General features: G+C 34.1%; 4 protein-coding genes, 2 long non-coding RNA genes and 1 pseudogene across 10 annotated transcripts; 4 read left to right on the forward strand and 3 right to left on the reverse strand.

Annotated features, from left to right (window-relative positions):
- Positions 1-30,412: 30,412 nt before the first annotated feature.
- Positions 30,413-180,377, reverse strand: LOC123685478 (glutaredoxin domain-containing cysteine-rich protein CG31559-like). Of its 3 annotated transcripts, XM_045625180.1 has the most exons (5): positions 180,134-180,377; positions 177,666-178,686; positions 118,743-118,976; positions 95,055-95,120; positions 30,413-30,744 (listed from the first exon to the last, which is right to left on the reverse strand). In XM_045625180.1, the coding sequence occupies exons 2-5, from the start codon at positions 178,683-178,685 to the stop codon at positions 30,568-30,570; spliced, it is 1,497 nt and encodes a 498-aa protein (XP_045481136.1). In that variant the 5' UTR covers position 178,686; positions 180,134-180,377; the 3' UTR covers positions 30,413-30,567. The 3 variants fall into 3 exon arrangements, with proteins under 3 accessions (XP_045481136.1, XP_045481138.1, XP_045481137.1); XM_045625182.1 differs by lacking the exon at positions 118,743-118,976; XM_045625181.1 differs by lacking the exon at positions 95,055-95,120.
- Positions 108,848-109,984, forward strand: LOC123685480. 2 transcript variants are annotated; one of them, XM_045625186.1, is made up of 3 exons: positions 108,848-109,388; positions 109,733-109,788; positions 109,847-109,984. In XM_045625186.1, the coding sequence occupies exons 1-3, from the start codon at positions 108,860-108,862 to the stop codon at positions 109,853-109,855; spliced, it is 594 nt and encodes a 197-aa protein (XP_045481142.1). In that variant the 5' UTR covers positions 108,848-108,859; the 3' UTR covers positions 109,856-109,984. The 2 variants fall into 2 exon arrangements, with proteins under 2 accessions (XP_045481142.1, XP_045481141.1); XM_045625185.1 differs by having other exon boundaries at positions 108,848-109,788.
- LOC123685479 lies at positions 149,854-152,294 on the reverse strand. 2 transcript variants are annotated; one of them, XM_045625183.1, is made up of 2 exons: positions 150,621-151,890; positions 149,854-150,569 (listed from the first exon to the last, which is right to left on the reverse strand). In XM_045625183.1, the coding sequence occupies exons 1-2, from the start codon at positions 151,318-151,320 to the stop codon at positions 150,259-150,261; spliced, it is 1,011 nt and encodes a 336-aa protein (XP_045481139.1). In that variant the 5' UTR covers positions 151,321-151,890; the 3' UTR covers positions 149,854-150,258. The 2 variants fall into 2 exon arrangements, with proteins under 2 accessions (XP_045481139.1, XP_045481140.1); XM_045625184.1 differs by having other exon boundaries at positions 150,291-150,569; positions 150,621-152,294.
- LOC123685482 lies at positions 161,389-165,730 on the reverse strand. The gene is made up of 3 exons (XR_006748303.1): positions 161,754-165,730; positions 161,539-161,660; positions 161,389-161,481 (listed from the first exon to the last, which is right to left on the reverse strand). It is a non-coding gene; the product is annotated as an uncharacterized LOC123685482 (long non-coding RNA).
- Positions 169,143-169,566, forward strand: LOC123685481 (annotated as a pseudogene).
- Positions 180,378-182,738: 2,361 nt separating the features above from the next.
- Positions 182,739-183,423, forward strand: LOC123684324. The gene is made up of 2 exons (XR_006748133.1): positions 182,739-183,188; positions 183,241-183,423. It is a non-coding gene; the product is annotated as an uncharacterized LOC123684324 (long non-coding RNA).
- A 37,032-nt stretch (positions 183,424-220,455) lies between these two features.
- LOC123684172 lies at positions 220,456-224,002 on the forward strand. The gene is made up of 6 exons (XM_045623329.1): positions 220,456-220,561; positions 220,623-220,796; positions 220,846-221,076; positions 221,134-221,279; positions 222,922-223,035; positions 223,090-224,002. The coding sequence occupies exons 3-6, from the start codon at positions 220,933-220,935 to the stop codon at positions 223,187-223,189; spliced, it is 504 nt and encodes a 167-aa protein (XP_045479285.1). The 5' UTR covers positions 220,456-220,561; positions 220,623-220,796; positions 220,846-220,932; the 3' UTR covers positions 223,190-224,002.
- The last annotated feature ends 44,336 nt before the right edge of the window (positions 224,003-268,338 follow it).

The raw sequence follows: 268,338 nt of genomic DNA on the forward strand, positions 1-268,338 counted from the left end.
TACCGGGGTTTTTCGGCAAAAGTACCCCGATTATTTTATAATAATTCTCAAACTCGACGAAAAAATCGATTTTCGTCGAAAAGTGAAAACTTCTAGAAACGAGATGGGGGATATCGTCGGGACGAGATGTTTTGGCTCAATCTGATGCACGAAAGATGATTTGGAAAAGTAACGGAGCCCTTTTTTCGATTTTCGTCTTTGTTTTCTCGAAAAATTCACGCAAAAATGTTCAATTTTGGTAACATTTAGACGTTTCTCTTAAATCTGTGTTCACCGATATCATCCATCGATGGCATTGAGAATAGGAACGCCCCTTATTATAAATACGAAACGTCAGATGATATTCGACTAGAAACATTGAAATTTGGACGAATTCAGAGGAAAGATGCAAGAAAAGATGATTAATATACGATTTCTATCCTTTTTTCCATGTATATCTGATGATATTTTCAAACGGAATCGTTTTGTGTCAATGGAAAACTTGATAAGCCAGAAGTCTCTACAGGAGTCATTTGAGGAGTTTTTATTGAGATATTCAAGGAAATAATATACAACAACTGTATGTACCGCCCTTTTATGATGGTATTTTTGCGTTTTGTTGAGGTTTTCATGGAAATTCGTCAAATTTTGAAGCATTCCGTTTCATGTGAATTGTCAAAGACATACGTTAATATATCATTTCGGACAGATATTAGCATCCAACCTGAAGTAAGCCGGTAGGTAGAGATATTCTAATTAGATATCCTTTATATTTAACGATTTTTTAAACCAAAATCATGAAAATTCATCAACTTATAGAATCTTTGTCACCTGTTATTTTGACAATATTCCTATAAGAAGCACAAATGCACCAATTTATGCAACGCCATTGTGGCCGGGTTGTAGTATCTATGCGCTGAAAGTTCGAAACTCAGCCGGTCGATATATTTTTTTTTATTTTTCTTCCAGTTATTAATTCTTTTATTATTTGGCGGTGAATGCTTTGGAATAGTGAATTGTGTCGATGTTTTTTTAGTCAACTGTGTTAATGGTTTCTATTTATTAATCTATTCGAAATATTCTGACGTTTCAACCAATTCTCTGCTTATTCATAAAATCGTCGAAATCATTAATGAAACGTCAGATGATATTTTAAGAGAACTGTTCAAATTTGGACGAATCGGGAGGAAAATGCAAGAACCTTGATTCAGATACGATTTCTATCCTGTTTTCCATGAATATTTGTTGATATTTTCAAAAGGAAACGTTTTGTGTCAGTGGGAAGCTTGGTTTGACAGAAGTCGCTAGGTACCAATTTGATATTTCTGGAATATTAAACAAAATGAAATCTGAAAATTGGGATAGTAGTTCTAGGTTAGTCTTCTTTTACATAATTTGCGAAATTATACAGTACATGAGTAAAATTAATACAGGGTGTACAACTCAGTACCAATTAGACATTCTCGAAAATTAGGATTGAAGTTTTTGCTTATTCGGCTATTGCATAATTCTAGGAGGTATTGAAATCCCGAGTAGGACATGATGATCGTTATTTCCGATTGCTTTTTTGAATTTTATACTGGGTGTACAATTTAGTGGCAATTAGCCATTTCTGAATTATGAATTCTGAAAATTGAGATTATAGATTTGGCTTATTTTTCCAATGCATAATTCATTAACTCATCAGACATGTTGAATGGCATTTTATGTTTTTTCTTTCTGTTTCAACAAGAAATTTATATACAGGATGTTTCATGTAAATATACAGTTTATACAGGGTCGAGTTGATTGTCACTAGATACGAATTATTCGATATTATTCCAATCCTCAAATTACATACAAGATGCGCGTTACTCACGCGTTTAATCAAGAAACCTTAGTATCTCGCTTTATCTTAATCCGATATCGATTTTACAGGAGATATGGGAGTATTTATGAATGAATTCAAAGACAGATCTATGGGCTATATTGATCAAACTAAACGGTAGATCTATGGGCTATATTGATCTACCTACAAGGTAGATCTATTAGCAACATTGATCTACCTACAAGGTAGATTTGTGGGCAACATTGATCTATCTAAAAGGTAGATCTGTCGGCAACATTGATCTACCTTAAAGGTAGATCTATGTGCAACATTGATCTACCTATTACGTAGATCTAGAGGATATATTGATCTACCTACAAGGTAGATCTACGGCGTGTACTAGTATAGCTATAAATGAACAACCTGAAGAGAGACAGAATGAATAGACTTGCCTTTCGAATACCCATGGCTTATGTTACCTCATAAGCAAATTTAATATCTAGGTAGAACCTTTTTGAGAAATCAGGTTATAAGTTTGAGAGTCTCTTAATTTCCAAGGTTTCAGTTGAACGACAAATAATATTATGATAATATAACAGGGTATATCGGGTGTCCCAAGGTGAGTGGCCTATTAGATTATTATGGAAACTATTGATGGTAAAGATTTCAAATTTTGTGGATAGATATTTGGCCAGTTAAGGTACATTTTTAAAATAATTTCACATTTCCAGTGTTGCCGGATGTACGACAATTTGGCAACAACTTTGTTATTTTAAATGGGACATCCGGTATTTCTATTTTTTTTATGATACTCCATAAAATATTAAATCTATTCACTCTTACTTTTCCATCCCTATCTTCAACGGTTTTTGAGTTATTAATTATTTTTCGAAATTTTAGATCAAATTGGCGTATTACGAAAATGACTCTAGTTCGCTCAATATTTGAGATTTAAGTCAGAAATTTTGCAAGTCGTTAGATATTGATCTAATCTGTGTCACTGCTTTTGAATTATGGTTGTCAATAATACAGGACGGACCAAAAAAAATCATCATTTACCAAGTTACAAAATAGTAAAAAAGTCTGTGTAAGTGAATAGAAAAATTGTAGAATGTGTTGTACTGATTCCAAAAATTGAAAAATATACTAGGTGTCTAATTTGAAAAAATAAACTTTTTTACAATTTTGTAACTTGGCAAATGATGAATTTTTTTGGTCCGTCCTGTATTATTGACAACCATAATTCAAAAGCAGTGACACAGATTAGATCAATATCTAACGACTTGCAAAATTTCTGACTTAAATCTCAAATATTGAGCGAACTAGAGTCATTTTCGTAATACGCCAATTTGATCTAAAATTTCGAAAAATAATTAATAACTCAAAAACCGTTAAAGATAGGGATGGAAAAGTAAGAGTGAATAGATTTAATATTTCATGGAGTATCATAAAAAAAATAGAAATACCGGATGTCCCATTCAAAATAACAAAGTTGTTGCCAAATTGTCGTACATCCGGCAACACTGGAAATGTGAAATTATTTTAAAAATGTACCTTAACTGGCCAAATATCTATCCACAAAATTTGAAATCTTTACCATCAATAGTTTCCATAATAATCTAATAGGCCACTCACCTTGGGACACCCGATATATGGTTGAAATTATTCGTATGAAAGATTTTACAACGATTTGATTTCTTCATTATAAATTCACAACGATTTGATTTCTTCATTATAAATTCAACAGCACTGCACTCAAATTCTTCAAAAACTAATAGGTCACTTATATTTCTGCACTCTTCAGTCGTAAAAGTGTATATTTTAGATATTCAAAGAACACATGGAAATTTTTGAATGTCATCTGACTAACATGGCTCTTTTTCCAGTAATAAAGCCAATTGTGAATTATCTATAAGGAGTTTTTCTATCCGTTTAATACATGATCAGATGAAGCTTCTGTTCTCTTTGGTAGTTCCATCTTCTGTCGCAATAAATTCAAATTCTCACGAAAGAGAATGTAGGTTTATAGTTTGTGGAAAATAAACGAAAAATTCCTGAAATAAAGTAACATTCATATCCAATTGAATGATACAAACACTTAAAACAAACCTGAATTGAGGAAAATGCATTCGATGATATAAATGTTCATTTCTAAATTTTGACAAATATCTATCGAATTTTTGATTCGCCGAAGACTTTGCATTTTATCTGTCGGCATTTATTTAAATATTGAATAACAATTTTGGAACCTGCAAACTTTTTCAAGAACTTTCATATATGGAAATGGAATATTTATTATTAACATGACACTGACAGTCAAATTGTCCACAGATACCACAGAAATATGGGACTTGAAATGTCAAAATGATCCGAAACACCCCGTATACTCGAAAACCGCGAGGAGAATCGAAGGTTTGGGATTTTCCCGGGATCTCCAGACGATTTTGAGGGGGGTCTTATTCTTGTCATTTTTGCTCTAGATGGTCCCGTTTGGGCTGTGATTTTACGTTTAAAGTTTGACGTATATGTGCAAGCGGTTTTATATATACTTAGATAAGAAAATGAGGGTAGGTGAAAGGGAGAAATCTGACTGATTGAAATGCCTGTAACTTCAGTTTGGCTCGAGATTTTTGAGCAAATTAGATTTCGTTTAAGAGGTAATATCTTGCTGATTGATGACAAAATATACTCATGATAAATTTGTTTTTGCTGCTTTCGATAGGGGACGCTAAGTCAGAACTTCATTGTTTTGTTCATTTTACTCCGAAATTTCAAATGTAATGATAGGATTTTCTTAACAGAAACAGAAATTCCATCAAATTCGCATAAAAAACCTGCAGGTCGCAAAGCGATAGTTTCAGGCGTTCGGAAGTTATGGCCGAAAGAAGATATTCTTCAACTGATGCACTGCTAAAAACCGAATTGTATCTTCAAGTTCTGACAGAAACAGAAATCCCATCAAATTTGTATCAAAAAACCAAAAGGTCGCAATCCGAAAGCTTTAGGCCTTCTGAAGTTATGACCGAAACAAGATATTCTTCAACTGATGCACTGAAAACCAAATTGTGTCTTCTTTCGGCCATAACTCCAGAACGCCTGAAACTATCCCTTTGCGACCTTTTGGTTTTTTCATAAAAATTTGATGTGATTTGCTCAAAAATGTTGAGTCAAACTGAACTTAGAGGCATTTCAATCAATCGGATTTATCCTTTTCACCTACCCTCATTTGATGTCGTAAAATCGAAAGTGACAATTCGAAATGATAGAGAATTCTCCAAGGATTACAGTGATAATATTTTTTCTTCAACTCTATCTGAAATATTTTCGAGTAAAATTCATTTTTCTACGCGACGGTAGCTATTACGCCCCCTAGCGTTAGAGGTATAAACTTCAAAACGATATCCAATGTGTTTTCTTGTACACTTTTGTGGTAAAAATTTTTTCCGCAGTCTCTACGATGAGTAGATTCTGAGATATAGCCGCTTACCTCGCTTATTTGTCCACCCTGTACAGGGTGGGCAAATTTCGATGTTTTAGCACTACAACTTGTAAACCTGGGGTGATAGACAAAATTTGATTCCCTATTCTCGGTCTCTTTTTCTGAGAAACTAACAAGAGTAGTTTCATTTTTGGCCACCTTCTTTTGTTTTCGAGTTATAAGCAAAAATTGGAAAAATGGCGATATCGAAAAACTTTTATATCTCCGCTTATACTTATGCTAGAGCTCTAAAATTAAAACATTATACAGGCACTTTTTCACGTAGAAATCAGTAGCGTGCTCGTATTTTCAAAAGAGTTTTAAATTACGAAGCTATGACCCAAAGTAATGTTTTTTCAAATGGGAACACTAAATTGCTGTGCCATTTTTTGAAAGCTTAAATTTTTCTGATTTGAAAAATATATAATATTGTATGGTTTGTATCAAAATAAAACATAGAAAATGGTCGGAAACCTTTTTTTACCCAAGAGTCTCAATATTTCTATGGTTTGATGAGCACATAACATAAAAATTGAGCTTTCTATAACAAGAGCAGTGTCCTTCCGTTAATCTGATAATCTCTATGCTTTTCACTCATTTCTACAATATTCGAATCTAGATTCATTTCATAAAAATATTTTCGAAATATAAATTAACTCGGAGAAAATTTCCTAGGTTGCTTGAACACAGTTTCAAATATTCATCTGTTGAATTCAGTGCGAAATATCGAGAAGATGTGTCGACTGTGCATTGTGCAATTGTTGTCATTATTAGGTTAAATATTATTTCTTGTTTGTTCCCTTCGTAATTATATTGTTGAGTTCAATCATATATGCGTTGTTTCATATTATATTTTAAATGGTGTGTATTCATTCTGGAGACCTATGAAAATAATCTTCTGATACATCCATCTCATTACAACTATCCAAGATTGAAACATTCGATCTTGTGGATCTTTTCGTTATTTCCAAATCAATTTTTAGAAAAAAAAAATATAAAACATATCTAGATTCGAATTCTGTAGAAATAAGTGAAAAGCATAGAAATAATCAGATTGACGAAAGGACGTTGCTCTTGTTATAGAAAGCTCAATTTTTATGTGCTTATCAACAGTTGAAACCATAGAAATATTGAGACTCTTAGGTAAAAAAGAAGGTTTTTGACCATTTTCTGTTATTTATTTGGATACAAACCATACAATGTTATATATTTTTGAAATCAGGAAAAATTAAGCTTTCAAAAAATGGCACAAAAATTTTGTGTTCTCATTTGGAAAAACATAACTTTGGGTCATAGCTTCGTAATTAGAAACCCTTTTGAAAATACGAGCAAACCACTGGATTCTACGTAAAAAAGTGCCTGTATAATATTTTAATTTCAGAGCTCTAGCATCAGTATTAGCGGAGATATAAAAGTTTTTCGATATCGCCATTTTTCCAATTTTCGCTTATAACTCGGAAACAAAAGAAGGTGGCCAAAAATGAATACTACTCTTGTTAGTTTCTTAGAAAAAGAGACCGAGAATAGGGTATCAGATTTTGTCAATCTCTTCTGGTTTAAGAGTTGTAGTGCTAAAACATCGAAATTTGTCCACCCTGTACATTATTTTTTGATCTCAGGAACAAATGATCAACGCACGTTCTCGACCTACCATGGACTCGAGTACACTCATTAATCATGAACATGAAATTATACTCTCTCAGATTATTCAGATAGTTTGAAACTACCTCTCTCTCAGCTTCAGCCTGTATGTCCAAATTCATATCATCAACAATAACTTAATGGTCAATATTAATATTCTTTGATTTTCCAGGTATTCTACAAGATGTATAATGAAATCTTCCGCGTTCGTGGATCGAGGCCTGTACAAGGATGTTGTAAGAGTTGTGGTCTTTCCAAGAGTTAATTGAATTTGTATTGACCCACAGTTATCTACAGAGTGGCCACTTTTTTAATGGGCTTGTATTGGTAACTTTTGAACCATAACAGTTAGAAGGTCGGTCCAATGGAGGAAAAGTTGCATGCATAGAAGCATTGTCGAGCAGTTCAAACAAATCGAGATTATCCGGGCCGGTTATTGAGATATCATAAGAAAAGTAAATTTTGTCATTTCGATTTTTCTTAATTTCCTACTCTATTTCAAATATTTTCAAAAAATGTTACAGAAATTTTTCATTCTACAGTAAATTATCCTCAATTTGACTAATTCAACGTTTCGTACTCTCTGGGCCCTCTCAACCTCATTTTTTCAATATGGACCTGCATATTTTATGACACTTTTCGAAATAACTTTTAACGCTGAATTTAACGATATATCATACAATGTCATTTAAAGTTGATTTTCAGGTGATTTCGACCCTTATCCGAATTTCTTGGTGGGTATGTAAGAAAAAACAAGTCTATCAACGATTTCAATGTTCTGACCCAAATTCAATTGAACCCAGAAAAAAAATCGTGAACTGCGACCAGTGAATGGAATTTATCAAAAACTGCTGTTAATAAAATAATCAAGAGAAGCGAATACAATGATTTTAAATTTGAATACCGAGCCTTGCAAAAATTATATCATAATGATCTCAAAATAAAGTTCGATAATGTTATTTGTTTCAAAAGAAAAATGACTAATCCAACAATAGTGATTCCTCGCGAGAAAATTGAGAATGTATTGGAAGGTATTGAAGGAGACAAAATAAGAAGTATGGGTTCCAGAACCGTAAAGTGCATTTTACAAAATGGTGGACATTTGAAACACTTATTTCATTAATTTTCATTTACTTTCGAATAATAATTTGATTTTTCTTTCATTAGATAATAGTTTCGTTTGATTATTATGAATTGAAATATGTAAATAATTATTACTTGATTCTTGCATTGATTTTAATATGTTCAATTCAGTTCAAGATGAGTAAGTTGATTTTCTTATCGAAATGTATTGCATGTTGTTAATTAAACTAAAGGTACCTAAATGTAATACAGATTCGACCCAAAGCAAATTGAATAAGGGTCAAAATCACCGGAAAATCAACTTTGAATGACATTGTATGATATGTCATTGAATTCAGCGTTAAAAGTCATTTCGAAAATTGTCATAAAATATCTAGGTCCGTATTGAAAAAAATGAGGTTGAGGGTGGACCAGAGAGTACGAAACGTTGGATACGATTTCTGATTAAGTCAAATTGAGGATAATTTACTGTCGAATGAAAAATTCCTGTAACATTTTTTATAAAATTTGAAATAAAGTGGGGAAAAAAGAAAAATCAAAATGAATTTACTTTTCTTTTGATATCTCAATAACCGTCCCTGATAATCTCGATTTGTTTGAACTGCTTGATAATGCTCCTATGAATGCAACTTTTTCTCCATTTGACCGACCTTCTAACTCTCATGGTTAAAAAGTTACCAATACAATTCCATTGAAAAAGTGGCCACCCTGTATATGTACCAATTTGTGAATGGATACGATACGTTCCTCGATAAAAACAACAACGCCATCATTCTTATTGTAATCACGTTCGCTGTACAACATTTGATAACCCTCGATCCTGAAAGTGTCTCTACTGTCCGAAATATCAAAGGTATCCCTTAAAACAATCATGTCGATACAAAAATACTCCTTATGTTCAAATGGAAAATTCTCAAAAAGCATCTGCCTGTCTCTCTCACAATATTGACGTTATTTAGATCTATTATATTGTTAAATTCAACGGAGTCCACTGGACTTTAGTTACAGTGAAATTATTCATAATAAACAAGAAAACATTCGTATGAGACAAAACAACGAATTAATTATTATTCAGAAGTACAACACCATCGGACATAAAACTACTGAAATCTATTTATTTTAGCGATAACTTGTTCTTTCCCTCTTAGAAACAGTTGTCGGTTTCACGGTATCTCTGAAATAGCATTCCTCAAGGGTATTGGAGTGGATTTTCTTTTTCGGCTCCTTAGAAGATTTCTCAGTTTTTGTGTATCTCTTTTTTCCTTGATATGATGTTGTCAGCTCACTATTTAGATGATTGGTTTTACAGGTCTGTTTGCCTCATGTTCCTCTGAACATGCACCACCTGTAGTTCTCCGACGATGTAGGATTTTCCGTGGATATACAATTTATTGACTTTTGATATAAGATTGGAAAAATTAATCTGAATTCGAGGAATAACACCAAGCCTTCGTTTCGTCATCAGGTCAAAATACTTGCAGAGGAAAAGAAAAAAGTTATTTGAGCTAAAAAATTGTGCCAACCGAAGAGAATTACACCATATACAGAGAAATGAGGAATATGATCAATTTAAAAATAAGAGAAATAAAAAAACTACATTTGGAGAGGTTCATCGCCGATATGGAACGTGATATTTATGAAGCACAAAGAAAAGTCTGGAAGATGCTCAAGAACAGAAGAAAGCCCGTAAACGAGTACATCGAAATCAAAACGATCCTTCACATGATTAAGAAGCTCAGGGGGGTATGCACTGGAGGTGGAGGTGATGGATGAAGAGACAATTGCTCAAGAAAATGTTGGGATGAAGATGGAAAAGCTGAAAAACCTAAAGGCACCGGAAGTTGATGGGATATCTAACCAACTTCTGAAATATGGCTAAAAAGAACTAGCGAAGAGGCCTACCGAACTATTAAACAAGATAATAGCTACATCTATCATACCAACAGAAAAGTAGAAGAGCGTCACGATACCGTCTTCAAAAAGGGACAAAACCAACCCGGATAATTACAAAGCAATTAGCCTACTCTGCACATGCTTAACTGTTCACCCGCATAATCATAAATATCCTTCAGGAACCCATAGAGAATAATAATAATAATAATAAAGTTCTATTGATCCATCATTCACAAATTAAATTGTATTGAACCTGTCGAAGGCAAAATAATATTACAAATTTACAAACTGAAAAAACAATCCTTTTGGTGAGAACTATGAAAAAAGAACAACACACACAAATCCCAAAAGCCCTAAGCCATCAAAATTAAGATGGCTTAGGGCTTTTGGGATTTGTGTGTGTTGTTCTTTTTTCATAGTTCTCACCAAAAGGATTGTTTTTTCAGTTTGTAAATTTGTAATATTATTTTGCCTTCGACAGGTCCAATACAATTTTATTACAGACAATTTCATTATAATGTGTCTGTGAAAAAAACTCTGAATTCTGAAAGATCATAAAAAACGATTTATTGAGACTAGTACAAAAGTTCCATCCAATCAGAAGATGAGAAGATATTGGCTAAACCACGTAGAAAGAATAGACCATAATCGATTAGCATACATTGCTAAGGACAGGAAACCTGCAAGAATAGCTGAAGTTCAATCTCCCAGAAAGCCGCACCCCACTGAGGAGACCTTCACAATGAAAAGACCTCAAGGTCTAGAAGAAGAAGAATATAAGATTGATCGTTGTAATATACCCTACACTGAACGAAAAGAGTACGTAAATACAACGAAAAAGTACATCGGGCCAATTTATCAAAATAAAAATCAAAATAAAGCCAGTGGACGCGTCCATTGGCCTAACGAATTATCGTACATTGGGAGTATGTACCGAATGTGCGTAAATATTACTACTATGATACATCACGGCAATATATGATAATTCGTCGACCGAATGAATCAGTTTCGTTGTCGCAATGAAATTTGTTCAATGGATTAACGAACGTTGTACGTTAATTCAATGTACCAATTCGTTAAATCGATGTACGATATTTATTCTTGGAAGGAACGAGTTCGTTGGTCCAATGAATGAGATTCGTTATCGGAATGGAATTTGTTCATTGGATTAACTAACTTGGTACTTCAATTCGTTGTACGTATTTATTGAATCAATACTATTCGGTTTTGTAAGAAGTTGAGAAAATCGTCATCAAAGGTTCATACTCCTTTCATTTTAAATAAAATTATTGGTTTATAATTTTATCCAAAATAAAAGTAGTGGGAACCTTTGACGGCGATTTCCTGGACTTCTTGTGAACCGGAATTATGATAGTAATAGATAGTTTCATTAATTCAATGAAATTCAAACTTTATTTTTGGGTTTGTGGAAACAGAACAAAACATAGTTTAAAGATATTTATTAAATAATTTATACCATACATGCTATAAAATAAACACTCATAAAAATGAAGAACAAAAAATTCAAGTTATATCATAATTTTTTTTTTATTTGTATAATATCCCGACTTTTCCCTATACGCGTAGGATTTCTCCTCGCCGTCGGCTTCTCACTCCTTGCTAAGAGGAACATTCACTCATTCCCAGATATTTAAAATATCAGAAGGGTAGAGCTCGGTCGTGTCCGGTCCTTGTGGTCCCCCTGGTTCTCGTCGAACTTCTGGTCCTCTTACACGCTATCCTTGGACCGGTCCTTCGCTTCCTAGGAATTTTCTCACCGTCCTTGCAGTACCTAAAAGAACAGCTTTTTGCAATATATTACATATATACTCACTAAGTCCTAGTTGCTTTATATTTCTCTTGAGATTTTTGGGTACTATTCCTGTTGTTGAGATGATAAGTGGAATAGTTCTCGTTGATATCATTCCCCACTGGCGCTTTATCTGAAATTCGAGGTCCCTATATTTTGAAATTTCTTCGAACTCTTTTTGACGCATGTTGTTGTTATTAGGTATTGCTACGTCGATGAGTATTGCTGCCTTTTGATGTTTATCAACTAGCAATATATCTGACCTGTTGTGAGGGACTGTTTTGTCAGTCAAAACTGTACGATCCCAGTACAGTTTATAGCGTTCGTTTTCCAGGATGGTTTCCGGTCAGTACTTGTAGTATGTCACTTTTTCAGAATTAATTAGTGTTAATTTAGTTGCCATTTCTTGGTGTAGTATCTTTTCTACTGCATCGTGTCTCTCTTTATATTCATTTCCTGCAAACATTTGACATCCTCCCGTGATATGTTGGATTGTCTCATTCGTTGGACACCCATAACGGCATCGATCGTCAGTAATAGTTCGATCCTTTATGATATGTTTGCAGTAATTTTTTTTTGAGATCACTTGATCTTGGATGGCTAAAAGAAATCCTTCCGGATGGATACATCGCACCTGATGTGAGCCAATAGTTCCACGCTTCAATGTCGACATGATCCTGGTTCACCTCGTTGAAATGTCGTCCTTGTAGGGGCTTTTCTCTCCATTTTTGCAGTTTTTCTTGGATTGTCTGGTGGTTGTATGACAATTGCTCCTTGTGCAGTTGTAAAGGTGTTGATTCGTCTGCTTCACACAGTACTTTGTTGATCTCTGACATGCCTGATTTGTCTTTGAAGTATGTTCGTAGGCATTCAATTCGCCCATGGGCAAGTTCCATGATGTCTAGCAGACCTCTGCCTCCTTTATTCCTCGGCAGTGTCGTCCTCTCAATGCTACTTTTCGGATGGTGCTTGTGTGCTTTCGTCATCAAGGTTCTCATTTTGCGTTGCAGGTTTTCTATATCTGTTTTGGTCCATGGAATGATACCGAAAGAGTAGGTAAGAATTGAACATGCATATGTATTGATTGCTCTCGTCATGTTCTTGCTGTTGAGGTTTGTTTTCAAAATTTTGTTGATTCTCCTAATGAACTCAGTTGTTAAGTCTTCCTTCATTCTTTGATGGTTTATTCGTCGGTTTTGTTTCATTCCTAGGTATTTATAAAGATCGTCCGATTTCATTGCTTCTATCTCCTGTTCATTGTAGAGAGCTATCGGTTCATCTTGGATTTTCCACGCACTACGCCAATAGTACGACACTTGTCCAATCCGAATTTCATCCCCACGTCTTCCGAAAAATTTTTCACCAGTTTGACCATAATTTGCAAGTGGTTTTTGTTGCCAGTTATAAGTTTTAGGTCATCCATGTATAGCAAATGATTGAGTGCAATAGTATTTCTGTTTCCTTTGACATTGAAACCTTTTTCAGTAGCATTCAGTTGTTTAGAATGGGGGTTCAGCGCCAAGCAGAACCATAAGGGACTCAACGAATCTCCTTGGAAAATTCCCCTTTTTATTGAAATATCTTTAGTTGTTATGTTCGCCGTACAGAGTTCGATATTCGTTCTCCAGTTGCACATTGCATACTTCAGAAAGTTTATTGTAATTGGATCGTTCTTGAATATTTCCAAAATTTTTGTCAGCCACCCATGTGGAATAGAGTCGAAGGCCTTCTCATAGTCAAAATATGTCATAAAAAGATTTCTGTGTTTCTTGAAGGCTTGGTTGCATATGATGGAATCTATTATCAGCAGTTCCTTCGATCCTAGTGCATTCTTGGAACATCCTTTCTGCTGTGCTGTCATTATATTATTTGTCTCGCAATGTTTGTAGATACGAGATGCTATACATGATGTGATGATTTTATATATTGTTGGTTGACATGTAATTGGTCTGTATTTTGATGGGTCCGCTGTGTGTTGCATATCCTTCGGTAAGAGAGTATTATTATTATTATTATTATTGTTTCAATAAGAGTAAAGGTACAAATACCTATCGTTACTACTTCAACTTGTAGAACAAAGTAATATTTAATAATTTATTTCGTATAAATTGCAGAGGGAAATCAAATGATAACTTTTCAACTCAGCGTTCAATTTAAAACTGAATGTTCCTGCTACATGTGAATATTATCACAACATATGTTACAAAAAATACGAATCTCAATACCATAACATGTCTCCCCCTAAAGAATTTTTAATACAAAATCAAAAACAGTCAATAGCCATAACGTTCAATGGGTTGAACATTCCGTTTGGGTCTCTGTTCAGGAGTTTTATTTACACTTGCTGAACTATTTCCTGAATTACTATTTACATTATTACTTCTTAAGTCTAAATTCTCTGAATAATTATTTACATGTTCACTTAATTTTTAATTTTCAGTTTTTGTCCTAGCCAATTTCTATTCACATTTCTCTCAACTTCTGAATTTTCAATATTTACATTTCCATTCAAAACTGTATTTTTACTATTTACAATATTACCTAAATTTTCTGGCATGGACTTTTTCCAGTTAAAATGTTTTATTTGATTTACATGTCTCCTCCAATACAAATTTAACTTAGGTATGAAAACTATATACATATTTTTACCAATTTTATCCTTAACAATACCTTCTATCCAGTATCTCTTATTGTTTTTATAATTCAATACCAGTACTTCATCCTCCTCAGTGAATTTTGCAAAATTTTTCCCAGAAAAATACATTTTTTGTTTGTACTGAGAATTTGAGACATTTTCTTTCAAATTATTCGAAATAGGAGGAAATAACAAAGTGAACCCGTCATTGACCTTATGCCTAAAAAATAGTTCAGAAGACTTGACGCCAGTAGTACTGTGTGCAGAATTTCTAAAGTCAAATTATTCGACCAACATTTTCATGCAAATTTTTCAATAGAGCTTTCTTTATAATTTTAACTGATGACTCTGCTTCTCCGTTGGATTGGGGATGGTATGGAGGTGTAAATATTAAATTTATACGATTTTTGTATAAAAATTGTTTAAACTCATGACAATCGAATTGTGGACTATTGTCACACACTAATAATTTTGGTAATTCAAAACGAGCGAAAGTATAGCGTAAGGTTCTAATAGTTTCTGATGCTGTTATTTTGGACATTATAAAAACTTCGATCCATTTGGAATGAGCATCCACAATTACCAAAAAAAATTTTCCCAAAAACGGTCCGCAAAAATCGATATGAATGCGTTCCCAAGCTTTATCCGGCCATTTCCAAGTATCTAATTTATGTTTGTTGGGCCTATCACTGTTAATTTCACACGCTTCACAATTATTTAGAAAATTTATTATATCCAGATCTATGTTTGGCCACTAAAACTTAAAAAAATAACATTCGGAAACTAAATATAACTCAAAACAAAAATTATGGTTTACAATGAGAAAAAAAATTGGACGTATTATTCTCGAGGTTGGGTAATCCATCGGTCATATCCATTCTGAAGGCGTTGGTGGAGGTTGCATCTACAAGATCACTCGGTAGACTGTTCCATAAGTGGAATACCCTATTTGTGAGGAACTGCTGTCTCTGTGGCGTGCGGTGTTCTCTCCTAAGCTTAAGTGAATGGCCCCTAAGGTGATTGTGGTTTCTGGAAAACTAGCGACGGATATCGTCGCCAAAATGATTGCGAAGGGCTTTGAAGGTCAAAATGATATCGCCTCTTGTTCTCCTGTCTTCAAAGTTTGGCAATTTGAAGAGTTCCTCATAAGAAGGTCTAATGGGTTCATAAGGAAATCGAGTTACCCACCGTTGAACCGACTCCAGAAGAGCTGCGTCCGCTCGAGATGTAGGCCACCACGCTGGTCCTGCATATTCCAGAATAGTTCGCACATAATATTTTATTAGTTTACTGAGCGTAGCGTTGTTACAGCCGTTAAAAGATTTTGAAAGAATGAAAACAGTCTGCTTTGCCTTGCTAGTAATATGCGCAATATGTTTGGACCACGAAAGGTCGGTCGTGACAGTCACGCCAAGGTCACACTGATGCGAAACAGAAGAAAGGGTTTTACCATCAAGACGGTAGTGAAAAGATGGGTTTGTTTTGCCAATGTGTAGAACTGAGCACTCATCAGTATTCAAAGGCAACAACCAATCAGAACACCACTGAACCAACCGGTCTAAATCCTCCTGAAGAGTGCTATACGATGAAAGAGGGTTGTTGTACAACTTCGTGTCATCAGCGAAGAGGAGGCAAGGGGATTTTAAAATACGTGGCAGATTGGATGTGTACAGGAGAAAGAGAATGGGCCCAAGAACCGATCCCTGCGGCACGCCTGACCCAACTGTTCTGTTGGATGAAGATGAAGCATCACCCACTTTCACACGAAATGTTCTGTTGGATAAAAAAGCTGAAATCCAGCTCAGGAGATTTCCACGAACGCCGAGATGCTCCAACTTCGAAATGAGACGCCTGTGTGGAACCCGGTCAAAGGCTTTAGAAAAGTCAAGATACAGAACGTCCACCGGAATGCCGCGGTCGTACGACTCAGTCCAAGCAGGCAGACCTGTTAGAAGATTAATAAGAGTGGAGCGGCCGGGAATAAAGCCGTGTTGCTCCCGCGGTATGATAGAGTGTTCCATAGCAAATTCGATGAGTTGGTCACAGATTATACGTTCTAGAACTTTGGCGACTGATGAGACTAGACTTATTGGAAGATAGTTCAGTGGTGAGAGCTTATCACCCTTCTTGAAAATTGGCGTAACAGTGGCAGACAGCCAGTCACATGGAAGACAAGAGTCTGGGAATGACTTGGAGAATATGATGGATAAAGGCACCGCCATAGCCTTAGCACAATATTTAAGTGAACGTGAGGTAATTCCATCACGTCCAGGAGAGGTATCAACTTTTAGTTCCAAGAGGTATTTCTCAACGGTTTCTTCATCAATCGAAACATGTGACACCTCAGGAATAGACCGTTCTGTTTGACAAGTCGGAATAGGTCCAGGTGGCTCTGAGGTGAAAGCTGAAGAGATGACATCAGCGAGTACATCCGCCGACTCCACAGGACTCCCACACGTTACCATCAAGCCTTCCAACAATCGGTGCCCCAACCTAAGAATTGAGGAAGGATCTTACGTATTTAAACATCCGTTTAGGGTTCCTGGCCGAGACCAAATTGTTCTCAAATGCTGCCTTGGATGACTTGATCTCGACGAAGTTGGAAAGGTTACGATGATTTATGTAGTCCGAATCAGCTCTGGTTCTCAAGAATCTCTGCCAGAGAGATTTCTTTCTTCTTACTAGTGACCAACTACGATCATCCAGGGTCTCACAGGATTAAATTTAACTTGTTTTGTATACGTATTGGATGCAATAGCAGTCTCAACAATTGAGAGAAAGGTAGACCATACAGCATTCATCTGATCGTCTGCAAGGATTAAGCTCCAGTTCTTCGATGATAGTTCCGCAGCAATGCCGTCATAGTTAACTTTCCGTATGGTTTTGAATTGACAATTTTGGGAAGTGGGAGCCTGTAACTGGATTTCAGTGGCCAAAGTTAAATGGTCAGATTTTCCGAATGGTGCTAAATATTCAATCTCTGATACAGTGTCTGGGTCTGATGTGAAAAATAAATCTAATGTGGATGGATTTTGTCCGAGGCGAATTCTGGTGGGGTTCTCCACCAACTGCTGAAGTGCTGAGTTAGAAACTATTTCTGCATAAGGAAAGGACGGGGAATTCACTGAAGGCAACTGAACTATGGGCCAGGTAATATCAGGGCAGTTGAAGTCTCCTGTAATCAACATGTTATTGTAATCTTAAGATGACTGCCGCATGAACTGAGCACAGCTCCAATCATCAGAGCTGGGGCGAGGTCGGTAAATACATTCTACTAGCAAGGGAAAGCAAGCTTTAGTTATTTTTAGGAAAAGGTTGTCTAAACCCGTCCAATTATGATGAATTACATCAACTCCAAAGGAAGCGGATATGTGTGAACTCACATAGATGCAAACACCCCGATAACCCAGACAGTCCAAGTTATCGTCGCGAAAAATCCTATAGCCAGGGATGTCAAATAATGAATTTGGTATGGAAGGTTGCAGCCAAGTTTCAGAAATAAATATCAAGACTTGCTTATGTAGTTGGACATAAGACAGTAGTTCTGGAAATTTTGAAGAAAGTGATTGTATATTAGTATATAAAATGGGTCAGCTATTGAGAGGTGTTAGTTTTTTGAATCTTCATTCTTCTTTCCAGGTGGTAGTGATACAACAGTTGGAATGCCCTTGATATATTTGATACTAATATCAGTATCCCCCAAATCCTGTCTTCTCTTGAGCTCCTCGCGGGCAGCATTCAGCGTAGAAATCTGTGCTCTAGTTTTATCATCCTGTATTCTTATGTTGTGGTATTTCTGGTTGCCTTGTAGGGAAGTTTTGTTTCTCAGTATAGTTGAAGCTATTTCAGGGTTGGAAAAAGTAAGTTTGGCCAGCGAGGTTTTGTTTTGTCTTTGACTGCATTCTCGTGGTATTTGTTAAATATTGACTTGAGTTTGCAGAAATAAGGTCAACAATTCCACCAACGACAGGCAGATCATTATTATCCTCTCTCTCGGGGAGATTGGTGATGATAAGATTGAAAGACTTCTTCACCCTATCCAAGATCTCAGGCAAATCGTCTGCCGGAACATCTCTTCGGACATGAGATAGTGTTGACTCCACATTTTCTATCTTTTCAGCAATTGATGTTATGTTGTTAGAGAGGGACGTGTGAGCGTCCTGGAGACACGATATGTCTGACTTACATGCCTGAATAGAGGATTCGTGAGCCGCCAAAGTACAAGAATGTTCGTCTAATGTCGCCGTACAGTGGTGGGATTCTGTAACGGCAAAGCGAAGCGAAAACGTGACGAAACGACAGTTTTGCTCGGTTCGGTATTCTGTAAAGGGATTCGGCAATAGTCGTGTTTGCCGAAGCAAAGAACGACCTCATGACGATAACGAAACATTTTAGGGTTCGTTGTCATTACGAAAAGTCCGACGACGTTTTTGATTGGTTTACTTTTACCACGTGACCAAGTCTTAAGAGTCATATTATGACACTTGAATGATTTCGATTTCGAGGTTATAATTTTGAATGTTTTGCTTCACAATATCACAATTCTTAATATTAAGTTTGAAATTCATTGGCGCCATATAAAGGAGTCATGACAACTTCCAGGAAATCGAGCATTGGCATTCAATATTAAAAGATCAGAATTGCAAATCAACTGCACATTAATTGAGTGATATCCTTTTCTGTTCAAAAAGGAATGCTCTTCTTCTGATGGCTTCAAGATTTTTATGTGTGTACAGTCGATTGCTCCAATTATTCCTGGTATTCCACATTTTTCAAAAAATTTCCCTTTATTTTGGGTCTTCTCAGAATCATTAGGGAATTTAATTCTTCCTTGGAATACATGGTTAATCAATTTAGTCACTTCACTAACACAACGACTGACCATGGGTTGACTTACTGCTAGCAAATATTCTTGTCCAATACCGCGTTGGTAATTTCCACTGGCAAAAAATTTCAGAGTTATCAATATTCGCTGTTCAAATGGCGTTCTCGTGTTCCTCCAATAATTATTCATAAATGGTTTCAATTCATCGAATAGAACGTGAACTAAATGTTTCGACAAACGGAAAACGTCTATGAATCTCTTATCCGTTAAGTTAAATGGATCACTTCTATCTCGAAGAAATCTATTCTCCTCTCTTGTAAGAGTTAGACGAACTCTTCTTGAAATTTCCTCGTCGATGATCAGAATCATTGAAAACATGATGAATATTTCTTTATACCTATACACACTATTAGTTGACTCCCCGAACTTATTTTGTAGTATGGGTAGGTTTTGTAACTGGAATAAGAATGAAGGTTTTAAATTATAATCCATTGAACGAGGTTCGATTTCGAATTTCTTCCAGTGCTCAAATAAGACTTTTTGTAATACTCAATATTTGCATTCAGGTGCTGTATTCAATTAGCTAATTCATTCTTAATGATAAACAAAACAGTTTAAAATGGTATGAAACCCTTTGTTGAGTAACTTCCAATGAGAGTCATAAATCAAAATATAATTTCTGACAATACTCAAGTTAAATACTGTGGATTATTCAAAGGACATTACAGCTAGAGTCCATAAAAGGGACTCTTATCTCATTGCTCTTATTACAGATTATCTCAGGTACCTCTTATGTCAAAACCTGCAGAATCCTACAGTAGCTTAAATATCTACTTATTTGCAACGTTGCCAATGTTCCTTCGTGTAAAGTCGGTAAGCTCCGACAACGAAACTAAAAGCGTAAAGATAACGAAACGATAAAGAAAAAGACGCTTACAGAATACCGCATTCGCTTCGCTTAGCTTCGCTTCGTAACGTTATCGCTTTCGTTTGCTATGATAACGAAAGTTACAGAATCCTACCACAGATATCCAGCTTAGTGAAAAGATCATCTACTCGTTTTCCGACTCTCTCCAGACCAGCGTTCATAGCTCGCATCTGCTCCATGAGAGCATTGAAATGAACGATCGTAATAGGATCGTTTGCAGTGGAAACTAAGGGAGAAGATGGGGATGTTGATCGTGCATCAGTGGAAGTGGATCCGCTACGAAGCAAACGACCGGAGGTGGTGCAAGAGGGACACACCCATTTGGCATTAATCTCGCTCAAATACTCCTGATCTTTCTTCGCGACGTTGACACAAACGGGGTGAAAATTTCCCCTGCACTTATAACAGCTGATGGGAGAAGAACCGGCTGAAATCGGTTTAGTACATTTGGAGCAACTATTCGGCATTGTTTTTAATGTGTTAAAATATAGGTTCAAAGGAAAACAAAAACAACAAGCTTTACTTCCTTGGGCCCGTAAGGAAGACTCACACAGATCGGGAAGGCCACGAATGGATAAAATAATTATGGTAGTAGGAGCAATACATTCATAGAACCAAGTGAAAAGAAAAAAGAAAATTAATATTTATTTGAACAATCACCGGGAGTCTGAGCTACGGTGTTGCTGACGCCGCCACTGGAGGTGACTAGCGAGCGCCAGTTTCGGGATGTTGCTTCTGGACAGCGGTATGGATCAAGGTCACGCAGTCGAAGTAATGTAAACAAACAAACTGCTCGATCTAAATCAGCCGAAAATCGAACTAATTTTTAAAACTAGAGTTCGGGTGTAACTAATTGATGAAATATAAACAGACTACTCACTCTCTACAATATTTTCAGTCTGAAAATTTTTTTAGGCAATAATAATATTTCACGAATGTTGCCGAATGAATTTGAATATATAACAATACATAATATTATGTCTATATTTTGTACACTTCTATTTTTTTTCATAAAATATATAAATGTTAAAGGGGTTTGGAGCTTGTGAAAATATGACCAAACCATTAAGGATTCTCTAGAAAAATCTAGGTTGAATATAGTAATAGTAATAGTAATCTTTATTAATCCTTTAGATTGAGGACATTCAATATAGGACAAGACATTGAACAATCAAATTATAGGTGGTACACAATTAATGAAATTCACTATCATTCAAGAAATCATTAACATGATAATAACATTTATCTAGTAACATATTTCTCACGCTTTTATTGAATGCAGAAATATTTTTCAGTACTCCATTGGAGTTTGGTAGCTTATTGTATAGTAATATACCGAAGTAAGCTGGATTCTGTTCACAGATACTGAGATTATGCCTAGGTATACGAAATTTCTCACAATGCCGTGTGTAATACTCATGATAATCGCTATTCCTCTGAAATTGATCCAAATTAGATATAACAAATACAAGAGTTTCCAAAATATAAATACAGGGTACTGTAAGCAGTCTATACTCAATAAATATGTTCCTACATGGAGTATATCTTTGAACACCTGCTATTATGCGTACAGCTCGCTTTTGAAGTTTAAACACTCTTAAACTAAGAGAGGAACATCCCCAGAAAATGATACCATATTTTAGTCTGGAATAAAAATGATAATAGGTCATTAATATATTCGCATTGGTTAATTCCCTTAATCTATACAAAGCATAGCAAGAAGATGCCAAGCTATTACATACAGTACTAGTATGGCTTTCCCATCCCAAGTTGTTCTCAAGCCATACCCCCAAGAATTTAGTTTCTGAAACCTGCTGTATACTTTTACTATTAATTTTTATCAGAAATGATTCTATGCTGAGTTTAGTTCGAAGGGTAAAGTTGATAAATACCGTTTTTTTATGTTTAGGTACAGTCTATTATCTTTAAACCAATTAACGAATCCATCTTACATTTTTTGTGCATACATTATGAGTTCTTCTTTATTTCTATGGCTACATAGGTAGCTGATATCATCGACAAACATTTCAATCGAATTTCTCCCATCTATATCTGGTAGGTCATTTACAAATAGTAGAAACAATAGGGGTCCCAATACAGAACCCTGAGGAACACCAAACTCTATATTTTTTTCTTTAGATCTTACACCATCTATCTCCACTACCTGGGCTCTGTTGGTCAAGTAGGATCTCAGCAAATTATTTACTTGCCCTCTTAATCCATAGGCTATCAATTTTTCGAGAAGCAATTCATGATTTACCAGGTCGAAAGCTTTACTCAAGTCCATGAATATTCCTAGAGTTCTCATGTTTTTACCTACACTGTCATATAGTTTGCTCAAAAAGTCGTGAATGGCTGTAGTTGTTGATCTATTATTCAGGAATCCATGTTGCGCACTGTGAAGGATATTGTTAATAGTCAGGAATGAAATAATTTTATCGAAAAGAATTCTTTCAACTATCTTAGATATGACGGACAGTAGAGCTATAGGTCTAAAATTTTCAACTTTTTCTGTATCTCCCTTTTTATAGATTGGAACAATTTTCGTCAATTGGAGAATCTCCGGAAATACACCTCGATCCAACATCGAATTCATGAGGTATGCCAATAGGTGGGCAATCAAATCTGCGCATCTTTTCAAAACTTCCGTATTTATGCCATCCACTCCAACGCTATTCGAATTTTTTAGATTTTTCAGTACATCCCTGACAATTTTATCATCTACTGGCGTAAGAAACATTGAATGAGTTAACCTTGAGGGCAAATCACAATTAGTACGCGTTTGCGGCAATTTTTAATTTAATTCGACTGGAATATTCACGAAATAGTCATTAAAATAGTTCACAATATCCCTTGTTTCCGAAATAGTGTAATTTTCTATTCTTATTTTATTTACTCTACGATTTTTGTTACTTTCATGTGAAATATTACTGCTGATGACCTTCCAAGCCGCTTTTGATTTATTTTCAGTTTGTTGAAATATGCTGATATTCTGCCTCTTTTTTGCTTCATTAATAACTTTGGAATAAATTCTTTTGTAATTTCTATAGTAATTTAGTATATTATCGTCATAGTTGCTGTCTAATAATTCACAGTATATTTTTTTTTTTCAAGTGTTTTGATGACGTGCGAATGCCAGGTGTTATCCAAGATTTTTTGTTGTTGTGTAGATTTGGATTGTATTTTCTGAGTGGAAATGTTATATCTGTGTAATATTTTATATTTTCAACAAAATTCGAAAACGCTTCATTTACCTCCTGACATGTGAAAACTTCACTCCAAGTTTATTTTAATATATATAAGATCGAAATCTATGATGATTTTGTTCCGTGAATGACCTAGCATACTGCGTCAATACAGGTTTATCAATATTTTCGCTTATGAATAAGATTTGTGCAGAATGATCAGATAACCCATTAAAAATAACGTTGCATTTCAAAACATTTCCTGAATTATTTACACAAATATAATCTATACCTGTTTTCGAATTTTTTGCGACCCTCGTTTCAGTATTTATCAATTTAGAAATGTTGAAAGATGATAGTACATCTGTTAGTTCCCTCTTAGCAGTGGAGTCGCCTAGGTTATCGATATTTAGATCTCCACAAATTATGATTTCATTATTGGCGTTTCTGCAGACTGAATTTAGAATAATTTCCAATGACTTGAGAAATGGAGATATCTCACCGTGAAGAGGGCGATATACAGAGATAATACACAGTTTTTTGTTAAGTCAAATATACCTCGATTGCACTTATTTCTACTATATTCTCAGTTGACAATTCCTTTATCTTTTTTAATTCATTAACATTGTTTATTAAAGATTCTTTACAGAATATGGCACTACCACCACATTTTTTCAGAATTCTACAAAATATACTACCTAGTTCATAGCCATTTAAAGATATATACCCTGACTAGGTAAAATATATAATTTTGAAGCAAATATCAACAACTCTAAAAAAACTATGGAATTAGAATCTTCTGTCATCAAAATATACAAGAATTCATTCAAAAACTTCCTGAATCTACCTTCCAACAAACAGGAATGATCCCTGAGAATCTTCAATTCTATATTTGGTTGTGTTTTTTGTCCAGTGATGGCATCCATCGTAAGCACCAAATAAGCAAGTAACCTCCAAACAATTGAAGCATCTCGTCGATCTGTAAAACAATTAAGTATAAGAACTCCGAAAAAATTAGAAATAGGTTCAATTTAAATCGTACAGGTATTTTGATTTGAAAAGAATCTTACTTTCACTGAAATTTCCTTTACTGACAGTGGCCAGAAGTTCTTTCACAGTTTTTCTTTCTCGTTTTTCTCTTTCATGAGGAATGTGATTATGTTTTGATAGCACCTCTCCTAATCTGTGAAAAGTGAGTTATTTACCAAAAATCATTTGGAAATTCAAGTAAACCTGAAAAAGTGTATTATTGAATGAGTCAAACCAATTCCGTAAGCTTTAGAACAGCACACAACTTTTCTTACCAAATGTTTTCTCAGAGAGTGTTTTCGAGCGTTTTGAAGGTTCATTCTTTGTATTTAGTTCATTGATATGCTTGGAAATAGTACAATTAATTGATTTTTTTCATATTTGAGCACTTGTTGTTGAGTCTTCCCTGTTTACCGTTCGATGAAATTCTTGAAATTAGAAAATTTTCAATTGTTTATTTAATTTTGTAATGAATAGAATCTCACCAATTTTACAGTAGGAAATCGTTCCAATATTTCTTCTTCAAGACAGTAACTCGAAGATAAAGACATGGGAATGGCTTTCTCCTCGAAATATTGGGCAATTGTTGAAATAAATGATGTTATTCGATAATCTTGAAATTTTCCGAATTTTGTATAATATTCATAGAGCATTATTCCTTTTGGAGTTTCATTGAAGATATTGGTTGAATGAATTACACAGCTTTAATCAGGTGTTATCGCTCTTCAATACAGTGTATAACTACAGGAGGACAAGTGTTCCCATTGGAAAAAACATAACTTTGGGTCATAGCTTCGTAATTAAAAACCCTTTCGAAAATACGAGCACGCCACTGGATTCTACGTAAAAAAGTGCCTTTATAATGTTTTAATTGCAGAGCTCTATCATCAGTATTAGCGGAGATATAAATGTTTTTCGATATCGCCATTTTTCCAATTTTCGCTTATAACTCGAAAACAAAAGGAGGTGGCCAAACATGAATTTTTCTCAGAAAAAGAGACCGAGAATGGAGTATCAGATTTTGTCTATCTCATCTGGTTTAAAAGTTGTAGTGCTAAAACATCGAAATTTGCCCACCCTGTACACATCATACTTTTTTAGACTTCGTATTGGGTATTGGAGTTTGAACTCTAGTCATCTCGGTTGTATCCATTCACTGTTCAACAAACATTACTCATCACTAAGAAGGTACAAACGATCTGAACCCAAAATTCAGTACAGATGGGCTCAGCAATGTTCAATAAGCCCACAGTAACACAAATTTTCAGTTTGAATAGAAAATAATGAGGGCAACTGTGTGTATACACAGATTATAAGCATGTAAAAGGAGGCTCTTCATCTAGGTGATCACTATAATAATTTCATTTTGTTAATTATTAATAAATCCCATATTTTCAGTGAATATAATAGTGAAGTAAGAGTTTATTCATATATAGCAAATGTTTGTTAACTACCGGTTGAAAATTTGTTGTAAATGAATTCATGTCATTTAAGTTCATATAAATTAGTTATGTTATTACATAAATACCTTGTGAACAAATATTTTATTCTCTATCAATAAACTTTTTCCAATGCATGATATACCTATTAATGAATAAGTACATCAAATATAAATTTGCTGTAATGGTTGTGAATAAATATCCTTCAAATAATTGCTTTTCAATAAAAAACTATGAATTTTTCTCAGTGTAAAGCAGTAAATAAATATTTTCAATCGAACCAACACAAATTTCCAATTCGGATCAGTTATTCTTTCATTTACGTGAGTCATGTGATCTGTTAGTAGGCAGTTGGCTTTGTTGATGAACAAATTCATTGGGACAACGTATCAAGTCCATTGGGAGGATGAATATCTTTCATTGAGTTGATGTACTGTGTATATTCCTATGATGAACTGTTAATCCAAAAGCGGAGTTAGCAATTAAACCGTCAACGAACGCCTGTTCATTGGGACAACAAAACTGTACGTAACATGAATTTCAACTTGAACGAATTTGTTCATTGGCCTAATGGAAAGTACATTATATCAACGTACGTAGGGTCGATGAACGGCATTCATGGGTATTACGAACAATATTTTTTCAGTGTAGACCTAAATAAACATTCTCTCGAAACTTCTTGTTCGTCTATTTGTTCAATCGTCAGTTCATGTGGAATTACTTTTCTAGTCCCTTTCAATTTCTTGCACTTTTTGAAGATCTCCACCTTCTGATATATTAATAATAATATTGAGTCTAACATCGACATCAAATATATCTCCGGTAAGCCTACTATCACAAAGATCTCCACTTCTAAGAGCGCAAAAAAATAGACATACTCCATGAGTGGACCATCCTTCATACCAACGCACAGTCTCTGTTCTCCAAGTACTTGGAATTGTTAGCTTATGTGGACGTCCATCATCCAACTATCATCTTGATTCCGGAATCCTGGCTTCATCCTGGTATTCCAGACTCACTGGTTTCCATACCCGGTTATTTGATTTATAGGCAGGACAGTACAACAACTGTGGGTCATGGTGGTGTTTGCATGTATGTGGCCACGAATATCTCTTCATCTTTTTCTCTGAAAGTAACCATCCTTGACCTGCTGGAATTGACAATATATTCCTTGATCTGTTGGAGGAGAAGTATTGCTTCTTTACCATCGGCTGCATTTATCGACCTCGCCCTTGCCAATCCGATACTTCACTGGCTGCTCATCTGGGTGGTCTCTCCACGACCAAGCGCAATCTATATATAGGTGGTGATTTCAACATGCCCGATGTTGAATGGCCTATGACATCAAAGACCTATAATTCGGCATCTAGCGTTTATGTAGACGCTATCCGCGACTACAACCTCTTTCAACTGGTGGAAATCTCTAAGCGCTTTCGCAATTTGCAGACTCCTTCTCTTCTAGATCTATTGCTAACGAACGATACTGACCTTGTTTCCAAGATTGAACAATATCCACCCTTAGGCTAATCAGACCACATTATCTTACTCTCCACCATTCATATGAGATCACGTACACCATCCAATAGGTCAGGAAAACATTTGAAAATCATAGACTATCATCAACTTTGTCTGAGACTGGGGGACGTCGATTGGGGTACACTTCTTGCGCCCAATACTGATACTGAGGAGATGTGGGCTGTTTTTACCACAACCCTTCTAAATTTGACCAATGAATGCTCATCTGTGAGAAATATTGTTTACATACCAGCTAAGCCCTGGATCGATCAAAATATCCTTAGACTAATACGTCACACGAAGTCCATATGGCAACGTTATCTACGTCGTAAGCAAGTAAGAGACTACGAAGACCATCGACGTTTCTCTAAGTTACTTTCGTCACTAATTGCTGATTCCAAAAGGGAATTTGAATCCAATCTAGTACATTCTAAGAACAATAAAAAGTTTTTCAAATACGTCAGATCAACCCTTAATTCTAAAGTTGACATACCATTGGTTCGCAATTCTAGCAATACTTCCTGCTCTTGTCCCGAGGAGACGGCAAACATCCTAGCTGATTCCTTTGCTGCCTCTTTTACAAGATGAGCCCACCAACTTCCAAGATTGAACGTTGAGAGGAATTCTTCTGAAATAACAGAGTCTTCTTTCGACCCTGCAGTCGTTGAAGCCCACTTATCTGCACTCAATGTTAACTCCTCTCCTGGTGCGGATGGTATCACTGCTAAAATACTCAAAGAATGTGCCCAACCTCTTTCGTATCCTCTTTCTATATTGAACAAACGTTCACTTCAAACATCCTGCCTACCTTCTGCTTGGCGTAATGCACTTGTAACGCCAATTTTCAAGAAGGGAGATGAACGTGACGCAAAAAATTATCGTCCAATTAGTCTGGTTCCGATTGTGGCAAAGGTGTGCGAGAAGATCATCTTGAGTGGTGTCCTTGAGATTGCACTTAGCGGTTACCTTATTCCCGAATGTCAACACGGCATCCTTCCTGGTAGATCAGTCATTACTAACCTCCTTGAATGCGTAAACTCCTGGTCCGAGTCCCTTGATAAAGGCTGTCCAGTTGACATTGTTTATCTGGATTTTTCTCGGTCATTTGACCTTGTACCACATGATCATCTCTTACATAAACTCGAACATCTTGGGGTCCGCAGCCACCTGCTTTCTTGGATTGAAGCATTTCTTACCGATCGAACCTTTCAGGTTCGAGTCGATAAATCTATCTCTTCGGCGAGATCTGTTGGAAGTGGAGTTCCACAGGGTTCTGTTTTGGGTCCACTACTTTTTCTCCTCTAAATCTCTGATTTACCCAAGATCTTCAACTCTCAGTGTTCCCAATTTGCCGACGATACCAAATTATTCGGTAACCCCAACGTGGCAGCTCATCTGATTCAGGAAGACATGGAGAAATTGAACCATTGGTGCCAGGAGTGGAGGTTGCCTCTGAACTACGAGAAGTGTGTTGTTCTGCACTTGGGTGCTCGCAATCCCCGTCGTCAGTACTATATAATTAACAACCCCATCGCTACTTGTAGTAGTCATGCTGACCTTGGTGTAACTGTGTCAGAGAATCTAAGCTGGTCCGACCACATTCTTCAGGCGGTAAACAAGACCAAAAAAACTTTATTTATGTTTCAGAAAGCTTTTGGTAGATGTGATCCCTCCACCTGTGCTATCCTTTACAAACTTTACGTGAGACCCATACTGGAGTTTGCTGGCCCTGTGTGGAGTCCATCATTGAGTAGAGACTCGGCATTGTTGGAGAGCGTCCAGCGACGGGCAACTCGTTTGCCCTACGGCATCTTACGTCCCAGTTATGGTGAAAGACTGACCATCATGAATCTGTCCACGTTTGATGACAGGAGGCTGCGTGGTGATCTCATCATAACTTTTAGTGCTCTCCACAACTTTTTTGGAGTTGACCTCAGTGGTCTCTTCAAGTTGAACCTGGACGACCGTCTGCGAGGTCACGCTTTCAAGCTGAGGAAGGAAAGTTTCAAAACATCCCAAAGACAGTTCTTCATCACAAACCGCGTGTTTACCGTTTGGAACTCTTTACCTTCATCTGTGGTGAACTCACTTTCTGTGAACTCTTTCAAAAACAACTATGACACCTGGTTTCGTCGCGAGTGAGTGCTACTTGTGGAGCTGTGAATAACTTTATGTAATGTAATGCATTTTTTTTAAGTTTCGGTGTATTTTTTCATATATTTAATTTTTTGTGAGTTTATAGGCTTGGCCTCAACTCTTTACCTTGTAATAATAATAATAATAATAATATGAATTTGATCTTAACAGGAGACTTTTCGGATTTATTCGGGCGGTACAGGTTATTCAAATCTCTTTCCATAATATCGAAATCTAAGAGTTCTCTAAGTTTTTTGGTAACAGAGAAAACTGAAATTTCTTTTGAGTTTTTCAGTCCGTATAACAAAATATTATTTTTCTTTTAGTTCCTCTTTGGCATTTCTTCACTTCTTTTGAGTATTTGATTCTCATTTTTGAGGCTTTGATTCGTTTTCTGAAGCTTCTCTATTCTCAGTAGAAGCCTTGCTTCACTGGTTTCAATGGCAGTTCATTTCAGTTCCATTTCTATAAATTTCTTTCTGTGAGCCTTTTATCTAGTTCTTCCGATCAAATAATCGGTTATTTTATGATATCGGAATGCTAATGTGTGACAATGTGTTGTTTAAGACTTGTTATCTCTCTGCTGGGCTGCTAAAAATTATCAACTGTAAACAAAAATTATTCTCGATCAATCCAGGATTCTCGAAATGAAATACAACTAACTAAATAACAAAATGAAATATAACTTTAAACAGATGATGAGATCTTTTGAAGATTGAAAGAAAACTTGGCAAGGAATAAAGAGTTTTCTTTCATTTTCCAAAAAATCGTGTCGTTTGACACTTATCAATTGCTCAAAGTTGATTTTGTTGATCAAGCTTGACATGCCACCCTTGACTTTTGGCCCCCTAGGCGACAGCCTATCCTGCCTATCCCCTAGCGACGGCCTTGTGCACATTGCTGAAAACACATTTATTTTCCAACAGGGTTTTCGAAAGAAGGAGACTAACAGGTTCACACATTCAACTTCTAAATGGAAGGTTTTATATGAGTGTTGGAACAATTGAAATAACATATTTGCGAAAAAAATATCAACGAAATTAAAATTTAATGCGAAATATAAAAAAACATTACATATACAACTATATGACACAAATACTAAAAATTCATTATAAATAAACTCAGTGAATAATAAAATGATGATATTGCTCTTGATTTATCTTGGGAATGAATTTCCTGAACTGTCAGCAGCAGGCTGTACATCTCACTAAGCCCACTTCATCACAATTCATGCATTTAAGGGCCACGAATTCGGCAGTGAAATGGTTCCGGTGGACGGATTTCTTGCTTCCGTTACAGACTGTGCAAGGAAGGAGACGGTAACCACCGCAAACTTCGCAAGATAAACAAGCATTCATAGTCTGAAATGAGAAAAAAACTTAAACAATTTTTGTAAATTGTCGATCAAATAGCAGACGTGATAATATCCGTTCTGGTAAGTATTAATTTCTGGTGAATTTCATATGATAATAATAATAATTTATTGATCCTGCAGGACTCTCAACAATTTGTATAGGATAAGTCAAAGAAATATTACAATTTATTCAACCATTCTATTATTCACAACATAAAGGTACTATTCCATTGGAGGATCAACGAATCAGAGAGAAATTCCCTAACCGAATAGAAACACTTTTGCAGCAATAACTCCTCAATTACATTTTTGAATGATTGTTTGTTCAAAGATAACAAATGGGAGGGCAAATGGTTGAACAATCAAATGTCCAGATAAAGTGGAGAATGTTCAATACTATGAGTCCGATGTTCAGGAACCATAAGCACCTGTGAATTGCAGGTTCCATGATCATGCAAACTAGCTAGTTTTTTCCAATTAGTCTCCATTATCCTTAGCGTATATGAGACATTTGAATATGTATAAACATGGGAGTGACAGTAATCTATAGGCAACAAATATAGGTCGACAGGATGCGCGATGGTTCAAACCAACGCCATCGAAACGTTTCACCTAGAGCCTACTTGCTGGCTTCGATATGTGGACGATGTCTTCGTCATATGGCCACATGGACCCGAAACTCTCCAAGACTTCTTTGATCATCTGAATAATATGAATAGCTATAACAAATTCACAATAGAAGTTAAAACCAACGACTCACTCCCTTTTCTAGATGTCCTCATAGCAAATCCATCGATTCCTCTACACACACGATTTACAGAAAACCAACCCACACAAACCGCTACCTGAATGCAAATTCACACAAAACTGACAGATAGTGTACACATTCCAAAATGAAATCAACATCCTCCAAACCGCCCTACAACAGAATGGCTGCAACATTCAACAAGTTCACAAAGCCATTAACCGACATCGGAGCCCCCCACCCCTTCTACTATAAATACAAGATATCTCGTGGTTAACATTCAGGAGGACAGAAGATATCCAAAAAACGAGAATACTGTTGTTGATGATATCTAAGGAGTAGGCAGATTGAGACCCAGGCTTAAAGTCAACGGTTCTTGAGAATGGCTCCAAACGTAGAACACGACAAAATATTTGACGCGGTCCAATCCGGAACACACAAAGTTCAAATATTTCCCACCGCGTAAACCTATCCGAACATATATACAGGGTCCTGCAATAGTGCGTTAGGCTTCCATAGCTGTCAAACCAGACGTTTTAAAAATTTAGTTGAAAAGCATTCCCTTTGTACTTTCAATTCTGCATCTCTGGAATAGTTATTTATAATACAAGTGCAGAAGGCATTGATATTCTTCCACGAGTTCAAAATTCAAAAACGAGCCACGAAGTGGCGAGTTTTGGAATGAACGAGTGGTAGAATGAGCCTTCTGTACGAGTATTATACATTATTTTCTCTAATTCATTGAATTTTCATTGAAATTAATGAAATATTTCCATAAATATAATTTAGTGATTTTTGCATTGAAAAATGTTGGTTGGCAAAACTGATTTCTTCAAGGCAAATTGATGAATTGACAGATAAAGCCGTGGCGGAAAGTTCGGAGTGCCAACATAGAATAATAAAATATAACTATGAAAACTGTGCGTTTCTGATATATTCTCGCACGATTTTGTTCTACAAGATGTGGAAGAATGAACGGAATAACCACAGAATTAGAGAAAATATTTTCTGAAATCAAGGTGTTTACAAATAAAATGATTCAACAAATCAGTGATTTTTTAAATGAAACACCCCTTACATTTTTGCATATTTTCAATACTCTTCGATACCCCTATCATGATGCAAAATATAAGGGATATTTTTCCAACGGTATGGATCTTATTCAGAAAAAACTGCAAAATTTCGACGATACAGTAGCTCGTTAAAAGCCCTTTACCGGTTTCCAGAAGCGATAGAAATATAAATTTGATCAGAATTTTCAACCCAAGAATTTGCCTAGTCATCGTTCGTAAATGATCAACCTCTTTTATACAGGGTATCCGTTATCAATGTCCAAATATGAAGAATTTAAAATTGTTTTTCCTCGATTTTTTTCAAAATGTAACACACTGTATTTTTTTCCATGATGATGTACACAGTTTGAAACCTTACATTTTGTCAGAAGTAACCTTAGGATTATTTTCACTCTTGTGTCCAGCCGGCACGAAAAATGACAATTCAACCAAAACTTTCAGGAATAATGAACATAATAACTAACGGATATTTTGAATGAGTCACACAATGAAACCAAACTGAATGACAAATTTTTGAAAAACTTTAAAACCCTTCCGAAATCACAATCCTTGAAGTTCAACATGAAAATGATAAAATTTGTCCGAATAAGAAACACATACATGGGTATTATTGGTAACTTGTGTATTCTAACGATTATGCAGTTTTATCGGCATCCAAAAAAATTGATTCCAACAAAATTGCTATAATATACAGCCAATCGTCATATTTTTGCGGGTTTGAAACGTTAAATCAAGCCCAAACGGTACCATCTAGAGCAAAAATGACAAGAATAAGACCCCCCTCGAAATCTTCCCGAGGCCCCAGTAAAACTTCCAAACCTTCGATTCTCATCGCGGTTCTCGAGTATAGGGGGTGTATCGGATTATTTTGACATTGCAAGTCTCTTATTTCTGTGATCTCTGTGGACAATTCGTCTGTCAGTGTCATGTTATAATATAATATTTAAATGTTATAATAGAATATTTAAATGTTATAATAGAATATTTAAATAAATATTCCATTTTGATATACTTCTGATGTCTTGAGAAAAATTGCAGTTTCCAAAGTTTTAATTTAATATTTAAATAAATGCTGTCAGATAAAATGCAAAGTCTTCGGCCAATCGAAAATTCAATAGATATTTGTCAAAATTTGGAAATGAATATTGATATCACTGAATGCATTTTCCTCAGTTAAGGTTTGTTTGAAGGGTTTGTATCATTGATTCAATTGGATGAATGTTACTTTATTTCAGGAATTTTTCGTTCATTTTCCACAAACCATGAAACTACATTCTCATTCGTGAGAATTTGAATCTATTGCGACAGAAGATGGAACTACAAAAAAGAACAAAAGCTTCATCCTATCTTCTGATGTAATATATAATCCGTAAATTGTAAACTTTGAATAAACATTAATCAACCATAGTGCCAGAAGAGTACATGAATGAATGAACCAAAACAATATGATAATAAATTTAGTCTTGGATTGGAGTAAAAGTTGTGTTACTATGAAACAGTATTATACAGATAGAAAAACTTCTTAAAGATATTTCAGAAGTGGCTTTATTACTGGAAAAGAGAGTAAAGTTAATCAGATGACATTCAAAAATTCCAAGTGTGTTTTGAGTAGGTAAAAATATACACTGTTATAACCAAAGAGTGCAAAAATATAAGCAACCTATCCATTTTTGAAGAATTCAAGTGCAGTGCTATGGAATTCATAATGAATAAATCAAATTGTTGTGAAATCTTCCATACAAATAATTTCAACTATATATCGGGTGTCCCAAGGTGAGTGGCCTATTAGATTATTATGGAAACTATTGATGGTAAAGATTTCAAATTTTGTGGATGGATATTTGGCCATGTAAGGTACATTTTTGAAATAATTTCACATTTCCAGTGTTGCCGGATGTACCACAATTTGGCAACAACTTTGTTATTTTAAATGGGACATCAGGTATTTCTATTTTTTTATGATACTCCATAAAATATTAAATCTATTCACTATTACTTTTCCATCCCTATCTTCAACGGTTTTTGAGTTATTAATTATTTTTCGAAATTTTAGATCAAATTGGCGTATCATGAAAATGACTCTAGTTCGCTCAATATTTGAGATTTAAGTCAGAAATTTCGCAAGTCGTTAGATATTGATCTGATCTGTGTCACTGCTTTTGAATTATGGTTGTCAATAATACAGGACGGACCAAAAAAAATCATCATTTTCCAAGTTACAAAATTGTAGAAAAGTCTATTTTTTCAAATTAGACACCTAGTATATTTTTCAATTTTTGGAATCAGTACAACACACTCTACAATTTTTCTATTCACGTCCCTATACCTATCTCAACTGGATTCCGAGTTATATGCGTTTATTAGATTTCACATTGATTCAATAAGTTAATTTCTTTTGTATTGTTATTTTCTCTATGTCGTTCATAGATGGATAAATCAATGAATCAGTTCAATCCATAAGTGTCAAAATAAACAATTATTGACTAACAGGTGTTTTGTTCCGAGGTTTTTCTATAAATAATGGCTCAAGAAAGATATACACATATAACGCATATAACTCGGACTCCAGTTGAGATAGGTATAGGGACGTGAATAGAAAAATTGTAGAGTGTGTTGTACTGATTCCAAAAATTGAAAAATATACTAGGTGTCTAATTTGAAAAAAAAAAGACTTTTTTACAATTTTGTAACTTGGCAAATGATGATTTTTTTTGGTCCGTCCTGTATTATTGACAACCATAATTCATAAGCAGTGACACAGATCAGATCAATATCTAGCGACTTGCAAAATTTCTTACTTAAATCTCAAATATTGAGCGAACTAGAGTCATTTTTGTAATACGCCAATTTGATCTAAAATTTCGAAAAATAATTAATAACTCAAAAACCGTTAAAGATAGGGATGGAAAAGTAGGAGTGAATAGATTCAATATTTTATGGAGTATCATAAAAAAATAGAAATACCTGATGTCCCATTTAAAATAACAAAGTTGTTGCCAAATTGTCGTACATCCGGCAACACTGGAAATGTGAAATTATTTCAAAAATGTACCTTACATGGCCAAATATCTATCCACAAAATTTGAAATCTTTACCATCAATAGTTTCCATAATAATCTAATAGGCCACTCACCTTGGGACACCCGATATATACCCTGTTATATTATCATAATATTATTTGCCGCTCAACTGAAACATGTATCAATAAACCTTGGAAATTAGAGACTCTCAAACTTATAACCTGATTTCTCGAAAAGGTTCCACCTAGATAGGATATCACAATTGCTTATGTGGTAACATAAGCCATGGGTATTTGAAAGGCAAGTCTGTTCATTCTGTCTCTTTTAGTTTGTCTATTATAGCTATACTGAATATTTCTAAAAAACAAATTCACTTTAGATGTGAATTAAATTTGGACTTATGCATCATATCATATATGACTATAAATTTGAGAAAGACATATTCTTCTAAATTCCATTATTAGTACTTTGAAGATATTGATTTCAATAATTTATGGAATATATTAACTGGTCTTTCTTCAGTTGAAGTTTGGTGATTAGATTTTCTTCAAACGAATATTTATCCTCCATTTTTTGTGGAACAATTAAATTATTCATCGATGGCGAGGATATACATATAAAAAATCAGTTGAAATACTAGTCAAAATGGTACGACAGCGATAGAATTTAAAGGAACATTCAGTATATGAAGAATTTTAACAAGGCAATTACTTTTGAGATTTTTTTCAGAATTTTTTTAAACGTAATCGGTTAACACGATCGTGTCACAGGGTATTGGTTTTCGGTGAAATTGGAAGAGAAAACGCAATATATTGAAAGGAAAGTGGAAATAAGAGGTGTTAGTTGAGTGTTCCATAAGATTAAAATAATAGAGAAATAGACTCGTAAAGAGACACCACATAAAAAGTGAGGTTAAGGAAGTTTCAACAGTTCAAAATAAACCGAAGCAGAATCAGAACGGTAAACTGTAACTGAAGAGCCAGCGGTATACTGGGTCGGAGCCTGAATTGAGTGGGGAGCCGACTATAACCGGAGTACCGACGCAAGAAGATTAGGCAGCTGTGAAGCGGGAACGATAAACGGAGATCATTAATGAGCGGAAGTGACAGGAAAAGGTACCGGTTTGAAGAGAACGAGGTAGACTGGTCGAGAAAGATAAAGAAAGTATTGAAATCACCTGAAGTTAAACAGATGAAGAAAGACGACGGAATGGATGTCAATAGTTTGGAAATACTATTCAAGAGAATGATGGAAGAGATGAAAATAGAAATGAGCACAAATACTGAGGAAGTGAAATCGGAAATAAATGATATAAAACAAGAGGTGAGGAAAAAAAAAAGTAAATGGCAATCTGAAAGGGAATTGCTAGAAAGTTGAATCAAAATCCTGGAAGATAAAGCTAAAAAAGAGGGGAATAGGATCAAGAAAAATAATATTTTAATCAAGAATTTGAAGGTCAAGGATAGTAACGAAAAAGAAATGGTGGAAAAATATATTGCAGGACAACTGAAAACCCAGGACACGGAGACTGTTAGACCAATCGATAGTAGCATAATATGACCACTTGTTACCAATTTTTTAATCAATGTGTTACCTTTAGTTTGTATTGTAGTTGTTGGATCTCTAGGTAGTCTTCTGTAATAGTCAAGATGATTGAGAATTCCATTAGATAGTTCTATGTATTGTGACTTGTCCATAATAACTGTTACGTTACCCTTGTCTGATTGTATTACCTGTAAGTCAAAGATCTCAAAGGACATCCAGACTTACAGGTAATACAATCAGACAAGGGTAACGTAACAGTTATTATGGACAAGTCACAATACATAGAACTATCTAATGGAATTCTCAATGATCTTCTGACACCATCCGTCAAAGAGAGATATAAATGACAAATGTTTGGTTCCACAGAATTATATTCACTTTCTTAATTTTGTTTATTATTTTTAGGTGTTGAAACTACGAAATGGTGGATGCGAAATTTTTTGATAATTCTATTAAGTAGGAGGAGATGTTATTAAGATTGTTAGTATCTTGTTTTGTATTCATAGTATTGTCAGTCAAACTGACAAAATTGGGAAAGTGAATATAATTCTGTGGAACCAAACATTTGTCATTTATATCTCTCTTTGACGGATGGTGTCATGGTTTGTTTACCTTACACGAGTTGATGTCTGACAGAATATATGAGTGTTATCAATAATATTAGTTACTTGTTTAATCTTTATTACTGTGAGAGAGTAGTTGGGTTGAACTATTTTGTTTTTTGAATATTTTGAAATAAGATCAACAGGAAGGAATAAAACCACAATATATGTACGTTAGTTTTGTGAACTTGCTATTTGTAATGTTTATATTTAATATACAGGGTGAGTCTTTGACTTGTACATTTATTTTAACCCAAGATTCCTGAGATCAAAAGAAACACTTTTTTCCTTTACCATTTTTTCCGATTCGGCCCGGTTAAAAAGATACAGGCTGTTGAAAATCGTTAAAAAAATGTGATTTTCGGCTATATCTCGGAAATGGTTGTATCGAAGGAAATGATTTTTGAAATATAGCTTTTTTTTGATGTGATACATCTTCTCCGAACACCAGATTCCATACACATTCTTCTGTTTCTTTGTTATGAACATAACATACCATAAAAATACCAGAAATTCGAAGAAACCAACTCTTAATAGTAATTTGAACGTTCATTGAAGAATATTTGGCTAATTTGAAAAATTAAAGTATTCTTCATATTTTCTCGTACAAAGCGCCGTTTTCGAATAACTTGATCTTAAAAAAAAAAATTATCTGTGAAATTCAAAAAATTGGGTACTTTGGCTGAATGCAACTCTGTTCTATTGTGGAAAAAAAAACCACAGAAATGAATATTTACAATGAAGTCATGTCTCAGATTTAAGAATTGAAGTACTAGCCAACTTAGTTTGAAAATGAAGTTATTTGAATAAGCTCACCTCAACTCCTCGATTTGATTGAAAATCACTGAGCTTTGGCACAGCTCTGATAATAAGAAGATACTTCACTAAAATCAACATTCTATTTTGAAAAGTTCAGATCACCTATAAAGCACATGTTTAAAAAAGTTTTCACAAAATAGTCCCATTATAATGACAACAATCAATATCCCACTAAAGACTGCTGCTATCGAACAATACTGTATTCTTCTTCGGCTCATTCAAACTCACATCGAAACATACCACTAGGACTAGGTACATACTAGACAAATTTTCATGTGATTGAGATTGAATACTTTTATTCTTTTGCTATTCCATAAATTCATCCTAAGAGCTTATGATTGACATACTTCCAAGAGGGCCATAATTGTTTTAATGTGAAAACAAATTAGGTGAGTTGAAAGAAACCAAATATTCTATTGTGGATATTTACATTGAATACTTCTCATTTATTTTCAATGCCAAAATCAAGATGAATTAAGTAGTAAAGTTGGCTATAATGTAGGTACACATTAACAACAAATTTGATTACAAGTGGAGTCTAACATTTTCCATTGATTACAGAGCCAGAATATTTTCCATATTTTCATACTGATGGTTTCAAAAATATTGATGCATTTCAATATTTTTATGAGATAGATGGAACAAATCAAATGCTTCATTTCATAACAAATATCTTATAACAATAACAGTGTAAACTGTAAATGAAAATTTTAGGTTAGAACATAGATTATTCGAACCGAACTGCTGTGTTTATATTTGGCATCACTCGAAATTTGAAATTCAAACTTAAAACCACAGATTACTATAGTCTGTGTTAGATCTTTCATAGATGAATATTATTTATTTGAGATTTTAAGGTTAATTCTTGCACGAAAAATAAACAACGATATCATATAAATGAAATATAATGAATGAATGGATATGAGTATCAGAGCTAATATGGGTGGTAGCGAGCTCAATTCGTTATAATTATCGAAAATGAAATAGAAATCAAGAGAAGAATATTTAATCTTTAGCGTCAACGAAATTGGAATAACTCATTTATTTGATTATAAACACTACTTTGTTCAACAAATGGAATGTTAAACGTGAGTTTATGATGGTTTTTCTAATTTAGTAGCTTATTTCCAAGGTTCAAGAGGTATATCTTATGCTTGAGAAAACTTCAGTGTTCCGGTTTTCAGGGGTGAATTAGCTCATTTTGAAAATTTAAAATGGCTATATCTTAGTAACCGGGCCGAATCGGAAAAAATGGTAAAGGAACAAAGTGTTTCTTTTGACCTCAAGAACCTTCGGTTAAAATATATGTACAAGTCAAAGACTCATCCTGTATATTGCAGATCCTTGAGAAATGTAAGAAGTCTTACCGAAAGCTTGGATGATATAAAAGTGTATCACTGAATTTCCTAGATCGAAACATCCTAACATTCTTATCTATTAGATATATTGCGATCAATAATTTTCTTACGAATTATATATATATATATATATATATATATATATATATATATATATATATATATATATATATATATATATCATTCCGTTCGAATATGTCGACGAGTAAAGCAGAAGTTCGTGATTCTCTACAAGTAATTGTTCCCCAATGCGGTTACTGTAAAAAAAATATTGTGAAAATTGGCTGGAAGTGTAATTCTTGCGACAAAGTTTTTCATGCTGGCTGTGGCGTGAAAATGAAAAAATGTTGCGAAATGGATCTTATTAGCGAGAAAAATGCAGGTGATATTTCACCGTTGAGTGATATAGATTCTAGGAGTGTGTCAGGTGATTCCACACATCAAGATCTCCTTCTTAAGATCATCCATGAATTAGAAGCGAAAAATAATATCCTTGTTGAAAATAATTCATTACTGAAATTCAAGATCGCTACATTGAAAAACAATATCATAACGAAAGACATCGAGATAAGAAACTTGAATAAAAAGTTGTCTACTGATAAGCGATATGTTAGTATCGATAATACGAGGATGTCAAAGAATACAATCGTTCCATCAACGAATACTGCAACTGGTGATCCGAAGTGTCTACCTTCCTCCCCGAACGTTGCGCTTGCGGGACCTTCAACAAGTGTTCCGTCAGAACGAAAACATGATGACCGGAATCAATTCACGCAGGAGCAAGTTAAGTCGGCGATAATAGGCGCCCAAAAAATTCAAAAACTGACAGAAAATTTGAATTCGGTTGAGAAAGTAGATGTTCAAGTTCCAAACCGAGTGCATAAAGATGATACAGAATGGAAATTAGTCAACAATAAAAAAACAAACCGTAAAAGACGAAAAACTCTAGTTGTAGGCAGTTATTCTGGTTCGTCTTCTATAGAGGGCGTAGAGAGCTATAAAGCTTTACATGTATCTAATTTAAGACCAGATACCACTGCTGAGGAATTGCAAACATTTTTGAAGCAGAATTTCTCTGTCGTGAAATGTGAAAAGCTGTCTTCGCGTTTTCCTGACGCTTATTCTTCATTTAAAGTACTCGTTCCCAGCTCAGAATACAAAAAAGCACTCGATGGTTCAAACTGGCCCAACAAAGTAAATGTTCATCATTTTTTTCACAGAAGAAAAATGAATCTAGAAAACAAGAATTAAACCTGGTACAAAACCGTTCAATTGCTGATGACTTCAAACTAATGCAGCTGAATGTACAGAGCATCTCCAATAAATTGGAAAACCTGGAAATACTATTCGAGGAAAAAAATCCTGATGTTATTAGTGTAGTGGAACATTGGTGCAACAAGGATAGTATTGGTGCAATGGTTATACCGGGCTATATACAGGCTGATTCTTTTTGCCGTTCCTACAGAGAGCATGGAGGTTCTATGCTGTTATGTAAAGCAGGTTTAATGTTTAAAAATTTGTTGTTATCCGAGTTCTCCGAGGAGATGCATATCGAGATTTGTGGAATCGAGGTATCTTTTCGGAATGCTCGGTTGGGTATCTTAAGCATATATAGACCCTGTAATGGGGATATTGATCTATTTTTTGATAAATTGCATTATGCCTTGCAGGCCTGTTTCAATGTTGTAGATTTTATTTTTCTATGCGGAGATTTTAATATTGATTATTTCAGGCAGGATTGTAAAAATAAGAAATTAACTGATTTGTTGCTCTGCTTCGGACTAGGGGTAACTTCAATGGTGGCTACTAGAGTATTCACCAATATAAATGGGAACACTTCTGTTTCAAAAGTAGATTATGTCATCACCAATACCGAACTAAAAAATTGTAAATCAACAGTATTCGAGGCGCATATTAGTGATCATAGAGCCATCTTTCTACATTTAAGTTCTGGCTTCCTTAAAAAACAAACACCAGAGTTCAGGTGGGTACGTAATATCAGTCAGAGTAACTTGTCCGATTTGGTGTCCTGTATTTCTGCTGAATGTTTTGATGAACTTTATTTGGAACCCAACGTTGATCTGTGTTTTCAAAGCTTCAGTAACATAATGCAGTATCACTTGGAGCAGTGTTGTCCTCTTATGCGACAGTATTCAGGCAATAATAGGAAAAAGTGGGTTACCACTGAAATTAAAAGTAGCAAGCGGAATTTAGATAATTTATACTGGCTTTACAAGAATATAAGTTCGCCAGACACTCTTGAATTATATAGAAGAGCAAAAAAACAACATAACATGCTCATAAAAACAACCAAACTCAGTTTTCATTGTTCGATGATTGAAAGATCAGACAACAAAGCCAAAACCGTTTGGAGCTTGGTAAATACTTTAACAACAAGAGGCATAAAAAATAGTAATCCTATTTGTATTAATATCAATGGAATAACACATGACGATCCAATTGAGTTGGTTGATATATTCGGTCGTTATTTCTCTTCAGTAGCAAGATATAAGTTAAATTCATGTTATGATAGTGATCTATCTGTTTCTTGCACTACTTCACCATTATTATGCAACAATTTCTTTTTCTATCCCGTTTCTAAGCATGAGGTGTCGGAAACAATAAAAAAGTTAAAAAATAAAAAAAGCACTGGTGTTGATTGCATTTCGGTTCAAATTTTGAAATCAGTTGCTGACGTTGTTTGTGAACACTTTGCTCACTTAATAAACCTTTCCATCAGTACAGGTAAATTTCCTAAAATTTTGAAAAAATCAATAGTTGTTCCCATTTACAAAAAGGGTGACGTGAATGAGATAACAAATTACCGGCCTATATCTCTACTTAGTGTATTCTCCAAGGTTTTCGAGAAGATTGTCCTCACTAGAATAATGGATTATTTGGATAAATTCAAATTGCTCAATTCGGCTCAGCATGGTTTTCGTACTGGTCGGTCAACCCAGACAGCTGCACTTTCGTTTGTAGAATCTGTTTACGAGTGTCTGGATAACAACTTTTGTGTAGCGGGTTTATTTTTTGATCTCTCCTGTGCTTTCGACACACTTTCCTTCCAGTTCATTCTAGACAAATGTTATAGTTTAGGATTCAGGGGGATATTTTTGGAATGGCTTAGAAGTTTTCTTGAGGAGCGAACCATGTCGGTTAGAGTGAATGATCGTTTTTCGGAAGAGTATGGTGTAGATCTTGGCGTTCCCCAGGGCTCCGTGCTGGGACCGTTAATGTTTCTATTATTTATTAATGATTTGCCTCATCATTTAACGTGCCTGTTGCTGACACTGTTTGCGGATGACACTTCGGTTGTCATTTCGGCCCGGAGCTGTGGGGAATTACAAGTAGCTTGTGAGACCCTTGTAACACAATTTGTGAATTGGTGTCACTCGAATAGGTTGATGTTGAATGTAGATAAGACGGTATGTGTTTACTTCGGCCTGAAAAATTTCGAGAGGGGTAATTTGAGAATTCGTTATATGGAGGACATCATTGTTCCAAGTGAATGTACCAAATTCCTGGGTGTCTATATAGACCGAAATCTAAGTTGGACTACCCATGTTGATTATCTCTGCAAAAAACTCAACACCACTTTTTTTGCAATACTAAGAGTTAAAAATGTACTTCCTGTTGGTTCACTATTAGACATTTATTATAGCCTGGTTTATTGCCATTTAACATACAATATTATTTTGTGGGGCAGCTGTGTAGATATCTCAAGAATCTTTATCGCACAGAAAAGAATAATAAGAAAAATATTTAATTTGAGTTCTCGAACAAGTTGTCGGCCAGTATTTAATGCAAATAGGTTATTGCCCTTACCTTGCATTTATATTTTGAAATGTCTTGTGTATGCAAAAGAAAATGAAAAAAACTGGACAAGACTATCCAGCAACCATGAATACAAGACCAGGAATTCACAGATTCTTTTAGTGCCTAAGCACCGAACTCATAAATTTGAATGCTCTCCACTTTATCAGAGCATAAAGTTATTCAATCACTTACCATCTTCTGTGAAATCACTGGACTTACGTAAATTCAAACTTGAAGTAAAGGAAATTTTGTTGAAAAAATGTTATTATTCAGTTGGGGAATATTGTGTTGATATTTTGATTTAAGCTTCTATGTAATTTTTTTTTTTTTTCATGTTGACTTATCCTATATACCTTTTGTATGGTGTCTTAATGGATGAATAAACTTATTATTATTATTATTATTATTATTATCATATATATATATATATATATATATCATATATAAATATATATATATATATATATATATATATATATATATATATATATATATATATATATATATATATATATATATATATATATCATATATATATATATATATATATATATATATATATATATATATATATAGATTTGTTTGACCGCTTATACAGACCCGAATCGATATACTCTACCGACTTTTCAGTCCAAAGCTGACGTTGTCAGACCCGACTCCGGGTCTGGTAGCGTTTAACCATATATTCTTGATCAGGGACGTTCGGGGATGCCAGGGATAAATTTTCAGCCGGGTGTGAAAAATCGGTGAAACATCATAATATATACAGAAAACTTCAGGGTTCGGCCAGTGCGAGGGCGCTTATATCGAGAGTAACACGCTGTATATAATTGATATATTCGATCGACTACTCCAGACCCTAAATATGACAACGCTGTAGATTGTATATAAACTTAAACCTCACACTCCGCACTGCTTATACAAACCCGGTATATAGGACCGACGTCGATAGAAATCATTTTTTATTTGTTCTTATAGAGCTCGTAAATCGGATATTCCATTTTTCTGAAATATACATCTAAAAACCATACGATTTGAAGCTTATACAAACCCGGTACATTGAATCGACATCATGAGAATTGGATAGTGATCCTTTCGATTATGAACCTAGCAGTCATACTTGAAGAATTTATCAAAACTAATAGTACTTTTCCATAGGTAGTCGTTGTGATAAATGCTTTCTTTTAGAGAACTTGGAATTCTGCTTGAGGGAACAGAGATACATGAAAAATTTTATGAGTGGTACAAATTTTCTTAATAACTTAAATGAAACGTATAAAGTATGATTTCAAATTATCTTAAACCTGAGAGGTACTTTCAAATAGCAATTATTTAAATCTGTCTCAAACGTAAACATCCGATGTTGTTGGAGCTATACTTCTCACTGGGCTCGAAAAATGTTCTGTCATATGTATCCTTCGATAAGGAAGCAATTCGTTCAAAATATACCAACGTTGAGCCTAGAGTATGCGGAACACTCATTCTATTGAAAAATGATTTCACGCCTATCAATCAACGAAACTTCCAGAAAAGAAGTTTCATATCTGTTTCCGAAAATTCTTCATAATTTTCCTGCCTATGATTGCACGAAACTAGTGAATTCGGAACTTTCTCTTGAGAAAAAAAGAAGTAAATTCGCCAGATTTTAAAATATTTCTGGCAAATCAAAAGTTGCATGCCAAACATACTATTCAACCTCAAACCGAAATAATTATCGAATTGGGATCAACGTGGAAAATGAAGACGAAAAATGAACTAAGGTAAAAAATCTTTTAAGAATCAAAAGAACTTCAAATTGAGGGTTATCAATAAATATGACTCAAACGACCGCAAATGAGTCATACCAACTTATTCTCCACGGTTCAAGTCTTATTTGGAATCATCCTGTATAGAACTTGAGTTATTGTGTAGTGCAGCATGTTTTTCTGCTTGTTACAGGAGAGCTGCATGCGATCATTTTTCTCCAAAGACTTTGATCTTCGGATTTTGAAAAAAAAAATTATCAAGCAATTGAATTCGAATATTTGATGAGTAATTGTCGTTCGAAATCGATTCTGTCGGGCGCAGACATGATGAGTATAGAATCAAGTTTAATGATTTATAACTACCTATGATATAACTTTATTTTATATTGTTTTGTATAAACAATGAAAATATTATATAAATGAACCGAATAAAAACCATGCTTCACAATCAAAACTATGTTGGAAATGATGGCCAATCATAAAAAGAACGGTTTGAATTCAATCAATTAGGAGTGTTGAAGAAGAATACAATAGATTGGTATAGTGTTATGAGGAGATATTGAACGTTTTCTGTGAAATTCATAGGAATATCGAAACTAAAAAGAATGAATCAAAATAAAAGCATTGATATAAATGTTATATCGATAACTGGAATGATCTAATTCTTAGTTACAACTAGTTGAATAAAATAAATATTCTTAGAATTTGTCTCAGAACTGAAATCATCTGGAAAAATAAGAATGTGTGAGTGAAATAGATATTGTGAGCGGGTACTTGATTGAAAAATTCATTGAAAACATAATTATAATAAAAACTGAAAATATCACATAACTGCAAGTCTGCAAATAAGGTTTAAAAATAACAAAACAAAAATAAAATGAATACTTTTCAGTCTCAAACAAATATTTTCAATTACACTCTATTTTTGCTAGTATTCTTTATATACCAGGATTTTAATTCGAACTCGGGCATCATTCTGGAAACTTGGCGAATGCATGGAAATGAATTCCATACATTCATGTTTTCTGGGAGGATTCTTATTCCTTACATGATTCTTGAAGTGTATTAGTACTAATTGCTTCTCCTCTCCTGACCTTATATGGCGTTTTACTTCTTTGAGTGATCACGTCAGTTGATGAGCCTTGAAATATAAGTATCAAATATAAGATTTCTGTGCTTTTCAGGGCCATTATCTGAAACAGAACCTATATAAAACATTTAATATTCCTGCATATTGAGAAGGTGTACACTCTGTTTGTGAGGTGCGAATCAAATTTTGCCTCAGATATAAACATTAATTATTGAACTGTTCAAAATAATCATCATTCGTTTTTCATTACAATCAATATTGGAAGTCATAACACAAACATGTATTTTGTTAGATGTAAATCAGAAAAATTTCTATGAATAATAACAATTCTTTTTCTTTCTAAACATATATAACACTAAATATAAATTATTCATTAAACTTAAAGAATCATCGAAAGTTTTACTTTCACATGGCAAATGACTTATTGAAATCTGTGGACATCAGATAAGGGAAATTGTCCGTGGCCACCAAGATTTACTATCGTTAGATTTGTTCTTTCGGTCACATTCAAAGAGTATCATTCATCAGTTGAAAAATTTCCAAATAAATTATCCGGCACTGTTAAATTCAGAGAACTTGGTGGCCACCGAATATATCTGAAGTTCACAGATTATAATGGATAGGCTTTAGGGTGACTTGCTATGTGGAACTGAATTTTTTGATTATTTATATAGTTGGATGAGCAATTTATATTCCATGTTATCATTATGAAAAGGAAATAAAAAGCGATTTCATTTCTCATAGAAATTTTTTCGATTAACATTCAAAAACCACAAGATTGTATCACATCTATAATAACTAACAGCAATAAAAAATGATTACACAAATAGATTCTACTGAAAAAAGCTCCTGTAGAATGTTTTTGTTTCATTACTATAGTACCAATGATAAGAAGTATAAAGAAAAGTATAAACTTTTCTTTATACTCCATTTTCACCTTTCTTTGTGTAGCTTGAAAACAGATATACAGAAGGGCAGACCAAGAAACAGATGAATGGACGGACATACAGACGTACGAAAAGATAATCAGACATACGGATGGAATGTCAAACATACATACAGACAAACAGGCATATGGACGGAAGGACAGACAATGATTATGATTTTTCATCAGGGATTCGCAACTCTATCGTTTGAGATAATTTTCGGCTTAACATTCGAAAACGAAAACTTTCCTCGAAAAACGAGCGCGCAAGTACTATTTTTCTAATCTTTAACATTCTGTGTGATTCGAATTAGGAATGCATGTATGAGGTTCTAAGAAAAAATTAAAATTTTCTTGGTTAGGAATAACTTTCGATATACTTACACAATCTCCCAATCTATAATGATGACCCATCGATGCACATTGCTTATTTGAATGAACCTCTCTTTCAAAGTCGATACCTACAGAACAGATTATCAGTTGTTTCATAATTTGTATCACTAAAATTAGTGAGGCAATAATGAGTTATTGCTTCGAACAATATCATAATCTAAAGAAATTGTCTCATGGAGTATTCATAATCTATTCTATTTAAAAATATAATAATAATTTTTACTATGCAGTTGCTGCGCGCGGACATTGTTCCTTCACATCTCAACACAACTCATACCAATTAAACGATACCACAATAACACAAAAATTTCGAGCCCTTTTGTATATCGAATAAACAAGATCGGACCCAAATGCGAGAACGCCCCACTCTGTATATAATTGTTATGGTCAATCAACGTCTCCATTCCCTCAATGTGGTTGACCGCAGATGAAAGGCAACGATTTCAATATTAGATATTTTATCTTATCTGTATATAAACCTAGAACTAACACTTGGCTACTTATACAAGCCCGGTACAAACAGCCGTCGTCATGAGAAATGCTCATTTCGAATTGTCTGTACCCAGATCGAAAATGAAATATTTAAACTATTTGCATTATATGCAGGTGATGTATGTAAGGAAGGAAAACGACTTCATGATTTGATTCTTGTATGAAAATTAGAAGGAGTAGTTCAATTATTTTTCGAAATCAGCCTCATTTCCAAGATACATTCCGTACAGCTCTAATAGTGTGTTGGCGAGTTTATGGTTATTGATATTTGTAACTGCTCTGAATGAACATCGAATACAATTACTCTACATAATGTTCGAAATTATTTTTGTGAAGATGATATTTCAGACATATAATCAGACTTTGGAAAAGAATATCGAAAGAGTAGAGTAGAGTAGATACTTTTTTTGAAATAAATCGATGCTTACGAGTATATCTGACCACTTTCAATACAGACACACGAAATCTTAGAATATTTCATTCTATGGTGCACTAACTCATTGATATGAAATGAGAAGAAGAATTTTTTCGAATGACCAACAATTTTTCATTCTCATACGATTTTGATGGAACAAAGCGTAGATGTTGTTTGTTGTTGTGAAATAGATAAATTAATCACTTTATTTCCATATACAGTTGATACTCCTTCTAATTTCCATACAAGAATCAAATCATGAAGTCATTTTCCTTCTTTACATCACCTTTATATAATGTAAATAGCTTAAATATATGATTTATGAGCTGCGTACAGAAAATTCCAAAAGAGTAATTCTCATGACGACGCCCGTATTTACTGGGCTTGTATAAGTAGCCAAGTGTTACTTTCAGGTCCATATACAGAAAAGATGAAATATCTAATATAGAAATAGTTGCCTTTTATTTTCGGCCTACCACATTGAGGGACTGGAGAAGCTGATTGACCATAACAATTATATACAGAGTGTGGCGTTCTCGCATGTCGAGTTCGATCTTGATTATTCGATATAAAAAGAGCGCGAAATGTTCGTGATATTGTAGCATCGTTTAATTGGTATAAGTCGTGTTGAGAAGTGAAGGAACAATGTCCGCGCGCAGCAACTGCATAGTAAAAATTGCGACAGGTATTATTATTATATTTTTAAATAGAATAGATTATGAATACTCCATGAGACAATTTCTTTAGATTATGATATTGTTCGAAGCAATAACTTATTATTGCCTCACTAATTTTAGTGATACAAATTATGAAACAACTGATAATCTGTTCTGTAGGTATCGACTTTGAAAGAGAGGTTCATTTAAATAAGCAATGTGCATCGATGGGTCATCATCACAGATTGAAAGATAGTGTTAATATATTTAAAGTTATTCCTAGCCAAGAGTATTTAAATTTTTCCCTAGGACCCCATACATGCATTTCTAATTCGAATTACACATAATGTTAAAGATGAGAAAAATAGTTCTTGCGCGCTCGTTTTTCGAGGAAAGTTTTCGTTTTCGCATAATAAGCCGAAAATTATCTGAAACAATAGAGTTTCGACTCCCGGATGAAAAATCAAAGGTCAAATTCTTTGTCTGTCCTTCCGTCTGTATGCCTATTTGTCTGTATGTATGTCATTCCATCCGTATGTCTGTTAACATGATATATGAATTGCTCATCAATCTATATAAAAAGCCTCTCAATTTATTATTGCCAGGTATTTCCTTAAAAAATTTTTCAACTGATGAATGGTGCTCATCAAATGTGATCAAAGGGACAAATCTAACGATGTTAAATTCATAGATCTTGGTGCCCACCGACAATAAACACAATATCTGAAGTCCACAGATTTTAATATGATATTTGACATGTGAAAGTAAAACTTTCGATAATTTTTGAAGTTTGATGAATAATTAATATTAAGTGTTTTATATGTTTCAGACGGAAAAAAATCAATTAGCATAGAAATTTTTCAGATTTACATCTGAAAAAACATACGATTGTATTATGATTTCAAAACTTAATTGCAACGAAAAATAAATGATGACTATTTTGAGCAGTTCAATAGTTAATTTCTGTTTTATATCTGAGGCCAAATATGATTTGTTCCTCACAAACAGAGTGTACCGGGTGGGCAAATTTCGATGTTTTAGCACTACAACTTTTAAACCTGAGGTGATAGACAAAATCTGATACCCTATACTCGGTCTCTTTTTCTGAGAAAATTGCAAGAGTTGTATTCATTTTTGGCCACCTGCTTTTATTTTCGAGTTATAAACGAAAATTGGAAAAATGGCGATATCGAAAAACTTTTATATTTCCGCTAATACTGATGCTAGAGCTCCGAAATTAAAACATTATACAGGCACTGTTTTACGTAGAATCCAGTTATGTTTTTTCAAAGGGAAACACTAAATTTCTGTGTCATTTCTTGAAAGCTTAATTTTTCCTGATTTCAAAAATATATAACATTGTGTGGTTTGAATCAAAATAAATAATTTTGGGTCGAAGCTTCGTAATTAATGACCCTTTTGAAAAAACAAGACCGCTACTGGATTTTACGTGAAAAAGTGCCTCGATAATGTTTCAATTTCAGAGCTCTATCTTCAGTATTTTCCCAATTTTCGCTTATAACTCGAAAACAAAAGAAGGTGGCCAAAAATGAATACTACTCTTGTAAGTTTCTCAGAAAAAGAGACCGAGAATCGGTATGAGATTTTGTCTATGTCTAATGGTTTAAAAGTTGTAGTGCTAAAACATCGAAATTTGCCCACCCTGTACACCTATTGAAGTAGGCAGGAATATTAAATGTTTTATATAGGTTCTGTTTGAGATAATGGTAGTGAAAGCCCAGAATGTTTCAAAAAAAATCTAATATTTGATACTTATATTCCAAGGTTCTTCAACTGACGTGGTCACTTAAAGTGAAGAAGTAAAACAGAAACGTCATATATGGCCAGGAGAGGAGAAGAATTTAGTACTTCAAACACTTTGAGAATCATGTAAGGAATAAGAAGCCTCCCAGAAAACATAAATGTATGGAATTCATTTCCACGCATTCACCAAGTTTCCAGAATGATGACTAAGTTAGAATTTAAATCCTAGTATATATAAAATTCCAGCAAAATAGATTGTTAATAAAAATATTTCATTGAGAATGAAATATTAATTATATTTTCAATGAGTTTTTTAATCAAGTACCCGATCACAATATCTATTTCACTCACATATTCTAATTTTTCCAGATGATTTCAGTTCTGAGACAAATTCTAAGAATGTTTATCGTATTCAATTTAGTTGTAACTAAGAAGTATCAGTATTAAACTTATTATAAATTAACAAAATCATAATATCTATTTTGCCATCCTTGATGCCTTCTCGCTATAATGGTCGATTAAATACAACTCACCTCATAAAAGTTTCGCTGTGCTCTCATCAAACACAAGAACTCATAACCAAAATTTCAGATAACTTATTTCATCACCTAACTCCAGATTCAGACATAAATTAATCGTGATTGGCGGATATATTGTAAGACATCGATATTTTCTGAATTCAATTACAATCGTTTGAGATCATTTCTTCTCGATATTCGAAAATTACGGACATTCTAACAAATTTTCATTCATTCAAAGTAACAGTTGATATTATTCAATAAACATATTTCATGAAATAGCTGAACCATGCGAAAAATGCAATATTATCTTGATTTGTTCAGTTCTCAACGCCACTTATACAATTATAACAAAATGGTATATCGAATAGACGCGATAAGACCCTGTAATCTGACAACACCGCTGGGATCGACAAGGTGGGCTGTACATGTCAGTTGAGTATATGTGGGAATGAAAAGTCGGCGGAACGTGACGGGTCTCAAAAAGAGAACAGAATATATAACTTTCATGAATGAAAAAAAAAATTTCCCCTCTATGGATGCCTAAGGAGTTATATTTTCAAACAGCTGATTTTTCACATATACACTCCAAGAAAACACTCGGATCACATGGGTCTGAGGTAGCCTGCCAAGTATAACGGGACTGAATACGTCTGTTGGATAAATATATATATATATATATATATATATATATATATATATATATATATATATATATATATTTTACCTTCACACACATATACAGGGTGAGTCTTTGACTTGTACATATATTTCAACCGAAGATTCCTGAGGTCAATAGAAACCCTTTTTTCATTTACCATTTTTTCCGATTCGGCCCGGTTTAAAAGATACAGGCTGTTGAAAATCGATAAAAAAATGTCATTTTCCGTTATATCTCGGAAATGGTTGTATAGAAAAAAATGAATTTCGGGATATAGTTTTTCATGTATGTGATGAATCTTCTCCGTGCACAAAATTTTATCCACATCTCCCCGTTTCTTCATTATGAACACTTCATCCCATAAAAATACCAGAAATTCAAAGAACCGAACTCTTAAAAGTAACTAGGACGTTCATTGAAGGATATTTAGCTCATTTGAAAAATAAAAGCATTCTTCATATTTTCTCGTATATTGAGCCGTTTTCGAGTAATATGTGTTTAAAAAAAAAAAAAATCTGTGAAATTCAAAAAATTGGGTACTTTGGCTAATTGCAACTCTGATAGAAAAGACTCACAGAAATGAATATTTGCCACGTTGTCAGGTCAAAAATCATGGATTGAAACACTGAATTTGCATTGACAAGTGAGGGAACCAGCCGACTTAGTTTGAAAATAAAGTGATTTGAATAAGCTCACCCATTGAGAAAATTCAATTCTTTTTGGTAAATCCGTCGGCAATAAAGCTTGTACCTTTGGAATATGGTATGGGCATTGCGAGACGTCTCGTACTTGTTTCGGGGTGCTGTTGCACGTCATCCAGAACATCATCCATTGTCTCTTGATCGCATTCGGCCATTATCCACAATGTTGATAGCGAGGGTTCCATGATCACGCAATCTTTGAACAATCCTTACGAAAGTTCTCTCATTTGGCTGTCTCCTATTTGGAAACAGCCTTCCATAAGCTTCTTTAGCTCTTCTCGCTATTTTTCCCTTTGTGAAATAGCATTCCAACATATCTACCATCTCCTGGTTAGAATACATTCTGCTAATTTCCACTTAACACACTTAAAGAACTTCACAAACAAACACTTTACACTAAACAAACACCTTACACTAAACAAACTAAACACACTTAACACTTAACAAGTTGAATGCACTTAGGTAACACTTAACAAACTAAATACACTTAATACTTATCATTTACATTAAACAAAGCAACAGAAATCATAATACCATAAATTCGAATTTCAATTGTTTTCGGATCATTCTATGCGCATGACCGATCAACATAGAAGAATCTCGAATAATTTTTTAAACAAACCATCAAATTTATGAATTAATAAATTTATTTCAATTATGAATTTCATTAAATGTAATAATTAGTATCATCCGAAATGTTAAATCGAATTTTGTATAATAAAATAAGTCATAATATGCTAGATTACCGTATGTTATGAACGATTTGAACTATTGCGCATGGCCTCAGAGTTTATTACTTTATGCGCATGGTCAAACTGAAAATTTGAGAAATCTCGAAGAATTGTGGTTGTTTGGCAAACAAATGGAATAATTCGATAAATGATTCGAAAATATTTTATGTTTCAATAAGAAACAACATAGTTCGGCGTAAGTAAGTTACTAAGTTATATAATATAAATAATATATTGAATAATTATTGTATTTTTTCAGATCTCCTAATAATTCATCGAATCATTCAGAAAAACAACATAATGAATTTAATTGGACGACGATTTTCTTTCGTGAAGATGATTGCCCACTAGATACAGAGAAGTTTCAGATGACCTGTATTTAAAGAGAATCTTGAACCCCTTCAAATTAAATCCAACCGGAAACAGTTTGCTGTGAGGTGTTCATGATTTCATAAGGATAATTTTGAAATAACCAAAAATCTACAATACAATGATTCTGTTGATAAATTCAACTACTTGAATAAGTGAAGCACTAGTTCTGTAATGAATATTTAATCAAACTTCATACTCATCGATGTACTGAAAAATAATTTCAAAGTCACTGATTTCACCATTAACGCAGATCCTATCCTATTATCTAGTACATGTACTGATCCAATCCATATGTTTCAGAATCAATAGCTATTGATATATACTACATAGTTTGTAGTTACTGTCCGTGGTTTATTGATATTATAATAATATAATGAATACATCTGAGATCAGGAATCATTGAGAATTAATTCGAATAGTGGCAGGCCTTATTTAATAATTATTGAATGTTTTTTATTTCGCACAATCCATCTGAGGCAAAATGAATCTACTTGAGAAGTGGTTATTTATAAATTAAATGAAAATAAAGACAATTTATTATTATGGTAGTTTCTACTTCAATTCCTGTTTTTTGATATGCATTTTTTTGTTTCAGTAATGAAAAATCTTTATTTCAAATTGCTTTGAATGTTGTATACCTACTGTGGGCCACAAGCCAAATATTTTTCTATTTTGAATACTGGATTTATAGTAAGAGTGGATTTGGCAATAATACATGATTTCAAGTCACTGTTAATCTTTCGATAAGTTTATCAAAACTTTAGTTTATTGAGTACTTTTGAAAAAAAGGTATACCTTACAAGAATTCAAAATTTATTGTACATGTAGTTGATATGTGAAAACAAAAAAAAAAGATTACATAATTGTTGGGAAGTTCCATAATATTTTCAGTTTATCTGTTCGATAATAAACAAGTAAATTAACTTGTACGTTGTACTTCCTTTTTTCTAGCCGAATACCATTTTATCATCTTCAGGAAAATAAAATTTTCGAAGATGTTGATTATAACATTGATAATATTAAGGAAAGACTAATTGCTTCTTTATTATCGAAAGTACTCGAGAGTATTTTTTGGAGTTACCTATTGGGTATGAAATTTTCAGACAGAATATTGGCATTAGTGAACACTAAGAAGAAAAGGATTTCAAATATTTTCATGAAATTACTGAGCTTTGGCACAGCCCTATAATATGATGATATTTCATTAAAGTTAATATTCTATTTTGAATAATTCTGATCGAAACTCATTTTCAAGTGAATTTTCACAAACTAGGCTCCTTATTAGATAACACCAATCAAGATATGAAATCCCATTAAAAACTGCTGCTGCCAAACATTACTATAATCTTCTTCCAGTCTTCTGAGCTTTCATCGATACATAACAATACATCCTAAAATTTCATTTTTACGTGATTGAATACTTCTATCCATTTGCTATTCGATAATTTCATCCTAGAACATTTGATTGACATACTTTTACGAGGGCCAAAATTGTTTTAACGTGAAAATAAATAAAAAACTTTAGTGAGTTGAAAGAAGCAGAATATTCAATAGTGGATATTCATATTGAATACCACCATTTCATTTTTAATACAACAATCAAGATCAATAATTAATCAATAATGGAATATTGAAGATTCATGAAACTTATGAGCTTCTAGGATGAAAAAGGAAAAAAATTAATTTCCTTCTGGAAATTATTTATTCCTTCTCATACTACTGTTATTTTTAACAAGATAAAATCGGAATTTTTCCATCACAAAATTACCTCTGTGTGATACAGAGGTGATTCCATCTACCACATAAATCCATTCATGAAACTGCCTTTTCATTTTCGAGCTAAGTTATTGTGTTGGTACTTAGATAAAGTATTCTGGGTTCATTCAATCCAAAATGCAAGCGTTCTTACACTTCTTGCTACCCTAAAAATTCAAAACTTTTCTCACTGATTCCATGATAATAAGAATTCAAATTGAACACTGGTTTGAATACCAATTTTTTGCTGACCTCTAGATAACAAAATATACTCAATTAGCCCAAATTTCTAGTAATGTACAAAACTTCAACCGTTTGTTGGGTTTCTTGAATTTTATTGACAAAACATAACATAACCTTTAAACATAACATTACAGATGCGAGATGATTGGTATTCATAGGTACATAGATTTAGCTTATTATTCTGTAGGTTTTTTGTCATTATAGTGTTTTGTGACTGTAAACTTGGCAACGTGGAAAGTCCACAGATGATTATCATTTATGTTTATTTACCTTTATGAAAATTAAAGGTTATATGAATTGTTAACTCTTGTACGAAAGAGGTGAAAAAGCGAAAATAAATGATTGGATATGAATATCAGATTTAATATGGGTGGTTGCAAGCTGAATTTTTTATTATTATTGAATATAAAATAGAAATCAAGAGAAAAATAATCAACATATTTATCTCCCACGATATTGCTATATCTCATTTATTATATTGAAAATAATACTTCGGTCACCAAAGGGAATGGAAAAAGTGAGTTTATGCTTGTTTTGCTAATATAGTAACCCATTTCCAAAGTTCAAATGGTATAAATTTATGCTTGGAAAAACTTCAGTGGGCTGATTTCCAGGTTCGGCATAGCTCATTATGAAAACTTAAAATGGCCATATCTTTTCAACCGAGCCGAATCGGAAAAAATGGTAAATGAAAAAAGTGTTTCTTTTGACCTCAAGAATCTACGGTTAAAATATATGTATATATATATATATATATATATATATATATATATAAATATATATATATATATATATATATATATATATATATATATATATATATATATATATATATATATATATATATATATATACTTCGAAAATGTGATTACGAGATCCCTGTAAAATTTCAACGCTACGAGGTCCATGTCTTATAAACCAACAATCCGAGATCCTCTCCTATATACCCTATATACATGGTATACCGCGAGGCAACGAGATCCGTTCGACGTTGCCACACAGACGGATCTCGTAAGATGCAAGATGAGTATCAAAATCTTTTTATATCAATAAGGGTCAAAATCGCATATTAGTCGGATCTCGCAAGATGCAGAACATGTCGTGTACTTGGAATATGTATTTATGCCAACGTCATTAATTCCGATAATGTTTTTCCTGAAATGATTAGTTTTTGAGTGGTTGTTTCTACGAATGATCGCTCTGTCATTTCGTATTGATGTCTGTATTTTCAGAATTATTCTTCTTCCAAATTTTTTTCAAAAGTGATATTACAATTCAGTTTTTCCTTATGACGAATTCGTATTCGAATTCAATGGTATTCCTCCTGCCGTGTTTACGATCTTTTGAACCAGATACTTAAAATTTTCAGGGTAGATTCAGATGGCAATAATCTGTTAAGTTCGTTAACGCGCAAAATCTGATCAGTGGTTCCGGAAATATTGCCTTTCGAAATGTTATGTTCTCAATAATTCAAAACTGCAGCTTTCATTTCGATGAAATTCTGCACTTAGTTTAGATGAACATTCAACCAGAGCCAGAGAAAAATCAGGAAGAATATCGAAAAAATATTGGCCAATATCTCCGAAACCACTAAAATGACAGAATTAAGATTTCAAATGCTCATATGAAATCGCAGCATCAAGAAGTACTACACGAAATTTCGAACGGATGACATCATCAGAACCGTCTAAATCAGACCATGGAAAAATATAGAAAATACTCAATAATTCGGCAATTGAACATACGACCCGGATGGAATCTTGCACACATATGGGGAATGATCATGCCAAGCCCCATCCACAATTTCGTATGGATAGCTTAACTGGAACCATAGAAAAATCAAGAAGAATTACTGAATAGCACCGCAATCAAAAACCGACAAAGTTGAAATTGCGAGTGCCTGAATAGAAAAATAATTTCAAGCTCTGCCCGAAATTTGAATCTGATCACACCATCACAACCATCAAAAACATACCATAAAAAATTTCAATGATTAAAGATTCGATCGACTTGAATATTTGAGTGGGAATGAAGAATATAGCCATCTTAAGCTTCTCGCGAAGTTTAGTTCAGGTTGCTCATCTAGAACCACAGAATATGCGAAAGGAATATCGAGAAATAAAATCCTGATATAATATGTCAATGAGGTAAGATGATGCTATTTGCTATTCGTGGATTTTGGCACGTATGTATAAAAAAAAGCAGTTCCAAACCCCGTGCAAAATTAAGATCCGACAACATAACCAGAAATATAAAATTTTTAAGAATATTGAAAAATAAACGACTTATATTTCGTTGATTAGGAGTGAATCGTGAAGAAAACTTGCGCGAGGATAAAAAATCACCATTTCAAGCTTCCTTCAGAATTTCCCATGGATATCATATCCAGAGCCATAGAAAATTTGAAAATGATAGGAAACTATAGAAAAACAAAATCTCAATGCTTCAGTTTGGTGTGGATAGCTTCACCATCAGAATGATAAAAATGAAGTTAAATATAAAAAATCGTGATATGTTAGTTACGAAAGATCGGACCAAGTTTTTTCGTGTACATAATAATAACAATTCTAAGCTTTGTCCAAATTTTTGAGCTGACAATATCCAGAGATGCAATTGGTTCATGGATAGAGAATAAAAAAGCTCCTGACCGTCAGTGCTTTTCCCAATTTCTTCTCGAATTTGATTCATGGACATCACATGCTATGTAATTTCAACTCAATTCTCATTCTGAATTCCATCAATTTCGGTTTCATTTTTTCATTTGGAATGCAGTATTTCAATTAAACCTCCTCTGAAATGTCATTCCTTCTTTAATTATTCTTTCAAAAATTCAGATACCTTCTTCGTATTGGTGTCTTGAACTAAACAATCTCTTCCTTATGATTTTTCATATTTGAGGTTTTACATGTTTTCGTAATATGTTGCTTAGTTTCTTCATTACAAATTCAGTTTAGGAAATGTTGAGGAGATAAATGAGGGAAATATTTTCATAAAAAAATGTATGAAGAATATAATTTACAAATCATTTCAGATTGAAAGAAATTCAAAAAACAGGAATAAGAACTTGATTTTCGAAAAAGGTATAACCATACACAAATACAGGCAAACCTTCATCATTTGTTTCGATATGCGTTGAAAACAAACGCTTTTATTCGTTTCCAAGTTTTATTGTTCATGAATGGATGAACAGATTTGAACTCCTTGATTTCCCCTTCTGTGGCCGTTTTTTTCCTCTCGATATTTCTCTGAAAATATCTCACAGTTGCATTCTTTTGTTGTTTTGTCCATCTTATTTTCGGATGTTTCACTTTTGGTGTTTCTGAGATAAAATAAGAAGTTTTCATATCATTTCTCAATAAAATGCAATTTATAAAATGGCTTCTATTAAACGAATGAAAACTACAATTATTTGTTGATTAATTACCCTTATCAGAATCGCTTGAATTATTCGACTCTCTTTTTCTCTTGACCTTTTGCGTGTCTAGTAGCCGTTCTTCTTCTAAAATTAAATCAATGAGGTTCATCTATTGGAATTTGTCGAACGGAATCACAAAAAAATGTCGTCTTTTAACTAGAATGAGTTCCCCATCAAATTTCCTTAATATTGAATGATATTTTATTTATTTTCAGTTGATTTAACATATCATGAGATCTTTGATGCTACTTGATATAGAGGAAATATCCTGGAAACAACAAGTGCAGTTCGATAGAATCAAACGGAATAAAAAAAAATTTTGTTTTTCACCTAGAATAAGTTTTCTATAAAATTTTTCGGACAACGCATGATTTTGTTATTTTTTTTGGTCAATTTCTCGTATGAAATCTTTGATGTCCTCCGAACGCTATTTGAAATAAAGGGAATATTCTGGAAACGACAGGTGCAGTAACAAGTGCATGAATAAAAATATACTTCTTCGTTTAGAATAATTACCCCATCAAATTTCCCTGATAACGAATGACTTTTTTTTAATTTTCGGTAAATTTCACATATGAAATCTTTTATGTCCCTCGACCACTACGTGTTTTAAAAGAATTATTCTAGAAACGAGATGTGCAGTGACTACTCCTTTGAAATCGAATATTAACGAGTGAAATCTGAATTTATCCGAACGCTTCGTGATTTGAAGTGGAATATTGTAAGAAGCAGACGTGCAGAAGCAAATGCAATTTCATTAAAGTATTCCACAATTCTCCATCTAGAATTGAAATGTTATTTAAAATTGTCACATATATATGAAATCTTGGTAATTCTTGGGAATTAAATTTAACTTAGTCTACCTGCAGTTAGATGCGAAATAATCAGAAAAACGCTTCGCTTGGCTTTTCTCTTCAGAGACATAGTACAAAAGATACATATTTATCATTACTTCATTATTGGTAGATTTCATCATACGTCAACTTCAATTTCATATTCAATTTGAAGGTTGCTTCAAAAGCCAGTTAAAAATCAAATTGTTCGGAATTGAGTTGTAGTTTATGAAAAAAAAAAATCAGCTTTCTGTATTGGTTCAAAACAGGCCTGCCGCTAACTCTTTTTGGGGCCGAGAGCATTAAGTATCGTATAGTCCAAATACAAGTTTGTTATGTCAATTGTTTAAAAGATTGTTATAGACAAATGCGTTGTTTGCAACTTAATTAAATTGATTCTGAAACATAATCTTGAAACATATTAAGATTAAGAAGCGTATTTGTTGATAAACAAAAGTTTTATTCGACTTATTTTTATTTTCGAGTAACTAACTAACCCTTTCATAGTTTATCCTGCTCTTTCATATGGAAAATATTAATTATATTCAAACTTAAATTGTTCATTTAATAAATAATTCGTTATGAACAATTTTAATTTAAGGTTTTCTTCCTTATGTTTGTTTTAGTCAATGAAACAGAAACAACCAGAGGCTGTATTTTAAGTTAATAATTAAATTATATAATGGAGAATTATTACAACGATATTTTGATGGGTATCCTTTATTTCGATGTGTACGCGCTTTGAATTCTATTTTAAGGATTTCAAATACAGACCTTCCTTAATTTATTAAGATACGAGCTACCAATGTTTACTTAAAGAAACTTATATTCATAATAATGTTTATTGACTAAATCCTACATGATGTCAGGTCAGTCAAAAGTCAAAAGGAATAGAGTTCATGGTGAATATTTGCCTTCATTATTCAACAAAAACTAATGAACGAATTGTTGTAACTGTATAAGTAAACGAAATAATAATGTGAATTTTTCGAGAAATTTGAATTATTTTTTTATTTCGAACATATGACAGAACCATTACACTGGAGAAAAACAATTTGAATTGAAACAAATTTTACAAGAATTTCAAATTCTCAAAAAAAGTTCGTCTCAGCAACATAGTTGACTTGAACGTTTTATGTCGAATGGTGTTCACAATTCAGATTATTTTGGAACTATATATTTTATAACAATGTCCTGGAAGCAGAGGTTATATGAGAAAATATTTTGATTAAATCTTCATTATGCAGTTGGTGTAAAATATGCATGAAAACCTAGTGAACCCGTTTTTTGTAATGATAATATAATAGAGAAGAAATTTCATTTGAATAACTTTCATTTTCCGAGAAATGATTTGCGGAGACTCAGACATGTGCACAATATTCCAGTACAAATAATGACTAAAAACAAGGAAGACAGTGGATAGTATTATAGTATATATATTTGATTTCATCAGATGTCAATTATCATTTCTAAATTTTCAAATTTTCATTATGTTCAACTCAAATCTCAATCATTATCGCAGTTTATTATTACAACTACAAACCTTATTGTGAAAAATAATGGACACTCATTAGATGATTTGAATGCACGAAAGTGGCTCGTTAGAAATAGGTGTCACCTATATAAACGGGTGAGCTATTATCTGAATTGTAGTTTTGATTATTTCAATAATTTTGGTTTGAATCTAGTTTTAGAATTGAATTTAGGTGGAAATATTTTAAGTTTTCAAAAGGTCATTAAAGATCGAATATTTTCATTTATTTATAAATTAGAACTAAAAATTTTTTCAAAAAGTAGAAGTGGCTCTTCACTAGGCCATATTTGAAACATTATCAAAAACATATCTTCCAGTAACAAAAACATTTATTTTATGGAAATGAAAGAGATAAGAACCTAAACAGTTAGTACTTGAATGAATATATTCAAAATTCCAAAGAAAACACTGTGAATTTAGTTATAAGTTTTTTCCTCAACATTTTAGTCACCGAATCTATTATATCGTTCTGAATGGTTTTCGATAATTCACACCAAACAGATGGAACGAAAATATATACTTCTCAAAATCTTCGTATAACGTCACGGCGAATTTAGCAAGCTCCTAAAAATGTTCCTAATTCTCCGAATTAACACTTTCATTGTTTCCCTCAAAAGTTCTTGTGTCGATAGGAGAATGAACATGTTCATTAAATACTTTATCATTCAACGCTTTTCCCTTTACTCATTATTAACACTGTTGATGAATTCGCGTTGAGCACTGTACAATGTATATACATTATTCTGAACAATTTCGATTTCATAGCCAGATGAATATCTTCTTTAGAAATCTCTGATTTACCTGTAGCGCGAGAAACTACAAATTATCTTATCCAGTCGAAACGAAAGGCCCTTTTTGATACAAATGTAGCAGGCAGTATCAACAGAAAAGTTTGATTAGAATTTTGCTAGCGGTTAACCAACTGAATTTTTCGTGAATAGTTTTTGAAAAAGTACGATTCGGACTCATGCGCTGAACCAGTTTTGACATTGAGGGTCCTAGAAAATGGTAACTCTGTCACAAAATTGTTGTCGTCGTATGAAAATTATGGAATTGTATTCTCCATTGTGAAAACCTTACAAAGTCACCGTTACTTGACACTTTCCACCATATGTTCATAATTCGATAACCGAAGAAATTCAGAATTCACTTAGATTAACGAAATGAAGCAAAGAAATAAAAAAATATGTGCACCCCTGACTATCTCGCATTTTATCGCTTAATTCTAATTAGCGATTCGATTCTAGATTGTCCCCACCCTCTTGATCGGCTGACCGATGAATGCAAGAACTCCAAATAACCCGCATCGACTTCACTCAACCCAGTGTACAATTAAAATTGTCTTTATATTTCTAGTTCGAGTTTGATAACTCCAGCTCGAACTTACTTATGCATATTCCCTCAAGAATGATATTTTCAGAGCCGAGCTTTCATATTAATATATTTTCTCGATAACACAGAAATATTTCTTACGAGATAGATTTCATGTCAGTGATTTCTTATTGCTTTCTTATTCATGTGATGAATGAAAATGTCGTATGAAAATTAGTGTTACCTACCATTAAAAATGATGGTTCGATAATCACTCAATATCTTTAAACGGTACGAATACATTATTGAGTGAACCTGATATTTTATAATTAACCATTAATTTTATACATTATTGTACATTGGTCCCAGTGGATTACACTGAAAAATCAGGGATTCGATAATATTATTCCTATTATTCAATAATTAAATAATGTCACAACAATACAAAACTGTGAAAACATAATCATTCCCGCGCAAACAAAATGCTAGGGGGTCTCAAATTGCTTCGACCGACCGTCTTTGTATCAAGAACAGACCGAATGTCAAGGTATGGCTTCTTTCTACACAGTCGCTAACACCGTGAGCCGTAGGTCGTGTATAGTATCATGACTGAAGTTTCCTATCGGCTGGCCGACCAAGTGTTGATAGTGTTGAGTTAAAAAACTGATATGAATACGTTAAAAGTTATCTTCGTCTGGGCAAATTGGGTTATACCTGCCAACGCTTGAAGTGTCTCCCTGCATATCGGCCTTTCTTCGAGATGTTACGTCACCTACTTAAGGTCGATGTGTTAGAATGGAGACACGTCAATATTGTTCATAACACTAACTATTGCTTCTTTTCCTAAAACGTTCATATACAGAGTGTCCATCAATTTCTCAGAATAGCTTTGAACGTCAGAATAGCTCTTAAGAACTAATACTATTCATGTAACTTCAGAATAGGCCGTCAAACGTTTTGTTGATTCTCTGCATGATATTTTCCGGAAAATACGAAAATATTCAAGCGCCATAACTTTCGAGCCACAGAATAATTATTATGGTTTGATATTCTGTTACGTAACCTTCAAGTCCTAATAAATATTCATAACATAATTCAAACGTAGTGTTAATAAACCTTTTTGGTATATACGGAACTAACATATCTCTAAGATAATAATAAAAAAATGTTTTTATCAATTAATCGTGAAGAATAGGAACATGTTTCATTTCGAGTAGAACAAATTCACTTTAAACTTCGATTATTTGAGTACACAGGGTGTCCCTAAACAATGGTTCCAAATTGAAATAGAATATTCCCATTGAAAAATAAATAAGAATTTTAATGCTTTTTCCTCAAAAATAATTCGTTGCAGAGAATATAATAAAATATAAGTAATTTTTATTGGTTAATTGTGAAATTTCCATAATTTTTCAATCATCTTCAAAACGGTTTTTCCGGATCCGAACAAATATACATTTTTCACTGAAAATTGAAGAAAGCGAAATTTTTCTGATTTTACCGGTGGCTTGAAAAATAGAGAAGAAAAGGAACCGTGATGTCCTTCTTGTGAGCCACTGGTGGCATCTGAAAATGTGACTATTTGTTCAAAATGAAGCACCTTTTGAACACAAACATACTTTCATATTCAATTGAAAAATTTTGAGAATTGTGAAAGTAATGTGTAAAATTACTTTTAATTTTTCATATTCTCTGCAATGATCGATTTCTGGAAAAAATAATTAGGAGTCTCATTTATTTTTCAAGGAATATTTTTTTTTCTGAATTTGGCACCATAATTTCCGGACACCCTGTATGTACTGGGTGTCCCAAATTCGATGCTCACTGAAAACATCTCGAGACTCATAAGACTTAAAAAAATCCCTGAAGTCTATTTTCGAAATAATCAGATGATATCAGAAAGCTGATCATAGATATCTTGTTCCGTTCTGAAGTTAATGTTACAAATATTTCGCTATATTTTGGTTTCTGTTGGAGATATTCGAAACATTCTGAAATATTTTTTTCAGTAATTTTTATGGTTTATATGATACTGGTAACAGATCATATGATACTGGTAACAGATCATATGATGCTGATAACATATCATAGAAATTAATTAATTTTAGAGACACAGAGCAAAGTTGATGTTTCTCAATGGGACACCTTATATTTTTCAACGCAGTTTTTTGTCCGCAGATTTGTCTTGAAGAATCCAGTTATTTTTCAAAAAATGTCATCCGTTTCAAAGATATTGATTTTTTTTGACTTCACTCTTTTGATAGGACACCTTTTATATGAATAACTTCCACTTATTTCGAGATTTAATTCATTTTGTGTTGTTTCAGTGATATTATGGTTCATATTTTATGCATGAAACATCATAGAAATTAATAACCGTTTCAGAGATATAGAGGATACCCTACATAAGACTTGACTAAAACTATACAATGAACAAAATATGAATTAGATCTCGAAATAAATGAAACATATTGAAATATATTCAATCGAAAAAATTAAGTTATCCTTTTCAAACATGGGACACCGTTCTGATGGGACACCTTATCCAAGGTGAGTCCATAGTGCTCGATCGGTCGATAACTCCTGTTCATGTTGGGCTAGGAAAATTATTCAAACTTTGACGGAATCGACAGCACTCAACGCATAAGCTCAAATTATTTTTGACTCTATAGGCCGGTCTGAAAGTGGTGAAACACGATACCAACTCATTTTTCAAATGGGAATGCCAATTTTTATATAATACTCATAACCTACATGAAGTTCTGATTGAGAAATACCCCATTTGCAATCATTCACCTATGGTACTTTTTGACAAAGGTAATTTTCTTCGAAAAATTTCATGGTTTTGATGGTTTCAATTGAATATCATCTTGGAAAGCGTTCGACATAATTGAAGGATTTATTTTTTTAATGAATTCCCAAAAAATATTTAAGTCTTCTGCGAATTTACGGACACCCTATATATTTGTCATTCATTTGGAGATTTAATTCATTTCGTGTTCATCGTAGAATTGTAATCCAGTCATATAGGGTGTCCAATTTTAAAAATACCAACAATCCTTTATTTATTTAACAATATTTAATTTCTAATTGAATGGGAACACCCTATATATTACATAATAACAATTATATGATGGATACAAAATAAATTGAAACTCGAAATAAATGAAAAATTTTTACAGGGTGAGTTAAAAGTGCTCGATCGGTCGATAACTCAAATCAAAGAAGTCATCAAAATATTTAAAACATTCATTCAGGAAAAATGAAATGGAGACTATGTGAACAAACAGAAATATAGGTTATGAAATTTTTGCCTGTCGAATTGCACAGTATTCAAATTTTATCTGGACAATTTGTACTTAAAATGAATTAAAATCAAAATGCTTCGCATTTCGTGTTCTGTACTGTCATTTGGACAAAATGAAATGGAGACCACTTAAACAAACAGAAATATAGTCAGAATTCTCTTAGGGAGTTTGAAATGACTGCATATTTTCAGCTGAAAAAGAGTCATCAATACTTATCGCTCATATGATCTGGTCAGATGTCTGCAAACTTTTTTAATAATTGCAGTTCGAATTGAAAAAAGATTAAAGACATCTGAGCAGTTCACATAAGCGATAAATAATTTCGATGACACTTTTTCAGCTGAAAATATGAAGTCATTGCGAACTCCCTAAGATAATTGTGTTTGTTTCTGTTAGTTGATGATAATTGATATTATTATATGTAATGTAATGTAATGGTGTGATATGTAATGATATGTAATGTAATGTAATGGTGTGATATAGAGTTAAGTAATCTTATACCTTGAAATTGTAAGCGGGAAAAGCATACTGCCAGTCCCAGTACAAAACATGAAATGCGACGCATTTTGAAAATATTTCATTCAAGGCACAAATTGTCCAGATAAAATTTGAACACTAGGCTAAAATTTCATGAACTATATTTCTGTTTGTTCACATGGTCTCCATTTCATTTTGCCTGAATATGTTTTAAATATTTCGATGATTTCTTTGATTTGTTAAAAATTTACCGGAATTATCGACCGATCGAGCACTTTTGACTCACCCTATTTTTCATTTATTTCGAGATTCAATTCACTTTAAATCCATCGTGTTAATGTTATTAAGTAATATTTAGGGTTTACCCATTTAATTAAAAATGAAATATTGTTAAATAAATGAAGGGGTGTGGGTATTTTCAAAATTGGATACCCTATATGACTGGATTAGAATTCTTCGATGAACACGAAATGAATTAAATCTCCAAATGAATGACAAATATATAGGGTGTCCCATGAAAAAATTCAGACGAAAATCCCAATTTCTTCCAAACAGTTGACATTTTTGGAAAAACGATAACGGAATAATTTTCGACAAATCTGGGGCTAAAGAACTGCGTTTCTAAATGGGACACTATATTCAGAATGTCCTTTTAGGAAACACCAACTTTTTCTATTTACTCCACTATGTACAAAACGATAATTAATTTCTATGATTTGTCATGAGTATTATATAATAAATCATAAAACCTCCTGAAAAATACGTACCAGAATTTTTTGAACATCTCGAACAGAAACCAAGATATACCGAAATATTTGAAACAATTATTTTTCAAGATTTGATTCTCTTGAAATTGGAATTCAAGCAATTCGATGGAGATGTTCTAATAAAAACTGATGTTTTCGATACAATTATTGGGCTCAAATTTGTAGTAACTTGTTAGAAATATTTTCATCTTCAACACCCTGTATATCGGAAGTGAAAGGATTTAGCACCTATATTTGCATTAAATTTATTTCAATTGTCATTCGTCTTCTAGAGAAAAATCAATTTTTCAAATAAGAAGAGGAGGTTCTTAGGGAACAACAGGTGAGAAGGAATCTTCTTCCCTTACAATTTACTTATTGAAAATTACAACAAAGCAATGGAAATTGAATTCAACAATCCCAACTTTTTCCCAAAAAAACATACACGAATATTGGTTATATATGAGAAATTATATTGAAGCTTCTTAATGATATCTACAATTTGCCTTGTGTTATTCGAAATCATTTAGTACCTGTCCAAGTTATGATATTTTACCTTCCCCTACATTTACTTTCAGTAGATACTTCCGTTCGTTGTTGGAAACATAATCCGCTTCAGTAGACTAATGTAACATTTAAATTTTCATGGAGAATATTTCTTGAGAAAATGAACACAACTTTTCCTTTAAAAAAAATCACCCATTTCACTTTTGGTCTCAAACAAATTGGCATGCCATCCGTAGTGATGATATCCATTCTTAGAATTATAAATTAACAATAACAAAATCCAAGACAAACATCTATTGACTCACACCTACAGGTTTTCAGAGAGTCGAAAACTTTCGGCGAATCGAGTGTGTTTTATTTCATAAAATCAATTCAACATTTAATCTCCTCAATTTGAGCTCTACCAATAATTTTTTTTTGCGCAAAGCCTACCACAATTTTATGCAGATGTATGAACACTCAATATTTTTCTTTTTTATGGAAAAGAATGGTGAGTCTTGAAGGATTCCATTTATATTATTAATTCTGAAAAAAAGTGATATTTCTTCTTATAAAGATGAAGCACTTCAATACATATCTTTCAAAAAGTGTTAGTTTTCGGTTATTAGATATGAACTTCTCTTTATTAATTTCGGTCAATTTCACTTTTATGATGTATTTGAACATGTACATTCAGAAGTTAGAAATTCCTAATGAAAACCTTTTGATAGAAACTCATTCAAATAGACTTATCGGAAAAACAGCTCAAACTGCGCTAGTAAGACTATCAAGCGTCGTCGAGAATTCGAATCCCAAGGAGCGAAATATACCTATGTCTCTTCAAACCCTTCTCGAAAACATTCACGTAGGTGAATCAACCCGACATGCATAATAAGTATGTATTTAATTCTTCAAAGTGATAAAAAATTTCGACTTTCCGAGATCCACACAGTGTTGCATTTTACGGATCTCTCAAAGTTCGTATGACACCTCTACCACGATATACATTTTCGATGACAGCGCCAATTCTCTCGAACTTCATTTGTACAATTTGCATGTAATTAGTGACCGCTATGAGCTCCATCTCAAACTTCGCCAGAATGATATATACTACCTTAGGATACCGAAAATGAACGAAATACGTTACGAGATCCGGCCATCGGATCTCATGATCTCGTAGCGTTGATAACTTGGTTGTATACGGATCTCGTATTCCTACACCAGTAAAACTGAAATCCTTCTTATCAGTCGAATTCCCTTAAAAATTCACGATATATATATATATATATATATATATATATATATATATATATATATATATATGGTTTAAAAGTTACCAATACAATCCCATTGATAAAGTGGCCACCCTGTATATATATATATATATATATATAATAGATAACAATGTTAGGATGTTTCGATCTAGGAAATTCAGTGATACACTTTTATATCATCCAAGCTTTCGGTAAGACTTCTTACCTTTCTCAAGGATCTGCAATATATATTAAATATAAACATTACAAATAGCAAGTTCACAAAACTAACGTACATATATTGTGGTTTTATTCCTTCCTTATTTCAAAATATTCAAAAAACAAAATAGTTCAACCCAACTACTCTCTCACAGTAATAAAGATTAAACAAGTAAATAATATCATTGATAACACTCATATATTCTGTCAGACATCAATTCATGTAAGGTAAACAAACCATGACACCATCCGCCAAAGAGAGATATAAATGACAACTGTTTGGTTCCACAGAATTATATTCACTTTCTTAATTTTGTTTATTATTTTAAGGTGTTTAAACTACGAAATGGTGGATGCGAAATTTTTTGATAATTCTATCAAGTAGGAGTAGATGTTATTAAGATTGTTAGTATCTTGTTTCGTATTCATAGTATTGTCAGTCACTGCTATTGATAACATCTCTAAGAATAATCTTTTATGGTAATGGGGTTCCTTAAAGAGTATTTTTGTGTTAGAATAATCTATTACATGGTCATTGTTGTTCGCATGTATAGCTAAGGCACAAGTTCTTAAATTTCTTCTTGCATCACTTTTATGAGATGTTATTCTTTCTTTGATCCATCTGGAAGTCTGTCCTATGTATGTTCTCTCACAACTGCCACAAGGTATACTATACACGACTCCAGATAAAAAAATAAAAAACAATATATAAAACCACAATATATGTACGTTAGTTTTGTGAACTTGCTATTTGTAATGTTTATATTTAATATATATTGCAGATCCTTGAGAAAGGTAAGAAGTCTTACCGAAAGCTTGGATGATATAAAAGTGTATCACTGAATTTCCTAGATCGAAACATCCTAACATTGTTATCTATTAGATATATTGCGATCAATAATTTTCTTACGAATTATATATATATATATATATATATATATATATATATATATATATATATATACAGGGTGGCCACTTTATCAATGGGATTGTATTGGTAACTTTTAAACCATAAGAGAAAGAAGGTCGATCGAGAAAGTTGCATGCATAGAAGCATTATCAAGCAGTTCAAACAAATCGAGATTATCAGGGCCGGTTATTGAGATATCATAAGAAAAATTAATTCTGTCATTTTGATTTTCTTTTGTCCCAGTTCATTTCAAATATTATCAAAAAATGGTACAGGAATTTTTTATTCGACAGTTAATTGTTCTCAATTTGACGTAATCAGATTTCATATCCAACGTTTCGTGCTCTCTGGGCCAGCCTTAACCTAATTTTTTTCAATATGGACCTGTTGATTTTATGACACTTTTCGAAATACATTTTAACGCTGAATTCAACGATATATCAATCTCATTCAAAGTTGATTTTCAGGTGATTTTGACCCTTATCCAATTTTCTTTGGGTCGGATCTGTAGTGAATGCAATTTATCAAAAACTGCTGTTAATAAAATAGTAAAGAGACGCGAATAAAATGATTGTAAATTTGAATACCAAGCCTTGCAAAACTTATATCGTAATAATATCAAAATAAAGTCCGGTTCTGTAATTCGTTTCGATGGAACAAATGACAAATCCAACAATAGTGATTTCTCGCGAGAAGATTGAGAATGTATTGGAAGGTATTCAAGAAGACGAAATAAGCAAATGTATGAGAAGTATGGGTTCCAAAACCGTTAAGTACATTTTACAAAATGGTGGACATTTCGAACACTTACTTCATTTATTTTCATATACTTTCGAATAATCATTCGACTTTTCTTTCATTAAATGATAAATCGTTTAGTTATTATAAATTGAAATATGTTAATAATTAATACTTGTTTCTTGATTTGATTCTGATATGTTCCATTTAGTTCAAGACGAGTAAGTTGATTTTCTCATCGATATGTTTTGCATGTTGTTAATTAAACTAAAGGTTCCTAAATGTAATACAGATCCGACCCAAAGAAATTTGGATAAGGGTCAAAATCACCTGAATATCAAGTTTGAATGACATTGTATGATATATCGTTGAATTAAGCGTTAAAAGTTATTTCGAAAAGTGTCATAAAATATACAGGTCCGTATTGAAAAAAATGAGGTTGAGGGTGGTCTAGAGAGTACGAAACGTTGGATACGAAATTTGATTACGTGAAATTGAGGATAATTCACTGTCGAATAAAAAATTCCTGATACATTATTCGATAATATTTGAAATAAAGTGGGAAAAAAAAAATCAAAATGACAGAATTTACTTTTCTTATGATATCTCAATAACCGGCCCTGATAATCTCGATTTGTTTGAACTGCTTGACAATGCTTCTATGAATGCAACTTTTTCTCTATTTGACCGACCCTTTAACTCTTATGGTTTAAAAGTTACCAATACAATCCCATTGAAAAAGTGGCCACCCTGTATATAAGCGTCAGGCTGGTGCAACTTGTATGTGATCTGTACATCAATAAACACCTATTCATCAAACTGAAATTTGTGTTTCAAAACAACCACACCCCATGTCATGGTCATTCGAACCCGGATTATATTTTAAATCCAACAAACCAATATTGTGAACGACAAAATCAACGCTGCGCTAGGGTCCCATCTCAAGTGCACTCACGATACGAAGACGCCACCGCTGTTGCAGTTTAGCAGCACAGGAAATCAAAGGTCAGTCCTTTCCATTTTATATTACCTATTTCTCAAATAAACCCCTAATTTATCCATCATTTATAACGAGTTAAGAGTATTACTGTTTCATTGATTCAATAAATTTCCATATTTCGTTAGTCCATTTAAACAATTACACATAATTAAATCACTCTTCGGATTTAACTGAATATTTTTCCTTAATAAAATGACTCAAGAATCAACATTTGATTTAGAAACTCGCTTGAATGCTATTATATCGCTTTTATCCGAATTCAACTCAATACAAACAGAAATTGAGTGCCTAGAGCCCAACGATGTAGATGTACATGATTTAGAACGGGATGAATTCGAAACTAAATATTTTTCCGTTGTTTCTCAAGCAAAAATGAAATTGTCTAAGCCCGTAACATCAACCGCCAGTGTCGTATCACATCTTCCGATGACAAATGTAAAGCTACCTGACATTAAATTGATCGAATTTAACGGTAGTTTTGACAATTGGACACAGTTCCAAGAAACATTTGATGCTCTAATCAATCAGAATAAAATGCTTACGGATATTCATAGGTTCTCTATCTACAAGGTTCTCTTAAGGGTGAAGCTGCTCATATAATTGCTTCATTGAATGCTACCGAGGCCAACTATAAAATTGCTTGGGACTTACTTCGGGAACGCTATCAAAATAGGAAAGCTGTTATAAACTCGCATATGAAGGCAATTTTTGATTTACCAAATATTTCTTGAGAATCACACTCACTCTTGAGAAAATTCTTAGATGAATTCCAAAAACATTTTAGATCCTTGAAAAGCTTAGGTGAGAATGTTGATGAATGGCATACTATCTTAATATTTCTACTTAGCTCCAAATTAGATTCGTCAACCAGAAAGGAATGGGAAATCTTCATTAATGACAATAATATCCCAAAAATTGAAAATTTCCTATCATTTCTCACTCAACGCTGTTCTCTCTTAGAAGCTTTGGACACAAAAGCCTATACATCTGACCCAAATCATCTATTAAACAAGAAATCTAGACAAATTCGTTCCTACTCTCATTTATCTACAAAAAATAATCTATGCCCTTTATGCTACCAATCCCATTTCATTTATTCATGTAAAGAATTTCTAGACACTTCTATAGAAAAAAGATTTTCCTAGATTAAGCATTTTAGGTTGTGCTCAAACTGTTCAAGACCTGGACATTCAAATTATTCCTGCAGATCAAAATATTCCTGTCGGTTTTGCCGGAAAAAACATCACACTCTACTTCATGATATCTCTAATGTTACCAGCAAAACTCGAATCAATCCAGCAATCAGTCTCATACGCATCAAGGGTCTAATTTGAACACGGAGAATATTTCCGAAAATTTGTATACTCATTCATTGGCATCTCAAGTAAGTCATTGTACTTACACAATTCTCTCCACTGCAACTCTAAATATTTTAGACCGAAACGGAAAATCAATTAAATGCCAAACTTTACTCGATGGTGGCTCGCAATCAAACTTTATAACCAAAAAATATTCGATCAGCTGAATTTAGGCTATACCTCTGTAAATATACCGATTTCCGGTTTGAGTCAAAATCTCATAAACATTTCCAAACGAGACACAATCCAAACCCAATCTATCTATAACAATTACACTCTCAAATTGCCTTATCTCCTAATTGATAAAATAACCGGCCTTACACCTCAACAGAAAATACCTCTAAGCCATTTCAAATTTCCAGGCAATATCTGTCTTGCCGACCCAACATTTCATATACCTTCTGATAAAGACATGCTCCTAGGTGTTGGGATATTCTTTGATCTACTTTCTTGTGAACAAATCAAATTGGGTAAAGGGCTACCCATACTTCAGGAAACAAAGCTAGGCTGGATAATATCTGGACCTTTGTCCATCCTTCCACCCGCTTTCACGAACTCCTCTTCTTTTCTATCTACTTCAAAGAATATACAGTTACAAGATTTTTGGCAGATCGAAGAAAACTTTGCGGGTCAACAATTCAGTACCAAAGAAGAAGCTGAGTGTGAATCTCATTTCTCTGAAACCTCCACAAGAGACAATACCGAAAGATTCACAGTTAGTTTACACTCAAAATAAGTCCTTTTGAGTGGCAAAACACGGAAAATTTGCAGCCCAAATTCGTTCAAGCAAAGTGTTTCATCGATGATTTGAAAGATTAAACATCTACGAAATCGGTCAAGTTTTCCAGTTGTCTGAAATCTTTAAACCCCTTTTTAGACACTAATGGCATAATCCGAGTGGGTGGCAGATTGGAACATGCAAACGTTAGTCACGATACTTAGCATCCTATTCTCATTCCAAAAAAACACCCTTTCATAGCGATGCTAGTGCGGCATGTTTATGAAATTTATTTTCATTCTGGCTGTCCTTTTTAAGAAGGAGGTTCTGGCCATTAAATGGTCACGATGCGGTACGTAATATACTCCGTCAATGCATACCATGTTTCAGTGTCAACCCACCAATACCTTCGAATCAAATGGGCAACATTCCTGCTCCACGTGTAACCCCTCATCGCGTTTTCTCCAATTGTGGTCTTGACTATGCTGGACCATTTCTTCTGAAAGATGGAAAATATAGAAACCGAAAAATCCTAAAATGTTATGTATGCATATTCGTGTGTCGGTCTACAAAGGCGATTCATATTGAACTCGTGAGTGAACTAACCACTAAAGCGTTTATGGCAGCATTCAAGCGGTTTGTATCTAGGCGAGGAATGTGTACAAATCTTTATTCGGATAATGGTTCCAACTTCATTGGAGCCAGAAATCAATTCAAGGAAATATATGAAATTCGATCTAATTAGCCAATACAAAATCATTTTGAAAATACTCAAATGCAGTGGCATTTTAAACGTGCTCACTCGCTCTGCTCGCCGAAGGGGCTCCGCCCCTTGGACCCCGTCACTATGCCGGTAGATCCTGTAATAATCGGGAATTTGAGATTCTCGATTATTGGGTCTGGACGTCGCCAACGTGCGGTAGGTAGACCAGACCCTTGTAAGGTCAGGCACTTGACATTTGACTTGGTGGAGACTAATAAAGTGTGAAATTTATTGGTTCCCTATTTGTCCTATTTGTCAAATCTGGATGATGGAAATCTTTTTGTACAAGTCGATACTTAGGTGCAGTCTCGACTTCAGCCGATAAGAATGTACGTTTTAGGGTGTTAAAAATTAGTTTATCGAAGTTTGTTGAGTGGTGTCCTTATGGGAACATGCAATCCGTGGGAAAAGAAAAACTTGGCAACAACGGAAAAAATCCAAGACGTTATTTTTGAAGGTACGCCCATCGGGGGGCGGGAAAATAAGTAACCTTAGGCCAAATCAGAGAAAAATTAGGCAGTTAGTGACGAGTAAGTTTCGGGAAACGGTTAGTTTCGGGGAGTTCAGGGAACTCAAGAATCAGTTCGGGAATTAGGAAGTTTAGAGTTGAAGGTAGAAGTTAGTCGATATAAATGTTTTGGAAGATTAGGTTTGAAACGTAGTTTGAAAAATTCAATAAAAATATATTTTTTTTTTGGTTTTGTCACGGGTCGACAATAAATTCAGTAGAGTTAAAGATTAGTCATAACGGTATCGGTTCGCCAAAGTTTCCGTGAGGTTCGAGATACGTTTCGCGAGAGTGGACTGGATGTGAAGGATTATCCATCGAAGGAATTGGCAGGTAGCAAGTGAGAAATTCAAAAGTTTAATTTTTTTTTTTGTTTGGTTGTTCTGTCCAATGTTTTGAAATCTCCAGTTAGTTTATGTAAAAGTTTAAGGCAAGTCCTCCGAAGAGCAGTTTTGGCTCAAGCTTGATTTTGTTTAATTTTTTTTGTGTTATTAAAATTATAAAAGAGCTTATGCCTTTTAGTTATCTCTAGATCTGTTCCCAAAGAAAAAAATCCAGTTTAACACTAAGTCCTGTCCCTAGTGCGACAGGCCTTACCCACACTTTCTCCCTTAATAAAGGAGAAATTTTGATTAACATCTTTATAACACTACCACCACCTTGATCAGAGGAAAGCCGCTCTTCCAATGATCACAAGAGGCGGTGGATTAGTACAAAAATGGTGACAGCCGGTGCGATGTGTTAATTTTTTTTTTCTTTTTGGAACAATATAGTCGATTTTTTTTTTCCGAAAGAATTTTGGATTTTTGAAGAGGTAGATATTTTGAATAAATCTCGGAAGAAGAAAATTTTTAAGTTGTTGGACATATAGCCGATTCAATTTGAGTGGAATTATTCTGACAATTTTATTCGTGATAAATAATAGTTGAATACTAGAGATAGAGATCATAGATATTGGAATAAACTGAGAGATTTCTGGACGAAGGAATTAATGATATTGAGTGATTGAAGAATTAATCATATGTTGTAACAGTTTCAGCTAGATAATTTTATTCAGCGAAATACTTTAGGAGAAAGCCGTTAAGGAGTACGAGATCGTGTAACTAAATTTGTTGAGTTGTATGAATTTTTTTTTGGTAATATTTGGGTGAACATTTTATTCCTCAGGACTTTAGTAGACATTTTGTACCTAAATAAATCGTTTATTTGTGTAGACAGTAATTTAAGAAAAACGCTGACAATGTTGCCGACGGCTAGCACCACCTCTACGGCGAATACAAGTTGTTTATCGCAAATTCCATTTAGATACCCTTTAGGAATGATCGCAACAACACTAGATAATTTTTCAGGCAAGGACGCAACTAGGTATTTCGAAAAATTTGAACTTAGGTCGCAATTAGACGGGTGGAGTGAACATAAGACGTTGACATTGCTTAAATTCAAACTAGTAGGGGACGCGTATAATTTTTTTAAATCTGATATTGCCCTAAATTCTTTATCATATGCGGAATTAAAAGCAAGATACCTTCAAAAATTCACTCCAGTTAGGTTACCTTGGGAAAATCAGTGGAATTTGAATAATTGTTTTCAGAGACAGGATGAAGACGTTTCATCTTTTTGCACTAGATTGAGAATTATAGGGGCGGAACTATTAAGTGAGGATTTGTCCGGGGCAACGAAAGATGAGGAATCGGGTATTAGGAAGAAAAATAGGGATTTGATTCTAAATCAATTCAAAATTGGACTACGTAAAGAAGTTATGAGGGAAGTCGGTATTTTTTTATTGCGCGAGGAAAATTTGGATTTAGAAAAAGCAGAGGAACTAGTAAGATTGCAGGAAACGACTCATGAAATGTTGCAAGGGAGATTATCTACTAGAAATATATCGGAAATTAAATTCGGAGTAATATGTCAATTTTGCAGAGAAGTAGGTCATTCGGCAAAAGAATGTAGAAGTACTTGGGCAAATTGGAGGAACATTCAACAAAACGTCAAAAAAGGCTGTTATTCTTGTGGCCAACAGGGTCATTTCGCGAGGGAATGCCGGACTTACAGGAGATCAGTAAGAAGAAATAGTGAAGTATGTTATTCCTGCAATCAGATAGGACACTGGTCGAGAGAGTGCCCAACGAAAAATTGGAGAGAAACCCAATCTCGTAATAATTCTCATTATCGACCATGTTCAGTTAGTAATGAGTTCAAAATCGGAAATATCAGAAAAGTTTACCTCAGTGAAAATAAGTCTGAAGGATCAGCGGAAAAGAAAATGACGGATATTCAGGAGGATGAATCGCGAATTGAGAAAAGGAACATACAATCGGTCGAAAAACAGATGAAAATTCACATAAATAATAATATTTTTCCAAAAGTAAATAAAGTTAGGGAACTTGAAGTCGAGACGCAGTACAAAGACATTAACAATTCAAATATGATAAAAGAAAGGGTTAGCGGTATTAAACGAGAGAATACAAGGGATAACGAGGAACACGGATTGACGGTTAGGAAAATGATGAAATGTGAGAATTTGAGGGACTTAGACGGTAGGAGAGATGATTCGGTCACAACGGCAAAGAAAATTAGAAAACCTGATACCACTTTGGAATCAGGGGTTGTAAAATTAAAGAACAATACAGAAAGAAAGAACTTACTCGGTGAAAAATTTAAAGTAGGTATAAGAAAAGTTCACAAGATAGCTAATCAAAATATCCAAGCAGAAAAATCCGCAAAGGTGACTAGAGTTAATACGAAATCAGTGGATCCTCAGTTCAAGTTGGCGGATTTGGTGTATTTGAGGAAAATGAACGCAAAAAGGGGATTATCAAGAAAATTATTGAAAAACTGGGCTGGACCGTATAGAGTAACCGAAATAATTGGTCCTGTGACGTGCAGGGTAAGAAAATGCGGGGGAAGAGATGAACAAATTGTACATGTAAATCGATTAAAACCGTACACTGCACGAGGTGATGAAATGGGAGAAATATTAGAAAAACGCGTGAGATCGGAATATACGGACCGGGATACTGATTCAGACGAAAAACAGGAGGAGGTAGGAAAATTCCCCCCGTTTTTGATCCCCACTTGGGAAAACCAGGATGAAGATCAGGGGGAAAGCGAAGAAGAATCGGTAGAAGAAGTTGAAATTCCTGTTCGACGTTCAAATAGAATAAGGCGCCCACCGGATCGATGGGGCTACTACTAGTCGCGAAAGACAGCCTCAGATAACGCGGAAATGGTAATTTCATATGTATTTTTTTTTAATGTGGTTTTTTTTCTTTTTTTGTTTAATGTAGGATTAATTAAGTAAGATAGATAGTAGAAGATAGGGTAATATAGCGTAACGTCGCGATGGGTAACGTGAGGAAAATCTTAGAGATATGACCTTCAGGTGATGTGAATCGGCTCCTGCCCTTTTCGTAGATTCCAGGGACTCGCTAACTCGGAGAGCGAGAATCTGTTTGATATTTTAGATAATTCAATCGTTTTGTTTGGTTTAACAGTTTATTGGAAAAAACATTGTGGTCGCTGAAGGACATCCCTCGCCTGCAGTTCATAGGTGAGCACAATGTTTTGTTGAATAGTGGCAATGGGTGGAATGTTCTATTGTATGTATAATATTTTGTGTGTGTTTTGTTCTAATTTAGATATTATGTATTTTAATGAACCTCTTAGAAATGTTTTTTGGTCTACTATATAGCTCCTAAGTTGTTCAACTTGCTTCCTGGAGAATATAAATCTTCCGTACACCACCCTAATTTCAAGAGAAAAGTGGGGAAATGGCTTCAATGTTCAGACAGAAATATATTAACAACAAATAACTTGTGCTCAAAAATTTGAGAAGATATATTGATTATAGGATATTGTGATACTGTTGTGAGTCTGAATTTTTTTTCGTTCTTTTTTTATTGTTATTTTTGATCAGCATTGTTGTGACCTCGTTGATATGTAGAAGTGAAAGAACATCACTTACAAGTAGCAACGCTACTTCAGTGATTTATGTTTATTTTCATATTATTTTCATGTAATTTATATAGGTAGTACGAGGAAGGAGAAACCAACCGTCGTGAAGAAGGACCAAATTGTAATTAAGGGAATAACCTTCCTCCCAATCGTGTGTGTCTACCGCGAATAGTATATGTGCGGATAAGAACACTTAATTAATGTGATGTCCCGGTGTGTCCAAGCGACACTATACTACAGTTCGCGCCTGAGAAGCGTAGACAGTTTCGTTGAGCAACCAGGCGAAAGGGTTAAGTTGGAGGTTATGGATGAAGTTACACAGTTGTTCATTTGCGAGATATAAGTATGGAGAAATGAAGAGAAGAAAGTCAGCGAGAAACTGAGGATGCAGAAGAAGTTTACACAAACCGTAACTTCGCACAAATCCGATCATGTCATACACTGCGGATACTGAGGAAGATATCAACGATTTTGAATAAGAACAACACTTCATCGTACTTTAACTATACCCTGATGTATGGAGGAGCAGACTACCAGTCTTGCGAAAAAACGCTCAAAAAGTGAATCGCGAATTACAAACGATATGCGTAAAATAGTCCAACTATAGACTTTATCTCACGATCGTTGTGTAACGTTGAGGACAAGTGACACTATGCCCCCTTTCCCTATCCTTGGAGGTTATTCCTGAAGCGAAGTCTGGGTCCAGGAGAAAACGGAATATCGTCCTGAATGAAAACACTAGATGCCGTCATGACGAGACCAGGATGTGCCGCGAAAGTGTACTAGAATTGCGAAAGTGAACTCATAGAACTCCATGTTGGAGCAGTGAAGTGGTTAAGGAGAGATATTTAAAAGAATGTTTGACGAATTTTGTTTTTCTTTTTAGACTGAAGATTTTTTTTATTTATTTTTTTTTGGTTGAAAATTTTTGGAATTGATCATGTAGTAAGAGAAAAGAACATACCACCTTAGTAATAATAGTTTTTTTTGAGGGAATGAGTTTAAATAAGTCAATTTAAATTTTTTTTTTGGTTTGATATGTTTTGATATGAATGCTTGATTGGTTATTGCATTATTGTATATACTTTGGTTACATGTGTTTGGGAGATGATGAACTATTGGACAGAAGACAAGGAGGACAAGGGAAAAGTTATGGCAACCGATGTCATAACTTTTTCAAAGAGGGATGTATCTGTAATAATCGGGAATTTGAGATTCTCGATTATTGGGTCTGGACGTCGCCAACGTGCGGTAGGTAGACCAGACACTTGTAAGGTCAGGCACTTGACATTTGACTTGGTGGAGACTAATAAAGTGTGAAATTTATTGGTTCCCTATTTGTCCTATTTGTCAAATCTGGATGATGGAAATCTTTTTGTACAAGTCGATACTTAGGTGCAGTCTCGACTTCAGCCGATAAGAATGTACGTTTTAGGGTGTTAAAAATTAGTTTATCGAAGTTTGTTGAGTGGTGTCCTTATGGGAACATGCAATCCGTGGGAAAAGAAAAACTTGGCAACAACGGAAAAAATCCAAGACGTTATTTTTGAAGGTACGCCCATCGGGGGGCGGGAAAATAAGTAACCTTAGGCCAAATCAGAGAAAAATTAGGCAGTTAGTGACGAGTAAGTTTCGGGAAACGGTTAGTTTCGGGGAGTTCAGGGAACTCAAGAATCAGTTCGGGAATTAGGAAGTTAAGAGTTGAAGGTAGAAGTTAGTCGATATAAATGTTTTGGAAGATTAGGTTTGAAACGTAGTTTGAAAAATTCAATAAAAATATATTTTTTTTTTGGTTTTGTCACGGGTCGACAATAAATTCAGTAGAGTTAAAGATTAGTCATAACGGTATCGGTTCGCCAAAGTTTCCGTGAGGTTCGAGATACGTTTCGCGAGAGTGGACTGGATGTGAAGGATTATCCATCGAAGGAATTGGCAGGTAGCAAGTGAGAAATTCAAAAGTTTAATTTTTTTTTTTGTTTGGTTGTTCTGTCCAATGTTTTGAAATCTCCAGTTAGTTTATGTAAAAGTTTAAGGCAAGTCCTCCGAAGAGCAGTTTTGGCTCAAGCTTGATTTTGTTTAATTTTTTTTGTGTTATTAAAATTATAAAAGAGCTTATGCCTTTTAGTTATCTCTAGATCTGTTCCCAAAGAAAAAAATCCAGTTTAACACTAAGTCCTGTCCCTAGTGCGACAGGCCTTACCCACACTTTCTCCCTTAATAAAGGAGAAATTTTGATTAACATCTTTATAACACTACCACCACCTTGATCAGAGGAAAGCCGCTCTTCCAATGATCACAAGAGGCGGTGGATTAGTACAATCCTTCACTGGGTATCCCTCTAGAAAATGAAAGATTTTTTTCGGAAACCTTGTATCGTTAGCTGATTTCAGACGATTCACTCGGTATACTATGCTAATTCTAGGGTGGAATTCTATATGATTTTTTTTCCTAGAACATACCGTTTGGTCCTTGCTCACATGAAAATATTTTATGCAAATAACTTTCCATGACGACAAATCAAGGGCGGTCCTAGCCTTAAATTTTGAGGGGGTTCGCCGTTATGTGCTTCGAGTATTTCTATGGGACCAAATTTCATGGCAGATATTGAATCTACGTTAAAAAATAATGTGAGTGTATGCATCACACCCTTGCCCTAAAGTGGATATTTTCTGAGTTATTAACAAAAAACTGTTTTTCGTCTTGAATTTTCAGCTATTTCTTTTCCCTTCACGCCAAAAAGATGAAATTTTCAGGAACTGTTACTTAAACCATGTTTTAGATTTTACTGCCCTAATATGCAAGAGAAGAAAGTTACAGGTTCCTAAATAGATGGCGAATTTTGATTCGAATTTGTATCGGAAACCTCTTTATTTCAACTAATCGGCCATCGGTTTTCTCTCCAGTGATAAATAAATAATTCCTTATGAACCATATGCAGAAACTTACCATGTTTTACATTCTTTTTTTTAAATAATAGATATCATTAATTACATCTGCCAAATTCCTTTTTATTCAGTAGCATTTTGTGTTTACTATTAATTTGGTGATAATTCGTATTAAGTTATAAAATCAATCACTATGCCTAATTTTACCAATGAAGATTATTTAAATCTCATTCTACTTCATGGAGAATGTAATAAAGTTGTAGATAGAACGATTCGACTGTTCATTGAGAGGTTTCCTGACCGACTCAGACCAACGAGAGATACCATTAACAGAACCATGACAAACTTGAGAAATTCTCTAGTTATAACTGCGAGAGTTTGCCATGGTTCTCCTAATAGTAACTTGAAGTCGGTTTCAAGAAGGGGTGAAAAATCTACAGCATGGTCCAAATAACAGTTCCTGAAAATTTCATCTTTTTGGCGTGAAGGGAAAAGAAATAGCTGAAAATTCAAGACGAAAAACAGTTTTTTGTGAATAACTCAGAAAATATCCATTTTAGGGCAAGGGTGTGATGCATACACTCACATTATTTTTTAACGTAGATTCAATATCTGCCATAAAAAAATTGGGTTCTAATTTGAAAAAATTGATTTTTCACGATTTTGTCATCCCTAACTTTGAAAGCGATTTTTTCACCCCCTGTATCATGAATCGCGATTTTGATTTTCAAAGTGGATACATCAATCTTACATCTTGAAAAATCCCAAAAATGAAAATTTTCCATCCAAAAACCTCGAAGTAATTCTTGTTTCAGCGGAGCTCTATTTTCGATTTTTTTTTCGAATTTTCCCGCTCAGAGAGAATTTTCCAACCAAAACTGAAAAATGTTACATCAAAATAACTTGAAATTTTCTAAGAAATCTATTTCTGCAATAAAAAAATGGTGTTCTAATTTGAAAAACGGAAGTTGACGTCATTTCCGGAAAAACCGGAGGTGCTCATGCCTTGAAAATATTTTAGATTTCATCAGCATCGTGAAATACTTATAAGTGCTGAATTTCATGAAAATACGTTCAGTAGTTTCCCGTATAAATATGGGTGAGGTTCCTCGTGAAAGACCCTGTATAGATATCGATAGTTTTCTGACCTTTGCCCATCCCTAGTGTGGATTTGCCGAACGCAGTCATAACCATAAACAAAGATTTCTCTATGATCATAATTGTCAGTCAGACGCATGTCTTAAAATTTTGTTGAAATATAAATCGTATATTGTATTCTTTAATAATGAATAAAAAATAACTGATATCAACCAAATTCTCACATCTCATTTTTCCAGAAATGGCAATTTCTTTCTTTGAAGAATTTGGGAAAAATGAATAATCAAAATGTGAGCGTCAGTCTTTCAAGAAAGTTATTCATTCTTATAGGTTTGTAAAAAATTTTTAGAGAATATTGAATAATAATATAATCCCAACATTAAGATTTTAAATTAGCACATTTCTTCTTTATAGAGACATGTATGATGCATAAGTCCAAATTTAATTGATGATTGGGTGGGAAAAATTGACAAAAAAAGTTTATGTTTGTTAGTTAAGTTGTAATCCTTTTTATGGTCCTTTTTTTTGTTTAGTTAATAGTTACAAAAGACAATTATTAGCATATTCTTCTCTGAATTTCAACTTTGAAAGAAAATTTGTCGTTTTATGTCTTGCCAATGAAAATATTGATATTCTTGTAAGTCAATTCAAAATGAATAATAGATATATTTTAAGGGATATCATTCCATTGGATATTTACTTGTGAGCCCTAAAATGAAGTTACATTTATTCAATTGACTCATTAATAGAAATATTACCTGAAATAAAGAAATTGCATTCAATGTTTATTTTCAGTTTTGACAAATATTGAATTTACATAATCGTTCGATAAGATCTATGAAAAGACCTACAGTGAGATTTGTGTTTTAGGAATATTCAGTATAGCTGTAATGAACAAACTGAAAAGAGGCAGAATGAATAATAGATCTACCTTTCAGATACCCATATCTGAGAAATCAGGTTATAAGAAGTCCCTCATTTCCAAGGTTTATCAATACATTTTTCAGTTGAGCAGCAAATTATTCTTCTATTCCATATTTTGTGAAAAAATACAATATAATTGCAACAATTTGGAGGACCTATTGGAAATTCCTGACGAACTAAGGAGTTTTTTAGTATCTGAAGATTGTATTGATGCTATGTTATAGAACGAGACTTGTGGCTCTGGGTTTTACTCAGAAGTGAATTAAACAGGGCAATTTATGTCCTATATAGTGAATAAAATTTTGATAGATATAAGTTTCAAAAGATCAACAATTGATCATAGTATTTACATAAATCAAAAAATAATTGGCTTACTATTGTTGCATTGTACGTGGATGACTTTTTTGTTTTAACTAATGTTAATTCTGAATGAATTTTCTGATAGAAAATTTTATGGTAAAGAAATTAGTGGAAGCTAAAAAATGATTAGGGATGAATATTACTAGAAATTATGGAAAAGGTAGTAAAGCTATCGATTATATTCTTCAAATATGTATTGCAATAATTCAACATGTCTGATTGTGAACATGTGAAAACTAAATTGAATTTTGATTCAACAAAAGAGAGTTGTAATGATGAACCATATAAGAAATTAATAGGTTTATTAACATCTTTAGCAGTATTAACTAGTCCTGATATAGCATACTCTGTTAATTTCTTGAGTCAATTTAATAATTATCTCATTGTTGAACACTGGAAAAGTGCAAAACTCATTTCAAGATACAAAGATCATTGTTCAATTTTTACTTCAGTCAAAAGGAACTGAGTATTTGAAATCGGTACTGAAATTGTATCGGCCAATACTATTGACCCATATTAGTGGGTTCGATAACTACACTGACTTGATTTTTTCAAATGTTAACTTTGGATCTGAATCAATGAAAAATTTAATTTTTACCAAAATGAAAAGCAATGAATAAATCAGTAGGATAGCATTTTTGAAATGGCCATATAGCACCTATTCCTATAACGATTAAAAGATTGGAAACTTTAGTGAACAAATAGGTAGGTATCTACATTTTTATACAAATTTGATCATTCATGACATGGAAATTTTCAATAAATAGTTGCTTTTTAAAGTATTTTATACCTTCATTGAATTGCTGCAAAATTGATACCAATTTCGAAAGTGACTGCCATGTTAAAATTCTTCATATACTGAATGATCCTTCAAAATTTATTTCTGTCGTAACATTTTGACTAGTATTTCTACTGATATATTCCGTACGTTATTGAAATCAATATCTTCAAAGTACTATTCAAAAGACTTATAATGGAATTTAGAAGAATATGTCTTTCTCAGTTTCATAGTCATATATGATATGATGCATAAGTCCAAATTTAATTAATTCACATCTAAAGTGAATGTTATTCTTAGAAATATTCAGTATAGCTATAATAAACCAACTAAAAAGAGACATAATGAATAGACTTGCCTTTCAAATACCCATGGCCTATGTTACCTCATAAGCAATTACCTATAATATCTTATCTTGGTGAAACCTTTTTGAGAAATCAGGTTATAAGTTTGAGAGTCTCTAATTTCCAAGGTTTATTAATACATGTTTCAGTAGAGCGGAAAATAATATAACAGGTTATATATAGTTGAAATTATTAGTATGAAAGATTTGACTTATTCATTATAGATTCAACAGAACTTCACTCAAATTCTTCAAAAACGGAGTGGTCACTTATATTTTTGCACTCCTCTGTCGTAAAAGTGTATATTTTAGATATTCAAAAAACACATGGAAACTTTCGACTGTTATCTGACTAACTTGGCTCTTTTTTCCAGTAATAAAGTCAATTGTGAATTATCTATAAGGAGTTTTTCTATCTGTTTCATAGTAGCATAACTTTTACTCCAATCCAAGACTGAATTGATGAATGAAGCTTCTGTTCTCTTTGGTAGTTCCATCTTCTATCGCAATAAATTCAAATTCTCACGAAAGGGAATGTAGTTTTATAGTTTGTGGAAAATAAACGAAAAATTCCTGAAATAAAGTAACATTCATCCAATTAATTCCAAATAATACAAACCCTTCAAACGAACCTGAGTTGACGAAAATGCATTCGATGATGATATCAATGTTCATTTCCAAATTTTGACAAATATCTATCGAATTTATGATTCGCCGAAGACTTTGCATTTTATCTGTCGGCATTTATTTAAATATTGAATAACAATTTTGGAAACTGCAAACTTTTTCAAAAACTTTCATATATCGAAATGGAATATTTATTAACATGACACTGACAGCCAAATTGTCCACAGATACCACAGAAATATGGGACTTGAAATGTCAAAATGATCCGAAACACCCCGTATACTCGAAAACCGCGGGGAGAATCGAAGGTTTGGGATTTTTCCCTGGATCTCCAGACGATTTTGAGGGGGGTCTTATTCTTGTCATTTTTGCTCTAGATGGTCCCGTTTGGGCTGTGATCTGACGTTTAAAGTTTGACGTAAATGTGCAAGCGGTTTTATATATACTTAGACTCGCTCTGCTCGCCGAAGGGGCTCCGCCCCTTGGACCCCGTCACTATGCCGGTAGATCCTTCACTGGGTATCCCTCTAGAAAATAAAAGATTTTTTTCGGAAACCATGTATCGTTAGCTGATTTTAGACGATTCACTCGGTATCCTATGCTGATTCTAGGGTAGAATTCTATAAGACTTCTTTCCTAGAACATACCGGTTCGCCCTTGCTCACATGAAAATATTTGATGCAAATAACTTTCCATGACGACAAACCAAGGGCGGTCCTAGCCTTAAATTTTGAGGGGGTTCGCCGTTAAGGGTTTCGAGTTTTTCTATGGGACCAAATCCCAGATTACACCGATATCGAGCTTAACCTCTCAAAAATATTTATATTTAGATATTTATATGAATATTTATACAGGGTGTTTCAAGTTCGAAGGCCTATTAGACGTTTCTGGAGAACGGGGCCGATTTGAAATCTGAAAATTCAGAATATGACATTGTTCATGATGACCTATTCAGCTGAAATATCTTAGAAGTTCTGGCACTTCCGGTTATACAAGAATTAAAAAAAAAATTCTTCGAAAAAAACATTTTTTTTCATTTTGTGTCTCAGATATTATAAAGATTTCCATTCTCAATTACTCTCTGCTAAAATTATTGCGTTAGTTCTCATAGTTTTCAAAATATTAAGAAAAAACCGTAAAAAAGAGAGAATTTCCATAGTCACTATCACGTGAATTATTTTCACTGTGAATATCCTATGCGTATACTCAACTCACTTTCACAAACTAGAATGATGTTGGAATATCGTGCATATCTTGAATTTGAAAAATATCATCACAGGGTGTTTCAAATATTGTGCCAAAAATTGTGAACAAAATTTGATCATAACTTTCGATTTTCAAATCAGAACCCTATTTTTTTGTGATTTCGTTGAATTCTATGGTAAAAATAAGGGTAGTGTTCAAACATGATTATGCTCTCAAATTCAATAATTCAAGAGTTATTCCAGATTTTATGAATTTATGTTATACGTAGGGTCAATTTCATTCAATCTGTTTCTAGAGTGCGTTTCAAATATTCAATCATTTCAAAGTGACAGGTGTACTCATTATTGAATCTAGTAGATTATAATTTGATGATATGAATCCCCGTTATTCAAATAATGAAATTCTGGATCTATTCCATATCCACGGTGAATGCAACAGAATTGTTTCGAGAACTTGTCGAGCATTCAATCAGAAATATCCACATTTACCACCAATTGACGAGAAGATAATTCGGAAGGATGTTTCAAACTTTCTGTTACTCCCTTTTCATCACCACGCTGATTTTTTCCTGAATTCATAAAATGTATTCTACCGCTTTTTCATATGAATAGAATTGGCACACAGGAGTCCTGCATGATTTTATTTCATTTGGTAGGTAGAGGTTTTTTTCTTCTAGGTAGGTACTCCATCCAGTATAATGGATATTCATGAAGTATGCAACATCCTTTCAAGTAGATGAGGAAATTTCTGATTTAAAATTTGATGAGTTCTACCAATAATTCTATTGCATTCATCGTGAATATGGAATTAGATATTTATAATACAAGTGCAGAACTTATTGATATTCTTCCAAGAGTTCAGAATGACCGAGTGGTAGAATGAGCCTTCTGTACGAGTTTTAAACATTATGTTCCCGAATTCACTGCCTTTTTATTGAAATTGACGGAAATTTCCATAAATATCAATTAGTGATTTTTGCATTGAAAAATGTTGGTTGGTAGAACAGTTTTCTGTATCACAAATTTGACAAATAATAGATAAATCCGTTCCAGTCTATTTTGTTCCACAAAATGTGCCGGAAAGAACTGATTTGCCACATAATTAGAGAAAAGTATATCCAGAATTTTGTCATTTGAATATCGGAAATTCAATTCGTGAAATCAAATTAGTGAAGCTTTGATAATGAAAATACCTGTCACATGTAAAGTAATTAGATATTTAAATTTCTATGGTCATAGAGTATTATTGCTAGTCTGTCTGAAAACAGATCATTACGATAATCCCAAGCACATAAAATCATGTGGATATCCCGGCCATGCTTCCACGTCGACGGCTAAACCGAATATTCTCGGTTCTAAGGTCATGCTCAGTATTTGGTGGGACCAGCTCGGCGTAGTGTATTATGAGTTGTTAAAACCGACTGAAACGATCACAGGCGATCGTTATCGAACGCAATCAATGCGTTTGTGTCGAGCATTGAGAGACAAACCGCCGCAATACGACGAGAGAGTAGATGAATGGATTTTACTACATGACAATGATCGACTCCATGTTGCGAAAGTCAAGATATACTTGAAAAAGTTGAAATGGGAATTCCTACCCCACCCGACGTATTCTCCAGACGTTGCTTCCTCGGACTATCACTTGTTTCGATCAATAGCACACAGCCTGGCTGACCAGCACTTCCTATCTTATGAAGAATTAAAAACTTGGATCGATTCGTGGTTCGCTTCAAAAGATGACCAGTTTTTTCAATTCGTACGCTGCTCGAAAGAAGTGAGAAAGTAAAGTGACCAGCGATGGGCAATATTTCGAATCATAAATGTATAACCAAATGTATATTTACAATAAAGCCTCAAATTTCGGTAAAAAAATTTGTACGCTTATGTATTTGTTATATTGTAATATATTTATTTACTTATCACGGTCTTATCTATTCAGGTAGAAATTAAAAAAAAATTGTAAATCTATTGTTTCATATGAAAAAAAAGAAGACAATTGGCAAGTATAACACAACATCAAATTTGGTCTGTGAACCCTTTGAAAACCTTGTAATCACAGCGTCCTCGTCAACATCAATGTCCCTGTATATGTTCAGGAGTACTAAACTGAATCCGATGCCAATATCGAAAAAACCAGAATAACACCATATGAACTACCATTTATTCATTTCGAAAATAAACTTGCCGAATTTTCTGCTCGAATAGCTGTGCGAAAATTATGAGTTTCCATACAGTTTATCTATTAATATGAATTTCCACCAAGTAAAAAACCGATCCCATCAAGAAGATCTGGCATACAGGCAACGTTGCAGATTATTAGATTATTAGACCTAATATTAGGTCTATGCATCTGACAGACGTTACGTATTAAACATGATGGCCGCCGCCATATATAAACAATCGATAAAATCATCGATTTTGACGAAAAAAAGGCATTTTTATTCCAGGGAAAGCTTGAAATGTGATTAATTAATCATTTCTAACGAGAATCAGTTAATAAAATACAAGAAAACTAGCTATTAATGTGGATAACCTCACCTTCATTAGGCCAATTTCACAATTAAAAAAAAAAACTAGCTGAATTAATGAATTTATGACAGCGGATTCGTGATCTAAGACCCAAAATATGTAAGTCTGCGAAATTTCATCACTTTTGGATCATTATTAAAATTAATTCTATATAGTAAACATTGTTTTTCTTTTCAGAAGATGGATTATTTTCGTTTGGATGAATAATTATACAGGATATTTATTTGTCGAATATCAATTTGAAGTATCTAGAGATGTTGGACCAATTCAAGTCTGAAAATTGAGATTAAAGCTTCAAATTATTAACTAATTTGTAAAGAAATACACAATATTTGATCAACAATTATATAGGGTGTATATATATTCGAAGTAGTAATTAGACATTTTGAAATCTGAAATTCTCATTTCTCTAGAAATGGCAATTCCTTTCTTCTTTGAAAAATTTGGGAAAAATGCATAATCAAAATGTGAGAGTTATTATCAGTCAATAGAAATAATACCTGAAAAAGAAACTGCATTCAATGTTTATTTTCAGTTTTGACAAATATTGAATTTACATAATCATTCGATAAGATCTATGAAAAGACCTACAGTGAAATTTTGTTTTAGGGATATTCAGTATAGCTATAATAAACTAAAAAGGGGCAGAATGAATAGATCTACCTTTCAAAAACCCATGGCTAATGTTGCCTTACAAGCAATCATAATAATATCAGTAACATCTTTGAGAAATCAGGTTATGAGAAGTCCCTCATTTCCGAGGTTCATCAATACTTTTTTCAGTTGAGCAACAAATTATTCTTCCATTTCATAATTTATTAAGAAATACAAGGAAGGACACCTTTTGAAATCTAAAAATTTGGTTAATAGTAGGTTATTTTCCATAATTTATAATATTGAAAGACCAATTGGACATTCCTGAAGAACTAAGGCGTTTTTAGAATCTGAAAATTGTATCGATGAATTTTGCATACTCTTCTTGAAGGTATATGGACAAAAATGATTTTTGTGGGTTCTGGTGAATGATCAAAGGGATACAGGTAACAATTTCATTAATACCAGTCGAGATGTAGTGATCATAGATAAGAGATGATATAGAAATTTCACTAGATAATTCTGATTCAGTGGAGGACAGCTGAATTCAAGCTTAATAATCGTGATGGTTCGTTACGTTATAGAGCAAGCTTGTAGCTCTAGGTTTTACTCAGAAGTAAATTGAACAGGGAAATATATATAGTAAATGAAATTTTGACAGATATAAGTTAAAAAAGATCAACAATTGAGCATTGTATTTACATAAAATCAAAAAATAACTTGCTAACTGTTGTTGCATTGTACGTGGATGACTTTTTTGTTTTAACAAATGTTAATTCTGAATGAATATATCTGATAGAAAATTTAAGTGATAATTTCATCATAAAGAATTCAGGGAAAGCTAAAAATGTTTAGGGATGAATATCACTAGAAATTATGAAAAAGGTAGTATAGTAATTGTTTATATTCTTCAAGTATGTATTGCAATAATTCAGCATGTCTAATTGTAAACATATGAAAACTCCTTTGAAAACTTAATTGAAATTTGATTCAACAAAAGAGAGTTGTAATGATGAACCATATAAGAAATTAATAGGTTTATTAACGTCTTTAGCAGTATTAACTAATCCTGATAAAGCATACTCTGTTAATCTCTTGAGTCAATTTAATAATTATCTCATTATTGAACACTGAAAAAGTGCAAAATTCATTTCAAGATGCAAGTATAAAGTATTTTATACCTACATTGAATTGCTGGATAATTTATACCAATTTCGAAAGTAACTGCCATGTCAAAATTCTTCATATACTGAATGATCCTTCAAATTTTATTTCTGTTGTAACATTTTGACTAGTAATTAAAGTGAAAAATTTGAACTGATTTTATATATGTATATAGTATAGCTATAAATGAACAACCTGAAAAGAGACAGAATGAATAGACTTGCCTTTCGAATACCCATGGCTTATGTTACCTCATAAGCAAATTTAATATCTAGGTAGAACCTTTTTGAGAAATCAGGTTATAAGTTTGAGAGTCTCTTAATTTCCAAGGTTTCAGTTGAACGACAAATAATATTATGATAATATAACAGGGTATATATGGTTGAAATTATTCGTAAGAAAGATTTCACAACGATTTGATTTCTTCATTATAAATTCAACAGCACTGCACTCAAATTCTTCAAAAACTGATAGGTCACTTATATTTTTGCACTCTTCAGTCGTAAAAGTGTATATTTTAGATATTCCAAAAACACATGGAAATTTTTGAATGTCATCTGACTAACTTAGCTCTTTTTCCAGTAATAAAGCCAATTGTGAATTATCTATAAGGAGTTTTTCTATCTGTTTAATACATGATCAGATGAAGCTTCTGTTCTCTTTTGTAGTTCCATCTTCTGTCGCAATAGATTCAAATTCTCACGAAAGAGAATGTAGTTTTATAGTTTGTGGAAAATAAACGAAAAATTCCTGAAATAAAGTAACATTCATATCCAATTGAATGATACAAACACTTAAAACAAACCTGAATTGAGGAAAATGCATTCGATGATATCAATGTTCATTTCCAAATTTTGACAAATATCTATCGAATTTTCGATTCGCCGAAAACTTTGCATTTTATCTGTCGGCATTTATTTAAATATTGAATAACAATTTTGGAAACTGCAAACTTTTTCAAGAACTTTCATATATCGAAATGGAATATTTATTATTAACATGACACTGACAGCCAAATTGTCCACAGATACCACAGAAATATGGGACTTGAAATGTCAAAATGATCCGAAACACCCCGTATACTCGAAAACCGCGGGGAGAATCGAAGGTTTGGGATTTTTCCCGGGATCTCCAGACGATTTTGAGGGGGGTCTTATTCTTGTCATTTTTGCTCTAGATGGTCCCGTTTGGGCTGTGATTTTACGTTTAAAGTTTGACGTATATGTGCAAGCGGTTTTATATATACTTAGATTCAGCCCACTTTGAAGGGCTTTGGGAAGCCGCTGTGAAATCAGTAAAGCATCACCTCAAACGCATTTTATCCAACAATCATTATACTTATGAGGAGTTTATGACTATGTTAACTCAAATAGAAGCTACTTTAAACTCGCGTCCTCTCGTTCCCTTATCCTCTGACCCCAATGACCTCGAGGCGATCACTCCAGGACACTTCATCATCGGGGAACCATTGAATGCCGCTCCTCAACTCAACGTCGTTGACACAAAGTTTCATCACTCCAATAGATTTCAGCACTTGCAAAAACTCGTACAAAGTTTTTGGACCAGATGGAGAAATGATTACCTACATAATCTCCATCAAAGAAACAAGTGGCAATTCAAGAAAGAAGTCCAAGAGCTGATAGGCAGACTCGTACTCCTCCGTGATGAAAATTCTTTACCTCAGCAGTGGGCCTTGGGAAAAATCACCTCTGTGCATCCCGGAACAGACAATATTGTTCGTGTTGTTAGTGTCCGTACCAAGAACGGAATTGTGAAAAGAACAATTTGCAAAATAAGCATCTTGTCAGTGAATTAACTCTCATTCATCTAGAGCCATTTGTTTTATATATTTTTATTAATTATTTATTAATAGCATTGAGAAAACTGTATGTAAACCTATCTTACCACACCTGATGCTATTATTTTCATGTGATTTTTTTGTTTTTTTTAGTGGGTACTTTCAAGGCCGCCGGTATGTTCGGTACTGTGCGATTGGCAACATCGCATCGAATATATCGTTGAAGTACCACTTGAGAAAGTTCGACCCCAAGCAACAAACACCCCATGCGAGAGAAAGTTTCTACCATAATCTTGAGTCAACCACCCACAGTCTAACGAAACAAAACCAATTAATACTCTCTACTCAATTATATCCATATATATATATATATATATATATATAAGCGTCAGGTTGGTGCAACTTGTATGTGATCTGTGCATCATTAAACACCTATTCATAAAATCAGAATTTGTGTTTCAAATAACCAAACCCCAATTCACACAGACATCCGGGATGTCAGCCATTCCTGAACGGACTATAGTATATTCGTATAATAGAGAGAGAAGTGACAGCCGAGCGGCAAGATAGCATACCGAGTTGCAAAGAGCCGAGGCTGGAATGGTTTTTTCCCGGAATTTGTATACCATCTTAGTCACAATCTATCACATCAATATCAGGTTATGATGAAAATTTAAACTTGCATTGACTTTTATTATGACATTACAACATATTTTCAAGCCACTTGTGGTTTTATTGCTAGGAAACAAAAAAATTGATCAAACCATAGATTGGATCTGACAAGATAGTTATGATCATAGATAAGTTAGGTTATAATGGTGGCAATACTATGTGCAGATGAGTGACACATTTGAGCCGGGAAAGTGGAACTTGCTTGTTGTGAAAATGACACTATTCGACTCCTTTGAAAGTTAGAAATCCATATATAACCTACTGATTGTGAGTAGAAGTTATTGCATCCCCATTCCCTCCCAATAATTCATATTGATTGATTTATGGGAAAATTGATGTTTTATTATAAATAATAGTTCACCTTGAATGGCTTCAAGATCCTTCTCAGTTCACCAGACTCATTTAGTTTCTCGAGGGTTTCAACGTCCTGAAAAGAAAAAAGAATTTCAATCACTATGAGATTTTCTTATCATATATGTAAAATGATCCTGTCATGTCTTATCATTTTATTTGTTCTACGTCAAATCACAGATTACGCAACTACCGTAATCTGTGATCTGTATCCACTACGCATGGGCGTCGGCGCTTTCCGTGGAATGAGAGAGGTTGAGCATGTAATATTGTTGAGATTATTATAATATAGAATAGGATGAAATAGGAAAGATACACAAAGATTGTAAAAAAGAATACAGACAATTGATTTTTTTCAGCATAAATCAACTCTTCAGTATATCACCTGAACAATCTTATTTTTTTAATTCTTTTTTAATTTTGTTTTTTTTACAATTCACTCTTCATCGTGGTTTCCGTTGATACCCCGGCGCACGTGCCAAGACTACCGCCGTGAGCTGATGGGGTATATAATATTTTGCGCACTATGCTGACGGTTCCCACGATGACCGCCTTCTGCATCCACGTGATGACTGCGGCAGGTCCAGTTCGTGTAGATTTTGGGTGGTCTTTCGATGTACAAGGCCATTTAAGCTTATTATTAGTGGCATTATCGTCACTGATTTGATGAAATATATATATATATATATATATATATATATATATATATATATATATATATATTGTTATAGAATCGTATATATTCAAATTGAGATTATGTTGTTGTTGATTTGATTTAAATTGATTCGATCCAATAACTAAATTTGAAACTATATTTTTATGATTTTGCGCCGACTCTATATATCTCAGGAGGGTTCATTCAAATTCAATTATATATTTTTTTAATTTAATTAATATTTTCGAAATTCACTAACTATAAAGAAATTCTTATCTAATAACTAAATTTATATTAATCTAATCTTATATTTACGTATTTAAAACTTCATCGACCTCATCAGTGTTCTATGTTATGGTATGGTATCGTCTTCTATGCTCCTAACCTCGAATGGATTATAACCTTAATTCGTATTAATACAGTTGCATTGTTTTGAATCCATTTTCCATTTGATATTGCTTCAACTTGCTTGAATCCAGGGAAATTTCTTCTTGAAATTGATTAAATAATTTTCCACTTCTTCTCACAATGATTTTCAGGTACGTATTTAACAATTTTAATATCTTGCAAATTTTCGTAAATAAATTCTTTCGTTTATCAATTATTTCAGGTAAATTTCTTGAGTCAGGTGACGTGCTCTCTACAATGGTTTTTTACTGACTGATTAGCTGTCATTCAGCTGGGCTTTATATAGATTTTCAATTTTTTCTTGAAATCAAGATTGCCTTGGATGTCAAAAAATTTTCCAAATATGATGCTTTCGCAATTTTCTCTTTTGAGGTAAGTTTTCTCTCTTCAATCTTGATCTAGTTAATTTCTTCATTTAATTCCCCATCTTTTGGTACCACATATGTTGCATTCGGTCGATTCGAAGTTACAAAATTTTCAAATATTCTATATACAATTTGGAAATTTTTCTAATATTCACTTTCTTTGGCCTAATATTCAAAGATTTCTATCTATAACTCCTAAAATCTACTACATATTTTTAAATTATACTATAATCTAATGAAATATATACATTTTTGTATGTTTGAGACATTAATTACTTTGGAATCCCTGATTTATCATTCGATATCCTATCCCTATCCACTATTTACAATTTTATTAGGAATTTTGGCTAGTATTACATTTTTGAGATTGCATCTAGATGTAATTCACTAGATCACAAGCTATTTCATGAAAATTAACATATGAAATATAAATTAAATGATTATTTTTTATCATTTTGAATGAAAATTGAATATTCAGTCTTTTGACTCTTTTAACATTATTTACATGATATATAAATGGTTCCTGATACTTGAATTGAATATCTTTTGTTGATTTTATCAAATTGAACTTGAATTTTATTAATATTTTCATTTTGTTTCAGATCCTGAGATGTTTTGAATGAATATTGATATAGTACTTGAGAAATATTGGATTTATGCTACTTTTATAATGTGCAAATGAATGGAATAAATGAATAAAGTTACTCTACTTTTCTTTAAAATTATTGGATCATATCAAATTAAAATTTATTATCTATTTGATGAATTTGCTTTAGTTTCCGAAGGATAGAGTCTGGTAATGTATTCTCATTGATTTTATAAGTTGATAATACCATCCCATAACAATTCCCCAAATTTAATATTTGATAATTTTTATTTTCAATATAAAATTTAAAATATTAAAATTTCTCCAAAATTTTGAAATTTGATTGAAATTTAAATTAACTTTCATTCGTTGTCTGGATGAATTCATATAAATCATTAATATGAAAAATTCCTCTTATTCTTTCTGTTTCTAATTCTTTTAATACATAACTGTTCAAACCATTCTCATTATCTATTATATATGGTCCCTCGAATGGAGTTTTTAATTTCGCACAAATCTTATTCCGCTTGTCTGTTACCCTGTGGGATCGTACAATAACCAAATCTCCTCTTTTTTTAAACTTCACATATTTCCTTCTATTCCTTCTCTCCATTTTCTTTCTGTATCTTTTTCTATTCTTTTTCAATCTTACTTTTACCTTCTTCATGATGTCTTCATTATTTATATGACTTGTTCTATAACAATTTCTTTCTTGTTTCATTGAATATAAATTTGTTTCTTCTCTAACTGTATTATGCATTGTATTCAACAAAAATTTCACTCTGTTTAATTTTATATCCCATTTGTTTTGTTCTCTATTGACAAGTTTTCTTGAATATTTCACTACTTCTTGAATGTATCGTTCTGATGGGTTTGCTTGAGTATCACTTATACTGTTATAATTCAGAATTATCTCTTCATTTTCATAATATTTGTCTTCTATTGAATTTTGTGAATTTCCTAGCTCATATAGATTTTGGTCAATCTTGTTTTTATTTTCTGGAAATTCTATTAAAGGTGCTGTATACTGATTTATTAATTTTTCATTGACATTCATGTTAATCTCTCCTAAAATTTTCAATTTTTCATTCGACTTCTCATTTTGAATTCTTGCAATTTTATACATCTCAATCTTATTGATTTCTAGTTGCTCATTTTCTTTTTCGATATCATTATATATAATACTCAGATTTCCTTCTGTTAGATTTTGAACTCCAGTTTCACAAATCTCCAAATTCTCTTCATATATTTTACTTTCTGTATCTAATTCAGCTGAAGATTCTTTTTGTACTTTATTTCTTTTGGTATATAACCTTTCCTTGCAAATCATTAATATATTCCCAAGATTCTTTTCCATTTCAATTATCTTATCTGCCAAATGAATTTTCTTTTCTTCTTTAATTTCTTTCAAATTTTTATCCAATATTTTTGACTGATCTTCAAATTTTTTACTCATATTTTCTTCCTTAATTTCTTTCAAATTTTTATCCAGAATTTTCGACTGATCATCCAATATTTTCGACTGATCTTCCAATTTTTTACTCATATTTTCCTCAAAATTTTTCCAACGATCTTCTAATTTTTTTAATGCAGTCATTATATCCAATAAATTGAGTTCTTTTCTATTTTCTTCATCTATTTCCATATTTCCTCTGCCATTTTCTTCTTCATCCCCTTTTTCTCCAATTTTCGTTTTACTTCTTGTTTCCATTTTTTTTTTTTTTCGAATAATCAATGATATGATTCCAACAATTATGTATTAATTTGAAATTTTTTTTAAAATAATGCTGTAATTGAATTAATATAATAATGCTGTAATTGAATTAATATAATAATGCTGTAATTGAATTAATATAAGCCACGCGTTGGGCGACAATTGTTATGGATCGTATATATATATTCAAGTTGAGATTATGTTGTTGTTGATTTGATTTAAATTGATTCGATCCAATAACTAAATTTGAAACTATATTTTTATGATTTTGCGCCGACTCTATATATCTCAGGAGGGTTCATTCAAATTCAATTATATATTTTTTTAATTTAATTAATATTTTCGAAATTCACTAACTATAAAGAAATTCTTATCTAATAACTAAATTTATATTAATCTAATCTTATATTTACGTATTTAAAACTTCATCGACCTCATCAGTGTTCTATGTTATGGTATGGTATCGTCTTCTATGCTCCTAACCTCGAATGGATTATAACCTTAATTCGTATTAATTCAGTTGCATTGTTTTGAATCCATTTTCCATTTGATATTGCTTCAACTTGCTTGAATCCAGGGAAATTTCTTCTTGAAATTGATTAAATAATTTTCCACTTCTTCTCACAAAGATTTTCAGGTACGTATTTAACAATTTTAATATCTTGCAAATTTTCGTAAATAAATTCTTTCGTTTATCAATTATTTCAGGTAAATTTCTTGAGTCAGGTGACGTGCTCTCTACAATGGTTTTTTACTGACTGATTAGCTGTCATTCAGCTGGGCTTTATATAGATTTTCAATTTTTTCTTGAAATCAAGATTGCCTTGGATGTCAAAAAATTTTCCAAATATGATGCTTTCGCAATTTTCTCTTTTGAGGTGAGTTTTCTCTCTTCAATCTTGATCTAGTTAATTTCTTCATTTAATTCCCCATCTTTTGGTACCACATATGTTGCATTCGGTCGATTCGAAGTTACAAAATTTTCAAATATTCTATATACAATTTGGAAATTTTTCTAATATTCACTTTCTTTGGCCTAATATTCAAAGATTTCTATCTATAACTCCTAAAATCTACTACATATTTTTAAATTATACTATAATCTAATGAAATATATACATTTTTGTATGTTTGAGACATTAATTACTTTGGAATCCCTGATTTATCATTCGATATCCTATCCCTATCCACTATTTACAATTTTATTAGGAATTTTGGCTAGTATTACATTTTTGAGATTGCATCTAGATGTAATTCACTAGATCACAAGCTATTTCATGAAAATTAACATATGAAATATAAATTAAATGATTATTTTTTATCATTTTGAATGAAAATTGAATATTCAGTCTTTTGACTCTTTTAACATTATTTACATGATATATAAATGGTTCCTGATACTTGAATTGAATATCTTTTGTTGATTTTATCAAATTGAACTTGAATTTTATTAATATTTTCATTTTGTTTCAGATCCTGAGATGTTTTGAATGAATATTGATATAGTACTTGAGAAATATTGGATTTATGCTACTTTTATAATGTGCAAATGAATGGAGTAAATGAATAAAGTTACTCTACTTTTCTTTAAAATTATTGGATCATATCAAATTAAAATTTATTATCTATTTGATGAATTTGCTTTAGTTTCCGAAGGATAGAGTCTGGTAATGTATTCTCATTGATTTTATAAGTTGATAATACCATTCCATAACAATATATACAAATATCAGCTCAAGTCTGCTGTGGTGGTGCCACTGATCATATCCGTAAACGGTCTCATCGAGAAACATCTTCGAGAGAACACAAAGATACTGCAACTGGAAAGGTCACTCATCCCTGACGCCCAAAGGGTGGTCATCTTGGGTACTACACGCATATATATATATATATATATATATATATATATATGCCGGGTTAGGTTCACATATATACACGCATATATATATATATATATATATATATATATATATATATATATATATATATTTTTTTTTTTTTTTTTTTTTTTTTTTTTTTTTTTTTTTTTTTTTTCCCTTCACACTTTCGTGGTTATATAGGATCAACCGGGTGGGAGCACCAAGGTAAAAATCCTGTCGTCACCTTCAATAGGAGTAAAGCACCTGGCGGATGATGTTAACCGTCCCCAGTACAACGGCCTTCTGCATCCAACAGATAGCATTGTTGGGAAGCTGGAGTTCCTGCAGATGCTGATATATATATATATATATATATATATATATATATATATATATATATATATATATATATATATATATATATATATATATATATATATATATATATATATATATTATATATATATATATATATATATATATATATATATATATATATAAATATATATATATATATATATATATATATAAATATATATATATATATATATATATATATATATATATATATATATATATATATATATATATATATATATATATATATATATATATATATATATATATATATATATATATATATATATGCGTGTATATATGTGAACCTAACCCGGCATTTCCATGAACAGCCATACCCTATCTGGTGAAAAAAATAAAAAATATATATATATATATTCATTACCAAAAAAAATATATATATATATATATATATATATATATATATATATATATATATATATATATATATTTTTTTTTTTTTTTTGGTTATGAATATATATATATTTTTTTTTCACCAGATAGGGTATGGCTGTTCATGGAAATGCCGGGTTAGGTTCACCAAGGCATTCTTTCATTCACTGGTTAAGAACCCGCGTATTATACGTGTTGTCCACAAGATAACCTCTCGTTGTGCATCGCTGATTAATCTTTCTTCAAGTCCAAGGTGTAGGAATACGAGATCCGTATACAACCAAGTTATCAACGCTACGAGATCATGAGATCCGATGGCCGGATCTCGTAACGTATTTCGTTCATTTTCGGTATCCTAAGGTAGTATATATCATTCTGGTGAAGTTTGAGATGGAGCTCATAGCGGTCACTAATTACATGCAAATTGTACAAATGAAGTTCGAGAGAATTGGCGCTGTCATCGAAAATGTATATCGTGGTAGAGGTGTCATACGAACTTTGAGAGATCCGTAAAATGCAACACTGTGTGGATCTCGGAAAGTCGAAATTTTTTATCACTTTGAAGAATTAAATACATACCTATTATGCATGTCGGGTTGATTCACGTACGTGAATGTTTCCGAGAAGGGTTTGAAGAGACACAGGTATATTTCGCTCCTTGGGATTCGAATTCTCGACGACGCTTGATAGTCTTACTAGCGCAGTTTGAGCTGTTTTTTCGATAAGTGTATTTGAAATGAGTTTCTACCAGAAGGTTTTCATTGGGAATTTCTAACTTCTGAATGTACATGTTCAAATACATCATAAAAGTGAAATTCACCGAAATTAATAAAGAGAAGTTCATATCTAGAAACCGAAAACTAACACTTTTTGAAAGATATGTATTGAAGTGCTTCATCTTTATAAGAAGAAATATCACTTTTTTTCAAAATTAATAATATAAATGAAATCCTTCAAGACGTACCATTCTTTTCCATAAAAAAGAAAAATATTGAGTGTTCATACATCTGCATAAAATTTGGTAGACTTTGCGCAAAAAAATTATTGGTAGAGCTCAAATTGAGGGGATTAAATGTTGAATTGATTTTATGAAATAAAACACACTCGATTCGCCGAAAGTTTACGACTCTTTGAAAACCTGTAGGTGTGAGTCAATAGATGTTTGTCTTGGATTTTGTTATTGTTAATTTATAATTGTAAGAATGGATATCATAATTACGGATGGCATGCCAATTTGTTTGAGACCAAAAATGAAATCGGTGATTTTTTTTTCAAGGAAAAGTTGTGTTACATTTTCTCAAAAAATATTTTCCATGAAAATTGAAATGTTACATTAGCCTACTGAAGCGGATTATGTTTTCAACAACGAACGGAAGTACCTACTGAAAATAAATGTAGGGAGAACGTAAAATATCATAACTTGGACAGGTACTAAACGATTTCGAATAACACAAGGCAGATTGTAGATATCGTTAAAAAGCTTCAATATAATTTCTCATATATAACCAATATTCGTGTATATTGGATATATTGGATATATGGATTGTTGAATTCAATTTCCATTGCTTTGTTGTAATTTTCAATAAGTAAATTGTAAGGGAAGAAGATTCCTTCTCACTTGGTGTTCCCCACGAACCTTCTCTTCTTTTTTGAAGAATTGATTTTTCTCTAGAAGACGAATGACAATTAAAATGAATTTAATGCAAATATAGGTGCTAAATCTTCTCACTTCCGATATACAGGGTGTTGAAGATGAAAATATTTCTAACAAGTTACTACAAATTTGAGCCCAATAATTGTATCGAAAACATTAGTTTTTATTAGAAAATCTTCATCGAATTGCTTGAATTTCAATTTCAAAAGAATCAAATCTTAAAATTCTGTTATCCGTTTATCACCAAGTTTATGTATCAAGATAATTTTTCAAAAACAATCAAATAATGTTGTGACCACATTTGTCTTTAACAATTTTTTAAACAACGAATAAAAAATTTGTACTAGGACTACTAATTCGTACTTATTGAACGCGGCGCTAAAATAGTTAGCGGCGGGCATGTTTAACTGAGTACCCACCTTATACAAAGGTATAGTTTTTCTATTATTTCGTTTTTTTATCTCATATGTTATTTCTAGAATATTTCCTTTAAATCACGTAGTGGTTGGAGGACATCAAAGATTACATACGAGAAATTAACAGAAAATAAAATTCATTCGTCATCAAGGAAATTTGATGGTGGTAGAGGAAAGTAGGCTTAATACATATATGACAAGAATGTCTTGGAACTCTATGCTGTGTATCAAAATGTCTTGGAACTCTATACACTTCGGAAATTCTCGTTGTATGAAGAAAATGTCTTGTAATTATATCATTCGCAACGGGATTGTCCTTACCTATAAATATAGTTATATGAAAAAATTATTAAGGAACTAATAACTTTAAGTTCTATCATATATCTACGAGGTGTCCCAAATTTGATCCTCACTGAAAGCATCTCGAAAACTATAAGACAGAGAAAAATATTCAAGAATCATAGATATCTCGATTCTCGAGTTACAGGGCGTTTCTGAAAAATAATTGTTTTGAATATTTCGGTATATCTTGGTTTCTGTTTCAGATGTTCAAAAAATTCTGAAACGTATTTTTATTATTTATTATATGATACTCATAACAAATCATAGAAATTAATTATCGTTTTGTACATAGTAGAGTACATAGAAAAAGTTGGTGTTTCCTAAAAATTTACATTCAAAAACGCAGTTCTTTAGCCACAGATTTGTCGAAAATTATTCCGTTATCGTTTTTCCAAAAATGTCAACTGTTTGGAAGAAATTGAAATTTTCATCTGAATTTTTTCATGGGACACCCTATATATGTCATTCATTTGGAGATGTAATTCATTTTCGTGAAAATATGCAGTCATTTCAAACTCCCTAAGAGAATTCTGACTATATTTCTGTTTGTTCAAGTGGTCTCCATTTCATTTTGTCCGAATATCAGTACAGAACACGAAATGCGAAGCATTTTGAAATTAATTCATTTTAGGCACAAATTGTCCAGATAAAATTCGAATACTAATCACTGGGCTATTCGACAGGCAAAAATTTCATAACCTATATTTCTGTTTGTTCACATAGTCTCCATTTCATTTTCTCTGAATGAATGTTTTAAATATTTTGATGATTTCTTTGATTTGAGTTGTCGACCGATCGAGCACTTTTGACTCACCCTGTAAAAATTTTTCATTTATTTCGAGTTTCAATTTATTTTGTATCCATCATATAATTGTTATTATGTAATATATAGGGTGTTCTCATTCAATTAGAAATTAAATATTGTTAAATAAATCAAGGTTTGTTGGTATTTTTAAAATTGGACACCCTATTGACTGGATTGCAATTCTACGATGAACACGAAATGAATTAAATCTCCAAATGAATGACAAATGTATAGGGCGTCCATAAATTTGCAGAAGACTTAAATATTTTTTGGGAATTCAATAAAAAATAAATCCTTCAATTAAGTCGAACGCTTCCCAAGATTATATTCAATTGAAACCATCAAAACCATGAAATTTTTCGAAGAAAATGACCTTTGTCAAAAAGTACCATAGATGAATGATTGCAAATGGGGTATTATATAAAAATTGGCATTCCCATTTGAAAAATAAGGAAGTATCGCGTTTCACCACTTTCAGACCGGCCTAGAGAGTCAAAAATAATTTAAGCTTATGCGATGAGTGCTGTCGATTCCGTCAAAGTTTGAATAATTTTCCTAGCCCAAAATTAACAGGAGTTATCGACCGATCGAGCACTATGGACTCATCCCATCAGAACGGAGTCCCATGTTTGAAATGGATAACTTAATTTTTTCGATTGAATATATTTCAATATGTTTCATTTATTTCGAGATCTAATTCATATTTTGTTCATTGTATGGTTTGAGTCAAGTCATATGTAGGGTATTCATTTGAAAAAGACCTACTATCCTCTATATCTCTGAAACGGTTATTAATTTCTATGATGTTTCATGCATAAAATATGAACCATAATATCACTGAAATAACACAAAATGAATTAAATCTCGAAATAAGTGAAAGTTATTCATATGAAGGGTGTTCTATCAAAACAGTGAAAACAAAAAACTCAATATCTTTGAAACGGATGACATTTTTTGAAAAATAACTGGATTCTTCAAGACAAATCTGCGGACAAAAAACTGCGTTGAAAAATATAAGGTGTCCCATTGAGAAACATCAACTTTGCTCTGTGTCTCTAAAATTAATTATATATATAATGATATGTTATCAGCATCATATGATCTGTTACCAGTATCATATAAACCATAAAAATTACTGAAAAAAATATTTTAGAATGTTTTTGAAATCTCCAACAGAAACCAAAATATTGCGAAATATTTGTAACATTAACTTCAGAACGAAGCAAGATATCTATGATCAGCTTTCTGATATCATCTGATTATTTCGAAAATAGAAATCAGGGACGGAGGTCCTTGAAGATTTTTTCTAAGTCTTATGAGTCTCGAGATATTTTCAGTGAGCATCGAATTTAGGACACCCAGTACATATCCGGAAACTATGGTGCCAAATTCAGAAAAAAAAAATTCCTTGAAAAATAAATGAGACTCCTAATTTTTTTTCCAGAAATCGATCATTGCAGAGAATATAAAAAATTGAAAGTAATTTTACACATTACTTTCACAATTCTCAAAATTTGTCAATTGAATTTGAAAGTACGTTTGTGTTCAAAAGGTGCTTCATTTTGAACAAATAATCACATTTTCAGATGCCACCAGTGGCTCACAAGAAGGACATCATGGTTCCTTTTCTTCTCTATTTTTCAAGCCACTGGTAAAATCAGAAAAATTTCGCTTTCTTTATTCAATTTTTGGTAAAAAATATATATTTGTTCGGATCCGGAAAAACTAACCGTTCAGAAGATGATTGAAAAATTATGGAAATTTCACAATTAACCAAATGAAATTACTTATAATTCTCTGCAACGAATGGTTTTTGAGGAAAAAACATTAAAAAAGTCTTATTTATTTTTCAATGGGAATATTCTATTTCAATTTGGAACCATTGTTTAGGGACACCCTGTGTATTCAAACAATCCAAGTTTCATGTGAATTTGTTCTACTCGAAATGAAACATGTTCATATTCTTCACGATTAATTGATAAAAACATTTTTTTATTATTATCTTAGAAATATGTTCCGTATATACCAAAAAGGTTTATTAACACTACGTTTGAATTATGTCATGAATATTTATTAGGACTTGAAGGTTACGTAACAGAATATCAAACCATAATAATTATTCTGTGGCTCGAAAGTTATGGCGCTTGAATATTTTCGTATTTTCCGGAAAATATCATGCAGAGAATTAACAAAACTTTTGACGGCCTATTCTGAAAAATTGATGGACACTCTGTATATGAACGTTTTAGGAAAAGAAGCAATTGTTAGAGTTATGAATAATATTGACGTGTCTCCATTCTAACACATCGGCCTTAAGTGGTGACGTAACATCTCGAAGAAAGGCCGATATGCAGGGGGACACTTCAAGCGTTGGCAGGTATAACCCAATTTGCCCAGACCAAGATAACTTTTAACGCATTCATATCGGTTTTTTAACTTAACACTATCAACACTTGGTCGGCCAGCCGATAGGAAACTTCAGTCATGTCAGCGACTGTGTAGAAAGAAGGAATACCTGACATTCGGTCTTTTCTTGATACATACACAGTCAACCGAAGCAATTTGAGACCCCCTAAGCATTTTGTTTGCGCGGGAATGATTATGTTTTCACAGTTTTGTATTGTTGTGACATTATTTAATTATTGAATAATAGGAATAATATTATCGAATCTCTGATGTTTCAGTGAAATCTTCTGGGACCTATGTACAATAATGTATGAAATTAATGGTTAATTATAAAATATCAGGTTCACTGAATAATGCATTCGTACCGTTCAAAGATATTGAGTGATTATCGAACCATCATTTTTAATGGCAGGTAACACTTATTTTCATACAACATTTTCATTCATCACATGAATAAGAAAGCAATAAGAAATCACTGCCATGAAATCTATCTCGTAAGAAATATTTCTGTGTAATCGAGAAAATATGTTAATATGAAAACTCAGCTCTGAAAATATCATTCTTGAGAGAATATGCAAAAATTGTACACTGGGTTGAGTGAAGTCGATGCGGGTTAGTTGGAATTCTTGGATTCATCGGTCAGCCGATCAAGAGGGTGGGACAATCTAGAATCGAATCGCTCATTAGAATTAAGCGATAAAATGCGAGAAAGTCAGGGGTGCACATACTTTTTTATTTCTTTGCTTCATTTCGTTAATCTAAGTGAATTCTGAATTTCTTCGGTTATCGAATTATGAACATATGGTGGAAAGTGACTCTCGGGGGATTAGTCGACCCCAGCCATGCCAAGGTCTGTGCTGGCATGGTTCACCGCAGCCTCCTCGGGGCGAGAGTTGGACAGTGATCGACCGACACTGACCAATGCGGTGCGACTCCCCATACCCTGCTGTAGTGTCGTGGCTTGGGGTATTGCACGGGGTTTACGATGCCAGGTATGCAAGGGATCAACACTTCATGCCTGATATACCGACATGTGGAATCTGATGTCTGTGGTCATGTCTCGCGAGCAGAGGACACATGCCGGGGGATTTGGCTTAACCGCCTGAACCGAGTGTATGAAAGACACAATAAAAACTTTCCCCAAGACAAGGTGGAACAGCGTATGCCGAAGTCTGCGTGGCTAGTGGGAGGATCTAGTCCTGAATATGCGAACTCCAGATACCAGGCGACCTCTGGTTTAATTGGCCTTCCAGGGGCATGCGGGGCTCTGCCTCTGGTGACTGAAATTCCCTAGCTGCACGTGGGACTTCATATGGACCAGATAGAAAAAACTAAAGAAGGGTCTAGCACTAGCCCTAATGTGCTAATCGAGGAAGTGCAAAGCCTCGCTCAGCCTGAGGAACAGGGCGCAAGTCCTGACCCCATGGCGGAGGAAATGCTGCTGAAGAGCAGCGATGAAGAGGTCGTAGCTGGCCTCGAAAAGCTGACGGTCAGGAGACATAGACTCTCCGGGGCCGCCAGAAGGAGGATGAAGTTCCTTCTAAAGAAAGGGATGGCTCCTGACGATGCCAGGAAAGAAGCCTCCAAACCAATTGGTCCAAAGCAGAAAACAGGCCGAGGGACCAAGAGAAATAGGTCGGAGGACAGCACGACTAAAGGCAAGCAGCCAAAGAGTGCCAAATGCGAGGCTTCAAAAGTCGCACGGTCCTCAGGAGGTGCCGGGGCTCAGGCCTCGGGTGCCTCCAAAGTTCAATCCTCGGGAGCTTCCGGGGCTCAGCCCTTAGGAACTCCCAAGGGTCCCGCATCAGGTGGGCCCACCTACAGCCAGGCTACTGCTGGTCTGAAGGTGGGGATAATGCACAAAAAATTTCCAGAGGTGATTTTGGAAATGGACAAACTAATGGCCATCAAAAAATCGCTAATGGAAGAGATTATTGCATTGGGGAACGAGGACGCCATAACGCCTACGTTCCACCAACTGCATATGAGGCCAGGCTGGCTTGGGCTGACATGCTCTGACAAAGCCACTGTGGAGTGGCTGAAGAGCATTCAGCCAAAACTCAAACCTTGGGAGGGAGCTGATCTAAGGATAGCCGAAGAGGCAGAACTGCCTCACCCGGAGATCCTGGTCGGATATCTCCCCGACAGCCATGATCTCTCCAATGAGAAAATTCTCAAGGCGGTAGAGAATCAGAACGCAGGGCTCAAAACCTCCAGCTGGAGAGTCCTTCGAAGGGGACCATCAGGACCCATGCTCGAGATTGTCATCTCGGCTGATAGAACATCGGTCGAGAGACTTAGAGCAAAGAATTGGCAGATAAATTACTTTTTCGGCCAAACAAATCTCCGCCTTAAGGGACCAAAGACAATGGCCGAGAGGAGAGGAGCTTCTCAGGCCCCAACCTCTGGTCCGGCGTCGAAAAGGCCCAAAGGGGAGGTAAAGAAGAAGGTGGTGAAGCCTCCAGGAAATGAAGAGGCCATAAAACTGACCACCAGCTCTGGGGGGAGGGCTGATCCGCAAGGGCGTGATAAGGGGGGGTCCGACGGAGAAAAACCGGCGGTCCCTTCCGAAAAGCCTAGCGGACAACCTACCTCATAAGGAGTAGATGTCTGACATGCCTTCAGATAAACCTCCAGCACTCGAAGGCAGCCTCTAGTGCCTTATGCTGGAGAACATCTAGAAGGCATGTTGACATAGGGCTGATACAAGAGCCCTGGATCAATGGAGGCCAAGTAAGAGGCCTACCAAACAAAGTATATCAGACGATATACTGCGATAAGGCAGTAAGTCCAAGAGCCCTAATAATACTCAGAAGGGGACTAACCTGTCTTCCACTTACAGAGTTCCTGACAAGGGATCTTGCTGCGGCATTGGTTGATGTGCGAACTGAGAACATCAAGAGGCAGCTTGTTATCGCCTCAGGATATTTTCCAGGAGACGCCATCAGCCCACCACCGGAGGAAGTACAACGCCTCATCGAATGGTGCCGCATAGAGAAGAAACAACTTATTCTGGGCTGCGATGCGAACGCACACCACAAAGTATGGGGCAGCACAGATATAAATCATAGAGGTGAGGATTTACTTGACTTTCTATTTTCTACTAACATAGAGATAGTAAATGTGGGTAATAGTCCAACCTTCATGAATGCGATCAGAAGGGAAGTAATTGACCTTACACTGGCGACACCTTTTATTGCGGGGATGGTCAAGAACTGGAGGGTCTCAGAAGAGCCATCCATGTCAGACCATATGGCAATAGAATTCAACGTTGAAGCAACTGCTTCAGCTGATGTTGAGTGCAGGATACCCAGGAAGACAGACTGGGAACTTTACATAGCCCACATGAGTTCTGATCTGAAGGGCCTGAAATACAACATCAGCTCCAATGAGGATCTGGAGAACGCCTCTGCTCACTTCACATCATGTCTGAAGAGGGCATTTGAAAACAGTTGTCCACTCAGGAAGAAAACGATCTCCAGAGACGTCCCCTGGTGGAACAATAATCTTGAAAACCTCAAGAAAATTGCTAGAAAAGCCTTCAATAAGGCTAAGCGAGAAGGCAGCTGGAATGCCTACAGACTAGCCCTGACCAACTACAACAAAGAGGTCAGGAAAGCCAAAAGGCAGTCCTGGAGAAGCTTCTGTGAGGGAAAAGATAAAACGGCCCCAGCAGCTAGACTTCAAAAGGTACTATCTAAGGATCACTCAAACCCAATTGGCCAAATAAAGAAGCCATGTGGGGAATTTACGAATGATCCTCAAGAGAGCCTAAGAGCTCTACTAGAGACTCACTTTCCTGGCTCCAGGCAGATTACCAGTGAAGATGCGGCCCCCGCTGGGGAAGTATACAACCCCACCAGGTGGGATTCTCAGAAAGCTGGTAGACTATTCACACCAGAAAGAATTGAATGGGCGATAAAGAGCTTTCAGCCCTTCAAATCAGCAGGCATGGATGGTATTTTTCCAGCCATGCTTCAGAAAGGTGTTGAAGTACTTATAGCCCCGATAACTGAGCTCTTCAAGGCCAGCTTTACAAGGGGCTATATCCCGAAATCATGGAGGGAGGCGAGGGTAGTATTCATACCCAAAGAGGGTCGAAAAGGCTCCCCAGAGCCTAAATCCTATCGACCCATATGCCTCACCTCCTTTCTCCTGAAGACCATGGAGAAAATAATTGACAACAACATACGAGGCAGTGTAAAACTCCACAGCAAACAGTTTGCTTATAGGGCGGGTAGATCTACTGTAGACGCCCTTCATCATCTTCTTAGAGAGGTGGAAGGCACCCTCAACGCAAAGGAGATTCTGCTTGCAATGTTCGGTGATATCGGAGGGGCCTTTGACAATACCCTACATACCTCCATATGCAATGCAGCCAAAAGGAAAGGGATAGAACCCTCCACTGTTAAGTGGATATCAGCTATGTTGAAAGGACGAACCGTTACAGCCTATCTGGGAGAAACCGAAGTGACTGTGCTGACGTGCAGGGGATGCCCTCAGGGAGGGGTTCTATCACCCCTGCTGTGGAGCTTGGTCATGGATGGCCTCTTGGAGAGGCTTACAACAGGCGGATTTAACGTCCAGGCTTACGCCGACGACATAGTGGTGACGGTTAGAGGCAAGCATGTGGGCCCAATAAGTAGCCGAATGCAACTTGCTCTCAAAACTATTGAAAATTGGTGCGGGGAAGAGGGGCTTACTATCAACCCCTCGAAAACATCAATAATCCCGTTCACTAGAAGAAGGAATCTCGACCTCAGAGCTCTGGTCTTAAATGGTCAGACTCTGCACTTCTCTAGTGAGTGTAAATATCTAGGTGTTACCCTGGACAGTAAACTGAACTGGGGGAAACATATAGATAAGACTCTTTCCAGAGCCACGGCGGCTATGTGGGCATGCAAAAGACTCTTTGGAAAGACATGGGGAGTGAAACCGAAAATGGTACTGTGGTTATACACAGCGGTGGTACGCCCTATTGTCACCTATGCATCTCTAGCATGGTGGACAAAAACCGAGGAGGTCACCACACGCATCAGGTTGCAGAAAATGCAAAGGCTGGCGTGCATTGGTGTCACAGGAGCTATGCGCACAGCTCCTACGGCAGCGCTGGAGGTCATACTAGACTTGCCTCCCTTACACCTACATGTAAGGAAATGTAGCCTGCTCGAAGCAATAAGGATATCCCATAATGGAAAGCTCCTTCCTGGGAACTGGGTTGGACATATGAGGATACTGAATCAACTAGATTCAAACCTCCTCGCAAAACCATCAGATATTATGCCAACCACCTACGATTTTGAAACGCCCTTTGAAACGGTTATAAATGACCGTCATAGTGCAATAAGTTTCATAAATCGTCTAGACAAAAAGTCATCCATATGGTTTACAGATGGATCAAAAACAGAGAAGGGCACCGGCATTGGGATATATGGACCTAGACTGAGGATCTCTAAAGCCCTGGGAAGTGAGCCCTCGATTCTACAAGCCGAGATAATGGCTGTTTATGTATGCGCCCAGGAGTGTCTCAAAATGAACCTCAAAGGGGCGCATATCTACATCACCACGGACAGCCAAGCCACGCTGAGATCCCTGGAATCGTGTTGTCAGGGGTCTCTGCTGACTTGGGAGTGCCGTAACACCATAAAGCAACTGTCCAGAGGAAACAAGGTGACTCTACTATGGGTACCAGGGCACTGTGGTGTTGAAGGAAATGAGAGAGCGGACGAGCTTGCAAAAAGTGCATCTAGGCTAAGACCTGCTGGACCTGAGCCTTTCTGTGGGATAGGAAAAGACCAATACAAAGCTGCGGTCCAGCTATGGGAGTTGAACAGTAGGACAATCCACTGGACTAACACTCCTAGACTTGCTCAGGCAAAGAAATTCGTGAAGATTTTACCTACTTACACCAGAAAACTCCTGAAGCTGTCACGAGCGGAGCTTCGGGTGATGGTGGGACTGCTGACGGGGCACTGTCGGTACAAACATCATTTGTACCGTATGGGTAAGTCAGCAGACGAGATTTGCAGGCTCTGTGGATCGGAAGTAGAAACTTCTGAACACTTGATATGCAAGTGTCCAGAGCTGGCTGGCCTAAGAACCATTCACATGGGCAAGCCGGTCCTGGATACCAGAGAGGTAATGGCCAAGGCCCCTAGGGAGGTTGTCAATTTTATTAACGTCGTTGACGACCTCCCTGGGTTTCTATGAATGAGTAGGGTAGTGAACAAAAGATCTGCATGGTCGCAGTTCCCGGAAGGCTCACCGAAGCAAAACGACCCCAGTTCAAATAATAATAATAATAATGGTGGAAAGTGTCAAGTAACGGTGACTTTGTAAGGTTTTCATAATGGAGAATACAATTCCATAATTTTCATACGACGACAAAAATTTTGTGACAGAGTTACCATTTTCTAGGACCCTCAATGTCAAAACTGGTTCAGCGCATGAGTCAGAATCGTACTTTTTCAAAAACTATTCACGAAAAATTCAGTTGGTTAACCGGTAGCAAAATTCTTATCAAACTTTTCTGTTGATACTGCCTGCTACATTCCTATCAAAAAAGGCCTTTCGTTTCGACTGCATAAGATAACTTGTAGTTTCTCGCGCTACGGGTAAACCAGAAATTTCCAAAGAACATATTCATCCGGCTATGAAATCGAAATTGTTCAGAATAATGTAAATACATTGTACCGTGCTCAACGCGAATTCATCAACAGTGTTAATAATGGGTAAAGGGAAAAGCGTAAAATGATAAAGTATTTAATGAACATGTTCATTCTACTATCGACACAAGAACTTTTAGGGGAAACAATGAAAGTGTTAATTCGGAGAATTTTTAGGAGCTTGCTCAATTCGCCGTGACGTTATACGAAGATTTTGAGAAGTATATATTTTCGTTCCATCTGTTTGGTGTGAATTATAGAAAACCATTCAGAACGATTCAATAGATCCGGTGACTAAAATGTTGAGGAAAAAATTTATAACGAAGTTGACAGTATTTTTCTTTGGAATTTTGAATATATTCATTCAAGTACTAACTGATACTGTTTTAGGTTCTTATCTCTTTTATTACCATAAAATAAATGTTTTTGTTACTGAAAGATATGTTTTTGATTATGTGAAGATTATAGTGAAGAGCAACTTCTACTTTTTGAAGACATTTTTAGTTCTAATTTATAAATAAATGAAACTATTCGATCTTTAATGACCTTTTGAAAACTTAAAATATTTTCACCTAAATTCAATTCTAAAACTAGATTCAAACCAAAATTATTGAAATAATCAAAACTACAATTCAGATAATAGCTCACTTGTTTATATAGGTGATACCTATTTCTAACGAGCCACTCACGTGCATTCAAATCATCTAATGAGTGTCCATTATTTTTCACAATAAGGTTTGTAGTTGTAATAATAAACTGCGATAATGATTGATATTTGAGTTGAACATAATGAAAATTTGAAAATTTAGAAATGATAATTGACATCTGATGAAATCAAAACTATCTACTATCCACTGTCTTCCTTGTTTTTGTTTATTTGTACTGGAATATTGTGCACATGTCTGAGTCTCCGCAGATCATTTCTCGGAAAACGAAAGTTATTCAAATGAAATTTCTTCTCTATTATATTATCATTACAAAAAACGGGTTCACTAGGTTTTCATGCCTTTTTTACACCAACTGTATAATGAAGATTCAATCAAAATATTTTCTCATATAACCTCTGCTTCCAGGACATTGTTATAAAATATATAGTTCCAAAATAATCTGAATTGTGAACACCATTCGACATAAAACGTTCAAGTCAACTATGTTGCTGAGTTGAACTTTTTTTGAGAATTTGAAATTCTTGTAAAATTTGTTTTAATTCAAATTTTTTTCGTCCAATGTAATGGTTCTGTCATATGTTCGAAATCAAAAAATAATTCAAATTTCTCGAAAAATTCACATTATTATTTCGTTTACTTATACAGTTACAACTATTCGTTCATTAGTTCCTGTTGAATAATGGAGGCAAATATTCACCATGAACTCTATTCCTTTTGACTGACCTGACATCATGTAGGATTTAGTCAATAAACATCATTATGATTATGATTAAAAGTTTCTTTGAATAAACATTGGTCGCTCGTATCTTAATAAAATAAGGAAGGTCTGTATTTGAAATCCTTAAAATAGAACTCAACGCGCGTACATATTGAAATAAAGGATACTCATCAAAATATCGTTGTAATAATTCTCCATTACATAATTTAATTATTTTTTTAAAATACAGCCTCTGGTTGTTTCTGCTTCATTAAGTAAAACAAACATAAGGAAGAAAACCAATTGTTCATAACGAATTATTTATTGAATGAACAATTCAAGTTTGAATGTAATTAATATTTTTCATATGAAAGAGCAGGATAAACTATGAAAGGGTTAGTTAGTTACTCGAAAATAATAATAAGTCGAATAAAACTTTTGTTTATCAACAAATACGCTTCTTAATCTTAATATGTTTCAGAATCAATTTAATTAAGTTGCAAACAACGCATTTGTCTATAACAATCTTTTAAACAATTGACATAAAAAACTTGTATTTTAATTTTTAATAATCCAATATCCGAGCATTTTGAAAATCAAATGAATGTAATTCCTCGAAATGATGTCTAGCTTGTGCCGTTTTGTCAACTTTATTGCAATTCTTCGTCTGACAATCATATCTATGTTGTCTTATTCTATTTTGGAGCTACTGCTTAGTCTTTCCTAAATAACTCCTCTCGAAATCTAGGCAAGGTATCTGATAAATTAAATTTGATATTTGTTATGAAGTAGTCTTATCTTTTAGATTGTGGAATGATTTATTTACTTCTTTTGTGTTATAAAACACTAATTGAGCTGAAATTTTATTTTTCTTGAATATCAAATTCAGTTTCAATGATAGTGGAGGCATAAAAGGAAATCTGCAATATTTGATAATTTCATTATTTTCATTTCCGTTAGGTGGATCACGAAAATAATGATTTAATGAGACAGGTAATGAAATATAATAATTATCAATTATGTGATGTTGATTTTAATAAAGTATCTGCTCATTATCACAGCTGTGCCAAAGCTCAGTAATTTGTAATCAAATCAAGGAGTTGAGGTGCGCTTATTCAAATAACTTCATTTTCAAACTTAGTTGACTAGTACTTCAATTGTGATATCTGAGACATGTCATCATAGTAAATATTCATTTCTGTGTTTTTTCCACAGCAGAACAGAGTTGCATTTAGCCAAAGTACCCAATTTATAAAATTGTTTGAAGAGTTTCCTTAGGTTTTTTAGCACATGGTTCTTGATCAGTAAAAAACCCAAGAAAACTCTTCAAACAATTTTATAAATCGATGAGCACAAGAAAATAAACAACAAATAATATAAAATCTTCCGGGTGAAAATGGAATTTAACATCAATAATAGATACAACAATCATGAAAAATCACAGAATATGAGAAAGCTTGAAAAATTGAAGTTAAAATTAGTAAAACCGAAGAACCGACGTATATTTCTTTTGCAATGTGAAGACTAAGAACTCATACCAACATTCCTCAACTTAAATGTTGGACAAAACACCCAGAAAAAATTCAGCAAAATTTTTAAGACATTTCGATTCAAGACGATAAACCTTCTCATTATCGACACTTCCAAAAACATCAGGATTCTACAAAAAAGCATAACAAATGCAACAAATCCAATTCTAGAGGGTGATAACGGAGTGTGCGTAAAGAAAACATTGAAAAAACAATACCGAAAAATAGAGGAACTGTTCAATGAAATCAGAACTAAACAAATAAATAAAATCAATAAACTGAAACACAAAATTGAAGAAAAGCAGACAAAAAAAAGATTGGATTGAGAAAATCTCTCATATAATTAAACCAAACGATGTTCAACAAGTTTTAAATTTGGGACCAAAATATTGCATTCCGGTTGAAAAACAGAATCTTCCAACACACCATATCATCGCAAATATAGAAACGGAAATTGACAAATTCGATAAAGACACTCAAGCTGAAATACGAAATGAAGTGGTAAATGATATTACTAATTTTAAGAAACAAGATACAGAACTGAGAGAAAAACAATTAAAATTGAATCACAAGATCAAGAAAACAAAATCATTCCTCAAAAATAACCCTGAAATAACAGTTTTTGAGCAAGATAAATCGAAGAAAACCATAGTAATGAACACAAGGGACTATGATAAAAAATGTATGATATCTTTAACGACGAAGCAACTGAAACAAGATCCAACAAATATAATTAAAACTGAAAATAATGAACTGATAAAATCATGAGAAAAAAAATATATTTTACCTAAGAAACTGTGTAATGCATTGAAAATACATAATTCAAATCCTCCCCAAATATACGGACTTCCCAAATAACACAAAAGTGAAATACCCCTTAGACCAATCATTAGCTGTGTTCAAAGTCCTATTTACAAACTTTCAAAATTGCGGGACCACTACTCTTTTTGGTCTACATCAATTTCTTGCCGGATGCGTATCGGGGTGTGGCTGATACTACGGGATCTATTTACAGTTTCCCAAGATTAGAGAACTTCCAGATATCTTTAAGAAAGTTTACTGATGATATAAACTATCTGATAAAATGTCATCTTATCTCAGCATCTATGAATAAGGCAGCTAATCTGCTCAGCATTGTCAGGGAATGGTTGTGTGCTCATAATCTGGTTCTGAACATTAATAAAACACAATGTTTATTTTTCCATAGCGACAAATCTAGGCTGACTTATCCCAAGTCAATAGCTATTTCTGATGGTCAAATCGAGGTTCACGATCAAGTTCAAATCCTGAGAATCATTCTCGAGAGTCATCTGAAATGGGGACCTCACACAGATAAGCTTAGTCAGAGACTTAACTTTGCATGCTTTACTCTTTTTATGCTCAGAAGTAAACTCGATTTAAAATGTCTGAAATTGGTATATTATGCTAATTTCCTTTTTCTTCTCTCCTGACACTCTCACAGTTCATTCCTCCATAGGCACTCTCATTTTTCGTGTATACATATAGCTCAAATTGTATTTCAGAATTCAACACTTTGCAATGTAACCTTGATGAAGCCGCTTAGACGGCGAAACAATTATCGGAAATAATTAAAATCTGTGGAAATTAGTAAGTGTTTATATTTATTTTTTACCAAATAAATATTAACCCCTTTGTAGATGACAGAACTGATACCCAAAATTTGAGTTCTGTTTATTTCAATATTTTGAATTGGTACCGATTTAATAGAGACCAGCCGAAAGAAAAAATAACATGAACACCTTGTTTCGCATTCAACCTGTATTATTATTGTTTTTGTTTCATCATACATCTGCTCAAGTTCAAATTGCCATTTGACATGTAAATTTGCCATTTGATATTTTTATTATTTGATACACTGTGTGTTCAATGGTCTGTGTAGCACATCGTTAGCCGACAACAATTAACTAAGGGTGTGTCACCACCTAAAATTTTTCGAGGATTCTGTGATGGTATATTATTGTATTCTAGCTGTGAAGAAGTCTGAATATACAGACGAAACGTCACTCAGTTAAGAGGTTGTGTTTCACTGGCTGTCCTACTTTCCATTATCCTTGTTTAATATATTAACTTTACTCAAACTAAATCGGATTAGCTTGGTTTTTTACAGGGAGCTCTATTAAACTGCCATGTTTCCACTTAAAAGGAATTCATTACTCACCCCCACGTGTTGCCCATCAACAAAGACCTGTGGCACAAGAATAAAATCACATCTCATTCGTTCCCGTATCTCCTGCTGACATTCAATACTCATGAACACGTCTCTTTCCTCGAATTTGATTAGAAGGGTACGCAGGATTTGCTTCACTTTCATGCAGGCTTGATAGGTGTCGCGAATTATGCCCATGGATGTTGTGTACACAACTACTTTGCCGGCTTCTTTCTCTTTGTAGGTCTGGAAAGAATAATAAGAAAGATAAGAAAATGTAATAACTGATTGTTGGCTACAATGTGGTTTGTATTTTGGTACTCCTCGTGTCATGTTATATCATGGTCCAAACAAATTGACACCTAGCCGCTTAATAATGATGAATTAATAGTTATTTATGTAATAAGGATCATTCAGACGATCATTATGGTACAAGTCGTGAATGTTCGAGCGAGGCGTAGACGAGTCTGACAACACGACGTGTGCCATAATGATCGTTTATGATTCGTATTACATATAAAATTTCATCTGATGGTATTTATCAATACATTTTCGAAAAATTAGAAACTTCATTTTTGACATGACAACTTTTTTTGTAGGAGTAAGTTTATGTGTAGTTTCAAATATTTGTAGGTTAGTGAGCTATGCTTAGCCATTTCCTCGACAACGTTAGGTTGGAACGGCAATATTTATTGATCTGCTTTCAAAGTCAATTGTCACGTAGAATTGAATTAATTTAAATAATAATGAGTGATTCTGAAACTTATAGTTTACCTTCTGATTTGGAAATATCGTGGACTACTTTTTCCAGGAAAAATCCCGGATTGTATATGAAACAGCATTTAATCAGTAAGAAGAATGGTGTTCTACTAGAAAATCAAGAATATCACTCATGACAAAGTATTGTTGGCTTACTTTGAATACTTATCGAAGGAAAGAAAACCATCTTCCCTATGATCTTATTATTCGATGATGAGAATATTTTATCAATAAGAAAGAACGTCGATATTAGTAAGTACCTACAGCTGGTTGCATTACTAAAACGTAACTCAGAAGGTTACAGAGCTTAAAAATCCAAAATTTTTACTAAACAATACGTCACAAAGTTTTCAATGGAAGCATCAGATGACACATATTTATTAAAAAAAAGTTGCTTTGATAATAATTGGACTAAGTGAAGCATGCAGAAAAGAGGAACTGACAAATATGCTCGTTGAAAATGAGATAGATGAAGAATCCGTCTTTAGAATTACTTTACCGAATACAAAAACAAAGGTAATTCGAGAATTTTTGTAACATCGGGGAATATCCAAGGATTGAATATGGTAGAACTTGTCAGAGAATAAAATAAAAATACGGCCTTGCAACACAAGCCATCGACGTTTTTTTGTCACTTATAAAAAAAGAAATGCATCAAACAACCCGTTGGAATTCACACCTTTAACCAAATGCCAAAAGTTATTGCCACTTTTTTAAATTTACCTCACCCTGAAGAATATAGCGGACATTGTTTTCGGAGATCGTCTGCTTCATTTTTGGCAGATTCTGGAGATGATCTGTTACCGTGAAACGCAACGGCGGATGGAGAAGCAATACTGTTGATGAAGGTTACATCAAAAGAGTAAAAGAAAAAGATATCAGAAGCAATTTTTGGTGCCAACAACCAAACAGGATTACAAAATTATTAAAAAGGATCAACCACTGATGTGAAAACTCTAAAATCCATTGGAATTAATATTACAAATTGTAGTAATTGCTCATTCACCACTTATAATAAATTGTTTTTTATATTAAATAGTTATGTATTCTGAATAAACTTTCTTGATCTCACCATCACATGTTTTCATATAAAATTTCATCATGGTACTTATTACCATAATGAATTAATTATAGGACTAAGTAACATAATTACGCCGGTAAGGTTAGCTCCCGGCCGGCCAGCTCCACGGGAACCATTCATTCTACCACGGCCAAACACACATTCGTCATTTTCGATATTTTGATTTAATTTCTAGATGCGTGAATGTAATAAGATTAGGTTCATCTTATAGAGTAATTAAAGATCTAGCGGGTAGTAATTTTATGTTTATATAGGCTACATCTAGGGATCAATTTCAGGATAGAATTAAAGAATTTCATGCCAGCCGAAAAGATTTTCCTGATTTTTATATTTTCCGAATAAGCGGCCTAAGATGATATTTCGTCCATCTTATGTAGAATTGAAAAATCTTTAAATATTGAAATTTTCGTTCACATTGGGTACCTCTAAGGGCCCTGATCCACGACCTGAATTGTATAATATCATGCCAATGTTCTCTTGTCAACTATCATACAATTCTTAGGTTTTCATTAGTTCCATGGTTTATTAGGATGTCTCACGAACGAATAGAACAACCGAGTCAGGAATTACTTGAAGGTAATCTGAAGATAGTATTGACATAATATAGCAATATTACTCAAATGTATATTCTCATTTGAATCAACTAATAACTTACAATTTTGATATGAATGTATTCAATTTCAATTCATCCAATAAGAATCTTTGTTAAACACTGCTGTTTTTTAATATTGCATATACCATTTTTGTACACAATAATATATCTGATTCAAATATATCTGATTCAGATATATGATTGTGTACAACAACAGTATATGCAATATTAAAAAGCAGCAGTGTTTAACAAAGATTCTTATTGGATGAATTGAAATTGAATATATTCATATCAAAATTGTAAGTTATTAGGTGATTCAAATGAGAATTTACATTTAAGTAACATTGCTATATTATGTCAATACTATTTTCAGGTTACCTTCAAGTAATTCATGACTCGGTTCTTCTATTCGTTCGTGAGACATTAATAAACCATGGGACGAACGAAATCCGAAAGAATTGTAGTTGACAAGAAAACATTGGCATGATATCATACAATTCAGGTCGTGGAGCTGGGCCTTTAGAGACACCCAATGTGAACGAAAATTTCAATGTTTATTGGCCTTTCAATCCTTCCTACTATGGACTAAATTTCATCTTTGGCCGCTCATTCGAAAAGCATGAAAATCCCGAAAACTATCCGGCCGGCACGATATCATAGTATTCAGGTCGTGGAGCTGGGCTCTTAGAGATACTCAATGTGAACGAAAATTTCAATTTTCATGGCTTTTTCAATCCTCCATAACATGGACTTAATTTCATTTCTGGCCGCTTATTCGAAAAACATGAAAATCCCGAAAAACTATCCGGCCGGCACGATATCATACTATTCAGGTCGTGGAGCTGGGCCTTTAGAGGTACCCAATGTAAACGAAAAATTCAATATTCATGGCTTTCTCAATCCTTCATAACATGGACTTAATATCATCTTTGTCCGCTTATTCGAAAAACATGAAAATCACGAAATACTATCCGGCCGGCATGATATCATACAATTCAGGTCGTGGAGCAGGGTCCTTAGAGGTACCCAATATGAACGAAAATTTCAGTATTTATAGATTTTTCAATCCCCATAAAATGGACTAAATATCATCTTTGGCCGCTCATTCGGAAAATATAAAAATCACGAAAATCTCTTCGGCCAGCATGAAATTCTTTAATTCCATCCTGAAATTGATCCCCAGATGTATCCTATGTAAACGAAAAATTACTACTCGCTAGATCTTCCATTTCTTTATAAGATGAACCTAATTTTATTACATTCACGAATCTAGAAATGAAATCAAAATATCGAAAATGACGAAAGTGTGTTTGACCGTGATGGAATGAATGGTTCACGTGGAGCTGGTCGGCCGGGAGCTAACCTTACCGGCGTAACATAATTCCTTCATAACTTCCTTATGCCATCAAAATTGAATGACATAACGTTGTCATTATGACATGACATCAGATAAAATAAAATATAATCCATGCATTCACATTGCTTTATTGTTTTTATTCAGTAACAACAACACAAAATAGGAGTTGGATTGGATAGTTTGTTTCAAGAATTTCATCAAAGAAATTATTTGTATAAGCGATTTTAATTTTTTTTCTGAGAAATATCACCTGGAATTGAACATTGGCAATTGAGGTAATCATTTAGTTAATGAATTTCATTTCTGCTAGTACATTTCGTATTACAAGTGGCGAGTCCAAGAGGGTAAAATGGGTAAGTACCCCCACCTCCCAACCCTCGTCGAAATGTTCATAGCTTCAGAGAAGAATCAGCTTTCAAGCAAGAGCAAGCAAATCGATGATATATAAACACGCTTGTGACATTTCGGCAAATTTTGAACGTAAAATCACAGCCCAAACGGGACCATCTAGAGCAAAAATGACAAGAATAAGACCCCCTCAAAATCATCTCGAGATCCCAGGAAAAATCCCAAACCTTCGATTCTCCTCGCGGTTTTCGAGTATACGGGGTGTTTCGGATTATTTTTACATTTCGAGTACCATATTTCTGTGGTATCTGTGGACAATTCGACTGTCAGTGTCATGTTATAATAAATAATAAATATTCCATTTCGATATACGTGTGAAATTTGTTGAGAAAGTTTGCAGTTTCCAGAATTGTTATTTAATATTTAAATAAATGCCGACAGATAAAATGCAAAGTCTTCATCGAATCAAAAATTCGATAGATATTTGTCAAAATTTGGAAATGAACATTGATATCATCGAATGCATTTTCCTCATTTCAGGTTTGTTTAAAAAGTTTGTATTATTGATTCAATTGGATGAAAGATATATATATATATATATATATATATATATATATATATATATATCGTGAATCTTTAAGGGAATTCGACTGATAAGAAGGATTTCAGTTTTACTCTTTATTCATACCAAGCTTTCGGAACTGGTTAGTTCCTTCCTCAGGGTTAGTACAATTTTAACAATTAAAATTAAAATTACAAACACAAAAAGAACTTTCACAAATCTTTAAAAACAGTCACTTACAGAATTTGAGGTTGTCTCCTTAATAAGTTAAAATTCATCAATTAACGCAAATTTTTAAGTAAATTAGTCTCAAATACTCTATCAGTTGGATTAATCTTTCTTTGTCAATTGGATGTGAGTATAAACAGTGTGTCTAACCTAACTTAATTATTTTCTTTGGTACATATCACAGAATCGCATTGCGTCAACTTTGGTTTACTTTTTCTTCTTATTTTTATTCTTCTAGTGGTCCATCATAGAATCGTTCCCGGTTTGGATATGTTAACAGGAACGTGTAAACATTGCTTAATTTTTGTACGTCAGTTTTTTTATTTATTGGATTTTCTTGATTTCTTATGTTGATCATTTCTTGTATCAGTCTTTTATTATATTTACCTTCCGTACATAATACTTCTGTATTTTCAAAATCAATTTTATGATCCTTTTTCATTGAGTGTACAGCTAAAGCACATCGTGGGTTCATTGTCCGGATATCACTCTTATGTAACGTTAATCGACTCTTTAACCATTGAGATGTTTGTCCCACATATCCAAACCGGGAACGATTCTATGATGGACCACTAGAAGAATAAAAATAAGAAGAAAAAGTAAACCAAAGTTGACGCAATGCGATTCTGTGATATGTACCAAAGAAAATAATTAAGTTAGGTTAGACACACTGTTTATACTCACATCCAATTGACAAAGAAAGATTAATCCAACTGATAGAGTATTTGAGACTAATTTACTTAAAAATTTGCGTTAATTGATGAATTTTAACTTATTAAGGAGACAACCTCAAATTCTGTAAGTGACTGTTTTTAAAGATTTGTGAAAGTTCTTTTTGTGTATGTAATTTTAATTTTAATTGTTAAAATTGTAGTAACCCTGAGGAAGGAACTAACCAGTTCCGAAAGCTTGGTATGAATAAAGAGTAAAACTGAAATCCTTCTTATCAGTCGAATTCCCTTAAAGATTCACGATATTTATAGTACGACTGTTATCTGGAGACAATATATATATATATATATATATATATATATATATATACATATATATATATATATATATATATATATATATATATATATATATATATATATATATATATATATATATAAAGAGCTTTCAGCCCTTCAAATCAGCAGGCATGGATGGTATTAGCCATGCTTCAGGAAGGTGTTGAAGTGCTTATAGCCCCGATAACTGAGCTCTTCAAGGCCAGCTTTACAAGGGGCTATATCCCGAAATCATGAAGGGAGGCGAGGGTAGTATTCATACCCAAAGAGGGTCGAAAAGGCTCCCCAGAGCCTAAATCCTATCTACCCATATGCCTCACCTCCTTTCTCCTGAAGACCATGGAGAAAATAATTGACAACAACATAAGAGGCATTGTAAAACTCCACAGCAAACAGTTTGCTTATAGGGCGGGTAGATCTACTGTAGACGCCCTTCATCATCTTCTTAGAGAGGTGGAAGGCACCCTCAACGCAATAGAGATTCTGCTTGCAATGTTCGGTAATATCGGAGGGGCCTTTGACAATACCCTACATACCTCCATATGCAATGCAGCCAAAAGGGAAGGGATAGAACCCTCCACTGTAAAGCGGATATCAGCTATGTTGAAAGGACGAACCGTTACAGCCTATCTGGGAGAAACCGAAGTGACTGTGCTGACGTGCAGGGGTTGCCCTCAGGGAGGGGTTCTATCACCCCTGCTGTGGAGCTTGGTCATGGATGGCCTCTTGGAGAGGCTTACAACAGGCGGCTTTAACGTCCAGGCTTACGCCGACGACATAGTGGTGACAGTTAGAGGCAAGCATGGGGGCCCAATAAGTAGCCGAATGCAACTTGCTCTCAAAACTATTGAAAATTGATGCGGGGAAGAGGGGCTTACTGTCAACCCCTCGAAAACATCAATAATCCCGTTCACTAGAAGAAGGAATCTCGACCTCAGAGCTCTGGTCTTAAATGGTCAGACTCTGCACTTCTCTAGTGAGTGTAAATATCTAGGTAATATCCTGGACAGTAAACTGAACTGGGGGAAACATATAGAAAAGATTCTTTCAAGAGCCACGACGGCTATGTGGGCATGTAAAAGACTCTTTGGAAAGACATGGGGAGTGAAACCGAAAATGGTACTGCGGTTATACACAGCGGTGGTACGCCCTATTGTCACCTATGCATCTCTAGCATGGTGGACAAAAACCGAGGAGGTCACTACACGCTTCAGGTTGCAGAAAATGCAAAGGCTGGCGTGTATTGGTGTCACAGGAGCTATGCGCACAGCTCCTACGGCAGCGCTGGAGGTCATACTAGACTTGCCTCCCTTACACCTACATGTAAGTAAATGTAGCCTGCTCGAAGCAATAAGGATTTCCCATGATGGAAAGCTCCTTCCTGGGAACTGGGTTGGACATATGAGGATTCTGAATCAACTAGATTGAAACCTCCTCGCAAAACCATCAGATATTATGCCAACCACCTACGATTTTGAAACGCCCTTTGAAACGGTTATAATTGACCGTCATAGTGCAATAAGTTTCATAAATCGTCTGGAAAAAAGTCATCCATATGGTTTACAGATGGATCAAAAACAGAGAAGGGCACCGGAATTGGGATATGTGGACCTAGACTGAGGATCTCTAAAGCCCTGGGAAGTGAGCCCTCGATTCTACAGACCGAGATAATGGCTGTTTATGTATGCGCCCAGGAATGTCTCAAAATGAACCTCAAAGGGGCGCATATCTACATCACCACGGACAGCCAAGCCACGCTGAGATCCCTGGAATCGTGCTTTCAGGGGTCTCTGCTGACTTGGGAGTGCCGTTACACCATAAAGCAACTGGCCAGAGGAAATAAGGTGACTCTACTATGGGTACCAGGGCACTGTGGGGTTGAAGGAAATGAGAGAGCGGACAAGCTTGCAAAAAGTGCATCAAGGTTAAGACCTGCTGGACCTGAGCCTTTCTGTGGGATAGGAAAAGACCAATACAAAGCTGCGGTCCAGCTATGGGAGTTGAACAGTAGGACAATCCACTGGACTAACACTCCTAGACTTGCGCAGGCAAAGAAATTCGTGAAGATTTCACCTACTTACACCATAAAACTCCTGAAGCTGTCACGAGCGGAGCTTTGGGTGATGGTGGGACTGCTGACGGGGCACTGTCGGTACAAACATCATTTGTACCGTATAGGTAAGTCAGCAGACGAGATTTGCAGGCTCTGTGGATCGGAAGTAGAAACTTCTGAACACTTGATATGCAAGTGTCCAGAGCTGGCTGGCCTAAGAACCATTCACATGGGCAAGCCGGTCCTGGATACCAGAGAGGTAATGGCCAAGGCCCCTAGGGAGGTTGTCAATTTTATTAACGTCGTTGACGACCTCCCTGGGTTTCTATGAATGAGTAGGGTAGTGAACAAAAGATCTGCATGGTCGCAGTTCCCGGAAGGCTTACCGAAGCAAAACGACCCCAGTTCAAATAATAATGATAATAATAATAATACTTTATATCAGTAATTTTTCGTTTATTTTCCACAAACTATAAAACTACATTCTCATTCGTGAGAATATGAATCTATTGCGACAGCATATGGAACTACAAAAGAGAACAGAAGCTTCATTCATCAATTCAGTCTTGGATTGGAGTAGAATTTGTGCTACTATAAAACAGTATTAAATAGATAGAAAAACTCCTTATAGATAATTCACAATTGGCTTTATTACTGGGAAAAGGACCAAGTTAGTCAGATGACATTCAGAAATTTCCATGTGTTTTTTGAATATCTAAAATACACTTTTACGATAGAGGAGAAGAATTTGAGTGCAGTGCTGTTGAATTTATAATGAATAAGTCAAATCGCGAAATCTTCCATACAAATAACTTCAACTTTATATACCCTGTTATCATAATATTATTTGCCGTTCAACTGAAACATGTATTAATAAACCTTGGAAATTAGAGACTCTCAAACTTATAACCTGATTTCTCGAAAAGGTTCCACCTAGATATGATATTACAATTGCTTATGAGATAACATAAGCCATGTGTATTTGGAAGGTAGATCTATTCGTCCTGTCTCTTTTTAGTTTATTTATTATAGCTATACTGAATATTTCTAAAAAAAAAATTTCACTTTAGATATGAATTAATTTTATTTGGACTTATGCATCATATATAACCATAAATTTGAGAAAGATATATTGTTCTAAATTCCATTATTAGTCTTTTGAATAGTACTTGAATGATTTAAATAATGTAATGGTCTTCCTTCAGTTCAAGTTTGGCGATTAGATTTTCTTCAAATGAATATCTATTCGCCATTTTTTTGTGAAACAATCAAATTATTCATCGATGGCAAGGATATACATATAAAGAATCAGATGAAATTTTTCACTCAAAATACTAGTCAAAATGTTACGACAGAAATAAAATTTAAAGGAGCATTCATATATGAAGAATTTTAACATGGCAGTTACTTTCGAAATTGGTATCAATTCTCCATCAATTCAATGAAGGTATAAAATACTTTGAAAAGTAACTATTTATTAAAACTTTCCATGTCATGAATGAATGATCAAACTGGTATAAAAAGGTAGATACCTATTTGTTCATTAAAGTTTCCAATAATTTAATCGTTATAGGAATAGGTGCTCTATGGCCAGTTCAGAAAATGAAAGCCTAATGATTTATTCATTGCTTTTATTTTTGGTGGAAATTAAATTATTCATCGATTCAGATCCAAAATTAACATTTGAAAAAATCAAGTCAGTGTAATTATCGAACCCACATGGGTCAATCGTAGATATTGGCCGATACAATTTGACTCAAGAAATTAACAGAGTATGCTATATCAGGATTAGTTAATACTCCTAAACCTATTAATTTCTTATATGATTCATCATTACAACTATCTTTTGTTGAATCAAATTTCAATTTAGTTTTCACAGGTTTAAAATCAGACATGTTGAAATATTGCAATACAATGGCTATAATACCTTTTTCATAATTTCTAGTGATATTCATCCCTAACCATGTTTAAGCTTCCCCTAAATTCTTTATCATAAAATTATCACTTAAATTTTCTATCTGATATATTCATTCGGAATTAACATTAGTTGAAACAGAAAAGTCATCCACGAACAATGCAACAACAGTAAGCAAGTTATTTTTTGATTTTATGCAAATATAATGCTCAATTGTTGATCTTTTGTAAGTAATATCTGTCAAAATTTTATTTACTATATAGGACATAAATTGCCTTGTTCACTTTACTCCTGAGTAAAACTACAAGTCTCTATAACGTAACGAACCATCACTATTAAGCTTTTTCTTAAAAACCCAGTTATATTTCACTACACTGGCATATTTAGGAAGTTCTGCATTTTCCCAGGCATTATTCCTGATGGCTCTCCATTGGGAACACAGGGGCCGATATTCAAATCACCTGCGTTTCGCGGATGATATTGTGCTTAACAGCAGCGACTTGGTCGAGTTGCAGGAAATGCTTTTGGAGGTGAAGACAGCTTCGGAGAGGGTGGGACTAACAATGAACCTAGCGAAGACTAAAATCCTCACAACAGAAGAGAGGAAAATCCAGATAGGTATGGAAGCGATTATATCTACCTGGGTCATCAAATAAAACTGGGAATAGAAAACCAGCAAGCCGAAATTCAAAGAAGAGTCCGTATGACTTGGGCCGCTGCTGGAAAACTCAGCCACACCCTCAGAAATCCTGATATACCTATCAACCTCAAATCAAAAGTTTTCAACACCTGTATCCTTCCGATCCTCACATACGGGCTAGAGACGACTACTCTGACTTGCAGAAGCGCTAACAAGCTCAGAACAACACGAAGGGCCATTGAAAGACTAATGCTAATGGATTGATTTTAGACGAGAATTTAAAGTTTCAGTTTCGCGCGGATTATATCGCAAATAAAATGTCCAAAAAGGTGGGTTTCATATCTAGAATAAGGGGTGAAATTGATATGAATACGTCACTGATGTTGTTTAGATCATTGGTACTTCCTCATGTGGATTATGGCTCGTCAGTTAGGTTTAATTTAAATAAAGGTAGCATAGATAGGTTACAAAAAGTGCAAAATAGAGGTATGAGAATTATTTTGAAATGTAATAAAAGAACTCCCATAAGAAATATGTTAAATTGTTTGAAATTGATGAGTGTCAATCAAAGGATTATTTATAAAACATTAGATTTAATATTCAAAGCAAGGAATAAAATGTTACCTGAATATTTGAGTGAAAACCTAAAATTTGCTAATGAGATACATAATTATAATACACGACGTCCAGATGATTTTTACATAGAAAAAGTTAATACTACATTAATGAATAAATCCACATTTAGCAGGGGATTAGTTATCTTCAATAATCTACCTGAAAAGATCAAATATTGTAATAATTATAGAGAATTCAAAAAATGTTTAATGAGTTATATTTATGAAGAATTTAATTAAGTTAGTGGATTATATTTGTATTGTTTTCAATAGCCGAGTGCTAAATAAAGTTCATTATTATTATTATCTGATATATAGTCATTATCATGATTCATTTCATCACTATCTCACCACTGAATCAGGACTATCTAGTGATATGTCTATGATAACTACATCTCGACTGGTACTAATTACATTGTTACCTGGATTCTGTATCCATTTGATCGTTCACCAGAACCCACAAAAATCTTTTTTGTCCATATACCTTTGAGAAATATGCAACAAAAGAGTATGCAAAATACATCAATAAAATCTTCAGATACTAAAAAACGCCTTAGTTCTTCAGGAATGTCCAATAGGTCCTTCAAATTGTTGCAATTATATTGTATTTCTTCACAAAATATGGAATAGAAGAATAATTTGCTGCTCAACTGAAAAATGTATTGATAAACCTTGAAAATGAGGGACTTCTTATAAACTGATTTCTCAAAGATGTTACATAGATATGATATTACGATTATTAACTATGATGCAACATAAGCTATGGGTATCCGAAAGGTAGATCTATTATTCATTCTGCCTCTTTTCAGTTTGTTTATTATAGCAATACTGATTACTGAATATGCCTAAAACAAAAATTTCACTCTAGGCCTTTTCATAGATCTTATCGAATGATTATGTGAATTCAATATTCTGTCAAAATAAACATTGAATGCAGTTTCTTTATTTCAGGTAGGTTTAAAGTATTTCAATTATTGATTCAATTGAATAAATGTGATTTAATTTCAGGGCTCAAAGTAAATATCCAATGGAATGATAGCCCTTAAAATATATCTTTTATTCATTTTGAATTGACAAGAATATCAATATTTTCATCGGTAAGACATAAAATGACAAATTTTATATCTGAAAATTGGATTATAGGTTATTCTTTATAATCTAAGCGGAAATACAATATATAATGAACAATTATACAGTGTATATATTAAGCGTACCAATTAATCAGCTATTACTGAAAAAACCAATGAAAGTTTTGATTACGATTAAAATATTACTTTTTTCTGAAAAATTTGAGGAGAAACGCATAGTCAGAATATGAGCTTTATTACCGCTGCCTTTCATGAAGGTTAATCAGACTCATAGGTTTGCATAAAAAGTTTTAAAGAATATTGAATAATAGTATAATCCCATTATTCAGATTCAAATTAGCCTTATTCTTTTTAATCAACTTCTTGTTACCTACTCAAAATAATGTGCATCCTCCATAAATTCAATTTTCAGATTTCAAACCATCTCAATTCTTCAGAATCAAATAATTTATACTCAAAAATTGTGCATCCCGAATAATTATTAATTGTATCTTATATTTCTTGATAAATTGTGGAATAAAAAAAGAATTTGATGCTCTAATCGTAATTGAAACATTTCTAGAGACTTCTAATTAATATTTGATAAATTTACATGAAAGAATAATTTTAAGCTCTAATCTCAATTTTCTGACTAGTTATAATCTCACTTCTCTACAAACTGAAGAAATTTTTCAGATTTCATAATGTCTCATTCCTACAAATATTGTATATCTTTACGAATAAGTTAATAATTTGAGACTTTAATATCAATTTTCAGACTTAAATTGGTCCAACATCTCTAGATACTTCATACTTCTAATTGATATTCGACAAATGAATATCCTGTAGATATAAGTATCTATCCAAACAAAAATAATCCATCTTCTAGAAAGAAAAACATAACATACTAATTTTCAATCGAATCATATTCACTACTTACGTTGTACATTTGGAATGAGTGGATTAAAAGTCTGAAATTATCCTCAATGAAATATTCATTGAATATTTCTGTAATCGTTTAATTAGATTTCGTTCTATTTTTTGAATATTACCGAAGAAATTTTTAAAAAGCATGACATGCGTCTGACTGACAGTTCTGATCATACGATCATAGAGAAATCTTTGTCTTTGGTTATGATTGAGATGTCTAAAAACTTGGGTATGGACTGATTAGATTTTGTTTTGCCAATTATGAAAATATTAGTTAAGCTTCTGATTGGCTAGGATCAAGTTTTAATTAATGTATCATGTCAGAATCAAAGGAAAAAAGATCAAAATGAAAAGTATGACATTGCGGCGCCGCCACGAAATAAAACTAATATTTTCAATTTGGTCGAATTCCATTCCATTCCATTCAAAAATTGATGGGTGCATACACCATGTTTTTGGACATCTTTGTTATGATGAAATCATTACGGTTACTGACTGCGTTCGGCAAATCCACACCGGTGCGCAGCGTGTGGTGTTAGGTGCGAACGGTTGATAGATCACGTTACCACGGAGCAAAAGGTGTGTGTGTTTTGCTGAACGATGACGGAGCTAACGGAGCTGATATCGAGGAATTTTTGAATGTGTTTTGTGACAAGAAAAGAATAATTTCGTCGAATGAAATTATTGGAGACGGTCAGACTAGATCTAATTTGTCTCCTCGTGATATCAAGATGTATTCTACATAATGTGTTCATCTTGAACGAGTTGAAAGGAGATAATCCTGAGGATATTGTTGATGAACCACTCATTGAAAAAGTTAGAAATGAACATGGATGAAAAATTTCTTCGCTTTGATACAATTATGTTATTTGTAAAATTAACCTTTATTTTTAATAATAATACCTATTCGTTTCCTAATTGCATACAACATATGACAGTTATGAAATTTATATTTTGTATTGCTCTTTCTCAAAATGATATATATATATATATATATATATATATATATATATATATATATATATATATATATATATATATATATATATATATATATATATAGCCGACAGTTGAGTATCATGCACGAATCTGAGAATTTTGGAAAAACAATAATTATGAATTTTAAGTTATATGTTGAATATATATATATATATATATATATATATATATATATATATATATATATATATATATATATATATATATATATATTCAACATATAACTTAAAATTCATAATTATTGTTTTTCCAAAATTCTCAGATTCGTGCATGATACTCAACTGTCGGCTCGTTTGAATGTTTCATGATTTTTTTCTATCTGGTTTCTCCGAGATTTGCATCGGATTCAGTTTAGTCTTCCTGAACGTTCATAGGGACATTGATGTGACGAGGACGCTGTTTTCAAAGGGTTCAAAGACCAAATTAAATCTTGTGTTGTAGTTGCCAATTGTCTTCCTTTTTTTTATATTAAACAATTGATTTACTATTTAATTTTTGTTAATTTCTACCTGAATGGTTAAAATCCTGATAAGTATAATAATATTATAATACAACAAATACATAAAGGTACAACTTTTTTTTGCGAAATTCGAGGTTTTATTATGAAAAACTGATTATACATTGATAATTCAAAGTATTGCCCATAGCTGGTCACTACTTTCTCCCATCTTTCGGGCAGCGTGCGAATTGAAAAAACTGGTCATCTTTTGAAGCGATCCACGAATCGATCAAGTTCTTACTTCTTCATAAGATCGGAAGTGATAGGCCAGCCAGGCCGTGTGCCATTGATCGAAACAAGTGACAGTCCGAGGGAGCAACGTCTGAAGATTAAGTCGGGTGGGGTGGGAATTCCTATTTCAACGTTTCCAAATATATCTTGACTACTTTCTCAACATGGGGTCGAGCATTGTCATGCAGTAAAATCAATTCATCTTCTCTCTCGTTGTATTGCGGCGGTTTGTCCATCAATGCTCGGCACAAACGCATTAATTGCGTTTGATAACGATCGCCTGTGATCGCTTCAGTCATAATACACTATGCCGAGCTGGTCCCACCAAATACTGAGCATGACCTCATAACGTGGATATTCGGTTTGGCCGTCGACGTGGAAGCATGGCCGGGATATCCCTATGATTTTAGGCGCCTGGGATTATCGTAATGAACTCATTTTTCGTCTGCAGTCCCGATCCGATGCAGAAATCCCTTCCGTTTTTGCCTTGCAAGCAGCTGTTCACAAGCAAACAAACGCCGTTCAAACACCTCCCGGCTTCAACTCGAACGGCACCCAATTTCCTTGTTTCTGAATCATTCCTATGACTTTCGGGCGTTTTGAAATGGCTTGTAGTGTCACTCTTGATGATCCTGCCAATTATTGTTGCGTTTGACATGAGTCTTGATCAAGTATTGCCTCCAATTCTGCATCTTCAAAAACCTTATTTCTTCCACCGCGATGCTGGTCTCCGACATCGAAAGCACCATTCTTGAAGCGTTAAAACCACTCTCGGCACGTTCTTTCACTAATAGCGGCCACACCATAGGTATTTTAGAGCATTCTATGAGCCTCAACTGCAGATTTATTCATACTAAAGCAGAAAATTAAAACCTCCCGCAAATGATGAGAATTTGGCTCGTAAGCTGACATGGTTAATCGTGAATAACTTTATGATGCAGACACAAATCGACTAACATGTCAAAAGCGTTATGTTCACAGATACCTAAACTTATTGTATGAAATCTACGATATATTTATTCCGACTACCACTTACCGTTACAGCCATCTATCGCAAAACGGTGGAAGCAAAGTTGTACGCCTTATACAGGGTGATTCCGGAGGAGACCGTCAGATTTTAGGAGAAATTTACACTAGTCAAGGCAGTTTCGAATCAAATTTTAGTTCATGGTTGGGGGCCTTTATTGACAGTCTACAGGGTGATTTGTCTGATTCGACCGATTTTTCTTTTATTTATAACTTTGATAAGGCTTTATCAATTAAGCAATTTGTCATAGGCATTTGGACAGGAATAAATAATCAATTATGATTTTGCCCACGTTTCGGAACGTCTTGTTCCTTTTTCAAGGCTGAAAATAAAACATTTATTAATAATAAATGAAAACATTAAAAACTTGATTTCATACCTCATCATACAATTAATAAAATAAATGTAAAAATAAGACTGTTAATTTTAGGGAAAACAACTTTATAACTTCTATATGTTTTATATGTTCTATGTTCTATGATCTATATTCTATGATCTACGTTCTATGTCTGAGATTCCAACCTAAGACTAGTTCATGTGGTATTTGTGAGTTATTTTAGAATCCCGAAGAAGTGGCATTGTTTTTGATTTCTTACAGGTCAGTAAGCTATTTCTTTTTATTTGTTTTTATTTATTTTTATTTTATTTCTTTGTATTACTTTGTATAATATTATTTCTTTTTTGTATGTTATTATGTTATATTTTAAACTGAACAAAATAAATCTTACAGATTCAAGACATCAAATCGTCTATTTCTTTGATTATAAAAATAAGAATTGATTACATTCTTATAAATTTTTTTTTGCATTCGTTAGTAACTCGTTTGTAACTATTTGTTACACAAAAATTTTCGTTTGTACCTCAAGGATGCTTGTAGAAAAACATCGCTTTCCACCGGGGTGCTAACTTTACGTTTTTTTTCGATTTCTTCGATTTTTCCAAAAAAAAATTGTAGTTAGAATGTTCATCGTTAGTGACTGTTCGTAACACAAAAATTTTCGATTGTAATTCAATCTATACTGAAAAAAAATTTCCTAGAATGCGAAGTTAGCACCCCAGCGGAATGCGATGTTTTCAACCATTATCCTTGAGGTACAAACGAAAATTTATGTGTTACAAATAGTTACTAACCAGTTACTAACGAATGCAAAAAACAATTTCTTAATTTTTGAAGAAGTGGGTGCTAACTTTACATTTCAGGAGTGGCAGTTTTTCATTATAGATTGGGTTACAAACGAAAGTTTGTGTTACGAACAGTTACTAACCATGGACTTCCAAAATAAAAATTTTTTTTTGGAAAAATCGAAAAAATCGAAAAAAAACCGTGACGTTAGCACCCCAGCGGGATGCGATATTTTCTACCAGTAATGAATGCAAAAAACAATTCTTGATTTTCGAAACAGTGGGTGCTAACTTCACGGATACTCGCTACACACACTGGGGTCCGTTAGACCCCAGCCAATTAGAAATGCATGCCGATCTTCACATATTTCTGACACAAGCTATAAACATCTCGTAAATTAGGCATACTTCTATCACTCTCACATCATTATATTGCGAAGTGTTTGAGGGTTTTAGTATTCCGGTGGACAGCGATCAAAGAGGTTCTGGACTTTTCTTGACCCCAGTGTGTGTTTTACGTTAGGTTTTTTTACCGTTAGTCTTTTTCATTTCTTGATTTTTGTGATATTCAGTTGAGTTTAAATTTGCACATTTTGGTGTGATATTGCTGAAGTAGATCGTTCGTTACAGATTAGCGAGAAAAAAGTCCGATAGGTAAAGGTATCTGGCGTTGGCAAATGAAGAACACATTGGCCTTTGATCTAATTGAGCCATTTCTAAAATGCAGACTGAAAACTACAACGATGAGAATAGAACAAAAATTTCTCATCAGCAAAATTCTTGACAAAGATATATCAGTTAGACAAGAAGATCCTGTTCCGGAAAAAAAAAGTGCGATGCGGATTTTGTGACAGATCTTAAGATCGAAAAACAAAGCTGGCTTGCTCAAGTTATCACGTTTCATAAATAAAACGGCTAACATTTGGAAATACTTGATGAAAATAGGTAAAATTTCCAATGAAGTAATCATATCATACGATATTAACTATTTATCCGGTCAATGTATCAGCAATAGGAAAATGCCATCCACACGACCGTTGTCAGACAGAAGGTCTCCACGCCATTACGTAGGATTCATAATCGAAAGTAACCCAAGGAGAATGATTGTCATCAAGGGAGGATAGCGATATACCGGTTTCACCCTTATTAGGGATCATCAGTACCGCATAACCCTACCCAAGATGACAAACAAACGAAATAGCAGGCATCTTATTGAACGCTGGCAGTCGCTAGTCAGTATGAATTACTGCAGAGCGCCACCCAGCGGACAAATAACCTAACTACCTCCTCCATGAATACCTCGAAAAAGCAGAATCCCACGTCAACAAGGAAAACCTTCCGTAATTAGCCTAAGCGACTTTCATCGAAATAATAATAAATAAAACGGCTAACATTTGGAAATACTTGATGAAAATAGGTAAAATTTCCAATGAAGTAATCATATCATACGATATTAACTATTTATCCGGTCAATGTATCAGCAATAGGAAAATGCCATCCACCCGACCGTTGTCAGACAGAAGGTCTCCACGCCATTACGTAGGATTCATAATCGAAAGTAACCCAAGGAGAATGATTGTCATCAAGGGAGGATAGCGATATACCGGTTTCACCCTTATTAGGGATCATCAGTACCGCATAACCCTACCCAAGATGACAAACAAACGAAATAGCAGGCATCTTATTGAACGCTGGCAGTCGCTAGTCAGTATGAATTACTGCAGAGCGCCACCCAGCGGACAAATAACCTAACTACCTCCTCCATGAATACCTCGAAAAAGCAGAATCCCACGTCAACAAGGAAAACCTTCCGTAATTAGCCTAAGCGACTTTCATCGAAATAATAATAAATAAAGCGGCTAACATTTGGAAATACTTGATGAAAATAGGTAAAATTTCCAATGAAGTAATCATATCATACGATATTAACTATTTATCCGGTCAATGTATCAGCAATAGGAAAATGCCATCCACACGACCGTTGTCAGACAGAAGGTCTCCACGCCATTACGTAGGATTCATAATCGAAAGTAACCCAAGGAGAATGATTGTCATCAAGGGAGGATAGCGATATACCGTGGGATTCTGCTTTTTCGAGGTATTCATGGAGGAGGTAGTTAGGTTATTTGTCCGCTGGGTGGCGCTCTGCAGTAATTCATACTGACTAGCGACTGCCAGCGTTCAATAAGATGCCTGCTATTTCGTTTGTTTGTCATCTTGGGTAGGGTTATGCGGTACTGATGATCCCTAATAAGGGTGAAACCGGTATATCGCTATCCTCCCTTGATGACAATCATTCTCCTTGGGTTACTTTCGATTATGAATCCTACGTAATGGCGTGGAGACCTTCTGTCTGACAACGGTCGTGTGGATGGCATTTTCCTATTGCTGATACATTGACCGGATAAATAGTTAATATCGTATGATATGATTACTTCATTGGAAATTTTACCTATTTTCATCAAGTATTTCCAAATGTTAGCCGTTTTATTTATTATTATTTCGATGAAAGTCGCTTAGGCTAATTACGGAAGGTTTTCCTTGTTGACGTGGGATTCTGCTTTTTCGAGGTATTCATGGAGGAGGTAGTTAGGTTATTTGTCCGCTGGGTGGCGCTCTGCAGTAATTCATACTGACTAGCGACTGCCAGCGTTCAATAAGATGCCTGCTATTTCGTTTGTTTGTCATCTTGGGTAGGGTTATGCGGTACTGATGATCCCTAATAAGGGTGAAACCGGTATATCGCTATCCTCCCTTGATGACAATCATTCTCCTTGGGTTACTTTCGATTATGAATCCTACGTAATGGCGTGGAGACCTTCTGTCTGACAACGGTCGTGTGGATGGCATTTTCCTATTGCTGATACATTGACCGGATAAATAGTTAATATCGTATGATATGATTACTTCATTGGAAATTTTACCTATTTTATCACGTTTCAATCTCTGATGAGCACAGATCAAAGAATTGTGTACAGTGTGTTGAATAATCAATACTTAAAAAAATAATATTCACATTTTCACCTAGCGTAATAATGTATGTTAGAGTTATTTTTTAGGATCAAGTTATATTTTTATTATTATAAATTATTTGATGTGATATACTGTTCTGTTTTTGGAAATATATAAAAATGTTTTTCGTTGAGCAAACCATGTTTTTGAAAACGAATTTATTCACAAGGAAATATGGAAATGAACAATAGGATGAATCTAAGATGATTCTAAAGCTTGATTAATTACGATTGACTATCTGACTATCTATCTGACTGACTGACAATAACATATTGTCTCCTATTTATAACATTATATTTTCTTATCTTAATTGACGCCACGCGTCGAACCACCTGCATTATGCTGGTGTAAGCAAAATGCAGCACACTGATATGTGAATCTAAATGAACAATACAATATTACGTCAATTGATCAGAACGGGATGGAATCCTGTAATTATATGTAATATTGAACATACTCATTGTGCTTTAATTGCAAAAAATATAAAATCAAATAATCCTATGCAATAATATCAACATTAACGCATTTATTATAATGCAGTGTGTGTTCTAGGATACTCTTTCAGATGTGTGTGTAGCGAGGGTTAATATACAGAAGTAAAACCATTATTTATCTAATTAGTAACCTTAAATTCAAATTGAAATAGGAATCTAATATGGAAGATTTGGGATTTGTATCAATTCTTCATGGTATTGATGTGAAACAAGATTAAGAAAATGGTACCACAGGATTGAGTCAAAAATCCTATTCAGAAAATATTTTCAAGAAGTTTAACATGCAAAACTGTAAACCGATGTCAACTCCTATAGATCGAAATTTTAGAGCAAAAATCTTAGATTCAGATGATTTATGTTTCGATAAAAGCACTGATAATAAAAGTAGAAAAATTGTTGGTAGTCTCATGTACGCTGTATCAGGTACAAGACCGGACTTGTGTTTTACTGTATCGTTATTAAGTAAATATCAAAACAAGGCAAATAATGTTTTACTGACAGCTCTAAAAGAGTTTTGAAGTATGTTTAAGACACTATTGATTATAAATTAGTATACAAGTATAATAATGATAAACTAATTGGTCATTTAAAACAGGAAGGTTGATCGGGTATGTAGTTAACCAAAACAATTTTAGCTCTTTATTGTTACTGCCAAGCTTACGGATAATATCTTATCCTCACAAAATTACAAAATGTTGTAAAAAACACACAGAAATCAATATAATAGAACTTACATCAATGTGAGTCTTAAATGTTGAAAATATTACAATGTCCATATACAATATGTAATATGTAAGGAAATATCTATATTTTGCTGAATCTTAATAGTAGAAATACACAATATGTCAAAACTTAAAAGACATATGAATGAATAATGTCGAAGGTTGAAAACATAGAAAAACACAAAGACAAGAGACACAGAAAGGAATAACACCAGAGGACGAGTGGCGTCCCAGATAGAGGAAGTATAAGGCGTTTATAGTGAGGGAATCATCTAATTTGACTCATTCTAATCATATGAACAATATTGCAGTAAATGGAATTAAAACCATTAAAATGCGAATTAATACTCAAGTTTGCTTCATGGCTCATGATTTCAACCGCCTCCAAACTCTCCCGCTTATATTTATTTCGCTCAGATCTTAAATTCCTAGCATCTGAGAATTTCATAATATGTCCGGTTTCATTTATATGTTTTGATAATCCGGTGGTTTGTCTCCCTCTTGTACAATCTGTAACATGTTCTTTCATTCGAGTCTTTAAATTTCTGCTAGTTTGACCTACATATGGTCTATTACATTTCATGCAATCTATGGAGTGAATTATTCCAAACTTGTTGGATGTTGGTGTTTTGTCCTTCATTTTTGAAAATACATATTTACCTAAAGTGCAAGGCATGCGTACAGCAACTATTAGATCTTGATTGTTTGGTGCATGTTTTCTTATGCTGGAAGGTGTGATGGCGGATGGTAAGGCTTAGAGAATTTTTTTTTTGGAATAACTGGACTCTCCCCATCAATGGATGGATGGTTATTCTGTACCACTCCTGAGTAAGATTCTGTGATGTGACCAGGGTTGTTGAACAAGCATTTATTCAGAAGTCTTGCAGGATAAGAATTTTTTAATGAGGAGGTGATGTAATCTATGGAGGCTGGATTACAATAGATGAGGGCTCACCAACTTTTTTATTCGACTTTTTAATCCTATTATGTGATTCAAACACGAAATAAACCTCATAATAGGATTAAAAAGTCGAATAGAAAATCATCTGAATCCGAGATTTTTGCACTAAAATTTCAATCTTTAGGTGTTGACATCGGTTTACAGTTTTGCATATTAAACTTCTTGAAAATATTTTTTAAATAAGATTTTCAACTCAATTCTGTGGTACCATTTTCAGAATCTTGTTTCACATCAATACCATGAAAAATTACAATACATACAAGAGTATCCTAGAACACACACTGGGGTCTACCGGACCCCGTTATAATAAATGACTTAATATTGATATTATTGCATAGGATTATTTGATTATATGTTTTTTGCAATTGAAGCACAATAAGTAAGTTCAATATTACATATATTTCCAAAAACAAAGCAGTATATCACATCAAATAATTTTTAATTATAAAAATATAACTTAACTTAATCCTAAAAAATAACTCTAACATATATTATTAAGCTAGGTGAAAATGTGAATATTATTTTTTTAGTATTATTTATTCAGAACACTTTACACAATTCTTTGATCTGTGCTCATCACAGATTGAAACGTTATAACTTGAGCAAGCCAGCTCTGTTTTCCGATTTTAAGATCTGTCACAAAATCCGCATCGCACTTTTTTTTTTCCGAAACAGGAGCTTCTTGTCTATGTGATATATCTTTGTCAAGAATTTTGCTTATGAGAAATTTTAGTTCTTTTCTCATCGTTGTAGTTTTCAGTCTGCATTTAAGAAATGCCCAATTAAGTCAGAGGCCAATGTGTTCTCATTTGTCAACGCCCGATACCTTCCCCGGTCGGATTTTTTTCTCGCTAATCTGTAACGAACGATTTACTTCTAGTCTGAGATCCCGATAAAGAACAACCTTCACCGAGATGCTTATTTGATGAAACGTATTTTATGTTTAATTTAACATGTCAATGAATATATCACATCTGGGTTGCCTAACAAATTTTAGTCCAGAGTAGGTTTAATTAATAATAAAAAAAAATTTTTTTTTTCGAACATTTCACCGGTTTGCTTATTAGATAAATTCTATACCAATCGAAAGTATGAAGGCCATAGAATGTGCAAACGTTAGGTTGCCTATTTTTTCCGGTCACAACTCTCGGTTGCCAGGTATAAACAGGTCAATCTATACCAGCATTTTGCAACGGTCTGACTATTTAATCAAAATCAATATGATTAAAGATTATTTTATTATGAACACGGTGGTATAGGGTTGCCTGCGAAAAATCAGTCCAGAATCCCGGTTGTCGAATTTTAAAAAGTTAAATATTGCTGCGAGTGAGGACACAGCATAGCAGCTGTTTGAAGTCCGTCCAGTGAAAGAAAGAGAGTGCGCATGCTATTTGTTCTTGGAAATGAAAAGGATAGCGATAGACTCGTATACAGTGTGACCAGATTTAGTAGAAATCTACTTTTTTAGTAGATTTTTCGCATTTTCATGGAGTTTTTAGTAGGAAGAAATCCTTTGGTAGATTTTAGTAGATTTTGGTAGTTTTAAAAATATAACCGAGGCGATTGGGAATATGGAAATTCGGATGTCTAGACTGTTTCTATGAATCAATTCATTGTTCATTCTCATTGAGGTTCTACGTTCTACGTGTTTCTAGAAGAACGTACCTACTTAAACATAATAAAATCATAAAACTTCTGTCGGCTGAGAATATATACGAAGAATGATGGAATATCCGAAGGGTGCCTCATTGAAAACAAGTGGTGTGTAAACTTCCGTTGAAAATATACCATTATCTCACATTTGGTATTCCATTCAGTGGAAAAAAATATGTCTAACTGGAATTTCATCGACAAATTTGGGTGGCTGCATATTTCAGATTTCGAATGCCAAATGCAAGAGAATAGTTTCGGCTATTAACCGCATCAAAACAAAAAATAGAAACAGATTTCTAACTAAAAATATAGCATTATTATAACATGCTAAAGAAGTACTTAAAGAGATAGGTGATTGTTGTCGTTTTCAACCTACAAAAAATATGCTCGATTCGATGGATAGTGAAAATTTATGTATGGATGTTAAAGACGATGATTTGACTGCAGATTGATACTGATTTTTCAATAATTTTTTTTATGATCAACTGTAGTAATTCATTTCTTTATTTAATGTTATTTTTATCTGAAAAATTTTAGTTTTTATTTCTATTTATATCCTTTTGTTTATTTAAATATATAAATTTGTTTGTTTATATTCGCTATTTTGATCCTATTTGTTTCTGTTCGGTTTTTTTTCACCTTTTTTTTTGTCGTTCAAATTTTGAAATAAAATCTTGTTTTATTTTCGCATGAGATATCGCATTTTCATGAAAAATTATTCTGCCAAAGAAGACAGTGAGCACTTCTTAGAAAATATAAAAGGCTTCGACTCCAACTCCATACCACCATGCTGGATATCATCAATTCAAAAAATTTCACGAACTATTTTTGTAAATTCCATGTGGCTCAATGCAACGGATCCAATATGCGTGAAACTTCAGCCTGAGAACTGCGGTTGGTTCTTAGATGAATATTTTAAACCAGTAGGATTCATTGGGGATCATACACCTTTGAAGATAGAAGACATTGTCGAAAGAACTGAAACGGAGAGTGATGATGACGAAGAAGATTCAGAAGTTGGAGATCATAGTTATATGTCCGATGACTTGGAACCTGAATAATTTCAAAAAATTTTTGTATTTATAATTTTTCATGAAAAACAGAAGTATTTTTTAATTGTTGTTTTTCATTTTGTCGTCTAATAATAAAGATGAAATTTGCAAGATAAGTATTATATATGTATTACTATAACCTTCTTTTTTAGTAAAGATTCTTTAGTGTCACATAAAAAATATACACACATAAATAATTAATTGACTATTCCTCTATTTCAAAAATTATCCACTCCAAAATGATGCATGCATACACGAGTCTATCGCTATCCTTTTCATTTAGTGTCACATAAAAATATACACACATGAATAATTAATTGATTAAAAAAAAAATTAAATAACTATTCATCTATTTTGATAATTATCTGCTCCAAAATAATGCACGCATTTATCCTTTTCATTTCCAAGAACAATAAGCATGGGCACTCTCTTTCTTTCACTGGATGTGTCCTCACTCGTAGCAATATTTAACTTTTTAAAATTCGACAACCGGGATTCTGGACTGATTTTTCGTAGGCAACCCTATACCACCGTGTTCATAATGAAATAATCTTTAATCATATTGATTTGGATTAAATAGTCAAACCGTTGCAAAATGCTAGTATAGATTGACCTGTTTATACCTGGCAACCGAGAGTTGTGACCGGAAAAAAATAGGCAACCTAACGTTTGCACATTCTATGGGCTTCATACTTTCGATTGGTATAGAATTCATCTAATAAGCAAACCGGTGAAATGTTCGAAAAAAAAATTTTTTTTTATTATTAATTAAACCTACTCTGGACTAAAATTTGTTAGGCAACCCATATGTGATATATTCATTGTTATGTTGAATTAAATATAAAATACGTTTTATCAAATAAGCATCTCGGTGAAGGTCATTCTATATCGGGATCCTATACTATTCAGCAATATCACACCAAAACATACGAATTCAAACTTAACTGAATATCACAAAAATCAAGAATTGAAAAAGACTCATGGTAAAAAAACCTAACGAAAACACAAACTTGGGGTCTAGAAAAGTCCAGAACCTCTTTGATCTCTGGTCACCAGAATACTAAAACCCACAAACACTTCGCAATATAATGATGCGATAGTGGTAGAAGTATGCCTAATTTACGAGATGTTTTCTGCTTGTGTCAGAATTATGTGAAGATCGGCATGTATTTCAAAATTGGCTGGGGTCTAATAAACCCCAGTGTATGTCGCGAGGGTTCTTAACATATCAAATTAATTTCACGATATTCAGACAATTTTTCAATAATAGAAAAAGTGCCTCCATGAGCGGGGCTAGAACCCGCAACCTTCGAATTACTAGTATTTCGGAGGTCGAGGTACTTTTTCCAGAATTAAAAAAAAAATTGTCTGAATGCCGTGAAAATAATTTGATATTACTAACTGGTTTCTCATTATCACTTATCATCAATAGATCATCAACATATATCAATACATAAATTCTATGTTCATTATAATAGTTTGTATACAAACATGAATCATTTCTTGGTCTCGGTAAAACCCTCAATAATTAATGTTGAATTAAATTTTTCATTCCAGTATTTTGGGGACTTTTTGTGTCCATACAATGACTTATTGAGCTCAACAATTCTTTCATTCTCATTTCATTTCATTCTCAGGCAATTTTATGAATACATTTTCGTCGATATGGCCATATGAAAAGGCACCGGTGACATCCATTTGATATATAGGTAAATTCAATTTTGTAGCAATAGCTCCAAATACTTTAAAGGTTAACAATTTTGTAACTGGTGCATAATTTTCATGCTATTCGATTACATCAACCTGTTCGAATCCTCTAGCTACTAATCGGATTTATATTGTAGTGTATTAGCAGAATTTTTGATTTTGAACACCCACTTTCTGTCATTAACTTTTTCATTAGGCGGAACCTCACACAATTTCCAGGTATTGTTTTCATTCAGCTTATGTAGTTCTTGGTCCCTAGCTTTTTTCCATTTGTCGGAGTCTTGTCTACTCATGGCCTCCCAGTATAACCTGGATCACTCTCCTCACTAAAACCATAATTACATTTATAAAATGAAGTCTGTTTTCTTACCCTTTTGGTTCCTTCAACAGCTACTTGATTATTTCCATCCATCCTGATCGAATACCTTTCTTATTCCTTGTAACGGTCAATTTTCAATTTTCATTTATACCTCAAGTCAAACCAGATGTGACGCTTCTGATTTCGAGTTCCCAGTCTGATATCGGCTAATCACGGACCGCGATTTCCCAAAGAAGGAAGGGAGTCCTTCATTTTCATGATTCCATTCTCATTGAGAATCAATTAGATTTTGAATTGCGAATGTAAAGAGGTGACTAAAAAGTGAGTGCGTTATTCTAGTGAATGATTTCTATAGATTATCTATATATTCATTGAATATTTCAAAATTGCAATTTATAGATTTCATGATATTAAACTGAATTTCAGATAATTATACATATTTTTTTTCCGGAAAGTTGTGTAACGAAGTTAAATTAGTTACTAGAATCACCCGGTATAATTTGCCCCAAGTTCAGAATTCAAAAATTATTTTACTAGAATCACCCAGTATAATTTGCCCCAGGTTTAGAATTCCATCATTATTCTACCAGTCATATGAGTAGGTGAAAATAAAATTTTAATCTAAAGCAATGAAGGTATTTTTCGTCCAGTTCAGGGAAATTCATTTGGAATAATTTCCGATTGATTTATTTCATGAAAATATAACGATGTAATTTAAAATATTCACCTATGTATAAAAACTTCCGAGCGACACCGAGATAGACATTATCTCTTCAATATATCTCTTTTTTACATGTTGTCGTTTGTTTTTTATAGGCACACCGCCGATTTTGAGACTCGAAATTTTCCCTTTCCAACCGAGATTACAAGTGAAGTATTTCGGAAAAGGAGGATTAGTCTCGCCGGTGTCTTCGAAGTATAAAGATATTTTCCGATTTACTCCTGTCGGTGTCTTCGAGCTAGATATTTTCTGATAGTTATTGAGCGGATTGTTTTGTGGTTTTTCTGGAGTAACATTTTAGAGTTGAATTTTTAGTTTACAATTTTTTTTTTGAATGTTGGACGTTTTAGTGCAGTATTATATATTCGTGAATTTGACACTTAGCTCGTGCACGAAAAGAATTTGAGTTCGTGTGGTAAAGTGAGAAATTCTTAGGATTAGTAAGACCCGTTTTATTCCTGCCTGTATTACAGGTGACTTTCCTGTGTTCCATCGCTACTTTTCGAGTGTGATTTATTTGTAATTTATTTTATTTCTTTGATCTTTCTTTCTCAAGTGGAGTTTGTCTGTCCGGTTCCTTATTGCGAGCAACTCTTATTTGGAACTACCAGGCAAAAGTCCTTATCTTGGGGAGAGGGGTCGCTTATTTCCGATCTCCAGATCACTGCGATCTTTTAGGTTAATTACCCTGTCCGGCTTGACTCGAGTCGTGAATTGGTGGATGCGCCGAAGTATACCCTGAAGGAAATTTATTTCTTAGATCTTTTTTTCTCAAGTAGAGTTTGTCTGTCCGATTCCTTATTGCGAGCAACTCTTATTTGGAACTACCAGGCAAAACTCCTTATCTTGGGGACAAGGGTCGCTTATTTCCGATCTCCAGATCACTGCGGTCTTTAAGGTTAATAACCCTGTCCGGCCTGACTCGGGTCGTGAATTGATGGATGCGACGAAGTATACCCTGAACAAACAACTGAAAAAGCAACTCTTATTTGGAAATACCAGGCACAACTTCTTATCTTGGGGAGAGGGGTCGCTAAATTTCGATATCCGGATCACAGCAGTATTTTCGGCGACTTACCCTGTTCGGTCTGACTCAAGTCGTGAATTGGTGGATGCGCCGAAGTATACCCTGAGCGAAATTTATTTCTTAGATCTCTCTTTCTCAAGTGGAGTTTGTCTGTCCGGTTCCTTATTGCGAGCAACTCTTATTTGGAACTACCAGGCAAAGCTCCTCGTCTTGGGGAGAGGGGTCGCTAAATTCCGATCTCCGGATCACAGCAGCCTTTTTCGGCGACTTGCCCTGTCCGGTCTGACTCTAGTCGTGAATTGGTGGATGCGCCGACAAATACCCTGCTTGAAATTTATTTCTCAGATCCGTCTTTCACAAGTGGAATCTATGTGTCAGGTCCTTAGTTGCGAGCAACTCTTATTTGGGACCACCAGACAGAATTCCTTATCCTGTGGAGAGGGGTCGCTTATTTCCGATTCATATTAACTGTGGTCATTTCGGTGAGTCACCCTGCCCAGTCTGACTTGAGATTTATTTTGGTGGATGCACCGACGAATATCCTGATTGGAATTTGTTTCTTAGATCCAATTTTCTCAAGTGGAATCTGTGTGTTGGGTCCTTAACCCAATTAATTAACGCCATTTTTTCCGGCTTTCTTCAATACGATCACAGAAATCCACAGTGAAGTGGTATTTTCTTAAATATTAAAGTATATCCTTCCCGTATTTATTGTCAGATGGCTCTCAGCAACAATAAAATAACCGTTACAACAACAAGTCGGCACTTGTCTGGTGCGTTGAGGTTGTGATACATACATAGTGTTTTCAATATATTCCTGCCGAAGAAGTTATAATTAGACCATTGCATCTTTTGAATGAATAGTGTCTTGTGCGATACGAAACGAAATTGAAATTACTCACATCGTAATCTGTTACTAATTCGTTGTTGAGTTTGTTGTCCCAATTTTGGGACATTGGCTGGAAGTGATAAATATGAGTAGCAGAAAATATATGACTTTCCGTGACATTGAACACATATTTGAAGATCCAGAATTTTGGAGAGATACGGATATTGAAGACTAATCAAATGACATCCTTGTTTTGAAATGGAATGACAACAAACCCGTTTCAGTAGCTAGTAATTATAGCTATATTTAGCCATTAGGTGTTGCAAAACGTTATTCTCGTAAAGAGAGAAAACATGTTCGAATTGCAAAACCTAAATTGATACAAGAATATAACTCTTATATGGGCGGAGTAGACATTTGGGACAAGCAAGTATCCCTTTACCGGACAAGAATTCGGTCACAAAAATGGTGGTGGCCTTTATTCACCCAAATGTTGGATGTATCGGTGATAAATACTTGGAAACCATCAAATTGTATATCCTACAGAGATGGCTATACTGCTTGAAGTGCGTAGGAAAATTGTGATGGCATATCTTAGAAGAAATACAGCTTCTGCGCCAAAGAGACCAGGTCAACAGAAGTCCAAATTGCTGGGAGGAAGAGTAGCTGTTGACATAAGATATGGCCAAATAGGTCATTTTGTTTTTCCAATTAAGACTCAAAGGAGATGTGCATTTTGTGGAAAAAAACCACAAGAATCTGCGAAAAATGTAATGTACCACTACACGATATTTGCTTCGTACCATTCCATAAAAAATATTTTTTTTTCCTAAAAATTTTTTTTCTGAAATTTTTTTTTTATTTTTTGTTGTGTATAATGTTTTTATGAATTAATTTAATGAATGTTGCTATTGAAGTGGTTAAAAGTCATTTTCGTCTTGTTTTTGTTCAAATAGATCTTTATTATATATCATTCCTTTTCAGCCATCGTCCCAAAAATGGGACGCTAATTTTCTGCGCATTGAGAAATTTTTGTTTCAAAATTTTAGTGAATATTTCATTAGAGAACACTCGAAAACCAGTTTATACAAAAAAAAATACTAGTTTTCATTCTATTTGAGTTCTGGCTAGTATTGGGTTAATTGCGAGCAACTCTTATTTAGGACCACCAGAAAGAATTCCTTATCTTGTGGAGAGGGTTCGCTTATTTCCGATTCACGAATAACCGTGCTCATTTCGGTGTGTCACCCTGTCCAGTCTGACTTGAGATTTATTTTGGTGGATGCGCCGACGAATACCCTGATTGGGATTTATTCCTTAGATCCAACTTTCTCAAGTAGAGTCTGTGTGTCGGGTCCCTTATTGCGATCAACTCTTATTTGGGACCACCAGGCAGAACTCTTTATCTTGGGGAGAGGGTCGTTTATTTTGATCTCCGGATCACAGTCGCATTTTCGACAGAGTATCCGACAGATATCCATTTTGTTGGATCCGCCGATACAAGACCTGATTCGAATATATTGTTCACGCTTGTTTTCTCGAATAAAGAGGTATCAAACCAGAACGTACGGAACACAGGATAGGTTTGTAACGTTGTCGAGCGAGATTTCTTCAGGTTTTTAAATGATATTCACATATGACTGATAAGGCAGTTTTATATTTATTGTTTCTATCTTATTTATGTCTCTACATTGAATGCATCGTATTAAACATATTTGCAGGTACCATATCGATGCGTTGTTGCCAGATTTGATATAATTCTTAAAAACTAACTATTTACAATGTTGACTATGTTACATCTCTCCCCTTAAGCTGAAGTCATATCTTAATTATTTTTTTTTTCTTTTTCATTTTTTTTTTTTATTTTTTTATACAATATAATTATCTCATTCTATTCAACCTAATCTATAACTAACATTATACCTAACTATCTAATTCTAGTCTACCTAAGCTTACTTAGTTCATCTATTATGTGAGTACATATTAATAAAGAAATACTACTCTTTAAAGTTGATTTTTTTTCTCTCTCTCAAGTTATAATCATGCTTATTCTTACACATATTCAGACTGAATCTAGCTCTATTAATATCTACAAGATTTTCAGGATCTGTGATTTTCCATGTACCTTCATTTGTTTTATCATTATGAAATTTGAAATAACTATTATTGAGCAAAATGATATGTTGTCTAGTTCTTCTGAAAATTCTATTCTCAATATCTATGACATGATAAGATCGTGGTTCCTCACATAAATTAACAATCTTTCCTTCTTTCCAAACATTTTTATATTTAAACAACACCCTATCACCTATTTTTTCCTCTTTCCAAACATTTTTATATTTAAACAACACCCTATCACCTATTTTTCCTTCTGCCAAGTTTTTTACATGTCTATTATAATAATTTTTCTGTTTCAACCTTCTATTTTCAAATTTCTCACGAATAAATTTCTTATTTATCGCTATAGGCTGAAGCAAGTGATCCATTACAGGTATGTCATCTTTCAGACGACGACTGAGTAATAATTGAGCAGGTGATATACCAAAATCATGTCTATCTATTAAATTGCATTTCATACTAATTTCTAACCCTAAAATTGGTTTACCCTGCTCTTCTACAATTAAAAATTTCAAATTGTATACCTTATTCCTTATATTACAGTTAATATGTATGGATCCTCTTACATCCAGCTTGCATCCACCGTAAGCAACTAAATTCACTTTCTGATTTTTGTTTATTTGTAGCCCTGAACCACTTTTCTTGCTCTTTATCAGACTTTGAAAAACATTGGCAGGCAGAATATTACATTGAGCTCCAGTGTCGACCTTAAAACACACAATTTTATCATTAATCTTAACATTTTCAGTTATTTCATTTATAATGTTTAATTCAGAAATATTTTCAACTATGTCATTTTCTGTCTCTACTATATTTACAGTTTCAAGCAAAAAATTATCACTAGAATCGGAATCTATGAATTCTTCATTTATTTCATTAACCTCTCTTTTCTTGGATTTAAGGAACTTCTTTTTTATACAACAAGTTTCAAAGTGATTCATTTTCTTGCAAAATCTACATATTTTACCATATGCTGGACATTTATTTTGTTCATGATTCAAATTGCATTTTTTACAAATTAAATGGACCTGATTCTTTTTATTAAAATTTGAGTTACTTATCTTATTCCGCTCAAAGTTTCCTCGATTTGCCGTGAATATTCCTGGATTGCATCCATTGCCGTTTCCATTCCTTTATTGCCCATTTCCGTTGTCTGCTTACGACTTGTCTCGAAAATTTGGCAAATTTCTTCTGCTTTTGCCATGGTCAAATCTTCAATTTGTAGTAATTTTTCCCGAAGTTGGTTGTCACAAATCCCCATTATCAGCTTGTCTCTCACCATTTCCATGTCCTTTTCATATTCGCACGTTGCTACCTTGGTTTTCAATTCTAATATATATTGCGTCAACGATTGTCCCTCTTTTTGATTCCAGCTTAAGAATTTGTATCTCTCGTAAATCAAATTCTTTTTAGGTTCACAATATTTCTTGAATTTGTCTATAACATCTGCTAATTTCGCTGAACTTCTTAGCTTGAATGTATTATAGATTTCAATACCCTCGTCGCCAATTAAATGCGAAAGTATCGCAACTTTTATACTTTCATCCTCTTCTTTGTCTTTTCCTGATGCTTTCATGTACAGGTTAAATTTCTGTATCCACGTGGACCAACTCTTTGAAATGTTTCCAGAAAAATCCATTGTAGTTGGAGTTCTCAAACCCTCCATTTTCAAAATGAATAATTTCTTGAATACGTTTTATGAATTTATCGTGTTTTACACCTGACACCATGTAACGTTGTCGAGCGAGATTTCTTCAGGTTTTTAAATGATATTCACATATGACTGATAAGGCAGTTTTATATTTATTGTTTCTATCTTATTTATGTCTCTACATTGAATGCATCGTATTAAACATATTTGCAGGTACCATATCGATGCGTTGTTGCCAGATTTGATATAATTCTTAATAACTAACTATTTACAATGTTGACTATGTTACAGGTTGTCACATCTGACTTATTAGACTGCATTTCACATGCCAATCTGCATGCTTTCCACGCTTGTCCGCACTTGACCGTTTTTATCATTGCTCAATTTGCCTGCTCACTGCTTACTCATTTCTGCTGCTTGATATACGCCACCTGCTCACCTCGCTTAGTTCTCATTCCGTACCGTGTTGCATTATAAATATTTGCTTTTGGTGTTTAGTAGCCTTTTGCATTATTGTATATATAGGATAGTATTGTATATAATTTGGTGTTGTACCTAAGGGAACGAATAGTGTTAAATATAGTGTGTATCATCAGAGTGTCTTTTTTTTGTCTCATAGACATTTACCGCCATCTAGTGAAAGAAATCACCACTGGTCAATCTCTCTTATCTTAGATTGAATCGAACCCTTCTCCAACTGTTTAAAAGCTACCCAGGGTCGATAATTGTGAGCGGCGTAAGGAATTGCGACCTTATAAAACCCATCGCAATTGGCGCCCGAGGTAATATAGAAGGGAAAAAGTATATAATCAACAATCCGAAGAAAGTCGCCGTCACAGTAGATATTGAATTTTATATTACTTATCAATATATTTAAATCATTTTCCCTCTCTTTTGTTCTTTGGTTCAAGATGGCTGCGAGTAAAGATGTTATGAATGTTGTTCCTCAAAATTCAACATTTAAGTGCGATGTTTGTAAACGCATTATGTCCAAAGTGGGTGTAAAGTGTAATTTATGCCCCAAAGTATTCCATAGTCGATGTGGATCGCGAATTGCTAAATGTTGTGATCGAGAATTATGTATTCATTCCATGAGTGACAAATCTGGGGATGAACAAAATCCGTCATCATTGAAAGACACTGGAACCAAACCTGAAACTCCAGTGATCAAAAAGTAATCTACATCACCAGATTTTTTTATGAGAATTTTATCGAAATTAGAAGACAAAATGGTATTTTTGTAGAGAATAATGCAGTCTTGAGGTTCAAGATTTCTGTTTTGGAAAAACAATCGAGTGAAAAAACCGAAATTATTTCAGATCTCAATAAGAAGTTAGATATATCTATAAAAAATCTGGTAACGATATCGACAATTCAAGTAAACAAAAACAATATATATCTACGTCACAGGTCACATCAGTTCAAAGAATCGCCGCACCTGAGCAGGTCAAGCGTCCCCAGTTGGCCCAGTCTTCAAATAGTTCAAACGCTAATCGTGCGAAACAGATAAAACAGTCAACATCTGCTGCTGTAAACAACCAGATAAAAGACGTTTATGAAAAATTAGCCTCATCGACGTCGTCTGTTATGAATCCAAAAGGTAAGTCTGACAATTCTTAAAATATTTCTGTAAGTAATGCAGATTGGTCAATGATTGCGGATAGAAGAGCGAGAAAAATGGTTAAAAATGGCGGCGTATGAGAGTGACATTGATGCGAGTTCCCAAAAAGATGGGGGAAATAGTGAGATTAAGAGCACGTTCACATGACAAGCGGTCTACGCGCGGTTGAATGAGCGGTTGATAATTGGATACCGTTCACATGGAACGCGGTTGCCAAGCGGTGACCGCTCGTTGCCGTAACGGCCCGTAATCAGTTTGAATTCTACATTTTGGTTTGAATCTGGATTCAGTATCAGATTTAGGTGAAAATTAAACGTTTTTAAGTTTTGATAGGTAATTATAGATCGAATAGTTTCTATTATTCATCAATCAAAACTGATCCTACTTAAATCATCTTCGTTTTGCCGATGACATCGTCCTAATAAGTAGCAACATGCAGGAATTGACCGAGATGTTGAAACAACTTATTGATGCTCCGAAAAAAATCGGTATGAAAATTAATGTTTCGAAGACCAAACTTATCAACAACACCACAGAACACATAAACATTGACGGCACACAACTTGAAAATGTAGAAGAATATATATATTTAAGACACTCAATAAGAATTGGCAAAGAAAATCAAACAGCAGAGATAAAAAGAAGAATCAGGCTAACTTGGATGGTTTTGGAAAGATGAAATATATATATTCAGGAATAACGACATCCCAATAAAAATTAAAAGGAAAGTTTTCGATGCCTGCATATTACCGGTAGCGACATATGGCCTGGAAACTATGGCAATAACTAAGAAGACCGCAAACCAGCTGAGGGTGATGCAGAGAGCGATGGAAAGAACTATGCTCAATGTCTGTCTTAGAGACAGAAAAAGGAATGAAGAAATCCGACAAAGAACTAGAGTCGTAGATATTATAGCGCGTGTTGCAGAATTGAAGTGGCAGTGGGCAGGACACGTGGCTCGACAGGAAAAAAAAATGTAAATTAAATTCAACACAAACAGCAGCTAGAATACAGTTCTTTAAAGTTTTTCAATAGACTGCCTAATGAAATCAAAGAAATAAATAATTATAAACCATTTAAGAATATAATATTCAATTCATTGTTGAATAATTATAATTAGAACCATATACTTAGTATAGTAGATTTCTGCTGTTAAGTGGTAGGTGAATGTTATTTTGATACTATTTCTCTTCATTTGTATTTGTTCTACGTGTATCTCATGATTTCTAAATAAAGAGCTATTATCATTTTTATGTGGTCACATAATAAATTTTTTTTCTTCATTAGCATCTCCTTCACAGGATATGATGACGAGTTCTTCCCAAGCCCGTCTCCTTGAGTTTTCATCTGAATATACACTACTTGTCATGTCGCATATTACAGGAAAATTCTCAATTTCATCTATGAATAATTTAGGAGCGTCCGGTTCCATTTTGAAATATTTCTGACCGAACGGATCGAAGGAAAATACGTAAATACGTCTCTGGCATCTATCAGCTCGCGCCCGCGCGGTCATCTGAACGGTTACATTAAAAACCTATGATCTCAAACCGCGCGCCAACGCGCGGTTACTACGGGCAAGCTCTAGAACCGCGCTCTACGCGCGGTCCATAAAAACGCGCGGAGGCATGTGTACGCTTCGAAGAAAATTCATGTACTTGTAAACGAGCGGTTTCAAACCGCGTTCAAGCCCGTTCACATGACGAGCGGTTTACGCGCGGTTTGAAACCGCGCGTTTACAAGTACATGAATTTTCTTCGAAGCGTACAGTGCATCCCATTTTGGGTGAGACAGCCAGGTTTCTCGCTTGTTATTCAAGATAGAGCCTTGCGGTTTTCACGTTCCTGGCCTACTTTTTCGTGAAACTCAAGTTGGTCTAATCAGATTTTGCATAACTGTTTCCGTTCAAGAGATACAGGGTGATTTTCGAAATTGATACTTTTCGGACCCCTTCTTAATCTCCGAAGTTATTAGAAATAATGCTGAGGTAAAAACTACGTTTGAATCAGAATTCTGCGTAGAATCCAGTGGCGTACCCAAAATTTTTTTTCGTGGTATGGTTTTGAAGATTCAACACAAACCTATATTTTTTTTAATGGAACACCATGTATATCATTACTTCGTTGAATTCGTTATTCTTTTCCCTTCAAAATGATGTATGATACTATGTAGGTAGGATGTTCAGAAACGTTAAAAAAACACTAAAACATCCTATAATGATGATTTTTTGTAAATGGGCCATGAATTTTTAATGTTTCAATAAGAGGATTATCACTTTAGATTTTAAAGAGTAGTAGGTCATTGATGATACAAACATCCTTGTTGTTATTTTGGCTACTATGCATTTGGGAGCATTGTTTTATCAAGGAGGCATTGGAGGGAAAAAACCGATCTGATCTAGCTGTCATCGCTATGAATTATTGTTATTATTATTGATTCTTCTTTTATATGGGAAATCCATTGCCCATTAACAAAAAAATCATCATTATTTGATGTTTTAGTGTTTTTTTAACGTTTCTGAACATCCTACCTACATAGTATCATACATTATTTTGAAGGGAAAAAAATAACGAATTCAACGAAGTAATGATATAGATGGTGTTCCATTAAAAAAAATATAGGTTTGTGTTGAATCTTCAAAACCATACCCCGAAAAAAAATATTGAGTACGCCACTGGATTCTACACAGAATTCTGATTCAGGTGTAGTTTTTACCTCAGCATTATTTCTAATAACTTCGGAGATAAAGGAGGGGTCCGAAAAGTATCAATTTCCAAAATCACCCTGTATCTCTTGAACGGAAACAGTTATGCAAAATCTGATTAGATCAACTTGAGTTTCATGAAAAAGTAGGACAGGAACGTGAAAACCGCAAGGCTCTATCTTGAATAACAAGCGAGAAACCTGGCTGTCTCACCCAAAATGGGATGCACTGTACACATGCCTCCGCGCGTTTTTATGGACCGCGCGTAGAGCGCGGTTCTAGAGCTTGCCCGTAGTAACCGCGCATTGGCGCGCGGTTTAAGATCATAGGTTTCTAATGTAACCGTTCAGATGACCGCGCGGGCACGAGCTGATAGATGCCAGAGACGTATTTACGTATTTTCCTTCGATCCGTTCGGTCAGAAATATTTCAAAATGGAACCGGACGCTCCTAAATTATTCATAGATGAAATTGAGAATTTTCCTGTAATATGCGACATGACAAGTAGTGTATATTCAGATAAAAACTCAAGGAGACGGGCTTGGGAAGAACTCGTCATCATATCCTGTGAAGGAGATGCTAATGAAGAAAAAAAATTTATTATGTGACCACATAAAAATGATAATAGCTCTTTATTTAGAAATCATGAGATACACGTAGAACAAATACAAATGAAGAGAAATAGTATCAAAATAACATTCACCTACCACTTAACAGCAGAAATCTATTATACTAAGAATATGGTTCTAATTATAATTATTCAACAATAAATTGAATATTATATTCTTAAATGGTTTATAATTATTTATTCCTTTGATTTCATTAGGCAGTCTATTGAAAAACTTCAAACAACTGTATTCTAGCTGCTATTTGTGTTGAATTTAATTTACTTTTTTTTTCTGTCGAGCCACGTGTCCTGCCCAATGCCACTTCAATTCTGCAACACGCGCTATAATATCTACGACTCTAGTTCTTTGTCGGATTTCTTCATTCCTTTTTCTGTCTCTAAGACAGACATTGAGCATAGTTCTTTCCATCGCTCTCTGCATCACCCTCAGCTGGTTTGCGCCGTTTGCGGTCTTCTTAGTTATTGCCATAGTTTCCAGGCCATATGTCGCTACCGGTAATATGCAGGCATCAAAAACTTTCCTTTCAAGGTTTATTGGGATGTCGTTATTCCTGAATATATATTTCATCTTTCCAAAAGCCATCCAAGTTAGCCTGATTCTTCTTTTTATCTCTGCTGTTTGATTTTCTTTGCCGATTCTTATTGAGTGTCTTAAATATATTTATATATATATTCTTTTACATTTTCAAGTTGTGTGCCGTCAATGTTTATGTGTTCTGTGGTGTTGTTGATAAGTTTGGTCTTCGAAACATTAATTTTCAAACCTACTCTTTTCAGAGCATCAATAAGTTGTTTTGACATCTCGCTCAATTCCTGCATGTTGCTACTTATTAGGACGATGTCATCGGCAAAACGAAGATGATTCAAGTAGGATCAGTTTTAATCGATGAATAATAGAAACTATTCGATCTATAATTACCTATCAAAACTTAAAAACGTTTAATTCTCACCTAAATCTGATACTGCATCCAGATTCAAATCAAAATGTAGAATTCAAACTGAATACGGGCCGTTACGGCAACGCGCGGTCACCGCTTGACAACCGCGTTCCATGTGAACGGTATCCAATTATCCACCGCTCATTCAACCGCGCGTAGACCGCTTGTCATGTGAACGTGCTCTTAATATGCTTATTATACCAGAAAGGTGAAGGAGCATGTAAAATCTGGTAAATGTTTTAATAATTTCCACAAATCATGCCTAACCTGATCCGGCAATTTGGAGAATGCAGCATGTAAGCATGAAAGGTTAGAAACCAATGAAGGATGTCCGATTGATTTCCTAGATCAACCAGAATAAAATATTAGAGATGGAAAATACATATCTCAAGCAGTTTATAAAGGAAATAACAGAGAAGTACCAAATATTATTACAAAACAATAATCTTCTATCGGAGAAAATAAATAACCTAGAAAGTGATAAAAACTGTGACATTGAGGTATGTAAATCAAAAACAAAACCATCAATTGTGATAAGTGATGTAAACAAAATACCACAAAATGCTAAAAATGTCAACATCCGAAAAGAATGTTAGAGAAGAAAGATGAAAATGACAAGTCCTGCGAGAAAAGTATAAACGAACTACAACCTAAGAATACAAAACATAAATACAGCAAAAATATCAATAATGGAAAATGAAATGAAAAATGAAAATGACAGGCATAATGAGAAAAGCTCAAATGAACTACAACCTACAAAATTAAAACATAAATATAACCTGAATACCCAAAAAATATCAACAATGGAAAATGAAATCAAATCTCAATGAAAAATCGGATGAATTTATTACCGTCCAATCAAGAAAAAGACGAAAACCAAATATAGGAACCGGAAAAACAGAGAAAACAACATTCAAATCTTTGAAAGCCTATAAGGAAATGAAAAAGCTATGGATGTTCATTTCTTTTATAAATGAAAGTGTGAAGGAAGAAGAAATAAGGAAGTAAATAACGAACAGGGGGAAAATAGAGCTATAGGAGGTATCGGGTAGAAAAGTACAAGCGAGAAACCCGGAGAATCTCAAGTATAAATGTGTGTTGCTTGGTGCCCCACTGGCAATGTAGGAGGGTTTGTACAAAGATGAATTCTGGCCAGCAGGAATCAAATATGCAAGATTCGATTTCCGGAGAGGACAGCAATTTTTAGAGAAGAACAAACTGTAAGTATTAGAACTCAAAATAACATATTCGAATATAAAACGAATAAAAAATAAACAGAAGAGACAAATCGAATTGAATGACGAGCCTCAGAAAATCGCAAAAGAAATGAACAGTTTCTTCATTAGTGCTGCACAAACATTAACAAGATATATTCCAACAATGAATACCACTAACAATTTCAAAGAACCTGATAGATCAATCCGCTTGAAGAAACTAGCAGACCCTGAAATACGAGATATAATTAAGTTAATGTTAAATGAATACTCAAGTGGTTATGATGAAATATCTAACAACATTATTAAATAAACAGCTGAAGAGATACTTTGAAAAACATTATCAACAACTCTTTCAGGTATTGCATTTTTCCAGATAAGTTGAAGATTGCAATTGTCAAGCCAATTCATAAAAAAGGTGATATGAATAACTACAACAATTATAGGCCTATCTATCTTACCCAGTTTCTCAAAGATTATAGAAATGGCATTTGGCAAACAAATAATGGAATATTTTCTAGAGAATGAAATTTTTGGATATTGTCAGCATGGGTACTTGAAGGGAAAATCTATCAAAACTGCAATTTATCAATTCATCGCAAAAATAATCGAAGCTTTTGAAAACAAGGAGGTTGCCATGGGTGTGTTTTTGGACTTCTCTAAAGCATATGACTGCATGAACAGAGACAAATTAAAGGAAAAGTTAGAACTCTATGGAATTCAAGGACCAGCATTGCAATGGGTCAAATCATATTTTTCTTTAAGAAAACAACTTGTAGAAGTAGAATCGAATGAAGAAACCACCAGATCAACGCAACAAGATATTATTCTAGGTATATCGCAGGGTAGCATTGCTGGCCCCCTAATTTTTATAATATACTTGAATCTTAAATGACTATGGATTAATCTTTGATACAGATAAAGGAAAAGTGATCAATATAAATTATGTAGACGATACTAATATGCTCATGATTGAGAGATGCTTCCAGGAACTGAAACACCTATGTGAAAGTAGCTTAGGGAAATCAAGAGAATGGTTTGGACACAACAACCTGATTATAAACAAAGAAAAAACGCAATTACTATTTTTCACGCCAACCAGCTCAAAGACGGAAGGAATCGATCACGTATTTTCAAATCAGGATAGATATGACCTTGCCGAATACACTAAATTGTTAGGAGTATACATAGATAAAAATCTCAATTGGAAAAAAGACGTAAACTACCTATGCGAAAGAGTAACGACATCTATTTATGGTTTTCGAATAATATCTAAGTATATCAGTAAAACTTACTTGAAAACAGTGTATCATTCAATTATAGGATCAAAATTGAGGTTTGGTATTATATTTTACGGAGCAGGAAATATTGAGTCACTTTCTGTTGCACAGAAGAAGGCGGTCAGAATAATGAATAACCTGAAATTTGATCAATCCTGCAGAAACGAATTCAAGAAAATGGAAGTTTTGACTATTTACGCAATATATATTCAGGAAAGTATCCTCTTCATTAAGAACAATACAAAACTATTTGAAAAATATGAAAATCAAAAAACATTTTACGAGACAAGAAATGAGGACTATCTCTATCCCAAACTGAATTTAGCAACATCCCAGAGACAAGTTGAATATAGGTGCCTTAAAATATACAACTCCCTACCAAATAATATTGAAAATATAAGAGAAGAAAAAATTTTCAGGAGAATATTATATAAATTTCTTTTAGAACTGGAGCCTTACGATTTATTAGAGGAATTTCTGAGTTAATTATGGTTATTGATATCGGTATATTTCTTTTGTTTTGACACTGTTTCACTTCATGTCCAAATAACTTGTACACTAATGTATAGGATTCGAAATAAAGAAATTATGATTATTATTATTATTAAAAGGACCCGACAAGCATACCTATAGTTGTTATTGTTGTATATATAATATTTATTGTGTATATCGACGCGTTCAAGCCAAAACGACGTAAGCGCCATTTTTTCGAAAATTGAGTTTTTAGTTGCACTGAATTGTCTTAAGCGCCTTCTCCAAATAGAACCTTGGATTTAGTTCATACAATTGACTCTTTTCCTCTATGATGTAATAATGGTCTGAAGGATAAATAAATATATATTATTATTATTTATTGTGAGGTGAAATTTGATTTCAGGGTTATCACTGAATGTATTAAGGAATTAGATCTCTATTCAATATATAGTAGTATAGTATATACATAAATGGTTTGTTCAATGTGAGATGTGGGGGAGAAGTTCTGGTATTTGCGTACGACATTGTAGTTTTTTATAAAGCAGATACTTGGGAGAATCTCAGGACCATTGTGGAGACAGGTTTCCATCAGCTGAAAAATTGGCTTGAACATAAATTACTCACGGTCAACTTGAGGAAAACATCTTACCTGCCATTCAGCTGTAATAGATCTGGGACGCCATCTTTTAGATCTATCAATATTACCACAATAGGAGAACAGTATACAATACTGCCCGAAGAAAAAGTGAAGTACCTGGGTGTGATGGTGGACTGCAATTTGAAATGGAATGAGCATATACAATTTGTATGTAACAAGTTAAGAACTATTCTACATAGATTCAAATACTTGAAGAGTCTACTTACTGTTCATCAGTTGAAGATCCTGTATCATGCTCTGGTCGAGAGTCATCTGCGTTATGGTATAGTTTGTTGGGGGAATGCTTTGAAGACTCATATCCTCAAACTTGAAGTCTTGCACAAACGGTTTTTGAAGACAATTCTTGGTAAAGGTCCTAGATACCCATCGGATAGTTTGTTTTTGGAAGCACAGGTTTTTGATATTCGACAGTTGTACTACTTCAGCATCACCATGAAATACCGTTGCGGCGAAAAGAGTTCTTCGTTGCCCGTACATTCCTATGAGACCCGAGGAAGAAAGCTTTTCATTCTACCGAGGGTGCAAAAATGTGTTGGACAGCGATCATTTTCTTATACTGCTCCAAGGTTATACAATTTTATACCTCTAGAGATTCAGCACATCACTGGATTATCGAGATTCAGAAACAGGTTGAGGGAATTCATCATGACCCAGCGTCGGGGAGTGTTTGCCGAACTGGTTGAACTGCGGAGTTGATGTTGTTTGTGTGCGATTTTTAGATCTTTTATGCATTGTATGTCATAGTTTTGCATTGTGTGTGTGGACTTTTCCATTGTTGTTGATTTTGGATGTATATACAATTGCTTAATGTTGCCTACCTTTCATTTGTGTGTTTCTTTTTTTTTTTGTCTTATTTTACTTATCTCGAAACAAGTGTTCAACACTTTTCGATAGTTTGAGTTTATTCAATCTATGATGGTACAAAAATGTTTTTTTTTCCCTTTACAAGTGAATAAACGTTATTATTATTATTATATAAATGAAATTTAACTATATTATATAAGTGTTCGATTGTTTATTAGTTCCATTGTGATGTTTTATTAAGTATGTTTTTATATATTTTATAGGCTTGAAACAGGGTACTGCCCGAAACGTTGCCTATCAAACGACAGTTCTATCGTAAGCAATAAATATATTCAGTGATAACCCTGAAATCCAATTTCACCTTACAATAAAAAGTAAACACGGTAAATAATTAAATCAGTAAATTATTATTATTATTGGTCGTTAAAAATTTTTCAGGTGATTCCACAGTAGAGAGAATCGTCAAATATAAGGCATCACATGTCACTAACTTGAAGCCAAAAACTACTGCTGAAGATCTTAAGACTTTTCTTGAGAAGAACTTCAGAGATGTAAAATGTAAGGCTTTGAAATCTAGATATCCTGAGAGTTATTCAAGGTCTTAATTCCCGATACTGAATTCGGTAAAGTGAAGAATGAATCAATTTGGCCCATTAGAATCATTAGATGTATCGTTCTTTCTTTTTATCAGCGCAAAACAGTCAGTCAACATCGCTGAATCTGAACAATACAAATGTTCATGGAAGTATATATAGAATGTGAATTCAGCTTTCGGAAATAACAACTAAATGCTCAATCACTTTGAAACAAAATCAACAACTTGAGTGTTTTTGTGTCAGATAGCAATTCATCTATCATCAGTATTGCTGAACATTGGTGCAAAGACGTCAATCTAAGCGTAATGGCAATACCTGGATTCAAACTGGTATCAAGTTTCTGTCGATCATTACGACAGCATGGTGGTATTGCTATCTTTGCCAGATCTGGACTTCAGTAACAACATGGATATTTCCAGATTTTCTCAGGAAATGGAATGCGAGTTCTGTGGGGTAAGGGTTATTTTCGATTATTTGAAAATTTGTGTTCTGAGTGTCTATACTCTATAGACCTCCTTCAGGAAGTGTGAACATCATTCTTGAGAGGTTGTATATTCTTGACTACTATAGTAACTCGGTGAATTTATCATTTTGTGCGGTGATCTCAATATTGATTTTTTGAGCAACTGTAGAGATAGTAATCTTCTGACTGATCTGATGCTTTCTTTCAATATGAAGATATCTTCTTCACAGCCAACTCGTATTTTTACGAATGTGTTAGGTCATACATCCAATACCAAGGTAGATTATATACTAATTTATTCTGATTCAAATCATTGTCGGACGACTGTGTTCGAGGGTCACTTTAGCAATCACATGATAATCTGCCTTGATTTTTTTTCAATCTAGTGTTAAAGCTCCTTCCTACAAGAGCACAAAGGTACACTTTTACTCGGAACATAACAACTGAAGCCCTACAGAATCTTGTAATGGAGATTTCACTCGCCAATTTTGATGATGTTTACATGGCATCTGACATTAATGAATCCTTCAATTCGTTCATTGACATTGGGCAGTCCTGAATAAATAATTGTTTTTCAATGAGACACCAAGATGTTGTAAAAAGGTCAAATCTGAGGAGGCTGACACCCGAAATTAAGGTGGCTAGTCAAAAACTCAAAGAACTACATTGGCTATTGAGAAATTCTAGCACTCAACATGCTTTGACAGTATATCAGAAAGCTAAAACTGACTATAATTTGCTGCTTAAGACTTCAAAGTTAAATTACCACAAAAATCTCATCAATATGTCAGATGATAAAAATACAACGATTTGGAATTGTGAATCAAGAGACAGGTAGATCGAAGCATGATGTTGACATCAAATTGGGTCTGAACGGTTCATTATGTTCCGATTCAGATGCACTTGCTGATGCCTTTGCGAATTATTTTTCGTCGATTGCTAAAACCTGCATTCTCGAAAATTATAGTAATAACCTGTCGGAGTGTTGTACGCTAAGTTCAATTTGAACTGAAACCTTTTGCTTTCATCCGGTAGATAAAGTTGAAATTTTAAATGTTGCCAAATCGCTCAAGAACAAAAAAAGCCGTGGTGCTGATTTTGTATCAGTCAGGATTTCCAAGGAAACAGCGGATTACATAGCGGAACATATTGCATTTCTGATTAATTTTTCAGTTACAACTGGTACGTTTCCTACTATCTTGAAACATGCACTAGTACTTCTGATCTATAAGAGAAATGATCCTTGTAATATGCCCAACTATGGACCAATTTCCATACTAAGAGTCTTCTCTGAGGTCATTGAACGAATAGTATTGAACCGTATGATGAGTTTTCTCTTAAAATTTCCAGCTGCCAACACGGGTTTAGACCTGGAAGATCGACGAAAACGGCTGCCTTGCACTTTTTTGATTTTATTTATCGTTCTCTGGTTGACGGTCTTCTTGTTTCGAGTGTATTTTTTGATCTTACGAGGGCTTTTCATTGCGTTGGTCCTCAGTTTATTGTAAACAAGTTGCATAATATCGGATTTAGGGGGATATTTCTCAGTTGGATTCAAAGTTTAATTTCAGACAGGACTACGTCTGTTGAAGTCGGTAATTCAGTCCCTCGTATGTTCACGAACGACTTGGGGGTTACTCAGGGGTCCGTGTTGGGGCCTTTGCTTTTTATACTCTTCATTCATGTTTTGCCTGATTTCGTTTTCGAATGGCCTGTCATTTTTATGGATGATACTTCGGTGGCGGTCTCGGCTCGGAGTTTTCCTCAACTTATACGACGCTGCGAGCTCTTGGTTGATGGTTTTGTGTAATGGTGTAAAGCTGATACTCTCATTATTAATATTCCTAAGACTGAATTGATAATTTTTGAAATTAAGAACGCCTTAGGTGAATCAATTTCAAGTAATTGCCTGGGCAATGAGTTAATGTCCAATAACTCAGTTAAATTTCTAGGTTTATATGTTGACGAAAATTAGAGATGGACTGATCATATACATCATGTATGTGGTAAATTAAGCTCGTCCTTCTATGCTATTCGGCAGATAAGGGACTCGCTTCCCCTTGAATCCATTATAAATACTTATTACAGCTTGTGTTATTTCCATATTGCCTATAACATCATAATATGAGGAAATTCTATTGAAGCCTGAAGTTTTGGATCATTGAATATTCGTATGTCAACATAGAACTTGGTTGATTAGTTTTTTAAAAGATAGTAGTTTGTGAAAATAAAAGAGAGTTGAGTTATATTGATTGAATAAATCAGTCGCAAAAACGAGTTCATAATTTTATTATTTTAATCTAGAAAAGATCTGTTTATTATACTTCAACAAATTCTGTGGATTTCAGTAGAGCATTCATTTCCCAGAAATATATCATTAGAATTATTTTCCGAGGGGGTCATTGTGAACACTGTCAACCTTCATTTGTTGCCAGTAGTATTTTGACTGTGCCTTCTATATTTATATATAAAAGCTTATTATATGTGAGAGACAACAAATCTGCTGTTAACAAATTGTGTAATTTTCATTGGTACTCTACGAGAAGTACTGAAACTCTGTTTTTGCCTATTTACAGAATAAGGAAATTTGAAACATCTTCATTTTATCAGTGTATCGCGCTTTACAATCACTTACCTGATTCTTTGAGATTAATGAATATATTAAGTTTCAAGAAAATAGTTAAATGCTGTTGATTAGCAAGGCATTGTGGTTAGTTCCAAAGCGTATTTATTGATACAATAAGACAAGACAAATACATATTTACATGTTTCAACAAAATCAAATATAATTACGTATATTTGTCAGACTACAAAATTGATAATGTGAATTGAAAATAAATTTATTTACAGGGCAGTATCGTGTATGTTTTGATGGTCGAAAGTTGAATCAGGTTACAGCAGATGATACGTAACCTATGCCTTAGATAGATTGTATTCTCAATAAGTTGAGGGACGCGAAATATCTCTCCTCGATAGATTTGGCCAAGGCTTTTTTTTCAGATTCCGTTGGATGATTCTTCTTATGCAAAGACCGCTTTTGCAGTTCCAGGTAGAGGTTTGTTTGAATTTGTTGTTTGTCCTTTTGGACTGAAGAACAGTCCCAAAGCTATGGTTCGTTTAATGGATAAAGTTATAGGTCCTGACTTAGCGCCTTACTGTTTTGTTTATCTATATGATATCATTATTGCCACTCCTAGTCAAAGTTTCGAAGGAATTTTATCGAATTTTTTTTATTCGAAAGTAGCAGATAAGTTGAGATTACACATCCAAGATGATAGAAACACATTCAGAACAATCAATGGCAGGGCAAATTTTACAAAAATGACAATCCATAATATTGAAAAAGAAATTGTGTTAATTGTAGTTGATGATGATAAATTCGAGTATGAAATTCTACCTGGAATAGATTCTATTTTGAATTTTCAATTGAAACAAGATTATAATTTGAATATTTATCAGAGATTAGAGATGAATGAAGAGGAAAAAGTAGAATTACTTTATAATGATATCGATAACCAAGATTACTCAATAAATGTCAATGAAGGAATACCCACAGAGCTTTTCGAAGCAAAATTAGAACATTTAAATAAAAATCAGAATAATAAAGTAGAAATATTACTGAATAAATTGAATAATATTTTTGCAAAACATAAATTTGACATTGGCCAAGTTCAAAATAATGAAGCTCATATAAAACTTCTGGAGCATAAATTTGTTGCTAAAAAACCATATAGATGCTCATAGAGGATCAAAAAGAAGTAGAATTTCAAATAGGGAAATTGTTGAAGGCAAATCTGATCGAAGAATCATTCTCATCTTTTTCAGCGCCAGTAACATTGGCATATAAAAGAGACGAAGGTTCTAAGACTAGATTATGTGTTGACTTCCGTGAACTTAATAAATTAGTAGTTCCTGAACCACAACCATTCCCATTGATCGATGAAATCTTGGACAAGACGCGGAATGCAAAGTTTTTTACTACTTTAGATATAAATTCGGCGTTTTGGTCAATTCCTGTTCGTGTTAAAGATAGATACAAGACTGCTTTTGTGACACAAAACGGTCACTGGCAATGGAGATGTTTGCCTTTTGGTCTTAAAACACCACCAGCGATATTTCAACGTATTTTGAGCAATATCATCAGAAAATATAACCTTGGTTTGATCTGTTTGAACTATATTGAAGATATTCTAATATTTTCTGTCACATTTGAACAACACATAGAACATTTAGAGAAACTTTTGGAAGCAATATATAAAGAAGGATTCAGATTAAAATTTATCAAATGCAATTTTGCTAAAAAGGAAGTTAAATATTTAGGACATATTGTGGGAAACAATATAGTCCGACCCCTCAATGACAATTTAATTAAATAAATATATATAAATGAAATAAAACGAAGTAATTCCACTATATTATTCACTTCACTAATTTTTGTAAAGAATTAAATTTAATAAAACAAATAGCTGTGAATAACGGTTACAGTCCACATGTCATTGATCAAATTTTGAGGAATAAACAAAGAAAGCAAGCTTTGAGTCTAACATACCCTAAGGTAAATTATGGTATTGATACTAAATTTTTTTCGTTAACTTATGTTAATAATATTTCTGAAAATATTGCTAAATACCTAAAGACAAAATTCAATTACACAATATCCTTCAAAACAAGTAATAACTTAGAGATGTTCATTAAAAACAATAAAGATAACACAGATAAAGAAAATAAATCCGGTGTCTACAAGTTAACCTGTAATGATTGCCCTATGGTTTATATTGGACAAACAGGAAGATCTTTCAATAAAACGATAAAGGAACACCAAAAGAGTTATACATCTGATAGTTCGTTTTCAACCTACGCGAATCACTTGAAAGAATGAAAAAAAATAACTTTGAAATTCTTCATTTAGAAAACAAGAGCTTAAGATTAACACTCTTAGAATCCCTAGAAATAAACGGGTATAATACCCCAAATATTCTGTTGAACGAACAAACGGATGTAAACTCATCCCCTTTATTGAATTTCTTCCGATTGTCCAATATAACTTTGTAATTTATGATACCCTTTCGAATATTTTTCTATCAATTTTGCTCCTATATAAGATTCTGAAAACCTCTGTTCTCTTATTAGTTCAGAAATGGAGCCTGATGAAGCCACAGTGTGGCGAAACAATTGTTGCTAACAATTAAATAATATAGTGGAATTACTTCGTTTTATTTTATTTATAATGAATTACCGCCAAGCAAGGACTGAATCTATCAAATAAATATATATAATATATCGGATAAATAAAAGATAAGGCAATTTTTGGGTAAAGTGAATTTTTATCATAAATATATAAAAGATTCAGCTAAATTATTAGAACCGTTACATAATCTACTCAGGAAAGATGTGAAATTCAACTGGTCTCTGGATTGCCAAGATGCTTTCAATAAAGTTAAGGACATTCTTTGCTCTGAGCCGGTGCTTGCAATTTTTGACCCTAATGCCAATATAACTATATATACAGATGCCAGTATTCAAGGAGTGGGGGCTGTCCTTAAACAGAAGCAGATAAATGGTGAGATTAATCCCCTTAGCATATTTTTCGAAGAAACTGAACAAATACCAGAAGAATAAAAAAGCCATTTTCTTAGAATGCCTTGCTATTAAGGAAGCAATAAAATTTTGGAAATATTAGCTATTAGGACATAAGTTCTTAGTTGTTACTGACCATAATGACCATAATCACTTTTTGCAGTTATTACTGTCGAATAAGGTTATAAAAAATGGCCAAACCTAAAGCTGAGAAAAAAAGCAAATCTGCCATCAACGAGGTGGTCACAAGAGAATACACAATAAACCTCCATAAACGTCTCCATGGTATAGGTTTCAAAAAGAGGGCTCCTAGAGCCATTTAGGAGATTCGTAAATTTTCCGTTCTCCAAATGGGAACTCCTGATGTGAGAATAGACACCAGATTAGATAAACAAATTTGGTCTGAAGGTATAAGAAATGTACCATTCAGATTACGAGTTCGTTTGTCAAGAAGGAGGAATGAAGATGAGGACTCCGTAAACAAATTATACACCCTAGCAACATATGTTTCAGTTGCAACGTTCAAAAAGTTGCAAACAGAAAATGTTGATGCTGGTACCGAATAAATGTTGATATAAGCCTTTAGAAGGAAAAGAGTTTCGCACAAGACCAGATGAAGAGTTGGGTGATATGATCCATTTCCTCTCGCAATTCGATTTAGAAATCAGATACGAACCAGGAAAGGGAAATGTAGAAGCAGATTGTCTTTCTCGAAACCCAGTTTTGGAAGATACAGAAAATATAGACGAATATATAAGAACAGTAAATTTAGTGACTTTGAGTGAAATAAAAAATGATCAAAATAGTATTCGTGAAATAACTGAAAACATGAAAAATAAAAATTGGAGAATACAAGCCACAGGCTTAAAATATGAAGAAGAAGAATATGAAAAATACCGTTATGCAAGAAAATATATTTTACAAATTGCAAAAGAATAACAAAGAAATCATTTTATCAAATGATTTTGGTATAGATTTAATCAAAAGAATCCAAAAAATTATGGTCATATTTGTGCTAGGAAAATAACAAGAAAAATCCAAAAATTTTATTACATTAGAAATATGGATTCGCTGACAAGAGAAGTTTGTAAAAAATGTGACATCTGTTGCAAGAATAAAACGAGAGTGGTCAGAAATATGGTCTAGGTCCAGCAAAAGAACCATTTGAGATAATGTCATTAGATACGATTGGAGGTTTTGCTCTTCGCTCTTCAAAAAGATATCTTCATCTCTTAGTCGACCATTTTACTCGGTATGCATTTGCGAGTACTACAAAACACCTGACAACTAAGGACTTCATCAAATAAATCAATAAAATTCAAGATAAACATCAAACTAAGACATTATTAACAGACCAATATCCAGGAATAAATTCTGAAAAATTTAGACAGCGTAATATGCAAAATTTAAATGTACAATTAATATTTACAGCAGTAGATTGTCCCTTTTCAAATGGTTTGAATGAACGATTGAATCAGACGTTAGTAAATAGAATAAGATGCAAACAGAGTGGGCCAAAAAATAGAGCATGGACCAAAATAGCTGATTATGTATAGATGAATACAATAGAACTGACCATTCTGTAACTGGATATAGCCCAGAATATTTGCTTCGTGGAAAAATAGATCCAATTGCTCCAGAGGAACTAATTGGAAAAAGTATCTTAGTAAAAGAAAAAGAAATAGCATATAAGAATTCTTTACTTTATTACGAGTACAATAAGAAACTGGTTGGCAAAAATAGAATACAATATGATTTCAAGAATGGAGACTACGTATATGTGGAAAATAAGTCGAAACTGAATAGAAAAAAACTTGAAGCAATAAGAGTAGGACCTTTTCCTATAACAAAGGAAATTTCAGATACCATATATGAATTAGATATTGGATATAGAAAAAAGGACAATAATTATTTTCATATCACAAAGTTGCTTCCATGTGACAACTCCAACATATACTGGTTTTGCCACATATCTTGGATGGGGGGATGTAAAATAAATATACTATATTTTTTTATCGAATTCAATGTGTTTTTTATTTCTATATTAGTAGTTTTATGAAATTATAGAGAGCTTTGAATTGACAGTTCATATTTTAAATTCGTTTTGAGATTTTCATAAAATAGTTTTTTCAATTTGAACTCATTTTTCGTTGGTTTAATAGCATTGTTTTTGATTTTTTCAGGTTAGTAATTTAGAATTGAAATAAGAAGAGTTTAATAAATAAATAAAAACACTTGACTATACGTTCACAAATTTAATAAAATATTATATTACGTTGACATGCATGTTTCGGGTTTTACCCCATTCTCAAAACTAAAACCCGAAACATGCATGTCAACGTAATATAATATTTTATTAAATTTGTGAACGTATAGTCAAGTGTTTTTATTTATTTATTAATAACGATGTTTCACCAAGTGTTGAGCGAGATATCTATTTCTTTAAGAAGAGTTTGTTAATATTATGTTCCACATTAGAATTTAAAAAAAATTATTTTTTCAGATTGATGAAATCAAATCGTCTATTATCCAACTGAAGAAGAAAAGATTTCTTATAAATTTATCAACCTCAAGTCAGAAAATCCAGATAAAATTAAATATATATTTTTCTTGAGTAAATATTTAAATTGACCGGTCTGTAATAGTATCCGAACCAACTATACAGTCCACTCAAATCGTCAACTTGATCCTTCGGGCCGGATCTTGTGATTTCAGATCATTTTTCCAAATTTTCACTGAGAAATTTAAAAAAAATTAACGGAGAAATATTTCAGTTCCCATTTCTTTAATTTTTCTTCAATTATCGGTTGTGTGCGTCGTTTCCAGCACATTAGTATCCTTCTGAACAAGTAATCTGACAGTATCATCAATAGATAGAAGTAAACGATTATCAAAATTTTGATCGTTGTTAATGAAATCATCGATTCAATTCAATATAACTTTTTTATCAGAAAACATTGATGTGAATATTCAAAATGGATTGACTAAAAGATTAACTCAGAGCAATAACATTTCTGCAATTGTTTCTTCAATATACGATAAAAGTAAGTCATATTCTGCGGAAGATATTGCAAAAGTGATATATTTCGTCCACCAATTACCTAATTATTCGAAAAAATTGGATGAAATACAAGATGAAATAGAGATTTTCAACGAAAGTTTTTCTAAGAAGGCTGAAATTGACATTTCGAAACAGCAAGCTTCCTTTGAAGCTTGCTGTTGCGCCATATTCAGTGTAAATAAGCTAAAAAAAATATATAGTTCTGACTTCCGCTGATACTTATTCTCGCATCATTCTATTATAACAAATGCATGGGCGCCCGCAGAAATTTTTCTCAGGGGGGGCAAAATGAAAATTATTGAAAAACGATAAGGCGTCCATGATTGTCATTGAAAACAAGAAGATTGTTGTGAATCCATTACTTTTCGTTTTTCCTTGCTCTTTGGATTGAGAAGGTTATAGTGAGGGTGTTGTGCTGAAACATGAGGCGATCAAAATCTCAGGGGGGGCCACGGCCCCCCCTGGCTTCCCCCTGCGGGCGCCCATGAACAAATGCTTTCGACTATGGCACTTCCACCATTTGGCAGTAAATTTGATGATTTGATGATTCTACCCAATTATTCGTTATATAAAATTCTTCAGTTCATAATAATTCGATGGAAAAGAAAAGTTTCAATACCTGAAAACAACCCTCAAGGGAGAACTTTGCTGTTTTCAGCGAATTAGAACTGATAATTATGATATTGCGTTCATTGAATTGCGTTCAATATCATTATTATCAGTAGGTATAATAATTCGGGAAAATAAACCGATGCGTCTTGAATTTTGATACCGCTGAATTCCTTAGTTCAGCGGTTCATTTTTCTGAATATTTTCACAAATTGTGACCAATTCTTCATTATCATCACTCAAAGAATTTTCACATAACCATAAACCGCTATGAATTCAATTAATTCGTTGAAGCTTCCAGATATTGCAGATTTTCTGTTGTTTTCTATACTTTTAAATAAGTTATATTCCAGTACTAAACGTGCTCACGAGAATAAAATGCTGTCGGATGACACTCTCACGAATAGTTTACTCCGTAAAAAAATAAATTCATGAATTTTTTTTGAACCACTGATAATAGTAATATTACCTCATCGAGACCAAAGTCACATGGCTCGAATGCCTTGTTAGTTAAGTCTTCCACTTCTTCTGCCTTTCGCCTTTCGCTTGTCCCTTATGTAAAAATTGTCCTGATTCAATGTATGCAATATCATTCAATTTCAATCGAAATCGAAGAAATGACTGTAGTTCTCGTTCTGTTTGCCGTCACTGTGTATGACGAACAAACATCATAATTCTCTTCACCCATCTCCTGGTTAACCGAATTTACAAAATTTAAATAGTTTTTCCCATCTCGATCGTAACTCACCTGAAAATAACCAGTCTGTATTATGTATTGCATTTTCTGGGAACAGTTAGAATTTATCAACCTCAAGATAGAAAATCCAGGTAGAAATAAATTTATATTTTTCTTGGATAGCTATTTAAATTTACCGGTCTGGAATAGAAAATCCCAACCAACTGTAGGGAATCTATCGATTCCTTCGAAAATATTCCGAGAAGTCCGTAAACTGAAGAATTCGGTGTACAAACTTAAGATTTTCAAAGCCACACCCCTAAGGGATCCGTAGAAAGGCTTCGCTAACGGTCGAATGGAAAACAGCCTGAATGCCCATAATAATAAAACTCGGCATTTCAGGGCAAAAACGCAAGTTTTGTACATATGTACATATCTTTAATCTTCTCGTTGGCAGTGCAAACTGACAACGAGAAGATTAAAGATTTTCGCAACTGTTACCGAGACCGTCGAAAAGGTACCTGCAATGACCCAAGTGACCAGCGACCCTAAGAATCGATTAGACAAATTATCATCTTCTTAAACTCTTTTAGTGAGTTGGAAATAAATTGAATATTTTTTTTTATCCCGTTCTTTTATTTCCCTAAATTTTCCTTGGCCGTGAACTACTCTAGTCACAGAATAAGGACCACAACCCACACAACGTTGTATATAGTCCACTCAAATCGTCATCTTATACTTTATAAGAGGTGAAATTGATTTCACGTAGGATTTTGGTTTGAAATAATTCGACGTTTCGAATTCAACGGGTGTTCTTGAATGATGTCAGCCGCCAAACATATAGTTCACGTTAGTGGGTTATCGGATAGAAAACTATTTGATGTCACACATCTCAATTCCTTCGAATGGTAGCTATTCATTAGCCTAAAAAAGAATCACAAGAATGATTGTGAGAGCAACTCATTCAAAGAGAAATTAAGTAAAGGCCTTGATACTCGGGAGAACGGTTTAATCTCGAACGGTAAACTTTGTTGATTACAAGATACAAGTGCAAGAATAAAGGTGAACGACTTTGACGACTCGGTTGACGAGGACTGCAAAGATAAAAAATATGGGGGAGTTATATAATTTTATACATAATGTCTTATTGCATATATATATATATATATATATATATATATATATATATATATATATATATATATATATATATATATATATATATATATATATATATATATATATATATATATATATATATATATATATATATATATATATATATATATATATATATATATATATATATATATATATATATATATATATATATATATATATATATATATATATATATACATACACATGCCGCATAACGCAGTTTTTATAGAAGAATTCCATGAAATATTGAAAAACACACAAAATTGGAAATCACCCGGCCCAGATGAAATCCACAACTTTTGGTTGAAGAAATTTTGGTGTATACACGGCAGGCTAGTTGAAACCATAAATGAGGTTATAAGGAATCCAACGGGAATGCCCAAATTTCTACCAACAGGGACCACTTACCTCTTACCGAAGAAACTGCAAAATACAGCGGATCCATCAAAATACAGGCCAATTACATGTCTACCAACAATATATAAAATCATCACATCATGTATAGCATCTCGTATCTACAAACATTGCGAGACAAATAATATAATGACAGCACAGCAGAAAGGATGTTCCAAGAATGCACTAGGATCGAAGGAACTGCTGATAATAGATGCCATCATATGTAACCAAGCCTTCAAAAAACACAGAAATCTTTTTATGACATATTTTGACTATAAGAAGGCCTTCGACTCTATTCCACATGGGTGGCTGACAAAAATTTTGGAAATATACAAGATCAATCCAATTACAATAAACTTTCTGAAGTAAGCAATGTGCAACTGGAGAACGAATATCGAACTCTCTACGGCGAACATAACTACTAAAGAGATTCCAATAAAAAGGGGAATTTTCCAAGGAGATTCATTGAGTTCCTTATGGTTCTGCTTGGCGCTGAACCCCCTTTCTAAACAACTGAATGCTACTGAAAAAGGTTTCAATGTCAAAGGAAATAGAAATAATATTGCACTCAATCATTTGCTATACATGGATGACCTAAAACTTATAACAGGCAACAAAAACCACTTGCAAATTATGGTCAAACTGGTGGAAAATTTTTCGAAAGACGTGGGGATGAAATTCGGATTGGACAAGTGTCGTACGATTAGCGTAGTGCGTGGAAAAATCCAAGATGAACCGATAGCTCTCTCCAATGGACAGGAGATAGAAGCAATGAAATCGGACGATCTTTATAAATACCTAGGAATGAAACTAAACCGACGAATAAACCATCAAAAAATGAAGGAAGACTTAACAACTGAGTTCATTAGGAGAATCAACAAAATTTTAAAAACAAACCTCAACACCAAGAACATGACGAGAGCCATCAACACATATGCATGTTCAATTCTCACATACTCTTTCGGTATCATTCCATGGAGCAAAACAGATATGGAAAACCTGCAACGCAAAATGAGAACCTTGATGACGAAAGCACACAAGCATCATCCGAAAAGTAGCATTGAGAGGACGACACTGCCGAGGAATAAAGGAGGCAGAGGTCTGCTAGACATCATGAAACTTGCCCATGGTCAAATTGAATGCCAACGAACATACTTCAAAGACAAATCTGGCACGTCAGAGATCTACGAAGTACTGTGTGAAGCAGACGAATCAACACCTTTGCAACTGCACAAGGAGCAATTGTCATACAACCACCAGACAATCCAAGAAAAACTGCAAAGATGGTCAGAAAAGCCCCTACATTGACGACATTTCAACGAGGTGAACCAGGATCATGTCGACATTGAAGCGTCGAACTATTGGCTCACATCAGGTGCGATGTATCCAGAAACGGAAGGAAAGATACTACACATAGAATTGGCAACTAAATTAACACTAATTCGTTCTGAAAAAGTGCCATACTACAAATACCGACCGGAAACCATCCTGGAAAACGAACGCTATAAACTGTACTGGGATCGTACAGTTTTGACTGATGAAACAGTCCCTCACAACAGGCCAGATATATTGCTAGTTGATAAACATCAAAAGGCAGCAATACTCATCGACGTAGCAATACCCAATAACAACAAGATGCGTCAAAAAGAGGTCGAAAATATTTCAAAATTTAGGGACCTCGAATTTCAGATAAAGCTCCAGTGGGAAATGATATCAACAAGAACTATTCCAATTATCATCTCAACAACAGGAATAGTACCCAAAAATCTCAAGAGAAATATCAAGCAACTAGGACTTAGTGAGTATATATGTAATATAATGCAAAAAGCTGTTCTTTTAGGTACTGCAAGGACAGTGAGAAAATTCCTAGGAAGCGAAGGACAGGTCCAAGGATCGCGTGTAAGAGGACCAAAAGTTCGACGAGAACCAGGGGGATCACAAGGACCGGACACGACCGAGCTCTGCCCTTCTGATATTTTAAATATCTGGGATTGAGTGAATGTTCCTCTTAGCAAGGAGTGAGAAGCCGACGGCGAGGAGAAATTCTACGCGTATAGGCAAAAGTCGGGGATAAGAGAGTTTATTCAGAATATTACAATAATAAACTCTATAATAGATGTCGTAGTATTGTCTTCAATTGGAAAATTAATTTGACGTTCATAATCATGATAATGTAAATTGTTTTTGTTTTACGTATGCCAAGTGTCTTGTATTATTCACTTATTAAATCTAATTTGACGAAGATAGTGAAGTAATTGTAAAGAAAATTTCAAAATTAATTTAGATATTATCCCTGTTTGTATTTTACAGAAGCTAATGCATTGTTGTATTTTCCTTGAAAAAGGCCATTGGTTATTCAACGAAATATTTAATTTCAATGAATTAATGTTCGAATTTCCGAGTTAGTTTTTCACTCAGAATATAACAAGAAGAATTGTAAAACTTATTATTCATCAATAAAGTAAGAATAGATACAATATATCTATACTTACTTTAGGATTTCAAAAATAAAAATAAAATTGTATGAAAATGTCTACAACTAGCTAATTTATATTATCAATAAAGTACAGGCCCTTGCCTCAGCGATCAATGTTTATGTTTAATAAACTATTATTATAATTCCTCTTCCATTATATTTGTTGCTAAAGTTTGTATGCGAAAATAGTTATGTACTACCCCCAAAATTATTCGTTACTAAATTCAGTATAATGATATATTAAAAAAATCATCAGTATTCTTCCAACATAACAAAAGAATCACACGAGAAATTCTCACCTTTGTATTCGAGCTGATCTGAAGGAAAGTTGCAATCCCAGCCCGTACTCTGTTTTTAACACCTCGCACGGTACCTTTAGCACTTCTTATAGTAGAAGCTCCATCACCTAACAAATCCTTATAACCCGCAAAACTCTCACCCACTTCATCATTTTCATAAGACACGAACGGACCACTGGATTCATTTTCATTCAAATGAAAATTATAATATTTGTCTGTTTCATACAGCCTGTTACTACCGATGATTTCATTGCACTTTTTGGTTTCTTTTTCTTCTTCAAACGACAATTCTTTTATTAGTATTGGTTTTACTGTTTGGTCCACAGAAAATTTAGCATTACGTATGTCTTGCAAAAGAGTCTGAGGAAGAGAATTTGAAGAAGCCCGTGTCGTAGGTATCAGTTGTTGAGTATCTATCGTTTTTCTTCTCTCTCCGCAGGAATCATTTTTTTCATTATCATCGCTGTTTGCCTCAATAACACTACTATTCAAGCCAGATGGTGTTTTCGTTTTCTCACCAATTATAGTAACAGATATTCCTGTTTTCTTTCTGGAGCTGATAGATGGAAAAGAACTATCCAAATCACTGCAAGTGCCAGAGTCGAGGGTGTCGCTTGGAGAAATTTGACCGCTCGACATAACCTCACCGTGAAACTGATCATAAAAGAAGTATTCATTTGTCTCTGTCGATGAATCAACCATCGTTTTTTGAACCATTTCACCTTCCGACGTGTTAACACTAATTTTAATGCAGGGCGACACAACACACGTCACGCTGGTTGTATTGATAGAACCATTGGAGTAGGACTCTTGAGAAGGATTTATTTGAATTTTTACTACGTGTGTATTCGAGTTAGTTTGCTGTTCAACGTCTACAGTGTTCTCGAAACTGTGTTTGTAATTAAAGTTGTCTCGTATGATGCAGTTTGTAAGTACCGTTGCACCAGCCATTGGAGGGGATTTTCGTGCTTTTGGTGGTAGAGGCGGAGGTCCAATGTTAGGGTCTTCCATCGTGTGCATCCTGAAATTATTGATTTCGATCAGAATATAAGAATATATATAAAAATATATAATATATAAGATTTGGATTTTCAGTTCATCTGAGATGCATCCAGAATTATATCAATAGCAAACCAAGTAAACAAATCGATGGCGATAAGATATTGCCAGTTTCGGAAATCTTAATCGAAATTCAGAACTAATATCTGCGTTCAAATTTTCAAAACCGCCTATCCATGAGTTAATTTTATTAATAATACTACCTAGAGAGGAAATTCATTGTTTTCATTAAGAAAATCTCATCACGTAGTAGCCTAAAATATTCATCTGAATTTAGAGTGAATATGAACTCAATTCAAATCAATTTTTGTGTTGAGATATAACCACTCTTTCGATCAATTCAATAATTTTTATATTTTTTCGTATCGATGTACTCATCAAAGTCTAAGCTCTATAGGTCAGCAGCAGTATGAAAGAAAACACTTTCATTACCGAAAAATCCCACGAGAAACGATATTGTATATTACCCAAAATATCAAAACCTTGAATCTCTATAATATTCCTTACAAATAAAACCCGTATTTATTCATTTTATAAGTGGAACAATTCATCGATTGTTATTTGAAATATTATTATTATCAAAACATATATTATATGCTGCCAAAAATATTAATTCTGTATATCTCGAATATCTAGTACCTACCATTGGACAGAATATAGCAAACTTAGGCATAAATTTGCCCATATCAATATTGGCAAATTTTTCTTGTTTATCTGATTATTATAATCAGTTCGAATTGTAGGAAAAATGTATCAATTTAAAGAATTTTTCTGGTTGTCTAGGACGATGGTAGAATAATGGACACCGAGATGGACACTTTCTCATACTGAAATTAATATGAATACATTATTCAGAAACGCCTTTCTGAAATTGTTTCTTGATACGCTTGAAACCTCATAAAAATTATTCAGACTTCTCTTTCTTCATGGTGCAACATTATAACTTGTGATTGCATATTCTCGAAGTGAAATTTCGATTTCTTATATCTTGAACCTTTTCAAAAGAAACATTATACGCGAATAGGATGTGGCACAATATGTTTTCATCAATACTGTTTCATTATCGCTTTGATTCAAAGTAAGCTAAGTACGTATGTCTATCGATATAAAAGCTTGTTTTTTAGGTCAGAATTCAAAACACTTTCATTGTGGTTTTAGAAATTATGGATTATCTCATAACATTCTATAGAGAATAATATACAAAGAAAAACAAAAATAGCACATATTATACATCATATATTTGGAAATCATATTGATTGTACCACTAACTCATTCATTTTTCTTAAATATTGTGAAAAAATTGGCTAACGCTAGCTAACATATACCAATGGAGATCAAGAATTTAGATCTTGAGTGATATATTCAAAGAAAGGAATCAGAAAAGGAGACGAACTGAATGCATTTATTACCTTCAGAAATCTTTTTTCATAATCAACAAAACTGGTTTCCAGTTACAATAAGTCTATGGAATTAATGAAATCACAAACGACATCTGTGAACTACGGAAAACGAACGGAGCACCGAATATCGGTAACGGAGAAACGCACATCAAACCGAACTACCAACGGGAGACTGGCTGAGAAACGTGTCGAGTAACCGAATTCGTACGTGGAAAAGTAGAAATCGCTGACTGGTGGTCGTACGGCTCGAATACCTTTAGAAGTACCTGTTGATCTATTAATTAGCGGTCAGTGGATTCTTGTTCGGTAACACCGTTAAGGAAACTCGGAAGGTTGTCGGTCAACTCAAGAATGTTCGAAAGCGAACCAGTAACAAAGACTCGTCGATTTAATTTTATAGAATTGTTATCCCTCGGGAGACCAATACATTGTTCAATCGTTCCTTCTGTATCGATGTTAATTTTGATGACAATTTCATAAAGAGTTATCTGTGAAATGCTGATTGGTTTCTTGAATAATAAGAATATTTATGTCATTAGAAATATTAAGTATCTATTGAAAATTTTTGAAAAATACGAGTGGGTATGATTTAATATTTTCTATGATAAGCTGAAATTGCAATCACAGAAATGTAGAAAACACTGATGGGATGTGAAATTAAAAGCTGTCAAGTGCTCGTTCATGCATTCTTCAATTAGCCCTTGGAGACCACAGAACTGAATTTTCGCCTCCAAGGGTGCATGAATCAAGAATTGCTCAAAAGCAAACATGTTTCGACATTTTTTTTGATTTTTTTGTTTTGAATAACGCATAATTTGAACTGGACGGATGCTATTTTCATTGAAATATTATGTTTGTGGTTCGCCCCAGGCCGTGCACCAGCATAATAATAATAATCAAAGACAAATCAGGCACGTCAGAGGTCTACAAAATAATGTGTGCTTCAAACGAATCAACACCTTTAACTCTACACAAGAAGACATTTTCAAACAACTACCAGACAATCCAAGAAAAACTACAAAGATGGAGAGAAAAGCCCCTACATGGACGACATTTCAACGAGGTGAACCAGGATCATGTCGATATTGAAGCGTCGAACTATTGGCTCACATCAGGTGCCATGTATCCAGAAACAGAAGGATTTCTTTTAGACATCCAAAATCAAGTGATCTCAACGAGAAAGTACTACAAGCATATCATAAAGGATCGAACTATTACTGACGATCTAGGTACCAATGCGCCTGTGGCAATATGTTAGACAGCGACCCCCATTTTCGAAGATTTTTTTTCACCCATTATATTTCCTCATAGTATGTTTTTATTCATAATTTAAGCCATATAAAGTTTCAAAATAATAAACAATATAATATTGTACAGGTTGTATATGAATAGTTGCGAAAAAATTCAGGGAGCAATTCTTTGTCGAAAAATTGGGTGGGTCTTTCATACAAACTTCTTTTGCGCCTCCCTCTCCTTAGTTACAACTCCCTAAAGATGGCTCCCAAAAAGTGGTGTTCAATTTTTGAAAAGCTTATAATTTTTTTTTGTTCCATTCATTTTATATTCGTACCATTTCTCAATAAAAATATCGTTTTGCCATAAATTTGAGGTCGAAAAGAATTCTAACCTCCACAACTCAGGCGTATTATCTGTTTATATTTTTATTCTCAAAACTTCTCAAAACATTACAAGAGACCTCATTTGTTAAGAATGGATTAGTCTATCCATAATTTATTTACTTATTGTAAAATATGAATACAGAAAAAGTTACTGCGAAACAAGTTTGGAGGGCGGCTTTTTCTACCCCATGGAATCATAGCGGAAAACCACCAACAATTTTTTCAAATGCGTTCTCGAGCTCGCATGAAATGTCAGCTCAACTTTTTGTGAATTATTCGGTTTTCAAGAAAAAAAATCATGTCAAAACGATATTTCTATTGAAAACTGGTACTAATATTGAATCAATGTAACAAAAAAAAAACAATTATTAACTTTTCACAAATTGAAATCTTCTTTCCGGGCGCCATCTTTAGGGGCCGTAACTAAGCGGGAGGGAGCTCAAAAAAACGTTTATTTGAAAATCCCACCTTATTATTTGAGGAGAAATCTGCCCCAAATTTTTTCGCAACTAATCATAAACACATTGTATATTTTGTTATTTTAATTGAAACCATTGAAATACACGTTTCATAAAGGTACATATGAACAGATAACTCCTGAAGATCTAAAAAACCGATCGTTATAAAATTGTATCAAAGAAAAAGAAGCCGCACTCAAAAATAGATGGAACCGTTTGTCGAATAAATACCGACAAGTTTGATGAAGCGCAGAAAACTCGTGAAAATAGGGGTAATAACACATGTCTACGCTCGACCGTAATATTTATGATCTGGACATGGTACCTTTGAGCATGCCGACGCTCAACAGAAATATTTATGACCAGATTATGGCACGCTTGGACACAGTCCTATTTATATTATTTCTTCCCTTAAACTAGAGTTTTCTTGATCCCGAGATCATTTTAGGCTTAGTACGCAATCTAACGTTTTTTTTCTTTTTATCATTTTTATTTTAATATTATTTCTGCTTGGAGAATGAATGTACCGCTGAAGTGGAATCGTCAGGTACACTTTCTAATTGTTTTTGTCTTGTTCGCGGTTCTGGTATTGAATTGCCAGAAATTGTGTTGGGGTGGTCATTTCAAATAAATATATCATTTCCCGCTCCTCAAGTATAGGCAACCAATATAACATCTTTTCTCGTCAAATTGTCAAGTCGCAAAAACTTGTTTTGAATCCCATCTGTGAAATATAGATACATCAATTGGAACTCATTTTTCCGTATTTCTCGAGTGTAGAGCATCTCAGCTAATCCGAATAAAGATTTTCTGTCTTCGACCATTTGAGTTGGATTATTTGGAAAATTGCAGATAATATCATAATTTTGCTGATTATTTTGGATATTTATATCACGTTTTGGAATCAAGCAGAATTTCCGTCTTGTACGGGATAAAAATTCTACATACTCTGATAGAAATTTCTATAAAAGCCGCCCTCCATCTTAGGTAATGTAAAGTACAAATTTCAAATGATTGTCTTCATGAGTTTTAATTGCAGGCTTTCAATTCTTTCAATTCTTCTGAATATTTTACTGATTCGATATATAAGTGGATCAACCTGAATTATTGGCGTGTTGGTTGATGCAAAGACATCCCTTGGACATAGGCACCCCCATTGCCTTATACTGAGGGTTGGAATAACTTCTAACCGGTTGGGAGCGAACCGAATTCAACATTTCCATCAACTGGACTTCTCCCTCTGGATGAGTACAACCCTTTTATTTTCATTGGAGAAAGTTACCAAAATTAATCATTTATTTTGAATATATTGAATAACCATATTGGACCATATATAGACTCTGAAATTTAACTAAAATCCTACAGTTTATTATTTTATTGTGAATACCATCATCTGAATACCATTATCTGTGAAATTCTCTGTAAATGAAAGCCGGCATTCATTCTTTTAAATTATTGTTCATACTTAAGTGCACTCAATTCAAATTCATTAATTACATTTCATATCATAAATATAACGCTTTTCTCTTCAAGTACTTAGTAATTTGGTAGTTTTGGAAATTTTACAGAAAAGTAGGAATCTTGTTTATATTCGATTGATATTATTAAAACTATCTGGCGCCCCCCCTATTTATTGAGCTGTTCATTTTAAATTAAGAAAAAAATTATAGAATCCACCCCTTCTCCACTAGAGCTAAGCTGCGAGCTTCATTTTACCTTATTTATGTTACATCTAGAGAATATTTGAAAATAATTCACTTGTTGAGAAAAATAACGTAACATAAATAATTGGCACCGCAACGTGTGAGGCCCCTTTTTTTTTGAATATATGGTCCATAATTCCTCTTGATAAATTAGTTCTGAATTTTATTCCAAAAATATACCTTAGTTTAACTTAATTGATTATTGAAAAAACTTCATTTAGTGCAGATTAGATTTGTTTACTTCTTTTTTTTTTGCTGCTAACATTTGGTTAGATTCATTATCGCTTCCATTACAACGGGTTTTTGTGTATTCTGATTTCATATTCGGTCAATTCTTGGTTTGCATACACTACACGCCAATAAAGTTGTTTCGAAAATTCTTCGGAATATTTTCGATATTTTTTCATTTTTTGTTCCTGAAGTCCTGACTTCATTTGATTTAGTTAATAATTTGGGCTATAGGTTCAATTTTCTCAATTGGTTTAGTGCAATTTTCTTTTTTTTTTGTGTTTTCATTCAAGTTGTATCGATATGGATTTGCAGTGGGAATGTAATAGGCTATCGAAAGATGAGCTTGAGTATGAGTTGAAAATAAGAGGTTTTGAAGATGTGGGTACAGTGGACAAGATGCGAAGTTGTCTTAGGAATGTTTTGAAATTAGAACGGTCAGGTCAGTCATTAACTTACCCTGCTTATGCGTTGAATTGTGATGAGGAGTTTAAAATTGTTGAGGATAAAATAAAGGAAATAGTTTCTTCGATTGAAATTTTCGAAGGTGATGATAAGACCACGGCGTATAAGAAAATTTCATCAAAAATAGCTCACGTTATGAAAAGAATAGATAGGACTAATCCAACTGAGTCGGATAAAATTAAACTTAGAAGTAGTCTCCTTTCTCAAGCGTTAACATTGATGCCTAAGTTGAAATTTCGTATTAAAAACTTAAAATTTCAAGAAGCGAGCATATTGAATCCGAGTTTTTTCAATATTGATTTGGAAGACGATTTATCTTCTGAAGAAGAAACAGCAGCACATGGTGATATTTGTAATTCGACACCTAAAAACAAAACGTCACATCCAACTGAGTTTAGCGCATTACATCCAAAATCGATTCCTGTTACTAAATGGAACCTCCAATTTTCTGGAGATAGTAAAGATATGTCGGTATTAGCTTTTCTTGAACGTGTTGACGAACTATCAGTTTCTAGACATATTGGAGAACAAGAACTTTTTGAATCGGCTTTTGACCTTTTTCGTGGTTCAGCTTTAACTTGGTTTAGAGCAAATAAAAAGAAATTCAATAATTGGAATGATATCGGGATGGCCTTAAAGAAACAGTTCCTTCCGCACGACTATGACGATCGGTTATTTGAAGAAATCAAGAAACGCACACAGGGAGAAAATGAAAACATCGGTATTTATGTAGCTTGTATGACAACTCTATTTTCGCGCCTATCGTATAATGTTCCTGAATCTGTACAGCTTCGCTTAGTTTTGCGGAATATACTTCCCTTCTTCCAGCTCCATCTTGGATTAATTGAGGTGGATTCCTTAGATCATCTCATTGATCTTTGTTCGAAATTAGAAATAAAGAAACATTCTGTAGAAAATTTCTCGAAGCCTTTACGTCGAAAAACTGATCTTGAACCAGATTTAGCATATGTTGAGGCATCTTCGTCGTCTAGTCATATGGGTTCACAGGTATCATCGGTTACATGTTGGAATTGTAGGAAGCTCGGTCATACATCTCGGGTTTGTAGAGCGACCAAAACCAAACATTGTTATAAATGCGGTTTTCCTGGTGTTACTGTTCGAGATTGTAAAACATGTTCACGTACCACTGCGATGTCGGAAAACAATTAAGGGGCTCTTCCGAAGGTAGACGGCAGAACCCCGATGATCATTATGCTTCTACCAAAGAACACATTAGTTTCGATCAAACTTCTCATATCACTTCAGAACAAAAAGTTTTATTGGATTTTATAATTTCTCACTCCGGTCATGATGAAAGACCTTACCTTAAGGTTAAAGTTTTCGGAAGAGAATTTCTTGGTTTGCTAGACTCAGGTGCTACTAGGACTATCATGGGAAATGATAGTTGGGAATTATTGAAGCCTTTTGGAATCAATTTGAATAGTGAGGACGCACCGAATTGTAGTGTGGCAAATGGAAATGTCTGTGAAAGTCTTGGGTCGGTCTGTGTTCCCATGGAGCTTATGGGTAAAATTAAACTTGTGAACGTTTTGATCGTTCCATCGCTGAAACATTCATTAATATTGGGGTTAGATTTTTGGAAATCGATGGAGATAGTACCAAACTTGAATCGGGATTGTTGGGAGTTTTCTTGTGATGAAATAAATGTGCAGAATAAATCCGAAAGTCAAATCACCGATAGTAATGATTTATCTGACGCACAACGTGATACTTTGGATAAATTTATAAATAAAAAGTTTGAATTGCAAGGTGATCGGTTGGGATGTACACATCTCACGGAATTTGAGATACAAACGGATTCTCCTCCTATAAAGCAACGGTATTATCCCGTCTCTCATGTTGTTCAACAGCATATTGATTCTGAACTTCAGAAAATGATTGATTTGGGTATTGTTGAGGAATCTCGTAGTCCGTGGTCATCGCCAATATTATTAGTCCGCAAAAAAGAAGGTGGATATCGGTTTTGTGTGGACTACCGGAAATTGAATAAAGTTACGAAACCAGATGCCTATCCTTTACATTTTGTTTCTGCGATTTTGGACAACCTCAAGGGAGCAAAATATCTCTCCTCCATCGATATAAAGTCAGCTTACTGGCAGATTCCTATGAAAGAATCTTCTAAGGAATATACAGCTTTCACGATTCCTAATAGAGGATTGTATCAATTTAAACGCGTTCCATTTGGTTTAAAGAATGCACCTGCTGCTTGGCAGAGGTTTATTGATCGGGTGATTGGTCCTGATTTGGAACCGTATGCTTTCGTATACCTCGATGATATCATTATAATTTCTGACTCCTTCGAGAAGCATATGGAAATCCTTGAAAAAATATTTTCGAGACTATTTGACGCTGGACTTACAGTTAATAAAGAAAAATGTAAGTTTTGTAGGTCTGAACTTCGCTATTTAGGGTATGTTGTGGATAAATTCGGTCTCAGAGTGGATCCTGAGAAGGTTGAAGCTATTTTAAGGATTCCTCGACCTTCTTGTGTTAAAGAAGTTCGGTCATTTATTGGCATGGCTTCTTGGTATAGGAGGTTTATTCCCGATTTTTCTGCCCGAATAAATCCTCTTTGTCAGCTGCTGCGTAAAAATTCCAAGTGGAATTGGAATTCAGAATGTGAAGCCAGCTTCCATTCTGTGAAGGAATATCTTATTAGTGCTCCATTATTACAGTGTCCTGATTTCAGCTTGCCATTTATTGTGCAGACTGATGCAAGTAACTATGGTCTTGGTGCCGTTCTTTCCCAGGAGTCTGATCAAGGTGAAAGGGTCATTTGTTACCTTAGTCGATCACTGACCAAACAGGAACGTGCATATTCCACAACAGAGAAAGAACTCTTATGTGTTGTATGGGCATTGGAAAAGCTCAGGCCGTACTTGGAAGGTACGTCATTTACTGTTGTGACCGACCATCATTCGTTAATTTGGTTGCACAACTTAAAAGAACCGAATGGGAGACTGTGTAGATGGGCTGTTCGCTTACAGCAATTTGATTTCAAGATTATACATCGTAAGGGCAAGGATCATGTTGTTCCTGATCTTCTATCTCGTTCTGTCCCGGTAATAGATAGTATTACTCCTGAGGAAGATCATTCTGATTTTGATATTGATACCGTTAAAGATGGGTGGTATTTATCAATGAGATCAAAAATTCTTGATAGTCCTTTAAACTTTCCACAATGGAGAGTAGAAAATGATAAAATATTTAAATATGTTAAGTGTGATTTTTCTGTGTTGTCAGGTGATGATTTGAATTGGAAACTTGTTGTACCCAAAGAAAATCGTTCGTCTGTTATTCATGCCATTCACTGTGTTCCGACAAGTGGCCATCCTGGTGTTTTCAAAACATATAAGAAAATTTGTGAAAGATATTTTTGGCCTAAAATGCGTTCTGACGTTAGTTGTTTTGTTAAGAAGTGTAAGATATGTATAGGTCATAAATCAGTTCAAAAAAGTCCAGCAGGTTTATTGGGTAGTCGACCAACTATAACGAAACCTTTTCAGATGCTTAGTATCGATTTGATGGGACCTCTTCCGCGATCTACGAAGGGTTATAGTTTTATATTTGTGATCTCTGATTACTTCTCAAAGTTTGTCTTAACTTTTCCGCTAAGATCGGCGAACGCATTGAAGATATGCGAGCATTTGGAAAATGATGTATTCCTTTTATTTGGTGTGCCAAAGTATATCATAGCTGATAATGGTACTCAATTCAGGGGAAAACACTTTACCGACTTGTGCAATGAATATAAGGTGAAAATGTTGTTCAATGCTCTTTACCACCCCCAACATAATCCTGTAGAGAGAGTTAATAGGGTTGTTAAGACTACTCTATCTTGTTATGTACAAGAAAATCATAGGAAATGGGATTTATTCCTTCCGTCTGCAAGTTGTGCCATTCGCACATTAGTCCATGAAGTCACAGGATTCACTCCGTATTTTATAAATTTTGGGCGTGAACATATTATTCGTGGAGATCTTCATGATATAACGATTCCTGATAAAAATATCAATGTGGTCCGTGATAACGTCGATTTGAATAGGTCTGGTAACTTTTTACATTTATACAATAAAGTTAAAGAAAAATTGGAAAGAGCTTATAGAGCTTCCGAGGGAAGATATAATCTTCGAAGACGTCCCGTAGAATATAATATTGGTGACATCGTCTGGCATAAAAATCATGCTCTATCAAATAAGTCTAAATTTTTTTCTGCTAAATTGAGCCCTCGATATGTCGGTCCATTTAGGGTAAAATCTAAGCTTGGTCGTTGGTCTTATGAACTGGAGGATGATTCGAGTAAGTCTTGTGGAATATGGCACGTGAATGATCTGAAGGAAGGATCTGTTGAAGAGTTTGCTTAACTCTTCATTTTACCTGGGGGGGAGTTGTAACGTTTTTTTTCTTTTTATCATTTTTATTTTAATATTATTTCTGCTTGGAGAATGAATGTACCGCTGAAGTGGAATCGTCAGGTACACTTTCTAATTGTTTTTGTCTTGTTCGCGATTCTGGTATTGAATTGCCAGAAATTGTGTTGGGGTGGTCATTTCAAATAAATATATCATTTCCCGCTCCTCAAGTATAGGCAACCAATATAACATCTTTTCTCGTCAAATTGTCAAGTCGCAAAAACTTGTTTTGAATCCCATCTGTGAAATATAGATACATCAATTGGAAGTCATTTTTCCGTATTTCTCGAGTGTAGAGCATCTCAGCTAATCCGAATAAAGATTTTCTGTCTTCGACCATTTGAGTTGGATTATTTGGAAAATTGCAGATAATATCATAATTTTGCTGATTATTTTGGATATTTATATCACGTTTTGGAATCAAGCAGAATTTCCGTCTTGTACGGGATAAAAATTCTACATACTCTGATAGAAATTTCTATAAAAGCCGCCCTCCATCTTAGGTAATGTAAAGTACAAATTTCAAATGATTGTCTTCATGAGTTTTAATTGCAGGCTTTCAATTCTTTCAATTCTTCTGAATATTTTACTGATTCGATATATAAGTGGATCAACCTGAATTATTGGCGTGTTGGTTGATGCAAAGACATCCCTTGGACATAGGCACCCCCATTGCCTTATACTGAGGGTTGGAATAACTTCTAACCGGTTGGGAGCGAACCGAATTCAACATTTCCATCAACTGGACTTCTCCCTCTGGATGAGTACAACCGTTTTATTTTCATTGGAGAAAGTTACCAAAATTAATCATTTATTTTGAATATATTGAATAACCATATTGGACCATATATAGACTCTGAAATTTAACTAAAATCCTACAGTTTATTATTTTATTGTGAATACCATCATCTGAATACCATTATCTGTGAAATTCTCTGTAAATGAAAGCCGGCATTCATTCTTTTAAATTATTGTTCATACTTAAGTGCACTCAATTCAAATTCATTAATTACATTTCATATCATAAATATAACGCTTTTCTCTTCAAGTACTTAGTAATTTGGTAGTTTTGGAAATTTTACAGAAAAGTAGGAATCTTGTTTATATTCGATTGATATTATTAAAACTATCTGGCGCCCCCCCTATTTATTGAGCTGTTCATTTTAAATTAAGAAAAAAATTATAGAATCCACCCCTTCTCCACTAGAGCTAAGCCGCGAGCTTCATTTTACCTTATTTATGTTACATCTAGAGAATATTTGAAAATAATTCACTTGTTGAGAAAAATAACGTAACATAAATAATTGGCACCGCAACGTGTGAGGCCCCTTTTTTTTTGAATATATGGTCCATAATTCCTCTTGATAAATTAGTTCTGAATTTTATTCCAAAAATATACCTTAGTTTAACTTAATTGATTATTGAAAAAACTTCATTTAGTGCAGATTAGATTTGTTTACTTCTTTTTTTTTTGCTGCTAACATTTGGTTAGATTCATTATCGCTTCCATTACAACGGGTTTTTGTGTATTCTGATTTCATATTCGGTCAATTCTTGGTTTGCATACACTACACGCCAATAAAGTTGTTTCGAAAATTCTTCGGAATATTTTCGATATTTTTTCATTTTTTGTTCCTGAAGTCCTGACTTCATTTGATTTAGTTAATAATTTGGGCTATAGGTTCAATTTTCTCAATTGGTTTAGTGCAATTTTCTTTTTTTTTTGTGTTTTCATTCAAGTTGTATCGATATGGATTTGCAGTGGGAATGTAATAGGCTATCGAAAGATGAGCTTGAGTATGAGTTGAAAATAAGAGGTTTTGAAGATGTGGGTACAGTGGACAAGATGCGAAGTTGTCTTAGGAATGTTTTGAAATTAGAACGGTCAGGTCAGTCATTAACTTACCCTGCTTATGCGTTGAATTGTGATGAGGAGTTTAAAATTGTTGAGGATAAAATAAAGGAAATAGTTTCTTCGATTGAAATTTTCGAAGGTGATGATAAGACCACGGCGTATAAGAAAATTTCATCAAAAATAGCTCACGTTATGAAAAGAATAGATAGGACTAATCCAACTGAGTCGGATAAAATTAAACTTAGAAGTAGTCTCCTTTCTCAAGCGTTAACATTGATGCCTAAGTTGAAATTTCGTATTAAAAACTTAAAATTTCAAGAAGCGAGCATATTGAATCCGAGTTTTTTCAATATTGATTTGGAAAACGATTTATCTTCTGAAGAAGAAACAGCAGCACATGGTGATATTTGTAATTCGACACCTAAAAACAAAACGTCACATCCAACTGAGTTTAGCGCATTACATCCAAAATCGATTCCTGTTACTAAATGGAACCTCCAATTTTCTGGAGATAGTAAAGATATGTCGGTATTAGCTTTTCTTGAACGTGTTGACGAACTATCAGTTTCTAGACATATTGGAGAACAAGAACTTTTTGAATCGGCTTTTGACCTTTTTCGTGGTTCAGCTTTAACTTGGTTTAGAGCAAATAAAAAGAAATTCAATAATTGGAATGATATCGGGATGGCCTTAAAGAAACAGTTCCTTCCGCACGACTATGACGATCGGTTATTTGAAGAAATCAAGAAACGCACACAGGGAGAAAATGAAAACATCGGTATTTATGTAGCTTGTATGACAACTCTATTTTCGCGCCTATCGTATAATGTTCCTGAATCTGTACAGCTTCGCTTAGTTTTGCGGAATATACTTCCCTTCTTCCAGCTCCATCTTGGATTAATTGAGGTGGATTCCTTAGATCATCTCATTGATCTTTGTTCGAAATTAGAAATAAAGAAACATTCTGTAGAAAATTTCTCGAAGCCTTTACGTCGAAAAACTGATCTTGAACCAGATTTAGCATATGTTGAGGCATCTTCGTCGTCTAGTCATATGGGTTCACAGGTATCATCCCTCTGGATGAGTACAACCCTTTTATTTTCATTGGAGAAAGTTACCAAAATTAATCATTTATTTTGAATATATTGAATAACCATATTGGACCATATATAGACTCTGAAATTTAACTAAAATCCTACAGTTTATTATTTTATTGTGAATACCATTATCTGAATACCATTATCTGTGAAATTCTCTGTAAATGAAAGCCGGCATTCATTCTTTTAAATTATTGTTCATACTTAAGTGCACTCAATTCAAATTCATTAATTACATTTCATATCATAAATATAACGCTTTTCTCTTCAAGTACTTAGTAATTTGGTAGTTTTGGAAATTTTACAGAAAAGTAGGAATCTTGTTTATATTCGATTGATATTATTAAAACTATCTGGCGCCCCCCCTATTTATTGAGCTGTTCATTTTAAATTAAGAAAAAAATTATAGAATCCACCCCTTCTCCACTAGAGCTAAGCCGCGAGCTTCATTTTACCTTATTTATGTTACATCTAGAGAATATTTGAAAATAATTCACTTGTTGAGAAAAATAATAAATAATAAGCCTTCTATGGAAGGCTAGCAATATTTTAAATGTTTCCAGATTCCCCGGCATTATTCGTTGCTGGGCGTATACATGAACGAGTTGTGATCTTTGGAATTATTCCGCCTGGAGCTTCAATATTTTTTTCTGGGCGCCCCTGTGGGCCTTGCGCCCGTGGCGAGTGCCACCTTTGCCACGCCCTAGATACGGTACTGCTGACGATCGATGCCGTTATGGATGTCCAACGAATGAGAATCTCCAACATATCACGGGAGGATGTCAAATGTTTGATGGAAAAGAATATAAAGAGAGACACGATGCAGTAGGAAAGATACTACACCAAAAATGGCAACCAAATTAAAACTAATTCATTCTGAAAAAGTACCATACTACAAGTACTGTTAAGTTTTGATCAGAGTTCGTAGAACTGAGCGCCGCCAATGTCCAAAGATTAACCCCTGAAGTTAGTTACAGATCATTCCGCTCACTTTATGAGAGCGTTGCGCGCAGTCGTCCTTATAACGACGGCTGGCTATAATGGTATTCTATCTATGTCCGTTTTATCTGTGACACTTCTATGTTCTTAACCTTTTTCTATGGTTCAACCAAAAAGTGAATTGGTGTCGAGTTGGGGTAATAGATCGAATAGTCAGTTTAGTAAATTCAACAGACAGTTTAGTAAAGTAGAGTATAGTATAGTTCGTCGTTGCTCTCGCCCCTTGAAACACAGTGTTCAGCTTGCACATTTCAAGTTAGTTAAATATTGGCCTTGTCGCCACGTGGTTAGAAAACCCTACAGTCGGTCGTCGGCCTTAGTCACCAAAATCTTCGTTAGTACCCAAGTCGGTAAATTGTTATTGGATAAGTGCGTGGAACTGATTCATAGTTTGCAATAACTAGTTAAGCGAATCTTGTAAAGTATAAATTGTGTATTTGTATATATAGACTTACTTCAATAAATAGTGTGGAAAATCTAATGGTCCTTCGAACTACATAACCCAGTACCTTACAGTCCAATTTATGTATGGATGTTCTACATCTAATAGTTACAAGTACCAACCGGAAACCATCCTGGAAAACGAACGCTATAAACTGTACTGGAATCGTACAGATTTGACTGATAAAGCAGTTCCTCACAACAGGCCAGATATACTGCTAGTCGATAAACATAAAAAATACCCATCGACGTAGCAATATTCATCGACGTAGCAATACCAAATAACAACAGCATGCGTCAAAAAGAGGTCGAATAAATTTCAAAATATAGGGACCTCGAATTTCAGATAAAGCATCATTGGGAATGATATCGACGAAAACTATTCCAATTATCATCTCAACAACTGGAATAGTGCCCAAAAATCTCAAAAGAAATATCAAGCAACTGGGAATTAGTGAGTATATATGTAATATAATGCACAAAGCTGTCCTTTTAGGTACTGCAAGGACGGTGAGAAAATTCCTAGGAAGCAAAGGACAGGTCCAAGGATCACGTGTAAGAGGACCAGAAGTTCGACGAGAACCAGAAGGACCACAAGGACCGGACACGACCGAGCTCTACCCTTCTGATATTTTAAATATCTGAGATTGAGTGAATGTTGCTCTCAGCGGGGAATGAGAAGCCGACGGCGAGGAGAAATCCTACGCGTATAGGCAAAAGACGGGAATAATAATAATAATCTTTATTGGTTCCTTAACACACCCTAGTGTAGGGTCAAATTCAAATGAATATAACATTTTTTTTTTTTTTTTCGCCTTCACACTTTCGTGGTGGTTATCCGTACAATTCGGGTGTCAGAACACCAAGAGTTGTCCAGTACAGCTAATGTGGATAAAGAACACTGCGGATTATGTTGACAGTTCCCAGCAGTACCGCCTTCTGCATCCATATGAGGGTGTTAGGCGGAAGTTTCATTTCTTTGAGGTGTTCCGTAGTCTTCTTATGTACCAGACCGTTGCAACTGATAATGAGCGGAACTATATCGACACGTTTTAACTTCCATATGTCCCTAATCTGTCTTGCTAATGGCTCATATTTTCTGATTTTTCCTTGATATGCCTTAGCCAAATTCTGATCCATCGGTATCGAGAAGTCGATGAGCACGGCAGTTTTTTCCGTCTTGTACCATACAATCATGTCGGGTCTATTATGCTCCACCCCTTGGTCTGTAAACACTGCGAAATCCCAATACACCTTTATGTGCTCGGTCTCCAGCAGTGTTTGGGGTGTATACGCATGATAAGGTGTAAAATTCTGTAGGAGCCGTTCTCCAAGACACAACAACTGGTGGACCACCTTACCCATGCCTGGACATATATTCTGTACCCGCAATTGCCGAGCATCCTGAGGAGAGATGCTGCACTGTCTCCTCAACGCAGTCGCACAGCCTACACTTGGTGTTATTTAGTTGCTGTTTCAAGATGAATTTGCAATAATTCCTTGTTGGTACCACCTGGTCCTGGATCGCAAACAGAGTTCCTTCCGTTTGTGGATAAAGATACCCCTTCATTAGGTACATGTTCGTGCCCTCAAGGTCAACCTCATTCTGACGTAGGCTGGAATAGAAATTCCCATGTAGAGCTTTCGTTTGCCAACTTCTTCGAAGATTCTCCAGATAGTCCACTTCTTCCTCCATTTCTGAAGTTCCCTGGTGAGATGATTAGGCAGCACTCGCTTGATCAACTATCCATTTGTGGACAGGCAAGTGATTGTTCTTCTCGAAGAAATTGGAGACACTCTCGTTCTCCTTCCTGAATGCCTCCTCTATGCTGCCCAGACCTCGTCTACCTTCTCTGCGTGGCAAATGAACTCTTTCTATTGCCGAGTTTGGGTGTAATATTCCATACTTGGTGAGGGTAGCACGCATACGTTGGTCAATCCGCTGTAGGTCTGACCGCGACCAATTGATTACCCCAGCGGTGTATGTGAATGATGGAAGGGCCCAGATGTTTATGGCCTCTATTTTATTTTTGGATGACAATTGTGTTTTGAGTATTTTATGCACCCTCCTGAACAGTTCTTTCTCGACAATTTCCTTATTTTCTTGGTGCTTTATCTCATAGGTTTGCTCTATACCCAGGTACCTATATCCATCTTCCGTTCTTAATTCAGTTATTTCCCTTCCATCCACCAGTCTGATATTCTCCTCTCCCGTCATCCTTCCCCTGCTGACATTGACCGTTGCACACTTCCCTAGTACCAGCGACATCCCGACGTCCTCACTAAATCTTCTGACCAGTTCCAGCAGTCCTTCCAGTTGTTTGCGACCTCTAGCAAACAGTTTCAAGTCATCCATGTAGAATAAATGTGTGATGGTAACCTGCATATTCATGGTATATCCATATGCAGACCTGTTCAGCATGGAACTGAGGATGTTCATGGCCAAACAAAACCAGAGTGGACTAAGACTGTCACCCTGGAATATTCCTCTTTTTATCTTTATTTCCTCTGTTTTGCTGCCTCTCATATAGATCTTCGTTCGCCAGGATGTCATAAGAAACTCAAGCAGCTTTATAACCTGATCATCAATTTGGTATATTTCAAGTGCTCCCAGCAACCATGAGTAGGGAACAGAATCGTAGGCCTTTTCATAATCTATCCAAGCCATTGATATATTTTTTTTTCGTTTTTTTGCCTGTTTAGTCAGTTCTTTATCTATCACTAAGAGCTCTTTGCTTCCTCGTCCCTTTCGCTTACATCCGTTCTGTTCCCATGCCATTATGTTGTTCTTCTTCAGGTAATGATTGATTTTACAAGATATTGTGGAGGTTAGAACTTTGTATATAGATGGCAGGCATGTGATCGGTCTGTAATTATTGGGTTGCGATAGATCTCCTTTTTTGGGGACCATGTATGTAATTCCCTGAGTAAAGTACTCAGGGACGCTACTGGGGTTCCTGAGTGCACACTGAACGAGACGAGCCAGCGCCGCGTGTGTTGATGTGAGATGTTTCCACCAATAATTATGTATCCCGTCGATGCCAGGGGACGCCCAGTTCCTCAATCTTTTAACCGTAGCTTTTACGTCCTCCACGGTGACGACGACATTTTCCATCGCCGTCAAACTCTGCAGTCTTAATTTTTCGGATGTAATCCATGGAGCTGTATTATTGTGTTGAGCGTCTTGTGACCAAATACTCGACCAGTATTCTACCATCTTTTCTTGTGCGGGGGTGGTTGATTTTTCGTCTTTTTCGTCTTCTAGTTGTCTGAAAAATTTCTTCTGATTCTGTAGAAAAAGGTTATTCTGACGGTATCTTTGAGCTCTTTTGTTGTATCTCCTCAGTCTGCTGCCTAGTGCAGCTATCTTCTGCTTCAGAGTCTCCGAGTAGATTTTTATTTTTTGATTATATTGCGGGTCATTTCTCTTCAGGCCGATTTTATTAGCATAAGTTTGAACTTTCCTTACTACTTTTCGGCTGGGTTTGTCCTCGGTGGAATAATTGTGAAGAATCCCTATTTCTTTCCTGATTGCCGTTACTTTTTTTTCAAGTCTTTCCTCCCAGGGGGGTTTTTGTCGTTGTTGTTTTATCAGTTCCGGTTCCTTGTTGGATGTTTTAAGAATGGTGTTACTCGCAGTAGCAGCACTATACACCATATGACACAGCTCATCAAAATCCATTGACCCACCAATCGCCATACCTACTGCAACGTCAACTGCTTTTACGGTATCCAACACGTCTCGACCACACCGCACTTTAGCTATTCTTGGTCTTATATCCATCGGCACACCCTTCCACTTAATGTTTATTTCCTGAAACAATGACATGATCTCCGAGGAAGCATCAGACTGGGTATCCGCTTGTGGCACAATGCTCTCGACCTCCTCGAATCCGATCTGTTGTGGTGTCAAAGAACTCAATCTATTTATGCTTCTCCTTATGCTCGCGGCCCTGGTTGCGGGGGACTGATTCATAGCTTCTGCTCTCAGTGCCTCGATTTCATCTGGAGCTAGCAACTTCCTTGTTTTGATATTTTTTATCTGTGCTATGAGATGTTTACCTGTAAAGAGTTTATCAGGATACAATTCCAACCATATGTTAGCGAGTTTTGTCGCATACTTTTTTGTGTTTTGTTCTCCATCTGTAGCTTGAAAGTAAGCATTTAAAAGACTTCTATTCATTTATCGAGTCCAATGCTGCCTACCTCGCGTTCGGGTTTGAGCGGGACTCACAGAACTACCTGATAGATCCAAGCTGTTAACCCGGGAAATTCCAATTGAGGTGCCTGGCCTTGTGGTACCAATTCGCAGAGAAGTGCCACTCGCTCCACTTTCTTCTGCTAGAGACTGTAGCTGTTTTCCTCTAAGCGCAATCCCAACACCAGAGGCGGTTTCCGAGGCTTCTTCATATTCATCGAAGGCTGCGTATATTCACAGTGATAGGGCTGCTGACCCTTATCACTGGTTGACACGGGTATGCGGGGGCGTCACTCCCCGAAGCAAATGCTCCCTGCATATTATATATATATATATATATATATATATATATATATATATATATATATATATATATATATATATATATATATATATATAATATGCAGGGAGCATATATATATATATATATATATATATATATATATATATATATATATATATATATATATATATATATATATATATATATATATATAGGGAGGTGTGGTTGGGTATCTAGGCAATTTAGAAGAGATCAACAGTCTATCGTCTATTCATCTATATTTCGAACCAATATGCGGTTCTTCTTCAGGATGCTAAAAATCACACAAATTACAAAGTTGGAAAGTTGTAAAAACAGCAATCTATGCTTACATCTGACTGGACAGAATTATTTAAGATGATAAGTGCAGCTATAAAAGGTCTTCTACTCATAAAATTCAATAAAAATCACAATAATTGTAGAAATCTCAGAAACCTTGCCGTAATGCATATGTCAATTTTACAGGTTAAAACTCATAGAACAGGGGAACACAGAGAAAACAACAATTCACAAAGTGACATAAAGTCATGTTTATCTAGATGGCCTACGAGCCTATATAGTTATTTGTTATCTTTAGATCGTAGGCCATCTAGATAAACATGACTTTATGTCACTTTGTGAATTGTTGTTTGTTTTTTGTAAAATTGACATATGCATTACGGCAACGTTTCTGAGATTTCTACAATTATTGTGATTTTTATTGAATTTTATGAGTAGAAGACCTTTTATAGCTGCACTTATCATCTTAAATAATTCTGTCCAGTCAGATGTAAGCATAGATTGCTGTTTTTACAACTTTCCAACTTTGTAATTTGTGTGATTTTTAGCATCCTGAAGAAGAACCGCATATTGGTTCGAAATATAGATGAATAGACGATAGACTGTTGATCTCTTCTAAATTGCCTAGATACCCAACCACACCTCCTTACTTTATTCGGCAAATAATTTATCTTACTGTATAAATATATACAGGGTGTTTCCTAAACATGCGGCAAAAATTCAGGGGGTTGTTCCTTGGACTATTTTAAGCATGTTTTGTCCTTGGATGATTTTTGAAAAACCTCTTTGTTTCGAAGATACAGGGCGAACAACATTTTTCATATTTTTAAAATTAATAATAGTTTAAATAAAAATGCGTACCGCACTGTGTTTACTAAGTAGGTACAATTTATTTTTAAATTTGTTTAACAACATTCCAATTACTAAAAACGGCCAGTTTTTTGACTTAAACCCCTTAGATTATTTCCTATGGGGCCATCTAAAATCATTAGTTTATACCACTCCAGTAGAAAATGTGGAAGACTTGCGAAATCGGATCATTGCTGGGTGTAACTTAATAAGAAATGATCCTGGTGTTTTTGAAAGGGTTCGGCAGTCAATGAGGAGAAGATTGGATGCTTGTATGCTGGCTAGAGGTGGTCATTTTCAACAGTTTTTGTAGGTGGAGTTTAATTTTCATGTAATTTTTCATAATAAAATGTTATTATCTGAAATTTTTTTTCCCCTATATCTTCGAAACAAATAGGTTTTTCAAAAATCATCAAAGGACAAAATATTCTTAGAATAGTCCAAGGGACAACCCCCTGAATTTTTGCCGCATGTTTAGGAAACACCCTGTATATATATATATATATATATATATATATATATATATATATATATATATATATATATATATATTATATATATATATATATATATATATATATATATATATATATATATATATATATATATATATATATATATTATTTATCCTGCTATCTTCTGAGCGTCCATACATTGACAATTTACCGCCTACCAAGCGTCCATATATGGACGCTTGGAAGTCTGCTTATGTTAAACCATTCCTAGTAGTCCTACGATCTCGTACACAAAAATTTTTGCGGACGCTCAGAAGATAGTGGGACGTAAATTTCAATATTCAACTAGTATATTATGGTTCAGCGTGTCCGCCGCTTGGGGCGCTCACTACAACTTCTGTATATTCCTCCACAGTATATACTGCTTTCACCTTACCGATTTCTGGGCTCGATGTCGAGGGAAACTGGCAACGCTGGTTTCTCGTGATTATTCATAATATTTCCCAAGTAGAGCGTTACCCCTGTTTTGATTGTTATGAATCATCACTTTTCTCGATAGCGGCGATTTTGTTCAATTCAGGGATAGTTCGCGCTTCCATAAAGACATCTGTTCGGATGAAATATTGATTTAGTGAATGTGCTCAATCTGTATATAGTTTCTGGAATCCAGATCTGTATCAGTTGTAATAATATTATATTTGAATTTAGGCTGGTCAATATAGTAAACAATTCTAGAAAAGCACTGACGTGAAGTCAGGAACTTTCGCGCGCATGTTGATATTCGTGTGGGATTGTTCTGAAGAAGCGGTCATCATGCAACTCTGCACAAAATTCTGTACTAGCAATTTTCAACTAGTAACTAAGTTTTTTCATGATAGGATTTTGAGTTTGAATCTTTAAAGGCTCCTCCTCAATATCTCAGAAACTACTCATGAGATCGAATTTAAACTTGTACTTACTTGTAGAATACTGGCGCCCAAAATTTTGTTGAGGTCGTATTGTTACTGAAATCTTAAAAGAATATTTTTCGAAGATATTTTTAATAATTTTTTTTCATCAGAAGCTACCAATCAGATTTCAGTGCATTTTTGCACACGCATTATTGTCAATATTTCACAATAGTGTACAAAATTTCAGTTTGTTCCGTTTTCAACTATCGGAGATATTGAGAAAAAAATTGTCAAAGGTCGCGTTTTTCTTAGGTTTCGTTCTTATTTCCAGAATAAGTCAAGAAATACTGATTCGATAATATCCAAAATGCGCAATTAGTAGAATACCGACGCACTTCCTCTTGCAACGATTTGTTAGAATCTTAATGTTTGTAAATTCAGAAAAAAACTATTTTCCTGACTTTTGTTGAAAAATTTTTTTTCGATGAAAATCTGCATGGACCTTGAAGTTAATATTCAACAACAGTGGTGCAAATTTAAGTTAGATCTGATTTCAGTTTTAATAGAAAGTGGGAAAATTTCATGTTTTTTTCTCGGTATTGTTTGTTATTTACAGTATAAAAAAAAATATATAAAAGAACTGACGTGAAGTCAGAAGCTTTTGCGCGCATGTTAGAATTCCTTGGTGATTGTTTCGATGACACGATCATCAGGAAAATTTGAACAGAATTGTGTATTAGCATTTGCTAACTATAGTCCAAGTTTCGTCATCATCGGATTGGTTTAATTTGATTTATTTCGGAAATAACAACGAAATCGAGAAATAAACAAGAAATTCGACATACTTTTGCCGTGAATCTCCGGAAAATGGAATCGAATCTGACTGAAATTTGGCACACTGATGGAGAATATTAATCTCAAGGTTTGTGTGGAATATTGTTTTAATCTGATGAATAGATTCTCGAAAAAAAATTTTTTATATCAAAAATTGGGAAAATTTTCCATAATTTTTTTTTGGTGTACTAACACAACGATATCGACGAATTTCTGCGAGCTAATGCACGTTAGTAATTCCTTCAGATTCATATTTCTGGAGTAATTTCAGAAATAATAACCTTATTAAGGAAAATATCACAAAATTCGACTTATTCTTTTTGCAATGTCTCCCAAAATTAAAATCGGATAAAATTAAAATTATGTGTACTGTTGAAAATATTGATATCAAAACATGTGCAAACACTAATTGGAAATCTGATGACTCCTCTTTGAAAAAAAAAATTTTTTCAAAAAAATTGCGAAAATTCTCGAAAAACAAATTTTTTTAAATTTACCAAACATACGATCTCATTGAAAAATTTTAAAAGTTGCGTGTCAGTACTCCCCATTCACGTACTACGTTTGAATACGATCGCACATTTAGTTCCTAATATATTAATAACATAACCTCAAAATTTCACATGATTCAAAACTCCGAAACCGCTCGACCGATGTAGCTGGTTAATGAACTCAACCGTCGCATTCTGATGCGCAAACTATTCCGAAAATCTAAATAGATGTCTTCGTTTTCCCGCAATCGTGCCAACGGACGGAAGGTCGGCTGACCGGACAGAATTCATTTTAAAGACGGATTCTTCATCAGTGAGTCCAACCTAGCCGTTTGAGACCATTTTAGCGAAAAAATTTCAAAAAGACAGACATCGTGACAAAACGATAGCACGCTGTTTCCCTAGAACATGCGAAATTTGACATGTTTTTCCCTTTATCTCCTGAACTTAAAATCCAATCAAATTGAAATGCAGCTCTCTGTTGAAGAATACGGAGCTTAGGTTCCCTAAAGTATTTCATTGGAATCTGAAGAATGGCAATTTTTTTTCAACAAAAATATGGAAAAATTCCTGAAAATATTTTTTTAAGAAGTCACTAACCAAACGATACCAACAAAATTTAGCGAGCAAACTGTGCGTTGATATTCTGAATCTAACCTCCTAATTTAATCATCATCGGGTATGAAATTTTCTAAAATGATTCGATTTTGACTTTACTAAATAATAAGATCAATACAATATTTTGCAAGTGGATATTCTTCAACCAATTGTCCAGTTCGGTTACAACAGGATCAATATTTTTGGGTAATCTCGGAGATAACAACGAAACCGAGGAACAAATTGTAGAAAAGCACTGACGTGAAATTATCGTTTGCGAACAAAAGATTAATTCTTCTTGCATTTTTTGCGCGCATGTTCAAGGGGAACAGCGTGCTATCATTTCGTCATAATGTCAGTCTTTTCGAATTTCCTCGCGAAAATGGTTTTAAACCACTAAGTTCGACTCACTGATGAAGAATCCGTTGTCAAAATCGATTCTGTCCGGCCGACCGTCCGTAGGCACGATTACGGAAAAACGCAGGTAGAAATCAATCTGAAATTTTTTAGAGAAGGTTCCGAGTCAAAATGCCGCGGCTATGTTTGGTATCCAGCCAAATCGGTCGAGCGGTTTCGGAGTTATAGTCATTTGAATTTTTGAGGTTATGTGATTAATATCGCATGAACTAATGGTGCGATCGCCTTCGAACTTGGTACATTAATGGAGAGTACTGACGCGCAACTTTTCTGATTTTTTTCAATGAGATCGAATTCTTGGAAATTAAAAAAAAATATATTTGGAAAATTTTTGCAATTTGTTTTGAAAAAAATTTTTTTTCGAAAAGTACTCATCAGATTTCTGATTTATTTTTGCACGTGTTTTGACGTCGACATTTTCCAAGAGTAAACATAATTTCAATTTTACTCGATTTCAATGTTGGGAGATATTGCGAAAAGAATATGTCAAATTTCGTTATTTTTTATTTTTTTCGTTTTATTTTTCATTTCTGGAATAACTCAAGAGATGTTAATCTGATCATAATGAAACTTGAATGTCAAATGTGAGTGCATAAGCTAGTAGTTGATATAATACCGTTTCTAGACCAGAAAGTGAGCTGTAGTTCCCGCCGTTTACCCGCGCTTGATTGAAATTCTTCACGATACCATTCAGATGGAATTTTTCTAGGTGCTGTTGGAAAAAAAAAATTTGGAAAGCACTGACGTGAAGTCATCAGCTTTTGCGCGCATGTTCACTTGGTGGTCTGCTTTGAACATGCGCGCAAAAGCTGATGACTTCACGTCAATGATTTTCCAATTTTCTTTTAATTTACTATTGATACGATACCGACAAAATTTCGCGACCAAATGCGTGTAAGTGATTCGCATTTAACCATTAAGTGTTATCGTGATCGGATTCATATTTGTTGAGTTATTTCAAAAATAATAACCGTACCAAGGAAAAATATCACAATATTTTACATATTTTTTCTCCCTATATCTCCGAAACTTGAAAACTTGAAAAATGCTGAAATTTCAGCATCAAAACATGTGCTAGAACTCATTGGAATCTGATAATTTTTTTTTAATTAACTATCGATACTATCTCGAAAAAATTCGGCCCGAAGTTGCACGTTGGTACCCACCAAGTTTGAGTGCGATTGCATTATAATTCCCTGAGATATTGGCTTTAACTCAAAAATTCAAATGACCATAACTTCTAAACCCCTCGAGCGATTCGGCCCATCAACGAACCTGGCCGAACGAAATTTCATGTCGATACCTCTTTTCGTTTTCAAGTTATCGTGGAAAGGAGACCATTTTCGCTCGAAAATTCGAAAATTATAGACAGTGGGGCAAACGATAGCACGCTGTTTCGCTAGAATATGCGCGCAAAAACGAATTTCATTGAAATCTGAAGAAAAGGAAATGTTTTTCAACAAAAATAAGGAACATTTTAGAAACCTTTTTTTTCAAGAATTCACTAACCAAATGGTGCCAACAAAATTTTGTGAGAAATTGCGTTCGTACAAAATTTTGTGAGGATCTTGATACTATATTCTTCAGTGGTTCAATGATTTGTGTCAGTTAGTGTCGATGTTAGGATGATACTAACTTACCCGCCCCCTTTTGGCACGGAGACATAAAGAATCGAGGAATTACGTCTAATTTTCCATCTCTTCTTTCAATTTGATATGATAGTTCAATGAAACCTCATCGAATTATTTCATTCCGATTATATATCAGTTTTTCAAAATTTCAAGAAAAAAAAAAACTCATACATACGCACTACCAAACATAGGTTGTGAAATATTCAAAGAGTTATACAAAAAGAACAAAACCAGGAGCTTCTAAGCCATTTCCTCACGAGGTTCTGTAAAATGATTAACGCCGTAATTTTTTAACCAATTAGCAGATTTCAATCCGGACAAATCGAAATTACAATTTCGAATGGATATATCTACGGAATCAAGTAATCTCAAATCCTGCTCTACAAATATCGAGTCTCTAAGTCTTTTCTTTCAGAAGTTATTGTATTAACGGTCGACCTATCGGAAACTGATAGTTATTGCAATAACTTACGAAAGAAACATTTTAGAATCTCGAAAGATGAATTCGTAAGAGGGCGAACTCCATCCAATGATACCGCAGATATACAAAAATCAGAAATTCTAGAAGAGCACTGACGTAAATCAAGGAGCTGATTTCAGGTTGAGTTATATAAAATTCAAATAGTCGAATCTATTCGACAGTTAGTTTTTGTTCGGAGGTTGAAGAACGTTGACATTCTCACTCAAATTCAGGAAGCCATGATTCCTGCAAACGATTTAGTGATTTGTCTCGCTGTTTTGTGATCACGTTCTGTTTGGCATTAAGAATTTGCTAAATGACAAATAGAAATCTCAGAATTATACGAAATACGGAGAGACGAAAAAGAATCAGGAAATAATAAATGCATACATAAATTCTTTTCTTCTCGATATGTACCATCGTATATTGGCAACGGATCATGTTTAAAGAGTATTCTGAAATATATTTTAAAATTTTTCCACCGACTTCCACATACTTCTCTTAATTCACGGATTGAAAAAAACTACACGTTTCTCTTTTCCGCCCTATGTTGGACAGCAATCGGAATTTTTATCATGCATCTTTGTATCCACATAGTTACATTTCTCTGTTCTTGTCTAAGTATCTGGAATGAACCCTTAAAATACAAACAACACACGGTCCAAAAGTTTTTATATATGACCTTCTGTGGTTTGAGAACTCATCAAATCAGAGGTTTCAATTTTCTTTTTACTTGAAATACCTCTGAAGATGAGATTTCATAGAACTCATTTTACAGATGCCCGCCATATAGACACAAAATTTCAACACCATGTGACAAACAGGTTCTGAAATATCCAAGTTTTGAAAATTCGTTTCATATTATATTCCAATCCAATCCCCATTTGTTAATATCAAGGCTGAGCCTAGCGAGGTCAACGCTTGAAGCAAAAGTTTCAAACGCCGAACTCGGTCGAGATTCATTTATTGGAACGCTGCGCTGTGCGAGTGCAGCTGTTGTGATTTTTTTCTACGATTAATGACGCATGAATGATCGTAAATCAGTCGGCAGAGTCTGTTCTTGTTTGTTTCTAGAGAAGCCTCGGTCTTGCCGACAGTGCCCTAACTGGCAACATAGCCTGGACGCCTAGTAATCGGCAAGGTGAAAGTTTTGTTGTATATTTTGGACGCTCTAGGAAGGTTTCTTGAAATGACCCTCGGAAATCGTTAGAATGAGAGTTGATAAAATAGATATTGACCAAAGTAAGTTTGCGGACATCTAACCACCTCTTCTGTTCAGTGATGAAAAGTATATATTCGATAAGTTAGGGATTGTGCGAGAAATTTTCGCCACGGACGCTCAGAGACTGTTTTTCGAATGGACGCTTTGAAGATAGCGAGATGTATATATATATATATATATATATATATATATATATATATATGTATATATATATATATATATATATATATATTGTTATGGATCGTATATTCAAGCTGAGATTATCTTGTTGTTGATATAAATTAAATTGATTCGATCCAATAACTAAATTTGATACTATATTTTTTATAATTTTGCGCCGACTCTATATCTCAGGAGGGTTCATTCAAATTCAATTTTGTTTAAAAATTTAATTAATATTTTCGAAATTCTTATCTAATAACTAAATTTATATTAATCTAATCTTATATTTACGTATTTTAATCTTCATCGACCTCATCAGTGTTCTATGTTAAGTTATGGTATCGTCTTCTATGCTCCTAACCTCGAATCCAGATTATAACCTTAATTTGTATTGATTCAAGTTGCATTGTTTTGAATCCATTTTCCATTTAATATTGCTCCACTGCTTCAACTTGCTTGAATCCAGGAAAATTTCTTCTTGAAATTGATTAAATAATTTTCCACTTCTTCTCACAATGATTTTCAGGTACGTATTTAACAATTTTAATATCTTGCAAATTTTCGTAAATAAATTCTTTCGTTTCTCAATTTTTTCAGGTATATTTCTTGAGTCAGGTGATGTGCTCTCAACAATGGTTTTTTACTGACTGATTAGCTGTCATTCGGTTGGGCTTTATATAGATTTTCAATTTTTTCTTGAAATCAAGATTGCCTTGGATGTCAAAAAATTTTCCAAATATGATGCTTTCGCAATTTTCTCTTTTGAGGTAAGTTTTCCTTCTTCAATCTTGATCTAGTTAATTTCTTAATTTTTTTCCTCATCTTTTGGTACCACATATGTTGCATTCGGTCGATTCGAAGTTACAAAATTTTCAAATATTCTATATACAATTTGGAAATTTTTCTAATATTCACTTTGTTTGGCCTAATATTCAAAGATATTTATCTATAACTCCTAAAATCTACTACATATTTTTAAATTATACTATAATCTAAAGAAATATATACATTTTTGTATGTTTGAGACATTAATTACTTTGGAATCCCTGATTTATCATTCGATATCCTATCCCTATACATTTTTTACAATTTTATTAGGAATTTCAGCTAATATTACATTTTTGAGATTGCATCTAGATGTAATTCACTAGATCACAAGCTATTTCATGAAAATTAACATAGGAAATATAAAATAAATGATTATTTTTTACTTGAGTTGAATATCTTTTGTTGATTTTATCAAATTGAACTTGAATTTTAATAATATTTTCATTTTGTTTCAGATCCTGAGATGTTTTGAATGAATATTGATATAGAACTTTAGAAATATTGGATTTATGCTATTTGATAATGTGCAAGTGAATGGAATAAATGAATAAAGTTACTCTACTTTCTTTGAAATTATTGGATCATATCAAGTTAAAATTTATTATCTATTTGATGAATTTACTGTAGTTTCCAAAAAATAGAGTCTGGTAATGTATTCTCATTGATTTTATAAGTTGATAATACCATTCCATAACAATTCCCCAAATTTAATATTTGATAATTTTTATTTTCAATATAAAATTTAAAATATTAAAATTTCTCCAAAATTTTGAAATTTGATTGAAATTTAAATTAACTTTCATTCGTTGTCTGGATGAATTCATATAAATCATTAATATGAAAAATTCCTCTTATTCTTTCTGTTTCTAATTCTTTTAATACATAATTATTCAAACCATTCTCATTATCTATTATATATGGTCCTTCGAATGGAGTTTTTAATTTCGCACAAATCTTATTTCGCTTGTCTGTTACCCTGTGGAATCGTACAATAACCAAATCTCCTTTTTTAAACTTCACATGTTTCCTTCTATTCCTTCTCTCCATTTTCTTTCTGTATCTTTTTCTATTCTTTTTCAATCTTACTTTTACCTTCTTCATAATGTCTTCATTATTTATATGACTTGTTTTGTAACAATTTCTTTCTTGTTTCATTGAATATAAATTTGTTTCTTCTCTAACTGTATTATGCATTGTATTCAACAAAAATTCCACTCTGTTTAATTGTATATCCCATTTGTTTTGTTCTCTATTGACAAGTTTTCTTGAATATTTCACTACTTCTTGAATGTATCGTTCTGATGGGTTTGCTTGAGTATCACTCATACTGTTATAATTCAGAATTATCTCTTTATTTTCATAATATTTGTCTTCTATTGAATTTTGTGGATTTCCTAGCTCATATAGATTTTGGTCAATCTTGTTTTTATTTTCTGAAAATTCTATTAAAGGTGCTGTATACTGATTTATTAATTTTTCATTGAAATTCATGTTAATCTCTCCTAAAATTTTCAATTTTTCATTCGACTTCTCATTTTGAATTCTTGCAATTTCCTACATCTCAATCTTATTGATTTCTAGTTGCTCATTTTGTTTTTCGATATCATTATATATAATACTCAGATTTCCTTCCGTTAGATTTTGAACTCCAGTTTCACAAATCTCCAAATTCTCTTCATATATTTTTCTTTCTGTATCTAATTCAGTTGAAGATTCTTTTTGTACTTTATTTCTTTTGGTATATAACATTTCCTTGGAAATCATTAATCTATCCCCAAGTTTCTTCTCCATTTCAGTTATATTATCTGCCAAATGAGTTTTCATTTCTTCTTTAAATTCTTTCAAATTTTCATCCAATTTTTTTATTGCAGTCATTATATCCAAGAAATTCAATTCTTTTCTGTTTTCTTCATCTATTTCCATATTTCCTCTTGCATTTTCTTCTTCATCCCCTTTTTCTCCAATTTTCGTTTTACTTCTTGTTTCCATTTTTTATTGAATAATCGATGATATGATTCCAACAATTATGTATTAATTTGAAATTTTTTAAAATAATGCTGTAATTGAATTAATATAATAATGCTGTAATTGAATTGATATAAGCCCCGCGTTGGGCGCCAATTGTTATGGATCGTATATTCAAGCTGAGATTATCTTGTTGTTGATATAAATTAAATTGATTCGATCCAATAACTAAATTTGATACTATATTTTTTATAATTTTGCGCCGACTCTATATCTCAGGAGGGTTCATTCAAATTCAATTTTGTTTAAAAATTTAATTAATATTTTCGAAATTCTTATCTAATAACTAAATTTATATTAATCTAATCTTATATTTACGTATTTAAATCTTCATCGACCTCATCAGTGTTCTATGTTATGGTATGGTATCGTCTTCTATGCTCCTAACCTCGAATCCAGATTATAACCTTAATTTGTATTAATTCAAGTTGCATTGTTTTGAATCCATTTTCCATTTAATATTGCTCCACTGTTTCAACTTGCTCGAATCCAGGGAAATTTCTTCTTGAAATTGATTAAATAATTTTCCACTTCTTTTCACAATGATTTTCAGGTACGTATGTAACAATTTTAATATCTTGCAAATTTTCGTAAATAAATTCTTTCGTTTCTCAATTTTTTCAGGTATATTTCTTGAGTCAGGTGATGTGCTCTCAACAATGGTTTTTTACTGACTGATTAGCTGTCATTCGGTTGGGCTTTATATAGATTTTCAATTTTTTCTTGAAATCAAGATTGCCTTGGATGTCAAAAAATTTTCCAAATATGATGCTTTCGCAATTTTCTCTTTTGAGGTAAGTTTTCCTTCTTCAATCTTGATCTAGTTAATTTCTTCTTTTTTTTCCCCATCTTTTGGTACCACATATGTTGCATTCGGTCGATTCGAAGTTACAAAATTTTCAAATAGTCTATATACAATTTGGAAATTTTTCTAATATTCACTTTCTTTGGCCTAATATTCAAAGATTTCTATCTATAACTCCTAAAATCTACTACATATTTTCAAATTATACTATAATCTAAAGAAATATATACATGTTTGTATGTTTGAGACATTAATTACTTTGGAATCCTTGATTTATCATTCGATATCCTATCCCTATCCATTTTTTACAATGTTATTAGGAATTTCAGCTAATATTACATTTTTGAGATTGCATCTAGATGTAATTCACTAGATCACAAGCTATTTCATGAAAATTAACATGGGAAATATAAAATAAATGATTATTTTTTATCATTTTGAATGAAAATTGAATATTCAGTCTTTTGACTCTCTTAACATTATTTACATGATATATAAATGGTTCCTGATACTTGAGTTGAATATCTTTTGTTGATTTTACCAAATTGAACTTGAATTTTAATAATATTTTCATTTTGTTTCAGATCCTGAGATGTTTTGAATGAATATTGATATAGAACTTTAGAAATATTGGATTTATGCTATTTTATAATGTGCAAATGAATGGAATAAATGAATAAAGTTACTCTACTTCCTTTAAAATTATTGGATCATATCAAGTTAAAATTTATTATCTATTTGATGAATTTACTGTAGTTTCCGAAAGATAGAGTCTGGTAATGTTGCAACGATTTTGCACGCTTCATTCCATGTTACGCTACTGGAATTTTTGAAGACGCGGTAATTTGTCAATTAATCGTTTCATATCGTGTACTTTCGGTCGGAACGAAGATGCGCGTTCCTGGAGAGAATTTTCTGAAAGATTTTCAATGATGATTGAGACTCCAGCAAGAATAAGTAGATTTAGTAGTAGATTTAGATTTCAGTCATTATTAATTTAATTTGAGACTCGGAATCTTATTTATCGGCGAGAATTGTGTCGGGATTCTCGGTAAGTGTTAACATGAATATTAGTATTCAACAAGTAATAATCTCACCAGAATGAATCAATTTAATTTGAAACAGTAGTTTTTTTTTAGAGTCATCCATCTTGTCGAAACGTATTTCAGGTTTGGTAGAATTCTTTTTGTGTCAAATAATGTCAGCAAAACTCCTTCTCAGGTTTATTTGATAATAAATGTAATGATTTCTTTGTAATTTCTTGGTTAGAAATCCGAGAAGGAGTTGTAAATTCAGTTAACATATTCTGATATCATTTTTGTTCATTTTCTCAAAGCACCTCCCGTGGGATTAGAACGAAGAAAACCTCCCGTGGGATTAGAACGAAGAAACCTCCCGTGGGATTTGTAACGTTACAATTGCCCATGAGACTCTAAGGACTAATTTCTAGGGGTGGTTTGGCTTATTTGGCAACAAAACTCCTACCCAGGTTTTTACAAATTTAATAAAATCAAAATATACAATGATCGATCCTTTTCACTCCAAACAAATAATAAAATAGAAACTTAACTTAAAACGATTTTAAATGAGCCAGTCTGCCACTAGGATGGAACCTCTTCTGTATATTATCTTCAGCCTTCTGAACACCAATTCTTATCAGGAAGCTATAGTACTCCAGTCCTCATTCAACGAAGTTGGTGTGATAATGCCAGGTATTTCGCAGGAATTCTTTCAGATTCAGAGAGTAAGGTGGTCTAACATACGTACTATCCCAAATTCTGTATCTCAAGGAAGTAGTTCTTGATAATTTTCAATCCCAAGAAAGGTTCCTGTTCTAATCCCACGGGAGGTTTTCTTCGTTCTAATCCCACGGGAGGTTTTCTTCGTTCTAATCCCACGGGAGGTGCTTTGAGAAAATGAACAAAAATGATATCAGAATATGTTAACTGAATTTACAACTCCTTCTCGGATTTCTAACCAAGAAATTACAAAGAAATCATTACATTTATTATCAAATAAACCTGAGAAGGAGTTTTGCTGACATTATTTGACACAAAAAGAATTCTACCAAACCTGAAATACGTTTCGACAAGATGGATGACTCTAAAAAAAAACTACTGTTTCAAATTAAATTGATTCATTCTGGTGAGATTATTACTTGTTGAATACTAATATTCATGTTAACACTTACCGAGAATCCCGACACAATTCTCGCCGATAAATAAGATTCCGAGTCTCAAATTAAATTAATAATGACTGAAATCTAAATCTACTACTAAATCTACTTATTCTTGCTGGAGTCTCAATCATCATTGAAAATCTTTCAGAAAATTCTCTCCAGAAACGCGCATCTGCATTCCGACCGAAAGTACACGATATGAAACGATTAATTGACAAATTACCGCGTCTTCAAAAATTCCAGTAGCGTAACATGGAATGAAGCGTGCAAAATCGTTGCACACACCTCTCACCAGGAAAAAGAAAAAAAAATTTTTTTTTTTTCTTTATGTATGAATATCTCAAAAACAAAAATACTCGATGGCATCAGATCAAGCACAGCACGTCAAAAGAAAACATACTCCGACTTGTCAACTGGAGCAAATGATAAAAGTTATAATCAGTGTAATATATTACAAGGGAGAATTCCGCAAACGTACCATGTCCTACCCAAAACCTATCGAATGTAACTAATTTGAAATATGAAATGCCAAATATTATGACCAATTTCTGAAGGCAAGTTGAAAAAAAATATATATCGAACAAATAGTCAACCAAATTTAGAAGCGACCTGAGCACTAAGGAAAAAGTAAATGAGGGAAAAAGTGAAATAGACTTCAGTTGCCTAAGGCTTCTCTCTAAAAAACGAAAGAGAGATGAGTGTAAAGGAGCTCAATGAGAACTTCTTTACACCCTAAATATTTAAATTACTCAGAGTTGAGTGAAAAGGTGAAACAGAAGTCGGTTGCTGAAGGCCTCTCTCTAAAAAAAACGAAAGAGGGATGAGGATACTTCACACTGATGTGAAATACCATCATCCTACCGATTCTGGAAAGTCATGCCCAAACGACCTATCGTCAAAAATCTCAATATAAATTTCAGCCACTGCTACTAAAAAGTAAACAGTGCTGCGGTTATAAAAATGAAAACTAAAAAAACCGTCTCAACTAAACAAAAGTGAATGAATTTAAAAGGTGCCGTCGCACAACAAGAAAAATCTTCCTGGCACCCGAGACGAAGGTGGACCAGAAAGGGGGGGCATGGAAGATTTTTAGTTTGAGTCCAAAATTTTCAAAAATGACTCCATCATTCTATGTTTCTTGCATAGAACGATGTCAAATCCTATAATGAAACTAAATTGAGGTAAATCCAAAATTAGCAAATATAACGTCAAATCCGGTAATGAAAAGGTAAGGTAAAATCGATATTTATCGACCACGAAAAAAAATGCGATACCATTCGACAAAGTAGGTAAAAGATAATTAACGCCGTCTGTGAAAAATCAGCCATAAATGGCTCAAAATAGTCAAATAATGTGTACAAAGATGTTCTGTACTGACGTGTATATGAATCAACTGAGCTCAAGGATTCACTTCCCTACCTCCCTCTCCATTGAAGTGATATAACTGAAAGTTCACAGCAACGTTAAGTTGGGCGCCAGCAAGTATATAACTTGCAACGATAACGATAAGATAAATGAAAATTGAAGGAAAAATAGGGAAACGGGATATTGCAACAGTACACAGAAAATAAGAAAAAAAAACTGAATCTGTTCAGACCCAAAATAATAAATTTTTCCAAAGTATACTCTCAGTTACGCCAAAATCAATTTGCTCTGCATATCTAAAAGACACTTCAGTCAGATTAACAACAACTTTAAAGGTAAATATAAGTAGTATCCATACTACAACGATAAGATAAATAGTAGCCACCATAAACTAATAGTGGTACAACGATAAGCGATAATAGTAGCTATGCTACAAAGATACGATAATAGTAGCCACGCTACAAAGATACGATAATAGTAGCCACGCTACAAAGATACGAAAATAGTAGCTATGCTACAAAGATAAACGATAATAATTGTCAAAAATAAAGAAAAACATATAATCTGTGTATCTGAAGCAAATTTAGGAAGTAAAGGTTAAAGGCAAAAAAGGAATTATTCATCATTGTCATCAGTTTTGTCAAAGTCGGTAGAAACATCATCATGGGTCAGATCTAGTTTTATGTGTTTGACATGGAAATTGCCAAGGTCAGTCCCGTTCAAGCCTCTCAAATTATAAACCAACGGAGAAATAACTTTGTTCACTATACAGGGGATGTATTTCGGTGCTAACTTGGCCGAAAATTTATTTGAAGCGTCTGACAGAACGAAATTCTTTTTCCAAACTCTATCTCCTACCTTGAAACGAAGATCGCGCTTCCTCAAGTTATAACGATGGGCATTTTTCTGATATGCTTTAAATAGCCTACTTTGAACTGTTTTATAGAGTTCTGGGAGATTGTCAGCTTGAAAGGAAGAATCTATAACTTTATTTCCTATTTCAATATTATTGTGAGCATTATCTGAAATTGAACCAAAAAATGCTCCATCAGTAGGAACGTTCCTAAGAAAGCATAAATAGGATGGAGAAAATCCTGTTACCTCATGTCTAGCTAATCTAATAGCTTGTGCTATCTGATTTATATTTTGATCCCAAGTATTGTGATTTTCATGAATGAAAGATCTTATTGCTGTTACTATGGTCTTATTCACACGTTCCGTAGGGTTGATCTGAGGGAAATATCTAGCATTGTACCAAATTTTCTGTACATTATAATCTTTCATTAAGTTTTTAAAATCCTTTGAAATGAACTGGACTCCATTATCAACCACCATTATTTGTGGAACTCCGAAAATTAGAAACACATTATTTTCAATAAACTTGACGATGCCTTTTGCGGTAGCTTTAGCCATAGGATGTACCAAAACAAATTTCGTGAACCAATCAGTAATAACTAGAACGTCCTGATTTCCATTTTTCGATCTTGGATATGGTCCTAACAAGTCTGCAGAAATCAATTGAAAAGGAAAGTTAATATTACGATAATTTCCTGTTAAGCCAGCCTGTGGAAGGTTGTCTGGCTTACAAGAAGCGCAGATTTTACATTTTCTTACATATGATTTTACTGAATTTCGCATTTTTGGCCAATAATATAATTGAGAAAGTCTAGACAAGGTTTTGAAAATACCGAAATGTCCAGCTAAGGCGTCATCATGAAACTTATTTAGTAGTTCCAGTCTATTTCCAGTGGGAACCACTATTTTCCATTCAGAAGAATTATCTGACAACTTCGATCTACTCATGATGTGTTTGTATAAGATATTTCCGGAAACTCTGAAATCAGGAAAAGATTCGGGATTTTTTTCAACTCTATCACACATATTTCGATACCAAAGATCAGGCTTTAAGGTATTCAGATCTAGAACAGCTGTCTCTGTTATTCGTGACAAGGAATCAGCAACTGTGTTTAACGAACCACTACGATGGACAATTTTGAATTTATGGCAAGATAGTTTGATTATCCATCTAGCTATTCTAGGGGATGGATTTTTCATGGAATTCAACCATTGCAGTGAAGAATGATCGGTGATCACTGTAAACTCTGTTCCTTCGATATAAGGGCGAAATCTCTCAATGGATAGAACAATGGAGAGAAGTTCCTTCTCCGTCGTGGTATAATTCCGTTGACTTTTGTTCAAGGATTTGCTAAAATAGGCTATGGGATGTTCAACACCGTCACTTTCCTGAAAGAGAACACTACCTACTCCGACATCAGAGGCATCACAAGCTAGAAAAAACCGCTTCGAAAAATCAGGGCTAGCCAAAACAGGAGTTGAAGTTAAAACCTGCTTTACTCTTTTGAATGCTGCATCAGCTTCCTCACTCCATACAATTGGTTGTCCTTTCTTGCGACCTTTAAGCAAATCTGAAATTGGGGAGCAAACTGTTGAAAAATCCTTCAAAAATCTCCTATAATATCCCACAAGACCAATCAATCTCCTAATTTGTGTCGTATTCGTAGGCACTGGATACTCTAAGATTGATTTGATTTTGTCGGGATCCGTCCTTAGGCCTTGCTCGTCAACTAAAAAACCCAAAAATTTTAGAGAGGAACGACAAAACTGACATTTTCCGAAATTAACCGTTAAATTGGCTTCTTGAAGCCGTTTGAAAAGTTGAGTTAATACCTTGAGATGGGATTCAAAATCGGGAGTTACGACAATTATATCGTCGAGATAGTAAAAAACGTATGGCTCCAATGATGGACCTATCACCATATCCATCAACCGACACATAGCCTGAGCAGCATTGTTCAAGCCAAAAGGAAGTACATTAAAGCAAAACAAACCGCGACCTTGAACTGCAAATGTAGTTTTCAACTTAGAATCATCGTCAAGAGGAATTTGGAAAAATGCTGATTTTAAATCAATGGAAGAAACAAATGAGGCATTACGAACTTTACTAATTATTGAATCTATTAAAGGCATAGGATATGAATCAGGTATGGTAACTGAATTTAGCTTTCTTCCATCGAAACATACTCTAAATGAACCATCTTTCTTACCGACCAACCAAAGGGGAGACAACCAGGGTGAAGTGGTTGTTACTGGCTTGATTATATCAAGTTTTAACATCTCATCAATCTCCTTATTGAGAACTGATTGCATAGCAGGTGAGAGAGGGTATTGTCTTTGGCGTATGGGCGAACCTTATGTTTTAATAGTATGCGTTAGTAAGTGTGTCCTGCCAATTTCATTCTCAGGTCCTATTGATCGAAATAATTTCACCACCTCATTCAATCCATCTTGCTGCAAGGGAGTCAAGTTTTCAGCTGGTTTTATCGCATGTACTGCAGCTGTCGACAAAGTGGAGGCATTAAAAGAAAAATTCGTAAAATCAAGCTTAATATTGAATGCTTGTATAACATCCATTCCCAAAATCATTGGTTGTGAAATCGAAGGAACTACCAATACCCTAAAGTTCTTAGACAAATTATCCAACCCTATTGGCAGATCAACATAACCTAAAGTGCTTTGTAATGTACCATCAGCAGTAGTGAGATGAAAGGAAACGTCATAATTTATAGGTAAATTCAATCTTTTTAAAAGAAACAATGATGGAGAACCGAGAATTGATACATTACTGCCGCTATCCAGAAGGGCTAAAATACTTTCATTGAAGACTCTAATTCTAAGGTACGGTCTGTCATCTTCATTAAGTCTTTCCAATAATGGGCAAACTTGAGGAATTGAAGGAATTGATGGAATGGTTGTGACAGGAGGCTCAGGTGGTTTCTTTGGAGGCTTTGGAGATTGCGAACCATCTACAAGAACATTTATTTTCTCTGGTTCATATTGCCCTTGGCAGCTATTGAAGGACCTGGCTGATTCATGTTTTCTGCCAGAACATGACCAGGTTTGGCGTTTTTTGAACATTTGAAACATTTTGATTTAATAACACCAGCCGTTCCGCAACCGAAGCAAAAGGTACTTCTAGGTTTCTCACAAAAGGTATATTTATGTCCTAATTTTCTACAATTCCAACACGTTATTAATTCAAATTGCGCTACTGAATAAGGTTTTCTTCGATTCAAATCTAATACATTCTCTACTCTTTTACACAACGAATTCAAATCTGACAACGTATCTATATCCCTCAACACCAACGCTCCAACAAATTCAGACTGTAAATTTGCTCTTATTATATCAACCATTTCCCTCTCCGATACTTTACGAGTTAACCTATGAAATTGTGATTCTAAAGTTGTTATAAACACACTGACATTTTCTCCTGGACGTTGTTTCCTTGATTTAATTTCATCAAGCAAAATATGATCATAATTAGAATGTAAAAACGTATCTTTAAGTGCATTTACTAATTCCGACCAATTTGAAAAAGTTTTTCTTACAAAGTGGTTATGCCACCAGTTCCAAGCATCCAACTCAAATAAATCTGACGCAGACTCGAACAAATCTGTGTCCGTACAACCACGAGAAATCTTTAACGTATCTATCAATTCAAGAAATGGAATTAATGGCTCTTTACCTGAAAATTTTTTCAAATTCCACTTGTAAACAGGTACTTTATTACATGACGATAAATGACTCGAAACTGAAACAGATGGTACTGTTGGGGTGGAAGTTACAAACTTTTCTGTTGGCTTACAATCATAAAAATCAGCTTCCAATTCAATAATCTTAATAGCAACCTCGCGTTTTTGCTTTTCCTCGCAATCATCTTCCACTGAAATTCGATGCAATCTCTTCGAACAATGAGATAATCTGTCCTCAATTCTCTTAAAATCAGATACATTTGAACCAGGAGTTAATTTAGATATTTTATCAGTTAGATCCGAAATTGAAAGCAATAATTCTTTCACATTTTCACTTACAGTATAGATATTCTGAATTTCTGTAAAGCTACGATCACCCTTTTCCTGAGCTAAAAGTCCCCTTAAAAGTTTACGATTTTGTTCTACAGTTTTAGCAACGTCTTCCTTACCAATACGTATCGCAACCTCATACGCAAGTTCATGTGCCTTCAAGAAATCTGGGTTAATCATTTTATCAAAGAAAACAAACAATAAAAAAAAATATATATAAATATATAGCTACCAAAAAAATATCACGACACGTGTGGTCAATCTGATACCAACGAAAAATATCAAAGACGAGAGAAAAGAAAGAGAGAGAAAAAAAATTAAACAAAGATAGATTATTATTTCAGAACTGAAAAGGTCGAAATGATAGGAGTAGTTGCCAAAATTTTCGGGCCTCACGTTGTTGCGCCAAAATGTGTAACGTTACAATTGCCCATGAGACTCTAAGGACTAATTTCTAGGGGTGGTTTGGCTTATTTGGCAACAAAACTCCTACCCAGGTTTTTACAAATTTAATAAAATCAAAATATACAATGATCGATCCTTTTCACTCCAAACAAATAATAAAATAGAAACTTAACTTAAAACGATTTTAAATGAGCCAGTCTGCCACTAGGATGGAACCTCTTCTGTATATTATCTTCAGCCTTCTGAACACCAATTCTTATCAGGAAGCTATAGTACTCCAGTCCTCATTCAACGAAGTTGGTGTGATAATGCCAGGAATTTCGCAGGAATTCTTTCAGATTCAGAGAGTAAAGTGGTCTAACATACGTACTATCCCAAATTCTGTATCTCAAGGAAGTAGTTCTTGATAATTTTCAATCCCAAGAAAGGTTCCTGTTCTAATCCCACGGGAGGTTTTCTTCGTTCTAATCCCACGGGAGGTGCTTTGAGAAAATGAACAAAAATGATATCAGAATATGTTAACTGAATTTACAACTCCTTCTCGGATTTCTAACCAAGAAATTACAAAGAAATCATTACATTTATTATCAAATAAACCTGAGAAGGAGTTTTGCTGACATTATTTGACACAAAAAGAATTCTACCAAACCTGAAATACGTTTCCACAAGATGGATGACTCTAAAAAAAAACTACTGTTTCAAATTAAATTGATTCATTCTGGTGAGATTATTACTTGTTGAATACTAATATTCATGTTAACACTTACCGAGAATCCCGACACAATTCTCGCCGATAAATAAGATTCCGAGTCTCAAATTAAATTAATAATGACTGAAATCTAAATCTACTACTAAATCTACTTATTCTTGCTGGAGTCTCAATCATCATTGAAAATCTTTCAGAAAATTCTCTCCAGAAACGCGCATCTGCATTCCGACCGAAAGTACACGATATGAAACGATTAATTGACAAATTACCGCGTCTTCAAAAATTCCAGTAGCGTAACATGGAATGAAGCGTGCAAAATCGTTGCAGATTAGAACAAAGAAAACCTTTCTTGGGATTGATAGATATCAAGAACTACTTCCTTGAGATACAGAATATGGAAGAGTACGTATGTTAGACCACTTCAGTCCCTGAATCTGAGAGAATACCTGCGAAATACCTGGCATTATCACATCAACTTCGTTGAATGGGGATTGGAGTACTATAGCTTCCTGGCAAGAATTGGTGTTCAGAAGGCTGAAGATAGTTTGCAGAGGAGGTTCCATCCTAGTAGCAGAGTGGCTCATTTAAAATCGTTTTAAGTTAAGTTTCTATTTTATTATTTGTTTGGAGTGAAAAGGATCGATCATTGTATATTTTGATTTTATTAAATTTGTAAAAACCTGGGTAGGAGTTTTGTTGCCAAATAAGCCAAATCACCCCTAGAAATTAGTCCTTAGAGTCTCATGGGCAATTGTAACGTTACAATGTATTCTCATTGATTTTATAAGTTGATAATACCATTCCATAACAATATATATATATATATATATATATATATTATATATATAAATATATATATATATATATTTTTTTTTTTTTTTTTTTTTTTTTTTTTTTTTTTTTTTAATCACCGTTGTAGGGTAAGGCTTCGAGGTTGCCGGTTCCCCTCAGAACAAGGCAACACTCAATTGCTAGTGAGGAAACTTCTCACAATTCTCGTGGTCCACAAGATCACCTCCTTCTGCGTCTTCTCTATTAGGTCTTCGTGAAGTCCAAGTTTCGCTGTGTTCCCAGTCAGATGCATCTCAACCAGCCCATTCGTAGTGATGACCAGAGGAAGTATCGTTATGTGGGTAAGTCTATACAGTTCTTTTAATTCAAATGCCAGATCGTGATATTTAATTATCTTTTCAGTGTACGCTTTTTCAGCGTTGTCGTCGGCCGGTACGGTGATGTCAACTATAGTGGCTCGGTTTTCCATCTTTTCAAGGATGACAATATCAGGCCGGTTGTGCGCGATTGGCCTGTCAGTTATCAGTGGATGGTCCCAATACACCTTCACAGCATCATTTTCCTGAACTTGTTTTGGTAAGTATTCATGTATTTTCCTTTCTGTTTTTAATAATCCATATTTCAGGGCGATGGCTTGGTGGAATACTTTTGCCATGGAATTGTGCCGATCAGTGTATTCCCTGGGAGCGAGCGCGGGGCAAGATGATGTGACATGCTGAATTGTTTCTGGTGCCTGAGAGCATTTACGGCACTTATCACTAGGAAGATTTCTGCCCGTTATGTTTTTCTGATACGCTCTTGTAGGGACCACCTGATCCTGGATCGCTGCCAGTCTACCTTCCGTTTCTGGAAAAAGGTATCCAGCTTTGAGGTATGAGAGCGATCTTTCTGTATCTATATCTCTATTTTTTAGGACCGTTGGATATCTTCCGTGAAGTGCCCTGCCATGCCAATCCTCGCACAGTTCCTCGATGGTTGGAGGTTCAGCCGGATGATGTTCAGAAGCCAGGTTCAGCGCCGTAATGCCTTGATCTTCCCTGGAGAGAGCTTTATAGAAAGGTAAGTGTTTTGATTTGAAGTACTCTCTCATATCCTTGACTATATTGTGGTGTATGGTTTCGATATTTTGCATACCTCTACCCCCTTTATTCCTCGGTATGTATAGCCTATTTACTGAGGCATGAGGATGGTGTATTCCATGCCTGGTGAGGAGCCCTCGCACTTGAATGTCCAGTGCTCTGAGATCTGTTGTTGTCCACTTCACAATTCCAAAAGAATAAGAATAAGACAGGGATGGTATTGCCCAGGTGCTTATTGCCGTGTTCATAGCTTTGGCATTCAATTTGGCCTGTAGTACTTTTTTTAACCTGTTGAAAAATTTATGTTTGAATGCTTCCCTGGCTTCAGTTGTTCTAATTTCCATTCCCTGTTGGATACCTAGATATTTATATGTGTCCTCTGGTTGTAGAATTTTAATGGATAAGTCATCTTGTATCCTCATCATGTCTCCCCCGGATATTTTTCCCCTTTTTACATGTATAGCAGCACATTTGTTTAGTCCTAATTCCATTTTTATGGTTTTTGTGAATGATGTTACAATTTTGAGTTGCCTTAGGAGCTGATCTTCATTCGCAGCAAAAAGCTTCAGGTCGTCGATGTAAAGGAGATGGTTTATTTTAGTGTTGTTTCGTTTCTCAATGACATAACCATAGCTGGATTTATTTAGGAGCTTACTCAAGAAGTTTATCGCTAGGCAGAACCATAGGGTACTCAATTTATCCCCTTGAAAAATTCCTCTTCGAATGTTGACTTCATCTGTTGTATAGTTGCTACTGTTGGTTTTTACATGTAGTCTTGTTCTCCATGTATCCATAAGATGTTTAAGTAGGTTGATTATGGCCTTAGATACACCGTAGAGCTTCAGGGTTTTGAGTAGCCACGAGTGTGGTATTGAATCAAAGGCTTTTTTATAGTCAATCCAAGCCATGGACAAATTCCGTTGTTTCTTCTTGGCCTGTTTTGTTATTAGAGTGTCTATTATTAATAATTCCTTACATCCCCTCGCATCTTTTCTGCACCCATTTTGTTCCTGTGCCATTATTTTGTATTTTCCTACATGTTTCCATATTTTCTTCGTAATGATTCCTGTCAATATTTTATATACCGTGGGTAGACATGTGATAGGTCGATAGTCTTTGGGGTCTTCGCTGTTCGTTCCCTTGGGTATCATGTGCGTTACACCAAGTGTACAGAAGTCAGGTATGAGTGAAGGCTTACTTAGGGCTTTTTGGAATACTGTTGCTAGACATGTATGTGTTGAGGTGAAGTATTTCCACCAATAGTTGTGTAGACCATCCGGGCCCGGTGCAGACCAGTTATTTGTTTTCTTTAAAACCGTTTTTATGTCTTGTTCAGTGATGTTTTCCTCTTCCATAATGTATCCACTTGATTCCTCCTCTGCTTCCCTTATCCAAAACGCGTCATCATCATGCTCCTCATTCCTGCTCCATATTTCTTCCCATGTTGACTGTATGCTTTCCTTTGTTGGGTGTTTTTGCTCAGATGTTGTTGTTGTTGTTGTTTCAAGTGTGCGGTAAAATTGTTTCGGGTTTTTATAGAAAAGATTATTGTTTCTGTATCGTTTGACCCTCTCATTGTATCTCCTCAATCGGTTTCCTAATGCTTTCGCTTTTTGTTTCAGAATGTCGCATTCTACTGTGAGGCGATCCTTAAGTTGTTCTCTGCTGATGTTTGATACCGATGCAATGTGGAGTGCTCTTTTAATTACCTTTCTAGATGGTGAAGTGGTGTTTAGGTAAGTATGAAGTGTGCCAATTCTCTTTCTAATACCGTTTATTTTCTTTTCCAGACGAGCTTTCCATGGAGGGTCTTTTTGTGTTTCCGTCTCTCGTTTCTTTGTTTTTCGTCCTATGTTGTTCTCTTCACACACTGTGATGGCTCCGGCATAGACAAAATCCACAATATCTTCAAGAGTTGAGTTGTTGTTTATATGCATTCTTATGACTTCGTTTGTTCTTTCCACGCTTTCAAAGATTTTTCGAGATCCTCTTAGTCTCGGGATTCCAGGTCTATCTTGGGGGGAGATTTTGCTATACAATTGCAAATATCTGTTGAAGACTTTGCTGGTGTTTTTTATCTGATGGTTTTGTTCATGTTGGTTTTCTCGATTGACTTCCTCAGTTTCTGTGAGATCTTGGGTTGGTGTTGGTGTGTGGGGTCTGTAGCTTCTTTTGATGTTTGCCAGCTCAACACTTGAGAACTTTGCATTTTGAAGAATCCATCGGACTCTGTTTGAGAGGAGATTTGGGTATGATATCTTGTTCGGGTTGATATCATTCCACGTTGTAGTGAGTATCTCTCGGTATGTTCTGTTGGAAGTTTGTTGAAGATCCTCTGCTATATAATGAACTCTCATTAGGAGAATATTTTCTTCCTCTGTCCAGCGAGTTCTCCCGTCTCTTCTTGTAAGTTCAGCGGAACGGTTTCTTATCCCGTCCAAGCTGGTACTTCTTCTTGGTCTTCTCATTCGATTCGAATCTGGGCTTACGGTGCCATCTTGGGGGGCTGCGCCGCTCGCCCCGCAGCTATCCCCATCGGGCTCTACCTCCGGACGGCTCCGAAGAGGGCCAGCCCGCTGCCCTCTACCGCCCTGATTCATACTTCTAGTTATAGGAGCAACATGATCAGCGGATTCCAGGTTGCTAACCTGGAGATCCGGGGTGACTCGGGTACGCGGGGCCGTCACTCCCCGAAAGCTTACGCCTCCCTGCGTATATATATATATATATATATATATATATATATATATATATATATATATATATATATATATATATATATATATATATATATATATATATATATATATATATATATATGTATATATATATATATATATATATATATATATATATATATATATATATATATATATATATTTTGTTATGGATCTGTATATTCAAGTTGAGATTATGTTGTTATTGATTTGATTTAAATTGATTCGATCCAATAACTAAATTTGATACTATATCTTTTATAATTTTGCGCCGACTATATATCTCAGGAGGGTTCATTCAAATTCAATTATATATTTTTTTTAATTTAATTAATATTTTCGAAATTCACTAACTATAAAGAAATTCTTATCTAATAACTAAATTTATATTAATCTAATCTTACATTTACGTATTTAAAACTTCATCGACCTCATCAGTGTTCTATGTTATGGTATGGTATCGTCTTCTATGCTCCTAACCTCGAATGGATTATAACCTTAATTCGTATTAATTCAGTTGCATTGTTTTGAATCAATTTCCATTTAATATTGCTTCAACTTGCTTGAATCCAGGGAAATTTCTTCTTGAAATTGATTAAATAATTTTCCACTTCTTCTCACAATGATTTTCAGGTACGTATTTAACAATTTTAATATCTTGCAAATTTTCGTAAATAAATTTTTTCGTTTATCAATTATTTCAGGTAAATTTCTTGAGTCAGGTGACGTGCTCTCAACAATGGTTTTTTACTGACTGATTAGCTGTCATTCAGCTGGGCTTTATATAGATTTTCAATTTTTTCTTGAAATCAAGATTGCCTTGGATGTCAAAAAATTTTCCAAATATGATGCTTTCGCAATTTTCTCTTTTGAGGTAAGTTTTCCTTCTTCAATCTTGATCTAGTTAATTTCTTCATTTTTTCCCTCATCTTTTGGTACCACATATGTTGCATTCGGTCGATTCGAAATTACAAAATTTTCAAATATTCTGTAAACAATTTGGAAATTTTTCTAATATTCACTTTCTTTGGCCTAATATTCAAAGATTTCTATCTATAACTCCTAAAATCTACTACATATTTTTAAATTATACTATAATCTAAAGAAATATATACATTTTTGTATGTTTGAGACATTAATTACTTTAGAATCCCTGATTTATCATTCGATATCCTATCCCTATCCATTTTTTACAATTTTATTAGGAATTTCAGCTAATATTACATTTTTGAGATTGCATCTAGATGTAATTCACTAGATCACAAGCTATTTCATGAAAATTAACATAGGAAATATAAAATAAATGATTATTTTTTTTTATTTTGAATGAAAATTGAATATTCTGTCTTTTGACTCTTTTAACATTATTTACATGATATATAAATGGTTCCTGATACTTGAGTTGAATATCTTTTGTTGATTTTATCAAATTGAACTTGAATTTTATTAATATTTTCATTTTGTTTCAGATCCTGAGATGTTTTGAATGAATATTGATATAGTACTTTGGAAATATTGGATTTATGCTACTTTTATAATGTGCAAGTGAATGGAATAAATGAATAAAGTTACTCTACTTTCTTTAAAATTATTGGATCATATCAAGTTAAAATTTATTATCTATTTGATGAATTTGTTGTAGTTTCCGAAAGATAGAGTCTGGTAATGTATTCTCATTGATTTTATGAGTTGATAATACCATTCCATAACAATTCCCCAAATTTAATATTTGAAATTTTTTATTTTCAATATAAAATTTAAAATATTAAAATTTCTCCAAAATTTTGAAATTTGATTGAAATTTAAATTAACTTTCATTAGTTGTCTGGATGAATTCATATAAATCATTAATATGAAAAATTCCTCTTATTCTTTCTGTTTCTAATTCTTTTAATACATAACTGTTCAAACCATTCTCATTATCTATTATATATGGTCCTTCGAATGGAGTTTTTAATTTCGCACAAATCTTATTCCGCTTGTCTGTTACCCTGTGTGATCGTACAATAACCAAATCTCTTTTTTTTTTAAACTTCACATATTTCCTTCTATTCATTCTCTCCATTTTCTTTCTGTATCTTTTTCTATTCTTTTTCAATCTTACTTTTACCTTCTTCATGATGTCTTCATTATTTATATGACTTGTTCTGTAACAATTTCTTTCTTGTTTCATTGAATATAAATTTGTTTCTTCATTAATTGCATTATGCATTGTATTCAATAAAAATTCCACTCTGTTTAATTGTATATCCCATTTGTTTTGTTCTCTATTGACAAGTTTTCTTGAATATTTCACTACTTCTTGAATGTATCGTTCGGATGGTTTTGCTTGAGGATCCCTTATACTGTTATAATTCAGAATTATCTCTCTATTTTCATAATATTTGTCTTCTATTGAATTTTGTGGATTTCCTAGCTCATATATATTTTGGTCAATCTTGTTTTTATTTTCTGAAAATTCTATTAAAGGTGCTGTATACTGATTTATTAATTTTTCATTGAAATTCATGTTGATCTCTCCTACAATTTTCAATTTTTCATTCGATTTCTCATTTTGAATTCTTGCAATTTTATACATCTCAATCTTATTGACTTCTAGTTGCTCATTTTGTTTTTCAATATCATTATATATAATACTCAGATTTCCTTCTGTTAGATTGTGAACTCCAGTTTCACAAATCTCCAAATTCTCTTCATATATTTTACTTTCTGTATCTAATTCAGCTGAAGATTCTTTTTGTACTTTATTTCTTTTGGTATATAACCTTTCCTTGCAAATCATTAATATATTCCCAAGATTCTTTTCCATTTCAATTACCTTATCTGCCAAATGAATTTTCTTTTCTTCTTTAATTTCTTTCAAATTTTTATCCAATATTTTACTCATATTTTCTTCCTTAATTTCTTTCAAATTTTTATCCAGAATTTTCGACTGATCATCCAATATTTTCGACTGATCTTCCAATTTTTTACTCATATTTTCCTCAAAATTTTTCCAACGATCTTCTAATTTTTTTAATGCATTCATTATATCCAATAAATTCAGTTCTTTTCTATTTTCTTCATTTATTTCCATATTTCCTCTTGCATTTTCTTCTTCATCCCCTTTTTCTCCAATTTTCGTTTTACTTCTTGTTTCCATTTTTTTTTATATATAATCAATGATATGATTCCAACAATTATGTATTAATTTGAATTTTTTTTTTTAAATAATGCTGTAATTGAATTAATATAAGAATGCTGTAATTGAATTAATATAATAATGCTGTAATTGAATTAATATAATCCACGCGTTGGGCGACATTTGTTATGGATCGTATATATATTCAAGCTGAGATTATGTTGTTGTTGATTTGATTTAAATTGATTCGATCCAATAACTAAATTTGATACTATATCTTTTATAATTTTGCGCCGACTATATATCTCAGGAGGGTTCATTCAAATTCAATTATATATTTTTTTTAATTTAATTAATATTTTCGAAATTCACTAACTATAAAGAAATTCTTATCTAATAGCTAAATTTATATTAATCTAATCTTATATTTACGTATTTAAAACTTCATCGACCTCATCAGTGTTCTATGTTATGGTATGGTATCGTCTTCTATGCTCCTAACCTCGAATGGATTATAACCTTAATTCGTATTAATTCAGTTGCATTGTTTTGAATCCATTTTCCATTTAATATTGCTTCAACTTGCTTGAATCCAGGGAAATTTCTTCTTGAAATTGATTAAATAATTTTCCACTTCTTCTCACAATGATTTTCAGGTACGTATTTAACAATTTTAATATCTTGCAAATTTTCGTAAATAAATTCTTTCGTTTATCAATTATTTCAGGTAAATTTCTTGAGTCAGGTGACGTGCTCTCAACAATGGTTTTTTACTGACTGATTAGCTGTCATTCAGCTGGGCTTTATATAGATTTTCAATTTTTTCTTGAAATCAAGATTGCCTTGGATGTCAAAAAATTTTCCAAATATGATGCTTTCGCAATTTTCTCTTTTGAGGTAAGTTTTCCTTCTTCAATCTTGATCTAGTTAATTTTTTCATTTTTTCCCCCATCTTTTGGTACCACATATGTTGCATTCGGTCGATTCGAAGTTACAAAATTTTCAAATATTCTGTAAACAATTTGGAAATTTTTCTAATATTCACTTTCTTTGGCCTAATATTCAAAGATTTCTATCTATAACTCCTAAAATCTACTACATATTTTTAAATTATACTATAATCTAAAGAAATATATACATTTTTGTATGTTTGAGACATTTAATTACTTTAGAATCCCTGATTTATCATTCGATATCCTATCCCTATCCATTTTTTACAATTTTATTAGGAATTTCAGCTAATATTACATTTTTGAGATTGCATCTAGATGTAATTCACTAGATCACAAGCTATTTCATGAAAATTAACATAGGAAATATAAAATAAATGATTATTTTTTTTTATTTTGAATGAAAATTGAATATTCTGTCTTTTGACTCTTTTAACATTATTTACATGATATATAAATGGTTCCTGATACTTGAGTTGAATATCTTTTGTTGATTTTATCAAATTGAACTTGAATTTTATTAATATTTTCATTTTGTTTCAGATCCTGAGATGTTTTGAATGAATATTGATATAGTACTTTGGAAATATTGGATTTATGCTACTTTTATAATGTGCAAGTGAATGGAATAAATGAATAAAGTTACTCTTCTTTCTTTAAAATTATTGGATCATATCAAGTTAAAATTTATTATCTATTTGATGAATTTGCTGTAGTTTCCGAAAGATAGAGTCTGGTAATGTATTCTCATTGATTTTATGAGTTGATAATACCATTCCATAACAATATATATATATATATATATATATATATATATATGTGGGGGCCACATAACACAAGTACAAGGTAAATTACTGTACATTTATAATTCAGTTCCCGCTAGATTCTACGGTTTACCAAAAATCCACAAACCCATTCTTGCCTTGAGACCAATAATATCATCTGTCAACACCCCCACTTCCAAACTGCCAGTTTTTGTTTCAGACATCCTGTCTAAATATCTTTCTTCCACCAGAAGTAGATATTTTATTGAAGATTCCTTTGCTTTTGCCCAATGTGTGAATGATTTCCAGTTACCTGTTGATTATGTCCTGATCAGCCTGGATGTTGTATCTCTTTTCACCAACATTCCTGTAGAGTTGGCAGTCTCAGCTGTTGAGAACAAGTGGGATACTATCAAAAACCACACTAGTCTACCAAAAGAAGAATTCATCCATGCTATTAAATTCCTATTTTCTTCTAACCATTTTCTTTTCAATGGTAGGTTCTTCAAACAGGTGCTCGGTTCCCCTATGGGTTCCAACTTCAGTCCGTCCATTGCTGAAGTAGTAATGGATTTCCTTCTGGACTGCATTCTTGTTAGCATTCCTTCTCACATTCCTTTCATCAAGAAATATGTTGATGATCTAATATGTGCTGTACCTAAAGACCAGGTTGCTTTCGTTCTAAACAGGTTGAACAGTGAACATGAAAGTATACAGTTCACGTTGGAGGAAGAAACAGCGAGTGGTGTCCCATTCCTGGATACAAGGGTGATTCGAACACCGGAAAATAGGCTGATTCTGGATTGGTACCGAAAGCCAACAAGTTCAGGGAGATACTCACACTGTTTTTCCAATCATCCACATGGACAGAAGGTAAACATGATTTTAGGATTGAAGAATCGCATCGAAAAAGTTGCCCATCCAAGTCTAAGGCAGCAGAATCTGAGGTTATTGTTACAATTGATGCTAGAGAATGGATACCCAAAGAGGTTGTTGTCCAGATTAATATACAATACCACTCCTTCGAGACAGCCAACGAATGGAGAGAGGGGCGCATCCACCACTGTGGACACTGAGAACGTAGATAGAATTCTTTACTCTTCTATTCCCCTAATAAATGGTATGACTAATGCATTAATTGACCTCCTAAAGACCACACAAATTGAATTGATTCCGAAATCTTATTTTAAAATTGACAGACTATACAGTCGAGTGAAAGATAGGATGACTGTTGATAATATTAGTGGTGTGGTATATTGTATTCCATGTTCAATATGTAGTGAGGTGTATATTGGTCAGACATCTCAGCTTTTGAAGAGAAGGATTGCTCAACACAAGAGCGACATCAAGAATCCAAATAAGATTTGTGCCCTAGCAGACCATACCCGGGACAAAGATCACCCAATGAATTATGATTCCACCAAAATTCTTGAATGTGCAGTTAGTGGAAAGAAAAGATGTTTCTTAGAGATGTACCATATTAAACGCCACACTTGTTCTATGAATTACAGAAGGGATGTAAACAATATTAGCTCCATCTATACTTATTTGATTCATTATGACCAGTTTGGTGGCAGTGAATTGGATGGATCAAATGGAATAAATAATTCCACAAGTTCTACAGTCGGGATAACGTAATAATGAATTCTGTGTTCCGGACTATTTCTGTGAGAGGGGATTGGATTCGGTTCATGGAGTCTTTCAATAATCGCATTTGTTCTGAGTTCGGTGAGAGTGAATTACTGCGACCAAGTGTGATTTAATGCTATTCTATGTTTCATTTGTCATGTGCGTGTATTCTGTGGCAAGTCTGGTTGACAGCATTTTTGACAACCTCTCATTTTGTTGATCATTCTGTTTACCTTATTTACATATGATAATTGATTTCTACTCTTGTGCTAACGAAATATCAGATCTTTTTTCGCTAAATTGTTGATGTTCTTGTTCATTGCTTTCTTGAGAGCTATTGATTTGTGTTCAAATAAGATCTTTACAACTCTGTATTTCGGTATGTACTATTTTTACATGTTTTGTGATTGCCATGTTTTTGACTGTTTTCTATTGCTATTGTAGAGTCCTGAAGAAGGTCCCCATCGGGATCGAAACGTCGACTAAATGAAATAAAGAAGAGTGAAATTATAACACTTATCAATTTTCCCACACCCCTTATCATACTTATAACTATTGTTGTATATTGGGAATTAAAATTGTTGATATATATATGTATATATATATATATATATATATATATATATATATATATTTCAAGATTCTTCATATAAATGTTCAATCCCTCATCAACAAGGTTGACACATTGGAGCTGCCTTTTGAGGAGGAGCGCCCTTTCGTAGTGAGTATTGTTGAGCATTGGTGTAATACTGAAAAGCTACAGTCCATAACTATTCATGGCTATGTATGTGTGGCTTCCTATTGCAGACTAACCCATAAACATGGTGGCGTTGCTATTTACACAAGGAATGATCTACTTGTGAAAGATATAGGAATATCTAAGTTCTCTGATGAAATGCAGTTTGAGTTTTGTGGAGTTACAGTGGTACAAAATGATAAAAAGTTTTGTGTAATAAGTGCCTATAGAGTTCCAGACGGTGACTTTCTTCTCTTTCTTAAAAATTAAATTTTATTTTGCAAAGATGTATCAAACTTGCAGAGGTCTAATTTTTATGTTGTGACCTCAATATCAATTATTTAAATGGTACTTGTTCTCGAAAACAGCTGTTTGATGATTTGATTTGTTGTTTTGATTTGAAGGTTACTTCTCATGATCCGACCAGAGTCTTTACTAACATAAATAATTCAACATCTATATCTAAAATTGATTACATTCTTACTAATGATGCTTCAAATTGTAGAGCTCGAGTTTTTGAAGGTCACATGGGTGATCATAAAGTCTTAGCTTTGGATTATATTATGAATGAACCGGCTATTGTTGATGGATTGGACTCTGAAAGAATATCTTTCAGAAGTATAACTCCTCATTCTTTGAATGCCTTAGTTGAATATTTGAGTAATGTAAGTTTTGATAACATATATTCACACTTTAATATTGATCACTGTTTCTCTGAGTTTGTTAATTTAATATTATTTTCTATTGAAAGAACTTGCCCTATGAGATGTTCAAGAATATTCACAAATAACAGGAAAAATTGGATCAATTCAGAAATAAGAACAGCTAGTGCTAACTTGAAAAAGTTGTTCTGGTTGCACAAAAATCCCAATAAATTCGAGAGTCATGAAATCTATAACAGAGCCAAAATTGACTACCGATTATTGCTGAAGCAAACTAAGTCTGACTATTATAAAAATTGTATAAATTCTTCCTCGAATAGAAATAAAGCTGTATGGAATATCGTGACTAAGGAAACCGGTCGTAAAGCGTTTTCTCGCCCTAACATAAAGCTTAATCAGGCTGGTAAACTATATGAAAAGCCTTATGAAGTTGCCTGTATGTTCGCTGATTATTTCAGCACTGTTGCTGAGAGTTGTCTAAGAAACCATGATGGAAATTCTCTTTCAAAAGTTTGCACAACATCTGCCATGAGAGTCAGTACTTTTTTCTTTTTTCCTGTTACTAGAGATGAAGAAATTTCGACCATCAGAACTCTCAAAAATAAAAAAAGTTCAGGTATAGATAATATATCTGTTAATGTGATGAAAAGTATTGGAGGTCTTATTGCTGATCATTTCGCCCATCATGTTTCGGTTGATAGGGGGAAATTTCCTACTTTATTGAAAATGGCTTCGGTAATTCCTGTTCATAAAAAACAGGATCCTCATAATAAAGCTAATTACCGCCCCATTTCAATTTTAAGCGTTTTTTCCAAAGTATTTGAGAAAATAGTGTATGGCCGGATGATTTCTTTTTTGTCTCGTTTTAAAATAGTAACTGACAGCCAACATGGGTTCAGAGAAGGTAGGTCCACTCACACAGCTGCTTTTTCATTTGTCAACTTCATTTATAAAAAATTAGACGAGGGGCTTTTCGTTGCAGGCCTCTTTTTTGATTTGTCACGTGCTTTCGATGTTCTCTCATGTGAGTTCATAGAGAGTAAGCTATACAGGGTGTTTCCTAAACATGCGGCAAAAATTCAGGGGGTTGTTCCTTGGACTATTCTAAGAATATTTTGTCCTTTGATGATTTTTGAAAAACCTATTTGTTTCGAAGATATAGGGGAAACAAAATTTCAGATAATAACATTTTATTATGAAAAATTACATGAAAATTCAACTCAACCTACAAAAACTGTTGAAAATGACCACCTCTAGCCAGCATACAAGCATCCAATCTTCTCCTCATTGACTGCCGAACCCTTTCAAAAACACCAGGATCATTTTTTATTAAGTTACAAAGTCAAAGATAAAATGTTAATTGCTAATACATCACAAAACGAATTCAAATGAAAACCGTGTTTAATCTGTATTCCTTTACCATCTGCACTTATCAATTTCTAGTCAAAAAACTGGCCGTTTTTAGTAATTGGAATGTTGTTAAACAAATTTAAAAATAAATTGTACCTACTTAGTAAACACAGTGCGGTACGCATTTTTATTTAAACTATTATTAATTTTAAAAAAATGAAAAATGTTGTTCGCCCTGTATCTTCGAAACAAAGAGGTTTTTCAAAAATCATCCAAGGACAAAACATGCTTAAAATAGTCCAAGGAACAACCCCCTGAATTTTTGCCGCATGTTTAGGAAACACCCTGTATAATGTAGGTTTTCGTGGCATATTTCTTGAGTGGGTGACTAGTTTCATCACTAATCGTAATATGACTGTTAGAGTGGGTGCTGCTTCGTCCCCTTCATGTAATATTAATTTAGGAGTTCCTCAGGGCTCTGTGCTGAAACCGCTCCTATTTATTTTGTTTATAAACGATCTACCGGATTATATGATCCAGGTATCCTGTCTATATTTGCTGATGACACGTCGATGGCGGTCTCAGCACAGAGTCCTGATGAACTCACGGCAATATGTAATAAACTTATTTGCAAGCTTGTGGAGTGGTGTCACTCAAATGGTTTGATTTTTGATATCAACAAGACTGAATGTATATACTTTCGCATTCGCAACTCTTATACGGATCGTTTAGTATTGGGATGTTCGGGTGAGCAAGTAACTTCCAGAGATACTGTTAAGTTTTTGGGAATACACTTGGACTATTCTCTCAGATGGGATCACCAAGTCGAGTCAGTTTGTAAAAAATTAGGTAGTTCTTATTACGCTATCAGTAGAATTAAAGACTCGTTATCCATAGAGTCAACTTTAAGTATTTATTATAGTTTGGTTTATTGCTTTCTTGATTATAATGTCATGTTGTGGGGAAATTCGATTGATTCCGGTAGAGTATTTGTGGCTCAAAAGAGGATATTACGTTTAATTTTTAACTTGAATTCACGTGATTCATGTAAGCCTTTTCTTGGAAGATATAAACTTTTTACTCTTCCTAGTTTATATATCTACAGATGTTTAATTTATGTAAAGGAACATGAACAATTAATGGTTAATTTATCAGGTTTCTATCACTATTCCACCAGAAATATTACAACTTTATGTATTCCAGCTCATGCAACAACTAAATTTGAATGTTCTCCTATTTACCAGGCAATTATTTTGTACAACCATTTACCTGTTTCTATTGAACTGTTGAGTGTAATAAGGTTCAAGAAATTGGTAAAATGTGAATTGCTTAAAAAATGCTATTATTCCATTAGTGAATATCTAGCTGATGAAAACCTATTTCTTACTTAGTTATAGTATTAGGATTAATTTTTCTTTACTTTTTTCAGTTTGACTTATCTTATACATATTTGTATGTCTTATGGGATCAATAAAGGTTATTATTATTATATACAGGGTGTTTCCTAAACATGCGGCAAAAATTCAGGGGGTTGTTCCTTGGACTATTCTAAGAATATTTTGTCCTTTGATGATTTTTGAAAAACCTATTTGTTTCGAAGATATAGGGGAAACAAAATTTCAGATAATAACATTTTATTATGAAAAATTACATGAAAATTCAACTCAACCTACAAAAACTGTTGAAAATGACCACCTCTAGCCAGCATACAAGCATCCAATCTTCTCCTCATTGACTGCCGAACCCTTTCAAAAACACCAGGATCATTTCTTATTAAGTTACACCCAGCAATGATCCGATTTCGCAAGTCTTCCACATTTTCTACTGGAGTGGTATAAACTAATGATTTTATATGGCCCCATAGGAAATAATCTAAGGGGTTTAAGTCCGGGGAACGAGCAGGCCATAAATGAGGTCCACCTCTTCCAATCCAAATTATTATTAATTATTGAACTATTATTAATTTTAAAAATATGAAAAATGTTGTTCGCCCTGTATCTTCGAAACAAGGAGGTTTTTCAAAAATCATCCAAGGACAAAACATGCTTAAAATAGTCCAAGGAACAACCCCCTGAATTTTTGCCGTATGTTTAGGAAACACCCTGTATACAGGGTGGCCATTTGAAAACGAAACAGACGAGATTACAGACGAAATAAAGATTTTCGATAGAAATGCTCGGACAGCTTAAAATGTAGGTTACGGACGCTTAGCGCTTCAACCCTTGCTGCTACAACCCCCACCCCCAATTTTTGAATAGGGAAGATGGGGTGAGTGATACCTCAATTTGAAGGTATTTTTATACTGATTTCAGCACAGTAATTGTTTTCTCATTTTATGCATTAGTTCTCGAAATATTCATGCGTTAGTTAGTTAGGAAGGAAGCCACAGTCATAGTTGTTTTGAAGCTCAAAATGTCGATTACTACAAGTGCCAAGAAAACACCACTTCATTTTCAAATACTTAGTTAAGAATATTTCGAGAACTAATGCATAAAATGAAAAAACAATTACTGTGCTGAAATCAGTATAAAAATACCTTTCAAATGAGGTATCACTCACCCCATCTTCCCTATTCAAAATTTGGGGGTGAGGGTTGTAGTAGCAAGGGTTGAAGCGCTATGCGTCCGTAACCTACATCTTAAGTTGTCCCCCTCGAAACAGAAATCGACCTGTCCGAGCATTTCTATCGAAAAACTATATTTCGTCAGTAATCTCGTCTGTTTCGTTTTCAAATGGCCACCCTGTATATGAACTTTGTGTGTTCCGGATTGGACCGCGTCTAATATTTTGTCGTGTTCGACGTTTCGGCTCCGATTTTGGAGCCATTCTCAAGAACCGTTGACTTTACGCCGGGGTCTCAATCTGCCTACTCCCCAGGTATCATCAACAAGAGTATTCCCGTAGGTGTGGTTATCTTCCTTCCTTCGAGGCAACTGAACGTTCACCACGAGAGGTCGTGTATTTACAGTAGAAGGAGGTGACCCACGTGATGGAGGCCGCGCAGGAGCCGGCTGCGCAGTTGCTAGGCAGCCTCCAGTCATTGATCGAGTCGTCATCGATCGAGCTGTCATTGATCGAGCCGTTTTCGATCGGTTTGTTGTCGATCGAGTTGTCATCTTTTGTGCAGGAACCGATGGTGATGTCACGTGACTTCGAGTCATCGATCAGGTTGTTATCGAACTGGTGGCAACTGGGAGCCTGGTACGGGTGGTATGAAGCTGAACTGTCGATCGGGTTGTTGTCGAGGGCTGGGTTATCGATCGATGTGTTGCCATGAGACGGAAAATCAAAGGTTTCCAAGTGTTGAGTAATCTTTACTCATCATCCCGTTTGTTGAGGCAATTGGGTCGTTTTTCGATCTCGAGTGCTTCACGGATTATCCTACATGTGAGGGTTCTCTCTGCAGAGATGGTCTTACATCCCTCAAAATCAACGTTATGTCCTGTTTCAGAGTAGTGTTTGAATAGGGCAGATGTTGGATCTCCTTGGCGTATTGCGAGTTGGTGCTCATATACTCTGTTAGTTATACGTCTGTTGGTTTGTCGTGTGTATGTTCTAGGACATGCGGAACATGGTATCTCGTATACTCCTTGAGACTCGTTATCGATCGTATCCTTTGGTGTTCGAAGAAATTTGGAAATTTTGTTATCGGCTGTGAAAACTGTTTTTATATCCTGTTTTTGTAGTATGCGACTGATTTTGTCAGTGACACCTTTGATAAAAGGTAGAAAAGCTTTATGAGGGAAATTTTCTGGAGGATTTTTGGGCTGTTGTGTATGGGTCTGATGTCGGTTGATGGCTTTCTGAACTTGTTGACTGTTGTAGCCATTCTGTTGTAGGGCGATTTGAAGGATGTTGATTTCTTTTTGAATGTGTAGGTTATCTGTCAGTTTTATGGATCTATGGATTGAGGAGTTCAATACGGAGTTGATTTGAGACGGATGATGGTGTGAATTTGCATTCAGATAGCGGTTTGTGTGGGTTGGTTTTCTGTAAATCGTGTGTGTGAAGGAATCGTTGGATTTCGCTACTAGGACATCAAGAAAAGGGAGTGAGTTGTTGGTTTCAACTTCCATAATGAATTTGATATGGACATTTATATTATTCAGATGATCGAAGAAGTCTTGGAGAGTTTCGGGTCCATGTGGCCATATGACGAAGACATCGTCCACATATCGAAGCCAGCAAGTAGGTTTTAGGTGGAACGATTCGATGGCGTTGGTTTCAAAATCTTCCATGTAAATATCAGCGATGGCTGGAGAAAGTGGAGATCCCATGGGTGCACCCTTCACCTGTTCGTAAAATGTACCTTGAAAGAGGAAGTACGTTTTCGACATGCAATGGTTTATAAGGGTCAATGTATCCTGGGGTATGTGATGTTTGGTCTCCAGTATTTCAAGGGACTCTTTGAGTGGAATATTGGTGAAGAGAGATACGACGTCAAAACTGACAAGGATGTCGACTCATGGATTTGACACGTTCTTAAGGTTTCGATGAAGTGGAAAGAATTCTTTACAAGCGATGATGATTCTTCAGCTAGTGGTTGAAGTGTAGAAGCTAAGTATTCAGAAAATGATGAGTTGGGGATCCAAAGGCACTGACGATTGGACGAAGAGGGATGTCCGGTTTGTGAACTTCAGGCAATCCGTAGATTCGAGGGATTCGAGAAGATTTTTCCCTTGGGATGAGAGATTTTCTGATTTCTATCGGAAGCTTCGAGGCAGTGATGAGAGCTTTGGTTTTCTTTTCTAGATAGGTTGTAGGGTCCTGTGGGGTGGTTTTGTATTCTGAAGACTTCAGAAGGAATGACATCTTCTCCACGTAGTCAGAAATGTTGAGAATTACCGTAGCGTCACCCTTGTCGGCTGGAAGGACAATGATATCGGTATTATTATGGAGATTTCTGAGGCATATTCTTTCAGAACGTGAGATGTTTGATGGAGGAAGTTTGGCTCTCCTTAGGGTGCTGGCAATGTCCTGACGTATTTCCTCGGCTTCGGTTGGGGGGAGGTGCGATATGGCGGATTCCACCTGAGTAATGATAGTTTCGGTCGGTAGTTTGTGTCGGGTGATACAAAAATTGAATCCTTTAGATAGAAGCTCTCGAGTGGTTTGATCGATGGGGCATCGGAGAGATTGTGTATCAGGACAGGGGGGTTGGATGTTTGTTTAGGTGGGATTTTGTGTTGGAGAAGGAAAAACAGTTTTTTCTTCTGGGTATCGGTCTTTTTTGCACTTATATGATCTGCCTTTTCGATAGAGATTCTAAGATAAGTGTCCCGGATAATAGGATGGATATTAGCAAGCGATAAAATTCCAAAGTGATGATAAAGTGACGAGTTGGTTGAATCGAGATTTCGTCTGATGTTGTGGATGGTCTTCCGGATTAAGGCATGACTGCACTTTGCGAGGATGTTCACGGTTGAAGGTGAACCGTCTGGGTGTTTTAATCGAAAATTTGTAGGAATGACCTTGTTGTCTCGGCATGACTTGAGGAATGTTAAGTCACAAAGAAGTTTGGATCTGCGAATTAGAAGCGATGAATACATTCTGGAAGATTTCAAAATGTCCTCTCTGTAGAGGCGTGAAATATGTTCGGATAGGTTTCCGCGGTCGGAAATATTTGAACTTTGTGTGTTCCGGATTGGACCGCGTCTAATATTTTGTCGTGTTCGACGTTTCGGCTACGATTTTGGAGCCATTCTCAAGAACCGTTGACTTTACGCCGGGGTCTCAATCTGCTTACTCCCCAGGTGTCATCAACAAGAGTATTTTCGTAGGTGTGGTTATCTTCCGTCCTTCGAGGCAACAGTTGCCTCGAACATATCCGAACATATATATATATATATATATATATATATATATATATATATATATATATATTATTATTATTATTATTTGAACTGGGGTCGTTTTGCTTCGGTGAGCCTTCCGGGAACTGCGACCATGCAGATCTTTTGTTCACTACCCTACTCATTCATAGAAACCCAGAAAGGTCGTCAACGACGTTAATAAAATTGACAACCTCCCTAGGGGCCTTGGTCATTACCTCTCTGGTATCCAGGACCGGCTTGCCCATGTGAATGGATCTCAGGCCAGCCAGCTCTGGACACTTGCATATCAAGTGTTCAGAAGTTTCTACTTCCGATCCACAGAGCCTGCAAATCTCGTCTGCTGACTTACCCATACGGTACAAATGATGTTTGTACCCACAGTGCCCCGTCAGCAGTCCCACCATCACCCGAAGCTCCGCTCGTGACAGCTTCAGGAGTTTTCTGGTGTAAGTAGGTGAAATCTTCATATATATATATATATATATATATATATATATATTGTCTCCTGATAACAGTCGTACTATAAATATCGTGAATCTATTAAGGGAATTCGACTGATAAAAAGGATTTCAGTTTTACTCTTTATTCATACCAAGCTTTCGGAACTGGTTGGTTCCTTCCTCAGGGTTAAGAATTTGAGGTTGTCTCCTTAATAAGTTAAAATTCATCAATTAACGCAAATTTTTAAGTAAATTAGTCTCAAATACTCTATCAGTTGGATTAATCTTTCTTTGTCAATTGGATGTGAAGTATAAACAGTATAAATACTAACCCTGAGGAAGGAACGAACCAGTTCCGAAAGCTTGGTATGAATAAAGAGTAAAACTGAAATCCTTCTTATCAGTCGAATTCCCTTAATAGATGCACGATATATATATATTTATATATATATATATATATATATATATATATATATATATATATATATATATATATATATATATATATATATATTAGCTGCTGCTATATGCCGCTTATTATCTTCATGTTCACAGGTTTAACAGTGAACATGAAAGTATACAGTTTACTTTGGAGGAAGAAACAGCGAATGGAGTCCCATTCCTGGATACAAGGGTGATTCGAACACTGGAAAATAGGCTGATTCTGGATTGATACCGAAAGCCAACAAGTTCAGGGAGATACTTACATTATTTTTCCAATCATCCACATGGACAAAAGGTAAACATGATTTTAGGATTGAAGAATCGCATAGAAAAGGTTGCCCATCCAAGTCTAAGGCGGCAATATCTGAGGTTTTTGGTACAGTTGATGCTAGAGAATGGATACCCAAAAAGGTTATTGTCCAGATTGATTTATAATACCACTTTTTCGACACGGCCAACGAATGGAGAGAGGAGAGCATCCACCACTGTGGACACTGAGAACACGGGTAGAATTCTTTACTTGTCTATTCCCCTAATTAATGGTATGACAAACGCATTAATTGACCTCTCAAAGACCACAGAAATTATGTTGATTCAGAAATCTGTTGATAACATGAGTGGTGTGGTATATTGTATTCCTTGTTCAATATGCAGTGAGGTGTACATTGGTCAGACGTCTCAGCTTCTGAAGAGAAGGATTGCTCAACTCAAAAGCGACATCAAGAATTCAAGTAAGATTTGTGCCCTAGCAGACCATACCCGGGACAGAGATCATCCAATGAATTATGATTCCACCAAAATCCTAGAAATTGAAGTTAGTGGAAGAAAACGATGTTTCTTAGAGATGTATCATATTAAACGCCAAACCTGTTCGATGAACTACAGAAGGGATGTAAATAATATCAGCTCCATCTATTCTTATTTGATTCATTATGACCAGTTCGGTGGGAGAGAATTGGATGGATCACATACAGAAAGAATTTCAACAAGTTCAGCAGTCGTAGGGATAACGTGAAAATGAATTCTGTGTTCTAGGCCATTTCTGTGAGAGGGGATTGGTTTCGGTTCATGGAATCTTTCAAAAAATCGCATTTGTTCTGAGTTCGGTGAGAGTGAATTACTGCGACCAATGTGATTTAATGCTACTCTATGTTTCATCTGTCATGTGCGTGTATTCTGTGGCAAGTCTGGTTGACAACATTTTTGACAACCTCTCATTTTGTTGATTATTCTGTTAACCTTATTTACTTATTATAATTGATGTCTACTCCTTTACTAACGAAGTATCAGATCTTTTTTCGCTGAAGTTGTTGATGTTCTTGTTAGTTGCTTTCTTGAGAGCTATTGATTTGTGTTCAAATAAGATCTTCACAACTCTGTATTTCGGTATGTACTATTTTTACATGTTTTGTGATTGCCTTGTTTTGACTATTTTCTATTGCTATTGTAGAGTCCTGAAGAAGGTCCCCATCGGGATCGAAACGTCGACTAAATGAAATAAAGAAGAGTGACATTATAACACTTATCAATTTTCCCACACCCCTTATCTAACTTATAACTATTGTTGTATATTGGGAATTAAAATTGTTGATATATATATATATATATATATATATATATATATATATATATATATATATATATATATATATATATATATATATATATATATATATATATATATATATATATATATATATATATATATATATATATATATATTTTTTTTTTTTTTCACACATTTGTGGTTTTTCAGAGTTACCCGGGCATAAATGCGCCAAGAGCAACTCCTAATGAGGGTATATTACCTTGCGTATGATATTGACTGTCCCCAGTATGACAGCTTTCTGTATCCATGTGATCGTATTTTGGGGCAAGTTCAATTCTTGTAAATGTTGGATGGTCTTTCGGTGGACGAGACCGTTGGCACTTATGACAAGAGGCATTATCGTTACGCGTCTCAGCCTCCACATATCTTTCATTTGTTGTGAAAGTGCCTCGTATTTGGATATTTTCTCCGCGTACGATTTTGCCAGATTATGGTCTAGGGGCACAGCAAAATCGATGATGGTGGCGGTTTTGTTTTGTTTATCCCACAACACCATGTCTGGACGGTTGTGTTCCACCCCTATGTCAGTTATGACCGTTAGGTCCCAGTAGACCTTACACTGCTCGTCCTCTAGTATGGTTTGCGGGGTGTATATATGGTGCGGTATGAAGTGTTGAATAAGTTGTTTTTGAAGGCCTAGTAGTTGGTGCACGACCTTCCCCATGTTGTTGTGTCGGTTTAGATATTTAGTGCCCGCGATTGATGAGCATCCCGAAGACAGATGTTGGACTGACTCCTCGGCGGCGTTGCATAGCCTGCACTTCGTAGTTTCCACTTGTTGTTTGAGGATGTGTTTTATGTATGTTCTAGTCGGAACAACCTGGTCCTGTATGGCCAGGAATGTTCCTTCTGTTTGTAGAAGGAGGTATTCTTGAGTCAGGTATGTATTAGAGCTCTGCAAGTCCACTTCCACCTGATGCAAGCTAGCATAAAACCTGCCGTGCAGTGGTTTGGCTTGCCAGGCCTGTCTGAATTTTTCTAAGCGGTTTTCGCTTACAGCTACATCCTCATCGGTTACTCTCGGTGAAGCGGTTGCAGCCACCCATTGATGAACAGGTAAGTTCGTTTTGAGGAAATATTTATTGATATTTTCTTTTTCTTTCAGACATGCCGCCTCAAGGTTAGTCATTCCTCGTCCGCCCTCTTTTCGAGGTAAGTATAGCCTTTCAATCGCTGAGTTTGGGTGCAGCATGCCATGTCGTGTCAGTGAGGTCCGGATACTTCTATCGACCTGTTCTAGGTCTGTTTTCGACCAGGTGAGTAATCCAGCCGTGTATGTGAATGGGGGAATGGCCCAGATGTTTATTGCCATTAGTTTATTTTTTGCTGACAAATGCGATTTGAGTATTTTCCGCACCCTTCTGAGCAGTTCATTTTTGGTGTCCTCTTTATTTTCCTTATGCCTGATTTCATAGGTCTGTTGTATTCCTAAGTATTTGTAGCGGTCCTCCGTTCTCAAGCTGGCTACTTCTCGTCCATCTGACAATACGATATTTTCTTCCTTTGACATCTTCCCTCTTTTAACGTTAACTGTTGCACACTTTTCGAGTCCAAAAGACATACCAATATCCTCACTAAATTTTCGAACCAACTCCAGAAGTCCTTCCAGTTGTTTCCTGCCTCTAGCATATAACTTAAGATCATCCATGTAAACCAGATGCGTAAGCTTGGCTTGATCGTTTATAGAGTAGGCATATGCGGATCTGTTCAGCATTCTGCTGAGTATGTTGAGAGCCAGACAGAACCACAATGGGCTCAAGCTATCTCCCTGGAATATTCCTCTTCTGATCTCTACGTCTGTTGTTTTGTAGGTAGCTGTGCCATCACGGACTGTGAGCGTAGTGCGCCATGTCGACATCAGGTATTGCAGCAATGCGATCACCTGGGGATTTACTTTGTATATCTTTAGTACTTCAATCAACCACGAGTGAGGAACCGAATCAAATGCTTTTTGATAATCTATCCAGGCCATCGAGATGTTCTTCAATTTCTTTTTTGCCTGTTTGGTAAGCATGTTGTCGATTATCAAGAGCTCCTTGCTTCCTCGTCCTTTCCTTTTACATCCGTTTTGTTCCCAGGCCATAATGTTGTTATTTTTCAAGTGGCTATTAATCTTGAACGCAATCGTGGAGGTGAGGATCTTATATGCAGAGGATAGGCAGGTAATCGGCCTGTAGTTGCCTGGTTGATTGAGGTCCCCCTTCTTTGGTAGTAAATGAGTAATGCCGTGAGTGAAATATTCTGGTACGCTGTGCGGGTTTTCAAGCGCTTTCTGGATGAACCGTGAGAGTACTTCATGCGTTGAAGTGAGTGACTTCCACCAGTAATTATGGATGCCATCAACACCAGGTGACGTCCAGTTTTTAAGCCTATTAATTGTCGCGCGCACATCTTCCTCACTCACAGTAACAGCAGCCATTTCTCTCAGATTGCGCTGTTCTTCGATTTCAGTTTTAATCCAATGAGCTTCGGTGTTGTGTTTTTGTCCCTGCGACCAGATATCTGACCAGTACCTTTCGACCTCCTCCAGTTTTGGGGGTGCTGATTGTGGTTTCCCAGTATCGTCATCAAGGGCCCTGAAGAATTTCTTTTGATTGCTCGTAAATAAGTTGTTTTGCCGATATCTCTGTGTTCTTTTATTATATCGCCTCAGTCTGTTTCCCAACGCTGCAATCTTTTGTTTTAAGTTCTCCGCATGTGTCCTCAGCCGTAGATGGTATTGAGCTTCGCCTCGTTTCAGCTTCAGTTTTCGTGCGTATTGTTGTATTTTTTCTTTCACCCTATTACTAGGGTTTTCAGTACCAAGGTAGGAATGAAGCAATCCGTTTTCTTTTCGGAGTGTGGTGATCTTTTTTTCAATGCGGGTTTCCCAAGGTGGTCTTTGAGGTGACAGGTTTTTGTGGTTCAGAACTATATTTTTTGTTTGCTGGATATCGTTGGCTACAGCGGCCGCACAGTACATGTTATGACAGAGTTCTTCCAGATCTGCTGAGGCGGTAATGAACTCACTCAAGGCTGAATTGATGGCTTGCATTGTACACTTCGTGTTCTTATTTTGTTTTATTTTGGAAATTCTTGGCCTCACATCCATTGGTACCCCCCTCCATTTCTGACTAGCTTCCTGAAAAAGCGCCTGGATTCCCAGAGCAGCTTCGTCAGGTTCTGGTGTCGGTATAGGTTGTTCTCCGATATCTTCCTCTTCATAATTGATTTCTTGCCTCGGTAGTACTCTTCCTCCCTGTATGCTTCTCCTGATGTTATTTATGCGTCTAGTAGGGGAGTTTCTCACTGCGTTTGCCTTAAGTATATCAAGTTCATCTGGAGCCAGTAGTTTCCGTGTTTTGATGTTCTTCACTTGGGCTACCAGATGCTTTCCCGTGAGTTGATTTTCGGGATAGGTCTCGTTCCATCGTTCCGCCAGTTTTTCTGCGTATTTCTTAGTCTGTGTTTCTCCCTCAGTTACATGAAAGTATGCGTTGATTAGACTTATATTCATTTCCCTCGTCCAACGCTGCCTTTCTCGTCTTCGAGTTTGAGCGGGACCGCCTGATACAGGTTCTACCGAACTGTATGGCGGATCCAAACTCTCACCCTGCGTAGTCCTTGTCGAGATGCCAGGCCTTGTGGATCCATTTCGCAAAGGAATGCCACTCGCTTCACTCGCATTTGCTAGAGACTGTGCCGGTCTTCCCCCTGGTGCAGTCCCCACACCGGGGGCGGTTTCCGAGGCTTCGTCCTGTATATCGAAAGCAATATCTTTCACAACGTAGGGGCTGCTAACCCCTAGCGTTGGTTGACTCGGGTATGCGGGGTCGTCACTCCCCGATAGCTTTCGCCACCCTGCATAACATATATATATATATATATATATATATATATATATATATATATATATATATATATATATATATATATATATATATATATATATATATATATATATATATATATATATTCGATTCAATGTTATTTACCTGCTTTTTAATAGTTACTATGGTTTCCTTTATTTGGATGAGTCAGGTTTTTGATGATGATATTTGTTTCATATAAGATATTTAATTAGACGTTTCGGAGAGTCTCTCCTTCTTCAGTAATAATAATAAAAATTAGATTGTTCACAATATACAAATTTTTTAAAATTGAGCCTGTAAAAGAACACAAACATTTAGAATAGTATATATAATAATTTTACATCACAAATAAGTTAATTAAAATAAAATGTATCTCACCTTCAATTTCTCGTCAAATTACAATGTTGGAATACGAATGTCAGTCAGTCTTCCCTGATATGTGTCATGTTTTAGGTCTTGTGTTTTTCTTTTTGTTGTGTTGGTTTTTTAAGAAGTGGTACATAGAATTGACTAAGTTGTTTTACGTCTTGTCTATCGTTTACTGTTGTTTCTAAGTTCGATTGTATGTGTATCATCTCCCATATTTCTCTCTGTTTTCGTTTTGGTTCAATTCTTAGTATTTTTGTTTCGTCATAGTCGAATTCATGTTTTCTTGTTTTTTTATGTTTGTTTAGTGCCGTTGTTGCGTTTTTCGTGTATTTATGAGCGTTGAGTCTGTCGTGTAATCTCTGTGATGTCTGTCCGATATATTGCTTATCACAGTCCTTGCACGGAATACTATAAACAACATTAGACTTTTTAGATTTAGGTGTTGAATTTTTTAATTTTGTGAAGATCTCCTTCAATTGGTTTTGAGGTTTGTGGACTAACTCAATGTAATGAGGTTTTAATATTTTTGTGATTTTATGAGACAAATTTTTGGTGTAGGGAAATGGTATTCGTGTTTTTTGTTCTTTATTTTCTTCAGTTGTTCTCAGGTTGTAAATTCTTTTACAGGCTCAATTTTAATTAATTTGTATATTTTGAACAATCTAATTTTTATTATTATTACTGAAGAAGGAGAGAATCTCCGAAACGTCTAATTAAATATCTTATATGAAACAAATATCATCATCAAAAACCTGACACATCCAAATAAAGGAAACCATAGTAACTATATATATATATATATATATATATATATATATATATATATATATATATATATATATATAGACGTATTCAGTCCCGTTATACTTGGCAGGCTACCTCAGACCCATGTGATCCGAGTGTTTTCTTGGAGTGTATATGTGAAAAATCAGCTGTTTGAAAATATAACTCCTTAGGCATCCATAGAGGGAAAAATTTTTTTTTCATTTAAGAAAGTTATATATTCTGTTCTCTTTTTGAGACCCGTCACGTTCCGCCAACTTTTCATTCCCACATATACTCGACTGACATGTACGGCCCACCTTGTCGATCCCAGCGGTGTTGTCAGATCACAGGGTCTTATCGCGTCTATTCGATATACCATATTGTTATAATTGTATAAGTGGCGTTGGGAACTGAACAAATGAAGATAATATTGCATTTTTCGCATGGTTCAGCTCTTTAATGAATAATGTTTATTGAATAATCTCAACTGTTACTTTGAATGAATGAAAATTTGTTAGAATGTCCGTAATTTTCGAATATCGAGTAGAAATGATCTCAAACGATTGTAATTCAATTCAGAAAATATCGATATCTTACACTATATCCGCCAATCACGATTATATTATGTCTGAATCTGGAGTTAGTTGATGAAATAAGTTATCTGAAATTTTGGTTATGAGTTCTTGTGTTTGATGAGACCACAGCGAAACTTTTGTGAGACAAGTTGTATTTGATCGACCATTTTTTGACTGAGTACATAAAAAGCAGGACGAATAATCAAATGGTGTGGAATTTATAGCGAGAAAACATCAAGGATGGCAAAATAGATATTATGATTTTGTTGATTTATAATACGTTCAATACTAATACTTCTTAGTTACAACTAAATTGAATACGATAAACATTCTTAGAATTTGTCTCAGAACTGAAATCATCTGGAAAAATGAGAATGGGTGAGTGAAATAGATATTGTGATCGGGTACTTGATTAAAAAACTCATTTAAAATATAATTAATACTTTTCAGTCTCAATGAAATATTTTCAATAACAATCTATTTTGCTGGAATTCTATATATACTAGGATTTAAATTCTAACTTAGTCATCATTCTGGGAACTTGGTGAATGCGCGGAAATTAATTCCATGTTTTCTGGGAGGCTTCTTATTCCTTACATGATTCTCGAAGTGTTTGAAGTACTAAATTCTTCTCCTCTCCTGGCGATATATGGCGTTTCTGTTTTACTTCTTCACTTTAAGTGACCACGTCAGTTGAAGAACCTTGGAATATAAGTATCAAATATTAGATTTTTCTTGAAACATTCTGTGCTTTCACTGCCATTATCTCAAACAGAACCTATTTAAAACATTTAATATTCCTGCCTACTTCAGAAGGTGTAGAGGGTAGGCAAATTTCGATGTTTTAGCACTACAACTTTTAAACCATTGGACAAAGACAAAATCTGATACCGATTCTCGGTTTCTTTTTCTGAGGAAGTAACAAGAGTAGTATTCATTTTGGCCACCTTCTTTTGTTTTCGAGTTATAAGCGAAAATTGGGAAAATACTGAAGATAGAGCTCTGAAATTAAAACATTATCGAGGCACTTTTTTACGTTAAATCCAGTAGCGTGCTTGTTTTTTCAAAAAAGTCTCTAATTACGAAGCTACGACCCAAAGTTAAAGTTAAATATTGAGACTCATAGTTAAAAAAAGTTTTTGACCATTTTCTGTTATTTATTCTGGTTCAAACCATACAATGTTATATATTTTCGAAATCAGGAAAAATTAAGCCTTCAAAAAATGACACAGAAATTTAGTGTTCCCCTTTGAAAAAACATAACTGGATTATATGTAAAAAAGTGCCTGTATAATTTTTAATTTCGGAGCTCTAGCATCAGTATTAGCGGAAATATAGAAGTTTTTCGATATCGCCATTTTTCCAATTTTCGTTTATAACTCGAAAATAAAAGCAGGTGGCCAAAAATGAATACAACTCTCGTTATTTTCTCAGAAAAAGGGACCGAATATAGCGTATCAGATTTTGTCTCTCACCACAGGTTTAAAAGTTGTAGTGCTAAAATATCGAAATTTGCCCACCCTGTACGCTGTGTTTGTGAGGAACAAATCAAATTTGACCCCAGATATAAAACATAAATTAACTATTGAACTGCTCCAAATAGTCATCATTTATTTTTCGTTGCAATTAAGTTTTGAAATCATAATACAATCGTGTGTTTTTTCAGATGTAAATCTGAAAAATTTCTATGCTAAATGGTTTTTTTTCGTCTGAAACATATTAAACACTAAATATTAATTATTCATCAAACTTCAAAAATTAGCGAAAGTTTTACTTTCACATGTCAAATATCATATTGAAATCTGTGGACTTCAGATAATGTGAATTGTCGGTGGGCACCAAGATCTATGAATTTAACATCGTTAGATTTGTCCCTTTGATCACATTTGAAGAGCACCATTCATCAGTTGAAAAATTTTGAAAAGAAAATACCCAGCAATAATAAATTGAGAGACATTTTATATAGTTTGATGATCAATTTATATATCATGTTAACAGATATACGGATGGAATGACATACATACAGACATATAGGCATACAGACGGAAGGACAGACAAAGAATTTGACCTATGATTTTTCATCCGGGAGTCGAAACTCTATTGTTTCAGATAATTTTTGGCTTATTATGCGAAAACGAAAACTTTCCTCGAAAAACGAGCGCGCAAGAACTATTTTTCTCATCTTTAACATTCTGTGTGATTTGAATTAGAAATGCATGTATGAGGTCCTAGGGAAAAATTAAAATATTCTTGGCTTGGAATAACTTTAAATATATTAACACTATCTTCCAATCTGTGATGATGGCTCATCGGTGCACATTGCTTATTTCAATGAACCTCTCTTTCAATGCAGATACCTGCAGAATAGATATCAGTTCATCAATTCATAATTTGTACCACTAAAATTAGTGAGAAAATGATAAGTTATTGCTTCAAACAAAATCATGAACTAATGAAATTGTCTCATGGAGAAATCAGAATCTATTCTATAAAAAATGTTATAATAATAATACCCATTCCTGTCGCAATTTTTACTATGCAGTTGCTGCGCGCGGACATTGTTCCTTCATTTCTCAACACAACTTATACCAATTAAACGATGCTACAATAACACGAAAATTTCGCGCCCTTTTTATATCGAATAAACAAGATCGAACTCGACATGCGAGAACGCCCCACTCTGTATATAATTGTTATGGTCAATTAACTGCTCCAGTCCCTCAATGTGGTAGCCCGAAAATAAAAGGCAACTATTTCTATATTAGATATTTCATCTTTTCTGTATATGGACCTGAAAGTAACACTTGGCTACTTATAAAAGCCCAGTGAATAGAGCCGTCGTCATTAGAAATACTCATTTGGAATTTTCTGTACGCAGCTCGTAAATCATATATTTCAGCTGTTTACATTATATGAAGGTGATGTATGTAAGGAAGAAAAATGACTTCATGATTCGATTATTGTATGAAAATTAAGAGGAGTATCAACTGTATATGAAAATAAAATTCATCTATTTCACAACAACAAACAACATCTACGCTTTGTTCCATCAAAATCGAATGAGAATGAAAAATTGTTGGTCATTCGAAAAAATTCTTTCACGCAGGCGGCATCGGAGGTTAGACCTCCTTCAAGTGTTTAGACTGCAGTCTCAACACTTGAACAACAACAACAATTGTTTAGGGCATTCAGAATTAGCGACAAACATCCAGCTAAAAATTTTAATCGTATTTTTGACTCAACGTGGAAAAGGAAATCTTCCATTCAATTATTCAACATAACAATAAAAATTTGGAAGTACCAGTTTAACCTCCATTGCCGCCTGCGTGAAAGACTTCTTTCGAATGACGATACAATTTTTCATTGTCCTACGATTTTGTTCGAACAAAGCGTACATGTTTTTCGTTGTTGAGAAATAGATAGATTATCAGCAAATACAGTTTATACAAAATGGAAATGCTGTACTAACCTATCTCTTCAATAATTGTTTTCCTGAACAATATATTTGAAGAATTCAACTTTGTTATGGTTTTCCATTTAGATTTGATGGCAAAATATCTCTTGCAGAATGTGTATATTGTGAATACCTTTCTATTGTCACTAGATCTCACCAGTTCTCATTTCATATCAATGAGTTAGTGCACCATAGAATGAAATATTCTAAGATTTCGTTTGTCTGTATTGAAAGTGGTCAGATATACTCGTAAGCATCGATTTATTTCAAAAAAAGTATCTACTCTACTCTACTCTTTCGATATTATTTTCCAAAGTCTGATTACATGTCTGAAATATCATTTTCACAAAAATAATTTCGAACATTATGTAGAGTAATTGTATTCGATGTTTATTCAGAGCAGTTACAAATATCAATAACCATAAACTCACCAACACACTATTAGAGCTGTACGGAATGTATCTTGGAAATGAGGCTGATTTCGAAAAATAATTGAACTACTCCTTCTAATTTTCATACAAGAATCAAATCATGAAATCGTTTTCCTTCCTAACATACAATACCTGCAAATAGTTTAAATATTTCATTTTCGAGCTGGATACAGACAATTCGAAATGAGCATTTCTCATGACGACGGCCGTTTTTACCGGGCTTGTATAAGTAGCCAAGTGTTGGTTTTAGGTTTATATACAGATAAGATAAAATATCTAATATTGAAATCGTTCATCTGCGGTCAACCACATTGAGGGATTGGAGACGTTGATTGACCATAACTATTATATACAGGATGGGGCGTTCTCGCATTTGGGTCCGATCTTGTTTATTCGATATACAAAAGGGCTCGAAATTTTCGTGTTATTGTGGTATCGTTTGATTGGTATGAGTTGTGTTGAGATGTGAAGGAACAATGTCCGCGCGCAGCAACTGTATAGTAAAAATTGCGACAGGTATTATTATTATATTTTTAAATAGAATAGATTATGATTACTCCATGAGACAATTTCTTTAGATTATGATATTGTTCGAAGCAATAACTCATTATTGCCTCACTAATTTTAGTGATACAAATTATGAAACAACTGATAATCTGTTCTGTAGGTATCGACGTTGAAAGAGAGGTTCTTTTAAATAAGCAATGTGCATCGATGAGGCATCATTATAGATTGGAAGATTGTGTAAGTATATTGAAAGTTATTCCTAACCAAGAAAACTTAAATTTTTTCTTAGAACCTCATACATGCATTCCTAATTCGAATCACACAGAATGTTAAAGATGAGAAAAATAGTTCTTGCGCGCTCGTTTTTCGAGGAAAGTTTTCGTTTTCGAATGTTAAGCCGAAAATTATTTCAAACGATAGAGTTGCGAATCCCTGATGAAAAATCATAGGTCAAATTCATTGTCTGTCCTTCCCTCCGTATGCCTGTTTGTCTGTATGTATGTATGACATTCCATCCGTATGTCTGATTATCTTTTCGTATGTCTGTATGTCCGTCCATTCATCTGTTTCTTGGTCTGCCCTTCTGTATATCTGTTTTCAAGCTACACAAAGAAAGTTGAAAATGGAATATAAAGAAAAGTTCCCATAATATTTTTATCATTGGTACCTACTATAGTAATGAAACAAAAACATCCTACAGGTGCTTTTTTCAGTAGAATCTATTTGTGTAATAATTCTTTATTGCTGTTAGTTATTATAGATGTGATACAATCTTGTGGTTTTTTAATGTATATCGAAATGAAATCGCTTTTTATTTCCTTTTCATAATGATAACATGGAATATAAATTGCTCATCAAACTATATAAATAATCAAAAATTCAGTTCCACATAGCAAATCACCCTAAAGCCTATCCATTATAATCTGTGAACTTCAGATATATTCGGTGGCCACCAAGTTCTCTGAATTTAACAGTGCCGGATATTTTATTTCAAAATTTTTCAACTGATGAATGATACTCTTTGAATGTGACCAAAGAAACCAATCTAACGATGGTAAATCTTGGTGGCCACGGACAATTTTCCTTATCTGAAGTCCACAGATTTTAATAAGATATTTGACATGTGAAAGTAAAACTTCCGATGATTCTTCAAGTTTGATGAATAATTTATATTTAATGGTATATATGTTCAGAAAGAAAAAAAAATCGTTATTTTTCATGGAAATTTTTCTGATTTACATCTAACAAAACAGATGTTTGTGTTATGACTTCCAATATTTATTGTGTTGAAAAACGAATGATGATTATTTTGAATAGTTCAATAATTAATGTTTATATCTGAGGCAAAATTTGATTCGCACCTCACAAACAAAGTGTACACCATATCCAACAAATCTCGTCCTTGCATTCAACTCAGGAAATAGGGATCTTGGCTTCAGGACTGCTAATAGGGTGAATAATACACTCAGTTTCAACTGTCAACGTTTCGATCCTATTTGGGATCTTCTTCAGGACTGTAAAAGTATTTATTAAGAATTATTGGACAAATGAACAATCTGGTTACAACAATACGAAAAAAAAAAAATACACAAATTCATTTAAAAAAACGGTCTTATAGGCTTATACTATACTTCTATATACAATCATCAATAATAGTGAAAGACAAGAAATGACTAGGATTCAGGTGGAATTAGGTTATTTTCTTTTCGATTTTTTATTATATAATTATTATGAAATGAATCATACTTTTTCCTCCACGGTACGAATAAATATAAACACTCACCAATTTAGTCATATGTATTACGATGCGGGTGGAGTTGTTGAATTCCATTAGACCTATGTTGAGGTTTTTCTATTTCGTCAATAATCTTATTTTTAATAGTTGGTTTTTGCCACGAAACTTATGCGGTTGTTCTCTTTGCTTGGCTGATATGATACTGGTGTTTTGTATTCGAGTATAAATATGTTATCATTGGATTTTCAAACATGTTCTGATGATATTCTTACTGACACGAATTCATTATATTTATTTGATTTCTCTTAATAAATTGTTGTAAATTATACTTAATTTTTGAGTATCTGTTCTAATATTCATTGTGTCATGTATGGAAATGTGTATCATTTCACTGATACATCTTTTATGATAATTGCATTCTTTATCCAAAATTTTCACTTCATCAAAGTCCAAATTATGATTTTCTTGGAAGTGGTGCACAGCTAGAGCGGTTTTCTCATTTTTGTCTATATTCTTTCCCTGGCAATCGTACTTATGTTGACGTATACGATTTTTTAGGTACTGTTTAGTCATGCCCACATACGATAGGTTGCAATCTTTACAAGGAATTTGGTAAACCAAATTAGATGTCATTAATTTCGGAACAGAGTCTTTTAATTTTGTGTATATGTTCTCTAGTTTTGTGAGTGGATAGAAAGCAAGCTTGATGTTAGATGCTTGATTTTTTATCAAATTACCAACTTTTTCCGATAAACCTTCAATGTATGGAAATTTATAATAGATGATTCCATCTTTTTCCCTCCTTTCTGTATTAATTCTTGTGGTCTCAACAAATTTGTGTTTATAGGAATGCATAATTTTATTTATTAGCTTTCTGGGGTAATTGTTCTTTCTTAGAATATTTTTTATTTTCATTTCATTCACTGGCCAAAATTCTCTACTGCTGAGACTGTAACATCTAAAACATAGGTTCTTTATGGTATTGTTTTTGTGGATTTGTGGGTGGTGTGAAAAATAATTGAGAACTCGGTTGGACGCAGTTGCTTTGGTATGCCAATTGGTCAAGATTGTTCCATCGTTTTTTCTGATAAGCTGGACATCTAAAAATGCTATTGAATTATCTACTTCCTTTTCTAAAGTGAATTGAATGCGTGGATGGAAAGCATTGAATTTCTCGAGAAATTCATCAATTTTGTCATTTGGAACAGCTATGAACGTGTCATCTACGTATAACTTCAACACTGGTATCACAAATGAAAGTTTTTTAACGCATTTAGAAATAAGGTAATTCATCACTATGTTTGCTAAAGTAGGACTCGCTGGGTTACCCATCGCAGAGCCCTCAATTTGTAAATATATTTGTCCATTAAACACAAAGTAACTCGATTCGAAAATAAAATCTATAATCCTACATAACATAGTTTTATTTAATTCTGTGTAGGCTGATATATGTGACCAGTTCTCTTTTATGATTTGCAAAACTAAATGCTTCGGTATATTGGTGAACAATGAAACGACGTCCAGTGACACCATGACATAGTTTGGGGGCAGTTGCACTGTCCTTACGAATTCAACAAGCTCCAAAGAATTTTTCACATTATAGTCAAAAGTTGTAGTCCAATGAGATAAAATGTGGTGAATAAAATTGGATAAGTTGTATGTGGGGGAATTCAAACAACTGACAATTGGTCGCATGCTCAGATTAGGTTTGTGCGTTTTTCTCAGTCCGTACAATCTTGGTGGTAAGGAGTTGTGTGTTCTGAGTTTTTTCATTGTGGGTTCACTTATCATTTGTTGGTTAAAAAGGTCTTTAACTAAATCGTTACTTTTTGTTTGAAAATTTGAGGTTGGATCTCCGCGTAAAGTCCTATATGTAGTTTAATCATTAACCAATTCACTCATAGCTGTCATGTAATCATCTTTGTACATAAAAACCGTACTGTTTCCCTTGTCTGATTTGGAAACCATGCATTCAGGATGATCCTGAAGAAATTTTTTTGTTGCAATAAGGTTTGTTAAGAATAAGTTGTTCTTTTTGTTGTTTCTCTTCATTGCATTACAATGATTTGTAGTGATGTTCGTGAAGGAGGATCTGAGGTCATTTTTTGCTTCCTCAGAAAAATCTGATTGTCTATTCAAGATATATTCGAAGTCTTTGATTATGTTGATGTTCAATCTATATTTGGAACCTGAGTGACACGGGATGTTAAATTTTGGACCTACACCAAGAATTTGTATGACCGATTCAGGTAATTGTACGTTCGTATAATTAAAAACTAAATTTTTTTTGGTTTCCAACCTGAATGTAGCCCTTTCATCATACAACTATTGAATTTTTTTCAAATTGTTTTTCTTAATTAAATCAAACTGTCTGCCGTATGTCTCCTGTGTTTTACGAAAAAATGTCGTGGAGACATCTGCGGGTATTCGATTCTCAATTTTAGCCTTGATTGATGATATTTCTTTTTCAGGTCTTTTCAATTTCCACAAAATAATTTTTATCTCTAGATTTAAAACTGACTTCCGAAATCTAATTTTGACTTTTGCAATATCGTTCGTATATGGACTTTCCTCTGCGTATAATGTGTCGATAGATTTAATGTTATTTGCAATATGCTTGGGTGAAACGTTTTTTGTTCTACAAGTTAACAAATATATCCTTCGATTTCTCGCCAAAGCTAACCTACGATTAATATTCATCCAAGATTTCAACAACCCAACAACATCATACCCGTATTCTGTGGTGATGTTATGAAAAAAACCGGTATCAACTTCCATATCCAACAAATCTCGTCCTTGCATTCAACTCAGGAAATAGGGATCTTGGCTTCAGGACTGCTAATAGGGTGAATAATACACTCAGTTTCAACTGTCAACGTTTCGATCCTATTTGGGATCTTCTTCAGGACTGTAAAAGTATTTATTAAGAATTATTGGACAAATTCGTGGCAAAAACCAACTATTAAAAATAAGATTATTGACGAAATAGAAAAACCTCAACATAGGTCTAATGGAATTCAACAACTCCACCCGCATCGTAATACATATGACTAAATTGGTGAGTGTTTATATTTATTCGTACCGTGGAGGAAAAAGTATGATTCATTTCATAATAATTATATAATAAAAAATCGAAAAGAAAATAACCTAATTCCACCTGAATCCTAGTCATTTCTTGTCTTTCACTATTATTGATGATTGTATATAGAAGTATAGTATAAGCCTATAAGACCGTTTTTTTAAATGAATTTGTGTATTTTTTTTTTTTTTTCGTATTGTTGTAACCAGATTGTTCATTTGTCCAATAATTCTTAATAAATACTTTTACAGTCCTGAAGAAGATCCCAAATAGGATCGAAACGTTGACAGTTGAAACTGAGTGTATTATTCACCCTATTAGCAGTCCTGAAGCCAAGATCCCTATTTCCTGAGTTGAATGCAAGGACGAGATTTGTTGGATATGGAAGTTGATACCGGTTTTTTTCATAACATCACCACAGAATACGGGTATGATGTTGTTGGGTTGTTGAAATCTTGGATGAATATTAATCGTAGGTTAGCTTTGGCGAGAAATCGAAGGATATATTTGTTAACTTGTAGAACAAAAAACGTTTCACCCAAGCATATTGCAAATAACATTAAATGTATTGACACATTATACGCAGAGGAAAGTCCATATACGAACGATATTGCAAAAGTCAAAATTAGATTTCAGAAGTCAGTTTTAAATCTAGAGATAAAAATTATTTTGTGGAAATTGAAAAGACCTGAAAAAGAAATATCATCAATCAAGGCTAAAATTGAGAATCGAATACCCGCAGATGTCTCCACGACATTTTTTCGTAAAACACAGGAGACATACGACAGACAGTTTAATTTAATTAAGAAAAACAATTTGAAAAAAATTCAATAGTTGTATGATGAAAGGGCTACATTCAGGTTGGAAACCAAAAAAAATTTAGTTTTTAATTATACGAACGTACAATTACCTGAATCGGTTATACAAATTCTTGGTGTAGGTCCAAAATTTAACATCCCGTGTCACTCAGGTTCCAAATATAGATTGAACATCAACATAATCAAAGACTTCGAATATATCTTAAATAGTCAATCAGATTTTTCTGAGGAAGCAAAAAATGACCTCAGATCCTCCTTTACGAACATCACTACAAATCATTGTAATGCAATGAAGAGAAACAACAAAAAGAACAACTTATTCTTAACAAACCTTATTGCAACAAAAAAATTTCTTCAGGATCATCCTGAATGCATGGTTTCCAAATCAGACAAGGGAAACAGTACGGTTTTTATGTACAAAGATGATTACATGACAGCTATGAGTGAATTAGTTAATGATGAAACTACTTATAGGACTTTACGCAGAGATCCAACCTCAAATTTTCAAACAAAAAGTAACGATTTAGTTAAAGACCTTTTTAACCAACAAATGATAAGTGAACCCACAATGAAAAAACTCAGAACACACAACTCCTTACCACCAAGATTGTACGGACTGAGAAAAACGCACAAACCTAATCTGAGCATGCGACCAATTGTCAGTTGTTTGAATTCCCCCACATACAACTTATCCAATTTTATTCACCAAATTTTATCTCCTTGGACTACAACGTTTGACTATAATGTGAAAAATTCTTTGGAGCTTGTTGAATTCTTAAGGACAGTGCAACTGCCCCCAAACTATGTCATGGTGTCACTGGACGTCGTTTCATTGTTCACCAATATACCGAAGCATTTAGTTTTGCAAATCATAAAAGAGAACTGGTCACATATATCAGCCTACACAGAATTAGATAAAACCATGTTATGTAGGATTATAGATTTTATTTTCGAATCGAGTTACTTTGTGTTTAATGGACAAATATATTTACAAATTGAGGGCTCTGCGATGGGTAACCCAGCGAGTCCTACTTTAGCAAACATAGTGATGAATTACCTTATTTCTAAATGCGTTAAAAAACTTTCATTTGTGATACCAGTGTTGAAGTTATACGTAGATGACACGTTCATAGCTGTTCCAAATGACAAAATTGATGAATTTCTCGATACATTCAATGCTTTCCATCCACGCATTCAATTCACTTTAGAAAAGGAAGTAGATAATTCAATAGCATTTTTAGATGTCCAGCTTATCAGAAAAAACGATGGAACAATCTTGACCAATTGGCATACCAAAGCAACTGCGTCCAACCGAGTTCTCAATTATTTTTCACACCACCCACAAATCCACAAAAACAATACCATAAAGAACCTATGTTTTAGATGTTACAGTCTCAGCAGTAGAGAATTTTGGCCAGTGAATGAAATGAAAATAAAAAATATTCTAAGAAAGAACAATTACCCCAGAAAGCTAATAAATAAAATTATGCATTCCTATAAACACAAATTTGTTGAGACCACAAGAATTAATACAGAAAGGAGGGAAAAAGATGGAATCATCTATTATAAATTTCCATACATTGAAGGTTTATCGGAAAAAGTTGGTAATTTGATAAAAAATCAAGCATCTAACATCAAGCTTGCTTTCTATCCACTCACAAAACTAGAGAACATATACACAAAATTAAAAGACTCTGTTCCGAAATTAATGACATCTAATTTGGTTTACCAAATTCCTTGTAAAGATTGCAACCTATCGTATGTGGGCATGACTAAACAGTACCTAAAAAATCGTATACGTCAACATAAGTACGATTGCCAGGGAAAGAATATAGACAAAAATGAGAAAACCGCTCTAGCTGTGCACCACTTCCAAGAAAATCATAATTTGGACTTTGATGAAGTGAAAATTTTGGACAAAGAATGCAATTATCATAAAAGATGTATCAGTGAAATGATACACATTTCCATACATGACACAATGAATATTAGAACAGATACTCAAAAATTAAGTATAATTTACAACAATTTATTAAGAGAAATCAAATAAATATAATGAATTCGTGTCAGTAAGAATATCATCAGAACATGTTTGAAAATCCAATGATAACATATTTATACTCGAATACAAAACACCAGTATCATATCAGCCAAGCAAAGAGAACAACCGCATAAGTTTCGTGGCAAAAACCAACTATTAAAAATAAGATTATTGACGAAATAGAAAAACCTCAACATAGGTCTAATGGAATTCAACAACTCCACCCGCATCGTAATACATATGACTAAATTGGTGAGTGTTTATATTTATTCGTACCGTGGAGGAAAAAGTATGATTTATTTCATAATAATTATATAATAAAAAATCGAAAAGAAAATAACCTAATTCCACCTGAATCCTAGTCATTTCTTGTCTTTCACTATTATTGATGATTGTATATAGAAGTATAGTATAAGCCTATAAGACCGTTTTTTTAAATGAATTTGTGTATTTTTTTTTTTTCGTATTGTTGTAACCAGATTGTTCATTTGTCCAATAATTCTTAATAAATACTTTTACAGTCCTGAAGAAGATCCCAAATAGGATCGAAACGTTGACAGTTGAAACTGAGTGTATTATTCACCCTATTAGCAGTCCTGAAGCCAAGATCCCTATTTCCAAAGTGTACACCTTCTAAATATGCAGGAATATTAAATGTTTTATATAGGTTCTGTTTCAGATAATGGTCGTGAAAAGCCCAGAAATCTTATATTTGATACTTATATTTCAAGGCTCATCAACTGACGTGGTCACTCAAAGAAGTAAGACGCCATATAAGGTCAGGAGAGGAGAAGCAATAAGTACTAATACACTTCAAGAATCATGTAAGGAATAAGAATCCTCCCAGAAAACATGAATGTATGGAATTCATTTCCATGCATTCGCCAAGTTTCCAGAATGATGCCCGAGTTTGAATTAAAATCCTGGTATATAAAGAATACTAGCAAAAATAGAGTGTTATTGAAAATATTTGTTTGAGACTGAAAAGTATTAATTTCATTTTTGTTTTGTTATTTTTAAACCTTATTTGCAGACTTGCAGTTATGTGATATTTTCAGTTTTTATTATAATTATATGTTCAATGAGTTTTTCAATCAAGTACCCACTCACAATATCTATTTCACTCACACATTCTTATTTTTTCAGATGATTTCAGTTCTGAGACAAATTCTAAGAATATTTATTTTAGTCAACTAGTTGTAACTAAGAATTAGATCATTCCAGTTATTGATATAACATTTATATCAATGATTTTATTTTGATTCATTTTTTTTAGTTTCGATATTCCTAATTATTTCACAGAAAAAGTTCAATATCTCCTCATAACACTATACCAATCTATTGTATTCTTCCTTAACACTCCTAATTGATTGAATTCAAACCGTTCTTTTTATGATTGGCCATCATTTCCAACAAAGTTTTGATTGTGAAGCATGGTTCTTATTCGGTTCATTTATATATTTTTTCCATTGTTTATATATGTCACTGACAAAACAATATAAAATAAAGTTATGTCATAGGTAGTCATAAATCATTAAACTTGATTCTATACTCATCATGGCTGCGCCCGACAGAATCGATTTTGAACGAAAATTACTCATCAATTATTCGAATTCAATGGCTTGATAATTTTTTTTTCCAAAATCCGAAGATCAAAGTTTTTTGAGAAAAATGATCGCATGCAGCTCTCTTGTAACAAGCAGCAAAAAGGTGCTGCACTACACAATAACTCAAGTTCTATACAGGATGATTCCAAATCAGACTTGAACCGTGGAGAATAAGTTGGCATGACTCATTTGCGGTCGTTTGAGTCATATTTATTGATAACCCTAAATTTGAGTTCTTTTGATTCTTAAAAGATTTTCTACCTTATTTTTTCGTCTTCATTTTCCACGTTGATCCCAATTCAATAATTATTTCGCTTTGAGTTTATCTGAATAATATATGTTTGGCATGCAACTTTTGATTTGCCAAAAATATTTTCGAATCTGGCCAATTTACTCCTTTTTTTCTCAAGAGAAAGTTCCGCATTCACTTGTTTCGTGCAATCATAGGCAGGAAAATTATGAAGAATTTTCGGAAACAGATATGAAACTTCTTTTCCCGAAGTTTCGTTGATTGATAGGCGTGAAATCATTCTTCAATAGAATAAGTGTTCCGCATACTCTAGGCTCAACGTTGGTATATTTCTGAACGAATTGCTTCCTTATCGGAGGATACATATGACAGAACCTGTTTCGCGCCCAGTGAGAAGTACAGCTCCATCAACTTCGGATTTTTACGTTTGGGACAGATTTAAAAAAATGATATATGAGAGAACCTCTTACGTTCACGTATACGTTTCATTTAAGTTAATAAGAAAATTTGTACCACTCATAAAATTATTCATGTATCTCTGTTCCCCTAAGCAGAATTCCAAGTTTTCTTAAAGAAAGCATTTATCACAACGACTACCTATGGAAAAATACTATTAGTTTTAATATTTCTTCAAGTATGACTGCTAGGTTCATAATCGAAAGGATCACTATCCAATTCTCATGACGTCGATTCAATGTACTGGGTTTGTATAAGCTTCAAATCGTATGGTTTTTAGATGTATATTTAAGAAAAATGGAATATCCGATTTACGAGCTCTATAGGAACAAATAAAAAATGATTTCTATCGACGTCGGTCCTATATACCGGGTTTGTATAAGCAGTGCGGAGTGTGAGGTTTAAGTTTATATACAATCTACAGCGTTGTCATATTTATGGTCCGGAGTAGTCGATCGAATATATCAATTATATACAGCGTGTTACTCTCGATATAAGCGCCCTCGCACTGGCCGAATCCTGAAGTTTTCTGTATATATTATGATGTTTCACCGATTTTTCACACCCGGCTGGAAATTTACCCCTGGCATCCCCGAACATCCCTGATCAAGAATATATGGTTAAACGCTACCAGACCCGGAGCCGGGTCTGACAACGTTAGTTTTGGACTGAAAAGTCGGTAGAGTATATCGATTCGGGTCTGTATAAGCGGTCAAACAAATCTATATATATATATATTTTTTTTTTTTTTTTTTTTTTTTTTTTTTTTTTTTTTTTTTTTTTTTTTTTTTTTTTTTGCCAATCACCCTTCCGGGAATTACGAGATACCACCGAACTCTCAGAGCCAAAGTGGAATCAAGAGCTATATATATATATATATATATATATATATATATTTATCCAACAGACGTATTCAGTCCCGTTATACTTGGCAGGCTACCTCAGACCCATGTGATCCGAGTGTTTTCTTGGAGTGTATATGTGAAAAATCTGCTGTTTGAAAATATAACTCCTTAGGCATCCATAGAGGGGAAAATTTTTTTTTCATTCAAGAAAGTTATATATTCGGTTCTCTTTTTGAGACCCGTCACGTTCCGCCGACTTTTCATTCCGACATATACTCGACTGACATGTACAGCCCACCTTGTCGATCCCAGCGGTGTTGTCAGATCACAGGGTCTTATCGCGTCTATTCGATATACCATTTTGTTATAATTGTATAAGTGGCGTTGAGAACTGAACAAATCAAGATAATATTGCATTTTTCGCATGGTTCAGCTATTTCATGAAATATGTTTATTGAATAATCTCAACTGTTACTTTGAATGAATGAAAATTTGTTAGAATGTCCGTAATTTTCGAATATCGAGTAGAAATGATCTCAAACGATTGTAATTGAATTCAGAAAATATCGATATCTTACAATATATCCGCCAATCACGATTATATTATGTCTGAATCTGGAGTTAGGTGATGAAATAAGTTATCTGAAATTTTGGTTATGAGTTCTTGTGTTTGATGAGAGCACAGCGAAACTTTTGTGAGATGAGTTGTATTTGATCGACCATTATAGCGAGAAAACATCAAGGATGGCAAAATAGATATTATGATTTTTTTAATTTATAATAACTTTAATGCTAATACTTCTTAGTTACAACTAAATTGAATACGATAAACATTCTTAGAATTTGTCTCAGAACTGAAATCATCTGGAAAAATTAGAATATGTGAGTGAAATAGATATTGTGATCGGGGATTCTCAAAGTGTTTGAAGTACTAAATTCTTCTCCTCTCCTGGCCATATATGACGTTTCTGTTTTACTTCTTCACTTTAAGTGACCACGTCAGTTGAAGAACCTTGGAATATAAGTATCAAATATTAGATTTTTTTTGAAACATTCTGGGCTTTCACTGCCATTATCTCAAACAGAACCTATATAAAACATTTAATATTCCTGCCTACTTCAATAGGTGTACAGGGTGGGCAAATTTCGATGTTTTAGCACTACAACTTTTAAACCATTAGACATAGACAAAATCTCATACCGATTCTCGGTCTCTTTTTCTGAGAAAGTAACAAAAGTAGTATTCATTTTTGGCCACCTTCTTTTGTTTTCGAGTTATAAGCAAAAATTGGGAAAATACTGAAGATAGAGCTCTGAAATTGAAACATTATCGAGGCACTTTTTCACGTAAAATCCAGTAGCGGTCTTGTTTTTTCAAAAGGGTCATTAATTACGAAGCTTCGACCCAAAATTAAAGTTAAATATTGAGACTCTTAGTTAAAAAAAGATTTTTGACCATTTTCTGTTATTTATTTTGATTCAAACCACACAATGTTATATATTTTTGAAATCAGGAAAAATTAAGCTTTCAAGAAATGACACAGAAATTTAGTGTTCCCCTTTGAAAAAACATAACTGGATTCTACGTGAAAAAGTGCCTGTATAATGTTTTAATTTCGGAGCTCTAGCATCAGTATTAGCGGAAATATAAAAGTTTTTCGATATCGCCATTTTTCCAATTTTCGTTCATAACTCGAAAATAAAAGCAGGTGGCCAAAAATGAATACAACTCTTGCTATTTTCTCAGAAAAAGAGACCGAGTATAGGGTATCAGATTTTGTCTATCACCTCAGGTTTAAAAGTTGTAGAGCTAAAACATCGAAATTTGCCCACCCGGTACACTCTGTTTGTGAGGAACAAATCATATTTGGCCTCAGATATAAAACAGAAATTAACTATTGAACTGCTCAAAATAGTCATCATTTATTTTTCGTTGCAATTAAGTTTTGAAATCATAATACAATCGTGTGTTTTTTCAGATGTAAATCTGAAAAATTTCTATGCTAATTGATTTTTTTCCGTCTGAAACATATAAAACACTTAATATTAATTATTCATCAAACTTCAAAAATTATCGAAAGTTTTACTTTCACATGTCAAATATCATATTAAAATCTGTGGACTTCAGATAATGTGAATTGTCGGTGGGCACCAAGATCTATGAATTTAACATCGTTAGATTTGTCCCTTTGATCACATTTGAAAAGCACCATTCATCAGTTGAAAAATTTTGAAAAGAAAATACCTGGCAATAATAAATTTAGAGGCTTTTATATAGTTTGATGAGCAATTTATATATCATGTTAACAGACATACGGATGGAATGACATACATACAGACAAATAGGCATACAGACGGAAGGACAGACAAAGAATTTGACCTATGATTTTTCATCCGGAAGTCGAAACTTTCAGATAATTTTCGGCTTATTATGCGAAAACGAAATTTTTCCTCGAAAAACGAGCGCGCAAGAACTATTTTTCTCATCTTTAACATTCTGTGTAATTCGAATTAGAAATGCATGTATGGGGTCCTAGGAAAAAATTAAAATACTCTTGGCTAGGAATAACTTTAAATATATTAACACTATCTTCCAATCTGTGATGATGACCCATCGATGCACATTGCTTATTTAAATGAACCTCTCTTTCAAAGTCGATACCTACAGAACAGATTATCAGTTGTTTCATAATTTGCATCACTAAAATTAGTGAGGCAATAATGAGTTATTGCTTCGAACAATATCATAATCTAAAGAAATTGTCTCATGGAGTATTCATAATCTATTCTATTTAAAAATATAATCGTAATACCTATCGCAATTTTTACTATGCAGTTGCTGCGCGCGGACATTGTTCCTTCATATCTCAACACAACTCATACCAATTAAACGATACCACAATAACACGAAAATTTCGAGCCCTTTTGTATATCGAATAAACAAGATCGGACCCAAATACGAGAACGCCCCACTCTGTATATCATTGTTATGGTCAATCAACGTCTCCATTCCCTCAATGTGGTTGACCGCAGATGAAAGGCAACGATTTCAATATTAGATCATCGGTGCACATTGCTTATTTCAATGAACCTCTCTTTCAATGTCGATACCTGCAGAATAGATTTCAGTTGATTCATAATTTGTATCACTGAAATTAGTGAGAAAATGATGAGTTATTGCTTCAAACAATATCATGAACTAATGAAATTGTCTCGTGGAGTAATCAGAATCTATTCTATAAAAAAATGTAATAATAATAATACCCATTCCTGTCGCAATTTTTACTATGCAGTTGCTGCGCGCGGACATTGTTCCTTCACTTCTCAACACGACTTATACCAATTAAACGATGCTACAATAACACGAACATTTCGCGCCCTTTTTATATCGAATAATCAAGATCGAACTCGACATGCGAGAACGCCCCACTCTGTATATAATTGTTATGGTCAATCAACGTCTCCAGTCCCTCAATGTGGTAGGCCGAAAATAAAAGGCAACTATTTCTATATTAGATATTTCATCTTTTCTGTATATGGACCTGAAAGTAACACTTGGCTACTTATACAAGCCCAGTAAATACGGGCGTCGTCATGAGAAATACTCTTTTGGAATTTTCTGTACGCAGCTCGTAAATCATATATTTAAGCTATTTACATTATATGAAGGTGATGTATGTAAGGAAGGAAAATGACTTCATAATTTGATTCTTGTATGAAAATTAGAAGGAGTATCAACTGTATATGGAAATAAAGTGATTAATTCATCTATTTCACAAACAACAACAAACAACATCTACGCTTTGTTTCATCAAAATCGTATGAGAATGAAAAATTGTTGGTCATTCGAAAAAATTCTTCTTCTCATTTCATATCAATGAGTTAGTGCACCATAGAATGAAATATTCTAAGATTTCGTGTGTCTGTATTGAAAGTGGTCAGATATACTCGTAAGCATCGATTTATTTCAAAAAAAGTATCTGCTCCACTCTTTCGATATTCTTTTCCAAAGTCTGATTATATGTCTGAAATATCATCTTCACAAAAATAATTTCGAACATTATGTAGAGTAATTGTATTCGATGTTTATTCAGAGCAGTTACAAATATCAATAACCATAAACTCGCCAACACACTATTAGAGCTGTACGGAATGTATCTTGGAAATGAGGCTGATTTCGAAAAATAATTGAACTACTCCTTCTAATTTTCATACAAGAATCAAATCATGAAGTCGTTTTCCTTCCTTACATACATCACCTGCATATAATGCAAATAGTTTAAATATTTCATTTTCGATCTGGGTACAGACAATTCGAAATGAGCATTTCTCATGACGACGGCCGTTTTTACCGGGCTTGTATAAGTAGCCAAGTGTTAGTTTTAGGTTTATATACAGATAAGATAAAATATCTAATATTGAAATCGTTGCCTTTCATCTGCGGTCAACCACATTGAGGGAATGGAGACGTTGATTGACCATAACAATTATATACAGAGTGGGGCGTTCTCGCATTTGGGTCCGATCTTGTTTATTCGATATACAAAAGGGCTCGAAATTTTTGTGTTATTGTGGTATCGTTTAATTGGTATGAGTTGTGTTGAGATGTGAAGGAACAATGTCCGCGCGCAGCAACTGCATAGTAAAAATTATTATTATATTTTTAAATAGAATAGATTATGAATACTCCATGAGACAATTTCTTTAGATTATGATATTGTTCGAAGCAATAATTCATTATTGCCTCACTAATTTTAGTGATACAAATTATGAAACAACTGATAGTCTGTTCTGTAGGTATCGACTTTGAAAGAGAGGTTCATTTAAATAAGCAATGTGCATCGATGGGTCATCATTATAGATTGGGAGATTGTGTAAGTATATCGAAAGTTATTCCTAACCAAGAAAATTTTAATTTTTTCTTAGAACCTCATACATGCATTCCTAATTCGAATCACACAGAATGTTAAAGATTAGAAAAATAGTACTTGCGCGCTCGTTTTTCGAGGAAAGTTTTCGTTTTCGAATGTTAAGCCGAAAATTATCTCAAACGATAGAGTTGCGAATCCCTGATGACAAATCATAAGTCAAATTCATTGTCTGTCCTTCCGTCCATATGCCTGTTTGTCTGTATGTATGTATGACATTCCATCCGTATGTCTGATTATCTTTTCGTACGTCTGTATGTCCGTCCATTCATCTGTTTCTTGGTCTGCCCTTCTGTATATCTGTTTTCAAGCTACACAAAGAAAGTTGAAAATGGAGTATAAAGAAAAGTTCCCATACCATTCTTATCATTGGTACTATACTAAATAAAACAAAAACATTCTACAGGAGCTTTTTTCAGTAGAATCTATTTGTGTAATCATTTTTTATTGCTGTTAGTTATTATAGATGTGATACAATCTTGTGGTTTTTGAATGTTAATCGAAAAAATTTCTATGAGAAAGGAAATCGCTTTTTATTTCCTTTTCATAATGATAACATGGAATATAAATTGCTCATCCAACTATATAAATAATCAAAAAATTCAGTTCCACATAGCAAGTCACCCTAAAGCCTATCCATTATAATCTGTGAACCTCAGATATATTCGGTGGCCACCAAGTTCTCTGAATTTAACAGTGCCGGATAATTTATTTCGAAATTTTTCAACTGATGAATGATACTCTTTGAATGTGACCAAAGGAACAAATCTAACGATAGTAAATCTTGGTGGCCACGGACAATTTCCCTTATCTGAAGTCCACAGATTTCAATAAGTCATTTGCCATGTGAAAGTAAAACTTTCGATGATTCTTTAAGTTTGATGAATAATTTATATTTAGTGTTATATATGTTTAGAAAGAAAAAGAATTGTTATTTTTCATAGAAATTTTTCTGATTTACATCTAACAAAATACATGTTTGTGTTATGACTTCCAATATTTATTGTAATGAAAAACGAATGATGATTATTTTGAACAGTTCAATAATTAATGTTTATATCTGAGGCAAAAT

The sequence above is a fragment of the Harmonia axyridis genome, chromosome 7 (assembly GCF_914767665.1).
Source record: "Harmonia axyridis chromosome 7, icHarAxyr1.1, whole genome shotgun sequence".
In the NCBI taxonomy this organism is placed as follows: domain Eukaryota; kingdom Metazoa; phylum Arthropoda; class Insecta; order Coleoptera; family Coccinellidae; genus Harmonia; species Harmonia axyridis.

What these genes read in the sequence shown, in the direction of transcription:
- LOC123685480 (XM_045625185.1), top strand. Translation starts at nt 108,860, where the DNA reads ATGCACAAAAAATTTCCAGAGGTGATTTTGGAAATGGACAAACTAATG.
- LOC123685479 (XM_045625183.1), bottom strand. Translation starts at nt 151,320, where the DNA reads ATGAATCACTTTGAAACTTGTTGTATAAAAAAGAAGTTCCTTAAATCC. An exon ending in CTTGGCAGAAGGAAAAATAG is followed by an intron (nt 150,570 to 150,620) that starts GTGATAGGGTGT and finishes AGGAAAAAATAG; the next exon opens with GTGATAGGGTGTTGTTTAAA.
- LOC123685478 (XM_045625180.1), bottom strand. Translation starts at nt 178,685, where the DNA reads ATGCACACGATGGAAGACCCTAACATTGGACCTCCGCCTCTACCACCA. An exon ending in TTGATGGGCAACACGTGGGG is followed by an intron (nt 95,121 to 118,742) that starts GTGAGTAATGAA and finishes TTTTCTTTTCAG; the next exon opens with GACGTTGAAACCCTCGAGAA. An exon ending in GGATCTTGAAGCCATTCAAG is followed by an intron (nt 30,745 to 95,054) that starts GTGAACTATTAT and finishes TTCTCATTTCAG; the next exon opens with ACTATGAATGCTTGTTTATC.
- LOC123684172 (XM_045623329.1), top strand. Translation starts at nt 220,933, where the DNA reads ATGCTGAATTGTTTCTGGTGCCTGAGAGCATTTACGGCACTTATCACT. An exon ending in CCTTCCGTTTCTGGAAAAAG is followed by an intron (nt 221,077 to 221,133) that starts GTATCCAGCTTT and finishes TCTATTTTTTAG; the next exon opens with GACCGTTGGATATCTTCCGT. An exon ending in GATGGTGAAGTGGTGTTTAG is followed by an intron (nt 223,036 to 223,089) that starts GTAAGTATGAAG and finishes TTTCTTTTCCAG; the next exon opens with ACGAGCTTTCCATGGAGGGT.